Here is a 285,621-nt window from a genome sequence, read left to right on the forward strand (position 1 = left end):
GCACACACTAGGAATAAGAACAAAAGACCCACAATCAAACCAATCCCATCAGGAGAGGTTGCCACTAACTACAACACTGAACTGAATGATATTTGGATGATCTGGAATGAGTATGTCCTTCAGGAATTTGGAACAGATGGATCTCTTGCTCTCCATCTCAAGACTGGAGCCCCTCTGCTCTGGAGCCAGGCTGGGAGAGCTGGGGGGGTTCACCTGGAGAAGAGAAGGATCCAGGGAGACCTGAGAGCCCCTTCCAGTGCCTAAAGGGGCTCCAGGAGAGCTGGAGAGGGACTGGGGACAAGGGATGGAGGGACAGGACAAGGGGGAATGGCTTCCCACTGGCAAAGGGCAGGGTTAGATGGGATATTGGGAAAGAATTGTTGGTTGTGAGGGTGGTGAGGCCCTGTCCCAGGTTGCCCAGAGAAGCTGTGGCTGCCCCTGGATCCCTGGAAGTGTTGAAGTCCAGGTTGGACGTGGCTTGGAGCTACCTGGGATAGTGGGAGATGTCCCTGCCCATGGCAGGGGGTGGGAACGAGATGATCTTTAAGGTCTCTTCCAACCCAAACCATTCTGTGATTCTGTGAATTCCTGCTCTAACAGTGGCTCAGCCTCTGATGGAGGATATTATGTATTAAACAACACAGCTGGAAGGAAACAACTTGCTCCACATGGGCCTGCTGCACTGTAACCCCTTGCACGGGGCCAAAACAGACGATTGCTCCCTAAAAATGCGATTTATCTTTAATCTCAGTAAGATTAATCCCCTTTAGAAATACCCCATCCAGGATAGCCTTCATGCTCCAGGTTCTCCTGGGCAAATCCAGCCTAGACCCCATTCCCAGTGAACCTCCCCAAGTACTCCCATCCCAGTACCCCTGCTCCAGTACCCCCATACCTGTGCCCCAATCCCAGTACCGCCATCCCAATACTCTCATCCCAGTGCCCTCATCCCTGTTACCCCACCCCTGTTCCCCATCCCAGTGATCCCACCTCGGCACACCCACCCCCGTGCTCCCATCCCAATATCTCCGTTTCGGTACCTCCATCCCAGCACCCCCATTCCAATATTCCCATCCCGGTGTCTCCATCCCAGCACCCCCATTCCAATATTCCCATCCCGGTGTCTCCATCCCAGCACCCCCATTCCAATATTCCCATCCCGGATTCTCCATCCCAGCACCCCCATTCCAATATTCCCATCCCGGTACCTCCATCCCAGCACCCCCATTCCAATATTCCCATCCCGGTACCTCCATCCCAGCACCCCCATTCCAATATTCCCATCCCGGTGCCCCCATCCCCGGTTCCCTTTTTCCCGGCAGTGGAGGGAGGTGACGTTCTGGCGTCCTCTGGTGGCGGCGGGCGCACACTGCGGGCAGAGCCTCTGCCCGCACCCCCGAACCCCTGCCTGCATCCCCGAACCCCTGCCTGCACCACCGAACCCCTGCCTGCATCCCCGAACCCCCCTGCCTGCACCACTGAACCCCTGCCTGCACTCACCGAACCCCCCTGCCTGCACCCCCAATGAACCCCCCTGCACCCCCTGAATCCCCTGCCTGCTCCCCTGCACCCCCGAGCCCCTGCCTACACCCACCAAAACCCCCTGCCTACACCCGGTGAACCCCTGCCTACACCTCCTGAATCCCTGCCTGCACCCCCAAACCCCTGCCTGCACCCATCATAAATCCTTGCCTTCACCCCCTTGAACCCCTCCACCTGCACCCCCCCAAACTCCTTCCTACAGCCCCTGAACCCCCGGCCTGCCCTGTGAAGCCCTGCCTGCCCCATCCTGAGACCTTGCCCTCACCTGAACCTCTGCCTCCACTCTCTGAACCCCTGCCTTCCCTCGCCCGATCCCCTGCCTGCACCCCCCGATCCCCTGTCCTCCCATCGGGGATGCAGCCCTGCCAAAATCCCCCCCCGGCCCCCACCATGAGCATCCCCTCCCTGCCAGGCCTTGCTCGGGACTTGTGGGGTCCAGGGGGCCTTTTCCCACCACCCCTCCTGCACACCGATTCCAGACAGATGACACAGGGGGAGTCCTCCCACCTCAGCCCATGGAGGGCATCTCCCAGACCTTCCCTTCAGCACGACAGGGGTGGCCTGCCAGTCCTACAGAGCATCCCGTGGAACGAATCATGATTCACAGAATCATTTACACTGGAAAAGCCCTCCAAGACCGTGGAGTCCAGCCATTCCCCAGCACTGCCAAGGCCACCCAAGTACCCAAGTGCCACCTCCACACAGCTTCTAAATCCCTCCAAGGATGGGGACTCCAACACTGCCCTGGGCAGCTGTGCCAGGTCTGGACAAACCTTTCAGTCAAGAAATTTTCCCAATATCCAATCTGAACCTCCCCTGATGCAGTTTTAGGCCGTTTCCTCTTTTCCTGTCCCTTGTTCCATGGCAGCAGAGCCCGACCTCTCCCAGCTCCCCCCTCCTGTCAGGGAGTTGCAGAGCCAGAAGGTCCCCCCTGAGCCTCCTTTTCCCCAGGATGAGCCCCCCCAGCTCCCTCAGCCCCTCCTGCTGCTCCAGACCCTTCCCCAGCTCCGTTCCCTTCCCTGCACACGTTCCAGCCCCTCAGTGTCTCTCCTGTCTGAGGGCCCAGAACTGCCCCAGCACTGGAGGTGCCTCAGCAGTGCCAGCACAGGGAGGGCACTGCCCTGGCCCTGCTGCCACACCACGGCTGGGACAGCCCCGGGGCCATTGGCCTCTTGCCCCCCTGGGCACACCTGGGCTCGTGTCCAGCCGCTGCCACCAGCACCCACAGGGCCTTTCCCAGTTTTCCAACCCCTCTGTCCCAGCCTGGAGCTGCAGGGGGTTGGTGTGACCCAAGGGCAGGACCCAGCACAGGGCCTTGTTGTCCCTCACCCTGTTGGCCTTGGTCCATGGATCCAGCCTGTCCAGCTCCCTCTGCAGAGCCTTCCTGCCCTCCAGCACATCCACACTCCCACCCAACTGGGAGCTGGGCACTGAGGGAGCCCAAACAGCCAGATCTTAGGAGTGGAATGGGAGGATCACACTGTGCTTTCAACCCCAGCTGTGCTGGCCATGGGAAGGCCAGTGACTGCCCTGCGAGCTGCCGTGAGGGACCTTCTCGGACAGGCTGTCTCACTGCATCTTGTTATCCACCACACTCCCTGGCTGCCTTCAGCCCCCTGGGCTCAGACCAGATGCATGAAGTCCTCTGCTCTTGCAGCCCTTTCTTCAGGTCACCCTCTCTGCCCACAGTCTTGCACAAGATGAAGTTTTTCCCTTGTGCCTCGGAGACAGGGAGGAGGGATAGTGTGTTTCCAGACATCCCTTAGGATGTTCCTTTCCCCCAGTGACCCAGGACTGTGACAAGTGGAGGTCCTTTTGTCTCCTTGTTGTCAGACCATCCTGGCAGGTTTCATACACTATCAGAGGAACATTTGAAGATTTCTTGCATGGGAAGATTTCTTGAGTGGAGCTAGTTTGGGGAAAATTTGGGAAATGAAATGGTCAACCTGGAAAACACACTGGCTGGTGATGGAGATCACCAGAAGAACCCATGACACCTACTCCCCTCCCAGCTGTCAGACATGGCAGGTTGGATTTATCTGGACATACCACGTGCTGAGGGTGCTCCCATCGCTGCAGAGATGTTCATCACTGAGATTTCAGTGCCTGGGCTGAGTCTTGAGCTGATCCATCCCACCTAGAGCAGTTTAGGGGTGGTTTCCCCTGCCCAAGGCATCCTGAGGCTGAACACATCCTTATGAGGTCACTCCAAGGGTAATTGTGGTCAGACCCATTCCAGACCAGGTGTCAGCCAGGCTGCAGAGCTCAGGGTGGTGCAACAAGCTCTGCTCCTGCCATGGGGACAGGTATCATCTCCTAATCTTTTAGGGATAGGGACTGCTTGGGAAAACGCTTCCAGTAAAAGCATAGTAAGAAGTGACTGAGCTTCTGGCAGCCACAAGTTAAGGGTGTGCATTCAATGCAGCTCCCAACTCAGTACCTTCTAACCACCCCCTCCTCCAGGAAAACAGCTCAGGGCCTCCCTGAAGCCAGGGCTGGAGGTGAGAAGGCAGAGACAGCCTGTAGCAGCGAGTCCCTTGGCTGCATCTTTGCAAGAAAGTAGTTTAAAGTTTGTTTAACTTGCTCCTTAACCTCCTGTGGATGCTGTCTTGTTCTTCCCCTGGAAGCTGTGAGTATTTCGTTCTCCAGAGTTCATCTCGCACCCACATGTGGCTCTGTCTTCTCTGATCATGTATCATATGTGGCTGTATCTTCTGTATGCATAGCTCAGGACCTGTTCCACTTCCCTGAGCACCATTTGCATGGGGAAAAATGCAGAGGCAAGAAATCTGGGTCCTGTTTCCAACTCTGACACCTTTGCAGCCCTCCTGAGGGTTTCCCTGCCTCTCCCAGGAGGCACAAAGAGGGGTAGGAAATCGGATTGGGGAAAATCCACCTTTCCTGAGTTCCCTAGGAATGGAAATTTTGTTAGGGAGTGGCTTGTGGAGCACACATAGCAAGAGGACTCTGTTAAACAGTAGGATAAGCTGTAGGCCAGATGAATGAGGAGAGAAAGAGCTTCCCATTGCTCAGGGCACCCTCCTGGAGCACTGGGCTGGAACGTACTGCCTCCAAGCTAGGCACCATGGGAGCTGGTATCCAGTGATGGGGAGGACTGGAAAGGGACTGGAAGGCCTCAGGGATCCCCTGATCTTGGACAGGAGTGGGGGTCTTAGCCCTGGATATGCTCCCTGGTGCTGGCCTGGCTGTGGAAGTTGTATTTTTGGTTATTTTTGATTTCTCAGCTGTTTCACCAAAGTAATTTGGGAGGATGGACAAGAGGGTTAAACCCAGCTAACAGCATCAGTGCTGCACCATCCACAGCCTTAGTGCACCAGATTTCTGTTATTTGAGTCTGACTTTAACACTTTAAACTCCCTGGGTAGAGGCAGTTTATATCTCCACTGATGGTGGTCAATCAAAGTAAAATAATCATAATTTTCTTGCTCCCTGCCCCAGCAGTGGGGACACAGCAGCCAGGGTTGAGCTGAAACTGTAAAACCCAGTCCCTTCCTTAGCTCTTCTTCTTCAGGGAGAAACTCTTGGCTGTGAGGGTGGTGAGGCCCTGGCACAGGCTGCCCAGAGAAGCTGTGGCTGCCCCATTCCTGGAAGTGTCCAAGGCCAGGTTGGATGGGGCTTGAAGCAACCTGGGCTAGTGAAAGGTGTCCCTGCCCATGGCAGGGGGTGGAACTGGATGGGCATTAAAGGTCCCTTTTAACCCAAACCATTCAGTGATTCTACAATTCTGAGATTCTGTAATTCCAGGATTCTCTTGGCTCCAGGTGCCCAGATCTGTAAGGACCTCCTTGCCCTTCACAGAGGATGAGAGGGCTCCCATCCTTCACAGGGATTTGCTGCCTCGGCAGATAAGGATTTAGCATCTCTTCCAGGCCTTTGAGAAATGCTTCCCGGGATACTCCTTGCCAGTGAGCTGCCGCCCAGGGAAGGCTGAGGTCCTTCCCCGGGCTGTGGTTGTGCAGGTCGCCACACAGGGGTGCCAGAGACTGTTTACAGCATCCATCCCTCCCTCTGCCAGGCGCCAAACCCCTCACAGCCCGTGCTCTCCTGCTGCTGCAGCCCAAAAAACCTGTCCTTTCAGGAATGTGGTCCAGCACCCTGGACTCTGCACACCCTTCAGATCCAGCAAGCTGTGACAGCCAGGAATGTAATGCTTCTTGAAACATGAGAGCGATGGGCTGCTGTGAGGCTCAGCAACTGCCTTCAGTGCAGAGCAGAACAGGTGTTATCATAGAATCCCAGAATGGTTTAGGTGGGAAGAGACCATAAAGCTCTTCCAGTTCCACCCCGTATCGTGGGCAGGGACACCTTCCACTACCCCAGGTTGCTCCAAGCCCCATCCAACCTGTCCTTGGACTCTTCTATGGATGGGGCAGCCACAGCTTCTCTGGGCAATCTGAGCCAGGGCCTCACCACCCTCACTGGGAGGAATTTCTTCCTAATATCTAATCTACATAATCCATATTTCAGTTTAAAAACTTTCTCCCTTGTCCTATCACTGTCTGCCCATGTAAAAATCTCTCTCCATATTTTTTATAATGTCCCTTTAAATAGTAGGATTCCCTACAACAGCCCACACAAGTCAGCCCTTCGATAATCTAGGAATAAGAAAAGAATAGCCCTGGATGCTGTCTACCCAAGTTCTGCCTCTTTGGAGCATCTTCTTCTTGTCAGAAGGTAGTAGGTATTTGCAGGTAAAAGGAGTGATACAGGGCTTGGAGCAAGTCATGAGCAACTCTAGGTTTTGAGGAAATCCTCAGCCCCAAACCCTGATCTTCAGGGAGACCTGAGAAAGACCAGGCATGTGTAGATGTGGCCCTTGGGGACATAGGTTAGTGGTGGCCTTGGCAGTGCGTGGGAAGGGCTGGACTCGAGGCTTTTAGAGGTCTTTTCCAACCTAAATTGTTTCTATGATTTGGTAGACTCAGGTGTTCTGCTTGTTGCATGTGTGCTGCATCCTGGCAGATGCTCTTTCTTTATTCAAAGATGTTGCTGGATGCTCCTTGGACTCTGCTCGTTTATCTTCCTTTCTGCTTCCTTTCCCTGGAGAAAGAAAACATTTTGTGGACAACAATTATTAAAACATACTAATTTTAATGAGCATTTTGGACACTCAGGTGCTGCTGCAGTGAGTGTGTATCCTGCTGGCCAAAAGCATGTTTGAGCAGAGGCATTGCATAAGGCACCTCACAAAGGCAAGGAAGATCCTGCTGAAGGAGCTCAGGATAAGGAGAACAGCAGTAACAGCTGGATGAACAAGGAGGGCTCGCTGGGAGGCAAAGACAGAGGTGTTTTTATAAGCTAAGTATGCCTTCACAAATCACAGAACTCCTGCCAGTACCTTGACCTCTTGTGTTAATGACAAGGCAGGATCTGCAGGCAATTAAACAAGGAGCCAGACTGAAGCGCTGCCAGATCTCCCAAATTTATCATGAAGCCACATAACAATGTTACTTAGGGCCCTGCTCCAGGGGTTTTAGAGCATCACATCTCCTCTTCCTTTTAGAAACACCCCCCCTGCCCCTAAAACAGTTAAGTTTCTGGCCTCCACAAAAGGTGGGGGAGAAGAGGAGCAGATAAACCTGGAAAATAGGAACCAAGTTTAACCTCATAGTTCAAGGAAAAAAAAAAAAAAAGGAAAGGAGACTTGGAAGAGTCAAGGAGGATGAGGGGCTGACTCATGGTATTTGAATGCATGGGGTTGGCAGCGCTGCCTGTGGCATTTCTGTTCCAGTCCAGCTCAAGAAATCCTGGAAGATTTGCAAGACACTGTTAGATGATTTCTAGACCAAAACTATGCTTCAGTTCAGAGAGTCCACGGAGCCCTGATCCAACTGTGCCTTGTGACATTGATTTTTCAATCTCCTTTCAGGGACGGAGTGGAAGGATAATTGCAGGCCAACATCCCTGCCATTGCCCTTGTCCTCCAGGCAGCACTGGAAGCCCAGAGCAGGACTGGAGCACAGTTTTGGCACTGATCCTGAACTGCCAGGTGCTCCAAAGGCCACGTGGTCATTTCAGATACAGTCCTACTTGGGGACAAATCCACAGAGATCTTCTGTTCTCTCCCAGTAATTGTGACATGTTAACAACAATTCACTTCTTCAGCTGATGGAGAGAAGTCCATGGGTTTCACAGAGCAGGTGTACTCCTGTGCCTGGTTCTCCTTATGCAGGCAGTGCAGGAGCAGAATGCAGATACCCCATCAGGGGCATGCACTCCATCTCGGTGCCCAGGCACTAAACTCATGTGCAAAACCTCGGAACGAGGCTGGGGTTAAGCCAAGAGCAGACCTTGAGCACCAGGTCTGGAGACCTCCACACTGTCAGGCTGGGTCAGTGTACCACAGCCACAAGCTGGGGCCATCAGGAGGAGGTGGAGGCACTGGTCAGTGGCAGCAGGATGAGCTGGGAAGAAGGGAGGAATTACTGATCACAGGGCTTGGCTCAGAGCCAGTTGATTAGATCTGGAGACACAGGTCCCCCAGGGCTGCTGTCTGAGTTGTCTTGCTGACCCAAGGCAGCTAAAAATAAAGGCAAGGAGACAAATCATCACCCACTCTACTGACAAACCACATTAGTAACTCAGGGTGGCCTCAGAGAACCAGATCAGCGTGGCACAGCTGGATTCTCCACAGCCTGCCCAATGCTCATCCTGCGGACAAGGGATTCCATAACACTGCTCTGCCTTATCCATGAATCAGGAACCTCCCCTGACAGCCTTCCCCTCTCTGGGGCACTGAAAAGGTCTTTCTTTTCTACCTAGTGCCTTATTTGCACCCAAGGCATAAAGGTATCTTTGGAACTCCTAAACCTTTCCCAGCTTGAAATGTATCTAATAGCTTTAGAGGGAGAGTCAGGCAGAAGATGGAGTTTCCTTAAGAAGACAAATTTAACCCCTACCCCACTTTCTGCCTCACCATGAATGAATAACCACAGGAAAACACCAGAACACTCCCAGCACCCTTCCTAGTGCCACATTTATCAGGGTTAAGTGAGACCCCCAGCACAGCTCTTGGTCACTGAGCCCAGAAAGATGGAGAGGTAATTTAAGGCAAACTGCTCCTCCTTCCCCTAGACTTTGCTCTCTGGAGCACTGCCCTGCTGCAGAAATAGGGAAGCTGTCCCAGCCTTAAGGGGCTCCTGAACCCCACTGAATGCCAAAAAGTGTAAACCCCTCTCCTGCTTTTTTTTGCCAGGCTCATAAACCGGCCTCTGCTGAGCCATGGACTCAGCCAGAGCCTCCTGTCTCTTTCCTCACTCTCTCAAATTATGCACCTCTTCTTTATTCCTCACTCCTTCTGCTCCTCCTGGGTCTCCTCCTCCAGTCCTGGGCTGCAATTAAAAGTCCAGGTCTCTTCCGTTTCCCATGGAGAGAGTCGCAGAGTCACTGCTGCCAGAGGGGGGATTTCAAACCTTCTTCTGTGATGTGTCTCACCTCCAGTCCTTGGCCTTGCCTAAACTTTCCCAGCCCTTTCTTGTGGCTAGGAGGAGAGCTGTTCTTAGGATGCATCATCAAGAGACTTGGGCAAATCTGGAATGCAGGTGCCGTTTCCAGCAATGTATGTTTCCCTGGAGCATTTGGCTGTCTCCTAATGGGAAAATAGTCTGCTAGGATGAATCCAAGAGCCAAAAGCTCCGAGCTCTTTGAAAAGCATTATGCCTGAGTCTACAGTTTGAGGCAGGTAAAGCAACACCGTTTGCGTTTGGGGTTTTTTGGTAGAAAAATAACCAGAGGTACGAAGATCCTGAGGTGCACAACACACCCGCAGAAGAATTTTAGATGTCTCCCAGGCTTCTTGTTACTGCCACCCTTCTCCATGCTGTTGCAGCCCAGGAATGCTGCATGCAGCTGGAATACAGCTGGGTGAAAGATGCTGTGGATAATATCCTCGCGCTGCACACCACCACTCACCAATGTGACCTTGGTTAAAATTGGAAGCCATCCCAGATCTTTCCCCTCCACTAATATATTTAGAAGCCTGTGCTGAGCCTGGCAGGGCAGCACTAACCTGCACACTCGCAGGGTGTCAGAATAAATGTGCCGTGATAGATAGGTTAGGAATCGCGGGGCTAGAGCAGAGCAGCAGGCGTGGGATTGGACTGGGTGTGAGCGTTCCAAGAGTCATCATCTGGACCTTGGGTAAAGCCTCACTAAGGAACAAATAATAAACTGCCTGTCCCAGGGATGTGTGTGCTGGGTTTGAGGGAGTCTAATGCACTCCACCGGTGGGAATGGCTCAAAGACACCTTTCAGAGCTGTACATGATGCTCAGAGGTTTGAAGCCCTGTGGAGATGAATGCCAGGATTAGCCTCTCGTGTGCACTTCCCAAATCTTTTTTCTACGAGAGTGAAATATCTTGGCAGGAGATTATTTCTCCCCCAGGAGTGTGAGAGCTGGGAGCAACAAGCAGGGAGCTTGCTGGGGGAGGTCTTCCCACTCCAGCTATTCTGGAAGTGCCTGATAATAGTTATGAGTTATAACACTTCAGATTATCGGGGCTCAAGGGAAACCTTCAGGTGACAGACACAGGGACTGTCAGCACCTCCTAGGCAGGACAGATAAATCTGTGTATCACCTTCCTAACCCTTGTCCAGGGAAATGCCATCAGGACAGAGAATAGCTCCTGTCACCTAGTTCTCCAGCCCTTTCTGGTGCAGTCACCACATCAACAGGGACACACAGGAAGGATAGACCGATATGCCCTGAGCAACCTGGTCTGGTGGAAGGTGTCCCTGCTCATGTCAGGTGGACTGGATTGGATGACCTTTAAAGGTCCCTTCCAACCCAAACTGTTGTGTGACTCTATGAAAATAAGGCAGCTGAGAGCACCAGCATAGCTAACTAGGGAAGCTTAATGAGACCCTACCACAGCTGAGTAGCTGTAACAGTCCTTACACGTGATCTAAGCCCACAAGAAACTCCAGGTATTTCAACTAACTAATGGTCACTAACCAGAGGGATGTAGGTGTGGAGCACAGACATGGAAACCACAGCTCTTCTGGTGAATGGTGACTTATGCATCTCAGTGTTCAAACCTTATGATTATCAGAGATCACGGAATTATTAAATGGTTTGGGTTGGAAGGGACCTTTAAAGGCCATCTAGTCCAACCCCCTGCAAATGAGCAGTGACATCTTCAACTAGGCCAGCCTGCTCCAAGCCTCATCCAACCTGGCCTTGATGCACAAGCTCACAACCACTCAGGGTGCTGTCTCCTTGCAAAGCTTCACTGATCCCTGCAAGGAACTGTACCTGTAGGCACTGGTGGCATGATTACTTATGGATAAGCTACCTCCAGCTGCAGGACCGAGACAGTGACACCAGCCATAATTTGCTTTACAGTGACTCATTAATAAAGAGAAAAGTGCTCAGAGGTGACAAAGTTCCTATTAGGCAGAATTAGGCCTCTTTAGTTAGGTTTGAGAGATAATTGCTATAGTGACATGTTCACATTTCTGAAGTGCAAAAACAATTGTTACTTTTTGCAAATGTTAAGACATTCCTCTTGGAAAAGACAAGGGAGGAAGGAATGAATATCAGCTCGAGGAAATGCAGGCACATGCATCACTGAAGAGAAAAATGAGGATTTTAGCTTGGAGCGTGCTTAAAAATAGAAAGGGGGAAAAAAATATCCAGGGATTTTCTCTGTGTGAGGCTGTGTTCCTGCTGGAAGAAAGGTCTGCTTGCTGCAGTCAGCCCTGCTTTGGAGTGGCTCGGTACCTCTGCTACAGAGATAACTCTCCTGAGCATGTTATCAGGTGTTGGAGACCTCCAAGGTCACAGCTGCCAGCCCAGGCACCCTGTTTATGCCTCCTAGTGACCTTGAAAGACCTTTTCATAGCAGTTTAAACTGATGGGAGGGTTTGCTGCTGCATTCCCACCCTTGGCCATATGTCAGTTAGAGATGAGATGTCATGTAGTAAGTCAGAAGAAAAATTGGTCCCGAAAAGGAAAAATCTCTTAAACATCACAGAATCACTGAATGGTTTGGGTTGGAAGGATCTTAAAGACCATCTATCCAGTTCCAACCCCTGCCATGGACAGGGACACCTTCCATAGACCAGGTTACTCCAAGTCATGTCTAACCTGACTTTCAACACTTCCAGGGGATCCACAGTTTCTCTGGGCAACCTGGCCCAGGGCCTCACCACCCTCACAGGGAAGAATTACTTTCCAATCCCTGATCTATCCCTGCTCTCTCTCAGTGAGGCCATTCCCCCTTGTCCTGTCCCTCCATCCCTTGTCCAAAGTCCCTCTCCAGCTCTCCTGGAGCCCCTTTAGACACTGGAAGGTCACTATAAGGTCTCCCTTTGTGCCACCCAACCCACCAGACACTAAGCTCAGGCGTTAGCAGCCTGGTACATACCTTTACCCACCTTCCACCCCAGGACATTCCATGCACCTCCCAGCTTCGGGTGGCCCAGATATTTCCCTGGCCTGTAGAAGGCTTTGAGCCCCTGAGAGCTCGTCTAGTTTTTCTGACTCTACCAGTTGGCCTAATAAAAGATACCATCTCTCGACACACACACACACACACACACACACACACACGGCCGACTTCAAGGAGACCTCGCATGTAGCTGGATCTGCCCGAGATAACCTGTCACTCCTCCGGCTTTGTGCTTATCTGTGGGAACAGGGTGTGTGCAGCGGGAGCCTCGCCTGGGTCTCTGGGCTTCCCTCCCTCTTCTGCACCTGAATGAGCTTATTGTTTGTGCGTCTTTGTCTGTTGGAGGGGAAGAAGCAGGCCTGAAATGAATTGGGTCAAACAAGTTTTTCAGCTGCGCGCAGGTTAGGAGAGGCCACAAGAAAAGAACCTCGGCCCTTTGAAGTCAGGCTGCTCCTTTTCTTTTTCACGGGCTGTTTTTTAATTCTGACAGTGAGTGATACTTTCTCAGATGGAGATCAATTCACCGAACATGAGAACAAAGGCTCTCTAAACACACCACTATCTAAGGGCTCGCATTGCAGTGACATATCATTGATGGAGGGCCAGGAGGCAGCTCCAGCTATATCATGCCTATAGTAAGGGCAAACCTTTCCTCCAGGGCCTTTCACTCTAAAAAACACAGGAACTGGGCAAGAATGAGGGTATCTCCTCTCCATTCTTAAGGAAGCAATCTGCCATCAACAGATGTAACTAGGTAGAAAAAAGTGTTCCAGCCATACCTTCTACTTCCTGAGCACCAGCTTTGCCTTTCAGAAATGGAGCAGGAATCCCTGAGCTCCTGTAGGACAGAGCTGCACCTACACTTCACGTCGGACCTCTGGACTTGAGGCTGATGTTCAAGGGGGCAGAGACAATATTAAACCACTTACTGCAAGAGACAGTGCAGTCAAAGAGTGACAGAGAAAGGCAGCCACCACCAGGGATGACTCCTTCTGCCAGAACCCGTGTGGTTGGGGAGGTGTTGCCCCAGGAAACTCCCTGCTTCCTCGCTTCTCTGTCCTGTGGGGGTAATATTCTGAGAACTTACTAAGGGAAACGAGTATTTTCCTTTTAGCTTCATCATTTGTGTTTAAATGCTGATGTGGCAGGTACTTCCAAAATGCTTGGCCACGTTGATGACATTCAATCCAGGAAAAGACTTAAGGGCCTGAGGTCCACAACTGAGATAGGTGTTCTTCAGGCTTCACTGGGCAGTGACATGAAAGAGGCCACTGTTGATCCAGAAATTCCACAGTCATCTCTCCTCATTAGTCTTGGTTTAACTTTCTGCCTTCCTTTGTGTACAAAGAAAGTCCTTGGGGAGAGTCTGTGAAGTTGTGGCAGTTTTCTGTTTCACCTAAACAGTCTTAAGAGCAGGGACTGGGTCTTCCCCTTCTAGATTAATGCCTATGCAATGAGCTGCAAACTCACATGTTCTCCCTGTCTCTCTCTCTCCCTGCCAGTTAATTATTTTATACAAAACAGAGAAAGAAGCTGAACAAGCCCCACTGCAGAATAACTTGCCAGGTGGCTCGGCTCATCTCCTGGAAGCTGGGAAGGGGTCTCCTCAAGCACTTCCAGATGGGCGTGCTAACCTGTGGGTTATGGAGTAAAAAAAGGGACACAGCTTCCCCATGGAACTGCTTTGCAAGAGAGGATGAACTTGTGCATTAATCTGCAGGAGATGATGCAGAACAGTGATTCTGTGAGTGCTCTTCCTTGCTCCCCATGGTCTCATCATCCCCATGCACTCATTATCCCCATGGTCTCATCATCTCCTCCCAGACACCACAGCCACTCAGGCCAGGATGATGTGACCAGCCAAGCACACACCCAGACCTGTGCTCAGGATTAGATTTACCTGCTGTCTTTGCTGCCAGTGCTCAAGCTCAGCCAAAGACGGTGTTAGGCTGATCTCAGAAGCTCTTCCTTGTGTGGGATAGTCCAGCCTTGACCACACAGACCACCTCACTCGGGACTGAGGTTCTCCTGCAGACGTGGAGCAGCAATGCTGATCTCTCCTCTAAAGCATTTGCATCTATGCAAATGAGGCCCAGCACTCATATCTTGACACAGGCTGGAGAGTTGGCATCACAAAGCTGAGATTTCTTCCAAACCGCCACTGGGTCTCCCTATGGACATTTTGGAAATGCCAGGACTCTTCCTTGGGGTTTTTAAAGAGTCTTTCTGGCATGAATAATAGAACCTGCAGAAAGGTTAGCATCAAAATAGCTGTGGAGCAAGAGCATCTGTGGGGGACATGTAGCCAGGGGTTCAGTGTGACCGATTCTGCACATCTGTCCTATGGCTAATGCAAAAGTCTGTATTCTGAAAAGGTCAAAAAGGCAATTAAAGAGACAAAAGACCAGCCCTTCCCAGTATTGAAGCAGATGCTCAGCCAAAAGATTTGCCTGTAAGATTGCATTTCCTCAAGGTTTATTAACCATTAAGTGTTTTTAGGGACGGGATCATAAAGATAATGAACTGAACGACAAGTAGAGTCAGGATTCCTTCACAAATTATTCCCGTTGGGTTAGACAGGCGTTTGAAAAGCAAAATGCTTTGCTATGATTTTACAACAACAGGAGACCCTGAGCTCATTCCTGGCAGCTCTGCTCTGCTTTAACTTGCTGGTGAAGGCAGGTAACTTGCTGGGTTAAGGGAAAGGTGAGCAAAGCAGCCGCGTTGAACTGGCAGCAGGACGGTTCAAAGCAAGGACTGTCTCCCTTGCAGCAAGACCAGCTTAAAGAATTCCTGCTCTCCCCACTCTGACTGCTCACTACATCACCCTGTGCTTTTCAGTTGTCCAGAAGCAGATTAGTGAGCTGATCCAGGTAAAAAAACAGAGTGAAGGGTTTGGGGGGAGGGGGCAGGTCTGATGCGAAAATGATGAAGATTTTCAAAAGCGGTCATATTTGAAAACATAATCTTGTTTTGCTGTGAGAATTATTTTTTTTTCCATAGGACATTTGCTAGTAACTATTAAAATATGCTGATTTCCATCTAATTATAAATCGTTGGCACATTTTGTTCAGTAGATGGATATGTGATCATAGTGGGGATCATGGAATAACCATCACTGAAGATCAGTAATGACAAATGAGATGAAACTGGGCAAAAAGTCACAGCAAACCTTGTCTGGGGTGTAGGGAATGGACGAGCTGAACAGCTGAGGTCCCTCCCAGCTCTGCTTTGTGACAGAAACACATATTTAGGTCACCATATAAATGAATACCCATTTTTCAGGGTTTTAAAACGTAGATGTTTTGCATTATAGAACAATGGAAGTTCCACATGTATTTCCTCATTTGTACCAAATCACAGAATTTAATGGAATGTAATGCAGTGGACAAATGGGTTATTAATGAGTTTATTAAAATTTATTGTCATGGACCCTTGAAACCCCATGAGCAGTTTGTAGAGGGCCACCCTGCTTTGAAGGATGAGGGAGTCAAACAGCACAGACAGCTCCCGACCAGAGCTCTTAGGGATGAAGCCTAAATGTGTTGGATAAATAGAAAGGGAAACACCAGTTTGACTTATACGAAGAAAGTCCCGTTGTCCATGACCCAACTTGACAGATGTATGTAGCGACCATAAATCAGGTTTTTAGAACTAGTGGATTTTCACACCTCATTTTTTTATCCCTGGAGGACTAATACATACTTTGTTGCTTGTTTAAAGCACGCTTTGTTGCTTATTTCAGTTGCCAATTCTCTTCTGAGCCCTGGATGAAGAAACCATTGAGTTGAGCAAGGCAAGCAAATGGAAATGAAATAAATAGTCTCCCTGAATGTGCGGAAAACTCAGCTTCTGTCAAAAGGTGTATTAGTTCCTCAAGAAACCAGGGCTTCATATGCTTTACCTTGACTGTGACTGCTCCACTGCTCTGGTAACATTTGCAAATTCGGTAATTAAGGAAATTTAATAGAGTGTAATAAGCGTGGGACTTTCAAGAAGCTGTTATCCTTTATTTTTAAAGGTGTATGTAATTTAAAAACAAAAACTTGCTCTAGGTAAAAAACCATTAAAAGAGATTGTCTTTGGTCTCTATCCTGCTGCCTTACTGCATCTCAAGTAGGAAATGGGGATGTCTGATCCATGTGTGGGGAAGGTTGAAGCCCCCAGGTGGGGGAAGTGAAGCTTGTTCTGCTCCCTGACATGAATTTTGGGGCCATTGTCTCTCCTGCAGAGGGAGGCTAAACAACCCCACCACCTTCCCATTCATCCAGACGACCTGGCTGAACAGAGCACCTGAGAAAGTTACTGCTGAGCTGAGCAGCAGAAATGGCACATCCCAGGACAACCTTTGTGGTGCATGAATGTCAAGGGCTTGCTTCAGTTACCTACCTAAAAGTAGGTCTCCAATGCCACTGGGATGCTCCTCCAGATACTGAGATGGAGGCTGGAGGGCATGACAGGGCTCACAGGAGACATGTCATGGAGTGGTGGCTGAAGGCAAGCCCAGAGACAGCCTCAAACACCTCAGCTAATAAAAGAGACCTTTGTTTAGGCAACACAGAGACCTGAGCCACAGCCACACTCCTCTCCACGAAGGATAGGAGCCATGAGACTCCAGTTGTTGTGCCTGTTCCAATTCACCCTTTCCCTAGCAGTGCAAACAGTCCTGAAACCTGAAGGACTTCTGGGCAAAGCAGTTGGATGGAGCCAACGGAGAAGCCCCCAGGACCTCTCAGTTAGAGCAGGACCTCGCCCGGCTCCTGCCTCATCCACCACCCAGACCCAGGGGCAGGGATGCATCCAGGGCAGCAGGGGATGGGCAGGGAGGAGAATTGGGGTTCTTTGTGCTCTGATTGTTCCCAGATACCGTGTGATGCATTGAAATACTTGGCACGGTGGGGAACATGCGCTTGCGTTCGCAAAGCTCAGAGCACGGAGACAGCAGCCATCCTCGTCTCTGCCTTCCTCTCCTTCCCTTCAGGGAGAGGCCATTCCATCCACCCAGGCTAATTCAGAAAAGTAAATTAAATCCATGGGCCCCTCCTGCCTCCCTACCTCCCCTCTGCCCCCACATCAGAATTTCTTCACCGTACCTGCTAACGGCAGCTTTTGCTACACCCAAGGAAGGCCAGTAACAAGCCCATCCGAGGAACTGGCACCCATCCCTTTGTGTGGATGAGCTTAAGAGGGACTCCTGACAGAGCTGTGCTAAGCTCTTTTTCTCCTGGAGGCAAAATCCTCCTTCCCAAAGTACACTGCAGCCAATTTACCCTGGCCCAGAGCCTGGGAACAAGAGACTATTGCTAAACTCAGACAGCCTCTTGAACTAGGGATGCTGTTGCTCTGTGCCATTTCCCCCAAAGGCAGGTTGTGTCAATGCCTCCATTCTTAACAACCTTCCCTCCACTGGATGGCAAAAGTGCATTTTTGGCATGTGGATGGCAGCATTATAAGGGAAGACAATCTTCTTGCCAGGACAAGAGAGTCAGATGCTATCTGCACTCGAGTCTACGAGGCACGCTGTGGGGCTGTGTCCAGACACCCAGTGCAAGCTTTAGATGTCAGAGGTGCCGGGAGGAGCAGCCCAGAGCTCCAGTCAGCCTGCCCCGAGTCCCTGCAATGTTGTGCTGCCAGGTGGAAAATGCTCCCATGGACACCACAGATCAGTCATTGCATCTCCATCCCATATCAGCTGAAAGTCCCCTAGACATGCTCCTGAGGCATTCCTGCTTTCCCTCAGAAATTGCCTCTGGGATGACGGCGCGGCAGCCCAAATCTGAATCTCTTAGTGCCACCCCTGTAGCAGCTCTGAGAAGAAATTCTCCTTGCATGGGAAGGTTGCTCAGAGCAGGAGGTTACCCAGCATTGGGGGTATAGGATCATAGAATCATCCAATGATTTGCGTTGCAAGGGACCTTAAAGACCATCTCATTCCAAACCCCCTGCCATGGACAGGGACACCTTCCATAGACCAGATTGCTCTAAGCCCTGTCCAACCTGGCCTTCAATACTTCCAGGGATGGGACAGCCACAGCTTCTCTGGGTAGCCTGGGCCAGGGCCTCACCACCCTCACAACCAACAATTCCTTCCCAATATCCCATCTAACCCTGCCCTCTGGCAGTGGGAAGCCATTGCCCTTTGTCACTCCATCCCTTGTCCCCAGTCCCTTTCCAGCTCTCCTGGAGCCCCTTTAGGCACTGGAAGGGGCTCTCAGGTCTCCCTGGAGCCTTCTCTTCTCCAGGTGAACCCCTCCAGCTCTCCCAGCCTGGCTCCAGAGCAGAGGGGCTCCAGCCCTCAGAGCATCTCCGTGGCCTCCTCTGGACTCTCTCCAGCAGCTCCACATCCCTGTGCTGTTGTTCCCCAGGGCTGGAGGCAGCTCTGCAGGGGGATCTCACTTGAGGGGGCAGAGTGGCAGAATCACCTTCTTTGTCATTTTGGAATCTGTCCTTCCTTTCCCAAGGAAAAACACTTCTGGAGGAGCAGAGAGAGGGTGCCTGCTCTACTTCTCATGGAATCTTCTTCATCCTTATTTTTTTCTAGGCCAGCTTGTGTTATCCCTCTCATAAAGAGACGTCCAGCAGCATCTACCCATTTCTGACCCCATCACAGCACCCACCTCTGAACCCTCCAGCTCTACCCATGTCTCCTCACTCACACAACTCTTATTTCTAGAGTGCTGGAAGCAGCCATTCCATACTCCAGCCTTTGCAGCCCTGAGCTGGAGCGTGCCTGCTTTGGACAGTCCTCGGAGAACAGAGCTGTTAATCTGTGACCGGGTCTGTTGAACACATGCAAACCATGATTTGCAGAGCTTATAACTAATTCAAAATTAAACAAACTTTCCTGGAAGTAGCAAATGGCACTTTTTGACAGTGGGACTAAATAGCATGCTCTTTCTTCAATAGATGGAGGCTTTTCTCCGTTATTTCAATTTCATGGAATTATTCCTTTTCAAAATCTGGACAAAACACTGTGCTTTCCCCTCATTCTTGGAAATGGACAAAATAGTTTGGCCGAAACTTTCTGGAGAACTTCAGCCTAAGGCAGACATCTGGCATGGAATTTTTTTTTTTCCCCAAACAATTAATAGTTTGGCAAAACTTTAAGCCTAATTACCAGTGCCTTAAGTGCTGGGCTGTGCTGCACTGCTGACTCTGGATATGCTGGGGACTTGCACTGGCCATGGGCATGCTGTGTAAGCGAAGTTTTAGGGTCTTCTGCTCCAAGAAAAGGTAAGGGATAGCATAGCCACGAGAGGGAGTGCAATTCCTTACTCTCTCCACACAGCACAGCCCCGCTACTCCTAATCAGAGAAGCCCTCGGGCTACGAGCTGTGCCTCAGCTGTGCATGGGTCTGGTGCAGGCCCGGGGCTGTGGAGAGTCATGCGGGGAGAAGGATGGAGAAAACGATGAAGCATCACCGCGCACTTGTGTCACATCTCTAAAAAGGGCTCACACAAATTGCCAGCCTATTTCAACATGGGGTGTTTTCCTTCTGGAATGAAAAAACAGTTGATGGAAAGTTGAGAGGAGAGTCAAACAGGTCTCACTTCTGGATCTCTCTCCAATCTCCAGTGACTGGATCTGAACACATGGATGGGTCCTAAAGAGGACACAGAGCTCAGTGTGTCTGTCCCGGCTCCTTGTAGCACTGAAGGAATAGGGAATAGCGGGCCATGACCTTAAAAAACCTTCACAGACAGGAATTCAATCCGCAAAGGTCCTGGCCACCCTTAAGACACAAGAGAGATGATGGGCCAGCTGAGGGGAATGGGAACCCCATGCCATGGCTCCCAACCCAAGTACCTCTACATGAACACTGGACGCAGTCTCATTTTCAAAGTGACCAATTCAACGAGGTCAGAACTCAAATGGAGTTTTTCACGTAATCACAGAATCATTTAGGTTGGAAAAGACCTTTTGTCTGCTCCAGCCACTCCCCCAGCACTGTCAAGTGCCACATCCACATGGCTTTCAAATCCCTGCAGGGATGGGGACTCCACCACTGCCCCTGGGCAGCCTGTGCCAATGCCTGACCACCTTTTCCATGAAGAAATTTTTCCCAGTATTCATGCTTCACATGGGATGTAGAGGAGATTATACAGAAGACTTATTTGCCTCCAAGCAGCACTGCAATTGCTGAGCGCTCCGGGCATGTTTTATTCACTGAGGGCTCAGGCCAAATGTGAAACACTCCATCAGATGTGACCAAGTCATTGCAATATAACAAGTTATGGCCCTTGAGCTGGGCTGTTAAATCGTTCCTGTGTGTGCTCATGGCCTGTCCATGTGGCGAAGGAAACTGTATCAGCTGAACTTGCCATGTATATGGTTTAAACCACGTTCTACTTCCCAACCAGAGCATCCGAAGAGCTCACACAAGGTCAGCAGCTCCATGACAGGCTGGTAACTGAGGCTGCTGGGGCAACAGTCAACAGGAGAGGTTTGAGATGATGCAGTTCGCCTCACAATTTGGGTTGTCTCCTAGTACACACCAGGATGGTCACAGCAGCTCAGCTGAGGGGCAGCTAACCATGGAGCCACCATATTCCAGTTGCATTGCTTGGGGAACACGATGTCATTGAGCTGGACAGGCACAGGTAGGGAAATTTTGCAGGCGCTGGACCAACCACAAGAGGGGGATCACAGTGAACGCAAGAGATGCTGAAAACTGGAAAACAGATTGTAGCCCCAGAATTCAGGGGCATGGATCTACCTGCTCTGGCTGCTTTATCTCCCATTCACAGTTTCACTAACAACACCTGACGTTTCGCTTAAAACTACAGGTGAAGAAGAACTGCACTTTGCCCTCTGGAAAACAAAGACTAAGTATTTGCACTAAGTATTTAGAATACAGCCTTTGAAAAAAACGTGTGTTTTCACTGGTCAAAGCACACACAGCCTTACCCAGGCCAATTCTCACACCTTCCAGTCAGGCCAGAAAATTAGCTTTATTCTCGTATCCTGTGACTTTTACTATTGACCTGCAGTCAAACCCCTGAATATCACATATGTGACCACACAAGTCTACTGGGGGCAGCAGGCACAGCCGTGAGGGCGAGGAGGACTCACTGCTGGGACCTGAGCTATCAAATAATCACCACTAGCTGCTACAGGCACTGGAAGATGCACAGAGATGCTGCACAGCCAAGCAGGATCTGTTTTGTTCCCTCTCAAAGGGGTGGCATGCAGACACACTAGTCACAGCAACTGTCATCGGGGGTGTGATCAGCCAGGTTTTTAATTGGCTTGCAGATGTTGTGCCCTGGCCGTATATATTATTTTCACTTAAGTCTATGTCAGCAGGAACAAGACTCTACTAAATTTATCCCCCGTGCTCAAGAGTAACTGCACAGGCCTTGAAGGGTATTTTTAATAGGAGGTAAACCTCATCCATAAACGGTCTCTCATTTCAGGCCTACAAATGAGATATTTTTCCAGTCCAGTTTAACTCCAACCCTGCCCCTTCCTTCCACAAGCCCCAAATGACTGTTTTCTCCTGATTCTTTGGTCACTGTGTAAGTGTGATATCCCTTGGCAGAGCCTACAAAAGAGCTGGGGAGGAACATGGTTCCTGCCTATTTGTCTCCTTTTAGGGTTAAAGCCGGGATGGGTTTTATGCCTAAAGCAACATCCTTCACGCAAATGCCAGTATAACATAAATTGTGCTGGGCTCTGAGGAGAAGCAAATGTCAAAAATTAAGTTATTCTTCTGCTTGACTCACAAATCCAAGTAGCATGCAAATAAAGAGGAGCCATCTGTTCAGTCCCTGGGCCATTTGAAGTTAAGCATCCAGTGCCAGCTCCCAGTTATATCAGGTCAGCCCTGCTGGCTGGGCTCCACAGGACGTGCTCAGCCTTGCCCAGGACCGCCTGTCACCACACAAGTGTCCGTAACCCTTCATGCTCCTCTGGAGCTCAGCTGGAATTCTGTCACTGCTTTTGGTTTAGGAGTCCAGAGAAAAGGAGCAGCATCCTCAGGAGTATTAACGGCCTTAAAGAGGGGATATTTAGATTAGATATTAGGAAGAATTTCCTGACTGTGAGGGTGGGGAGGAACCAGCACAGGTTGCCCAGAGAAGCTGTGGCTGCTCCATCCCTGGAAGTGTTCAAGGCCAGGATGGACGGGGTTTGGAGCAACCTGGGATAGTGAAAGGTGTCCCTGCCTGTGGCAGGGGGTGGAACAAGATAAGCTTTAAGGTCCCTTCCAGCCAAAACCATTCTGTAATTCTATGATACCATCAACATGTGAGCACTTCTGTCTCACTTCTAACCCAGACAGGTTGTTAGTTCAGTTGTTAGTTTAGGCTATTGTTGACTGGAGATCTTCCGAGCTCCAAGTCCCTTGCTGTCCTTCCTTCATGCTGTCCTTCTCTCAGCTAAAGCAGTCTCATTCTAGGGCCTCCCAACTCCTACCTCTTCTCCAAAGACTGCTCCCATCCCACCCAAATTGATAGAAACCCCAGTGTATCTCCAGGGAAGAAGAGTAGAGTCAGATTTCTAACAGTGCAAGGTGAGAACAGGAGGCAACAGAAGGGGAACATTCCCCACATCCTCAGGGTATAAACAAAGAATCCTATGAAGATTTGTCACTTTTTGAAGAGGCAGCTCCAGATCAAAATCAATGACCAGGTTATTGGAGAACAGCAAACAACCTTGCAATGCTAAAAGAAGGACCACTGGAGCCCTTGGCTGAATCCCACACTGGAACAGGAGCACAGGGATGAGCAGCTGGTGTGTAGAAAGGCTGACACTTGAGAAGCACTGATGTGTATACATCTGCAATGGACATGATGATGTTAATTCAGAGAATGCACTTTTTGGTATGGTATCTCCTTTGTATGGGAATGGCCTGACCATCACATAGTCATGGTGGAAGTTGAGAGCAAGGTTCCTTTCTCCTGCAAAATGGAGTGGTTTGCCACAGCTTGTACTCCCTGAGCCATGGGTTTCCTGTCAGAGAATCAATCACAAAGTCATTTCAGTTGGAGATGACCTCCAAGATTATCGGGTTCAACCGTTCTCCAGCACTCCCAAGCCCACCACTAACTCATGTCCCCAAGTGCCACACAGCTTTTAAATCCTTCCAGGGATGGGGATCCACCGCAGACCTGGGCAGCTGTGCCAGGGCTTGACAAATCTTTCCATGATGAAATTTTCTCTAATATCCAATCTAAACCTCCCCTGGCACAGCTTGAGGCCATTTCCTCTCATCCTGTCACTTGTTCCCTGGGAGCAAAGTCCAACCCTCATCTGGCTCTCCCCTTCCATCAGGGAATTTCCGAGAGTGAGAAGGTCCCCCCTGAGCCTCCTTTTCTCCAGGCTGAGCTCCTCCAGCTCCTTCAGCCCTCCATGCTTCTGCCTGGTGTCTGCAGGTGGACTGAGCTGTATCACACTCTGCCTCATGCAGGCTGGACGTAATCCAGACTGAGAGCTCCTTGATCCTGGCAAGAGCCTCACACATGCTTTGGTGCCACCCCTCCAATGTCTGGGCTTAGGGATTTCCCTAACAGAGCCTTGAAGGCTTATGGATCTGGGATGGAGAACAGACGCAGACATGCTGAAACAACCATGACACACTTGCTGAGAGGGAGCACCAGGAGCTAACTGGAGAGCTTTCACAATGTGAGTCACTCGCCGAGCTCCATCTCATGGCATGTTAAGCAGTATGAATCAAAGACTGAAAATGCAGGGCATGTCTTGCCCTACAGAAACACCATCAAACCACTTTACTTTTTAAGTAATGTTTTGCTATTGATTATGTGCATGAAGATGAGGCAGCTCCCTACCCCTCCTGCCAATTTCCACACTCAATCCCATTACAAGAGGTGCCAGACTAGAGCCATCTCTAACAGAGCCTAGTTCCTGCTCTCAGGAGGGAACAAACTTGGCACACTAGAAACCTGTTAGGAAATGCCTGAGAGTACTTGAGTTGACTAAAGACCTCCATATGTACCAGTGGAACAAACATGGCAATAAAACAGGGGTGCTCACATCTTCCCGAACCTATAAACCAAGTCCAACTGCCACCAGAGCTACCAGGTGTGCCTTGGAGAGCTAAGCAGGGAATGTGGTCTAGGAGCAGGGTGCTCTTGCAACATGGTACCCAGGTGTCGTGGTGCGTTCAGGGTCAGTGACCCTCCTGCCACAGAAAAGTGAGCCAGGATCCCAGGATGACCACGGCACAGGCAGGGATGTAGTCCCACTGGGTCTGAAGAGGATTGGCAGGGCCAATTGCTGGTAAAAAGGAACTACCAAGCATCCCCACCAAGGTGGGGGGATGAAGTGGTTCCAGGATCCACTCGGAAGCAGCAAGAGCAGGACTGGAAACAAGGCTACAGTGTAGGTATGGTGCTGATACTAGACACAGGACTCAAGGCAGGACTACAACTGTCCTAAAACACAGCTCAGCGAGGCACCCAGAGCTTAATTGGAGCCTCTGGACTAATGAGTGGAGAGCGCATGGGTGGAGGTGAGGCTGGTCAGGGAAATTAAAACCAATCAGTGTACTCAGGACTCTGAGACAACTAAATGCAAAGTGGAACAGGAAAAGTTATATTCTTGTTTTACCAATTTCCAATCTCAAGCCAAGGTCTTCCTTGGCTTTATCCCGTCTCATGTTTGCCTGAGGCTGGGCAGAGGGAGAAAACGACCACAAGCAGATCCAAAGCATCACTTTGTGCCTCGTGACACCCTTGTCCAAAGCTCCCATCCCTCACAGCCTCTTGCCTGCTGTGCTGGTGAGTGTTTACCAGATGAAGGCACCAGAGAATCCTTAACACCCTTCAGTCTTGTGTCACTCACTCTCTACGAGGTGCTTCTGGCTGCAGTGGGTTTGGGTGCTTGTATCCGTCTCGATGGGTTTTTGAAGGCAGGAGTTGTAGAGGGAAGATTAGGAGGTAGCATCACGTTGTTCCTGTCAGTGTGTTTTACACAAGCTTGTTGTTTTAAAAATAATCAGGTGCTGACTCTGGACCTAGAGGACAAGATAAAGCTTAGAGGTGTTTCATAGTGGGCAGAGAGGGGGCAGAAAATCCCCTCCCTATGGAGAACTTTCGTAGCTGGATGGCATCCTTCCTCTGGATGAAAAAGATCCCAAATCCTGCCTCTGATTTTTGTTAGGAACACACATTCCTCCATCAGCAAACTCACAGTAGCTGCTCCTACCCTTCCTAATTTAAACCTTCCCCTTAAATCTAAAAATATGCTGCTAGTGAAGGATTTTAATGAAAATCAGAGATTTTTGGCCAATTAAGGCACTCAGAGTCAGATCCCAGGCTGGGTCAGCTGCTAGCAATGGTTTCCTGGGTATTAGATGAGAGATCCCAGGTGGGATCGCTGTGCCAGGCCCTTCCACCTGAAACAAATGGATTGCTAAACAATAAACCCTAAAGAAACATCTTGAAATGGTGTTTCATTGAAAACATTTGATGAAAATCCTAGGAAACAGAGTGCAAATGTGCTGGGGAAGTTCTAAATGCACACAGGAAGGCTCTCCCTGAATAGCTGATATTGAGGGTGAAGCCTCAACTGCTCAGAATTGAAGCTGACAATGTTCTTCCATGACTCAGCATCGTGCTGACTGCACTCGGGGACCCAGTGGGAAAGCACGGAAGCCTGATGACAGGGTAGGAAACCAGATGAAATAAAAACAAATTGTGATTGTTGGCTTGGTCTGACTTTAAAAAAAAAAAAAAAAAAAAAGAAATCTCAAATGCCCAAAACGTCCTGACAAAAACAAAACAAAACAAAACAAACCAACAAAAAACCCGATGTCCTTTGGATGATTGAACCTATAAAGGAGACTTCTTGCTATCCAAATTTCATGAAGTGAGCTGAATTTAGGTGCGTTCTTTGCCTATTTTCTCTGCAAATCATATTTTTTTCCCTCAGAGCCCAACCCTTAAGAGGCTGAGCAGGGATACAGGATCATCTGCAGGTTTTGTCAGACTGGCTTCAGGGATGATATCGGTGTAACAATACACAGGGCAGGTGGCATCCGAAGCCTGTGATCCCCTTGAACACAGAAACCAATCCTCTCAGGAAGCTGTTTTTCTCACTGCAGAACGCAGGCAGAGAGAGAAAATTAGGGAGAGGGTGCAGAGAGGATCCAGAGCTGTTGGATCCCTGTAGGACCATGGCAGTCCCATCAGTCATGCCCCACCCAACCATGCCCTTGCCTGTGAGGGGGATCTGGGGGTCTCGCAGTGGAGTAGCACTGCGCTCTATATTTTGGGTTTTTTGTCCCCACCTAAGGGTTTATTTGTCTGGACTTATCAAATAGGCCAGGACACGAGAAGTGGGCCCATGGGAACCTCTGAGGTTTAACAAAACCAAGTTCTGGTGCTGCTACAGGACCAGGGCAGCCCCTGGATCAATCCAGGCCAGGGATGAACAGATGGAGCAGCCCTGGGGAGAAGGTCCTGGGGGCTGGTGGGGGAGAGGCTGGACATGAACCAGCCCAGAAACCCCCTGCCCTGGGCTGATCCCACAGCATGGGCAGCAGGGCAGGGGGGGATTCTGCCCCTCTGCACCCTCAGGGGAGACCCCCCTGCAGAGCTGCCTCCAGCCCTGGGGAACAACAGCACAGGGATGTGGAGCTGCTGGAGAGAGTCCAGAGGAGGCCATGGAGATGCTCCAAGGGCTGGAGCCCCTCTGCTCTGGAGCCAGGCTGGGAGAGCTGGGGGGGTTCACCTGGAGAAGGATCCAGGGAGACCTGAGAGCCCCTTCCAGTGCCTAAAGGGGCTCCAGGAGAGCTGGAGAGGGACCTGGGACAAGGGATGGAGTGACAAGGGGGAATGGCTTCCCACTGCCAGAGGGTAGGGTTAGATGGGATATTGGAAAGGCATTGCTGTCTGTGAAGGTTTTGAGGCCCTGGCCCATGTTGTCCCAGAGAAGCTGTGGCTGCCCCTGGACCCCTGGAAGTGTTGAAGTCCAGGTTGGACGGGGCTGGGAGCAACCTGGGGTATAGTGGAAGGTGTCCCTGTCCATGGCAGGGGTGGGAAGGAGATGATCTTTAAGGTCCCTTCCAACCCAAACCATTCTGCGGTTCTCTGACACGACACAACAACCGCCCGCCTTCCCCACGCCCGCACCCCTGAGGGCAGCGGGGGGCACTGAGACCCCGGGGCGGCGCCGCCGCCGCGCTCCCCTCAGGCGGTCCCGCCCTCGCCGCGCTCCCATTGGCCGATCCCCCCTCCCGCGCGCTCCCATTGGTCGCGCCGCCCGCCCGTCCGCCGCGGTTTGTTTGGTCGCGTGGACCTGTCAAACCCGGCGGGGGGGGGGGGGACGGCGGAGGGGGAAAGGCGGAGGGAGACTGTCCCCCCCCCGCGGTCCCACGTGGCAGCGCCCGGCGCCCCGACGGGGCGGGCGGGACCCCCTCCCCCGGACACCCCCCGGTCCGTGTCACCCCCGGCGGGGGAGGGAGCGGGGCCAGCGACATCCGGGCCCTTGGCTGGCACCGCCGCCGAGCCGCCGGCACGGCAGCCGCGGGTCAGCGCGGCCGGACGGGGCGGGCGGTGCCTCCGTGCCCCTCGCCGTGCCGTGCCCGCCGCCAGCCCCCCCGAGGTGCGCGGAGCTGCCCCGCCCCGCCCCGTCTTGTCCCGTCCCGTCCCACGGCAGGGGCGATGCTACCCTCGCTGAGCCGCCCGCGGCTCCCTCGCTGCTGATTCGGTTTAGACGGTGAGTTCGGGTTTTATTTTTTTTCTTCCTCTTTATTTAGTATTTTAAGAAATGCTCAGTTTTCCTCCCGCTCGGCCCTACCGGGATTCCCGGGTGGGAGAGGGGCGCGGGGTCCCCCGCCTGCTGCCTTCGCCGACGGGGGTGGACCAGGGGGGTGTCCCCCCCGCTCCGTCCCCTCCCGTCCCTCCCTCCTCCCTCCCGGTGCCCGCGGGCTGTGCCCGGTTCTCCCGGTGGTCCCCGAGCTGCGGCAGCATCGCGCGGAGGCAGCACCGCTGTCACCGGCGCTCCCGGCTTCCAGGTCGTATATTCCCCTCTTTCTGCGTGCCGATTAACCATAGTAATTACTATTTTAAATTGATTTATTATTATTAGTTTTTGTTATTTTGTGGTGATTCGTTGCTATTAGTAATTTTTATAGTATTCCCTTGGATTGTGGCAAAACTTTTGCCCGAGTTCCCGCTGCCCGCGGTCGCTCGCGGTGCCGCCGATTCGACCCCGCGGAGCGCTCACTGCCGTGCGGGATCCACTTACGGGATCGGCTTTTATTTTTAGTGAGGGATGGGATGCGCGGGGCGATCCCGTCCCGTCCCGTCCCGTCCCGTCCCGTCCCATCCCATCCCATCCCATCCCATCCCATCCCATCCCATCCCTCCTCCTCTGCACCGCTCAGCGGGGCAGCGACCCGACGGCTCGGGATCCTCCCAGTGCTGGAGAGCCCTCGGTGGTGGGTTTTTATCCCGGTGTTTATCTGGCTGCTGCCCGAGCCCGTGCGAACTCGGAGGTGGTTGTGGCTCCTGCCCAGGGTTAGGGTGGCACCTCGGGCGAGGCGTTGTCCCCGCTGGTGCTGAAGGAGCTCCGCGCTGTGTCACCGTGTCCCTTAGGTTCGCCTGGCGCAGGATCATCCCGAGGATAACCCCTCATCCCGGCGGCGGCTGCGAGCCTGGGCGATGCGGTACGTGTCCTGCTGCGGGGGGAGCGGGGCTGCCCGGGCGAGAGGGGTGTGGGGGAGGTACGGTGCTCAGGGACTTGTGGGCTTGGTGGAAGCATCCCTGGGACGGGCTCAGCCCGGATGTGGGGAGTATGAGGCGAGTATCCCTGGGATGGGCTCAGCCCGGGTGTGGGGAGTGTGGGGGGAGCATCCCTGGGATGGTATTAACTCCAGCATGGGGAGCGTTGAGGGGAGCATCCCTGCGATGTGCTCATCCCGGGTGTAGGGGCTGTGGGGCAAGCATCCCTGGGATGGGCACAGTGTTGGGGGGAGAGGATGTCTGGGATGTGCTCAGTCAGGGGAGAGCATCCCTGAGATGTGCTCGTCCTGGGTGTGGGGAGTGTGGGGTGACCATCCCTGGGATGTGCCTAGTGTGGTGCCTGCATCCCTGGGATGTGCTCACCCCGGCTGTGGGGAGCGTGGGGTGATCAATCCTGGGACGTGCCAGCAAACATCCCTGGGATGTGCCCGGTGTGGGGTGAGCATCCCTGGATGTGCTCACCCCGGCTATGGGGAGCGTGGGGCGAGCAGCCCAGCTGGCGTGGGCGCTTTGCCACCTCCCTCCCCGTGGCAGCAGCCTTGGCATCCCCAAATTTCCCCGCTGTCCCCTGGCCACACACTCTGTGCGGCAGGAGGGGGAGCTCGCACCGTGCCGGCTGAATAGGACGAGGATCTGTGCAGGACAGGGGTCCCTCTGCCCTGAGCAAGGGGAACCCCCCTCCTCTGAACCCCCCTCTTCCACCAGCCCTTCCCGCAGCTCCGGCGCTGAATTTCCTCCGAGCCCTCCTGCCCATATTGCGCTATTGATTGCTGAGCTGAACTTCCTCCCGAAATCATTAAAGCTTAAAAAATTGATGGCACAATAGAGCCCTTTATTAGCCACATAACTTTTCTTGCTTTCTTCCTTTCTTCCTAGATTTTTTTTTTTTTTTTTTTAAATCAACACAAAAGGGCGGAGCCCGAGCTCGGATTTGTGTCCCGTGTCCCTGTGAGAGCTGGGCAGCATGCCCTCCTCCACCCCAGCTGCCCAACAGCACAGCCACACCGGGCTGTTTATTAGGAGAAATGGCAAAGATGGAATCGATGTGTGCAGGTTTTTTTTTTTGTTTTTTTTTTTCTTTTATTTTAATCCCAGCCCCCTCTCTTTGCAGCCTGAAGATAGGTCTATTTATTCCTGCTCTGGTAAATAAAAATATTTGAATGGGGACTGTAATATTTTATTCCCTGTCGAGCCTACCCTTCGGTCTAATGATGGCTGAGTTCTTGCTCGGTATTAACTTACCATTTTAGTAACAGTTGAGTTTTCCTAAAGAAATCCCTCTGGGCTGACCATTACTGTGTCATTGTATAACACAGCAGAAAGATGGATTACCTGGATGGATCTCCTCCAGCGTGACTTCACCAAGTGACAGGCTTCAGCTAATTTATCCCCATTCCCCTTGCAATTGTTGGGATGGGGTTTATAGCTTCTAGGAAATATCTGCAGTATCTCAGAGCATGCAATTGTAAATATAGGCACTGGTTCGCCAGGTGGGACTGTTGGCAGCATCCTTCTTCATGGGAAGCCCCAGCTCCTGGAGTCAAGTTAACCCCTATGAGGTCTTCTTTAGTGGGGAAATAGGAAGTTTTCGCTACTTCTGGTTTTTAAGAGAGGTTCTGAGTGTGTCTGTGTGGAGGAGAAAGAAAGAAGCCGGAAAAAAAAAAGTATATATTTATGCGTGTGAGTGTGTATGGGTGTAAAAAAATAAATCACATGATTTCGAGGCCAATATAACATTTTGTTGCAGGATCCCTTAGCAATCCTGTGCTGGAGCAGGGATTGAAAGTCACATAGAGGGGACACTGCCTCACTGTGTGGCCTTGGGCCAGTCATTTATCTTCTCTGCTGCAGTGTCAGTGTCTTAGGAGCGTGGCTGCCTGTGCTGCCCCATTTTCTGCTGCCCTGTCTCAACGCTGCACACTCTCCCTGTCCTCCTCACCACAGTTTTCATGTGGCACTCTGTTGCTTTTAAGGTGCTGCTTCGGGGTGGACACCCTTAAGTGCAAAACACGCCTCCCCAGAATGCTTCCCGCCCAGGACAGGAGCAAGAGGTGCATCCCTCTGTGCTCCCTGTTTTTCAGAAGAGCATCAGCTTGGTTCTGGGTATAGCTGTCCACCCCATGTGCCCCCAGTTTGTCACCCCTGCAGAATATTGCATGCTGCTGCCGAAAATGATGAAGCTGTAGAACAAGAATGGCTCAGAGGGGTTTGTGTTTGCAGATGACACTGAGCTGAGTGCAACTGAGGTGCCTGAGGGGTCAGATGCCATCCAGAGGGACCTGGACAAGCTCGGAAAGTGGGCCCAAGTTCAACAAGGCCAAGTGCAAGGTCCTGCACGTGGGTTGGGGCAGCCCCTGGGACCAATCCTGGTGGATCCTGTCCAACCCCCCTGCCATGGGCAGGGACACCTTCCACTAGACCAGGTTGCTCCAAACCCCATCCAACTTGGCCTTGGACACTTCCAGGGATCCAGGGGCAGCCACAGCTTCTCTGGGCAACCTGTACCAGGGCCTCAATACCTTCACAGATAGCAATTCCTTCCCAATATCCCATCTAACCCTGTCCTGTGACAGTGGGAAGCCATTTCCCCTGTCCTCTCCCTCCAGGCCTGTGTCTCAAGTCCCTCTCCAACTCTCCTGGATCCCCTTTAGGCACTGGAAGGGGCTCTCAGGTCTCCCTGGATCCTTCTCTTCTCCAGGTGAACCCCCCCAGCTCTCCCAGCCTGGCTCCAGAGCAGAGGGGCTCCAGCCCTTGGAGCATCTCCGTGGCCTCCTCTGGACTCGCTCCACGTCCTTCTTGTGTTGGAGACCCAAGAACTTGACACAGGACTCCAGGAGGGGTCTCACCAGAGTGGAGAAGAGGGGCAATTATGCCTTATTGAAAAGGTCTGAGTGCACCTGGACCAGGGCTTTGCAGTTACCAGAATCAGGTGCCTGAAGACATGTTTAGGCAGGTAAATCTAAGTGAAACCTTCCTCCTTCCTGGCTTGCCCAGGGTATCCCTGCAATCCCATGCCCTGTCCCACTGCAGCTGCACACTCTCCTCAGCAGTGAGGACTCTCTGTTCTCTTCTCTTGCCACGCTCCAGAAGCTTATACAATTTTTTTGGCGCTTTTCCCCGAAGTCATTATTCTGGGTTACATGGTTTGTTTGTTTATGCTTTTTGGTTTTAATCATACTTTTTTTTTTAATTTATTTATTGTGTCTGAAAAGCTCCAGGGCTTCCTTTCCACTCCCCACTCCCAGATGGTTGCCTGTAAAAAAAAAAAGGAAATATTAGAATAAAAAAGGAAATAGTTTGGTTCCGTAATGAATGAAGTTTGGCTTTTCTAGAGAGGATGTGAGAGAGAAAAAGAGGGGGGGAAAAAGAAATCTCAGGTGTGTTTGGAGGGAAGGGTGTGCCCTGCCATGTATTTTAAGCTCTGCTGGGTCTGTGCCACTCGTTTTACAGCAACCCTATGAAAAGGGATCCGGGTCATGCTTTGCCTTTAATCTCACCATGACCAGCTCAAAGAAAAAGACACTCCCTTTTCTCATGAATCCATTTCATTTATTTAATGAGATCTCAGTTCTCCATTCTCGTCACTGGGAGGAGATGCCTTGGCTTATTTACCTTATTTAGCTAAGCTGGTTGGTCTAAAAGGGTTTTCATGGGTTTTTTTTTGGAAGGAGGAAGGAGCAGGCGGGTGGGGAGCAGTGGGGCTTGTCAGGCTGCTGGTTTCCCTCTCCAGGGGTTCTCCACTAGCAGAGGGAGTTGCTCCAAGAGCAGGGCTCAGAGGAAAGACTTCAAAGGTTGGGATGACACTGTCTGTCCAGGTGGCAAGGACGAGGCAAGGACAACCTGCTGCTGTTGCAGGTTGGGGTACAATTCCCAGGGAGCAGGACGAGGATATTGGCAGACCTTCATTGTTTGGAGGTGCAGCCCATCCTGGTGACACTTCATCAGCTGTCACCCATGGCCATGGTGGCTGTCCACACACATGGTCCTTCGTGCAGTGGGATGAACATCTGGCACAGGTAGAGGAGGTGACACAGTGCCTGGCCACAGCTGTGGAGTTATTCCACATTCCCAGAGGGGCTGGTGGGCCACGTCCACCTGCCTCTGGACATTGTGCTGTCTTCACCAAGGAGGGTGTAGGTCCACGCCTTGCCAGAAACAGAGCTGGGATGTTGCAATCTAGCCACTGCTTCTGCATTGCACAGCAGCAGCAGGGCTGGCATGCTGCCTTGGGGAACTTAGGGAGCAGAGGAGAGATATGGGATGACATCTCATCCTGCTGGTCTAGCACTGGAGCATGTGCTTCTTGCTCCTGCAGGGAAGCAGGTCTCCAGGGCAGGTAGAGAGGCTGTCACAGCCAGGACAAGAGGAAACGGCCTCAAGTTGCATGAGGAGAGGTTTAGGTTGGATATTAGTGAAAATTTCTTCGCAGGAAAGGTTGTCTAATGTTAGCACAGGCTGCCCAGGGCAGTGGTGCAGTCCCAATGCCTGGAGCGATTTAAAAGCCGTGTGGATGTGGCACTTGGGGAGATGGGTTAGTGGTGGCCTTGGAAGTGCTGGTTGCGATGATCTTGGAGGGCTTTTCCAGCCTAAAGTCTTCTGTAGGTCTGTGATCTGGGACTCCCTTTGCAGAGGCCTGACCTGCTGACCTTTAGCTGCTCTTGTCATAGTCCAGGTCATCTCGATATGAAAGGTCTGTCTGAGACCCCTTATTCTGCCTAACGTGGGGCTTCTGTGGCTCTCTTCTGATTTGTCACTTAGTTGGGTGCTCTGTCGATCAGAGCTCTCTTTCTATGTGTTTTGCTGGGGTTTTCCATGGGATTTGGGGACATCATCTGGCTCTACGTCCCTTCCCCACCAACACCAACCGTCGTGCTTCCTGTGTGGTCTGTAGACCTGGTGCTGTGTCTTGCTGCTCCTGTCAGGCTGCATATTGATGGCATGGCCTCAATCATGGCTGGCACCTGAATGAATTACTGCAATACAAATAAATAAGAAAAAGAGAAACAGTATTTGCAAGAGCGGCGGGTTGGAGCTCTAACATTTATGCAGGGCCATTCATCAGAAATGACACCCAAATGTTCTGTAAACTCTCACATGCACATAAAATGCTGCTCCCAGGCTTCAAGGCAGTTGTCAGCTGCTTAATAACAAAGCTACACCATGGTTCAGGATCTGAAACACAGAATTACTACTTCCACTTGGAGCTGCAGGGAAAATTTGGGTCCACAAATAGGATGAACTCTATTGGAAACTTGACAGGACACCCATATGAACATGATGTGGACATTTTATGTCTTCCAGTGGGTAAAACCATCAGTTCTGTGGCTTATCTGAAAGTTTTTGCCTCTGGCAGCCAAGCAGCCTCAAGAGAGACATGTGTCCTTTTGGGTTGTGGGACGCATGATGCTCTAGAAACTCAAAGGAGGGTTTGGGTTGGAAGGGACCTTAAAGCTCATCTCATTCCAAGCCCCCTGCCATGGGCAGGGACACCTTCCACTAGACCAGATTGCTCTAAGCTCTATCCAACCTGGCCTTGGACATTTCTAGGGATGGGGCAGCCACAGCTTCTCTGGGCAACCTGTGCCAGGGCCTTCCCACCCTCACAGACAGCAATTCCTTCCCATCTAACCCTGCTCTCTGTCAGTTTTAAGCCATTCCCCCTTGTCCTCCTTGTCCTGTCCCTCCATCCCTTGTCCCCAGTCCCTCTCCAGCTCTCCTGGAGCCCCTTTAGGCTCTGGAAGGGGCTCTCAGGTCTCCCTGGATCCTTCTCTTCTCCAGGTGAACCCCCCCAGCTCTCCCAGCCTGGCTCCAGAGCAGAGGGGCTCCAGCCCTTGGAGCATCTCCATGGCCTCCTCTGGACTCTCTCCAGCAGCTCCACGTCCCTGTGCTGTTGTTCCTCAGGGCTGAAGGCAGCTCTGCAGGGGGGTCTCACCTGAGCAGAGAAGAGGGGGAAACCACCTCCCTTGATCTGCTCGTCACACTTAGGTCCTAAGCAGCCTTATGGGTTACAGACTGAGAAAAGTGGTGCCTCCCAACCTGTTGTTGCTACTCCTTGCAGATCTTCTGTCTAGGGCACACAAGATCTACCAGTCTGCAAGGTGGCCTTTGCCCTGTGGGACTGCTTGGTCTCTGTTCCTGGTGGCAGGAGACTTTCAAACACTAACAGAATGTTCTCATTGCGTCACATTTAAGAACACACAGCAGAGAAAGAGTTGGAGAGGGAGCGCAAAAGTTTACTTCTTGCCTTCTTTTTTTTTTTTTTTCGTTTTAATAAAGAAATCGCATTTTTATGCATTTGTTGGCTCCAGCCTTCTCCTTTCCCCAGGCTTTGTCTAGCGTAAGACCTGGAGATTTGCATGGCTGATCAAATCTGATGGAAGTAACCAAATGAGCATTAGCAAATGTATGGACCTCGAGCTAATTGGCAGGCGATGAACTCCATGACTGCAACGAAGATGAGCCCTTGTGTGGAGCATGTTGTACCGTGGCACAGGGACACGAGCAAGAAGCCATTGGCAACTTTGAAATATAAATCCCTCTGGGGCATTTATTTTTAGGTTGCCTTGCTCTGTGGTGGAACACACGATCAAAGCAAAACCAAGAGGAGGGTGGGCAGGAGCATGGTGACCTCCGCTAGCTCGGCAATGAGCTTGAGGTTAGAGTCTGGAAGATGTGAGATAAAATATTTGGGGTATTCATTGTCGCTCTCAAGCATCTTGATTGCCAGTTGAACGGGGGAGAAGAGAAACATGACTGTTCATAGTCACTGAAGTTGCTCAGCGGAGATTTGCGGGCGGTGCTGTTGCTGCATCGCTGTCTCCTGGAAGTGCTTCACTTGTCAGCCTTGCCTTTACAAACTGCCCTTTTTTTTTTTTTTTGATGTTTGCACCTTGGAGTTTCTTCTGGGTGCTGGATTTTGATATTGGGGCCCTTGGTCTTCTCTCCAATCGAATAGCACCAGGCAGGACCAGGAGCTGGACTTCAATAATCCTTGTGGGTCCCTTCCAACCAAAGATATTCTATGATTCTGTGATTCTATGATTGCTGTGGAGCAGGTGTCAGATGATGCCCTGAATTGATTAAATTGATCCCTGATATTCTATTTCAGAGTTGTTTGTTTGTTTCCCATACAAGAAGATAAACACTTCTTGGTCAGCCTGTTGAGAGGTGTAGAGTTGCCATGTTGAATTGGAGGCAGGAGAAAAGGAGCATGGTTTCTTTTACCAATCACTGTTTCAAACGACAAGGCTACAAATTAATCCTTTGATAACATGTAATTAATAGGACGATACATGAATTTACTGGGCTCAAGTTTTAAATTTAAACAAATTTAAAATAACTTCACTAAACAAACATCAACATGTAAATTAATTGTCAGGTTAGAAATAACTAATTTCAGGATTCCTCCTCAAAATGTGAAAAAAAAAGAGTGTTAATGTTAACCTCATTTTTTGTGATCTTGATGCAACTTGGGTATCCCATTTCAGCACGTTCATCTGTACACGTACGTGTGGGCTCCTGCAGCACAGTTTGTGTTATTTTTTTCATGCTGTTTTTCATGTCTTTTATGGAATGGTTTGGGTTGGAAAGGACCTTACAGATCATCTCATCCTACCCCCTTGCCATGGGCAGGGACACCTTCCAGTGTCCCAGGTTGCTCCAAGCCCTGTCCAACCTGACCTTGGACACTTCCAGGGATGGAGCAGCCACAGCTTCTCTGGGCAACCTGTGCCAGGGCCTCACCACCCTCACAGCCAAGAATTTCTTTGTAACGTCTAATCTGAGTTTCCCCACTTAGCTTAAAACACTTCTTGCTTGTCCTATCACTGTATGCCTATGTAAAAAGTCACTTCCCATCTTTTTTATAGGCTCCCTTTAAATACTGAAAGGAATGTATCTGTGGGTCTTCAGGAGGAACGATGAAGCAGGTCATTCTACTTCCTCTAAAATAATCTAAAAACACGGTGCTGTGTGTAACAGCTGTAGTTGTGATTTTTTTGGGGTCATCTTGGTTGGAGTCTGGTATGCCTGAAAACTATAAAATAAAAAGTACTCCCAGTTTTCCACAACTGCAACACCCCCACATTATTTGCACATGATGCAACGATTTGTACTTTAAAGGCACCGTTTTAGTAAAGCTTAATACTGCTTCTCCTGCATTTTAGACTTGCACAGTTTTGCAAGAGATAATTGCCTGTTCGGGAGACAAAAAAGCTAATTTTGCCTTGGGCTCTGTTCTTTTTCTTAACAAAGTTGGTCCTTGTTGGGAAGCAGCTTGCAACTGGTGTGTGGATGAGTCTGGAGGGGGATGAATGGGTGGACGATGTGCAGGTTTATAAAAAACCCAAAGCAACCCACAAACCATTTTTCTGCTGCACTGGATAGTGCTGATCACCTTTTCCCTTGCATCCTCTGCCTCTTCTCATGCTCCACCCAGAGCTCCTGGGGGTGGCAACATCTCTGTGGGTTTTGGCCGCCGCGGTGGGTTCGGTGTGGGCTGTGCACCCCCAGTATATTTGCAGTTGTGCTTCTCTTTTGCTCTTAAGCTATTTTTGTTGGTATTAGGGAGTGGTTTTATGTGGTTTCAAGTATGCAAACGTTCAGACAGTGCACCCCGAGGCTGGTGGCTCTGTGCAGCCTTTCAGTGCTTCCCCAGGGCTCCCCACATCACACCGGCCCCGGGGCTTGTGGTGCCTTGGGTGGCTGAGGTGGCTGATGAGTGTCTGGTGACTCATGTCCCGGGGGACACTCAGGTGACTGAGATGACCCAGAGGGCTAAATCTTCCTTCCCTTTGCTATGCTCCACGCTCAGGGATGTCCTCTCCTGCTCCCCCATCTCAGGTGTCTCCATCACTTTGACCTTGTGCTGTGGGTCTTCCTCAGAGTCCATTGCCAAGGTAATCCCTTTCCCACCTTCCCGTGGGCTTTTCTCCTCCCTTCCCACAGCCCAAGCTCACTGTCTAGCCCCCTCCAAGCCAGGTCCTTCATCAGCTGAGCAAGAGGAGGCTCTGCTGCAGGCAGGCAGGTCAGCTGGCCAGCTACACCTACAGGTTATCTACAGTAATTAATTAAAAATGTAAAGGTGTGATGTACCTGCATGGAGCAGCTTTCCTCCTTGGATGAGGGGTGGGTGCTGATGAGAGGATTGTGGTATTTGCCTTTGCTGTGTGGCTGGATTTGGGAAGGGCACATGCTGTTGTTTTCTGGAGTGACAACAGCCAGGTTTTGCTCTTTGTTGGAGCTGGAGATGCTCGAGATGAATCTTTCAGGGAGGGCGAAAGGAAAATGGAAATCTCCTCAATCTAGACTGAGCCCTGCCCTGCCACAGGAGGTCCTATGCATGGGGAGATTACTCTGGATGAGGATGTCCTTTGTTTCCAGGCAAAATCATATGTCTGTGGGCAGCTCTTTCTTTGCCCTGGAGTCTCTTCTCCACTACAGGGTATGAGTCCCTGGATTAAGGCTAGACCAAACCTTGGATGTGCTGGCAACTAAAGTAGGAGAACTTTGGGTTCCAGTGTGATGTCAGAGAGCCAGGGAGCCCCCCTTTTCTCAGACAAAACCTTTCACCCTGTTCAGGCTAACCACACTGTCCCTCTAACTCCTCCACTGGTACTGTGGAACATCATTTGGAGTTGCTCTCCTCTCTGCCTTCCCTGACTCCCACACTCTCCAATCCATTTCTTTGCTAAATCTTGCCACAGATGTTTTCATAGAGTCACAGAATCACAGAATGGTTTGAGTTGGAAGGGACACTTTCCAGTATCCCAGGTTTCTCTAAGTCCCCTCCACCCTGGCCTTGAACACTTCCAGGGATCCAGGGACAGGCACAGCTTCTCTGGGCAACCTGGGCACCACCCTCACAGGGAAGAATTTCCTCCTAGTATTGATCTTCTGAAGTGCCCATGTGATGCAGGAGAAGAACTTGTGTCTGTGAATAGTTGTTTAGTTGGGATTCCTCTGAGGTTTTTGTTTTTAATGAGATACACCATTGCTATGTGTATACATGATAGAGATTTTGGGTTCCTTCCAGGCTGGGCTTTTTGATTTATAAGAGAATAGCATTTGTGCCTTGCTTGTTTTCATTATGCCTGAAGTGAAGAGTGGCCCAGATACAGAGGGAGTTTTGGCTGAGGAGTAAAGTGTCAGTTCTGGTCCTTTTACGATGGATGAGACACCAAAACAACAGGAAGCAGAGAGAGGCTGAAAATAAAAGTGTGATACTGTGGGGTGGGGATTTGGGAGATGGTTCATGAGCTGCAAGTGAAAAACCTGACCTGAGAGTGAGCCTCAGCTCTAGGGAGGAGGGAGACAAGCCCTTGAGAAAGGGATCATCCCGGTGATGGACTCTAGAGAAACACTACAGCATGTGGCTGTTGTGAAGGAAGGACCAGTGATGGAGGAGCAGGAGGGAACACATCTTCACTTTGGGCACAGCAGAGGTAAGAGTGGGGGGTTGGAAAACCACCACGTTTTCGAGCTTTTTCTTTGGAACGACGAGGGTGAAAAGCTTTTAAGGCTGTATTTTTTGGGGTAGTGCAGCCAGAATGCTGCTGGAGCCACAGCCCTTTGGGAGATGGGGTCTGGGGAGAGCCACCAGCGTGGGCTGGGGTGCTGGGGTGCCGGCAGAGCTGGAGGACACTGCCTGCTCCTCCCTGCCCACAGCCTTTCCCTGGCAGCGCGCCGCGGGAGCAGCGGAGCGGGGTGTTCCTGCACCCGGGCACTGCCAGCCAGCCAAGCCCAGGGCCGGGCGGGTTCGTGGCCGTGATTCCTAATTAAAAAGCAGGGAGAAACCCGAGAAGCATAAAAGTCTAAGCCTGATGCTAAACCAAACCAGATGCCGCTCGGATCACGATGCCCCGCGGTCCAGCGGAGCGAGGACGCGGAGGCAGTCACCTGTAGCCTGCATGGGGGTGGTGGGGAGGGCAGAGGAGGGAGAAGCATGAGCCAGAATAATCCCTTTTTGCCTTTTCTTTTTTTTTTTTTTTTCCTCTGGAGCGTTTTGGTCTCGCCCCTGGACAAAAGCAGGATAGTGTGGTGTGTCATTTCCTCCCCGGCAGCCATTCAGCCTGGCACCGTGTGGGCTCTGCCACCCCCTCCCCTGCCCCGGGCACAGATTGCTCCTTGTTCCAGTTGTCTGTACCACCCTGAGTTTCCTTTCCAAGTTTTCTCACACCCTTTTATAGCTGTGCAGAAGAAAGCCCTGCGAAGCAGGAACCAAGTAGGCAGGAGGGGTATCTTTAAAAACCAGGCATGTTTTTCTGCAGAACCACTGTGATGGAGGACTGAGTGGACTCTGGGGATGCCCTGCATGAAGAACAGGTTCAGCCCTTGCCTTGTAGCCAAAAGGGCAGCTGGTTATGTGTGCTGTGTGTCTGTGAGCCTTTAAAAGAGAAATCAGCTGTATTTTTAAATCTCAATCCAGGCACAGTGACAGACTGGGAAGATGAGGTCCTGAGTGGAGAGGAGAATCTGAGCTAGAGAGCACTGGTTGCCCTTGCTGGAGGGTGGTGGCCCTGATGCTGTTGGTGAAAGCATCAACTACAGTTGGGTGTTGTGCATTTTGGGGATGGGGAAGAAATCCACATTTCCTGGTCTGGGCACAAAATGAGCATCAGACTGTCCTGCTTTCTGTTTTTCGTGAGCTGATCAGCAGCTCATTTCACCAAGGACCCATCCCATAGGCAGGACCTTTTGCCCTCCCCAGTTTGCTTAGGTGGCAATCAAACAAATGACCTAGAGGCAAGCAGCAATTCATTACAGCCCTCATTTAGCATGCAATAAAATGCGTCGTAGGCCTTGTCTTTTGATCAATAAGTTGTATATTACACAGAAGTGCACAAGTCAATGTCTTTGCATCACGTGGAGGCTTCTTGATGACTCCTTTCTGCTGGAGTCTCTTGGCCTGGGATGATGGATCAACGCTGGAATGATGGGGAGGGATATTGTTAAACAGTAATTGGTTACTGAATTATTTAGCTGCACAACCCCTGTAGCAGCAACAACACCATCGAACGCTTAACTTGCAACTGTCTCAGCTGGGAAACAAATACAGGGTGCTGCAAACTCAATGGAGCCTGAGGCAGAGTAATTCTGTGGAGACTGTGCTTTTAAAAAGGAGGTTTATAGTTATTTTGGACATGGTAGTCTCATGCAGTGGGAAGTGTATGCTAATCACTTATTGGCTGCAGCCTTTTAATTTTTAAGCTGATTTCTGCTGCTTTTATAAGGAAAAAGTAATGTTGGTCCATTGCAGGTTCCCTGAAATTCTGACTGCAACAGTGTTTGCTGCAGGTGCAGTTGAGTTGTATCCCTTGAATTCCTGGCCTGGGCCCCTGTGGGAGATGGGCTAATTCACAAAGCACCCTGACTTGGCAGGCAGAAAGCCCAAACCAAAATGAGCCCCCAGAGCCTTGTTGCAGTGGCTTGCAGCTGATTGAAGAGCACCAGCCCATTCTACGCCTGGTTCCAGACAAAGTCTTGCAGTGGTGATGCTCTCCTTGCACTTACCTGCAGCAGAACCTCACCACACACAATTCTCTCCTCAATTTTCAGGTTGGCCATTGCTGAAAAGCCTTCTACCTTTGGAGGTGCACCTAAAAAAGCCATTCATCAGATTCTACAGCAGCACAAAACCTGCTGTTGGTTTGTATTTACCTGTATGTTGCAGGCAGCAGAGCCAGGCAGAAGACATTTTTATTCTGGTACCTCTTAGTACCAACTCCCCTTCACAAGTGCAGCCCTTCGCTTAGTACCAACTCCCCTTCACAAGTGCAGCCCTGGAGCTGTTCCAGTTCCTCCCCTGCCAGGCAGTTCCTTCTGTCCCTTTGGTGTCTGTGTGTGTAGGAGTATCTAAGAACTACCTGGTGACTCTTCAGGGTTTGCTTTGAATTGGCCTGTGATCCTGTGTAGGTGCCACCTGTGTTCTCAGTGTGCTGCTTGGGAAGGATGGCAAGACCTGATTCAGTGCTCTTCTCTTTTAACTAAAAGCCCAAAGCTAAATTATTTTGCTCCTGTGGGTGGATGGCAAGTTGGGAGGGCTGGTGGGGGAAGGAGGTGCAGGCTGTTTGCCATGGGATGGACTGTTCCCTCATTGCTTTGTTATTTGAGTTGTTTTAGCACTGAGGAATGAGAGGTTCTTCTAATTTAGGGGTGGAGGCTGGCACAGATGCCACATCACACCCCAGAGCAGCAGTGGGTCTCCGTGAGCATCTCCAGGGACCAGCAGCTGAAGCTTTCCCATCCCATCACGTAGGCACGGCCGCTGGTTGATGCCCCTTTTGACTCTTCCAAACACAGTTTGATTACTGCTATTAATTTTATTGACTCGCCCTGGTGCCTGGCGGATCCAGCGCTGGAGCAGGGCATGGGGCATAAATACTCTGCTCAAATGTCCCAAACGTCCCTGTCCGGTCCCGCAGCAGGAGGTTCGATGCTCATCAGTCCTGCCCAGCTTTGCTTTTCCTCCCCTTCTCGCAATTCCTTTAACGCTGCGTAACCCCGACAGCAGGATCCAGCCCTGTGATTCAGACCTTCCCACAGACACATCTCGGGGAAGATTAATCTCCCTAATGGAAGCTGGGCCTGAGACAGCTGTGACTTTCAAACCTCGGTCCCAAATAAACCGGGGAGATCTGGGAGGCCCCGTAACTTCCTGAGTAAGTGATGTGTAAAGCAAAATAGTTACGATTAACTTCAGAGCATGAAACAGTCCATCTTGCAAGCAAAGAAAAAAAAATAAAAATTCCTCCCTGGACTGGGGTTGAAAATGGATGGATTGTTGTGTCACATTAACTGTGCCTTTAATATAGAGAAGATATCTTTTTAATTCTGAGTTGTTTTGGGTAACTGATAATGAAGTTCTCCCTTTCATAGGAGCAGCGTGGTTTTGTCACTGGAGCAAGCTGCCTGAAGCTGGCATGTTTGGAAACACAGTTATTGTTGTGTAAATCAGCGTGAGGTCACTTAAATAAGCACAATCAGGACTTTGTGGGTTTCTGAAGACAGCAGAGTGGAGAGGGGGCGGCAGAGCTGGTGCAGGGGATGAAGGCAGAGCCTTTTGCACAGTCCCTGTATCCCTATACACGACCTACCTTGCAGCTGATGGAGTTGAGCATGGATGGATGGATGGAGAACATGGGAAGACCATAGGGAGCTTTAGACTTTGCCCATCTCCCCATGTGGATTTTTTGGGGTGTTGCATGGACCCTGTGGGCGCACCCCAAGCTTGAAGGGTTTGGCTGGTGCTTTCCAAGCACCATCCAGCAGCTCTGGCTTTGCAGCCCCGCTGTCTCCTTCCTGCACGGAAATGCCGGGTGAGTTTCTTCCGAAACAAACTCTACGTTGGCAAGGCAGCCCTGTCTCTGTTTCATGCATCCTTGCTTTCAGCGTGGGGCTGGAGCTTGCATCCCAGGAAAATAATACATATCCAGGAGGCCAAGACAAACAGTGTCTGCCTGCTTTTTTTATGACCTCTTGTCGTTCCTCCCAGCCATCAACACTATTCCCTTAATAAAGGACTTTTTGATCTCCAGGGGAAACTTTTTTACTTGTCAGGGTTAAAACAAAAGCAGTTGGCAAAGAGAAGGTCTGGAAAGACCAGGGGCTCCTGCTTTCTGCTGCCCTTTTCGTGGCAATGTTTTGATTTAGAGCCTCATTTGGGTTCAGAAGTGGGGAAGATGAGTGGAGTGGGTTTTAAACTGATGGGCGGGAAATTTAGATTAGAGATTGGGAAGAAATTCTTCTCTGTGAGGGTGGTGAGGCCCTGGCACAGGTTACCCAGAGAAGCTGTGGCTGCCCCATCCCTAGAAGTGTCCCAGGCCAGCTTGGATGGGGCTTGGAGCAGCCTGGTTTAGTGGAAAGTGTCCCTGCCCATGGCAGGGGGGTGGAATGAGATGAGCTTTAAGATCCCTTCCAATCCAAAGCATTCTGGGATCCTATAAAAAGGACTGTTAGATTTTAGTGGGAAATGCGGGCAGTACATTTCAATAAAGGTGAGATGCTCCAGCTGGCAGCCATCCCCCCCAGGACTAACCCAGCAGCTTTGTCTCATCCTGGTGACTTCAAGCACAGACCCCCAGGGCCCTGTGAAAACTACCAGGAACATTGGTTTGATGGAAATAATGCAGCCCAATGCTTGGGACAACAGCATCCACTCTGCTTGAAGCTCCTGGTATCGTGTGCTGGTGTGGGTTGTCCACTTTGGTTGGTGGACTGAAGGGGAGAGCAGGATCCACTTCTACCTTCATGGTTTGGAGGAGAAGCTCAGAATCTTGTCCGCCATTCAGACTTAGAGGCAAAGAAGTGATTTGTTTAAGCCATGGGAATATTTTTTTTTTTTTTTATTTGGAAACTGCCAGAGGGGTTTTGAACCTCCAGGGCTTGCAGTTCCAAGTGCGACAATTAAAAGTTTGGGGGTATTTAGTGAACTCTGCATAGCTGTTTTTCCTCTTTCGTAGTTCCATCATACCTTCTAATTAATTCCCTTTAATTGCTTTTAATTTCCTTTCCTCCTCATTTCTCCTTCCGTATAACTAGTGCTGTCATCCTTTTAGTTTGCCTTTCATGTTGGAGGCTCTCTATTTGATTTCGTTTCATCCACGCTGTGTCTTGCAGCTATTTCATTCCTGGAAAGCTCCAGCTCCAGAGATAAAATCTAAGTGGATTCAGAGAACCTGAAAGGATCGCATGCTTCGTGGCTTTCTCTTTGGCAACACGGGAGATAAACAGAACATAATAAAAGATCCGTCCTCCTTGGAAAAGGGCCATTTCCCGTCACCTGTATTTTCGTGGTACCGTCATGCTGGGGATGCTCTTAGTCACCGGTGACAAGATAAAGAGCCTCCTGGTATCTAGTGCTGGCGGGTGTCTGAGGCTGAAACGGCCTCTTGGGATGACACACTGTCTCGCTGTATTTTGATTTACCGCCGCCGTTCCACCTGGCAGCATCCCCCAAATCCCCGCTGCTGGGACAGCTGGCACGGGGTCTGGCAGCCTGCTGGCAGCCACGATCCCTGCCTGGGCAGAGGGGACACAGGGAGGGTGGCAGTGCGCCGGTTTTGACCAGACGAGGTCTAATTATTAAAATCTTGACATTTGTCTCCCGTAGCTTTCAGTTTTAATGTGCACTAAAGGGCACTGTGTGTGTTTTGGTTGAGGTACTCTCCAGCCCAGTCAAAAAAATAAAAAAAGCAGAAGCAAGCAAAACCACTGTTGAACACTCAGAAGGGTCCTGAGGGCTTGGGTCTATCCAGATTGGTGACTGTCAGCAGAGCTCCAAGTAGCTTGGCTAATATACGGGATCTGAAGAGCTGACTGAAGGGTGGGGATCATAGATTTAAGTTTTACACACTTTCCTTTCCTGAATGGAATTCCAATTACTTTGTCTAATCTAACCTTTTTTCCTGCTGCTCCTCCATTCATAATGATATTTTAACACTGTCTACCCTGACATTTTCCACCCAACAGAGCTAAGTGAAGTGGTGGCAGCTTCCTCTCTTCTTGGGATGAAACGAATGCCCATCAGCATCCAATTCCATGTGGAATTGACCCAGTTGTCTACTTTATATTGTAGTGCTGGTAAAGTTCTGGACAAGTTAACACTGGGATCATGAGGAGTGTGGTTGAGGGTCAGCTGGGGACTTTGGTGGTGAGGAGAGTCTTGCTGGGGAGTAGACAGAATGTGGAGAGCAAGGGCTGTGAGTTGGGGATGTGCACCTATGCAGGGTTAGGTTGTGGGGCAGTGTTTCAGGGGCTGATGAAGAAACCTTGGGCTAATCCAGTTGCTGGAAGAAAAGAAACAGCTGAATTTGTGTGGAAATTGGTAGTAGAGCAGGCAGCAGGAGGAACGTGATCCCAGGACTTTGATGTGCCAAGAGCAGTGCTAGAGAAAAATACATATTCTGCCACAAAAAAGACTGACTCATGATACCTCAAAGTTTATTGTGGATTATTATTATTATTCTGCTAGCAGTGTGGATGGTAGTTGGAGCAATTTGTCCTTGGAGAACCCCCAACCAGTCCTCCTGAGTCAGTAGCCTGTTCTGGTGGGTGTCTGTCATGACGAGATGATGGAACAGAGTGGGTGGGCGATGTTCAGGGCTGGTCTGTGAGCTGCAGGGTCTGGCTTTGCAGAGCCTAGCAACCCTTTTAAAGGGTGGTGCAGGACTTCTAATGAGGTCTTAGTGAACTGCTCCTCTTGGATAGGGGAGAAGTCTTACAGCTCTCTGCTCTGTCCAGGTGTGACCAAGCTATGGGGGGGCATCCAGGTTAACCCTGGGGCTGTCCCTGCTGTCTGGGAGCCCAGGACTGAAGTGGCTCTGGGCCAGGCAGTCCCCAAGATGTAGTATTTTGCAATAAACTGATCTGAGCACTTCATGCCTTTGCATTTGAGGGTGAATCATCCTGGCGGGAGCCGAGAGCGAGCAATCTCTGGAGGCAGTGCCGAGGTGGCAGTGGGGCAGGTCTGTGCCAGCCCCAGGCAGGGTGGCACTTATGGGGGAGCCTCCTTGTCCCCATCCTGTCTGGGCACGTTGTCATGGCTGAATCTGGGGGCTGAGGGAGAGCATCTGGCTGCTCGTCCTGAGAGCAGCATCTTCTTCTCGGAACTATTGGGGGAATTGGGGAATTATAGAATGGTTTGAGTTGGGAGATCATCTACTCCAATCCCCTGCTGTGAGGAGAGACATCTTCAACTAGATCAGGTTGCTCAGAGCCCCATCCAACCTGACCTTGAATGTTTCCAGGAATAGGGCGTCCATGACTTCTCGGGGTAACCCGTGCCAGTGCCTTACCACCCTCAGCATAAAAAAATACATTTTTCTGTTTAGTCTAAACCTACCCTTTCTAAGTTTAAACCATCACCTCTTGTTCTTTTGCAATTGGCCCTGCTGAAAAGTTTGTCCTCGTCTTTTTTATAAGTCCCTTTTTGGCGCTGGAAGGGGTCTCAGGTCTCCAAGCTGAACCCCCCCAGCTCTCCCAGCCTGGCTCCAGAGCAGAGGGGCTCCAGCCCTTGGAGCATCTCCGTGGCCTCCTCTGTTGCAGGAGCAGCAGAGCCTTCTCCAGGGTGTGGTGGGGAAATGCATGTCTCCCCTTCAGCATAAAAAGCCACCACAAGAAAGTTTTGGGGAGCCGGCCTTGGGCTCCTGTCTCCACCCCTCCGAGAGCTTGGCAGACCCTTCACCCCCCTCCAAGTGAGAGAGGATGCTTTATTTCCTCGGCAGTCAGCCTCTTGGCTGAGCATCCCTCAGCACTGTGCTCCCGACTCTTCCCGCTCCCATCTTAATAACTGTAAAGATCAGGGTTGCCAAGGTCTTCCCGTTGCTATAGTGAGATTAGATAGGGCAGAGCTCTGCATTCCCTCTGCCGAGGGGAGAAATCACTCTCATCCCTTCCCTGGGCTTCACCAGCCAGGTTTTGTTTTTTTTTTCATCCACTGGCAGCTACTAATTGCACCTGAAAGACACTGCTACGTGTTTTGCTGCAATTAATATTTCATAACCTTAAAAAAAAAAATTAAAAAAAAAAAAGGAGAGAAATTAATTATCGAGGCATTTTCTCCTGGAACCAACTTAAGAGACTCTCCGTCTGGAACGAGTTTACAGCGCTAACTGTGAAGTTAAAATATTTATCTTCATAAACACGTCACTCGAGCCGTGCTATTCCTCGCAGGGTCATTAGCAAGAGGCACGTTAGTCCAATGAGGAGGTGCCTGGGAGACACAGATTTGCCTTTTGCTTCTGGGCGGGGTTAGGAGATGATTTATTAAACGAATTTGAGAGCTGCGAGTCTGGCCAGACCTCTGAGTCAAACTGCTGTAGGAAAAAAAATCCCACCAGCCGGAGCTCTTTGCAGGCAGAAGATGGGGTGCAGTCATTTTGACACGGTTGATTATTTCCTGGTGTGGAGGTGTCCTCCCCAAAAATTCCCGAGGACGTACAGCAACTGATCCGGGGACCGTCAGATTGCAGGAGGTAGTTTTTGTTTTAATTTTCTTAGGTTTTATTTTAATTCTTTTTTTTTTTTTTTGGTTAGATTTAATTTTAATTTTATCAGGTTTTATTTTCGCTTCCTTAGTTTTTATTTTAATTTTCTCGGGGGCTTGGGTAGGTTTGTATAAGAATTCAGGTGAGATCTCCCTGAATATAGGAGTGCAGAGCTTGGGGTATGGCACATGTTCCCACCCCTCCACCTCCTTTTTTGGGTTTAAAATGTTGGGTTTGAGCACATAAAGTTTAACCCCCTATGACCCAATCCTAAACATGCCCTGGAGAGTGATGTCTGTGATCTGCTCTGTGTGTGGGGAGGGGATGGAGGGTTTAGGTAGTAGACTGTTTTTTTGGACTCGGGGCAGTATTTGGTGTATGTTGGGTGCTGGTATCCCAGGACATGGAGTGGGGTGAAGGACACAGGTCTTTTGGAGGTGTTGCTGCATGGTGCACTTCCCAAAGCTCCTGTCTTTGCTGGGGAGCCAGAAGTGTTTGTGTCTGCCTGGTCTTGGGACTGAGGAGGAACATGTAAAGGGAGAGCTAGTGGTGGCCCCGTGGCTGGTGACAGTGGCAGTGAAGATTATTCAAGCTGAGGAGCTGTCACTGTGTTTTTCCCCTCTGAAATCCTCTTCCTCTCCTTGGGTCCCCATCAATCATGTATGCAAATGACATGAGGAATGACACATGGTCTGACCAAGATCATTCCAGGGTCTTGCACCCCAGTCAGTGTGTGGGGCTCGCCCCTTGCTGCACCTTGGGTAGGTGGGAGGGGGATTGAAGAAGTTGTGTGATAACTGTCAGGTTGCACAGGTTCAGAAAAAGAAAGGGAGAAAGTAAGTGATGCTGTTGGTGGCCTGGGAAGGGTCTCATTTCCTGTCCTCTGAGCAGATAGGTGTAGCCTTAGCAAGGCTTGAGATACATTAGTCTTCCTCTCCAAGACCAGACCTCAATTTTGGGGTGAAATTTGTGAAAACAGATCTCCTGAGCAGCGCTTTAAGCTCTCTGTGTGAAGAGGGCTGTTGGTAGAGATCCTGTTTTCTATAGGAAACCATTTCTTGCAGAGATTTTCCAATGGGTCCGAGTTTGTGCCTTCTGCCCTCTTCTCTTCCACGTGCTGGCTGCCGACTTTCCCCAGATGTGCTGAGGTTTACAGCCCGAGGTGCTTGTCAGAAGAGGTTTCTCTTACTTTACTGGCAGGATTTGCAGTGGCAAATGTCACTCAATGTTGACTGCCTGGTCTGCTCTGCTTAGGCAACCTCAAATCTTGATGCTCTCCTTGCTCCTCCCGCTGCCCTTGGCTCGTGGTCGGGCTGGGAAGCGCTGGCTGGTGCTCTCCACGTACTCTGTTCACACATTTTTCGTCAGCTCTGTCATGACTTAATCTGATCATCATTCAGCAGTGATGGCTAAATGGCACGGGGTGTGCTCAGCACTAATCACTTGAAGGAGATGTATGCAAAGGTTACATCCTGGTGGTAAATGTCATGCCCTGTGCAGTTCAATCAGGGCTGATATTTATGCGATCACTGGAGATCAGTGGAGACTGTGTGCCAGGTGGAGAGCCCTCGTCCCAGAGAAACACAGATATTTTGGCTGCAGCAGGACCTAACCCCCATTTCTGGGAAGTTGTATTGGCTGCCCTTTTCCAGCAGAAGGTTCCTGCTGCTGGTGCTTGGGTTGCAGCTGCCACAACGAGCATCCTTGGCTCACGGGAACAGGGACCTTTTGAAGGAGCAGCAGCTTCTGCTTCACCAAGTGTGACCTGGTGGCATCGTGGTCGGTGTCCTGGATGGGTGGACCTGGATTATTTCTGTTCTCAGTCCTGTGTCTTTTTGATATAAAACAGAGGAAGGAGTCCCTGGTAGGTGCTTCCAGTTCAGCTCCTGTGACAGTGGAGTTGAGACTCTGCATGTGGAAGGGACCTGGTAGAGCTTTGGCCCTGGTGTGAAACCTACCCATGGGTGTCCAGGTGAGGAAATCTCTTTCTGGAAAGCCATGGGAGCTGAAGGGTGTGATTGCCCTTGGTAGAGTGAGTTTGTTATAGTTTTAGGGAGAAGAGGGTTTTGGAATAGTATAAAACTTGGTATAAGTTTTGCTCTCAGGAGTTTCCAGGGATGTCTAAAACCAAGAGTGGAGTAAAGGAAAGATCAGAGTGGGCTGAGGAAGAACACACAAGGGAGAATAAATGGAAAAGTGGAATAAAATCAGCTTCCCTGGGTGTGGGGATAGTGGGGGGGTGTCACAGCGGGGGTGAGGGCTGGATTTGGTGTCTGGGGGTGCCTACTGGAGGTCAAATAGCAGGAAACGAGCTGTGATGGTCATGATGAGGCCGATGGTGGACTGGCAATAGGAGTGGGAAAATAAGTAGCAGCAATAGGCTGCAAGGGAGCAACTCCATAGGGTATTCTCAAACTACCACAGAGACCTTGAGGGTGTGGGGCGTGTCATAATTAGAGTACTGAATGGTGCTTCCAGCTGATCAACTACTCAACTGGCTTTTTTCATACTCTGTGATGGAGGGGGGCTGTGTGGGACCAGGATGCTCAGCCCTTGTCCGTGCTGAGGAGCAGCAGACACCCACGAGCATGCAGGTACCAGCCCTAGTGAAACTATCCATGTGTTACTGCTGCATGGGGGAATGCGGGGGAAAACCTGGGATACGCTGAGGGGGAGCAGGGAGAGAGGGGAGGACACTCTCCCAGTTTCCTTTGGGGTGCTGCAGGGCGCTTGGAGCTCGTCTTTGGTGATGGGGGTGTCCCATTCCTTGCCACTGCAGCCCTTGCTACTGGCTGTGGTGTGTTCATCTCCCGCTTTCCCAGCCGTGCCAGGAGACATGAATTATGTATGGCCACTAAAACTCTCACCCTGTTGCTTCTGATTACAGAGAAATTACGGGTTACTGGGCCAGACTGTGCAGCCGGTGACGTCTGTGGGGCTCTGATGCCCCGGGCAGAATTCGGTCAATGATGCGTTGCTAAGTGCAGGTGTTCCAGCAGCAGCCTGACCTCAGCCCTGGAGCTCTTCTTTATCCCAAGCCTGGATTTCACAGGGAACTTGCAAGCCCTGAGACTTGCCTCAAATCGTCTGTATAATTTTTTTTTTTTTTTTTTGGGGCAAGGCATCTGTTTTAGGTGCTGTTTCCCGTGACTCAGAGGGTAAATAGCAGTTGCTGCGCTCACCTGGTTTGCTTGCTAAAAATGAATGTGAAACAGCTCAGGGGCTTGTTTCCTGGTTGTTTCCTTCTATTTCGGGCGAGTTCATCCCTGATTATGGGCTGTCAAACCTCAGAAATTCGTAGCTGTCTGTCCACTCTCTAATTTTTTATTTTATTTTAAATGGAACAGAAAAGGAACATAGACTTCTTTCAGTGTGAAGTCATAAATACTGCTGAGAGGAGGTGGATTTTGCAGGACTCCTGGTGTACAACAGGTGAGGATGCATGCCTAGGTAGTGATGCAAGTGTGAGGAGCAGCCCCATTTCTTGGCAGTGGACAGTAAGTACTGAGAAGCTTTATCATGAGCACATTAAAACATTTATGTTCAGCTCCACAGATTTCCCTTGGGCCATTTGTTGTGATATGTCATATTGGGAATGTCGTGAAAAGGAGGACTGTCTTTCTCTGCTACATTTGAGACCTACAAAGCTGTAATTATAGTCATTATTTCAAGGCCATTTCCCATTCTGTGGTGCCCAAGTGGGCAGAAGGACAGAACTGGGCAATGAAGGTGTTGGAGGTGGTGTGGATTTACATCCAGGCAGGACTGTGCTTGGTGTTGGAGGAGATGGGAAGATGCATGTATGAGTCTGGGAGGAGGTGGTTGCACAATATGTGCCCACAGAATCACAAAAGCACTCACAAGCACACTTGCACACACTTTTTTACTCATGTTGGACCACTGTCCCACAGCACTGACTGTTATGTGTCCCTCTGCCACGTGCTGGAGTTTGCTGAGATCACCTTGGCTTGCAGGGAACTGTAGATAAGACAGAGCACCTCTCCCACGAGGAAAGGCTGAGAGAGTTGGAGTTGTTCAGGCTGGAGAAGAGAAGGCTCCAGGGAGACCTTATAACCCCTTCTAGTTCCTAAAGGGGCTTTGAGAAAGATGGGGACAGTCCTAGCAGGGCCTGTTGCAATATCACAAGGAGTATGGATTTTAAACTGAAAGATGGTCCATTTAAACTAGATACAAGGAGGAAGGTTTTTACAATAAGGCTGGTAAAACACTGGCACAGGTTGCCCAGAGAGGTGATGGATGCTCCATCCCTGGCAACATTCCAGGCCAGGATAGGTGGGGATCTCATTGAAGATGTCCCTGTTCATGGCAGGAGTTTGAATTGGATGATCTTTAAATGTCTTTCCCAACTCAAACCCCTCTGTGATGCCTCCTGGATCCTGGCATCAGTCAGCTCTTATGTGCAGATGGGAATGCTGCTGATCCCCACAGTTGCTGCATGGCAGGTAACTACAGACAAGTCAGCCTGTGGGGGGAAGTAAGGTGAGGACAGGTAGCAAAAAGCTGATGTTGAGAACTGAAATGCATCCCAGGAGGTGAGGTACCCCTGGGGGCACACCTGGGTGTCTCCCTCCTTTGGCCACTGCCTCCCTGTGTGACCACAACAGGTCCCTCCAGGTTTTGTGTTTCCACTGCTGTGTTGGTGGAGCACCTCCTTGCTTTTCCAGGGCAGGGATTGTCTTTGATGTTGCAAGTAAAGCAGTAGTGGCTGGCCTAGCATGATAATATGCCTTCTTGGCAAGGTCTGTGGACCTCTCTGTAGTATGGATGGGTAATTGTAGTGACACAACTTCAGCCAGTGCCCAAAGCCAGTAGCTGTGGTTCTTCTGATGTTTCCATCCCTGGCTTTCCCAAGATGTTAAAGTCTGCAGTGAAGTGACCCTGACTTGCATCAACCATCCAGACTTTTAGATCATTGCCTCATAAAACTTGTGCAAAATAAACACAAAGTTCAAAACAAGGGATGGCTTGGATTTTCCTCTGGACCCCAGAGATTGTTATATTGATCTTTTCAAACTTTATAGAACGCAGTGACAGATTGGTGAGTTGGGTGGGATAATCACCTGGAATGAAAGAGGTCGATGAAAGAGTTTTGGGGCAGTGAAAAAGAGATGGGGAACCTTAGACTGCTGGCCATCCAGTTAACCTAACTATAGCCAAGGAGTGTCCATCTTCATGGAGAGGGCTGTTAAGCATTGGAAGGGGCTGCCCAGGGAGGTTTTGGAGTCCCCATCCCTGGAGATGTCCCAGGAACGACTGGATGTGGCACTCAGTGCTCTGGGCTGGGTGACAAGGTGGGGATCAGTCAGAGGGTAGCCCTGATGGCCTTGGAGGGCTTTTTCAGCCTTAATGATTATTAATCAGTCAGGAGGTGGGATGATCCTGTGTGATGTAGTTGGTGGCAGGTGGGAGTGGCTCCGGAAAGAGAGGACTTGGAATGGGCAGCACAAGGGAGGAGCACACAGCTCAGTCCCATCTGGTGGGAGACTGGAGCTGAATGTTTGTTGTGGTGCTAATTTCTGCTAATGAGCAAAGGGCAAGGCTTGAGATCCAGCTGCTTGGATGGGTTGGGGTTTTAGAACAGAACAGGGTTGGATTAATGCAAATTTAATCAAATTTGAGAGGGAGAGTGGTTTTATTTTCCCTTTTAAATCCTCTGTGGGCTCTTCACAATGAACTTCTGGTGACTTCCATGGTGTGAGTTCTGCTCAGGTTCCATGCACGACCCTGACTAAGCCACTCTAGATGAGATACATTAAACTGATTTTGGTGGGTACCTAAATAAGGGCTGGAATCCCCGTGCACCTGGTCCTCAGCTATGAATCCTGTGAGTTAATCCCATCTGGGGACTACCCAAGCACATAGGCTTAAGTGTGTTTATCTGGTAATTGAATTCCTGTGCTTTTTTTCCCAACTGGGGGATCAGAAATGATGCTTTTCTCCCAACCTCTGTGAGGTTTATGGGGCACCTGGAAAGATGGGGCTACAGCAGTGTGGAGCTTTCCAGAAAAATAGGAGGGAATTTGCCATCTACTCCTTGTGATAGTGATTTGTAAAGCCAGCTGATGCCTGTGGACTAGTGATCACAGGGGTAGATCTTTCAGGTCTGTCTGATGCTTTGGTTTCTTTGCTCCTTTGTAGGTGGAGGTGGCTGAAATTTTAGGGCCCAAATCCCCAGGAGACCATCTGAGCAAGTTATTTTTGCTGGTTTTTTTTTTTTCTTTTAGTCAAAAGGCCTCCTCCCTTCCCCTTCAAAGCCTTCCTCTGCTCTTCATTTATTCCTCTGAAATCATCCTGTTTCCTTCTTCCCACCAGGATTCCCTCCCTACCAAGAAAACCCAAGCTGCATATTTTAATGCTTGAGATAGATATAAAATATGATTGAGGGTCTGGGCACCTCCATCACAAAATGCCTGCCATGCCTGTGAAGGTTTTTCCAAACAGCTACTGCCTGCAAATGCTGGCTGTGAGGAGACTGGCCTCTTGGAGAAGGGCTTTTTGCATTAGGTGACTGTGTGCTGGGGTTCAGAGCACCACTGAATGCAGGCTGGGTGATTCCCCTCCAATCAGTGGGTTTTCCAAGCCCTTATTCCCATCTCCACACACCCAAGGGACAGTCTGGAGGAGCACAAGCTCTCAGTACCTCTGGTGTAATTCATCCTCACTGGGCAGCATCCCTAATTTTGCTGTCATTTGCGAGGGTGCAGCTCTGATGGCTCTGCTGGGAGCGTTATCCCTGCACGGTAATGGAGGAGTAGTCAGGGTTTTTTTAATCACTTATTCCAGATGTAATTCCCAGGCTGTTCTGAGTCATGTCAAGAGCTGCAAAACAAGGCGTCCAGCCTCCGTCCCTCACGTTGGGCAGCCGATGACATCGGTGGTGCACAGCACTCCTAGCCCTGCCTGCCGTGCCCTGGCTCTGCACACACACAGCCCCGGGAAAAGAGAGGTCCCTCTCTGCTAGAAAAAAGAGGTGCAAGGGGCAAAAATGTGAGCCAAAGGGCGTTTTGCCACAGTGACAGCGAGCGTGGCTCTCAAAGGCTGTCTCGGAGCTGTGCTGCGGGTCTGTGGGAGTGATTTAAAACACGCACATACCGTGAGGAAAACCACCTGGCAGCCAGGGGAGATGCTGCATCTCAGGAGGAGGGTGTGGTTTAGGAGGTACCATCTGCTCCCTGCAGTACAGGGTGCTGTTAGGGAGCATGGATAGGTGGCTGTTGGGAGGAGAAAGGAGAGGGATGAAATGGTGCCTCCCATTGTTACCCAGAGAGGTGGTGCGTGCCCCACCCCTGAAAATACTCAAGACCAGCTCTGAACCTGATCTAGTTGAAGATGTCCCTGCCCATGGCAGGGGAATTTGGACTAGATGACCTTTAAAGTTCCCTTCCAACCCAAAAGATTCTATGGTTCTGTGATTCCCAGGGGCTCTGTATTTCCCATAAGGCTGCTTTGGGTGAAGGCCAGAGATACATCTGGCCAGGACTGTGGGTGCCCAGATATGCTCGACGGGGAGAAGCATCCTGGGATCCCCTGGGATGAGATTTCTGGGAAGGAAACGTCCCATCTCCCTCAACCCAGAAGGCTGGGGGAGATTGGGTTAACAACTCATTATTGCTGGTGCACTCAGGGGGCAAGGCGGTTTTACTTTGTTTTATTTTGGTGTTAAAGATATCCTTTAAAGAAGTGTCAGCCCATAGATTGTCACTTTTATGATTCAAAAATTGTAGCTGCTTGCCTGGGGTGTATTCGAGAACAGCAAGGAAGAGACTGTATTAGATTAACAAGTGAGGGTTTAATCCATTCTCATTATTTGTGTAATAATGTCCTCTAATTAATAGGTAATGGGCAGCCTCTGGATTAATCCATGAGTGGGGTCTGCAGTGATGCCATCAGAAAAGGATTTTATTGCTGGGAAGTACAGCTTTGTTTAGTTTTTCTAGTAAATTTAGTAACTGTGAGAGCCAAAGGGTGTCTGTGAGAGTGTGTGCAGTGCCTGGGGTGGTAGGGTCTTTCAGGGACAACATGCAAATTCCCTAAATGCATCAGACCTGGAACGCAACCAGGGTTTTGTTCAAATTCTATAGCTGGTCTACTGCAGGCAGGGGCCAGCCAAGAAGCTGTTCCTGTGTTTTAATCTGCCATAAGTAGGTTGGAAAGTAGCTGCTTGTATCGTGGCCATGGTTTCCCCCTGTTTTGTCCTTAAAAACCTACCATGCTGTCATTTTGGTGTCCCTTCTTCAGCTGGTGGATACCTTCCTGCTGGTCTACAGGCACACGAGTGGCTCCTGTCTCAGAGACATGCCAGGAGGGGGATCTCTCTCTCTATCTCCATCTCTGTTTCTCTCTTCTTTCTTATGCTTTGGTTATGACAGTGTTTGTGATAAGTGGAACAGGATTACTTCAGATACAGATCTTGGCATGAAGCAAAACCTCATATTAAATTTTTGGGGTGGAAAGGAGATAGAAGATGGGAGGCCAGCCTCTTCACTGAAGGTAGGTCCTGGCAGCAGGTAGGACTTGAGGCTCAGAGAACTGCAGGATGCAGCATTTGGAGAGCTCACCTTGTGAGATGAAACAGGCAAAGGGATGCAGATGTAGAGGAAAACTGGGAAAGCAATGGGATGTAGATCCAGGATAGCTGTTTCTTGGTTTTCTTCTTCACCAAACTGCCTTAGTGCTGTCCCACCTTAATTCTGGTGACTATTTTGCCCCAAGAGATTGAAAGACTTTTCCCTACATCCTGATGTGCACTTAAACACTGGCCCAGGTTGCCCAAAGAAGTTGTGGCTGTCCCATCCTTGGAAGTGACAAAGGCCAGGTTTGATGGGGCTTGGAGCAACCTGGTCTAGTGGAAAGTGTCCCTGCCCATGGCTGGGGGTGGAATGAGATGAACCTTAAGGTCCCTTCCAACCCAAACCATTCTGTGATGTTGTTTCCTACGGTGATAATCCTGCTGCCTTCAGAGAGATGTTGTGGATGTGGCTTTGGCTCTGTGTTGGGATTTGCACCTGCTTGTACCAGCAGTGAGCTGAGACCTTAGAGCTTATTTAATTTCCTTTCAGTTAATCCACTCCCATCCTCAGATGGGAAAACTTCAGATACCTGCCCAGGGAGTTTTTCTGCTTGTTTTCCACTGAACTCTTGTGAGATACCATGGTCTTTGAGTGATGCTTATAGGCTCTGTCGGAGGAGAAACATTGTTCTGATGGACAGCAGGTATTCTGGAAATAAATTGCACAAAACCCCCCAGATTGTGGAAATAAAAAATGTGTATTTTTGTTGCTTCTGTGGCTGTGAACAATCTCGCCTCACCAAAGGCTGCACTTCAAAAGAGAAAACACAATTTGGCTAAAATTGCCTGAATGAGGTGATAAAATTATACTCCATGAATGGTCCCGTTATTCACAAAGCACAGTTGCTTGGATGGAAATTGCTGAGGACCTTTCACTGATACAGTGAGGAAAAGGCAGAGGTTTCATGAGCCTCCTACAGTTTAGCTGCTGAGGGGATTAATACTAATGTAGCAGCCAAATACCCTGTTAGAGCCCATTTATTCTCTACTATACTCCAGGGGCTGTTGCTCCTTGGATATGATCTTGAGCAGAGCTCATCAGATACTGCTTGCAAGGAAATACATTTATTTTATACCTCAAACATCAAAACGTGTGTCCAGGAACTCCTTTCCCAAAGCCTGGAGCTCTTCCTTGCCATTGCTCCTTTCTGTGAGTTGCTGCTCATGTGTGGGATGCTTCTGAATGTGGTGTTGGTGGGAGAAAATACCTCATGCAGTGGATTCTCCACTTGCCTGCAATGACAGAGAACTCCTACATGAGCGAAATAGTTACTGAAATTATTTGCTGTGCCAATCAACAAGGTCTGGACTCGTTCTTGAAGAGTCAAGGAACCTTTAATGCATCTTGCCTGGAAGAGTGTATGTGCATCAAGTCTTGGATGCACCACCTTAGTGCTTTGGTCCAGTACTCACACACCTGGCAGGCTCAACAGGATTTCCTTCACTGCCTTGATTTCCAGCTGGAGGATTCCTGCTGATGAAAAGTGCAGGTCTGACTTTGTACCGACAGGTTTTCAGTTAAGGAGTCCAGAGAAAATGAGCAGCCTTAAATTAATGGCTGTATTAATAGCCTTTAATTGTCAGAGGGCAGGGTTAGATGGGATATTCTTGGCCGTGAGGGTGGTGAGGCCCTGGCACAGGTTGCCCAGAGAAACTGTGGCTGCCCTTGGATCCCTGGAAGTGTCCAAGGCCAAGTTGGACAAGACTTGGAACAACCTGGTCTGGTGTTTCTGCACATGGCAGGGTGGGTAGAAGTAGATGATCTTTAAAGCCCCTTCCAACACAAATCATTCTAGGATTCCCAGGAGCTCTGTATTTCTCATAAGATTGCTTTTTAATTTTTTTTATAGTTCAGCAGGTGAAGAGCCAACTTCTGTTAATAAGAGATTTTGGCTGAGCTTCAGGCATCGAAAGTTAAAAATCTGCAGAAGGGCATGGATTAAATACAGGAGTGTGGAGAATGGAGGAAAGGCTGAATGCGAAGAGGCTGCTTCTTCTGTCCCTAACCTCAAAAAGGCGAGAGGTAAAGGGATCCAGAGAAAGGACAACAGGGAAGAAAAGCAAAATATAGATCTCCTTTTTTTTTTTTTTTCCCCCTTCTTTTGCTATTGCATTAATTCTCTTTTTTCTGCAGGTGTCTTACAAAAGCAGTGTTTTGTCCTCTTCTGTATTTCGTGCCTCCCGTGTCCATGCCAGGATACCTGCTTTTATATGGTGGACAATGGGAGTGCAGCTGGCACTGAGCTGAAGCCTGAGCTGTTCTGCACCTCATGTGGATTCGAGTTCAAATAAACAGTTTGACTCGCTCAAGGAGTGAATCAGAAGAAGGAACTTGAGCCTCTAGCCTACAAGCACCGTGCTGTGAAAGCAAGGTGTATAAACATATGAGTTATTCTTTAGTGTGCAGTTCAATGTGAGGCTTGTGCTTGGAGGAGAGTCGGCGCTTCAGACCTCCCGTAGCCCTGTTCAGGGTCTTGGTGGAGAGTGCAGGGATATCTTGGATTAGACTTTACAGAAGGAGAGTGAAGTCTCTTGTAGGTTGGTTATCTGGCTGGTTCTCAGGTTTATCTTTGGTGCTAAGCGCTTCCAGTTTGAGTAAATGACAATGTTAAGAGGTAAAAACAGGAAAAGCAACCCATCCAGAACCCCCACAGCAAAATGGGGATAAGGTGTTACTGATGGCAGGGGACTCTATACTCAGATTTCTTGCTGTTGGACAAAGTAGGTACCTTGTTAGCAATGCCTGGGGACAGGTTCTCCTGGCTGGACTGACTCAGAAACACTTTGGTCCATCAGTCACTCAGCAAGGTCACACCAGAGTGGTGACAGATTAAAGCCTAATGGTGCAAGTTTTCCTTTAGCCATTGTCTATCCAAGCTGGATGGGAACCACAGAGTATGACAAGGGGGAGTGGTTTGAAACTAAATGAGGAGAGATTTAGAATAGATGTTAACAAGAAACTCTTGCTTGTGAGGGTAGTGAGACCCTGGCACATGTGGCTGCCCCATCTCTGGAAGTGTCCAAGGCAAAGTTGGACACAGCCCTGAACAACCTGACCTAGCAGGTAGCATCCCCATGGTAGTTGGGGGTGGAACTAGATGATCTTTAATCACTGTTCTGTGATTCTATGTGACATCTTCTAGCAGGGTACAGCTTCCTACAGCTGTGTTGGACAGCCCAAGTTCCTGGTGAGCACTGCAGCCGGTCTGGGGTCTCTACTGAGTCCCACCACCAGCCTATGGAAAAGCAAGAATGGGTGTGACCACCCATGTGTCCCCAAAAGTCTTCACCAAGGCTTTTGGTCAATGGATTTGCTTATCTGCACAAGTGTTACTCATATGAAGTATAAGTATGCTTATCTTATGTTACTCATACTCGTTGTGAGACGATGCCTTTGGTTCTCATTGCTGTCTGGTTTTGTCTTGCCTCCAAAGCCTTGCAAATCATTCATGGCATGACATGGTCATCTGTGTATGGGAGGTGAGATCTACTCAGAAATTGTTTTTATTATGTGTTAGCACTAGCAGATAAATAATGTTCCCTCTGAGTTGTGCACGGGGAGACAGTTTTCTCCTGTGCCTTCAAATCAAGTGGTTAATAAAAGCCATTAATCCCCATGAATGACAGCAGTATATTAGAAGTGAAACACATGTTAAAATAATTTGAGAGGCTGTTTTCAGGTCATAGGCTAACCCATTCTCTTCATATATAATATTTTCATGAGGTGTAAACACTTCCAGGCTTGAGATGTTGGCTGGAGATCAAGCTTTGGGAATGTACAGAGGTGGATCATCCATCTGAGGGTATCAGCATCACAGTCTGGACCAAAACTAAACTGAACTTCCAATGTAAGTTAATTAAAGTAGATTTAGATTGGATATTAGGAAGAAATTTTATACTGTGAGGGTGGTGAGGCCCTGGCACAGGTTGCCCAGAGAAGCTGTGGCTACCCCTTCCCTGAAAGTGTTGAAGGCCAGGATGGATGGGGCTTGGAGCAACTTGGGCTAGTGGAAGGTGTCCCTGCCCATGGCAGGGGGTTTGGAACTTGGATGGTCTTAAAGGTCCCTCCCAGCCCAAACCATTCTGTGATTCTGTGAATTCAAAAGTTGAATTTGGGAAAGCCTGAACTATGCATAAGCTTAAATTGAATTTGGCAAGTGGACGTGTTGAAAATCTCCAGGGAGAGTTAATTTATTTTTAATGTCCAGGCATTTCATGTGAGATGACAAAATGAAATGTGTCATTTTGGAAATGCCAAAACATTTTGACATCTTCTCAATGAAGCTTTTTAATTTTTTGTTTGGAAAATACAGTTAACAGTTAGAAGGAGGAAAGGTTAAACAAGACTTGGTAGTGAACTAGTACATTTTGTTTTGATTCAAACAAAACATGTAGGGGTAGCAAACTTTTTCTTTTTCCATCTTGCCGAACCCCTTTCCCTTCCCCCCCAAATCTGTTTCTCATTGACTCAAGCTATTTTTCTCTCACTTTTAGCACAAATAAGAGAGTCACTGGATTAAAAAAAATTAATTTATTCACCCCTTCCAGCTCCCGGAATGCCCTGGTTTGGAAATTGTGACAAGAACTGATGGAAAACCCTTGCAGGAATAGGTAGAACAACCCCTTAGCATCTGGTGATCCTAAAGACAGGATTTCATGGTGGGGCTGTAAGGAGGCCTGTGATGCCCAACGCAGCATCCCAGCCCTCCCTGGCCATCCTGGGCTCCACAGGTGAGCAGGTGGGACCCTGAATAACCCAATGGCAGGAGTTACTGAGGGGCCACTGCGGGGCTGGAGAAGGTGATGAGGCACTTTGGGGAGGTGGCACCACAGCTTATGGAGCATTATCCCAGCTGAGCCCACCAAGCACAGACAGGTGGTGGATACCCTGTCTCTGGGAGTGTTCAAGGCCAGGCTGGATGAGTCTTGGAGCAACCTTGTCTAGTGGAAGGTTCCCTGCCCATGGCAGGGGTGTTGAACGAGGTGGTCCCTTCCAACACAAACCATTCTATGATTTTACAGTTCTAAGCTGCTGTGCTCTCCTACCACCATCTTCCTATCTGCCTGAAAGCAAACTCTGTTGTTTTTTTTCTGGGCAGTGCCTCTTTTTTGGAGATTAAACTCAACAGACAGCTCAGTGGTGCAAGATGTTTTGCTTTGTAGGGCTTGTTACCACCCGTCTGGAGGTGGAGCGAGACTGTTCCGACGCTGGGTACTGCAACAAGCCATTGATCTTGACGTGCCCTCTTTGCAGGCAGTAATGTGTGTTCTTTCCTTAGCATTTTGGGCAGGAGATGCATCATGCTGCCTGCTGGAGCCCAGGGAGGAGCATCATCAAAATGAGGGATGCCAGAGACTTAATTGATCTTTGAGGATCAGCCCCCAGCTCATTTCTGTCTTCAGCTCCTTTCTACTGTAATCATTCCCCTGGGTTCGAAGAACTGGTAAGAGAAGAATTTTGCTTTGGAGTGAGCCTCTACTAGTTTTATGCTGGGTTCTGGAGGAAACCATGCGATATTCAGTAGGAAGGAAACAGATGAGATCAGAAAAAAGGTAAAAATCACAGGGTTGTCCAGAAATTACTCTGAAAAAGCTGCTGAATTTCCAAACCAGAGCATGAAAACCTTTGTGCCTTTTTCCCCTATTCAAACCATCCCTTTTCAATCTGCGGGGATGTAATTCTCTGTCGTGTTATCAGTTGCTCAGCAGCCCGTTCCTGCCAAAATACTGGCAGCCTTTTTTGCAAGGGCAACATCATCAAATGGAGGGGCTGAGGAGATTGGAGGTCAGGGCTGGACAATTTGACTTCCCTAATTGCCAGGCAAAGCTTCCAAATTCATCCCAAAAGCAAGTCAGGGGTGGTTGGGAGGCGTGGGGGGTGGGGAGTGAGGGATCCCACTGGAATTGCTGGAGAATCCCAATTCCCGCTGGTGACTCGGAGCTGTCAACGCCACGACGTGCGAGACGGAGGTCTCAAACCTCTGGAGGGACATTTTGCACAGTGTGGATCCAGTAGCTGTCATCCACATCCGAGGTTTGGGAAGAGCTGTGTGCAGAGGGGTGGCAGCATCCTCGTAGCTTTTGTTTCTTTAATTGCTAACAGCAAGGCATTGCTCTTCACTGGAGGAGAGGGGGCAGGCTCAAGTTTATATTTTCTCTTCTCCTGTTACTTTTACCTGACTCGCTTCACTCTCTGCTGGTGGATATTTCTGCTGTTAAGATAGACTTAACTAGCACCAGAGCAGTACTTATTGTTTTTTTTAGAGCTCATTTAATGAGATGGCAATAGGGAAATGTCACCAAACATTTGCTTGGTGCTGCCTAAGTGTTGGTGTAGCAGGGCCTTCAGATGGTTGCCCTTATGTGGGGGAAAAACGTTTTGTGTTACTCATGCTGTAAACAATTGTGTCTGGAAAAGACAACTTGTAGCTCTCTTTGCCACAGGGTGCAAGGCAAAATTCATTTTCTGTGTCAGCAGCAGAGTTTGGAGGGGATCTGGAAGGGATTTGTGTGGCTTGATAGGTAAAACTAAACCTGCTCTGCATGGTGGTTTTTCTTTTGCTTTAGCTGCTGTGGCCCTAATCCTAAAAAAAGGCAGAGTTGTCACCCTTGGGCTATTTTGTGCAAATCCCTGATGCACTAGGGTTTGTAAGTGACTATTGTTGGTGATGTCTCTGCTTGACACAATGGGGAGAGATACCGTAGAATCCAAGAAGGGTTTGAGTTGGAAGGGATCAAAAGATCATCTTAGAAATCATCTCATTCCACCCCCTGCCATGGGCAGGGACACCTTCCACTAGCCAAAGTTGCTCCAAGCCCCATCCAACTTGGCCTTGGACACTTCCAGGGATGGGGCAGCCACAGCTTCTCTGGGCAACCTGTGCCAGGGCCTCCTCACCCTCACAGAGAATTCCTTCCCAATATCCCATCTAACCCTACCCTCTGGCAGTGGGAAGCCATTCCCCTTATCCTGTCCCTCCATCCCTTGTCCAAAGTCTATTTAGGCTGTCTGTGTTTTATTTTTTTCTTTATATAGTGCAAGTGGGGAGTGCCCACATGATGGTACAAAGCAGGGAGAGAAATGCTGCTAAATGCTGGTTATTTCTTTGGGTGGGCACTGCAAGGGTTCACTCAGAGGTCTGGGGGGAAGGTTGTTTTTGTGATTCTGTAAATGGCTGCACTTAAAGATGGTGATTTGAATTGCTCTGATCCCTAATATATATTTTTTTTTTATTTATATATATTTATTTGCCTGGGTACAACCAGTGGGGCAAGGCTTTGGCTTAACCTCCCCCCCCTCCCTTATTAGCCAGGATGCTTCTGTTATCTTTTGAGATGAAAGGTGCCCCAGAAATGTAAACTACCAATGAGCCGTGCTCCTTTTAATGTAAAATACTGATAATAAATACTATCCTGCTGTTCTCCTCGTCCCTTGGCATCACAAAGCACTCCATAAATTGCACTCCAGCCCTTTGCATTCCAGCTGTTGCACGTACCGAGATAGAGCCGTGCGTGGGAATAAAAGAAATACTATCTATGGGGGCACTGCTTATGTTACCCACAGGTTAATGTGAGTGGTTTGTGTTTCCCTTCACTCCCCCTTATCCCAGACTCTGATCCATGTTGATTTGGAGGCTGAGTTCAGCCTGCAGCAGTTTATGCCTTTTATTTCAGTTGAGCCCTCGTACCAGCTTGGCACAGTGGCCACCTCGCATCCCTCTGGCCAGGGCAAAGCTGGTGACCTGTTTTTCGCTCACCAGGCAGTGAGTTGAGGCTCAATGAAATACTGGGTGTTCACCTGTGCTAGAAAAGGTGCAGGGTCATATTTTTGGGCACCTTGCTTCACTGCCTTTTCCCATGGATCTGAAACTGGCGCCTGGCGCGAAGCGATGCTCAGGTTTCCCTTTGGCAAGTGGTGTTCCCCTCCCTTCTGGGCTTAGGTTTTTGTTCATGGAAGAGAGTCTCAGCCGCCCCTAAATCACATTTCCCTTCTGTCAGCTGCACCTTCTTTCCATCCAGCATCCACTCAGAGGGTGAGTGTTTGGGAGGAGGGACAAGTGTGTCTGAGCTCTGAAATTTCTCCATAGGGACCTCCTGGCTTCTCAGTACATCCTTTAGCTCTCTGATTGCCCTTCCTTCCTTATTCCCATGCTTTTGGCCAAGGAGAGAACATAAACCAGTAAGCCACATGCTGTCCCAGCCCATGCACAGCAGGCAAAATTCCCCAAGTGAAATTTATTTTTTATTTTCATTAGACGTCCAAAACTCTTTCCTAACACTGAACCATCTACATTTTGGAATTACAAAATGGTTTGGTTTGGAAAGGACTTTTCAAGGCCATCTATCCAACCCCCTTGTGATGAGCAGGGACATCTTCCCCTAGATCAGGTTGCTCAGAGCCCCCTCCAACCTGGCCATGAATGTTTCCAAGGATGGGGCAGACACTGCCTCTTTGGAGGTTGTTTTTGTCCTCCAAAAGTGGAAAGCTAAAAGATGTCATTGATATGGAACTGCAAACTGGCCTCCACACTCTTGTTTGGAGAGGCTCAGCCAGGAGCCTTATCCAAATAATCCAAATTCAGACTGGACTCCCGTGATCTGGCAGCAGCCCAGGGGATGATAACCTCCATCACAAAGGTCCAATCCAGCAGCCTGGGTTATTTTAAAGCAAGCAAGTGGAAGAACCCACTGAGATAAATGCTCAGGTAATCACACAGGTCCAAACTGTGAAACCACCTTATGTCATCAAAGCAATTTGAAAATCAATTTGATGTCTGGCAGGGAGGCAGACACGTCAGGTCCCTTTGGCGTTCATTAGCATTCAGGTGGCAGCGCTCTGCCAAAGCTGCTTTTGCTGGGAAAGCCATTAGAAAAAAAAAATTAAAGGAGGGGGAAAAATTAAAATTAAGCATTAACCATAATTTCCTCTCATTAAAGGTAACAACAGCCCCAGTGTCAGTCTGGAACGGGGCTGGCTGATGGGTTTTTGAGACAGGGAAGCAGAGTGCACACCACAGAAGTGAAGTGATGATCAAATAAGAAAGCAAATGAGGCTCCCCCCTCGTTTTTAACAAAGGCAGGAGCGGGGCCAGTGGCAGAGTGGTTTAACCGAGCAGTTGGAAAATTGGAGGTCAAAGCCTGACATGGCTATTGATGAATTGAGGGTGTTGGAAGAAGAGTAGCAGACATCACGAGTGGGCTGCAGGGACTGGAACATGAAGCAAGATTAAAAGAAGTTAAGTACCTGGAGGTGGTGTGGCTGCATGGCAGCGAGGTGAACCATAATTACAGTCACCACATACTGCAGACTGCAGAGAGACAAAGGGAGAGAGGATCAGAGTGGGGTAAGGCAGAGAAAGGGGGTAAATTCAGGCTGTTCTCTCCAGATGCTGTATTTCAGCAGGCTGTGTGGTGCAACACCTGCTGCTCACCTCTTTTTGGCCATCTCTTCCTGAGTTATTCTAGTTAATACCCTGATGTTTCCCATATAGCTGCAGGTCATTAATGAAGGGCTGGATTTTGCTCTGCTGGCTGGAGATGGGATTGTCTAAGGCAGCCTACAGTGCCTGCTGCTGTAAAGCATCCTCATGGGCATTGTGTTCAAGGCTTGAAGGAGCAAATCCTTTTAAGATCTGGCCTGGTAGTTCTATACTGTGAGGGTCATACTAGGCAAGGTGTTGGGATGGAGCTGGCTCAGGGCTCTCAGGAAGGAGTTTCTACCTGGAATGGTCAGGTGTCAGGCTCATGTTGCAGCTCCTCTTGCAGTGGTGTCACTTACTTGCTCTCATTTGATGAGGTCGCTCGTTTTCATGAAGACTTTTATGAGCTTCATAACTTCCTATCATCATGCCTCCCTTTGAAACTAAGTGGAGATGATGCCCTGGGCAGGTGACGTACTGAAAATTGTAGATGCAGAGACTTGCATGTGGGTTTTTTTATTAAGCTTTCTAGTTTACAAATTCAAGCACTAAATGAATCCCTAACCATTGCGACTGCAAAATTGTGAATCCAGGCATGGCAGCACCTCCCCGAGTCTGCAGGTAGCCTGAGACAGTGAAAGAAAGGGTGAAACTCCTCCTCTGTCCTTTACCAAATGCTTCTACCACTCAGCTTGGTGACTTTGCCTTGTTTGGTCTAGACTAACCTTTTCTCCTGATGGTTGTCTTGGTTTCTTAGTCAACGAAGGGAACGGACTAAGGAATGGCAGGGGGTTTGGAACTAGATGGCCTTTCAGGTCCCTTCCAACCCATACCAGCCTGTGATTCTATGATTCTGAATCTCCCAAAGCGTGTATGAACTGTACTTTTCCATTCTTGCATTGTGATGGATCGATTGATTGATTGAGGCCATGTCTGCATATACCATTTTTCAGCCTGGCTTCGAAGGAAACAAACCTGAGACCTGGCTCTGTCTCTGTCCACATATCTCCTGTCAGTAATTCTTGCACCATGTGGTGGCTCAGGGTCGAATCTGTCGGAGGGCTAGGAATAATTTGAAACTCCTAGGTTTCTTCAGAATAAATATCTTGCCAGAGACCCTAATGACCTGAGTGAGGAAACATCTGCAGTGATACGAGACACCAGTGAATCCGGTGATGGCAGAGCTGTGTGATGTGGTTACCACCCAACTCCAGATGGGTGGATGCTTTTAAACAAATTAATCCTAGGGGTGCCTGCAATCTCTGTGCAGCCAGACACTCCTAGAATGAATCCTGGACCTGATTCTGAGCTGTCTGGCATCTCATGTAGTCATTCAGCTTCTGCAGAGCAGGGACAAGGAGCAGCCACGCTGATGTTTGACTGTGAGGCACCGAGGGATTGAGCCTTTTGCATGTGTCTGAGCAGGGCAGACATGAGCCTTGAGTCAAATTAAAAAACACAGCGACTTCTGAGTTCGTTAGACATGACTAAGGGCTGCTTGGGTTAATGGAAAAGTTGAGGAAAGCTTAATTGTTCCTGCATAAAGAGCACATGGAGGAGCTGTGAAGGCAATCAGAGGCGATGTGTGTAAGGTGTTACTTGTCGGCTTGTAGGGTGGAAGTGGGTAGATAAGCCAGCATCACTATGTACAAGAAAGAAAAATCTAAGACTCAGAAGCTTTTATTTTGAGGGCTGTTGGTGCCAGAAGCAGCTGCAGCAGGGAGCTGGCCTGACATGCTTTGGGTTCAGCTGTGGTTCAGCATTCTTTTCTTTTTTTTTTTTTTTTTTAACACATTTACTTTATATTGAGGGATTTTTTGCCAACTGATATACCATGTGCCTGTGACCAATCTTGCTGTGTGCTGTGTGGGGCTTGGCTGTCCCCCACAGCTGGCATGGAGCTCTTCTGTAAGTGCTAATGGCTGGAAGGGCATCCTTTTTCCATGTGCCTGCAGACCCATTTCAACTCAGTGCTGGTGGACACATGGACCAAGCTGGAGGTACTCAGAGCTGCACTGGAAGTTGGGCAGTGACACAGAGCAAGTAGGTACTGATGGCCCCCTCCCTGCGGTGATTTCCCAGTGTTTTCCCCGGCCATCCTGGAATCCTACCTTCCCTACCTTTGTGTTGGGAGGGACCTTAAAGCTCATCCAGTTCCCCCCCTGCCATGAGCAGGGACACCTTCCCCCAGAACAGGGTGCAGTGACAGAGCAGGGAGGGCCAGCTGCCTTTTTCTGCTGCCCAAGGGTGAGAGGTGGGGCTGGGCAACCTTCAAATCTCTCAACAAAGCCTCGGCAAGAGTGTCACCTCCTCTCTGCCCTCCCTAACCACTCCATCCCATCCTAATACGTGTTTGTGCCTCACAGATTTCCATTCCTTAAACACCTGGTAGCCACAAACAGGCTCAGCTCTTGCTTGCACATCACTTGCTGATTTGTTTTACGACTGTGTGGCTGCTTTTTTGTCTACCCAGGGAAGGTGGGAGAAGAGGCAAAGGAAAGAGAAATGGTTGGGAAAGGCACCATGATTGTTGGGGTGACAGCTCAGGTCGCTGCTGCTGCCCCAAGGGGAGAGGGGGGGCACCAGGGCAAGCACAGGGAACCCCAACCAGCATCTGTGCATCCTTCCACCACAGGAGCAAGGAGTCAAGTAAAGTTTAGTAAGTGTTATATCAACGCAGGAAAAACGTACTTGATGCAGAAACAAACTGACCATGAGGTGGAATAAAAATTTTATGTGTTGTCTCTTTTTCTTTCTCCCTCTTTCACACCTCAGTAGCTCACACTGAAGTTGTCTGGGTGGGTCTGATCTCAGCGCTCGGGTCATTTTATGACTGTTCTTGCTGTTTTCATGGGAGTAAAGTGATTTATGTGCATCTTTGCAGATCTGGGCCTTTAGCTAATATCGAAGTGCACACCCACGCATGCCACTATGGCAACATCTAATAACCCCTGTGTAGAAAAATATTTCCTTTTCATTGTAGCAGTTAAGCTGGAATTTCTGAGAGGACTGATGGCATGAAGTGCTGAACTCCCACCCAGGTAAATAACAGTTGAGCACGTTATTCTTTCCAAGACTTTTTTTTTTAAAAACTCCTTGGTGCTTCTCTCTGCTTGATGGTGGATTGTGGGGGGGAGATGAGGCAGCTGGAGCTTGGGTGGCTTCCTGACTGGAACATCTAGGCATCACCCCAGAGCTCTTGTGCTGGGAAAAACGATCCAGCCAGTGCTGTGCAAGGCAAGGTGGTGCTCTATGGGGAGGATCCTGAGGTTTGTCCTGGTCTTTCCTCGATAACTGTCTTTCCCCAGGGTGACTGCAGGACTTGAATTCCATTTTGGCAGCTCTGGCTCCTCACCCTGCTACCTTCAAGGGCTATATCTTCCCTGGGAGAGGTTTGCACTGTGGTGATGATGGTGAGATCCCTTCTGGTCCTGGATGGTGCTCCTGCTCCTCAGCAATTAGGTCCCAAATGCTCGGTGTTCTCCAACAGTGCTGGTTTGCAGGACTTAAGATTTAACGCAGCATTGGGCCCCAGAATGTTGTCTCACCCTGGGTAATACTGAGGGAGGTTATGTGTGGATACCAGGAGGAGATCCCTGACAGTGTTTTGAAGCTGAGGGGGGGAGAGGGGAGGAATAAAATAGCAATAAGAGAGTGTTTGTCCCCCCAGCCAGCAAAGCAGGATTAATGAAATTCTGCAGAGGGCGGGCAAGGGCACAGTCAGCAAAAAATGGATCTGGGTGGCTGTAACATAAATATTGAGGGGGATGGAGGAAGCTGGAGACAATGGCCTGCCCTGTGTCGAGCACTGCGATTTAAGGCTGCAGTGTCCTGTCTGGAGAGCAACGTCTGCACGTGTGTGTGTGCACACTTGGGCACAATCACAGGAGTACAGAATGGTTTGGGTTGGAAGGGACCTTCAAAGTCCAGCCCCACTGCCATGGTCTGGCTGACATGTATGGGCATGAATAAAGCGACCAATGGACCCAGCGAGGTGGTTTCTGCCTCTCTCCTGAATTCACTGCCATGCTGGTCTTCCTGCAAGCTCGAGGCCAGCAAGGAGTTTGACCTTCACAGAGAAGGGATTTTTGAGGGTGTGCACCATTGTTCTAACACTTTTTGTTTTTGTGTTATTACTGAAAATACAGGAGAGCATTTTGTGTAACGTGCACTCGCTGTTTCATTCGCTGGGAGCAGGATTAGCTCAACACTGGCCGTATTTGCAGCCCCTGCCAGCCTCAAAGGCCCTCATTCAGTATCCACTTTGTCTCAACAATTAGCAAGATGAAAGAGCATCTGGCATGCAAATTGTGTAGCAGGACAAATGCCTGATGTGAGGTCCTGCAATGGCAACCAATGGTTCAAAACAAACAAACAAAAATATCTCTTTCAGTCAAGAGATCTGCTTTTGAGTTGCCTCCAAATGCCTGTACATTGACACAATAAGGTTTTTTCCCTCGTGATGTCCCTCCAGAGATGGGATGCGCAGCAAGAAAAGCTGCTCTGCCGTGTGCGTCATGAGTTAATTACCAACTCCTAATCAGGTCTGGTGTATCTGTCTGACAGGCCATGTCTTGGCTGTCACTGTGGAGTGGTGCAACCTGGTGATAAAGTTGAACCCACTCGTGCTTGCAGGTTGCCCAGAGAAGCTGTGGCTGCCTCTGGATCCCTGGAAGTGTTCAAGGCCAGGATGGACGGAGCTTTGAGCAACCTGGTCTAGTGGAAGGTGACTTTGGAACATCTGGGCAATGCCCATGGCAATGGGGTAGAACTGGATCATCTTTAGGGTCCCTCCCGAGCCAAACTGTTCTATGATCTTTCGTCTTGTGCTAAGGAGCTCCCGAAAACAGTTCTGGAGCGCTCTGGAGGAGAATCATGGAATAGTTTGGGTTGGAAGGGACCATCTTAAGGACCATCTAGGTTCAACCCTCCCTGCTGTGGGAAGGGGCATCTTCAGCAAGATCAGGTTGCTCAGAGCCCCATCCAACCTGGTTTTGAATGTTTTCAGGGGTGGAACCCTCCATTTCTCTGGGCAACCTGTTCCAGAGGATGGGTTGGTCTACACAATTCCAAAGGCTGATATAATGGTCTTAAGCCCATGATGACGCTCCTTCTTTACAACTGGGTGAGTGTCAGGTCCTGTTGCAGGGCCCTGTGCAGGAGAAGGGGAGATCCCAAATCGCCTCTCAGCTTGAAATCACAGGTGGAGGGGAAAAAGGGCTTTTCACTCCTGTCTAGTGATCTCATGTAAGGAATGATGCTGACAGGGAACAAGCCAAGCAGCATCTTGCCTTTCTTCAAGGGACCTCCCTGTCCCCCAGTGAGAGGTGTGGGAAGGATGGCAGTCCCTACTCAGAGTGCAGGAGAAGAAACATTTTCGAAATTTTCTTAAAATACATGAAAAAAAGTAGACTTCAGGGTCAATATTGCTGAGGCATCAGTGACAGGGAGCATTGCTGGAAGAGGAGGCAGGATTTCATGGGAGAGCTTGGGCTTGGTTGCTGCTTTTATGTTTTAGTGTCCAAGGCGAGGTAGGCCCAGTGGTGGTTGCCATTTGAAGCATGTGGATCCTCGTGGCAGGGGTTGTGGGTTTGTCCTCCTCTCAGTTGTTAGGACGGCTGAGGGAACAACCCTTTCGATGGAGTAAAATAAAAATTAGAGGATGACTCTGCAAACGAGTTCTGTAGGTACTTGCTTGGGAAGCAGACAGTTGATTTCTTCTCCTGAGAGTTTTCAGACATTCTCCTGTGTTTGGCTTTGCTGGACAGTTTAAGGGAAAATGCTGAGAAAGATGAAATTTCCTACTCAGTCCTCCAAGTTCTTTCCCTGAAGCTTGAGGAAGGCTCCCTGGCAGGTCAGTGGCAGCTCCTGCAGTAGCGTGAAGGACTCATTTCCCTCTCCCCCTCAACGTCCCTGTCTCCAGACCCTGCTGTCACGGTACAGCTGTGCGAGTGGCAAAGTGCAGATGCTCATTTTTACGAGCTGGCCGAGCCTTCTGCTGCCCCCACTCTTTGGCAGAGGAGGCTGCAGTTCCACGCACGGCATCTGCCGGAGCGCCCGGGGGGGGGCTGGCAGGGCATGAAAGGGAGTTGTAAGGCCAAGAGGGAGGCAGTGGGGTGGTTCAGGCTGGATGCAGCCTGGCGAGGGCTTGGAGGCAGAGCCTATCGCCTCTCCCTAGCTCCTGTTTTCCCTTCTTCTCCGTGCCTGTTTGTGTTTGTGTTGGATGTCCCAGCAAATCGTGCCCTCTGCAGATGGGCTTTGACCTTGGCTGCCTCCCAGCCTTGCTTTGCTGGGGCAGGTAGAGAGAGGAGTGATTTTTTTTTTTTTTTTTGAGACCAGCGCTGAGCCCTCAAGCATTTTCTAAATGTGATGAGGTCTGATTTAAGCCCACTAACTACCTTTTTCCACTGATTTAAAAAAAAAAAATTGTTAATTTATTTTCCCAGGGTTGTGGGAAACTGCACTTACTCGAGATTGAGGTAACTTCAGCTGAGCTTGCTGATCCATCCCAAAGCTCCTGAGTTCAGAAAATAAAAATAAAACAGTGATAACAATCCTGGTGTGCCCCATGAGAGGCAGAGCGGGGCAAATAGCAAAAGTTTGGGGAGGTTTTGATCTTGTACATTTACGTGATTCATGGAAAATAAATGCACTACAACTTTAAGGCTTTGCCTGCAGCTAAATATAAGGGTGTGCTGGCTCCACCCTGCTGCTCTGTTAGGGATACAGGCATTTATTTTTCTGGGGTGAGTTTTTTTTTGTTTTTTTTTTTTTTTGCTTTATATTTTGTCCCTTCTGTTTTATTTGTTTTTGGTGAAACTCCACCATGAAATAACCGACAGTTTAGGAGGGTGGCCCTGGAGCATGCAGGAGAGGTACCTCCTAACATTCTCCCGGTGGAAAGTTAAAGGATTGGAACTTAACCAAAATTCAACCCTCACGTAAGTGTTGCGCGCTGTTGTCCGATGGGGAGATGATGATGGCAGGGGTGAAGCCTTGAGACAGCAAGTCTATTTTAACCTGGCTTTCCCGAGCCCCCAGCCTGCTTGATGTTAAGCCAGCAGCCAGGTTGGCCAGGGGAAGCTGAGCTTTGTGGCTTGGGCATGGTCAGCCCGTTATTTGTTTCCTAAATAATTTTTATTTTTTTTTTAGGTGAAAACTCCGCGTGTTGGTAAAACTCAGAGAGGCGGCGGTGGCAGGGTGTGTTTTCAATCAGCATTTGCTCACTCTAAACTTAGTTTGTCTGGGACTTTCTGTTTTTGAAAGAGAAGTCGGTTCCATCTCCATTTTCTGTAATCATCTGCTTATTTTATTAGCTTTTTTCCAAAAGGCTGTGTTTCCCCTGGTGCCTGACCACCTGTTTTCTATGAGCTGCTGAAGGTCCGAGCTCTTCCTCCGCGTGTGCAGAGCAGATTTCTTTCAACAAGCCAAAAGAAACGACACAGCTATAGACTAAAAAGGGCAAAAAAACCCACATACTGTGCTATTTTGGTAGTAGCAAATTATGCCTCCTACAAATTACCATTGGTTATGAACATTGTCCGTCTGTCTGGATGACAATGTCCTGCTTTCAGACCACTGCTAATACGTTTAGAATTAGGATAATACCCATTGAACTCCAAAGCAGCTCCTCTTTTCTGAGCCCTGATTTATTCCTACCAGCAAATGTCACATGCAAGTGGAAGTTTTATGGCTGGATAATTCACAGACTGCTGGGCATCTTATTAGGAAGGACTCGCACTTTTTAAAAAATGACTTGAGTTTTTTCTTTTAGTATTGTAAAACTATCAGTTCTCTAGATTTTCTTGCTTGCTGGCTTTCTCTTTTCCTTTTTTCTTTTCTCCCCTCTTTTTCTTTTTTTTTTTTTTCTCCTACTCTTTCCTTTCTTTTCCCCACCCTTTTTCTTTCCTTTCCCTGTTTTTTCCCCCTTTTTCTTCCACATTTCCTTTCTCCTTTTTCTTCCTTCCTTTTTCTTTCCCCTTTTTCTTCCCCCTTTCCTTTCTCCCCTTTCTTCCCCCTTTTTCTTCTCCCCTTTTCTTCCCTCCTTTTTTCCCCCCCTTTTTCTTTCCTCATTTTTCTCCCTCCCTTTTTCTCCCCCTCCTTTCCTTCCTTGCTTTTTCTTACACCCCTTTCCTCATCCCCTTCTTCTCATTCTTTCTCTCTTGCCTTATTTTTTCATATTTTTTCTCTTTTCTTTTTTTCACGTTCTTTATTACTTTTCCCCATGGTTTTCCCTTTTTGCCTTTTTTTTTCTTAGCATTATTTTTGTTTATTTTTATCTTATTTTCTCTTTTCCTTTCATTCTTTCTGGCGAAGCACAAAGTCAGACTGAGGGTTTACTCACCTTTCAATCTTAGGTTCATGAACATCAGCTCTGAAATATCACTCTGAATCCACAGTGAGGACTGTGGTGCTGTAATTACAGTAAGAAAGAGGTGAAATGTGATACCTCCAGTATCACAAGCATATTCAGCATTTGATATGCCTTGCAGAGGTGATTCATGCCCATGTCTTGACCTGTGGTTGGTCTTTTTATGCAGTGTATAGTGAATGATGTTTCCAGATGTGACATTTCTTGGGAGCTCATGGGCAGGGGTGGGACCAAGGTGAAGCCCCTGGTCCTCCAGCTTGGCAGTGGGGTGTGTGTGTTTGTGTGTGCTGGGTGAATCCCAGCACAGAAAACCCAGGAGGCAGCTTTCTCCTCTGCCACAAGCCCTCTCTGGACCAGACTGCCCCTTGCAGCCCAGTAAGAGCAGGTTATGCCCTTTCCAGCTGTGAGGCTCGAGAACAAATGGTGTCTTGTCCCAGTTTCATACCACCTGGGGTTTCCTTTCCAGTTTTCCTGAGTCATCTTTTCCACAAATAGGACTGAAAGAAAGAGATGGGTGCAGGTTGCTTTTCTCCTTCCCTGCTGCCCGGCACATTCCTGTTAGAGAGTGTGTGGTTTGCATTTCTGCAGCATCTCTCTTCCATAACACATCTGTGCTTCCCCTCTCTGGGGTTTTCCATGCTGGTTTTCTGTGCCAAACAGAAGATGGAGGTGAGCTACTTTGCTAACTGCCTGGGAGGAAAACAGTACTGTGGCCTCATTTCATGTTGGATGGATTCAGGCATTGCTCCAGAATGAATTCAGAGACCTGTTCCTTCCTTCTCCGCCTCCCATTTCTTTCTTGTTCTTTCTCTCCTTCTTCTCATCCTCCTCTGCTCCCTTTTTTTCTCCTCCTCTCCTCCCTTTCCTTCTCCTCCTCTCCTTTTTTCCTTCTCCTCCTCTCCTTTTTTCCTTCTCCTCCTCATCTTCTTCCTTCTGCCCTCTCCTCCCCTTCCTTCTGCCCTCTCCTTCCTCTCCACCGTCTCTTTCCTTCCCCTCCTTCCTCTCCTTCTCCTTCCTTTCTCTCCTTCTTTTCTATTTTTCATTTCTTTTCTTCCTTTCTCTTCTTCCTTCCTTTCTTTTGCAAGAAAGGTGTGTGAGGCCCCCATCACCGTGAAGGTGCTTGCAGAGGGCTCCGTGCACACGGGCCCACTTTAAACAGGCTTTTTATCCACTGCAGGATGAGTGCAGGGTTGGCTGGGCTGCATGCTCAGATGTTCAGGAGCTGCTTTAGATGGTGTTTCAGGCCATAAAACCCAAGAGCTGTGCCTGGGAAGACAGATTGCTGCCACAGAGTAAGCAAATCTATTGAAGCTGGGCAGCCAGGTAATTAACCACGTGTGTCTGTCTCCGTCCCTCTCATGCTTTCCTGGGCAGACTGAGAGTGGCTTGAGCATTTAAAGTAAGTCCTGTGAGGAGTGCTTGAGGGAGCTGAGGTTATTTAGCCTGGAAAACAGGAGGCTCAGGGGGGACCTTCTCACTCCCTAGAACTCCCTGGCAGGAGGGTGGAGCCAGGTGGGGGTAAGGTTCTGCTCCCACAGGATGAAAGGACATAGTCTCAAGCTGCACCAGGGGAGGTTCAGGTTGGACATTAGGAGGAATTTTATCACAGAAATGGTGATTAAATATTGGAATGGACTACCCAGGGAGGTGGTGGAGTCCCCGCCCTGGAGGTGTCCAAGGAATGACTGGACATGGCACTCAGTGCTCTGGGCTGGGGGACAAGGTGGGGATCGGGCACAGGTTGGACTCTGATCTTAGAGGTCTTTTCCAACCTAATTGATTCTGTGGCTCTCTGATTGCTGCCCTATCAAAGAGAGAGAGAGAGTTGATATGTGTAGATGGGAGATGCCTGCTACTTAAAATGAGGCCCCTATGGATCCCATGGAGCTGGGACTGGCATGAAATGGCACTGGAACTTCTTCAGAGCCTTTGTCATTCTGAGTGGGTCAATCCCCTGGAGTAGGAGTGAGTCCCCTCTCCTCTGAGTGGCTTTGGAGGAGCTGTGTAGTGATTGCTAGAATGTGGATGTGTAAATCCCTTCCTACAGGTCCCTGAACTCATGGCAATGGATAGAAATTAAAGGCTGTTTTTGTGGAAGGATTGATGAGCTGCAGCTGATATTGCTCACTCACATACCTTTTCCATCTCCTAATGGAAGGGGTGCGGTGGCCACTGGCAAATTGAGTAAATGCTCTGTAGAGCACCTAAAAAGGGATGTGTGTATGTGCTGCAGAGGGGGAGTGCACGCTGATGTGAGTGTTAGCATTTCTAAGAAATGGTGATTCTCCTTTGGAAAGCCTGAGTGAACAGCACTTCCCGGGAGCTGCCTAATTTAAGTCATCTTTGCTCTGTTTTGTTCTACCCATTATTTTGAGCTGTCAACATTAAGTGCCACAAAGAGTCTGTGAGACACTTCTTTCTGCTTGCCTCTAATAATCCCAGAAACAGTCTCTGGTCTCTTTGTCTGGGGTACTCTCTGATGGCTCTCAGTGCTCAGTTTTCTGGAGAGGAGCCACTTTGTGGAACAGTAAGACAATCAGTGAGGCAGTACCTCAAGTCTCCTGCCCTTGAAGAGGCAGGGGAGGAGCAAGGTGGAATTGTGTTTTGGCCATCATAGTTAATGACTTCTAAGAAAAGGTTTGGTGGCAGCTCAACAAAGGTGATCCTGGCTTGAAAAAATAGAAGCTTGCGTTTAATTTACTCCAAAATTTGTTGGGGTTTAGCGTGATCTTTGGTGCTGTAGGAGAACAATAAGATCTGGTGTTCAGGTCTGGATTAGGACTTGGAGTCTGAGTCCAACAGGAAGGTCCAAGACTTGTTTGTCAAGGCCAGGATGAAGTCCAGCAGAGATAAGTGTTACCTGGCCTTCTTGGCTTTTTGAGGAGCTGGTAGGATCCATGGAGGGGTCTTTATATGAATACCAGATCCACTAAAGAAAAGGCTGGTGGAACACCAGAGACCTGTCAGTGAGGTGGATCCATCCTTGGCAGCCCTGAACTGCTCAGATATCTCCTGTGTGTCCTTGGGGATGCCTGCTTTGGGCTGGGGGTGAACCAGAAGGCTTCTTGAGGATTCTTTCAGTGCTTTGATGCTTTAGCCTTTATGTCTTCCTTCAGGCCTGGGTAAAGCATCCCATGCCTAACTCAGCATAGACTTGGGGGAACTCTATGCTGGTATCTTAATCCTCGTCTCTTACTGAGGTGGAGAAACAGCAAGTGCCTCCTCCATTGCCCAAAATATCTCAAAATATCCAGCATTCCATGTGATGCCATACTGATTTTGTGCTAAACTTTCCTTATCCTAGTCGTGCTGCTGCCTTCGGCTTTGCCCATCTCCTGCCCCTTGTGCCATTGGTCCAGGCCTGCCCTCCCAGTCAGACACCAGTCTTCTTGGAAAATTCTCTTTTTCAAGGGATCACAAGGCAGCTAAAAGTACCCTAATTACAACCAATGGTACCCCAACAGTGCTGCACTGGAGGTAAAATAGACTGTTTCTATTTATTGGTTAAGAATGGCTCTGTGATAACCTTTCCCTAGGGATTTTAGAGAGGAAAAAAGGCATAAAGATGGAGTTTGATGTGTTTCTGAGGAACTCCTTCATGCATTGCATGTGATTGCTTTCCCGTTCAACCCTTTGGCCCTGGATGTGACATGACACAGAAAGGCACCAGGACTGCATGGTGGCAGGAGTGAGGGATGGCTCAGAAAGCAGGTGAAGAAGGCTGGTATTTCAGCTTTTCTATAAGTGCATGAAGAAATAAGACTATATGGTGGTAACTATTTGTTCGTGCATTAAAATACATAAATAGCGAGGAGAAAAATAACTTTCCAAGTAAGTTTTACGAGAAGAAGTAAGTTTGATTTTTAAAATTTTTGCTATGGATACAGAAGCACTGGATGATTGCTTCTGAGTCTATTTAATCTTGAAACTTGATCCTTATAGCGGCCACTGTCAGGGGCTGTTTTGCATTGGCTTTATGTTGACTGATGCTGCATTTCATCTGCCATTGCACTGCTCAGTCCCTCTGCCTGCTGATTGGCTTTCTTGAGTCCTGCTGGAGTGTCTGATGGGTTTTTGTGGCCTCGAAGCCTTATTCAACTCTGCGCTAAGGCAGCAGCTTTAGTAATGAAAAATGAGTTTTTAAATGCTATTTATAAAAAAAAGCTGTTGGTGTAACATGATTTTTGCTCAGTCCCATATGGCTGGGGTTGTCCTGGGCTCATTAAAAAACCCACTTAGAGTGTGCTTTGCCTCTGAGGATGTCTCACAGATATCCCCTTGATGTTAGCATGGCCCTTGGATACACCTAGGTGCCTTCCATGTAGTCTCAGGTCTGGGACTGGGAGGAAAGCTAAAAATCTAAGGAAAGCTGTTGTGAAAAAATCTAGGCTTGTTTAGCCCATATGGTTGTGGAAAGAAAAGTTGCAAAATGGACCCCTGAGCAGTCCCAGAGGAAAAGAAAAAAAACTTTAGCGTGTTTCGAAGAAGGGAAATGAAGGACTGAGCTTGAAGTGTTGAGGGTGATCTCATGGCTTTGGGATGGCGTGAGCAGTCAGTGTGGCAGCCTTTCCTCCTGCTCTGGGTGGGGCTGGCACTGAGATGGAACTGTGGCTGAGGACAGAACTCGCCCTCTGGCTTTTCTTCAGATGCGAGGAAGGTGGATTGTTTTCCAGCGACGAAATTCCCTATTGAAAAAATTGAATGCTTCCTTCTCGCTCCTGTGAATGGGACGCCTGGGAAGCAGAGCACGCTGGTTCCAATTACCAGCACAGCAAGGCCAAGTGCTGCAGTCAGTCAGGAATTTATACCTTTTCATACCTATTTGAAGAGATAAAACCTCTTTTTTTTTTTTTTTATTAGTTCTTTTTTAATTATTATTATTTTTTTCTTTTTCCATGTATGTAATGAATTCAAAACAGGAGCCCAGCCAGCCAAGCTGCTTTTGATTCATTCCCATATTAATATTTTATGTCTGAATATGTGTCTCATCCCTCAAATTAGTCAAACTTGCTACCTCAGTTGAGACTGAAGAAATGGTCCCAAGGAATGCAGGTTTTTTTGATGGACCAGAGGGCTGTGACTCCTCTGGTCTGGAAACAGTCTGGGAGAGCTGGGGTGTTCAGCCTGGAGAAGAGAAGGCTCCAGGGAGACCTTATTGTGGCCTTTTGGTAGTCAAAAGGGGCTTGTAAGAATGATGGGGACACAGTTTTTAGTAGGACCTGTTGTGATAGGACAGAGGGTTTAAATTAAGAGGGGAGATTCAGACTAGATAGAAGGAAGAAATTCTTGGCTGTGAGGGTGGTGAGGCCCTGGCACATGTTGCCCAAAGGAGCTGTGGCTGCTCCTGGATCCCTGGAAGTGTCCAAGGTCAGGTTGGACAGGGCTTGGAGCAACCTGGTCTGGTAGAAGGTGTCTGAAATCCCTTCTCTCCAGACCTTTCCCTGCCTGCATGGGCTGTCCCAGTTTCCAGGCTATGCTGGATGGAGCCGGTGTGAGCTGTGACTGCAGATGGGCCTGTAGGCTCCAGCTTTACATGAAGCCTTCTGCAGAATAACTGGCAGAGCACAAAGACCTCATTGAGGTGGCTGGTTTGACTACAGGTGCACACCCCTTCCAGGGCACGCTTGACGTAAGTGGTGCTGCTCCAGGACCAGGCTATTGCATCCCTTCCTGTTGATATTTAAAATAAGACCATGCATCTCTGTTATTGTTTGCATCCCAGCGTTGCCTACAGGTCTTCAAACAGGATCCCAGCTGTCCCAGCTGTGCAGGGTTACACAAAGCCTCAACAGAGCCAAAGCTTACCCTGCAGACAAGTCTTAGAACAGGGGGCAGAATTACAGAATCACAGGGTCTTTTAGGCTGGAAAAGCCCTCCGAGATCATCAAGTCCAACTGTTCCCCAGCACTGCCCAGGCCACCACTAAACCATGTCCCCAAGTCCCACATCCACAGGGCTTTTAAATCCCTCCAGGGATGGGGACTCCACCACTGCCCTGGGCAGCTGTGCCAGGGCTGGACGATCCTTTTGGTGAAGAAAATTCTCCCAATATCCAACTTAAACCTCCCCTGGTGCAATTTGAGGCCTTTTCCTCTTGTCCTCTCCTTGTTCCCTGTGAGAAGAGACTGACCTCCACTTAGCTACAATATCCTGTCAGGGGGTTGGAGAGCCTAAGAAGGTCCCCCTGAGCCTCCTTTTCTCCGGGGTCAAATGTAAGTAGCTGGAGGAGAACGAAGAAGTTGTGATCCTGAATAGGCTGTGGGAGATGCAGAGATCCCACCACACACAAAGTAGCTTACAGTATAATGAAATGTTGCATATACATCTGTATGATTACAAAAGATTCCCATTTTACAGTAGTTCTTTGGGAGCACACGGTCATTAGGAGTGAGCTGGAGTGGGAACACCTGGAGGGGCAGAGTTAAGGATGATTATGCAGCCCATCCCTGGCTTTTCTTCACTTTGGGGAGCTGCATAGCATAATTTCATCATAGATTTATGTGCAGCTAATTGTCATGTAGTTTGATATGCAAATAAATCCATATAAATATCAAGAGAAAGACTTAAAGCTGTGCTCTCCACTGTCGTGCTGCAATCCTTGCTTTTCTGGTCAGTCTAATCTACTGGATTACTCCTTTCATCATCTTGTGTTTTGGAGACCTGGTATCCCTTCCAAAGAACACCAGTCAGATGTATATTGATTAGTTAATTTTTCTGCATGGTATGTCAACACAAGGGTGGAGAACTCAAAGCCCTGGGGACCCAGTGAGGTGTGTGGCCAGGCAACTATTTTGGGCTAATGCAGAGATGTGGGCTGTGCTTGGTCTATAAAGGCAAGAAACAGGTTTCCTACCAGAGGTAGTCCATTTATGCTGAAGACTGAACAGAAATTTTCTTGATGTGGGTAATAGAGCATCTGTCAGAGTCAACGTTGAGATAGCACTTCCAAACTGAGCTTTCTGGATCAAGAGTGCTACCAGCAGTGGTGCTGAAGGGTGTTTAAATTTAGTTTTTAATTCAGAAGATTAAGCTTAAGTAGTTTAAAAGTGGGAGAAAGTGTGGACAGAGTCAATATTTTTATTTTGAAGGAAAATCGAAAGTGTGGATTTGTTTTCTGGTAGCATCAAAGGTCACACCTTCCTCAGCCTGGGTGCCTCTCATCTGGTTTACACTGAGAACTAGATTTATTGGGACTTTCATGTTGTGATCTTAGGTGAATGTCTTTTACTGTCTCTTTGAGTCTTGAATCAGATATATCTCTGCAACATCAAGAAACAGGTGTCGTGCAAGGGGACTGTAACCTGGTGTATATGCACAGCAGTTTCCTTCCAGCTGGGCTGGAGAAGAGCTGGATGTGCTGTTTTGGGGCCAGACCCAGTGCTGGCAGTGGTGCAGTGCAGAGGAGTGAATTGAAGCTGGGAAATGCACAGGTAGATGCAGGACAAGAATTCCCAGAGGGTTCCCCAATCCCAGAGCATGTCACTAGCATTGGAGCATCTCTCCACTGAGGGGAAATCCTGGAAATCCTACTGGGGTGGGGGCCTCTCTGTCAAATCCCTCCTTGACACCTCTGGTTCTCAGGGGCTGAGGTGCTCCCAGATTCACCAGCTGGTCCTGAGCCTCAATTCCCTGTTTTTGACTCCGCATGGTGTCCATCCTGAACTAGAAGGCTCTCCCTTTGGCAATGCACACAATTCAGTGTCCTTTCAAGGGAGTGAATTTTAGATTTCTGCAGGTTGCACCAATGCCATGTTTGACTTCCACCACCTGGCTTTACCATCTCTGTCTTTTCTAATGTGTCTTACGTGGGTTTTTGTTTGTTTGTGATTTTTTCTTTTTCTTTCTCTTTTTTTTCTTTTGTTGCTGTTTTTGTGTTGTTGTGGGGTTTTTTTCGGTCATTGGTTGTCGGTGGGCTTTTTGGTTGGTTATCTTCCTGGCTTCCAGTCCTCCTGATAATGTGTTTATGAGCTGTTAATGTATCCCCACAGAAGCAACCCTACTTGTGTTTTCCTTTTGGAACAAGGATTAGAAGACATCCCATATCCCTTCTTTTTTTTTTTTTTTTTTTGTTTTTTAATTTTTCCCCACCTTTTGATTTCTTCTCTTTTCCATCCTCCTCCTTATGACCTTTCTCCCCCCCAGCCCATTCTCCTACAGGCCTGAACTCCACTGGTTCATGAGTTTTTGCAGGGGCAGAGGAGCCTGAAGGCTGTAAACTGGTTTCTGGGTGCTGTGTGTTTTCCCAGAGAAGATCCTGGGGGTGGGAGAAGGCCTGGAAGTTGGTAGGTGATGTGAACACTAAAAGGAAACCCTTTTTTTTAATTTTTTTTTTATTTCCTCCATTGGTGGATGGTTCATGGTCTGCATCTAGATCTGGGGTCCTCAGCATGGGAAAGAGATGGGCCTACTGTGGCAGGTCCAGAGGAGGCCATGGAGATGCTCCAAGGGCTGGAGCCCCTCTGCTCTGGAGCCAGGCTGGGAGAGCTGGGGGGGTTCACCTGGAGAAGAGAAGGATCCAGGGAGACCTGAGAGCCCCTTCCAGTGCCTAAAGGGGCTCCAGGAGAGCTGGAGAGGGACTTGGGACAAGGAATGGAGAGATAGGACAAGGGGAATGGTGTCCCACTGCCAGAGGGCAGGGTTAGATGGGATATTGGGAAGGAATTGTTCCCTGTGAGGGTGGGAAGGCCCTGGCACAGGTTGCCCAGAGAAGCTGTGGCTGCCTCATCCCTGGAAGTGTCCAAGGCCAGGCTGGACGGGTCTTGGAGGAACCTGGTCTAGTGGAAGGTGTCCCTGCCCATGGGGAGATTGAACTGGATGGTCTTTAAGGCCCCTTCCAACCCAAACCATTCAGTGATTCTGTGATTCGTGTAATTACTCACTGGACTGCAGGGGGGTACTGAGGGCTTTTCAAAAAAAGCACCTCGTTTATCCCTACCTGCCCAGCCAAATCATCACAGAAATGCCTCGAGGAGAAAGGGAAATGGCATTCATAGTCAGCTGGGGGTTTGGTGAAAGACCATATATCACGGGATTGTCAGTGAAGTCACGGCACTGGCAACACTGAACTAAGGGTTTTTTGCTGGGGCTCGTGTTTTCTTGGCCTCGCTCAATAAAATAAAACCTGCCAAAGCTGCAGCAGCAGCAGCAGCAGCAGCAAGAGAGCCCCCGTCTATCTGTTCTCACACTCCCAGCCGCTCCTGCCTGAATTATTCATGTTCGGTAAGTGATCTGCAAACAGCTCCTGTGATCTCCCTGTGATCTGTGGGCATGCGGGACTCACCCCTGCTTAGGTCAGGGCATTTTCTCCGTTTCCTTCCCCGAGGCAGGGAGTCTGTGGGAATCTCTGGATTCCTCACCGCCCTCCTCCTGATTAACCGGGCCCCGTGTGTTTATTATTTACGTGGTATGATTTGTTCAGCTGTCCCAGGCACATGGTGTTATCAGTGGATAAGTAAGGAGACTCCCTGTGAACATCTGTAGTTGTTGCCTGACAAATCCTGTTGTATAAATAGTATTAGGGAGCTGCAGAGGCTCTTGTAGGGTAAATACCCTTGTGACTCAAGGCAACACTGCCAGCCTCTCACCCAGCTTTTCACCTGCCCGTGTATCTCAATAGAGGTTTACTGGGCAGTTTTTTATATGTGTAAAACATATATATATGTTGAAGATGTGTATTTAAGATGTCCCAGCTCATTGCAAGGGGTTTGGACTAGATCACCACCCTAGTTTGGTCCTCCAGCTGGGTTTCTTTCAGTTTGTTTTTTTTAGTTTAAAGGCCTTTTCCAACCCAAATTATTCTGATTCTGTGATTCCAATATATATGTATGTATGTTTTATGTATTTGCCTGTTTCCCACAAGCTCTTCTCTGTCTTTTATTTCAAATTTTAATATTTTCTTCTGATTTGGGCATAGAAAGATGTTGACAAAACTAGTGAGAAGGGCAGTTTATGGTCAGGTAGTGGGCAGGCGTTCTGTGTACTTTGCTATCCATGTCATTAATGAAATGGGTTGTGTGCCTCTTCTAACATACCCAGCCCAGGTACATCTTGGATCTGCCACTCCAGTGTTATCTGCTTGATCCCAGCATAATGCAATAAACCACTCTGTATTTTGGGATGCGGACTGGAATGCTTCAGGAACCCATTTCCAAGTGGAGCTGATGACCTGAGCTCTGACTCCCAGGTCCCCTGCCCCCTCTGAAGGAGTAGCCCCTGGTTAAAAAAAGTGTCATTTATGTTACCTGCTTCTGTATACTAACCCTGAGGAATACCTGTGACTTGCCTAGGATATCCCTCTCCTGTGGCATCACTGGGATACAGCAGTGAGTTTGTTAAAATGTCCTGTCTCTCTGCATTCTGGAAAGAGGATTTTCTATTAAACCTTAGGGAAATTACTGGCCTTGTTAACTAGTGTAGAAGTAATGAACCACAGCAGGGTGGCTCGAGAGATTTGGGCCCTCGCTTTGTAAGGCTGCATTGTTTCTTCAAATGAGAGAAATAATTTAAGCAAACAAACGAACAAAGAATTTCTGGAAATTAAAGTACGGTACAAATGGGATGATTTGATCATCCTCTGTTTAATAGGAGCAGTGCAGCGAACAATTGCGTGGTCGACCTCAGAAATTTATCCATGGTAACCAGTCACAGGAGAGAAAAATAGACAGCCTGCCACCAACTTGGTATTAAAGTTCTATTTTCCGTTTTTTCCACGGTTGTGGGCCAGTCAGGGACTTTCCATGAGCAGTCAGCACAGCAGAAATCCCCTTCTGCTCCCTAGCAGACACTGCTGCTGGGCAAGGAAAGGTCTGGTGCTGGTTTTGTACTGGTTTTGGCTTTAGTGGGTTTTGGTTACAGTTTTCAGTGGGATCAGGCTGGAGCAGACCCTCCCTGCCAAATGCATCCTGCTGGGCCAGGGCTATCAATAGAATGGTTTGGGTTGGGAGGGACCCTAAAGATGATCCAGTTTCACCCTCTGCCATGGGCAGGGACACCTTTCACTAGACCAAGTTGCTCCAAGCCCTGTCCACCCTGTGACTGAGGCATGCTTGTGGTGGAGTCTGGTGGAGGAACCTCATCTCTGGCTTCATCATCTCTACAAGGTGCTGGGTGTTAAATCCTCTATGGGATTTGGGGTCTGTGCAAGCCCTGCATGATCCCTGTGGCTTTGGGCGGGTTTTGCAAGAGCCCAGAGGAAGGACAGAAAGACTCTGGCAGGCTGGAGTTCATCCAGAAATAAATAAACCAGAAATTCTGGGCCTTCGGGCTCAAATGGTCTGTTCCTCAAAAGACAATTTTGGAAGGGATCACTGCGCTTTTGTTCTTCCATTAGGCAGCTGAGGAGAGAGCATTGTTTTCCTCCCCTCATCCGTTCCCCTTTTAGGGAAAGAAGGAGGACTTGGCCGCTGTGAGCCAAGCATCTCAGGGGACCTCCCAAAACAAAGGGCTGTGTGGAGGAGTCATCCTGTCCCCGTCGTCATCCTCTCCCCTGCCTTCACCCTGCGCTTGGCACTGCCGTACCCGCCTGGGGCTGTCGTGCCGCGCGTCACTGCCAGCCGGGCAGGGAGCTCCGAGGGGTGTTCCTCGCCCTCCTCCCTGGAAACACGGATAACTCCTCTTATCTCCGGGTTTATCACTTCCCATAGACTTGCCAAGGCAACCCCGGGCTTTGCCTTGTGCCAGGAAGGTGTGTGAGCTCTGGGGTGGTGTTGGCGGCGTAACGTGTCCAGGTGTGGTGTCTTGGATAACTCAGTGCTCCCCAGGAACGTCATCGAGATGTTCCTGGATGTGGATTGAAGCTCCATGGGCACATCCATGCTGGTGTAATTTTTCTCCTGTGTGCTGAAGGTGTCCATCCTGGATCTGCAGAGGATGCCTGTGGGTTGGAGAGCATCTCCTCAGCCATGGTCTGCGTGACCCTTGAGTTAGTTCCCTGTACAGGACAATGGGGCTGGCACATGGAGCTGGAATGTTTTTGGTTTTGGTTTTGGTTTTGTTTTTTTTTAATCGCAGGTTGTGTAGGGGTTTTTTGATAAATACTGGACTAAGACCAACCTATCTTATTTTGCCCAGGCTCCAAGACTGACCCTGCTGAGAGCCCCTGAGATATTGAACTCTATGAGCGGAGACCACTTGACTGCACTCAGCACCTTTCAGGACCAGGCCCTAGGTAATTATTCTAATTCTCTGCCTGGATGATGGGTGAAATCTGATGTTCTGGGTTATGCAGACTGTCTGAAATGACATTTCTAGTTGTTTATCCCATGAATCTTTGTCTGGTTTTTTTCCTACTGAAGGTTGTCACTCTAGATTAGTATCTTGACACTACAATAATACCACTGATCCCTCAGAAATAAAAGAGTATATCTACTTTGTTTCCAGAGGAGGAGTCAGAATGGTTTGGGTTGGAAGGGAATTTAAAGGCCATCTAGTCCAACTCCCCTTCCATAGGCAGGGAGATACCTTCCACTGGACCAGGTTGCTCCAAGCTCCATCCAACCTGACTCGAATGTTTCCAGGGATGGGGCATCCACCATGTTTCTGGGAAACCAGAACTGCTGGATCACCATTCTGGTAATGGTCCCCAGCTCTTCTGCTTGGAAAGCTCTCCTGAAGTTAACTCGCAGAAAGCTGTAAAAGCGAAGAAACAAGCACAACAAAAAGTTTTCACTCCCATCAGGAGCAATCGAAGGCTTGCAATAGCAATATTCATTGGCAAGGATGCTTGTTCAGGTCAGACTTCTAAGAAGTGCTCAAAACCTACAGGTTCAGGAGCCTGCTTTTAAAAATAGATCCAGCATCTGTTTTCTGCAGAAAAATAAGTTGTGAAAGTCTTACTTATCTTGGTTTACAGTAGCTACATTCTCTCCTCCAAAGCTGGCATCACTGTTGAGAAACTTTCACTTTGAGAAACTTTCAGTCCTTGCTCCAAAGATAGGTGGAAATCAAAGAATCTAGGACCAAACACTGTTCTGCTCTGTATCCCCATGGAGGTGCAGTGTCAGCCTCGTGCTTTTCCTGAGGCGCAGGGGCAGGATTTGACCCAAGATTCATTTTTTCCATCCCAGCAAGACCCACTCAAACTCAGAGCATGAGCTCTAGAGGCGAGGATCTCAGGGGTGAGTTTTGAGAGGAGTAAGGAGGAAGCCAGCAGGATGCTGTGGAGGTTACTCTGCAGCACTGAGGGTGAAGGATTTCCTGTAGGGTTGGTTTCCTGAGCGCGTTGATATTCCATACGAAATTCTCTATGCCAATAAAAGTATCAGTCAACAGAGGGTTATAATTTTTAACCCCGTATGCTGAGTTCCCCCACCCCACCCCAGTTAATAAAAAACAGCTTTGCACTGATTTCAGCAGAGGTTAAAGCCCAGCTCCCAAGATCAGGATGGCATGAGGGCAGATGGTGTGTCACTGGCTGCTCTCCCAGAGCATCCTCTCTCCGTGTGGGAACAGAGGGCTTTTCTCCATCCCTTACAGCTCTGTATGGTGACATTTCAGGATCCAGGCCTGAGGACTTTGACTGGGTTGTTTCCTGTTTTGACAATCTCCATTTCAAATACTCTATACACAGCATTGTGCAGGGAATTAAAACAAACCACAACCTGTATCCTTCTCTTGAATATTGTGGTGGGGAGCTAAGCTCAGGTTTCCAGTGGGGAGGGAGAAGACATGGATGGTGAAACAGGCTCAGAAAGTGAAGGAGAGGAAAATGAAGAATGAGAAACAAGAAATATGTTCACCCTCAGGGCTGCAGTATGATACTTTTCCCCATCCACTCAGTATTTGTAGGGATGGGGTGCTTCCTCGGTGCTGAAACTCATATGCTTTGTGTTTAAACTGCTGCTGTCAAAGCTTGGAGAGTAACTAAAACAAAAAGGTCTCAGGTCAAGTGGATGTTTTCCAATTGACCGGAGAGCAGTATAAATCCTGGGGAAGGAAATAACCCAACAAACATCCACCAGTCCCGTGTCTGCATCCCCTCTTCCAGTGCTGGCTGCTGGTGGCAGGTCCTACAAGGACATGCAATCCCGTGGCAGAGCCAGGCAGGCTCAGCATCCTGAAACATTCTTCAGGCATCCCCTTTCACAGCATATATTTTTTTGCGTGAATTTAACGGTATCAGATCCAGGTTTGATCTAGGTCAGCGATTAGGAGGATCGAGGGGTTGCTTCGGGTGAGTGTGGTAGGAGAGAAAACGCCTGCCTGTCGAGGACCTTGGGGTTGAAGCTCATCCTGAACCCCTGCAACGCATCTTCAGCTGAAGGCTGGTATTTGCAAGCTCGGGGGATTCGGGCAGGTGGCACTCACGGGGAGCGTCAGAGCAAACGTGTCTCTGCCACTGCTTCGCGTCGTCCCTCGCACGGTCCCCCCCCCCGAGGTTTTTGGTGTGGCCAAATGCTCTTCGACGTGTTGTAACCTGAAGATAGGGATTAGATAAAGGCAAAGTGTTCTGGGAGCTTTGCCAAGCCAAAGGCACTGAATTATTGAGAGATCCGTGTCTCGATTATGGATTTATGCTCTATAACAACTTCTGAGAGAAAGCATGGTGTTTACAGGGGCAGACTGGGACAGTCCTAAGAAATGGAGCTCTCCTTTTTGAATTGCATTGCTTTTATTATTATTTTAATAATAATAATATTTCTGCAGTGAAGCCATATATGAGAATATTATTTGTGTAGGAACTGGAAATTAATCTGAAATGATCAGCGTATTTTTTAAAGGCACTTTACAAGTCACTTGGCATTGGAAAAGGTACAACTATCCATCAAAGCAAGGCTTGGGGATAAAATAATTAGAAATCACACAACCATAGCAAAGGAAGATTAGTGCTAAAATTAGAAGCCATAAAGTTGTTTTTAGATTAGGCTGGAATCTGGGCAGGCTGCTTTATTGTACTGTGTTACTTTAAAAAATGCAAGGTGAGAGGTGTGAATTGTCTGCATTTGGTTGTGTCGCAGTGGAAATGCTGTTGTGAGTGTTAGGTGGGATGATCTATGAGATAATTTTCAGGGAAATCCTTGGGGGATGGAAGTACAATCCCTTGTGAAAGACAACCAACTGCTAAAGGAGCTGCGTTTGGTGCTGAGCTCTTCTCCCGAAGGATACCCATAAGGTTGGTTTGTTCCTGGTTTTGTTTTGGGGTTCTAGTGGCCAGATACCCACGCTGCATCCAGAAGAATGTGGTGGGATGGCTGGATGAGGAAGGGTCTGCACCTTGGTCACAGGTGTGAGCTGGGGCCAGATAGTGACATCAGATGAGCATAGCCCATGGAGCTTCATCACTTCATTTGTCTGCTGGAACTGCTTGTTGGTGAACAGGATGAATCCTCTATCAGAGGCAAACACAAAAATGATCAGTGGACAGGCTGGGAGAGCTGGGGCTGTTCAGCATGGAGAAGAGAAGGCTCTGGTGAGACTTTAGAGCCCCTTCCAGTGTTTAAAGGGCCTCCAAGAGAGCTGGAGAGGGACTTTGGAGCAATAGAACACAGGAAAATGGTTTTACACCAAGAGGGGAGTTTCAGAAAAGGTAGAAGGAACAAATTGTTAGTGATGAGACATGGGCACAGGTTGCCCACAGAGGTGTATGTTCCATGTATAAATGCCTTTCAGGAAAGAGTCTTGATACTAGGAGGCCTTCTGATGTAGCTAGAAAGGCATAACATGAGCAAAAATTAGAGGACAAGTCAGGCACATCCACGTGTTTTCACTGTGGAGGATGCCAAGCAGAGGTCCCTGTCACCCTCAGGAAGGTGATTTCTTCAGTGCTGGTGCCTTTAAATGGGGAGTGGGGGATTCCTGGGAGAGAAACCCGAACTTTGTGGGATGTGCTGCCTAAATGTGGACACGATGAGGTGGAGCCCTTCACCTGGTCCCACCAGAGGTACCAAATGAGAGGGTCTCAGGTTCCCCACTGGCCAGGAGGCACCGGCGCCCCTGCGACCACCCGCAGCACCTTGTTGGCACACGCGTTTCCCGGTGCCTGCAGGGGGAAAGTGGAGTTGAGCAGACTGCCTGCTCCCCCCAGGATGCTCCCCGCTGTGCCTCCAGCTCAGTGAAAGCAGGACAACTCCTCGCCGACTCTTTGTAGCCCGAGAACAGAGCGCTGGAAAAGTCCGGCAGCTGGGAACTTTACTAATTCCAACTAATGACTCCAAAATACTGACTGAGGGGAACAATTGCACATCATCAAAAGGCACAGACAAAAGAAAAGCACTGTATTGTAATAGCAAACGGAGCTGAATTTGGTCTGATGGAGCACCTTTCATATTCCAAGCATTTCAAAGCCCTTTGCAGAGTAATGAGCTGCATGCTGACAGCAGGCCCCGTGGACCAGGCTTTATGTGCCCAACAATAGCTGGCACAGTTGCTGGCAGAGGACCTGCTTGTGGTGGGAGAGGGGATGGTGGCTGGGATGCTGGGGTTATCCTGTACTTTCCTGATTTTTTTTCAGTGCTGTTGGATCTCTAGCTGGCATTTGGACGGGCACTAGAGGTGATAGGGCAAGACTTGTTGGTCTTTCAGTACTTAAAGGGGGTTTAGAAGAAAGATATAGACAGACTTTTTTAGTAGGGTCTGTAGTGATAGGACAAGGGGTGATGGTTTTAAATTAAAAGCAGGGAGATTCAAAGTAGATATGATGAAGAAATTATTTATGATAAGGGTGGTGAGGCACTGGCATGGAAAGCTGTGGCTGCCCCATCCCTGGAAGTGTCCAACGCCAGGTTGGATGGAGCTTGGAGCAACCTGGGATAGTGGAAGGTGTCCCTGTCCACGACAGGGGCTTGAAACCAGATGATCTTTAGTCCCTTCCAACACAAATCATTTTAGGATTCTGTTAAACAGGGGTGGACAAACATGCTCTGACACATATGAGAATCCCTTGGCACAGCTGAGAGTAGACCTCAGTCTTCCAGGTCACCATCTGGTCCTCTAATCTTGTGGTCCCCGTGACAGTTTCATGAAGGCCCACGTACAACTTCAGCTCTTTAATTTTAGCTGAGCCAGAATAGCATTGGTGCAGCTGTGGGAACAGATATCTTAGTCCTGCAACTATTTCTGTGGCAGGGAAGCTTCTTGTCCATTTGCGAGGAGAGGAAAAGGTTAATTTCATATTTTTTTTCCTTTTTTCTTTTCTTTTTTTTTTTTCCAAAGAGGAAATAAATGTACCTACCCCACCCTAAGGGGACAGCACAAATCTGTCAGCCCTTGGTGGGTGGGGGCAGGCAGCTGGGCTGCATTAAGGAAGTCACCCTGGGGAGGGAAGGGGTTGGGGGCATGGGTGGGGGGCCTTGGCTGCCTGCCCAGAGCTGCAGGCAGAGAGGGGAATGCTGTACTGGGCCATATTTTAAGAGACCAGGCTCTAATGCTGTCTGCAGAGCCATAGAAGCACAGAATGGTTTGAGTTGGAAGGGACCATCCAGTTCCACCATCCTGTCATGGGCAGGGACACCTTCCACTAGACCAGGTTGCTCCAAACCCCATCCAACCTGGCCTTGGACACTTCCAGGGATCCAGGGGCAACCACAGCTACTGTGGGTAACCTGTGCCAGGGCCTCACCACCCTCACAGCCTAGAGTTCCTTCCCAATATCCCATCTAGCCCTGCCCTCTGTCAGTGTGAAGCCATTCCTCCTTGTCCCACGTCCCTCTCCAGCTTTCCTGGAACCCCTTTAGGCCCTTGGAAGGGGCTCTAAGGTCTCCTTGAAGAGACTTGTGATGAGTTGGTCTTACCCAGGGTTGGAATAAAAGATCTGTAGCAAAGCCTGATTTGGAGTTAGAAGACGAGCTCGGGGGTGAGGAATGAGATCTCAGACGCTGTGCCCTGTGATCCATGCACTGGCTCCCTGCTAGCCAAGGTAACCAGACTCCATCAGCCTCCTGGCTTTGCTGGAGGAGCACCCTGGGTTGGTGTTGGATTTGCTGCATCACCCCCATCCCAGCATGTAAAGGAGGATGGGAAGCTGGCTAAGATGCTTTGGAAGCCTGGATCCTCCTTGCTCCATCTGTGTTTCAGTGCTGCCTGGGCTCTAACTGGGCCGGGCTGATGCCATGGCAAGACTTCCTCTTGCAGGCAGCAGTCTTGCATGCTGTCATCCCACAGCGGGAATTTGATGGTGTGCAGATGGATTTGCTTCCTGTTTCCCTTCCCGATTGAGCCTGGTCAGTGCTGCTTTCCAACCAGGAATATCTCAATGGGCCAGCAGAGCATCTGCTTTGGCAGATACAGGCTCTCCACGATGACCCAAACTCATGCAGGTTATTTTGGTTCCACTTTTGAACCAATGCTCAAAGGAATTTATAAAGAGCTAAAAGTTTAAGTTTCTTTGGGAGCTGATTGCAATAAAAGTACACAGAGCCTATCCAAATTTTTCTTGTTTCGCTTTTATATCAGCAGTGGCTGGTGTGAATAACCTGTATGCAACTTCTGAGCATGGTAGGAGGCAGGTCACCTCTGGAGGCTCAGGGGAGATTGTGCTCAGAGGAGGTGAAGGTGGAGCTGATGTTGGCCCTGGTGTTGTGTTTGGGGTGGATTTACATCATTACACTTAGCCACATGCATGCTTTGCCTGAGCTTCTTGTTTCAGTTGAATGTTATGGTAGGGACAGGAGGGAAGACATTAGGAAGGCAAGTATTGGATCTAAAATCCCAAGCCAGCACTGTTTGATCTAGGAGAGCATCAGTGGAGTCTCAGTGGTGTTTTCCAGAGGAGGGGCAGACCCCCTGAGCCTGGGAATCCCTGTGAGGCTGTGGAAAAATGCTCTCACTGCCCTCTCCAGCACAGCTCCACCACAAGGGGCTCACCTGGGTTTTGCCAAGTAGGTTTCCTTGCCTCCTGTCTGGGATTCACCATGTGTCTGAGCTTTTAACATCACTTCATTCTCCCTCCCTGCATCCCATGCCCCTGTCCCAGATGTATTTGTTTAAGTGGCTTTAATTAACTTACATTTTCCTGTATGTGACAGCTCCTTGAGGCTTTGGTAACTGTTTTCTGTCCTTCCATGGTTGTCACTGACATGTAGCACTTTCCCTGCAGACCAGCCTTCAAGCCTACCTTGTTTATTCCCTGCTCTGAGGGATTATTTTAACATACTCAAGGAAATGGTTTCCATGTGAGCATTGTTACACACACTCAATTGATTATTAGGTGTGATTTTCCTGATCCCTGCTGGTATCCACAGGGATTTTGAGTGAGGAAGCCAGAGGGGCGTAGGATGATTGTTTAGGTCAGATAGATTTATCTTCACGAGTGACAAGACTGATAACTCTGGAGTGGCCTGGCTACAGGTGTTATCATTTGGGTGTCTCCTCAAGAGTGAAGGTTAATGTCTTGCCACAACTGATCCATCATGGTGTTATCTGCAGGATTTACAGGTCTTCTTGTGCCTTTCCAGCAGCAGTGGGTTCACTTTTCCAGAGTTCAGAGCTGTGTACCTGCCCCCTGGTTGCAGCAGCCACAACCATCGCATCAGCAAGGCCTTGCCCTCATGGATTTGTTTGCTTTTAAACTCGAAGTTAGGGATAATTTCTGCTTGTTATTGTATAGTTTCATGCTTTTCCAGTGGTGAAATGTGGGATGGATGGGTGGACAAGCCCAGTGGTTGAGTCGTCTCCCAAGGGAAAGCATCACAGAATGGTTTGGGTTGGAAGGGAACTCTAAGCTCACCTCATTCCATCCCACTGCCGTGGGCAGGGACACCTTCCAGCAGATCAGATTGCTCAAAAGCATCAATCAGATGAAGGCAAGACATGCCTTGATTCTGCCTTCCTGAGGATCACCCAAGAAATGTGATCAGGAGGATGGAAGGGAGCAAGGAGGGACTCAGATCTTAAAGTAAAATCTCTTGGGGGGAGCGGCAGGGGGGGAAGAAAGAGCAATAAATCCAGCAAATTAAAATGAAAAGGCAGCTAACATGAGCGACAACTGTACAGCATCAGATAAACACCGCATCCTGAATTCCAGTGGGATAGGAAATATGAAGCAAAAATCAGTCAGGTGCTCCTAGATAGCGATAAGGAAAGCAATTCCCATTTACCGGTAGAAATAAAATAAGAGGTCCTGATAAACCCTCCATGACTAGACTGGATTAGGGCTCTAGCTGTGAAAATTCATTACAGGCATGCAAAAGAATGCGTATCTCGCCCGAGCTAAACTGACTACAAACACCATTTATCTGGGGAAGAGACGACTCTCTCAGAATAAACAGATTTCTTTCAAAGGGAAGGGAGCGGGTGATCTGGCAGAAATCTATATTCCTGCCTTGTCATTTATTATGCAAATAAGTCTCACACCTTTCTAAGCCATGAAGGATGAGTCTGCGTTGGAGTTTCCTGCTGGAAGGATGATCCTGAGCTCTTCCAGGGACTCTAGGCTGGGGTTCCTTGCACACAGTGCCGGGAGCTGCTGATTTCAGGAAGGGTTCTGATGGTGAGAAGTACTGGTCCTCATCAACGATGGTCATGCATCTTGGTCAGATGTTTTCAGAATTCCCATAAACAAAAAATAACACATTATTTTCTACTATTTATGGCGTTTGACTTTTAGTTGTTTTATTATATTTATTTTTGTTTTGCTTCATTTTACTCTGTTTTATTCTATTCTACTGTGTTCATAGAGTCACAGAATCACAGAATGGTTTGGGTTGGGAGAGACCTTAAAGATCTTCTAATTCCAGACCCCCTGCCATGGGCAGGGACACCTTCCACACTCCCAGGTTACTTCAAGCCCCATCCAACCTGGCCTTGGGCACTTCCAGGGATGGGGCAGCCACAGCTTCTATGGGCAATACATTCTCTTGTATTTTATTTTAGTTATTTTATTTTATTTTCCCATTCTGTGTGTCTAGGCCATGTGCAGAAGGGAGCCCGTGGCGTTTTCTCCTCTCTCCTTGTCTCCAGTTCTCTTGTTTTTGGCATCAACACCCATCAAAACTGCATCACTCTGCTGAGTAGGGCTCAGTGGAGCAGGACACATTTGAGCTTCAGTTTGTGGCTGACGCTGAGGTGATTCTAGGTGGCTGCAGACGCACTTAGCATGATGTGCAGGGACCAAAACGTGACCTAACACCTTTTGTTCTAGCAATTACATCTCTCAGGATGCTAATTTTAGAAATAGAATGGAGCTGGTAGAAACCACTCGTAGTGGATGAAACCCTGATGTTCCCTTTGGTGGAGAGAGGGCTGAGCCAGTGTTAAAGGGGTGAAAAACAAAACAGCACAAAAGGGGTGAAAAACAAAACAGAAAAAGATCTCCAGAAGACTTTTCCTGACAGAAGGTTGTGTTTTGGAAAGGCTCCTGATGAATTATTTCCATGTGAACAAAGCTGGAATCCTGACCCACAAATCCACCAAGCTCCCATCTCTGACATGGACTCTGAGTGTGATTCAGGACAAGTTTGTCTTCTCTCTAACACAGTATGAAAGCCAGGGGGATGCTTGGAGAGTAGAGGGATCCAGGTGGGACACTGTGTGTCTTCATAAGCTGGTTGCAGGACACACAGAGAACTGTGTCGTAGCAAAACACACGCAAAGGACTTTCCTAAATTCTTGATCCCAAATTTCCTAGGTCCCTTCTCCTCACAGCCAATCAAGGTATTGGCGCTGATCTCTGTCTCTGGTGATCTTAGGGGACCACAGCAAAAGGTGGCTTGTGATGGGAGGAAAGGGACAGGGACAGGTCCTTGGGTCAGCAGCAGGGACTGACCACTGGGCATCTTCTGTGGCTGAGGGGTGGTGTTGGCCATGGCACGAATCCCTCTTACTTCTTCGGGGGCATTTTGCACTTGTGTTTTTTGCCTCAGCATTTCTGTGGTGTTGGGCTGGCCGTGTCTTGCAGCGCTCTGGAGAGATTCTGCTAATGGGATCTGACCTGATGGCTTTGCATGTTTTAAGTAAATTAAACACAGCTGCTAGGAAAATCCAGTAACCTTAACAGCACCACGGCTCCGTTGTCTGCATTGTAATTACAGCGGCAACCGCCGGGAAGTTCTACTTTCTGGTTTATTTTTAAATAACTTCTGAGCCACCCTTTGATCAACTACTTCATCCCCAAGTCCTGCCTGTCCTCTTCCAAGTTTTAACCCTTGCTGCTTCTTCAAGCACCCATCTCATTGCAGTTTCAGTCAGTCACAGTGGCAAGCGGCTGATTGCAAAAAAAGACTTTCCTCCCCGAATATATCCTGTAATTTTGAGCTGGGGGTAGATCTGGGTAGAGTGTTAAGCCAGAGCTTGCAGGGTGAGTGCAGACTGCAGGCACTGAGTGGTGTTTTATAGCTCCCGGGGAAGTGCATCTTGAAATACGCATATTTTTATTCTGCTTTAACCAAAACCCTCTGCACCCATTCAGAGAAATGGGCTTTCTGTCACAGTGACAACACTTCGATGAGAAGTGAAAGGACTTAGATTTATGTAGGAAGCAAATTTAGGAGCCTAATTAGTTTTCCCTTGTCAACCCATGAGTGGAACACATGCCTGCAAGAGCAAGTGGTCAGCTCATGGCATGGGCGTAGCTGCATTCTCCTTCCCTTCATTAAAAGCTCACACCATCTTCTCTGTGAGAGCTGCATGGCTCTAGATTTCTGGTGGAAACCCAGGATTGGGGAAATGACTTGAGGTTTTGGATTAGCCTGCAAAAGGGCTTCAAAAACAGCTGTATTTTAAGCATGTCCCAGTGCAAGGAGGTTGGCTCAGCATCACAGGATACTGCTCTCACCTCGGGGGCAGCTCGTTTGGGGCACCAGAGCTGCTGCATCCAAGGTTGTGTTGTATTTGATTGCAGATTCATAGAATGGTTTGGATTGAAAGGGACCTTGAAGGCCATGTAGTTCAACCTCCCTGCCATGGGCAGGGGCACCTTCCATGAGAGCAGGTTGCTTCAAGCCCTGTCCAACCTGGCCTTAAAGACTTCCAGGGATGCCCAGCCTGTCTGGACAACCTGTGCCAGTGCTTTACCACCACCATTATATAAATCATGGTTCTGGCTACCCTTCATCCTTCTGGATGAGCTGACTCACAGAGACCTGAGGGTTCTTCCAAGAGGGGCGTTTGCCAGCTTGTTTTCCAGCCTGACTTCTTTTCTTTTGAACTGGGCTGACCAGGACAGGCAGATCTCAGCTGTGGTGCCCTGGTCTGCTCTCCCATCTGCTGTCAGCAGCACGTTGTTGTGCATTTGATTTGGGTGAAAAAACACTGGGTGAACGTGATTGAGGTTGTAAAGTTTATGAGATTCTGCATTTTATGGTAAATTTTAAATTGACACTGCAATCAGGAGCATTAGAGTTTGTAAAGGAAAAGTCTGTGTGATGTGTTGCAGAACACAAGGTGGTAATTTCCTCTCTTATATTGATGCTATCAACAGGAGAGAATGAAGCAGCTGCTTCTTGGGGGATTGGATTCCTAATGCATTCATTTAATGTAATTTATAGAGCATTATTTATTATGTGGGGGTTTCCCCCCTTTACTGGCTTTCCTTCTCCACTGCTAGAAGAGTGCAGCACTGTTTTATCTTCCACTTCTCACCTGTAGATTTCAAGGCCTTTCCAACCACAGCCGACATTGTTGTTCCCATTATCACACAGGAAGGGCATAACTGAGCACTGGAGATTGGAAAGGATGTCAGCCCAAAGATGTAACCAGGCCACTGCTCCTTCTGAGCATGATCCACAACACTCAGTTCTTCCCAGGTTGGGAGGGGTGATCTGTCTCAGGGCATTTTTTGATGGAAGAAACAGTCCCTGGCAGCAAAAAAAACATCATCTCAATCATCCCAAACACTCTCCTAGGGAATGAAGTGTCCACATGTGTCAAGGTGTGATAGAAACACCTTTTCAAAGTTCATCTGCCAGGTGGGATTTTCTGCAGGGATGTGGGTGACTTGGTTCCCGTGATTCCAGTGGGTTATCTCCAGGGCACTGCCCTGTTGGAGGCTTTCAGTTAAGCTCTGGCTGTCAGGTTGTTCTGTTAACTGGCAGAGATGGGGTTTTCAGATGAGTGGAGTGTTTTCTGGTGGGGTGGGATTCTTCTGTCCACATTTGGGTGTGTGGATGGTACCACCTCTTCCCTTGCTGCCTGGGCTGCCCTCGCCATTCATGCTGAGCAGTAAGGACAATTTCAGTGGTGTGGTGTCCCTTCTCCTGAGGTAGATCTATAACACATCAGCTGGATCTTGCTGGGGCTTCTCTCTTTTGTTGATGGACTTTAGATAACTAGCCCAGCCTAGCTAACTGGCATTTTTCTCAGGTGTGTGAGGGGGTATGTGACCCTGGGTATCTCTTTCCCACAACACATTTCAATAATGACTAGAAGGAGAATTATCCCTGGAATGTGGTGTATCTTGGGGTTTCCCACACCTGGTGTTGTGTGCTCTGGTGTTCCACCATGGACAGGCTCTGTGGTTGCACTGCAGGTCCTGTTGCACCATGGTCAGGCGTCATCTTATGTCCCTCCACACACCTCCAGAAGGGATTGGGCCACCCTGCTCTGCCCACTGACTGGTGAGTGTCACTAAAGGAAGCTGTAGCTTCGTTTTTTAGATGGCAGAGGGGCCAGTCTGTCATTTCACTGCTGTCAGAACACCTCAGATACTCAGGCTGGGTTGGGAAGGCAGCACCTCATTGTTTTGTCCTGATTTTCACTGAAGACAGGGTTCACCCTCATTTTTGCCTGACAACATCACAGTGTTTCTCTGTAGCTCCAGATTTTACTTGCTATTATTAAGGCTGCTAGAAAATAACTCTGGCACCTTCCTGATCTACTTTTGTGTCTGATGAGGTGAAAGACTTCTGAGAGCATATGAAGGAAATGGTAAGAATCCTCTGGGAGGAGTTTGGGGTTACCTAGGCGTGAGGGGAGATATGAGATGAGCTCTTCCCCAGGCTTAGGCTTGTTTTTTAAAGCTGAATCACAGCAAAGGGGGTTTTTATGGTGTTAGGTTTTCAGATATGCCAAGAAGATGTAAAAACAACTGGTTGAAAAAGTCCTGGGCATTTTAAAGTAATACTTGTTGGGGATTTATTGAAGATGCTGTAACACAACCTGTGGCAGCATCTGCTTCCCAGATTAACAGAGGGTTTGCAAACAGCACTTTGGAAGCAACCTCCAAGATTATTGGAAAACTGGAGAGCAGACTTGGTGAATGATTCATCACACGGGTTTGCATATCAGTTGTTCCTTTTCCTTTCTTTGTCAAATTTATTTATTTCAGTGCTATTATACAGGAGGCACACAAACACTGGAACCATCCTGGAAGTGTTGATGTGCCAGGATTGTGCTGCTCATCACAGCAGGGGCCTGAGACTGCAGAGCTGGAGGGCATCCTCATCCAATGCAAATGGGTTTTATTTTGGAGCTGTTGAAACTTGGACCAGGAGCTGGAGGTGGGCTGCAGTGGGAGATAAAAATATTAACTTGGTGCTAATCTCCTGTTAGGATCGGTGGATGTTTGATCAGTGGAGTCTGGAGGGTGTTTCACACCCCAAAATAGATACTGATGTTTGAGTAACTAAATGGCTCACCAAACACCCCAGATCATGCTGACTGCATCCCCATGGGCTGCAGTTAGAGCTGGGACAGCCACCACACGTGTAGGTCACGATTCAGCTGCTGAACATGGGTGCCTGTTTTTGCCTTAAGACACATTCTTGGTCTCCATCTGTGAGTCAAGAGGTCCAGGATCATATCTGGAAGTGCCACACATGGGTCTTGGATAGCTTAGGGAATCCAACATACCAGGATTTGCACGTGGGCACCCCAGCTGAGATGCCTTAATCTGGAGCTGAATCCTACCCAGCATGCCAGGGTCTGGTACAGGTTCATCAGGCTGTCCCTGAGGAATCACCCCTTGGCACTGACCCAGGGAAAGGCATGCCCATGGTCCATCCTGCTGGCTGTCAGTCCAGGGCTACCCTGTGCTTCAGGTGAGCTAAATTCCAGCTGCTGGCTGGTCAGGGTTAGAGCATGGATGGAATACTTGGGAGTCCACTGGGAGTGTGTGAGTGCTTGCTCTGTTGAGGGCAGGGGTGTTCCCAGTGTGGACACCTTGGAGAGAGTTCTGGGTTTCCTCAGCATGGGAAGGACATGGAGCTGCTGGAGCGAGTCTAGAGGAGACCACGGAGATGCTCCGAGGGCTGGAGCCCCTCTGCTCTGGAGCCAGGCTGGGAGAGCTGGGGGTGTTCACCTGGAGAAGAGAAGCTCCAGGGAGACCTGAGAGCCCCTTCCAGGGCCTAAAGGGGGCAGACTTTTTAGTAGAATCTGTTGCAATAGGACAAGGGGTGATGGTTTTAAATTCATTAATTAGACTACCTGTTGGGAAGAAGTTTTTTGCAGTGAGTGTGGTAAAACATTGGCACAGGTTTCCCAGAGAAGCTGTGGATGCCCCAGCCCTGGAAACGTTCAAGGTCAGGCTGGACAGGGTTCTGAGCAACCTGATTTAGTCGAAGGTGTCCCTGCTGATGGTAGGGGAGTTGGACTGGATGGTCTTTAAAGGTCTCTTCCAACCCAATCTCTTCTGTGACTCTCTGATAAAGTCTGTTTCTTCACGCGGGGTTGATCTCAAGAGCAGGACCAGCATGGCCTGTTACCAGTTTGTTTGGGAACTGTCCTTTCCAGCTCTGCAGCCCACCCCAGCTGGGGGATGGAGAGGCCAGTGTTCTAAAGACAGGGAGAAGCTCCACTCCCAGAGGCACGTGGTGAGAGGAACAGACCCGAGTGAGCTGATGTGGCATGTTAGTGATGTGCTCAAGGAGGGTAATTAGACTTCAATGTCACATTCAGGAGGGTGTGTTCGATTCATCTGCAAACCGCCCCAAGAAGCTAAAAGGGGCCTTTGTGGCTGAGGGGGAAGCCACAGGCAAGCCTGGTTGATCTACAGCTTTTCATTGCACGTGTGTTCTGGGAACGGGAGAATGAAGCCTGGGCTGCTCTCAGTAATACCCATCCTAATTTGGAAACTGCTGCAAGGGCACCAGGGCATCCTCCTCGGGTCCCTGTTCACTGGCTCAGAGGGTGGACCATGACTGTGGTTGTTCACAGCCTCTGTTCTTCATGGCCATGGGTTAATGAAACTGTGATTGAGGTGCAGCCTTTTCTTAGCCCAGAAACTCCCGTTTATTGCCCCGTGAGGATTCTCCTGAACCTCAAACAGTGATTTATTTTCTTTTAGGGGAAATCATAGAATCACAGAATCATTTAGGTTGGAAAACACCTTTAAGATCATCAAGCCCAACTGTTCCCCCAGTATAACCAGGGCCACCACTAACCTGTGTCCTCAGGTGGCACATCTACATGGCTTTTAAATCTCTCCAGGGATGGTGACTCTACCACTGCCCTGGGCAGCCTGTGTAGGGCTTGGCAACGTGTTCTGTGAAGAAATTTCTCCTCATATCAAATCTAAACTTGTCCTGGTGCAACTTGAGGCTGTTTCCTCTCTTCCTGTCGCTTGTGAGAAGACACCAGCCCTCACCTGTCTACAACAAGGTGTTGCTTTGCAAGCTGTTGTGTCCCTGGGTTGCCCTTGCCGTGGGGAGCAGCTGCAGTGAAGGACCTGTAGAGAGAAGGAGAATTTAGCTAGAAGTTAAAGCTGAAGCCCAGCACTGCTCCTGGGAAACAGAATGCCAGGCCCTGCCCTGATGTTGGGAGGGGGTTGTGCATCAGCCTTAGCAAAGCTGATGAGCTCTGGAGGGAAGCCAGGACATTGCAGGAATTTTGCAGCGTTCTTCAGGAATTTTGTCCTAAACAAAGACGACAGTGCTGACCCACATGGACATGCTGACAGTGGCCTGCACTAAGCTCTTTGCCCCCTTGCTGATCACTTGTGGCTGCTGAGTGGCAAACGAGCCATTAGTCCTCAGCAGTGGCAGTTCCTTGTCATCTAATGATCTGAACAGGGCTGGGGCTAAGGAAGGAGGTCGTGCTGGAGTGCGCAAGGTCAGAGCAGCTGGATGCTCTTGAAAGCAGATGGACTCATTAGCTGCAGGGAAATCCCTTTCCTGGGGCTGATCCTGGCCCTGGTGCTGGCCTGCAGCCACTCTGTGCTGCACCTGTGCTCCATGCGTTGCCTACTGCCTAAATGTCCTCAGACTGGTGCTCGTAGGAGCGTGAGAAGGAAAATTAGAGGCCACCACAAAGGTTACCCTTCGTGGTTTTCCTCCATTCCTGGGGTGTGCACGTGCAGCAATTATCTTACCAGTTCAGTAGATTGGGTAGGGTGTTCAGAGCCCCTCAGTTCCTCCATCCTGGGACAGTCATCCAGGTGTCAGCCCCACCTGAAAAATGTTGTTGGCACCTTCCCGTGAAAATCATGACAGTGAGAATCTCATGAAGGCTGACTCAAGGTCAGTGGCTCCATCTGAAAGTAATGAGTGGGTGGGAGAGGGATCCCAGTTGCTTCCCTGTGTCATGGGTAATGGGAAATAGGACTGGTGGACCCTGTCCTAGTAAACCCATTGCAAGGGCTGCCTGGAGAAGGAAGGAAATTGAGAGACTACACATGACTACCTGTTTCCTTGCTTTGCACACCACTAAGCTTTGGCATAGAGATCCCTTTTCCCTTGCAGCTTCCATGGGTTGATGGCAACCCCTTGGCCCTGGCCAAAACTCAGGTGCAAACCCAGGTTTAAGGAGAAGATGTGAGCTGGAGGTGCCATTTTAGGGAAAATACCCCAGATCATCACTTTGGCATGCAAATACTGCATCTCTACCTGACTGCTGAACCACATGAGCAATTTCCAGCTGTGCACTACCATAATATGTGCCATGGTGGTCTTCCTCTCTGCCCTTACCCAGGAGGAGACCCCCCCAAACTGTACTAGGTGTGCTCAGGACCCTGATAATATGATGGCTGCCTGCTGGTGGGGGTCTCAGTCCTTGAGGTTGTGCTGAGAGGGAGTCAGGTCCCCCAAAACACGCTCCTGCTGATCTCATTCATCAACCCTGAGCCCTGCCCACCTCCAGGCAAGCTGCAGGGCCACCTCATCCCTCAACAACCACCCTGTAGGTAACCTGTGTTATCAACCATCAGTGTGTTTTGTCATCTCCTCTGGCACGTGCTGGTGACAGTTCCACTCACCTAACACCTCCTACGTGGAGGTGTCAGCCTCCTGTTTGGAAATACCAGCCTGTTCAGAGACACTGTCTCCATCATTTACAAGTGCAAGTGGTGGCCAGGAGCTTCTGTAGGGCTCCATTTCTCCAAAGTTTTTCCCAAGCCAGGAGGGACGGGAGACTTTTATGGGCAGAGCTGGGAGGACAGTGGTCATACACCTTTCCCCCCGGCGCCCCAGCACCTCTGGGATGTGGGTTTATTGCAGGCACCCCTGCAAATACCGTCATGGGTACCACTGAGGTACCACTGACAACTGAACTGTGGTTGCAGAAAGCCCTAGGAAGCTGATAATCCCACAGGGACCAAAGCATAGTGTTTAGCTGGGGGGTGGGATGGGCGAAGCAGCCAAAGCTGCCTGGATGTGATCCGTTTCCGGAGTGTTCGTCCCCCAGCTGTCACAGGAGATGTGATACGGTGGGAGGACGGGGTGGGTTTGCACCTCCATGGCACGATGTTGCTAGGTGATCTTGTGATACAGGAGAGGGTGATGAGCAGATGAACTGACCGTGGAAACATGTGTGGTAGCAGAGCAGGAGCAGGCCTGCCTCGGTGTTTCCTCATTGTGCCAGCAGAAGGTGTCTCCAGAGCTGGCCTTTCTTAACCAGACACTCAGTCCTGGATCTGATGGCGGGCTTTGTTTTGTTTTTTCCTCTCTCCGTTGTTCCTCAGGAGATGGTCAGAGGAGCGAAGGGCGCGTCGCCGATTTGAAAGAAAACCAAGGGTCCTGGTGAGTACTCATATGTGTGAGCTTTGTGGGGAGAGCTGGTGGCTCCTGGCAAGCAGGACATGAACTGGGGTTGTCTTGATATCTTTCTGGGCTCTTGGGTGTCTGATCCTGCCCTTCAGTTACTGATTTCCTGCGGCAGAGGAGGTGGTTTGTCGCGCTGATGGATCAGCACAAAGCGTCTTTGCCGCCGCCACCACCGCGATTCTCTGCTGTCATCAGCGACCGAAACTCTTAATTGCTCTTCCTGTAAATCTGCAGAAGATGCTCTCATGAACGTGTGTGTGCTGAGTGCTGCAGTGCTGGAGGGAGCAGGCGGCACATAACGCTGGCAGCTGCGCGGGAGTGCGCCGAGCAACAATATTTGTTAATGCTTGGAGTGCTTTTGGCTGTTGTTGTGCTTGGCCCCGGCGCAGACCCAGTCACGGGGCTGCGATTCTGGGGTGACATTTCAAGGTCCTCTCCAGACCTGTTTTCTGCAGCTGTCGCACAGGAGGCTGTGAATTGGATGCCTTCCTGAAGGTCTTGAAGAGGAAGAAAGGAAAATCCCTTTTTTTAATCGTCTGAGCTGGTTCAGATCTGGCCAGAGCCAGATCCTGAGTTGCTGTTGCTGAACCGAGGGTATTTTGCATTGTTCCAGGTGGGAGGCTCATCTTCTCACGAGCAACTGCCTGGTTTGCACTGGCCAAACCCTCAGCAGAGCCGTGCTGTGAGTCCCCCACGGGTTCCCATCTGTCAGGGGCTGAATCCCCACATCTCCCCTCCGGGCCCACACTGCACACGTTTTATGGACACTGAGGAGCATCTCGCTGCTGGGTTGTCACAGAATTACAGAACCACGGTTTGGGTTGGCAGAGAACTTTAGAGCTCATCTAGTCCAAACCCCTTCCATGGGCAGGGACACTTTCCAGATTGCTCCAAGTCCTGTGCAACCTGGCCTTCAACACTTCCAGGGATGGGGCAGCCACAGCTTCTCTGGGCAACCTGTGCCAGGGCCTCATCACCCTCTTCATAAAGAACTTCTTCCTTATATCTCTTGGGTCTGTGCTGTAGCCTGGACTATGTGAACATGAAGGAGCAGTACTGGTGTTTGGTGTATCACAAGGAGATCCAGATTTTAAGACACATCTCAGCTCCTATAGTGTAAGCATGAGTTTAGAAGGGAGACAGTGACACAATATGGTTTCAGGAAGCAATCTTCAGACATTAAAAAAGATAGAAGGCCTTTGTAGTTAGAGGAGATGTTTTTATCCCATGTTAAATCTGGTCTAGTTTGGGCAGCACACTAGGATGAGCAGAAGCCTGTCACTCTCCTCTGGCTGGTCACCTCCTGGCAAGGCAGTCAGGGAGGGTGCTGACACCCTGCTGTCCCCCCACACCCCCTCAGCAGAAAAACCCAAGAAGTGATGCTTTGTTTCCAGAAATCGTCTCTGATTCCAAAACAGGTGCTATTCAGTGCCTGGAGGAAAAACCAAATTCCTCTCTGGCTCCCACACCTCCCACTGCTTCCCTGCTGCCTCTCTGCAGTTACCTAGAAAAGAAACCCAGACTATCTCCCTGGGAGAATCAGCTCCCTTGTTGTAAACAGGGCAGCCTGGAAGGCCACCAGCTGCAGAACTGAGTGCCATCACCAGCCTGGCGCTGGCAGACTGTGGTCCCCCACCCCAGGGACCCCTTGCACCCATCTGCTCCTAAATTTGCTGCATTTTCCCTCCCTGCACCCCAGCCCCTGCTCTCCTGGCAGAGATGGAGGACCAGTGTGTATCTGGAGCACAGGATATTTTATCATGCTGGCTTTCCTGATTTACACCAACAGGGGTTTGGTCTCCCGAGCTCCAGCAATCCTGAAGTGATTCACCTTATTAAACATCCGTTTGCACTGTCTTTAGCATTAAATAATTGTCTCCTCAGCATATTTGAGTTGGAGGGTATCTGATAATCCTGTGAACTATCCATCATGCTCCATTATCATCTTTCCTGTGTTGGCTGCCTCGTGTCAGCTCTGCCTGGGGTTTACAAATAGATTTCGTTTCTCCTGCAGTTTTCCTCCTTTTCTTCAGTCTCATCCTCTCAAAGGAGCCATTTCAGGCTCCTTAAAATTTGTGCAGACGCTCCCATCAGCATCTTTCTGCTGACTCGTGAGCGATGAGTCCCGTCCATGTGCTGGCTCCGCTCCTGCCAGAGCCCCCAAACAAAAACTCTCATTTACCACAGAGGAGTAGAATTGTTATCTCAATTGAAAGAATTGCAACCTGCAAACTGATAAATCATCTCATTGTTGGAGTTTCCTTGTTGGCTCAGAGGATTTGTAGGACACACAATAATGACTTGTCAGCTCCCCTCTGGCAGACCAGCACTGCAGCACTCACACACAGGGCACAAACCCCATATGTCCTGATTGTATTTTAATAAGGATGCTTAAGAGGGCTCCTAAAAACCCTCCTAACCAGGAGGGTAATGTGAAAGCTGAGAACAGAACAGAACAGAACAGAACAGAACAGAATAGAATAGAATAGAATAGAATAGAATAGAATAGAATAGAATAGAATAGAATAGTTTGGGTTGGAAGTGACCTTTAAGAGGCATCTAGTCCACCACCACTGCAATAAGCAGGCACATCTTCAACTAGACCAGATTGCTCAGAGCCCTGTCCAGTCTTTATCATATTATTTTTGGTACCTGTTGCTGCTGCTGCCATGCCAGCAATGGGAGAGATGCTCAGCATCCTTTCAAAATCAGGCTTGTGCTCATCTCTCTGAGTCTGCAGCATCCTGGAGGAGAAGGATGTGTTGGGAGATTGTATCCTTGTGGATCAGATTTGCTTTTAGAGCAGATGCACATATTCCCATTTCTACAGGCTCTGGAGGTGCTGCTGGATGTTTTGCCAGTATCAGGAAAGACATAGCTGGGTTTTACTCGTGAAAAATTGACTTCTTCCTTTTTATATGGCTTAAGAAATGGTCTTCCCAGTGAAATTTTGGGATTATCAAGACTGGCTTTAGGATGACAGACTGGGATTGCATAGCAAGATGTAGCACTGGGGCAGACAAGCAGAGTCATAAAAAAAGGACCAGTCTCTCTTACAAATATCTTCCCATGTGGTCTGAACATTCCTTTGCTGAGTTGTTCTAGACACATCTTTTGCTCCTAGGGTATAAAACATGCAAGGCAAATTTCAGCAGCTTCAGCCCATTTAGGAGCTCTCCAGCCCACACATTAAATTCTACCCAGTCATTTCAAGATCACCCTTTAAAAAAATCTTTCCCAGTTCTAACCTGTCAAGAGGATATTGATAAGACGAGATTAAAATCCTAAAATAGCCACCTGGTACTTCCATAAAAACATGTTGGTGCGATTGTCTAAAGGACAAAAACATTGAATTTTGTACTGAGATGTGCTTGCTTTTGCAAGGATAGGTTTCACTTTGCATCCCTCTCCTGGGTCCAGTATATTACTGGGCAGGAGCCTCCTCCGAGCGAGCTTGCAGTGAACAGAAAAAAGAGAGGGAAACCCCCCCTGTGAACAAGATAAGTTATTGTGGAACAAGTGGTATTAATTCTGATTGACACATGGAGGAGACCATGTGGTGTGAAGTCCCACATACCTTCAGCAGAGGCAGACACCTGGTTGTCTGAGACATTTGCAGTGTCTCAAGGACTACGGGTTTTACTTCTCCAGGAGAGGTGGCAGCGCCGCGGCGTCGCCGTAGGACAGAAACCTCGCTGGTTCCTGTGCCTCTGCCCTAATGCCATTGCTCTCCTCCTTTTGCAGATCCTCATAATGACATTCATGGTCACACACGCACACAAAAAAAAGTACTTTATAAAAAGAAAACGAATCTGGCTTCAGCCGGCTCTCGCCTCCTGCTGCGGTTGCCTCCAGACCCCGGCTGGCCCGGGGTGAAATGAAAAGGGGAGTTAATGTAGCGGGGTCATTCCTCACCACTGAATTGGTCAGCCGTCTACGGAGCCAATTTCTGCAGCTTTTCAGCGGCCTGGTAGACCCCTGGGTAATATTTGCCTGAATAGAGCCCTAAGTGTTTAAGCTGTGTTGCCAGGAATGGCTGTTTTATCCCATGCATCTGAGATTTCGGCTCATCAGACATGAAGCAGGTCAAGACTCTCATGCCATTGTGTGCATTACAGCGAACAGAACAGAATATGCTTGATAAAAGGGAGGACTTAAAAGAAATGCTTCTTTAGACCCGAAACTTTCAAGTCCCACAATGCATCAAAGACCCCTCGTACAGACTTTGAAAGGGGCGAAAGGCATTGCCTAATATTTGGAGGAAATGAATAATAAAGCATCCCAAGTGCCTGGAAACTAATTTAGGAGTGCACGTTGCACTGTATTGCCTCTGCTGGATTCGCTCCCCAGAAGAGTTGCTAACAAAGGGTTTAAAAAAAAAATAGTAAAATGACGTTTGTAGACCAACTTTTCTGCCTTGAAATGCCCCCTTTTTTGTAATGTTTCCTGGTAAGAGTTACTTATGAAAGGATGAAATACAGCCTGTGCTGCAAACACCAGGTCTCAAATGAAGCTTGGGAGCCCGTAAGGTTTCCCACCATTCCCCTCCCTGTCACAGCCTTTTGTTCCTTCATGTTGAAAGCGTTGCTTGCAGGATGCTTGCAGGATGCTGAGGCACTACCAGCTCATGGAGTTTAGTCATACCTTAGGGGAAAAAAAGAAAAAAAATCAACCTGTTTCTGTGGCCTTTGCTTTTGTTCCAGCAAAACCACCTTTGGGTACAGTTGGGACTGCTCTGTGGGTGACCTGCTGCTCCTTGCAGCAGGAACTGGGAGCTTGGTCCCATGCTGAAGGTATCTGTTATGTTTCTGGTATCCCCATGGATGCTGAAGGTGCTGTTTGAAGCCTGAGATACTTATTGTACAGTCATAGAATGGTTTGGGTTGGAAGGGACCTCAAAAGCCATCCAGTTCCAACCCCTATTCCATGGACAGGGACACCTTCCACTAGACCAGGTTGCTCCAGGCCCCCATCCAACCTGGCCTTCTTTCCAGAGGGCTTCTTGCCAGCAGTTTGTTTCTGAAGTGCAGTGGTTCCTAATGCAGTGGTCTCCAAGGCTCCCATGGGATTTGGGAGCTGCAGAGCTTGTGTGGGCTTCTGCCTTATGTCATGAGATGACTGTGGCTGATGGGACATCCACCCCATCAGGCCTAATGGCTCTGGGAGCATGGGATTCAGTTTGCAATGACAACCTGCTTCAGAGCAGGGTTTCCCCCTGAGAATCAAACCTTGTGGCATGCAAACTTCCTTCAAATCCCATGAATTGATGGGAGGTGAGGATATCTGGGCATCCACAAGGGTGTTTGGGCACGAAGGGCTTTGCTGTCCTCCTTGTCCTGCCCTTGCCCATCCCTGCTGCCTGCGTTTGTCACATCGAGTTCCACTTCTACCATCTGTGGAGATCAGTTAAATTTGAGTGCTTTCTTACCTGCTTCTCCCCCAGGCCACGATTAATTGAGGGCAGGAGGGCAGGCAGGAGTGCTCAGGCAATATTTACAAGAAGAAGGGGATGTTAATGGGTCACTGGGGCCGGAGTGGTGGGGGATGGAGATGATGGGAAGTGTGTGGGGGGGCAGTGAATCTCCTGCCAGCTCCAGGGACAATTAAAACCTCAGCTTTGTGTCCAAGTGAATTAAAACTCCCCTGCCACCCCTCAACCTCCTGGTGCTGCGGCTGCTGTTTCGGTGGGACCTTCCATAGTGGGAGAAGAGCGGGATATTGGGATGGAGGAGGATGCCTGTGAGTTATCAGTCACTGCAAGACTGGGGGATGGAGAACTTTTAGCAAAACAATGTTTTCTGTCCTCAGAGCTCAGACCAGCAGCTCTGTTAGGCTGAGCCCAGTTATTTTAGTTATCAGTTATCAGAAATGTGGTGGATGTCCCACCCCTGGAAGTGTTCAGGGCCAGGTTGGACAGGGCTCAGAACAACCTGGTCTGTAGGAAGGTGTCCCTGCCCATGGAAAGGGGGCTGGACTAGATGGCCTTTAATAGTTCATTTCCAACCCAAACCATTCTGTGGTTCTATGGGTCTGTTTAGCATTTCTCTGCTGCATCCTTCATGAACAGGCTATGTGCAGTCGTTAGTTCAAGGTGCTGATGGTCTCAGCCACAAAACCCAGTTGGCAGATGAGGCACAAAAGGTGGTGTACAGGGGTGGCACGCCAGTTCCCAGCCTTTCCACCACCTTTTTCCTTAACCCCAGAGAGCCAGGCAGCAAAAGCCTGGCCCATCTTTGATAAAACAGTAATCATAAACCAGGATAATTCCTCATGGAAAGGGGCTTGGCAGTACTGTGAGGGGAGGTTTATGCCCTGACTTAACGACACATCATTGCCCGGGGACTTTTTAGTCTTGTGCTTGGGTTTTATGATCCGTATTACTTCTCTTTTAATTTTTATTGCCTTGCTTTAGTTTTTGATACAGTTCTGGAAGCACCTCGGTGGGCAGGGGCGGCTCTGCCATCACTGACTGTCACCTTGTGGCTTGACCCGCATTCCAGGGAGGAGCAGAGGGGCTCACCAGCCCTATAGTGGTGACACCCCTGCCTGTGTCAGCCCCTGCCTGACGCTGCTGAGAGCTCAGAGGTTGGTCCTGCTGATCTCCAGTGCAGCCACGTCTGGCTTGGCAACCCCCTGGACAACCTCTTAGCCTTGAGCTGGGGGAAGGAGCTGCTCCAAAACATGTGCAGCAGCAGAGCCAGGAGGTAGAGCTTGGTCTAGGTCTCCTCTTTGAGGTGAGGCTGCACAAAATTGGTGGCTGTTGGGCTCGTGGTGCTGTTTCCTCCCAACCCTGTGCTGGGCTGGGCTGCTTTCTCCTGGGCTTCAAGCAAAGCATGGGAGGATATGATCTTTTCCCCTACAGAACATCTCATTCAGGGGGTCTCTGGTCCATGCTTGGTTTCCTAGGACGTAGCTGAGCCAGGTAAGCAGGTAGGCATTGCTGCTGGCTGGCCCTGGTTTCTCCCTCCCAGAAGATCAGATGATGTTTTCTTCTCTTCTGTGTGTGCCACCCTTGCTGTAGTCCTGTTTCTGGTTTGCTACCCATTGCAGAGAGAAATAAAATTTTCTCTAACATTATTCTGATGTATAGAGGTAGGAAAATGTGGACTATGAGGTTCATCTGGGAAATTTTAACACCTCAGAAGCACAGGGGGTCATACACGCTCTCCTGAGCTGGAGCCCTCAAAACCACTTCTTTCGGGTCCACTGGTGACTCTTGTCTCAGAATAGCTCTGGATAAGATGTGCTGTCAGGGGAAGCAAAGGGAAGGGATTTATTTAGCCTGACTGGGCAGCTGGCACTGTCCAAACTTTATGGTAATGGGGTGACTTCTGTTAAGGAGACAGTCAGATTGGACTGGTTGGCACCTCAGTGTGAAGGGACACCTGCCCTGGGTGTCTCCTGAGGCTCACTCCACGCCAGCTGATAACCCATGTCATTTAGGAGAGGTTTTACTCCTTGCTACTTGGCATTTCTGCTCACTGCTCCGGGACAGATCCAAACCCCACTGGAATCAGGAGAGATTTTCTCTGACTTCAGCTGTCTCCATCCTCCCAGAAAGAAGATGTGACACAACTTCTGTGTAATGGTTTATTCCTGGTGACAAGTGCACCTTCCCCAGTGACCTTTCACACCACGGAATGGAGGCAGTGGGGTGTTGGTCCCCTCCCAGGCAGCCCAAGAGCAGGGCTGTCAGAGCCAAGGAGCTTGCACGCCGTTAAGAGAAATCCTCCCCTCGGTTCCCAAGGGACCTGAGTGCTGGTTCAAAAGGTTGCAGAGCACTGTCAGCTCCTGTTTGGGGCTGCTGTGCTGAAGGGAGATCCTGCCAAGGAGGTCACAGGCTGAAGCAAGCTGAATTTGAAGGAATTGTGGTTTGAAATGATCTTTTAGGTTTGTCAGCCCTGTCAGAATTTAACTTGTGTAAGGGCAGCCAGAAGATTGGGGTGCATGGGGTTGGATAACCAGCCAGCCAAGGATGAGTGTCTTTACAGGTGACACAGGTGGGCCCTGGGCTTTCTCCAGCAGGACAGTGCTCCAGTTTATCTGCAGCAAGTGATAAAGTGCAGTTGGCCACAGGAAGGAAGGGAACAAGGACATCGACTCCAGCAATGAGTTTACCATAGAGTGCTGAGATCATTCTGACAGCAGCAGAGTGGTTGGGGTCCATCCTCCATCCATCCATCCATCCATCCATCCATCCATCCATCCACTCACATAATTTCCAGACCATAGGTATCCTTACCCATGCATGTGGATACATGGCTTTCCACTCTCCTCAATAGAGCTGAAATTTGCTCCAGGTTTCTTTATCAAAACACTCTGTAAAAAAATTGGAATGCCAAAGCAGCAGAGCCTGGGAAAAATAAGGGGGAACACTTCTTGGCATGGAAAAATATCCCCGACACAGAAAAAGCCCAGTTTGTTCTGGTGGAGCAGAGAGAATCTGACAGCCCGCCTTTTGTTGTGCAGTTCACATATGTTGCTATATTGACACCTGAAATATTTTACAGAAAGTTTGGCATCATTTCTTCCCCTTGTGCTCAGAGAACTGGTGGTTTTGGAGTGGCTTCATCCTTTCTGGCTCTATGAGAGCTGATTCCCACAGGACAGGTGGGTTGGGAACTGCAGCCTGCGTTTCGTCGCCTACCAGAAGTCCCATCCGTCAGTGCACAGTTCTCCTCTGCTAACAAAATTATTTATTTTGACCTGTCATTAGGGATATTCATGCAGAAGGAATGGGAACGATCTCTGCTTTGTGAGTTTTACAAGCCCATTTTGTATTTGTCTTGGTGGTAGAGGAGCAGTAAAGAGCTCTGTGATCGCGCCTGTTACGATAAGTGAGTTTTGGAAGAGGTTTTCTGTCTGATAGTCTGTCTAAAAGCGTGGGGAAATGCCATTCTAACGGCTGTTAAAACACAATTGCTCGCTGATTTACACAGTCAAGGAGTACCTCTTTACTAGGAGACGTACACTGAATAAAAGCAGTTCAAGTGGTGCTTTTAATAAATAGATAATGGAACAGCATTTCATCTTCTGCTCTAATCCGTTACGTTGGCGCAAGGTAGTATATCCCTCTGATAGATTCTGAGATAGCAGGAACTGAAAGTCAAACCACTCTCTTTCTGTGTCTTTGAGACTAAATTGCACACTGGTGAAAGGCACTGGGTTCACAGTGAGCTGGAACTTTTTTTTCCATGAATGGGTTTAGTTGGGTCCCAGTTGGCTGCCGTTCAAGGCATTGATCATAGAACCCTAGAATATCTCAGGTTGCATGTCCAGAGGCGGAAAGGGAGCTGGGGAAGGGTCTGCAGCAGCAGGAGCATCTGAGGGAGCCGGGGGGGCTCATCCTGGAGAAAAGGAGGCTCAGGGGGGACCTTCTGGCTCTGCAACTCCCTGACAGGGGAGTGGAGACGAGGCGGGGATTGGGCTCTGCTGCCAAGGAACAAGGGACAGGATGAGAGGAAATGGCCTCAAGTTGCACCAGGGGAGGTTTAGATTGGATAGCAGGGAAAACTCCTTCACAGAAAGTGCTGTTGCACATTGGCACGGACTGCCCAGGGCAGTGGTGGAGTCTCCATCCCTGGAGGGATTTAAAGAGGCATGTGGATATGGCACTTGGGGACATGGATTAGTGGTGGCCCTGACAGTGTTTTGCGAATGGTTGGACTTGATGACCTCAGAGGGCCTAAATAATTCTGTAATTCTAAATTGGAGGGAACCCATAAGGATCACTGAGTCCAACTCCCTACTCCTTGCAGAACTAGCTAAACCTAGGAGCATCATCCAGAGACTCCTTGAACTCTGTCAGGCTTGGGGCTATAACCACATCCCTGAGGAGCCTGTTCCAGTGTCTGACTACCCTCTGATGTCCAGCCTAAACTTCCACTTTGTTCCGTGATGCCTTGGCTTTGTCCGTGGGCTGTCACCTTGCTGGATGGCAATACCTATGCCTCACATCCCCAGTGCCATGTGGGCTTCTCTCCAGCCCCCAGCTCCCATGGGTTTGAGTGGGTGCCACGGGCAGGAGGTGGCTCTGTGGAAATACCTTGGACTTCCCTGGAGGCACCAGGCCACTGGGGCTGAGTGCCTTGAAGCTAAATGAGCTGTTGGCTGCTTGGTTAGGAAAGAAACAGGACACTTTGGGAGGCAGGAAAAAGATCATTTATCCTGTTGCTACTCATCCTTGTTAATTCATTGTTTCCGTTGAAAACCCTGCACTTAGCTGCTTCATGAATGAACCCAGTGTCTGTGCCTCCAAAAACAACTTGGCTTGGTGAAAAATAAGACCTCCTTTCACCTCCTCTCTGCTCTGCTGTGTTTTCTCCCCCATCCCTTGTTTTCTTTCACTCGCATCCATCCTGCCTGGGTGGCAGTCCAGGTTGTCCCTGTGGAGTGGGGCTGGAGCTCAGGGGCTGGAATCACAGAAACACGGAATAGTTTGGGTTAGAAGGAACCCTTGAAGGCCATCGAGTCCAACCCCCTGCCACGGGCAGGGGCACCTTGCACTATCCCAGGTTGCTCCAGGCCTCATCCAGTCTCGCCTTGGAGGGAGGGGGCAGCCACAGCTTCTCTGGGCAACCTGTGCTGGTGTTTTACCACCCTCTGCATAAAGAATTTCAGCCCAGGGGCTTCTCTGTGAGCACAGAGGACCCCCTCTGTTTGCTGGGCTGGCACTGCGGAGACTCTCACAATCCAAAGGGAATGGGAAAGCTTGAAGGAGAGGTTTGAGAAAGGGGAAATGACTCAGCTGCACGGCAGGAGGGACGTCAAGGAGGAAGGGTGGGTAGGGAGATTGAGATAGAACTGGGAGTCTGTGGGAGGGGGTTAGAATGGATGGAGGGTGATCTGGATGCTGTGATGTGACAGACATTGCCCAGCTGTGGCTGCTCTGGTGAGCAAACCCTTTTCCAGAAATGGCCCAGGTGTGGAAGGGCAGATGGAGCACAGGAAAGGTCTCTGGTGAGTGGTAGCTTGTCTCCTAATGCCCTTTAGCAGCTGGAATGGAGGAGAGCTGGCACCACATCAGCAGTGAGCTCTCCAAGGACCATCTGTGAGCCAAGGGCAATGAGAACAATTACCAGCCAGAGGAAAAAATCACCGAGAGAGAGTCTGGAAAAAGCTGTGGGGGAGGCTTAGAGCCAAGCAGAGGCAAGGAAAAGGGGATCTCAAAGCTAATGAGTGGCCAGGGAAAGTACACTGGGTGTTTTTGATCTCCCTATCTCACAATACAAGGTCTGTTTGAGGAAGCAGCCGTGTCCATGAGAAAATGCTTTCCCATCGGGTTGGGCCTGTGAAACTGAGTGCCAGGGGATGCCTCCAAAGCTGGAAATTTAACACTCAGATAAGGCTTGGATGTTGTTTGGGTATAGCAAGGAAAACGAGAGCTAAAAATAAGATTTGGAAGCAGGGTTACTCTAGCCAGGGGTTTAAAACAATCTTGAGCTTGTTGGAGTTGAGAGAGCACCTTCCAGGAGTTTGATGCATCAGTGCTGGGCTGTTTAGAGCAAGTGGTGAGCCCTGGGTGTGGCCTAAAGCCACAATGCCCAACTCCTTGGGCTCTTCAGAGGGTGGGGGTTGTTTGGCCAGGAGAAGAGAAGGCTCCAAGGAGACCTTAGAGCCCCTTCCAGTGCCTCAAGGGGCTCTGAGAGAGCTGGAGAGGGACTTTGGACAAGGGCCTGGAGGGACAGGACAAGGGGGAATGACTTCACACTGACAGAGGAGAGGTTTATATTAGAGATTGTGAGGAAATCCTTCACTATAAGGGTGGCACAGGTTACCCAGAGAAGCTGTGGCTGCCCCTGGATCCCTGGAAGTGTTGTAGGCCAGGTTGGACAGGGCTTGGAGCAACCTGGGCTAGTGGAAGGTGCCCCTGCCCATGGCAGATGGTGGAATGAGATGAGCTTTAAGGTCTCTTCCAACCCAAACCCTTCTGGGACTCTGTGATTGCTGGCCTTGTCCACAGAGTTTTTCTCCCAGGAATCCTGCCAGCAGGGAGAATAGCTTTGAAGCTTTTCCCAGGGTAGGGAAGAAACCAAGAAAAGAGTAGATATTTCCTAAGAGGAATCTGGCTGGTCCATCTGGTACTCCCAAAAAGGCTGGTGAGATGGCACAGCACCGAGGAAGGCTGTGAAAGATTGAAGTGTGGGCATCAAAGTGGAAGGTGATTAAAACCCAAGCAAAATACCAGCAAGGATGGTCTCCAGGGAGGGAGAAAGTCTGGCAGAACTCCATCAGGGAGGGTTAGAAAAGGGAGGCTGGAAATTAAAGCAGTGCAATAATGAAGGTCAAGTGCATCTTCAAGGCTTTGGAAACCAGGAGTAATGCTAACTCTGAGCTGCAGTGACTGCTACTTCAGGGAAGGGAAGGGGGATGGGAGGGAAACATTGATTTGTTAAATGGTTAGAAATAAATTGGTGTTTGTTTCCTGAGTCTGAAGGCTACAGCTGCTGCTGAGTCTGGTTAGGCTGATGTTAACTGGGTTTGCTGAGGCTTTGCAGGTTTTTAAGTCAAGCCTCCCTTTTGGGTAGCCCTGGCTGTAAACTCTCCCTCTCTATCCTGTCCCCCAGTGAAACTGGGGAGACTGGAGGTGCTGCTTTTCAGACCTCTTGCTTGAGTGTTTGGTGTCTCTTTTCTACCACAGCCCTGGAGTGCTGGGGAGGGAATCTGAAAGGGGATGGATGGATTGGATCACCTCATCCTTGATATCTCCATCAGTGCCACCCCAACCCTGACCTGCCTTAGGCTGCAAGCACCTCCAGAGTCTGTCGTCCTTCCAGGGCTCTTCTCGAGTGACTCTTTTCCCAAGGGGTCAGGATTCCTTGTCTGTCCCTTCCCCTCTATCCCACCCAGCTGCAGAACAAAGTGCTTCCTGTTAATGAGGCTCATTAGGCTCACACGGGGCGTGGACATGTGGAACTCCACTGCATCTCTAATTCCCTCCTCCTGACTTGTTCCAGCCATCCCTGCTCCATCCTTCAGACGGGATTATGCCTGCTTTGGGACATGGATTTAGTGGGTGTCACAGAGAGGTGTGGGGTCACCTGTGGTGGGGTCACCACACTGTCCTCACCATGAGCAAGAGCCTCTGGTGATGGGGTTCAGAGGTGGGCAAGGGGAGGTGCTGCCACAGCTTTCAGTTTCCACTCTTTTGCTGAGCTTTCTACAGGGTTTTCAGTGCACCCACACACCTTCTAGCTCGAGGAATCTCCAGGAGTAGGTTGTGCAGGTGTGACATGGTGTTTGAGTGGGTCAGAATTCGTGTTGGAATGGCTTGGAAGTTGCCTCACACCCCAGCTGTGGTGTGGCTGGTGGGGGCCAGCTCCGGTCCACACAGGTTTGCTGTTGGATTGGATTCCCACTGCCCTTCCCCAGGGACCCACCACAGCCAGGACCACCCCCTTAGCCTGGGGCAGCTGATATTTGGGTGCAAGTTACCCCCAGCTAACCTGGGCAGGCCACTCCACCACCAGCACGGTGCTTGCAGGGTCTTGGCTCCCATCACTTCCATGGCAAGCTGAGTATGATCCAAATGGAGGAGCCCTTAGCAAGACCAAGCACTGCAGAACAGCTTTTCAATGTGGAGTACATCTCTCATGATTACACTCCCTGAAGAGACTTCCTCTCATTTGCGGTACCTTGACCTAAAGACCTGTCCCAGCAGGAGAAGATCAGGTAGAAATCATGGTGCTCCCCTTCTTCTCTAAAGCTCCAGATTGCCTTTTTGTTTCTTTGCTGGCTTTCTCTGTTCTCATTAACTCGTGATGGGGGAGTTTTTTAAATAAGTAGGTTTGGAAACAGCAAGGCCTTGGAGATAAGAGCTGAGATGACTCCTGTGCTCAGAGATTCATTACCTGCTCTCATGAAAGCCAGGAGAGAAGCAAGCCTGCTTTTCTTTTTCTTTTTTTTTGTTAATAAAAATACTGCACTGAGAATTTTTAAAAATCAAATTAAAGCACAGAAGGACCTGAGAAAGTGTGAGGGCTACAAACTAGTGCTGGAGCAAAAGGGACTCATTAAAATAGGAATTATTTAGGAGAACAAACTGGAACGCCATTATAGAGAGTGTCACCGACTCATTTTCATTTCACTGAGTCCAGCCTAGTGTTTGGCTGCACTTGATAAATGAGTCTGTTTTACTTCTCCTCCTCCTCTTTTTTTTATTTTTTTTTTTAATAGGGGGTTAAAAATATGCAATTACAGTTTCAACCTGTTGAAAAAAAAAATCAAGTTCCGCTGGAGCAGTCAGAGTAAAACCTTTCAGGTCTTACAGAGCTGCCTAAATGTGAAATCATCTGCTTAAAGCTGGGTGCCTGGGTGAACATTTGGGGTCCCTATAACTGAATTTGGGAGAGGGCTGCAACAGGGTGCTCAGAACAACCCCAGCACAGCTCCTGCTTATGCAGCATCCCTGAGCCAGCCTGCCTGGTGTGCTGGCTGAGCAAGGGTTTTAAGACAAGAAGCCTTTGTCTACCATGGTTATTTAATTTTATTTTTTTCCCCTCCTCTTCTCTAAGTAATTTACTCTGGCTGTGCTGTCTCTTGGGCTTGACTGGAGCAGGGAGGGGAGGATGTTCTGCCCCGTCAAGCGTTAATTGTGGTGGAGGAAAAACATGCTGGCCCAGGGAGCTGGGTTGGAGCTGAGGGGGAAGGTGGGAGTGGAGGTAATATCTTTTTTGGAGGGATGGAGTATTTGTGATTGTGCTGTGCTCCTCATGGGTGCAGAGCCAGGGAGGAAGAGTAGGTGGGAGGCAGGCAGGGCAGTGAGCAGGGGGGCATTCCCTGGCAGGGCTCTCACCCACTGAGGACTGTTTTGCCAGGCACAGACATTTAAAGGCACACTGAAGAGAGATGCTGTGGCAATCCTGTCCCCCTACCAGTGCATGGAATCATAGAATCACAGAATGGTTGGGGTTGGAAGGGACCTTAAAGACCATCTCATTCCAGCCCCCTGCCACGGGCAGGGACACCTTCCACTAGACCAGGTTGCTTCAAGCCAAATCCAGCCTGGCCTTGAATGTTTCCAGGGATGGGGCAAATAAATTCAGACGAGATAGGAGATGCAACCCAAAACTGGTGGCTCTCTGGGGAGATGAAGTCTACAGTGAGCCACTGGCAGGTTGGGTAGTAGGAGCCACAGCAGGGAAGGTAATCCCAGCTCCAAGGCCTTTGGCTGGTAACTGGTGCATCTTCCTAGCAGCATTTGCAGATGAGATCCCAGATGGTCTTTTTTGCATGAAGACCTATTTTTTACCTTGCATCTGGGCAGCCAGACAAGGTGGCTGCAGCATTCTTGAAGAAGGCTTCACCACTGGCGTGGATCACCTCGCCAAAACTGGTTTTTGGGATTCAGTGATTTTAAGACAAACTCACTTTTTTTCCCCCTTTTTTTCCCCCCAAAGTTGAAACCTTTTATTATGTCTAGCATTAGGTAAGACTTTTGATTTAATGACTTATCCCTTGAATTCCCCTTCAGCAATAACAACATATTCTAATCCTCTGCTCAGGTGTTGATGGGTGGGGCCTGTTTGGATTAAACATCTGGGATTTCAATTGTTGACCCCATTCTCTCCCTGGAGGAAGGATAGTCACAGGAGACCTTAAGGAACATTGTGAGCATCAAGTTCTCCATCACTGGTTAGTGGCAAAGTCAAATGGAAACATGAGGCCAGCAGAGTGGGGTGCCCTTAGCCAGACTTTATCTCCAACTCCCACAGGGAACTCTGAAAGTTTGGGACACATGCAGTGTTTAGAAGCCCTCTGCAAATCCTGACAGATAGAAAAAAAATAGGTTGGAGGCTAAATTCTTCCTTGAGTGTGATTCAGGAGGACAAAAAGACACGAGGACAAAAATTTCCTACTTTTTTTTTTTTGCAAGGCTGCTTCACAGAGACTGTTGCCCAGCTCTGCTACATTGGTGCATCTGAACCTGAGTAATCCTTTGAGTTTGGTTCAGGCTGGGATTAGTGAGCAAACCTCCCAGATCACTCTTCAGGGGCCCATTGTGGTCCTCCCTGGGAGATGCCACAGAGTCAGTCCTGCGTGAGACCCTACCCCCCCGTCCTTGCTGCTCCAGTGACCACTGTGAGGTCTCATAAAGTTGTCTAACCTTTATGTGCCTGCTGGGGTCATGAGATTGATCAGGGCTTTCTTGGCTTTTGAGGTGGAGGGGTTTCCCCTCATCTTTTGCATGACTGAGCAGGTCTGGTCCCTTCCAAGGCAGCGGCAGAAGCAGCAGGGAAAAGGTACCAGAATGCCCTTCCAGACCCAACAGAAGACACAAGTGAAGGCTGAGCAAGTGAACCCTGTTCCTGTGACATGGGATGGTGTGTCCAAATCACTGAGGGACCTGTTTCTTTCTCCTGTACTGCCCTGAAGACCAAAGACATGGACCTGCCCTTGGGGTTTGAGAGTAAGGAGTACAATGAGCTGATGGGTGTGCACCCTCCTCTCTCCCGCAGGGGCCTCTTCTGCTCTGAACACAGAGAAATGCAGCCTCCTGCGAATTTGCTGAGCCCCACATCTCTCCAGCATCCACCCAAGCAAGGGATGTATGTTGGCTGGCCATGCCCAGGACGAGAAGCTTTTCCCACACACCATGTGCCCCATATGAATATGAATATGAATAGCTCCTGGTTTTCTAGGACGGGAGAGTAAAAAGAAACCAAAATAAAACTGAGTTGAATTGATGATACCTCAGAAAAAAAGGTGGTACCTCTTCAGGTAGAAGAGATGTTGCTTAAGAGGTTCCTAGTGTAAATAATAGTGGTGTAACTATGAAGTGGCTTCATGGAGGGTTGCTTGAGCATAAAGGTTTCTAAAAACCTTTTCTTTCAGCTGCTAGGCTTCTGGGTTTGGAGCAGTGGACAAGACCTATGTGTCCAAGTCTGCAGGGCTGCCCACAGGAATGCTCCCTCCCTACCTGGTGCCTCCGTGCTTCCCTTTGGGGTGTCACTGAGGTGTTTGCCCATGCATTAAGTGTTGTGTTTTCCTAAGGAGAAGCTAAGGCTCAGGGATATGAAAGGCCAGATGGGATGTTCCTGTTAGTAAAAGCTGGTTCAAACTTTAGTTATTTCCTTGAGGTTGCAAAGGTTAGTGTCAGAATTAAGTGTGGAAAGGGCTGGTCTGGGGAATGTGTCCTGTCCTAGGTAATGCCCAACCCCAGATGCTGCAGAGTCCTGCAGTATGGAGTCATGCATCCTGACCCTTCTCATCCCAGGCTCCAGTTTACCTCCTGATAAGCAGTCCAAGGATTTTTTCCTTTTCCACCACCTGCCTCAGCATCGCCTCCCCAGTTCTGAGCATCCCACCCTTTTTTTTTTCACTGACTGTCCCCTTCTTCCTACCCTCTGAGGTGGAGTGATGACTCCAGCCAGATGCTTGGCTGCCATTGTCTCTGCTCTACTCAGGTGGCTTGGCCTCTCCTGTTTGTGCAGCACATAGCTGATTTATTATTTATATTTGCTTCCAGATAAGAAAATGCTGAATATCGGGGCTGGGATTGAGCCTTGTGAAATCCCCCTGGAAACAGCCTGATTCCCCTCTGACAGCTATTTGTTGAGATCACCTCTGAATCCCCTGCACATGTGCTTTATTCTCATAATACAGCTTTCATTTTATAATCAACATGCCATGCTGTAGTAAATCAAATGCTGTACAAAAGCCTATGTATATTATCTCCCAGCAATTATCTTTATTAACCAAACTTGTAATCTCCTCAAAGAACAAAATCAGCTTTGTTTGACATGGTGTGTTTGCTGCAGAACGTCTCTGACGAGCATTAGCTGAATTCCCATCCTTTAATTCCTCTTCTGGGTGACTCTCATGAGGGTTCCCATTATTTCACTCGTGACTGGTGGCAGGCAAGCCAACCTGTTCATCAGGCCATCCCACTTCCCCCTTTAGCAGATCAGTGCAGCATTTGCATGCTTCCAACTGTCTGGATCTTCCCTGGTATTCCAAGATTTATTAAAAATTAATGTCAGCGGGCCAGAGAGCTTCTCAGCCAGCTGTTGGAGGGCTCTTGGGAGCAAGCTATCCAGGCCTGCTGATTTAAAATTGTTTATCGCTAGTAGATGCTGTTTAACAACCTCCTTGGTTACTAATGGACTGGAAAGTACTTCATCCTCCTCGTGTGATACAAGCATCTCATCCTGCTTCTTTCCAGATGCGGAGCAGAAATATTGATTGAACACTTCTTGCCTTTTCTGCATCATTACTTTTCTCCCCATCTGAGGCTGAGCTCCTGATTTATACATAGGCATTATAATATTGCCAGGATTATTCGCCGTCCCTTTCCATATGCAGCAGAACATGCTTTCCTCTGTGACTCTGCGCAGAGTAGAGGACTCCACAATCCTGCCTCTATTGGTGGGAGTGCCTTTCCTTGGTTTGATGCAGTTAAGAACCTTGAGAGGTGCCTGAGGAGCAGAAATTCCTGTCCCTGCTCTCCATCACTTTGCATTCATTAAGGAGGAATTATGAATTAACTGCACCATTGCCCATCCATTTGGTTTCCAAAACCATCAGAACCCTCAGCCCTTCCACAGAGAATGAGATTTGCCCTCAAAACTTTCAGATTTTTTAAGTTATGACCATTCTACATCTCAACCTGTCTCTTAACCCACTACCTCTGTGCGGCCGTGCTAATTTTAGATTAATAATCCGTGGATGTATAAGCCCTCATCTCTCCTAGCAGTTTGTGGCTGCTTGCTTTCTCTCCTGACCTAGAACAGACCTACTGTTTCTTTCTGCCATCTTATCTTTGCCCTTTTCCTTCCCTCCCCTTTCCCCTGCTCTGTGTCACTGCAATAAAAAATTCCAAGGCTTGGGTAAGGGAGGGCAAATGCACTCAACTGTGGGGCAGAGCTCTTCCAGGGGCTCCTTCTACTCTGCTCTGGTGAGGTTCCACCTGCAGGGTTACATCCAGCTCTGGTGTCCTCAACAGAAGGACGTGGAGCTGCTGGAGATAGTCCAGAGGAGGCCACGGAGATGCTCCCAGGGCTGGAGCCCCTCTGCTCTGGAGCCAGGCTGGGAGAGCTGGGGGGGTTCCCCTGGAGAAGAGAAGGATCCAGGGAGACCTTAGAGCCCCTTCCAGTGCCTAAAGGGGCTCCAGGAGAGCTGGAGAGGGACTGGGGACAAGGGATGGAGGGACAGGACAAGGGGCAATGGCTTCCCACTGCCAGAGGGCAGGGTTAGATGGGATATTGGGAAGGAATTGCTGTCTGTGAGGGTGGTGAGGCCCTGGCACAGGTTTCCCAGAGAAGTTGTGGCTGCCCCTGGATCCCTGCAAGTGTTGAAGGCCAGGTTGGATGGGGTTTGGAGCAGCCTGATCTAGTGGAAGGTGTCCCTGCCCATGGCAGGGGTTGGGGCTGGATGGTCTTTAAGGTCCCTTCCACCCCAAACCATTCTGGGATTCTGTGATATGTTGTCCTCACAGTTGGCTCCAGCCCATTCAGTCTGGGAGGAGGTGAGGAAATGACCTTTTTCTCTCTCCTCCTTAGGAGAAGGTGGGGCTGTACCAGCTCCTCCTGAGTATCATTCACCGCTGGCATTTTCCCCTCTGGCCTTCTGTAGCATGGAGAGAAGGGAACCTTGGGGTTGTGGGGCCCTGGGGTGCAAGAGAGACCATAGAGTCTGGCTTTTAATCTGTGCAAACCTCCATCCACCTTCCCAGATCTTTTTCTTTTTCTACCACTGGTCCATCTCTCTGTGCCACGTCCATGGGTAGCAAAGGTGTGTAGCCCAGCAGTGAGATGCTGTGGAAGGGAGATGCTCACAGCTCTTATTCTTAGTCATAGGATTGTAGCCCTCAAGTCTCCACTTTGGGAAGAGAGCCAAACTGTTTTCTTTAGCAGAAAAAGACTTGGTGGGATGAGATGCTCAGAAACTAGAGCTAAGCATGTCCAGGCAAAAAAAAAAAAAAAAAAAAGAGAGGTGGAAAAAAAAAAAAAAGAAAAAGAATGCAATTTCTTTTATAATGAGACTAATAAAATTCTGAAAACACTTGCCAAAGGATCAGGGCAAGACCCCCTTGATTTGAAATCTTCCATCCAAGATTGCGTCTGCTTCTAAATGCTGGAGGGCAGGCAAGAATGAGAGCCTTGCTGTGGAAATTACTGGGTGAAGTATTTTATTTTGTATGAAGCTGGAGGGCAAAATACATGATCGTAACGGTCCCTGTTGCCTGAAAATACCACTACGAAATAAACTCTTTGTTTTGTAGCATAAATTTCCTATGAAGTGTGGTCTGAAACCCCGTGGGTAGGTTTAACGTGGGTGTTGAAATCTTGAATGACGGAGTGACGGATGTCGAATTGTTGAATAACGGAGCGAACATTGCGAGAAACGGCCAAAAAAAAAAGAAAAAAAAGTTCTACTCTAAAGTTTGGGACAGCCAGGGACGAGGATGCTTAGGGAGCAAAGACGAGAGCTGTGAAGGAAAATGCTCTTGCACCCACTAAAGGAGAGATTGATTGGTTGTGCTCAATATTGTGTGTAGCTCAGGTCCTCCCTCCTGAGCACGGCGTGAAAGCGGCGGAAATAAAAGCTTGGCTTTTGCCGGGGAAAAGAATGACCCACAATGTCATTTTTTTTTATTTTTTTTTTTTTTCTGTGGGAAGAAGGGCTGAATTCAATGTTTTCCTTTCTCGCTCCGTCGTGCCGCGGCGCTTTCGCCGTGCGGCCGGGCAGGCCGGCGAGCAGATAATGAATCTGCCGAAATGTGGTTATTGATACAGCTGAGATCATTATACCTGAGGGTCTTGTGAGCTTTCCCATCCAAAGGGGCATTTTTCAGGAGGTTGCGGTCGTGACATAAACAGTCTCATTTCGTCTGAAGTCTCAGCTGGCCGAGTCCCGAGCTTGGGAGCATTTTTTTAAAATACATTATCAGAAAGGTAAATCAGGTCAGTTACCTTCTTTTTTTTTTTTTTTTTTCCCCCAGCTAAGAGAAGTAAAATGGTTCATTTGCCTCTCACTATTAACGTGATGCTCTGCTAGGAGCAGGCTGTGGCCTGATCCACAGCTTTTGAAAGCAAAAGAAATTGTTTCCACCTGCATCAGGAGGCTTCTGCAAAATTTCTTATTGCTGGATAAGGATAACTTTCCAGATTGGGAAAGATAGCAAGTGGTCTGGGCAGAGGTTTATCAGTACACAGAGGCTGGTTGTGATGGGCAATTTGCTGGGCTGTCCTTAGCCCATCTGTGGGTGGGATCGTGTGAGTGGACCCAGCAAGGAGCCGTGGCTCACTTTGTGGGAGACCAAAGCAAAAATAACCCGTCGAGAGATTATGAGGCAGGGAAAGTGTTTCAAAAACTGCGTGTAGCAATTGCACTGGGGCTGTGAATTGTGCAAGGAGGTTTAAGGTGGATTGCAGGTTGGTGCCCTGCAGCATCAGTAGGGCCCATGTCTTTGCTCTCCACCACCTCCCTTCCACCCCACAGCAGGTTGTATTTGTACCACTTTTGGTTTTTTTACCAGCCATCTCAGATTTGTTCTGGAGTGCTGGAAAGGTGTTTTGGCATCGGGATCAGTGAGACATGTAAAGTGGATGGTCAGAAGTCCCATGTGGTCTGAACCTCTTTGAGGTTCATCTGCGCTGGGGAGTGGTTCCAACTCTGCACCAACTCATCAAGCTCTGCAAAAAGGGTCTTTGGTCCACATTGTGCCCTTTATTATGAACACCCATTTGTGTTGAGGTTTCATTCTGTCATCATCCATTTTTACTTGCCCTCGCCCAGTCCCAGCCCTGTGCAAACACAAGCTGAAGCAGATTCAAAAGTCTTTCCCAATAAAGAGGAAGGGGGGACCGAAGCATTAAAAGCAAGTAAAGTGACCTGGTCTAGTGGAAGATGTCCCTGCCCACGACAGGGGGGTTGGAAAAAGAGGATCTTTAAAGTCCCTCCCAACCCAAACCGTTCTCTTTCCCCCAAGAACTTCCCAGCCATATAATGTAGAAAACTAGCCATAAAAAGAAAACTTCCATATAGTTGCACATGCGGTGTGTGTATGTACATCCATCCAGTGTCATCTTGGCTCTATTCAGCCCTGTTCCTTCACAGAAATTGAAATTACACTGTGCTTTCATTCCTCAAGGAAATCTCAGGGTAGCGTAATTGACCATATTTCCATGGAAGACACTGGAGCCTCACTGAGTTCTGCTATCCATAACAAAGCGCTGGCAATCCCTTAGGATCAATCTGGATTATAACCATTAAGGTTTCAAGTATGCAATCGCTGAGATTGTTTAAGCAAAGCACTTAAGGACATTGTGGCTGCAGCAGCTTTGTGTGCAGGCACAGCCCCGACCAGCGAATCTGCCCAGTCTGTGGCATGAAGTGACTGGTAATTCAGTTCTTGCTGGAAACTGCTCCTTGTCTGCAGACTGTGGGGCTACTAGCAAGGAAATCTCACCCATTTACCCTTTCCCAATGTCCGCAGTTGCCTTTTAAAAGTGGAAAACCAGCAGCTCGTCCCTGAGCCGTTAGCACAGAGACCTTAAACAAGACGGGTCGTGTCCCTATCCTATTTCCTCCTGCCCTGCTGGAACCCCAGCGGTGAAGGTGTTTGTCAAGGTTGTGGGCTCACATCTCTTCCTTCCCCTTACTCTGCCACCTTGAAAATAAGGCCAACATTTGGAAGCACTTATGTGAGGCTTAACTTTATTGCCAGGAGAGCCCTGCTGAAGTTAATGGGGGTGCGCACCATCGCAAACGGAAACGCGTGAGGGTGTGTGGGTTACACACCTTGGAGGGAACCTCTCCAGGCACTTCCAAGTTTCCCCATTTGCAAGCAGTTTCTGTGGGATCCAGGGGGGTGGGGAAATATTTTGCTGGGTTTTATTTCTTTACCAAAATTAACCTGTGAAAAAATAGCTGTGTTCTCTCCTCCCCCCCCCCCCCCCCCCCCACTCCGCGCCCTTACCACCATGTTTTGGCAATGAAATAGGGATGTTTGAGGAAGAAAATTATTTTCCTTTGAAAAATGTGACTGATGCAGCAAATTTTGTTGCAAAAAATATCTCCCTCTGGCTCTACAGATTGCTGTATTCACTGAAGCCAGTTATTGGGCTCCCCAGCCTGAAAATCTGAGATACGAAAGGAAAATATTGTGAAAATTCACAAACTAAACAGAAAACCCCCAAATTGTGTAAAAATTTATTTTACCCAAGAAAATCTTTACATCTGATGATCATTTATTTTTCTGATTAGACAAGCATCCTTCAAGTTCTATTTCTTCTGGAAAGCTTTCAATTCAATATACCTGTAATTAGAGGTTTCCTCACCTGGGATAGGCAGTCATTACAACCTTTTCTATTATATTTTTTACTGGGTGTTTCCTGTTGTCCTTGTGAACCAAGGTGGGTTTGGCACAACCCTTTCTTCTCTTCTTTCTCCTGCTGTTCTTAGTTCACACCCTGTTAGAAGTAGTTTGGTCTCTCCTCCTTTATAGTTAAGGAGAACTGTTCAACCCTCCGTTAATGGTGATCACAAAAAAAAGGGATCTAATTTGGAAAATCGAAAATAATGGAAATGAAAAATGGAAAATGGCAAATAATTTCCAGGGTTCAGTGGAGACCTACTGGCCTGCAGTGGTCTTAGACTCAAAGTTATCACTGAGATACCTCACTTGTCATGGTCCACACCCAGGTATTCTTCTGTGTGAAAATATTGGGTTTGACTTGCAAGACTTTGGGGTTGGAATAATTTCAGTTGAAAAAACCCTCCAAGATCATCAAGTCCAACTGTATCCCAGCACTGCCAAGGGCACCACTCACCCATGCCCCCAAGTGCCACATCCACAGGGCTTTTAAATCCCTCCAGGGATGGGGACTCCCACACTGCCCTGGGCAGCCTGTGCCAATGTCTAACAGTACTTTCCGTGAAGGAATTTTTCCCACTATCCAGCCTAAACCTCCCCTGGTGTAACTTGAGGCTGTTCCCTCTCATCCTTGTTCCCTGGCAGCAGAGCCTGACCCCCACCCCTCCTGGCTCTCCCCTCCTGTCAGGGAGTTGCAGAGCCAGAAGGTCCCCCCTGCGCCTCCTTTTCTCCAGGCTGAGCCCCTCAAGCTCCCTCAGCTGCTCCTGGTGTTCCAGACCCTTCCCCAACTCCATTCTTTCTCTCGACAAGTTCCAGCCCCTCCGTGGTGCTGAGGACATTTCTATACTCACCGATTATGAACCATCTTGGGAAGCAGCACCATGAACAATGTGCTTTGCTAGCATGGGATGCACTTAATTTTTTCTTCAACACATTGGCACACAGTGGTGGATTGATGGAGGCAAATCTTTTTGATGGGGGGGAAAAAAAAGAAGTAGATTTTGTGGGAAGTGAATAGTTTCTTCTGCTTGAGGAGCTTGGCCGGGGTGCAGGTAGGTGGGTGGTTGCATGGGAGCTCCCATCCCACGGGGGATGCCGGCTATGGGAGTACCAGGAAAAGCAGTGGGTGGCAACTGATGTTCCTCTCCACGCTGACTTGACAGTCACTGGATGCTGCCCAAGTTTTGCTTTACCCTTATCTGGAGCCAGACATATTGTTCACACCGACTTCATTTACTGATTTACCCAGACACTCCTTAGAAACCCAGTAGTCAGAGGAGCTGCAGATAGTGGTTTGGATGTGGGGATGGAAGCACCATCTTTTTTTTTTTTTTCCTGCAGACCAAGAAAATGTGTAATAAAAGTTTCAAAAGTAACCGTGTGCTGAGCACGGAGCTCTTCCAAGCCCTTCTGGGAGCGCCAGGTTGCCTCAGGCTATCTTACACTTGGTTCTGCCTCGTGCTTCAGAAAGATTTCCCTTGTATAAACAATTTTGGTTTGTGACTTGGGTTTTTTTTTCTTAATGTGCTTCTTTAAAGGAAAACTGGCAGAAAGGTGTGTAATGTGGAACTCAGTGTCCAGCTGCTCTCGTCGGATTTACTGTGTTAACAAAAAATATGTATTTCCTCGTTGTCATAATATGTGTGACAGAAAGGGACTCGCGCTTTATTAAATGCAGTGTTTTACTTGACGGGGCCGCTTAATTTGGGGCAGAACCTCAAGAACAAGCTTTTCCCTAGGGCACCCCACAAGGAGGAGAGGAGAGACCTGTTATTTATCGCTCAACACGACGGCCAACCCTCTAGGGTTGTGCGCACGCCGGCAAGCCGGGCTTAGCCAGGTGAGGCTGCTCATGCCGTCGGGGACAGCACGCTCTGCTGAGACAGGCTCCTGAGGGGTGAGTCCTCTTCTGGGGACGTCCTTGAGGTCAGGCACCACAGGAGATGTGTGTGGGACGGGATTCTTGGCCGCTTGCGTGCAGCTGAGGTGGCCAGGAGTTGGCTTCCAGATCTGGGTCCCGGGGGTGGAGCTTTGAAGCCACACACTGGGCACTTGGGAAGGTTTTTCAGTCATTCATGTCTTGCATTGGACAAGCAACCCCCCCTCTTCGAAGATACTTTGCCTCCATCTTCTTGCTCGCCAAGAAGAAGCAATCAGGTGCAAATCTGATTTTTTAGTTGAAGTATACACAGTTCTTTTCAAAGAGGTGTTTTTCATCCCCCTTCCCAGAATTACCTTGCCTCAGGAGGGTGCACGGTTTGCAGGGGAAATGGAGCAGGTCATAGGAAAGTCACCCACAGAGTCACCTCTGTGGGGGCAAATCAGGGGTTGCCAGTTGGACCAGGGAAGGGTTTGTCCCACTGAGTGGAGAGCAAAAAAGAATGAGATAAATCTGCTTTGAGAAAAATCAGGTTTAAAAAAAAAAATTAAAAAAAAATCAAAAAAAAAATCAAACCCACAACATACCCCTTTAAGTTCTGCTTTCTGAAGAACTCCGTGTGCCTGTTTAAAAAAGGAAACATGAAAAGATCCGGTAAAAATCGGCCCGTGTCCCGCGCGTTGTTTAATAGTACAGGTGGACGGGGAGGGCTCTGTGCCAAATACTTTTGGTTTAGAGGGAGTGGTGGGAGTGAATTCTCCCAACCGCTCCTAGAAAGGCTTAACTTTCCGCACACAAATCAATGACAGCCTCGGCTCGGCTGCAGGCGCCCGGGGAGCGACGCTGCCGGATTCCCCCGTGCAGCCGCGCCAGGCGAGGGCAGGACGAGGGTCGGCACCTGGAGAGGGAAGGTGGGTCAGATGCTGCACCTTCGGCTTCTCAGATACGTGATTTTTAGTTGTTTCCCTCTCTCCCCCTCCCTCCCCCTTCCTTTCAGGGCTTCTGCGGGATCCTGAGGGGAGGAGGAGGAGGCACTTGGGTTTATTGCTAATCGTGTTCCGCGCTGGGAATCTTCGGCGCGTCGCAGCGATCGTCCGTGCTAATGTATCGCCATTTACACCCATTTTTAATTGCTGTTTGAACCCAAACCCTGTGATTCTCTTTCTGATTTCCTTGCTTGGTGTCTTGAATCGTTACCAAGCCCAGAGATTTTGGCTGTATATCAATACCTGTGTGATACAACCCCTCGGTTTGCAGATTTTTTTTTTTTTTTGGTAAGTCCAGCTTAGTTATGTGTTTATTTGTTCTAGATAGGAAATACCAGTGCGAAAACACATCCACCAATGTGTCCTGCTGGGTAGGCAGAAGAGATCTGATGAGGCGGTTGATTAATATTTAGAATAGAATAGAATGGGATAGAATAGAAATATATATTAAGGTAAGTATATATATTGGTATAAGTAGATGGAAATGTAGAATAGATAGAAATATATGTGGATAATAATGGAAAACAGTGTCTATTGTATTCTGTTATATATTTTTAATATTTGTTAATACTGCTTTTGAAGTAGTTTCTGTTTCAGTTGTTCTTTGCAGAAAACTTGCAGAAAAAGTCCCGCCTCCCTCTTGAACAGTTAAAAACATCTCAGCAGATTTAATGCTAGCAGAGAAATTGTGATTAAAGACACTCTGGGAAGCATTGTTGGGAGGAGGTTGCTGCTCAGTGCAGGGTTAAGCCCAGCTCAAGCTGACCTGCTCTGTTGCTGCCCGTGGGATTGCATGGGAAAGACGGAGATCCTTTATCTGGAGACCCCGTGTCTTGAGTTTTAAATTTCAGTCTATCTTGGGAACTTTTTGCTTCTTTACTAGCAAATGGGATGCAGCAGGACAATATGTTATACCTAGTTAAGCTCTAATATTTTTAACAGCTCCTTCTTGAGATTAAACGCTGTTCCAGCGGCACAAATCCCGTCTCCGGCTCCCCTGACCCCACGTAGGTAATTCCCAGAGCTGCGCCGCTGATAAAAACAACAGCCGTGGTTTTGTTTAAGGTTGGGCTGAATGAAAACAGGAGGGGAGGAATGTGCTCAGCAGAGGAGGAACTGGTGCTTGGCCATCCTGGCACTGCTTTCCGGAGCGCGTCGGGTGGACGGAAATACTTGGCGCGGTCGTGCGGGGACCGGCAGCTTATTCTGCCCACAAAAAGGGGACGTGGCAGCCATCTTCCAGTTCACTCAGGTACAATATTTGGGGGAGTGAGACCGAGTGGGACTTTCCCCTCTTCTCTGCTTGGTGGAAGTGGAGTTGGATAGAGGTTTCTCCTCCTGGGACGACTTGGAAGTTTCTGTGTCTACCCGAGACCTGTTTTCAGGGAGTGATGCCCTGGACATGGCCAACCCTTGCTGCCTTCACCATCTACAGCACCTTACACCAGAGAACAAACCTTTTGCAGGCTTCTCAGTACATGTTCTGTGTATCCACACCAAGACAACCCAGCAAATAACTCCTGGAAAGGTAGAGGAGATGCTCTGTCGTCTCTCTGGTCTTCCAGTGCCTTCCATCTCTCCCACCACTGCAGCAAGGACTGTTCAAAACCCTGCTCTGGAACAGGCAGCGTTTAACACCCACTTTTTGCCTGTGCTTGACACTGTTTACTTCAGGTGCCAGGCAATGAGGAGTCAGACCCTGCGTGTTTGAGCACTGAGCAAGCATTAGCTGGAGAAACCTGGGATTTTCCAGCGAGCCCGGGGCTGTCCAGCACCTAAATCCCGTAGCCTCCTTTGAAATTCCTCCTCTAATTAATAAATAAGTAGCAAGTTTCACTGACATAATTTCAGAGCTATTGCTCTTAATTAAATAACAAGTTATTAAAATAGTTTCAAAACTGAAGTCTTCCCTGCCCAGTTCATAGTCCTAGTCTTATTCCCATTAAGTGTCCCCGCTGGAATGGCTTTATAAACATGGAAGTAATTAGAAAAGGTGAAGGATCTGAGACCGCAGAGAAACGTGACATTATTGAGTGTGTGAATATGATCCTGGAAAAGCAGGCAGTGATGGGAGGGCTCCTCCCTACCCCTGCCCATGCCCGTGCTTTCCTGGCAGCATGGAGATGGGATTGTAGAATCAAGCTGAGTCTCCTCTGCATAAAAAATAATATACGTATTATTTTTTATGCATATACTTACATGTAAAAATGTGTTTTATTTAAACATAAGATATCATATATTTATGCATATATGCACCCGTATAATATATCTATTTGTGTGTAAATGTTATATATATCATAAATTTACATACAGTCTGGAAATAACTATAATGTATCTATAAAATACGCTATTATTTTGGTGTATAATGTTGGAGAAGGGGCAGCCAGCACCCAGCTGCACCCCGCTGCAGGTCAGGTCAGTGAGGCAGTTGCACGGTTTATTTTCCTTTGCCTGAGAGAGCTTTAGCCATGAATAGAGGGAGGGGATCCGAGGCTGGGATGCTTCTGCCAAGAATGATTTGGAGGCCTCTTTATATTAGTCAGAGCTTTTTTATTCCTTACTGGAAGCCTGAGAGGAGCTGCGTGCCTGATGGCAATGTTGCTCACAGGTCTGCATAATTTTCAAGTATCGCTCATGTGAGCAGCTTGCCTTAATTACAGATTTATTTCTCGCTGCTGTTGGGTTGCTTTCTCCCTTATTCCTCAGAAAGATGTCCTTGGACCTAAGGAATGGGTGTGTGGCGGTCATGAGGGCTTTTTTGGGGAGGGGAAAGGATGCCACGTCCCAGCTGTTGTTTTTGCGAGGGGCTCGATGTTCTTGGCAGCTGCAGAAGAGGAGGAGAAGGAGGAGGAGGAGGAGGAGGAAGAGGAGGAGGAGGGAATGTCCACACCATGAAGGCTCTGCGCCGGCAGACACGTGGATGTTGGGACCATCCAACGACTTCCACCTCCCGGGGAGAGGCAGGAGCCCAGCACTGCCATCCCCCACCCTGCCCTACCCAGCAGGGAACCAGTTTGGGAAGTGCCTCCGTTGTTGCCCGTGGATGAGCCAGCCCAGGAGGAGGAAGGAGACCACTTTGGATTGAGATCCTGGCACCGCTGGGAGGAGGCAGGGTGGAGGGATGGAGACCAGCCAGCTTCCTAACTATGCAAACAACACACACCCATGTTCACTGTTTATCCCCACTGAGCCCGTCACCATGGTATCTGGGCACCTTTTGCCAAGGTGAGTTGAAGCTGATGGAGCAGATCCTCTGCCAAACCCCAGACTCTCTAGGCATGTGCCTGGGAGGTCTCCTAGATCAGCTGGATCTTCCAGAGTTACTGCTGTTGGAACAGTCCCAATCATTTTGCTGCTGCCTTTGGACCCCCTGCTGCTGCCTGCCCGGTCCATGGCTGGCTCCTGTCTGCCATGAACTCCTCCAAGCACGTACATTCTCACCTCTTTCATGGGGTTTCCTTATGCTGTGTCACACCATAGTGCCAGGTAGGCAGTTGGAAAGGTGGATCCACAGACCCATGTGCTGGGACTGGCACCTTGATGCAAATTTGGGCCCTTTCTTCATCATATGGCCCTGGGCTGCTGGGGAGCCATCCAGAGGTGGGGTATGCTTCCTGGAACAGATGGTGACCAACTGCTGATCTGTCCTGTTCATGTTCTGTCACTGCTGTCCTGTGGTTTGGGGCAAGTTGTTCCATCCACTACCAGTGTGGTGGAGATGAGAAGGTTTTACAGTATCCTGTGAGGAAGCTGGAGGAGAGGAGAGGAGAGGAGAGGAGAGGAGAGGAGAGGAGAGGAGAGGAGAGGAGAGGAGAGGAGAGGAGAGGAGAGGAGAGGAGAGGAGAGGAGAGGAGAGGAGAGGAGAGGAGAGGAGAGGAGAGGAGAGGAGAGGAGAGGAGAGGAGAGGAGAGGAGAGGAGAGGAGAGGAGAGGAGAGGAGAGGAGAGGAGAGGAGAGGAGAGGAGAGGAGAGGAGAGGAGAGGAGAGGAGAGGAGAGGAGAGGAGAGGAGAGGAGAGGAGAGGAGAGGAGAGGAGAGGAGAGGAGAGGAGAGGAGAGGAGAGGAGAGGAGAGGAGAGGAGAGGAGAGGAGAGGAGAGGAGAGGAGAGGAGAGGAGAGGAGAGGAGAGGAGAGGAGAGGAGAGGAGAGGAGAGGAGAGGAGAGGAGAGGAGAGGACAGGACAGGACAGGACAGGACAGGACAGGACAGGACAGGACAGGACAGGACAGGACAGGACAGGACAGGACAGGACAGGAGAAAGGGGAGAGGAGAAAGGAAGGAAAGAAAAGAGGAAAGAAAGGAAAGAGAGGAGAGAGAGGAAAAAGAAAGGGAAGAGAAGAGGAAAAAGAAGGGGAAGAGAAAGGGAAGAGAAAGGGAAGAGAAAGGGAAGAGAAAGGGAAGAGAAAGGGAAGAGAAAGGGAAGAGAAGGGGAAGGGAAGAGGAAGAGAAGAGGAGAAGAGAAGAGAAGAGAAGAGAAGAGAAGAGAAGAGAAGAGAAGAGAAGAGAAGAGAAGAGAAGAGAAGAGAAGAGAAGAGAAGAGAAGAGAAGAGAAGAGAAGAGAAGAGAAGAGAAGAGAAGAGAAGAGAAGGAGAAGAGAAGAGAAGAGAAGAGAAGAGAAGAGAAGAGAAGAGAAGAGAAGAGAAGAGAAGAGAAGAGAAGAGAAGAGAAGAGAAGAGAAGAGAAGAGAAGAGAAGAGAAGAGAAGAGAAGAGAAGAGAAGAGAAGAGAAGAGAAGAGAAGAGGAAAAAGAAAACATCAGAACATCAAAGACAAAAAACAATAAGTTCATCTTTTTTTCTGCAAGGTATTTAGCTGAAAAAAAAAAAGGAGTTTTTATTATCAGTGTTGAGCAATTACAAGATGAGAAATTTCCCTTTCTGCACTGCTGTCCAAGTCATTGCCCCAGCCACTCGCCGGGGGTGTGTGAAAGGAGATGAGCCAGATGAGTCATCCCTCTGTCCTGTCCCCAGTGTCCCTTCCAGACCTTTTCCCCAGGCTTGCAGGGATGCAGACTTCTGGTACAACTGCCTTCCCTCACAGAAATAATCACTCAGGGAATGAAACTGGAGGCAGCCCTGGATGCATTTGGTGGCTTCTTATTTTTCTGAAAGGCTAACCAGGGATTGCTTATAGTCTGTGCTGAGAGAGTGAATGCTGGCTTAGATGGGGCTCTGGAATGATTTGGGTTGGAAGGGACCTTAAAGCTCCTCTTGTTCCACCCCCTGCTATGGGCAGGGACATCTTCTACTAGACCAGCTCGTTGCAAGTCCAACCTGGCGTTGGACACTTCCAGGGATAGGACATCATCAGTTCTGAATCTCACTGCTTTCTGTCTTTAGGGAGGTGTTGTTTCATGTTGAATTCATGGATGAGGCAACCTTCTCCATGGGCAGGAGGCAGGTCTCAGCCTCATCGAGGTGCTAGGTGGTTTTGGGAGCTGCAAGGGAACACAAGAACCTCTGAGTATTGCAAGGTTGTGATTTACATCCAGGCCCAGGCTTTGTTGACTTCTGGCAACCTCTGCCAGAAGTAGTCTTATCTGAAGAGAAATTAAAGAGATTAGCTTCTCTGAGCCTTAATTTACCTGGATGTAAAATTAGTCAGTAGTTGCCTTCCATGAGTCTTGGTCTGGCTTTGAGAGGAGTTGGAGGGTGGTAAAATGAATGCCAAGTGTTGTACGGACAGAGGATGACAGATTTTATGCAGATTTTGTGGCTGCAACAGAGGAGTCAGGTTGCAATATTCCAGCCTTTCCACTGTGCACATGCACTTTCCAAACAGTTTTGTTGCAATTAATTACTGTGCAATTAAAGCAGAGCGACAGTGCTAACTAAGGGCAAAATCTTGTGAAACAAATGGTGTTTGGGCTGATTTTGTAATTGCTCCAGGTTCCCCAGATACAAATTACCGTGTCAGGGCTCCTGATTTATGGCAGAGCAACACAAGCACAGATAACTCAGGGCAAGACCTGCCTGCGTGGGTTGCAGGGGCAGAGGTCCATGTCCCGTCAGTTCTCCATGGGGGTGACCCTTGAAGTGTGGGTACTTCTCGAACTGTCCCCATGGCCAGCTGTCCCTCTCTGCCTCATCCCCAAGGCTTCCCATGAGGTTTCCTCACCAGGGAACTGTCAGGGCAGTTCTGGTTGCAACTCCATTCCGGGCAGAGGGATACAGCCGCCAACAGGGAGATGGGATCTTGTTCATCCATGGTGGTCCAGCCTATGGGATGACGTGGCTGGTGATGCTGGAGAAAGAGAATGGAGCTGGGGGAGGGTCTGGAGCACCAGGAGCCGGCTGAGGGAGCAGGGGAGGCTCAACCTGGAAAAAAAGGAGGCTCAGAGGGGACCTTCTCACTCTCTGCAACTCCCTGACAGGAGAGGGGAGCCGGGGGGAGTCAGGCTCTGCTCTCAGGGAAAAAGGGACAGGATGAGAGGAAATGGCCTCGAGTTGCACAAGGAGAGACTTAGATTGGGTATTAGGGAAAATTTCTTCACTGAAAGGGTTGTCCAGCCCTGGCCACAGCTGCCCAGGGCAGTGGTGGAGTCCCCATCCCTGGAGGGATTTAAAAGCTGTGTGGATGTGGCACTTGGGGACACAGTTAGTGTGGCCTTGGCGGTGCTGCAGAATGGTTGGACTTGATGGTCTTAGAGGACATTTCCAACCTAAATGGTTCTGTGATTCTATGCAACAGTTTAGCCCTTAGGTCCCAATCTTTACATGCTTGCAGGAAGTCCCCATGAGAGTGAACAGGCAAAGCTTGGCATGGCTAAATCAGACAGACTGACGGACAGACTCTGCTGTCCTAGTCCGTCCAGTCTGTCTGGTGGGGCCATAGTAAACCACACCAGGTCACTCAGCTGGGGAGTGTGACCTGCAAAAGAATACAAAGAGGTTGTGCCCATTATCTGCTTCTCTGAGGGGTACCAGGCATTTTTATTTAATACATTTGTTTCCTCTACTCCTGTTTCCAGCTGTACTGGGAATATTGTGCTTTGTTTGCATGCAGAATGTCCCTTTCCAGATTAGAGAACTAGAATGGCTGTTTTCTCACCTTTAATTAAAAGGAGGGACTTTTTAGTGAAGAAATCCTGCCTTGTGAGTGTTTGGAGGTTATTTGAGTTAGTGCATTTCAAAAAATGCAAATGAAATCCCCCAGATTATTCAGATATCACTGTCTGGAGTTTAAAATAAGTGAGGGATGCTTCTGAAAACATCATGAAATCAAGTGAAAAATGGGATGAGTTTAATTAAACCCTTCTGTGTTTATTTTTTACTGGGCTATGGGCCATCAGTTGTTTTCTGATGCTGCCATGAGCCTACTGGGACACACCAAAGGCTCCCCACAGATCTTAAAATAGAGGCGTAGAACTACAGGATGGTTTGGGTTGGAAGGGACCATAAAGATCACCTACTTCCAGCCTCCCCTACCATAGGTAGTGACACCTTCCACTATTCCAGGTTGCTCCAAGCCCTGTCCAACCTGGCCTTGGACACCTCCATGGATGGGAAAGCCACAGCTTCTCTGGGCAACCTGTGCCAGGGTCTTGCTACCCTCACAGACAACAATTCCTTCCCAATATCCCCTCTGGCAGTGTGAAGCCATTCCCCTTGTCCCCCTGTCCCTCCATCCCTTGTCCAAAGTCCCTCTCCAGCTCTCCTGGAGCCCCTTTAGGCACTGGAAGGGGCTCTGAGGTCTTCCTGGAGCCTTCTCTTCTGCAGGTGAACCCCTCCAGCTCTCTCAGCCTGTCTTCATAGGAGAATATTCAGCCATGGAGTGATAATCTGTTCGCCAGGCACCAAAAAATCCCAGAGTGCTCACGAACATCCTTTGCCGTGGGTGTCAGGTGGCTTCCCTGTGTACCTGTGGAAAGGCTCACACCACCATCCTGGCTGTGGCTTGGGGCTGCAGCTTTTGGTGTGGGGTGCCAGTGCTCCCCGCAGTGCATCCCACCATCAGCCAGGCTCCTGCTCTGAATACTAAATCCTGAGGCAGAGAGAAGGAGCCCGAACGCTGATTAATTTGAGCCTGCGCTGCTCTTATCCTGGTTTCAAAGTAATTGTCTCTCTTGTCCACAATTTTCCCTCCTTACATTTCACTGCATATTTATTAGGTTTTTGTGAGGCTATCTGCAGCCACATTAAACCAATTTACTTCTTGAAATGTCTGACCTTTGATCTGCCAGCCACTGCCTTTCGGAGCCAGAAAAAGAGCCTTTAATAACGTGTCACATGAAAGGCTGGCTGCAGAACCTGTCACTTGCACACCCCAACTCCAGTTAATAAACTATCAGATGAATCAATAATTGCCTCATCATTGTTACCTGTTTTTTCGTGCTAAACAAGAAGAGTGTTTTTCCCCGCTTTTCCCGGTTGCTTTGTCACCTCCCACTACAGAAAACTCATAAGGCAAATACATGTAAACAGCTATAAGTAATATTTCTCAAACAACATCTTCAGTCTTTGTAGCCAGTTGTGATCCTAGCAGATATGGGGGTTTTTCTTGCAGAGGCATTAGACTGTGTGCATCTAATTTTAGGAACCCCTGCAGCATCCCTGTGTGCTCATCTGTGTGCTCTCTCTCCTGAGCCCCTGCAGCTGCCCTCTGCAGCAGGCACAGGAGAGCAGAGGGGGTTTAGTGGGTAGCAGAGTGCTTTTCTGGGGATATTTAATCTGTTTTCCAGGCAACAGCAATGAGGCAGGGGTGTGTCTGGACTTGTCCATCACAGCAAGGTTGGAAACAGCCACCCCAAGGACCGCACTCCTCACCATCACCTCCCAGCACCCTGTGCACCTGGTGTCCTTCTGCATCAGGGCTGGATGCTTCTGTATCCCTGATGGGGCACAGGCATCCTGCTCCAGGGGTGATGTCCTACCTCCTAACCCATGGAAAGGACAGACTGGGGAGAGGATCCCTTACAGTGGGCTGCTGGCACTACTGGCACAGCCAGCTGTCCATGTCCTGAGTCAGGGCAGCTCACATCACAGTCATGGCTGCATCCAGCCACACCATGTACCTTTTATTTTATGTTCATATCATGTGTTTGAAGAGAGAAATACACTCTCTCTTACTGCTGTGAAGCCATAGAGCTCTTGGGGGTTTGCTGAGAAAAACAAGAGGCAGAGGTGGCCAAGCTGCTGTTGAAAAAAGGATGTGGGGATGGAGCTGGTGGGATGCAGTGTAGCTGCCCTGGGGTCTCTGCAGCCTCTGGGCACAAGGCCTAGGTTCCCAAGGCCAGCTCCAGGATGGATCTGTACTCTTGGGACAGCACTCTACTCCTGCCCAGATCCTTGCTGCCCTGGACCCCAAGAAACCATCTGTGGCATCTCACACTGGGTCTAAGACCTGGTTGTTTTCAGGCTGCTGGGTCTCTGCACCTGGTTTGGACTGCTTTTGGGGATGATGGAGAACATTGCTCAAGTCCTCATGGAAGCCAGAGCATCCATGAGGCCCCAGGGGTACAAGATGGCAGGAGGCTCAGGAAGCAGGGTAGAGGTATCCCTAGCAATCCCATCCTTTCCCCTAGTAGGGACACATCCATCCCTGTTCTGCTGGAATCAGCAGTGAAGCTGGGTTTCTCGGGGCTGAAATGGTCCAGGAAAGTTTAAGCACAGCAATTACAGTTTCTGTCACCTGCAAGGTTTTTCGATGCATCACTCTGAAGCAACGTCTTGCCCTGGAGCTCCATTTCACTCCCAGTGACATCTCTCCAGGCCAGGAGCAGGCAGCTGTCCGGAAGGTGCAGATCCATCCTGGAGGTGGCCTTGGCAACACACTTCAACATTTATGTATTATTTATTTTCCCTGACTCTTTTAATCTCTTATGTAGTTGCTTTTAACAGCACCAGCCTTTCACAAAGCGCTGGAGAAGGGCTGAAAAATACAGGAGGCAACCCAGGTCTCCTCTCTCTCCTTTAATCTTTCCAGGATGACTCCTCGCTTGCCATATGGGGAAGGGACGTGCTCCTGACGTCCTCAGTCTGCAAAACACAGCAGAGCTGGGCAGAAGCAAAGTCTCGAGTTTCAGGGGCAGGAAAAACCATCTGCATCACTCTCTGACACATCTGTGCTGATTTGGCTCTGCGAGGGCCTGGTTTCAAGCCTGTAGGATTCATCTTCAGAAAGGCTGGGGTTAATTGCTGAAATGGGAAACGCTAAAAGCTGGGTGAAGAAGAGGTGGAAAGAAACAGGGAAGCATGGAAATACCCTGGGCTGATAATTCTTTCTTGTCCATCTTGCGTGTATTAACACTGATGGTTAAGACTGTTACCGTAGGAGACGGTCTGCTGGGCTTTGCCTACCATGGATGGGGAGGTGAACATCACTGTGCAATCACAGAATCATTTAGGTTGGAAAAACCCCCCCAGACCATCAAGTCCAACAGTTCCCCCAGCACTGCCAAAGCCACCACTAACCCATGTCCCCAAGTGCCACATCCACACAGCTTTTAAATCCCTCCAGGGGTGGGGACTCCACCACTGCCCTGGGCAGCTGTACCAGGGCTGGACGACCCTTTCAGTGAAGAAATTTTCCCTAATACCCAATCTAAGTCTCTCCTTGTGCAACTCAAGGCCATTTCCTCTCATCCTGTCCCTTGTTCCCTGGGAGCAGAGCCCAACCCTCACCAGCTCCCCCCTCCTGTCAGGGAGTTGCAGAGCCAGAAGGTCCCCCCTGAGCCTCCTTTTCTCCAGGCTGAGCCTCCCCTGCTCCCTCAGCTGCCCCTGCTGCTCCAGACCTTTCACAAGTTTCAAAGCAAATCCCAAATTTGAGATGAGATTCAAATAGTCCTGAAGACCTTCCTAAAACCGCAAGTAATGTACCAAACCAGATCCTATTGTCTCTATTGTCGACTGCATTTCGGATAGAGGCACTTAATCTACTTTTTAATCTACTTTCCAGCTTTAATACTGACTCACAGCTCGTTACCTGCTTTCCAAAACACATAAAAAGTCATGATCAGGGGCACATTTTATCCAGAACTGTTTCCAAATTGAGCTTCAGAGAGGAAGTTAGCCTTGAATAAGACAGGGGTGGGGAGAGGGACCTATATTAGTCCTGGCCATAGAAAGCCACATTACCATATTGACATGTGAGTCCTGTCCTGGGAGCCCCTGCAGAGACTAACACCTTGTCCTTGGGTTTCTCAGAAATCAGCATTTTGCTCTCACACATTCCAGGGAAGAGGGCTCTGGCACTGTGGGTTGATTATCCTTAAAATTATGCTCTCACTTTTACCTTTATCTTTTGCATTCGACATCCTGTGGCACCCAGGCAGGGACATCCCAGCTGAGAGGCTACACATTATTTTCCAGCCCTGAATCCAGCAATGCTCAGCTTCTGGCCCCCCACCATACCCCATCCGGGTTGGCAGGGGGAAATTCAAGCCTTTTTGACCTTCAGTTTTCCTCCCTGGGAGACGAAATTAATACTCCCTGCCATACCTTGAAGGGATGCTGCTGGGATTAATTAGTTAATAGGCCAAACCTCGCCCGCCTGCCTCTGTGAAGGCAATTGTCTTGTGACTGAGTCTAACATTCGCCTTTCCAATGACCACAGGGGACTTTGGCTGGGATTTTGACACAACCTGGGCGGGAGCATCCTGTGGGTCCGTCCCTTGGGTGGCGAAGGACTGAGGCTGTTGCGGAGATGCCGCACATGCCTCCCCTGCAGCCCTGCACCGCATAATTCCAGGCTCGTGGTGCTGCCTCTGCAAAGGTAGATTTGGGTTCTATTAATAAGGGGATAATAGCACGGGAAACCTGGCTGCAGGATGGCCTGTACCCAATTACTGCGGTCGCTGGGCTACAGGAGCCGCTTCCCTGCAATTATCCCACCGCGCGCCAGCACAGCACAGCCCTGTGTGCTTTATTCTTAGTAACAGAGCCCCGGGCAAGGTCAGGGGAGGGGTCTCCCTGCAGCCAAAAGTCCCTGGCTTGGGGATGCAGGAGCTGAGATGGGGGTGGCAGAGCCGCCTCAGTGTCACCCACCAGTGATGGGGTTGTTGGGGGCAGCGCAGGAGCGATGTCCCCCCTGCCCTGGCAGATGCAGCCGTGGGGCTGGCAGCAAACCAGTGCCCTGTTTTGTCCTTGTCCCAGGTGAAGTGGTGCAGGGGGAGCCCTGGTGACCCCCATGGGGAACACTGGCCACTGTGGAGTCCATAGCAATCAGCCTCGTTTTTGGGGGAGGCGCAAAATTTCCAATCCGGTGAAAAAGTTTAGTGGTGGCCTTGGCAGTGCTGGGTTAAAAGTTAGACTTGATCCTGGGGGGCTTTCCCACCCTAAACAATTCTGTGATTCTATGATTTAAGACTGGATGTGATGCTTGGTCTCTCTCTGAGTGTAAAATGTGCTGTAGGGAAGCTCTGGTGGTTTGCACCCAGTGGGAATTGGCCTGTCCACCTTAGCAAGCCCACATGGGAATCACTGAGGTGGGGATGGGCTGGGGATTGAGATATGGGGAATGCACGGTGAGTTTCTTTTCCAGCACATTCCCTATGCATCTGTAGGAAGCCACTTTCCTTTTTTACCCCCCATGTGGGTATCCATAAACATGGATAATAGCCTGACAAGAGGGACGCATCAAGAAGAAATACATTCCAGCCAGGGAGATGCTCAAAGATGAGCTACCCAAGTCACTCTAAAAACACAGAAGACCCTTCCTAAATTTGTGTTGGTTGCAGGAAAGCAGTGGATGGAAAATATATGTCAAGGATAAAAAGTGTTGCTTAAAGGGCAGGAGTAAAGCCTTTCCATGAGAAAAGTCCGGCTTGAGTCTGTGCGGCTTCATATTAAGTTTTCAGTTTCCTAGAGGCAGCAGACAATGCTTCACTCAATTCTCTCCCCACTGTCATTAAAACTCGAGTGTGTTGTCTGGATATAGTATTTTGCCCTACCTTAAGAGCTCTAATCTTTTTAGGACCATTTCTCGCCGCTATCTGCAGACACTCGAAAGCCTTCTCAACCGCGGAGTGAAATACAATCCCTGTCTTGGGGAGCTTTCCCTCCCCTTTGTCTTCTGCACAGACAGAGGGAAAATTACCACTTAACAAATCTGCCAGGTCTGAAATTTTCTCCCCCCCTCCATCGCCCCTTTTGCAGCCATCATTTGTTCGGGGGCTGCTTTCTCCCAGTGCCATCTGCCTGTTGCGGGGAGATGGCGAGGAGCCTTTTATTGTTCGCTGAACAATTCCCTGCAATTTGCTGCTTGCTATTTCTTTCGGGTTCCTTTAATCCTTTTCTCACTTGCTGCTGCTTATTTTTAGCTTGCGCGCCGACCGTGTTTGTTCCCCAAAACTGTTTATGTTTTGAAAAGCCTCACTTTGTTGCTGGTGGTGCTTTTTCTGAGTGTCCCTTGTCGCCTGCAAAACCCTCCCTGCCTCGTCCTTTCCCCAGTGCCCTGCCAAGATGGGTGGAGAATGCAACAGGGTGTCATTCCCAATTTCTCTGACTATCCCTGTTCTTCCCTTGGGAGCTCTCCTCTGTTCCTCCCTGGAATCTCACACTTCCTTCGTTTTGGTTTTTTTTCAGTGAAAATCCCAGCTGAGATGTGGGACTGCTGAGTGGTGCTACCAGCCCAAATCCTGCCATCACAGCTCCTTTTGGATGATTTACACTGTCCTGGTGCAAACCAACATCCTCTGGCTTTGCCAGAGGCCAGAACAGTGCCTGCCAGTGCTGGGCTGAGCCAGTTGGCTGCTGGGCTGCAACCATGAGGTGTGGCACAAGGTTCAGCATGTGGCAACCACCTGGCATATGGGATTTACAGAATGCTTTGGGTTGGAAGAACCTTAAAGATCATCTCATTCCAACCTCCCCTGCCATGGGCAGGGACACCTTCCACTATCCCAAATTGCTCCAAGCCCCATCCAACCTGGCCTTGAACACTTCCAGGGATGGGGCAGCCACAGCTTCTCTGGGCAACCTGTGCCAGGGCCTCACCACTGTCATTGTGAAAAACTTCTTCCTTATATTAAACCTAAATCTCTCCTCTTTTAGTTTAAGACCTTTGCCCCTTGTCCTATTGCAACAGCCCTTCTAAAAGGTTTGTCCCCATTAAAGCCCACGTGGTGGCCCTGACCTGGAGCCCCTCTGAGCTCTAGGCTTCCTCTAGCCTTGGGATAAAGCTGAGCCTTAGGTGACAGCTGGTTCAGGCTGATGGTCTAGATAAAGGGCTGAGCTGGGATTTGGAAAAGCTAACACCAAATTTTGGCTCTGCCAAGGGCTTCATGCATTGCCTTTGCAAATCACCAGATCTCTCTGTTCCTTATCTGTACAAAAGAAGTAATCTCTTTTTTTTTCCCCTCACACTGTTTATTCGGAGCACAAGCATTTAGGAATGGACTGCTTCTTCTTTGTTCTCACTTATAGAGTGCCTGCAAGGGAATGAGCATCCCAATTGTAGCTATAAGACACTGGTGCATTATAAATGGTCACTACAATTAATAGTAATAGTAATAATAGTAGTCATTGTAGTAATAGTAATACAAAACAATAAAATAAATAAATAAATACAATAAAATACAATAGTAATACAATACAATAAAATACATAATACAATACAGTAATAATAAAAACTTGCCCAGTAGAAGTTTAGTCTGAAGATGCTCCGAGCTAACATCAGTAAACAATAATATTGGATATTTTTATTTTCTTGCTTGCACATGCACTGGTAGGACTGAGCTTCCCTCCTGTTACTGAGTTCTACAGCTGGAGAATTAAAATCCATCCCTTCTGCTGTCCACAATCAGGATTCAGAAATTCAAGCAGGACTTCCTTATCCATGCAAACAACTCCTGATTTTCCCCAGTTGGCTGCCCTGAAGGGAAGTAGCCACGTCCAGCGTGAGCCTCCTGTTCTTGAGCTGTCCAAACTGTCTCCACTGTTCCAGCCAGGGATATATATTTCATTTATCCCTGGTGGGATATCCTGTTCTCCTCCCTCATTAATACTGCAACAAACATTCCTCCCTGGGATCCCCACTTGTCCCTTTGGGAGGGCTTTGAGCCTCCCTTTTTTAGACAGGTATATGATAACTCTATAAGCTCTATCCTTCCTGGAAGCATCAGCTCTGCTTTTTTCCTGAGATTGACTAGAAAGTATTATTATGATAATCATCATCTCTTCTTTTTCTTTTTCTTCCCCCCCGCCCTCCCCGATGGACAGGTGAATTTTTCTTGGAAAAGCAACCTGAATTTCCTGACCTCAGAAATTTTTAGGAATAGATCTGGAGACACTTTCATTTTGGTGCTTTTTTGTTTGTTTGTTTGTTTTTTCTCTAAGATGCATTGGTGGCTGGGGGTGCAAGCCCAGAGCTGCATCTTTAATTGCTGTTTTCATGAGCATCACAACAACTGCGCTGTGGTTTAGGGAAAAAAAAAAAGAGTGCCATCTCTGTTAATAACCAACACATCTCGCTGCTGCTATCTCAAACCAACAAAACTGCATTACTTCTGCTCCTATCTCCTAATAACAAGCTGATTTTCTCTGTTGTCTTTCAACATCTGATGGGTTCTTGCTCCCATTTCCCTTTAGTAAGTGCTATTTTGTTTCCATTATTACTCAATAGTAAAATCTTTTCCCGGCGACTGTACCAGAAGTAGATTTACAGCTTTGAAAATAAGCTTGGGCGTGATGAGATCTCGTTTTATTATTTATAAAGTGCCTTGCATGACTTCGTCGTTATCGAAACGTAATTATGCATTTAAATACTTCCATCATCTCTGTTGGTTGGTTTGTTTGTTGTCGGTTTGGGTTTGGGGTTTTTTGTTTTTTTTTTTTTTTGTTTCTTTGTTCGTTTGGGTTTTTTTTATGAGAGGGAAATGATGAAAACTCCGAAATTAATGATGAAAACTCCGAAATTCATGATGAAAACTCCAAAATTCATGATGAAAACTCCAAAATTCATGATGAAAACTCCAAAATTCATGCTTAATATAGCTTGAAGTGCCATGGCCATTGACTTTGCTCTGGCTTCTTCCAGACGAAGGGCAGAAAATATTCACCGCGCGCAGCGATCCGGGTCTGCCCAGGGTGATGTTCGTGTTGAGACACATCTTTGGTTTGTGGCTTTGGTTGCTTTTTTTTTGGTGGGTTTTTTTTTTTTTTTTTTAATGCACATGGAAAATGTCGACGTTTCCTGGTTTGAGATACGGTATTTACTGATTCTTAGGCGGCGCTGGATGTTAATTGTCGTCGGAGGTTCTGGGTGTGGGCGAATCATTGTATAATGCCCACACCCTTCGGGTGGCTTAGGGTGCGGCATTGTCTTTGCCTCACTGTGCAGTTCTAAGATGTATTATTACCCAAAAGCAACACGCCCTTCCGTGCTTCGTTGTTTTTATTAGGGATCGCTCCGAGCCGGTGCTCCGAGCACCTGGCAGAGCCACCGCTGGATGTGGAGCTCGTAACCCAGGCTTGCCCGGGCTTCCCGCCGGGATTCCCTGCGGAGGAGCTCTCACTGCTGATGCTTTGTGGTGGGAGCGGGTCAGTTGGGGCAGCTCGATGGGCACAACTGGAGGCCAACAGGGGCTTAGGCTGGTTTTACCTAGGCTGAGCTCCTAGGCGGAGCTGGCCTGGGTGGGATGGAGCTTTCTGTGATGAGTAGCAGTAGGAGATGCAGAGGTGGGAAAGATGAGTATTTCTACTGGGATCAGACAGGGCAGGAGAGAATTACCCCACCAGTGAGGACTTGTAGCCTGAGCCCTATTTTAGGGACTTTGGCTGGAGTTGTCCCATGAAAGGGCTTTTGAATTTGTGAGCTTCAGTTTTCCAACCTCCTGGGAACTACTCAACTGCTTCTCCCACCTGGTGCAGGTTATACTGGACAGTAAAACCAATTCTTTCTCCAAATAGAGCCTTTTCTTGCGAACAGTGTAGGAAAGAGATGTCCCACTGAAGACCCCACTTCATATGTCCCATATGTCACTTGGTGTCTGCACATCTTCTCAACCCTGCCATGGCCACCATGGGTGACTCTTCCACCATCTCCACCTGGCCAGCCCTCAGGAGCATCCGTGGTGTCAGTGATGACATGGTGACCCATTTGCTCACTTCCAGGACTCTGCCTTCTTCTCCAACCACCCAGTTTTCCTTCAGTGAAGGGTTTTTAATTCAGTGAATTACTTTTTCTTGCCTGAAGTAGTGGGCTGTGTTTAAATGAAACACATTCAAGGCAAACTCGCAGAGAAGTCTCACCTTTCTCCGTGCCACATGATTGAATAGGGGGGCAAAGATGCAACCCCCTTATTAGAGTAATATAATTTTCCATCTCAAATAGGAACCAGGGATGTTTTAATGATTGGGCTCATTAGATGGACTTTCCACTTAAAGTGTCTGTCTGGCAATTAAGTCTGGGAAAAGCATGACTGATGACCACACCTTCTGTGACTTAATGGGGAGTCTGAAGGCTGATCTTATTATCACACTGATACAGTCTGTGATAAAAAAGAATTTAAGATACTCTCCAGAGATTTATTTGCCCATTAGGAAACTGCCAGGAGAAGGTTAAGGGAACTCATAAGGTCAAAGCTGAACAGAGAAAAGTACTAAACACTTGGGATCCAGGTGGGCAGAAACAGGAGGACATGATTTCCACTCTTGGCTCCGCTACTGACCTGTTACAAGGCCTTCACCAAGGCACTTACTTCTTGTGTTTTTTCTGATGTGGCTGGTGATCACCGTGTTGGGAACTGTGGTAGTCCTGTAGATGCTTCATGTGACAGCACCATGGCCTTGCCTCAGTGGCTCAATTCCCTGCTACCATCCGCTGCTGGAGGAGCACATGGAAAAAACTGTGTGGGGTGGAAGGAAGCACATGCAGTCAGCAGGAAAGTGATGGTGATAAGGGCAGCGAGATGGAAGAGGCTACGGCAGAGTTTCTGTTCTCCTCCAAGAGGATCCTCATGGGTCCTCGGTGATTCCCTCACCTATTCTTGCCCGCTTTAAAACATGACCTGCTGTAATATTTTACTTAAGCCTGGTGTTTAATGGACTGGAACTTATTGTAGAGTTCACTGTGCCGGCTTCAAACCTCCTGTTGGGTACCATTTTACTGCCATTAGCTTGCCATAGCTTGTCAGTGATTTTAACTCTGCTGATGGGTTGAATGCCCCAGGATAGAGGAGCTGGCTCTTTTGGCTTTGTACTTCACTTTAGCTTCCTTAAGTACGGTGGGGAGGGATAATTCAGCTAAACATGCTTTAGTACAGAATTTTTGGTGACAAAAGAACTACTGTGCATCTGGGTCAGTTTTGCCAGATTAATGGAGGAATTGTGAAAAAGGGAAGCGTTTCATTTCAGCATCTGCAGAGTGGAAGTCCTGACTTTCAGAGGCAGCGTGATTTTTTTTAACTCAACATTTGCTGTGTTTTTGATTAAACAGACACCCAGAATTTGGGAAAACATTTTGTTTCGGGCTGAACAGGTAATTTTTTTAACGTTGTTCAGTTCCAGAAAGGAGAAGTCCTGCTCATTCCCACCCTTCTTCTCCTGGAAAGCCTCCTCTGTTCACTTCGTGTCCTTTGCAAGGGGGTCGTGCAGACTCGAGCCCTGTCTGGTCCATTAGGAAAACAAAGAGTCCCAGACATCTCTCATCGTCCCTCCACTTTATCTTCCCTTTGTGCCAAATAGAGTGTTGGAAGGCAAAAAAAAAAAATCAAAAATCCACTGTATACTACTTAGATTTGTGTGGAAACTAAATAATTGAATATGAAGGCATTTGCTTTATGTCTTTAAGGAATCCTTTTGAAGTTGACTCTTCTGACCTTCGAGGCCCCGCATAATTTTTTCTTCTCCGTTTTCCTCCTCTTTGTTGTTCCTTGCACTCCTGTAATCTTCTCTCCTGCCTGCTTCCTTCACCTCCTCCCACCCTGCTCCGTGATCCCACTTATCTGCACCCCGTGTTTGAAGCGCTCGGTGGCTGGTGCGACGGGCTGGTCCTCCTCTTCCCCCACCAAGCCTCCCTCCCGCTCCCCTCTGCGAGGAGCCTCTCCTGCCCACCCTGTTTTCTCCAGATGGTGTTTTACCTGGGCTCTCTCGACCCCCCTGAATTGCTCTTTTCATCTCATTCCCATTGGGAAGTGTTAAATTAGGGGACCTGCCTTAATGTTCTGGCTGGCCAAGTGCAATACGTCCACCCACAGCTTTCAGCAGGGGATGGGCTCCCTTCTCTCTCTCCGGACACAAGCAGGTCTCCACCCTCCCGTGCTAATAGTCTTATAACTGTGTGAGCTTCCTGAGCTGAATCCACATTGTGTCCAGCCCCTCTGTTGGCCCCATGGTCTCCCCATGGGTGGTTGTTGGGATTGTGTGTTCCCACACTCTCCAACACGCAGTGGGGTCCCATCACCAGAGTTTGGAGTAATTCAATTGAAGGGGTTTCAGCCAGTGAAAAAAAGATCATTTAACTAGTGTATAAAAATTGCTACAGAGCTTAAATTTTACCAATGCAGGGAATGGTTTCCTTTGTTTTGACAGGAGTTGTAGCTTTGCTGGGGTGTATAGGAGGACTCAGCTGACTTATCACAGTATGGTTTGGAAGAGACCTTTAAATCTCATCCAGTCCAACCCCCTGCCACGGGCAGGGACAGCTTCCACTAGACCAGGTTGCTTATAGTCCTATCCAACCTGGCCTTGGACACTTCCAGGGATCCAGGGGCAGCCACAGCTTCTCTGGGCAACCTGTGCCAGGCCCTCACCACCCTCAGTGTAAAGAATTTCTTCCTCCTTTCTGGTTTCAGTGGGACAAGCAGTCTTCTTTCTAAAGAGCAAATATAGCTCTGAATAAAGGATGTGTACACATGCACACACATATTTAATGGAGATATTTAGGCATGGGAGTGCTGGCATTGGAGAGGAAACCAAACCCTTACCCTGCATTTATCTGGGCAAGGTTTTCCTGCTTATTCACCTGGAGGGAGGAATACGGATTTGCTCCTGGTGGAGGTAAATATTCAGAGTGATTTGACAAGGACTCAAATTCCTCCTGCAGCAAATGTGTGAGCTGAGAAAGGGCAGCAGTGGTTGGTTTCATGAAGAACTGCTCTCCTTGCTCTCCAGGGTAGAGAGTTCATTTTTCCACTGACGCATCCCTGACAAACACCCAATGGGGGCTGGCATGGGCAGCCAAGTGATTGTGTTGTCACAGCAAAGACCAGTGAAAGGACAGCAAGATTTATATCGTGGCTGCTCAGAGGGCTGGAGAAAAATGGCCCAAAGCCAGGAGTCATGCAGGCATGGCTGATACTGTCTTCAGTCTTTTGCCAAGTGTGGGCTGGTTGGTGGCTTATGTGAAATGGGCTGCATAGTCCTGGTCCAAGTCTTGGTGGGCATGATTCCACATCACAGAAACCAGCCACGCAGTTGACACTTTCACTGACAGTCTTAGCACAAAGATGAGTTGCTGAATTGGCCCTGAAGTTGGAAAAAAATTAAAAATCGAAAGAATTTTGCAGGAGGAGAAGCACAACCTTCTACCAGGGGAGCAGATGACCCCAGAAACCCCAGCACGCACAGACACGACTGTAGTGATGGGTTTAATTTACTCCGAAGCAATGAGGGTAAGGCTCTAGGTTGCTCTCTGGAGACATGGCCTCTACCTCAGGTAGAGGTCCCCTGCATATCTGTGGTTGTATTATTTCATCTCCTCTGTGCCTTGGCTCCATATCTGCACAACCAGAGCATGGATTCAGGGAATGGTTTTGGTGGCAGGGACCTTTGAAAACTCCTGATTCAAGTTCCTGCTCTTGAACAGGCTCATGCCTTTGTGTGGTTGAGTTTTGAGTATCTCCAAGGACACAGATGCCAACATCTCTCTGGCTTCATGGTTCAAGGCTTGACCAGCCTCTTACTGAAAATGTTCTTCTTGCATCTGATCTAAACCTGCTTTGCTGTAACTTCTGTCCATGGCTTCTTGTGTGCTGAGAAGAGTCTGACTCCTTTCTTCTCTATAATTAATCATTAGGCAGTTAGATGAAAAAGTGACATTCCCCCTTCACATCCTCATCTCTGGGCTGAACAAACCTCTCTTCTCACTTCATGTGCTCCAGCTCCCTCATCCCCTCTGTGTGCCTCCACAGTGACAATGTCTGCTTGGAGACCCCAAGTTAGACACAGTGCTCCATCTGTGGTCTCACGAGTGATGAATAGAGCAGAGAGATCACTCCCCTTGACCTCTGGGCATCACTTTTGTTAATTCTACTGAGTGTGTGTTTGGCCATCTTCACTGCAAGGCCATGCCACTGACTCTTGGCTACCTTCTTGGCCACCAGGACCACCAGGCCTTTGCCTACAAGGTGGCTCTTTAGGCAAACACAGGTGGTTCTTGCTTCTTCCTGAGGTGGGAGGGGTGGGAAGTACCAGGGTCTTGGCAGAGCACAAAGGGTGAGGAGCAGATTGTCCCTGAAAATGCAAGGCCTGGAGGATCAGGTGGGGCAAGAGCTTGGCCAAGTCACATTGCCATCTACATCAAGAACCAATGAAGGCTCAACCTCTTCTTTGAAAGAGTGAAGCCTGCTAACCAGCAAGGGGTGAGGTGGCTGTAGGAGCTGGAAAGTGCTATAGGGACTGAGGGATACACTGAAACACTTCTTTTTTGTCTCAGGCTTGTTCAGAGAGGTGCAGCTTGTGTAGCCACCATGGTTGCTGATTCAGTACCTGCCCTGTGAGTATAACAGGAAGATTTCTGTCTCCACTGCTGCCCATCCATCAAGCCTAGGAGCAAAAGGAAGAATAAAAGGAATAACAAGAAAATAATGAAACATTGCAGCCAGAAAGCTATCCTCTGTGTTTCACAAACCTATAAATTATACCCTTCCCTTCCTCTTTAATCGCCAGGCATATAAAATATGCTTGCAGCAGAATCATATCCTTCCATTAAAGTTTCAGAAGAGAAATACAAGTCCCATCTGCCTGTTTAGCAAAGCAGGGCAGTGCATGACCGTTTCTTTTTTTTTTTTTTCTCCTCTCAAAATCTGCTTTATGGCAGGAGTTTTCTCTTTTAGGACTGGTTGTTTATTTTGTTTTCTCATTTCAGTGTGTGTTTTCACAAGCAGCCTCCTCTTTGTTATCTCATAGGTTTTTATCCAATGTCTTCACACTCAAATGCACCTAAAGAGCAGAGATGCGACCTGCCCTTGGTGAAGGTCAAAGGATAAAGAAGGTCATTTAGGGCTTGAGCATGCCTGCTATGGGTGGGTTTCTGCTCTGCAGACAGGACAGACACTGTCTGAAGAGCAGCAGTTTGCAATAAAGAGAAATTACTAAACTGGATTTTGGAGGCACCCATATGCTTCACTGCCACCTATCCCTGCTTACTCCCAAGGATATTCATATTTATTTGTGTTGTTCTGGAGCCAGGATGGGCATAAGATCTTAGGGATGGGTTGTCTGCAGGGCGGAGGAGTGAGCATGGCATTGTCCCTTTTCATACATCAACTGTCCCCGTGATCCACCAGTGGAAAGGGCAGGGAGAGGAGGCTCCTTCTGGGTGCATAGCCCCTCCATGTGCAGGGTGGGATGGCAGGGGGTTTGTGTACATCCAGGGGGATCTGTAGGTGTCTGGTTGTGCACGTGAACAGGGCAGGCTTTGGAAAGGTGTGATTGATGAGAGGGCACCACAGCTCCACTTCTAATTCAAGCCACTGAGTCTTCATAGGATCGTGGAATGGTTCAGGCTGGAAGGGGGCTTTAAATCGCGTCCAGTCCCCCACCACAGGCAGGGACACCTTCCACTGTCCCAGGTTGCTCCAAGCCCCCTCTAACCTGGCCTTGGACACTTGGACACTTTCAGGGATGAGGCAGCCACAGCTTGTCTGGGCAACCTGGGCCAGGGCCTCACAACCTTCAGCATAAGCAATTTCTTCATTCTGTCTAAGTGGAATGCCCTGTCAATGGGAAGCAACTCTTGTCCTGTCACTCCATACCCTTATCCAAAGTCCCTCTCTGACTTTCTTGGAGCCCCTTTAGGAAGGGGCTCTAAGGTCTCCCTGGAGCCTTCTCTTCTCTTTTGAACACCCCCAGCTCTCCCAGCCTGTCTCCAGAGCAGAGGGGCTCCAGCCCTCTGATAATTTTCGTGGTATTCTCAATACCTGTTCTGTGGCTTATCACGGGTTACATGAGACACTTGCAAACTGGCTTGAATGATTATTTATAGCACTGTGCCCTTAGAAATCTCTCCTATCCAGCAGAAGGACATGTCCCTCTTTTTTTACCATAAAGCCTCATTTTTATTCAGTGGCATTCAGAGCTGAGCGAATCCAGAGGACTGGGGCGATGCGTCTGATTTTTCCATGCCTGGAGATTTACACCCGCACTCCTGCTGCCATTAAAGATGCCCTGCTCCAAGTATAAATCAGACCACGCTCTATTAGATGCTTTATATGTTTCCAAGAAGTCATGTGCCATGGTAGGAAGGATCTACTGCAAATTTTGCACTGGTTTTTGGGGGCTGGGTGCTTCTGGTGGAATAAATCCGCAGGGGGATTTATATTCCCTTTCCCTGATGGGTTCACCATAGAAGAGCCTTTTCTTTTTTTTTTTTTTTTTTTTCTTACCACCTTGGGCAAGAAGCTGTTTGGTTTGATATAGGTTCAAATTTTATTTTTAAGCAAAATATGAGAAACACAGGAGGGGAAACCACACTCTGTTCCTTAAAATAAGTGGAAGAAAAGACAGGGCTAGAAAAATATTCTCTGCTGCACGCAGTTGATGAGCATGTACTTTGGCATAGGCAGCATCAAGGAGCTCTGAATGTCATTGGAATGTACCTTTTTGTCTAAAGGTGTTTTTTATAAGGGTCTGATTGAGCTCTTGGGCTTATGAAGTCCTACAGCCCATCTCTATGTCTACAATGCCAACAGCTCACACTGAGCTCTGATTCGCAATACCATTTGGAAGGGGGAGTGGAAACCAAACCCAGCTTGAACCAAACCTCAGCCTTTCTGTACTTACAGGGAACTTACAAAAAAGATGGAAGACAACTTTTTACGCAGGCAGATAGTGATAGGATGAGGGGAAATGGCTTAAAACTGACAGAGGGCAGGGTTAGATTGGACATTGGGAAGAAATTCTTGGCTGGGAGGGTGGTGAGGGCCTGTCCCAGGTTGCCCAGAGAAGCTGTGGCTGCCCCTGGATCCCTGGAAGTGTCCAAGGCCAGGTTGGACAGGGCTTGGAGCAACCTGGGATAGGGGAAGGTGTCCCTGCCCATGGCAGGGGGGTGGAACAAGTGAGCTTTATGGTTCCTCCAACCCAAACCATTCCAGGATTCTCGTGACCTACCTGAGCAAACCTGTCTCTAAGGCCATAACTCAGGGAAAAAGGGAAAGGTTTGGGTATTTTGGCCATCTGTCTCCCCTCCTGTTATTCCTAGCCAGGTGATGCAGGTGTCTCTCCTGGCTTTTTTATTTATTTATTTATTTATTTAATTCTTCATGCTTTGCATCCCCTGATTCAGTGCTCAACCTTCAGCAGCCGTGGAGGAAGACTCCAAATCCCTGTTTTCACCACCAACAAAAGCTGGAGCCATTCATCAACCACCTGGGCAGGGGGAGCAGCCCTGCTCGTGGCCACATCTGCGCTCTGCTCGCACACACGCCCACAGCACCATTACCTTATAATTAAATCTCTTTTTCCCCGACTGGAAGGATTCTGCTATAAACAAGGGTTTTCTCTAACCATAATTGCACTCGGTGGAGGGCAAAGCTCTGCAATAACTCGGGGCTTTGTTCTGTGTGCAGGGAGCGAGTCCCTCTGCCTCTCCTCAGGTATGCCAACAATGCGAGCGGAACTCCCCGCGACCTGACATGAATCTCAGGGCAGGGTTTGCAAACAGAGGCAGTGGTCAGAGCGGGGCTTAAGTGCATTTATAAATATTTTGAAGTACCGGCTTGGAAGAGGAAAGTCCCCGGCATGCTGCGGTGTTGGTGTTTCATCCAGAGCTGGTGTGCGGCTTTGAAGTGCGTTGTTGGCAAGCTGCTGGGGTCCTGCCCATGCCTAGGAAGGGCTGAATGAAGAAAAAAAAAAATAAAATATATATATATATGTATAAACCCCTATGAAATGCAAGAGATTTCATTTACACCCCTTTTTGCCGTGTGTCTCCACGGACAAACGGGGAAGAGAAATTAATACGCTTCGAAGGGGTATTTTGTTCATGTGTTGAGCGTATGAAACAGCATAATGTGGATTAGAAAGGCCCAGAGGAGGGAGGCGAGGTGGGTGGATGGAGAGGTAGATGTTTCCAGGTGTCTGCTTTTGTTGTAGCTCCTTAATTGGTGAATTTTCCTCTCCTTGAGAGAGAAATAGCTGTAACGCATTTAACCAAAGGCTGGCACGTTTGTGCTGTGGAAGGAAATGCAAAATGCAGACAGGGAAATGGTGGGGAAAGTGGGGTGAAATGCTGATGTTTTCCCACCCAAGACAAAAAGTAGGTCCTAGGACAGTGTGAGTGATTCTGTGTCTGCTGTTGCTCTTCAGGTCATTGCCCAAACACACACACACGCACAGAGCATCCCCCAGTCCTTCACTCAGGAGGTGGATCAAGCCCATTCCCTGGGAAGAGTATGGGGAGGTAGCCATGTGTTCTCCATGCATGTGCAGTGCCCTTTCCCAACCCACAAATCCTTGGGGTTGCTGTTGTGTTAGATGTCTGCACTTCTTTTTTTTTTTTTTTTTGGTATAAGAGCAAAAACACCTGTAGGTGTTTTTGGATATCAGTGGATGTCATTGAGCAGTTTGGGTTGGAGGGACCTTAAAGATGATCTGATTCCAAGCCTCCTGCCATGGGCAAGGACACCTTCCACTAGACCAGACTGCTCCAAGCCCCGTCCAACCTGGCCTTGGACACTTCCAGGGATGGGAGAGCCACAGCTTCTCTGGGCAACCTGTGCCAGTCCCTCACCATCCTCCCAGCCAAGAACTTCTTCCAAATATTCAAATTTACCCTGCCCTCTATCAATGTGAAGCCATTCCCCCCTGTCCTGTCACTCCAGACTCTTGGCCCAAGTCCCTTTCCAGCTCTCCTGGAGCTCCTTTTTAGGCACTGGAAGGGGCTCTAAGGTCTCCCTGGAACCTTCTCTTCTCCAGGCTGAACAACCCTCTCTCTCTCAGCCTGGCTCCATTTGCCACACTGCACTGCCAGGTTGGTCTGTAACATCCTGTAGGTTTGTCAGGAAGTTGTAGCACTTTAACTAGACTGGTCTAGTTATACTTGTACCACTTTCCCCTAAGCAGATGCAATCAGAGCTGTACAGATGTTGCCTTATGCATCCAGCTCTGCCAGTGGGAGATGATGCCTCTCCCCTGGAGGTTGCTGCCTCTGTGACTGTGCTGCTGGAACCATACTGCAGGAGCACCAGCCGAGTTCCCTTCACCCAGCTGCCCACTGCAGTTGGAAGAAATCTGATTGCTGCTTTTTCCCAGTGGAAACTGGGGATTTTCGTGACAACCTCAAAGGCTGGCTGAGCTGTGTGGAGCAGTTGCCTCTGGCCTGGAAGTGGATGAGAAGCTGGGGTTCCTTTGACTCTAGCACATCTTGGATCGGGAAAGAGCATCTGTCCTCAGACTTGAAGTGCTGTTTAGGGGCATATATGTGAAAGGGAATCAGCCACCTTGACATAAGATGCTTTTGCAGTGGTGTAGCTGTCTCTGTTCTAGCTCTTGGGCCCACACAGGTCTTCCTGTAAGTTACAAACCAGCTGTGCTTCCCCATCCCATCCCTAGAAATGTTCAAGGCCAGGTTGGATGGGGCTTGGAGCAACCTGATTTAGTGGAAGGTGTCCCTGCTCGTGGTAGGGGCGGAACTGGATGAGCTTTTAGGTCCCTTCCAACCCAGAGCATTCTGGGATTCTGTGATTGTCGTGGTAGTTCCAGCACAGAAGCTCCGTGGAATTCAGAACACTCTGCAATTCTGTCCTGCAGACCAGTGCAACATCCTCATCCTCTTCGCGCTGGTGCAAGTCCAGAATAGCATCAGTTAAATCCCTGAAGTCAATCCAGAATTACACCAGGATAAATAAAAATACGTTTTGCCCAGCAAAGCCCCAAAAAAGCGTAAAATCCATCTGTTCAGTTCCAGCAAGGCCAAGTTCAGACTGTAGCCAGTACCCTGTAATTCAGAGACTCCTTTGGACGTCCCCTTTGAGTTCAGGCATGTGAGCAGTTTCCCTCTTCCCTTAAAAATATTTCCTTGTAAAGCCTTTGTGAACTTGTGCATGCGTTGATGTTATGGTTATCACACATGTAATTTCATCTGACATTGTAATGACAGCATGGGGAGTTCAAAATGTAACAGTAAATATAGTTGTTAGGGGAAAAAAAATTACCAGCATCCTAGCCCATCATCCTGAATGCCTCTTCACGTCATGGGAGGGATGCAGACAGACTCCAAACACCATCAGCATTTCTGGGTTCCAGTTGGAAGCTGTCTGGAGTTCAGGATAGGCCAACACAAACAGGAGAGACTCTCTCTCTCTGCATGGCAGGGCTGCATTTTCTCCTCCTTTTCCCTATTTTTTTTTTTCTTTTTTTTTTTTTTGGAAGGGTCATCCCTCTAAATAGAGGACAAACTGGGGGTTCTCCCTGCTTGCTTGGGCTGTTTCTGTAGCCTAAGGCGTGATGCCCCCCAGATCCTGCACTCATCCTGGGCCGAGAGCTGAGTCCTGACTCGACCCTGGTTATTTTTGAGTGCTGTTGGTTTGCGATGCTGTATGGAAGGGTCATTTGCCAATTCCATTATAAGCCTCATTTACAGCTCAGCTGGTTTAAATCAGATCAGACTGTGAGTTGGCATGTGCATGGAGTCAGCTGGGACGTAGGGCTTGCTTTGCTGGGGGACCTGCTTCCTCAAACCCCCTGGTTGCCTGCAGAAGCATTGGTTGAAAAGTTAATCCTATTGATTTTCAATATTATTCTTTTTTTCCACGTGTTTGAGCTGAAACATTTAAGCAGTAGATATTTTTCTTTTTCTTCTTCCAGGGAGAGTTCAATTTTTTTTTTTTTCTGTTGGTTCTCCACCAGCTTTGACTATATTTACCAAGCTGGGCATGGGTGGGCCCCACCGGATCGCACGGATTGCTCGGGCGGGTGAGGCTTTGCAGGATCAGGGCTGAGCTGGGGACTCAGCTGCTGTTTAGCTTATGAGCAGGTTGGCAGAGAAACCAGGGACTTCTCACACAGAAGGAGCTGAGGCACAAATGAAATCTGAATCTGACCCCTGATCTTCAGTTAAATTGCTCTGCAACCTTGAGAGCTGGATTAAATCATCCCCGGAAGACAGGGAGTTGCCTCTGGATATTCAGTGCTTGGGCCACACTATAAGGTTATGCTCATATATTACCTGTGGTCTTCAGAGAGCTCATTAGCTGGTTGGTTTACATATAAAAAATCTGGATGAAACTCTCATCCCTCTTCCCTGACCATCCTGTGCTGAAACCTGGCAGTAATTCCACGAGAAAGGCCCAGCTCAAGGATTGGAGACGTGATGGCATCTCGCTGGGGTTTCATCATGGTCAGGACATATGATTCAGAGAAATGTTGGCTTGCAGAAAAAATGGTCATGAAATCACAGAATCATCAAATAGTCTGGGTTGGAAGTGACTTTTGAAGGTCGTCTCATTCCAACACCCTGCCGTGGGCAGGGACACCTTTCACCTTCCAGGGCTCAGGGCCCCATCCAGCCTGACCTTAAGTGTTTCCAGGGATGCAGCATCCACCACCTGTATGGGCAACTTGTGGCAGTGTCTCACAACCTTTATCACGAAAAAATTTCTTCCTTCTGTTTAGTCTGATGTAGTTCAAAGCCACTACCCCTTGCTTCCGGGGATGGAGCATCCGTGAAAGTCCCCCTCAGCACAGCAAAGGGTGGGGAGACACAATATTCACCCATTCTGCCTAATTCCCCTCTTCTATGGGGCACGGGCTGTAGGTCACTTGGAGGAGACACTCTCAGGTAAAATCTGGGTGGATTTGGTCTCTTCTGTGCAGCAGGGTCTTGAATTTTCATCCTGTGTTGGGGTTGACTGCTGCAGCATGGGCCAAGCCCAGGACTAGCCTTCTGCCCATGGTACAGATAATGGGGTGGTGGTGCTGGAAGGGCCGTGTCTTTGCAGGCTGGGTTTGCAGGATTAGATGCTCTGCAGAGGCACTATCCATGAACATGTCTATCCAAAAGCCACCTCCTGTCTGTGTTGGAGCTGTTCTGGCCCAGGCGTAGCACGGGGTCTCGTGTGCTTAGAGCTCCAGGACTGAAATGGCAATTACAAATCAATGAGGCTGCAAAGGCTCTCACGAGAGTCAAGCAGGAATATAATATTTTGGGTTATGCCAGAGTTAAATAGACCAATCTGAGGTACCTCTCTCCTAAATACCTGTGGGATTGTGAGCCTAATGAATGGCAACACAGTGTCAGCAGCACAGGGCACGGTGGGAACTGAAAGGTGAGGCTGAGTTTGTGTTATGGGGCTTGGCCCAGAGCAAGCTGTGCTTTGGAGAGGTACTAGCTCCTGAGGTGGCCTTGTGAGAGGTAGGACAAAGCTGGTGTGAGTCTGGAGATGCCTCATGTCTTGGCCAATGCATGGGGATGGTTGGGGGCTCCTCCTGGATGGATGATACTGGGAGATATAATGGGGACCAGCAAGAAACCCGCCCTAACAGGGATGTGTGCCACTGAGGATGCTCTGAGATGCTGTGGGGAAGGCTGGGGAGGGTCTGGAGGAGCAGTCCTGCCCAGGCAGGGGATGGAGCGCAGCTGCTGCCAATGCCACCACCGAGCTGAGCCTCCCACCCCACCACTCCTGGAGCCTGCCTGTACCTGCTCCCAAGCCGATATTAAGCCTGCTCAAACACTGCACCGCCTTCTCCTCACATTGTTTTCTGTACCCCACACCCAGCACCAAAATAGCGATAACCCCCCCTTCCCCACCCTCCCGCGGTGACTCAGGCTGGCGAGCAGGCACACATCTGCTTCTCATTTAATGTGCGAGCGCTCTGACCCTTTTATTTCTATTCCCAAAGTCCTCCCACCGGTGGCTTTCTCTCTGGGGGCGAGGGGAGAGGAGAGGAGAGGAGTGGGGGAGGCTGGATCCCCATCCTTCGCTCTGTGCTTTTCTGGAGCCCTCCAAAAAAAAAAAAAAAAAGAAAAAAAAAAAAGTGTTTTATTTTGGAGCGGTGTTTTCTCGCAGGCTGGTGACAGCCTCACCCGGATCCGCATCCAAGTCCCTCGCAATCCCGTCCACTCCAGAAGGATGGCAGCCAAACCAGTTTTCCATGGTTAAGCTGGGCACATTTTTCCGCTGTGGTTGGTTGTGTTTTTTTGGTTGGTTTTTGGTGGTTTTTTGTTGGTTTGGTTTTTTGTTGGTTTTTTTTTTTGGCGTCAGGAAGCGAACCCACCCAGTGTGTGCGCACCGTTCAATAGGAGCCTTTTTTTAATTTCTTTTCCTTTTTCTGGCTCTGAAGAAGAACAGGACGGGAGTGAGGGAAGGGGCTGGCCTGTTCTCCCAGGGGAGCTCAGAATGGAAGGAAATGGTTTTTTTGGATATTTTTAGGGCCGTGCTGGAAGGAGGTACCCACCACTGATGTGCTCATTGGGTTGCAATGTCGTGTGTCCATAGGGATATATCATTCATATATATATATATAGTTATCCTATATCACTCCTTACAGCAGGATCTGGGCATCTTGCACAAGGGAAAGGTGGTGGAGGAGAGCAGCTGCAAACACATGGGCAGAAAAGCCACCAGTGATGTCACATACCTCGTGGCCCCTCATCCATCTCATGTCAGAGCTGCTGGAGGGACCAGCCACCTGATGCTCAGCCAGACCAGCTCTCGTGTGGATGTCTGGGGAAATCTGGGGATTTTCCTCCTGCTCTCTTTTTTTTTTCCCTCCTTTTGGTGGCAGGGGAGGGGGATTGTGTCACTTGAAGTCAGAATGAGTTTGCATGAGAGTGGGGTGGTTGCAGAAGATGACTGGAAACTCATCTGTTTCATTTAACATATTCCCCCCTCCCATGCATGTTTGAGGTATATGTGTATGTGTGTGTGTGTGTGTGCATGTAGATACATATGGAGGGGAGATATGCACCAGCAACATCATCTGGAGCATGGTCAGGAGAGCATCAAGGCTATGCAGAATCATGTAGACAGGGACCTCTGAGGGTTTCAAGGAAAAAAAAATGATATTGAGCATCTCCAGCCTTGCAGCATCTTCTGAAACCTCAGTAGAGATAAGGGAGATGGTGCCCAGAGCAACCCCTCAAGCTCCAGGCCTCCAAGGAGCTGCTTGAATAGGGGTGGGGGATAAGGCTGAAAGAAAAGACTGTGGTCAGGTGTGGCCATCCTATAAAGTCTCCTGTCTGGTACCTGCCTGCCTGTGGTTAATTAATTTGCCCCTGCTCTGTGCGTAGATGAAGCCCTCAAAACACCATCTGGAGCCAGGCGGTGCCTTTGATGTAGCTCTGCTAATTGTTTACGTTTATTTGACCATTTATCACCAGGATCCCCCTTTGCCAAAACCTGCTCGGCGCGTCAGATGGCACTTGTCATGCAGCATGCTGACTTCATCAAGCTGCCACCCAGAAGTGACCCAGAGCTGCTGGTTTTTGGAGCTTTATATAAACTCTGGAACTGGGAGGTGTGCTGGGTAATTTAAACGAGCCGGAAAGAGGAAACCGAAGTGAAAACGTGGCCCTTCAATTATAGAAGGCATTGAACTCTATTCTGGCCCTGCCAGGGCTCCTGTTGGCATTTATGTGGGGGCCAAGAACTGTTTCCAAGGAAATAGGAGAGCCCTGGGGCGTGGTCCTGGTGATGTGATCATAGAAATCACAGAATGGTTTGGGTTGGAGGGGACCTTAAAGATCATGTAGTTCCAACCCCCTGCCATGAACTCAACCTGTTCATCACCACGTGCCAATCGAGAGCTCAGCCTGAGCAACAAGCCCATAGAGGAACTGAGGACAGAAAATATGGCCTTAACTTAAAATACCCCATGAACTGGGGTTGGATCCTCGTGGTCATGCAGCAGCAGCAAATCCCCAGCACAACCAGTAGCATCCAACTGTTCAGGTCACTGAGGGATGATCTGATTCATAATTTGCGATTTTGCCAGATCGTATCTGTACGTAAACTAAGTTGTTGAGGTACGGAGTGCTTCATGTAGGCTCTGGGAGGCTGGAGTTAACCTGCAGGGATGGATTTGTTGGGAGATGCATGATATTTGCTGTGCTGTATAAGCAGTCTTTAAAAACTCACCGGGATGGATTCACAAAGGGCACAGGAGATACTTAGGCTTCCACACCTTGAGGAGCAAATGAGTGGCACCTGTAATCACTATTTACCTCCTTAAGCAAATAGTCCTTCCCTAGTAATGCTGTAGCAGAGATATCCTGAAGATCTCCAGTATTGATGTGCCACAGGTCTGCTTGGCTGGCTAAACTTCTGCATGGATTTTGGAAACTGGGAAGAGAAGGGGTGAAATATGAAGTTGTTGGGATCACTGGAAGCAGTGGAGGTGGTTCTAGAACACCTTCTATTTTGGATTCCCTCATGGGACTTAAGTGAAGATGGCTTTTTGGTGGCCTGCTTATAGGAAACTAATAGTTCCAGCCAAAAAAATTCAGTTTTATATAGTATGTGCAAATATACATAGCTCACATGGGCTCAGCTTGCCAGCCAGATGTTGACATGGATGAATCCTTGTATGCCCAAGGATTTTGTTCAGAGATTAGTATGAATATTGAAGAGTCCTGTAGGTAATGGAGAAATACCAGGGTGAAGGTCACCGGTGTGATCTCAATCCCCAAAGCCTAAAAAATTTAATTATGTGATCAAACTATGCTCGACTTCTGGGGCTCTTCTACCTCACACATCCTTGGCTCTGTGGGGCCTGGCCAAAACGGGTTGGGCTGTCCCCTCCGTGGCTCCCTGACCATTCCTCTTCTCCCAGCACCAGTGGGAGGTCTCCATCTGTGCCAGCATTGCTGGGGCTCTGGTTGGCCTTTGCATTGGTGTCCTACGGGTCATCCCCTTAAATTGTACTGACCTGTTCCATATACAGAGGTGTTCCCTTGCCAGGAGACATGTGGGGTGATGCCACCTCTGCAGCCACTATGGGGCTTTCTCCCTATCCTTACTGCAAACGAGTGTCTTCCATGGCAAATGTGACCTTCTCTGCATCCTTCCTCCCCAAAGCATCACTTTGGAAACCTCCACCCTTTTCTCCTAAGCGAAATCCATGAGTTTTTTGGCGAGATCCTCAATTTTGAGTGGATGATCTGGTTGTGTACCTCTTAAAAGCCAAACACCCCCAACTTTCCCAGCTCAACCCCGCGTTTCCCGAGCGAGGCTGGTCCCAAGGGGAAGGCTGGTCCCGGTTATGGGAGGCTGGGGCGGGTGCCCAGCCCGGCAGTAAAAACCTGGTGCTGTTGCTACGAGGCGGTTCCCCTCCCACAGCACCATCTTTGGGTCTGCAGAGTGGCTCCTGTCCTCTGAAAACCCAATCACTTCCGTGCGAGGGAGGCAGCGGTTGGTGTCGCCACATTTTCCTCATCGTTCCAGGCACCTCGCCGGGAAGTGATTGAAAGGTGAGGAGTGCTCTGCCCCACCTTCCCGCCGGAGGGGAGAAACGCTTGGTACTGGGGTGGGTGGCTTAATAACATGTTCTCCTGGAGACAAGATGTTCAGAGGGCTGGTGCGCTTGAGGAAATACTTGCCTATTTTAGGTTTTTCGCCTTCCTATTTTTATTTTTTTTTAATTAAAAAAAAAAAAACAAACAACGGCTCTCTGCCTGCCTTCAAATAGGCTTTTAGGGATCCCAACTCATTCTTGGTCTCCCAGATTGAAGTGAAATGCTTGGCTGAGGCAGTGGTGTTGTCCCTGTGGGGCCAGCTTCGAGTAGGGTGTCGATGTGGGTGGCTTTGCTCAGGGATGTTTGCACAAGGGACTTGCTCAAGGTCATGGAGCAATCATTGGATGCAGGAACAGAACCCCAACATCCCTATGCCCCTAAAACAAAATCGTTTAATGGTTTAGGTTGTAAGGGACCTTTAAAGACTGTCTAATTTAAACCTTCTTCCATAGGCAGGGACACCTTCCACTAGACCAAGTTGCTCCCAAGCCCCATCCAACCTGACCTTGGACACTTCCAGGGATGGGGCAGCCACAGCTTCTCTGGGAAACCTGTGCCAGTGTTTTTCCACCAAATAACAGTAGCAGGAGGTATCCATCACTGGCCAGAGTATTCCATAGAAAGTAGCTGTAATATTTTGACAGATTAGGGTGATCTCACATGCACATCTTAATTGCCTCATTATGAAAAGGCACAAATAAAACTGGAGGGGGGGGAGTAACCCACATATATTTATGGGCTGATGGATGTAGCAGGCAGGTCTACACAGACAGGACCACTGGTGGATGCAGAGGGAGAGCAGCCAGCCCACCCTGGCTGCTGCCTCTGTTCCTGCAGCCTGGAGCAGGGATTGGGAAAGAGGAGCAGGTAGCAAAGCAGCAGAGCCAAAGCATCTGTACCTCAGGTTGCTCAGTGCCCTGGGCAGGGGAGGTGGTGGTAGAAAACAAATCAGGATGGGGAAAGATGATGAGATCTCCTGATGACTCTCCCATCCCTGGAAGTGTTCAAGGCCAGGTTGGATGGGACCCTGAGCAGCCTGGTCTAGTGGAAGGTGTCCCTGCCTATGACAGAGAGTTGGAATGAAATGGGCTTTAAGGCCAACCCAAACCGTTCTGGGATTCATTCTCTGATTCTCTGACTCCCTCTCTTGACACAGGCAGCAGGCTGGGGTGGTCTGGGATGCTCAGCACCCGGAATCCTGGTTTTGCCACCTCTGGGATGCTTTGCTGGGTGGCCTCATGCTTCAGATGTAAAGTTCAAATTCCTCCAGGGGTTTTGTGTCAGCAAGGACTGACTGGGGAGTGGGGGGCAGGATCTGGATGGGATGGGGGAGCAGTGTCCAGGGATGTCCAACCCCAGACTTATCCCTGGGCTTGCACCCCAAAGCCCACTTCATGTACAGAGGGGGTGAAGAGAAGAACTAGAGACACCTTGTTTTGCCTGGAAAAATGACATTTTGACACCAGTAGCAGGCAGAGATCAGCCAGAGCCTCAGGCTCCTTCCCCCGCTGTGCTGAATGCAGAATGAGCCCAGCATGGGGAGGTAGCTTGTTTGCATCCCCAGCTTACCCTGGGGCACCTTCATGTCTTTGGGGTGGCAGTCCCATGGAGACTGACTATAGGCACACCAAAAAGAAAGGTAGTCAGGAACCAGCAGCTTCCTGAGGGGAAAATCATAGCAAAGAGAAGTCCAATCAATGCACATTTCAAGGTGAGTTGCTCCAAAAATCTCTATACAGATATCAAAATATAAAATAAACCCACATAAAATATAAATATGTACAACACTAATGTAAATTTTTAAATATGTGCAATATACAAACAATAAAATATTAATGTGCTGTGATATTAATATGTTAAAATGTTAGAGTATTAAAATACTGAAATATTGAAATGCTGCACGTTATGGCAATTATGTTACATGCCAGCATACAATTAAAGGCCAAAACTGCCATTTCCCAGCTAGGACTCGGGTTGTGAAGCGTTATCCTCATGGATGGAGCAGTTGGGAAGGGGGCATCCCCATCCCAAACCTGGGCTATCTCCTCCAAGGGCTCAGCTCCCCAGGTCTTTGTCCCTGGGGATGAGGAAGGAGATGGGAAAGGGAAGTGCTGGTGAGGAGCCCTCACAGGTCACAGGTCTCCTGCTCCCAGCATTGAGCAGCACTGAGATCCAGAGGCAGTATCCTGTCCCATCTTCCCCAGGGCTCCTCCGAGCTGCATCCTCCATTTCCACCCATACAAATGAATATAGGCAATATTAGTTTGTTTCATCTATTTTCAGTGCACATATCTGTAGAATCTATTGAGTATACTTCTGGGGTTTTTTAATTTACCACGATGCTAAATGAGCATTTCACCTCTCTCTCTGGTATTTCAATTTTACATTACTGGCTTGCAGGTGCTGTATTATACTGGAGAAGCTTGAAGTAAAAAGATTTTAAAAAAACCTTTTTAAAAAAATAGAAGGGGTTTCTGAGCAGAGGAGTGCCTGGATGAGTTTTGGGTCACCCAGGGAGCGCAGGTTGCAGGTGGTTTATAATATTTCTGTGGTCCCCGGCTTGTATTTGGGCTTTTTCATCCATAAAGAGTATGAAGCTTAGCTCCCCCTGCCCCCTTTTTTTCCTGTTGCAGCCTCAAGTGACTAAATCTGTTGGCAGAATGTGGGGAGAAGCAGTCTGACACCCAAATAGCATCTCCCAGCATAATTTTTTTTTTTTTTTTTTTTTATAAATCGTGCTTTTCCTGGCAAGAAAGTAATGAATGAGTTTTAAGCATGACCATAAATGCAATGTTTCACGCTGTCATTCGCAGAATACATTTATTTTAGGTGCCCTCCACCCTTTCCACCATCTCCCTCCAGTTTATTTTAACAATGCTGTAATTTTATATTATAAAATGGGATTTTTCTCTTTAACTCCGTGTCGTCTGCTCAGCTTTTGCATGTGTGTGTGTGTGTGTGTGTGCGTGCACTGGTGACATTTGTCACCATCAGATGCTATTTTTATGCCTGTTATTATTGAGGACCCCACCCTTGGCTTGGGGAGGGGAAGGGGGGAGTGCAGGAGGAGGGAGAGGAGGGAGGGGGAGGAAGGAAAACGTCAGGCTCAGCACACTTCCAGCCTCTGGCCATCAACCTCCCCGGGGGCATGGGAACCATAAGGTCATTTCTCAAGCTCACTGAGCTCCAGAGCTGTCAAACCACCCTGCGAGTTTAAAAAATGCAAATGTATGCAAATGAGCGGGCTGCTTCTCTCTCTCTGCCTCTCCCTCCCTCCCCCCCCCCCCCCCGTTTAAATGACATGAATCACCTTCAATTTTGCCAGCATCCTGTAAAGTTATGGGCTTGCCTAAGCACTGTGGTTAACAGAACCCCTTCTCAAGAGGACCAGGAAGGGAAAAGAAAGGAAAACCAATCAATTTCCATCAAAAGCAACATAATTTTTTATATATTTTATATATATAAAATGTATATAAATATATATAAATGACATACCCCCTTCCAATTCAATTTTTTCTTGCTGTGTAGTGAACAATTCACTGATTAGGGATAATGAAGTTTAGTGCCCAGAAAAAACCCTCTATAAAAACATTTCTCAAGATAGTCTAATATTCTGATTTTCTGATCTTTGGCCCTTGGGGTGAACTGGCAGTAAAAGATCAAAATAGGCTTGTAGGAAGACATGTTCCTTCATGCAAGGAGCTCCTTTGACACTAATGCTCCTTCCAAACAAAAGTAAATGAGTAGAAGATGAAAACAGCAATAGCAATTTAATTGTTCATGCTTATTATTCGGGATACAAAGCCCTAAAAAAGGAAGCTGTCTTTTCCTCCCTGGCTCAGGGGTTATTTATTAGCTCACACTCCACTTGGAGAACACATTGGATTTGCTGTCATTTATCGGCGATTTTCAAGGGGGATTTGATATGGAGTTGGTGGGGCTCGTAGAGGAGTGTAGCTGGTTAATGTGGTTAAGCACAGCACACTGTAATGAATCAATTTGTTTCAGACAACAGAGGTAATTAGTGTGGAGGTAATGGGCACACCACGGGACACAGGGCTGGAACATCCTCCTCCTTCGACCAAAAGTGCGGGTGGCTGGGGCTGAAGGGGCTCGGGGGACTGTAATTCCTGGTTCCTCCCCCAACTCTGGGCATAGGGAGGTGGCTGCAGAGGGCTTCCCATGGTGCCAGCCCCCTGGGAGGCTTCACTGGTCAGGGACAGCTGTGCCTGCTCCCCGTGTGGCTCCCACCAGGCTTGTGGTCCGTCACCTGTCCCCAGGTGTGCTCCGTCTGGGTTGCACCATCTTCCCAAGGCCTTTGCTCACTGGCTCCCACATGCGAGTTTTTGGCAGTGCTGGTTAGGTATGGGGGAGATATCTGCGAGTTCTCAGCTGGAGCATGGCCCTGAGGAGGGAGGAGAAGGGAGACAGCATTCCTTTTCCCACGGGAATGTTCGCTGCTGAGTCTGATCCCCTCTAGGGGCCCTTCGGGCTTCGCCAAGGGTCGCTGGCTTCCTGGACAAGGTGAAGTGTGGATTTTTGTGGACAACCTCCATCAGGCCAGGCTCTTTCCACCCCTGAGGGCTGGTGGCAGGTGGGAAGGTGGGAGCCAGCCCCTCACCATGAGGTAGTCCAGGTCCCACAGCTGGTGGGAAGGAGGTTTGGAGTGAGTGCAGCCAGACCCTGAGCAGGGAGGGACACCCAGGACACAGCAATAGATCCTGGGAGAGATGTGGAGATGGTGTGGAGTGGAATTGGGAACCTGACAGAGGTGCAGAGGGTGGGATTGGGAACATGATGGTCTCAGCTGTGTGAAAGGGGGCGGAGGGGGGCTGCAGTTTCACTTACAGGTACCCTGAGTTCTCTTGGGGATGAACTGCTCGGCTCTGAACTGGGTGTCTACCTGCAGCAGGGCCATGAGCTGGGGCTGGTAGAGGTGACACTGCTTGAACACATGCTCTGTGTCCTGGGGGTTTCCAAAGGGTTAGTGTATTCAAAGTTATTCTGTCTGTTTGATGTATTCTGTGTGTGAGGGGATTAATGTATTCGTCGCCTGCTGGAGGAAATCACTCTCCTTTCCTGGGATTTCTCATGTGCAAGGGCTGCTGGAGCCATGTGAAAGAGGAAACATCTTACAGATTAAAAAATGGCAAAAAGAAATCAGGTTTTCCTCTTGGGTGTGAGCTTTTTGCTTCCGAGTTTTCCTTTGAAGCTAAAACTGCTCTAGCAGGGGAAGATGTCTGCCAGATGCACAGGGCATTTGATACCATGCTGACAAGTCCAAGCAGGACTGGGAATGAAGCAAGCTCAGCTCATAGGAGAAGATGGCAGACAGCAATCTGTGTCTGGCCAGGTCCTTGCTCCCTCTTTTTCTTCCTCTGAGCATTTGGGTACACCGTGACATAAATCCTTGCTTGCCTCCCCACTCCCAGATCCCTCAGCAAGACATTCCTGTGTGGGTTGTCCACATGCTGAGGTGATGTGGGATAAATTCCAGGCATGAAGTAGCAGTAGTGGATACCTGCTTGTCCTTTAGGATCACTCTCCTACTGCAGCAAGTAGCCATGACCCTCCTATTTGGGACATCCAGTTATACCAGTCCCAAGAACAATGGTGTAGATGGGATGGGCACTCCCTGGCTCTCCTTATTTAAGCTGTGTGGGTGCTGGGACTTGGCAGTGTGAAGCAATACAGCATCACACTTTCCCCACATAGCTCCTGGCAGGGCAAATCCAACATGTGCCTGGAACAATGTTGTCTCTGGGAGGACGTAGAAGAAACCTGATGGGAGGGAGCCATTGCACAAGGTTCCTGGGGGAGGGATGTGAAAGAGAAGAGGGAACTTGTGGTGGTTATGAAAAGGTGAATGGAGTGGGAATCGAGTAGAGGAGGATGGAGACAAAGAAGGAGATGAAAAGATGTGGAGGGAAGCAGAGGTTAGATCACAGAGGACCTGGAAGGAGTTGAAGGTGGCACGGAGACACAGTGGGGCCGTGCAAATGGGAGGTGATTACAGGGGTCCAAGTGAGGTGGGGGAGAGAAGGACACCGAGACAAGGCAGCATCATTTTGACATCACTGATTGGGAATCCCCTGCTAACGCTCCGCTGCCTGTGCTTTGTCCTAGGGCACTAAATGAGAATATGGCCAATGGCATTGAAGATCTTATCGGGATCCCATTCCCGAACCACAGCAGCGAGGTGTTGTGTGGTCTGAACGAGCAGCGGCACGACGGGCTCCTCTGCGATGTCATCCTCATCGTGCAGGACCAGGAGTACCGCACCCACCGCTCCGTCCTGGCTGCCTGCAGCAAGTACTTCAAAAAACTTTTCACTACCGGCACTTTAACAGACCAGCCCTATGTTTACGAGATTGACTTTGTCAAGCCTGAAGCACTTTCTGCCATCCTCGAGTTCGCCTACACCTCAACGCTCACCATCACCACCTCAAACGTCAAGCACATCCTCAGCGCTGCCAAGATGCTGGAGATCCAGAGCATTATCAATGTATGCCTTGAAATCATGGAGCCCGACAGAGAGGCCGAAGAGGAAGATGACAAAGACGACGAAGATGATGACGAAGACGAAGACGAAGATGAGGAGGAAGAGGAGGAGGAGGAAGTGGAAGATTTCGTCAATCAGGAGAACCTAAACGATGTACAAGAAGTAAGCTGCCACCAAAGCCCTTCTGAGTCTGATCTTACCGAAGAAGCATATCCAGAAGCACCTAAAGATTTTCCAAATCACTTCCCAGCCAGTAACTCCTCTGGACACCTGGGCATGATACGAGACTTCTCCATCGAGTCCTTGTTAAGTGAAAACCTGTACCCTAAGGCAAACATCCCGGAAAGAAGGCCAGCTCTCTCTCCCTTTGCCCCCAGCTTCTTCCCCCATCTATGGAACGGAGACTTTAGCTCCTTCTCCCAGCTGGAGGAACCACAAGTAGACAACGGCCCCTTGGATCTGGTGATCAAAAAGAGGAAGATCAAGGAAGAGGAAGAGAAGGAAGACCTGCCTCCGCCTCCTTTCCCTAATGACTTCTTCAAGGACATGTTTGCCAACACCGCAGCAGCTCCCTTAGGGCATATTAAGGCAGAGACTGACTATAGCGCTTATCTGAATTTCTTAAGCGCTACCCAGTTCGGAGGAGTTTTTCCTCCATGGCCCCTGGAGGAAGAGAGGAAAATAAAGCCCAAGGCATCCCAGCAGTGCCCCATCTGCAACAAAGTCATCATGGGAGCCGGCAAGCTGCCCAGGCACATGAGGACCCACACAGGGGAGAAGCCCTATATGTGCAATATCTGTGAAGTTCGCTTTACCAGGTGTGCATTGGGTACCTCTGCCATGTGTGGGAAGGGGGATGGTGGTGGTTGGAGGGGCCGTGTCATGACCCGTGACTGATTCCTGAGCTACACTTTTCTTTTTCACCCCATAAAAAAAGTAGGAAAGAAAGCAGAGCACGAGCTCTATCCTTTCAGAAAAAAAAAAAAAAAAAAAAAAAAGAGAGAAAAAATGGAGTAAGGGAGGAGAGTGAGGAGGGTGGAGGAAGAAAAATGAACCTACTGATTTTTGTGGGTTGTGGATGACATCCACAACTCACTGGATCCATCCCCTCGCTGGACAAAAGCTTAAATAAGTAACAGGATATTTTCAACCCCACAATAGTTCACCACAGTGGGACCAGAGTGAGCTGGAAAACAGATGGTCAAACAGCCAAGGAAGCTTCATCTCCAGTGTGCTGGGAGATGCATTGAGTTGGGAGGGCCGTTTAGCCACAGGATGTAATTAGTTTGGGTTTGCACATTTTGGCACCAGTGTAGACCACAACCAAGTTGCACATGTTTGGACATGACAGTATCTGGGTTTTCTGAGGCTGGAGCAGTCCTAATTATTATATGTTACAGTGCGGTGGGGGTCAGTCTCTTCTCCAGAATAACAGGCAACAGGACAAGGGGAAGCTGCCTCAGGTTGCACGAGGGGAGATTTAGATTGGATAGTAGGAAAAATTTCATCATAGAAGGGGTTGTCAAGCATTGGCACAGGCTGCCCAGGGCAGTGGTGGAGTCTCCATCCTTGGGGGGATTTAAAAAATGTGGTGTTGGGGCACCTGGGGACATGGCTTGGTGGATTTGGTAGTGCTGGGGGAACAGTTAGACTCATAGAATCCCAGAATGGTTTGAGTTGGAAGGCACCTTAAAGACCATCTTGTTCCAACCCCCCTGCCATGGGCAGGGACACCTTCCACTAGACCAGGTTTATCAGAGTCCCGTCCAACCTGGCCTTGGACACTTGCAGGGATGGGGCAGCCACAACTTCTCTGGGCAGCAATTGGAGCAGGCTATACAAATCTAATGCTCCAGCTTGAAACCCTTCCCTGCAAAGCTGGGCAAATTTAATCGGTGAGCAGAGACAAATAGATTCCTGGACCTGCTTTTGCTGAGTATAATTAATATCTAATGAGGACAATCTTTACCATAATAATAAAGCTTTCTGACAAGAGCATGGCATTTCAGCTCCTGGCTGCGTGTGAGAGGCAGAGCCCTATTAAGCTGGGGCGGGAAAACCAGAGGAAAATAATCTGCGCAGTAGGCAGAGGCGAGCTCCTGACAATGGCCAGACACCTGGGGTGCTCCTGCATTCAGCCTACCTTTTCTTCTCCTGTCCTATGATAATATTCGAATGGAAGATATGCAGATGATGAGGATTTGACCTGAAAATAAATTTCCATGCTCCCCTCCATTAACGCAGCAGACACCGCATTATGATGCGGGGAGCATCATGCCTCGGGCGGGCACATGCGACGTGAGCCTGGCTCACCCTGCTATTTTTAGGGGAAGGGCCACTGCACGGTGATAATTCCTGCCTGCAGGATTTCGGATCCGGCTCCTGCTGGTGCTGCCTCCCCAGGTTAATGCTGGGTTGTTGCTTCCAGACAGATGGTTCACCCCGGTGGTTGTGGTGGCATCCCAGGCTGGAGGGACCACCTGGCCAGCCCGTGTTACTCTCCTGCATGTGGTGCTGATTGCTGATGAGGAGATAGCTTGGCTTGACCCATCACTGACACCTTCCCTATAAGGGACATAATAGGGCCAAGCCCTTCCAGAGGGCTCCCAAAGTCCTTTACATGCAAGGGCAGCATCATTGGGCTTAGTTTGGGGGAACCGAGGCACAGAGAAATGCTGGTACTGGCTCACTTTGAAGGTTAGTAGGAGGGTTCAGGTGAGGGTTCAGGCATCCTGACCCCTAACCCAGGCAGCTTAAATCAGCATCATGGAGGTTAAAAGCTCCATGCAGAGCTGGTCTAGCATGGCCCACTGCTAACACAGGGTGAAACCCAACAGCTTTGACAATCCCCCATATGCTCAACAGCTTCTAAATACAGAGCACAGGGGTAGTGGGACTTTAACCCAGCAAAAAAATGACAAAATTGGGACTGACCCAGTGGTGTAATCTCCCATCATCACTGATGAAAACGAAGTTGTTCGTGTGGGTCACCTGACACTGAGCTGAGCGCAGGAGGGATTTTTCCTTCTCTAACATCCTGAGCAAAGTGGAAATCTCAAAACATTTGTTTGTTTTTAAATGCGTTTGGAAGGATTTTGAATAGCAAAAAGCTGTTTGGTTTTGTTTGAGGTGGTTTTTTTTAGCCATTTGCAGCATTACTCTGATGTGAGAACTCTCCTTTAGGAAAAAGTGTGTTTTTAAGTAAAGTAGAGTGATTGAGATGTAGGAAGAGATTTCTGTCGGGATTTCCTCAATGCTGCCACTTACATTAGTGTTTTGCTCTCAGGGGGGAATTCGTGCTTCCTGAAAGCATCAGACTTGTGCCCCACAGTGCCTTCACTGGGGAGATGCAAGCCCAGATGGTTCCTTTTGGGGTCCCCTGGGAATGAGGTGCAGGGAAGCAGAGGTTCCCAAATGGGATTTCTGAGTGAATCAGTCCTTTGCGTTATTTCTGCCTTTTAAAGAATTGTGTAGGAGCAAATCTACTGGGGAAAATAGAGAAAATATATTTTCCTGGGTGGGGAGTCTGCCAACCTCCCCATCAGATCCCCTCCCCTCCACATCAGTAGGATGTGAGGACCCCCCATGCACCTGGATGTGCCACTCCCGCCGCCCAGGGACATCTGATCTCAGGAAGCAGGACTTCATTTAATAGCTCATTAATTTTTTTCCTTAAACAAAGGCTGCTCAGCCTCTAGTCTGCTGTTTCACCCTGCTAGAACGCTGGAGAAAACTGCAAATATTTCACCTTTTCCACCAAGACAGCCCCAGAGTGCTCAAGGAGAAACTGTTCCAGCCGGAAAGGTTAACATTATTTGTTCCTATTATTTGTGTTGTGACAGCTCGCAGAGCCCTAATCGCTCTCCTAATGCAATTGCATTAAGGTTATTCACACACACGGAGTGTGGATCTCCTTTGGAGAGCCTGCGAGCCCAGCTCCCGGCTCACAAACCCTGTGTCCCCCACGCCACATCCTCCCCGGGGTGCTCCACCACAACCGGAGCATCCCACCCCGCCCCCAGCCTCTGAGCTGCTCCAGGTAGAGCCATAAACCTTCTCTTACATCCCCCCGAGGCGTGGGGGGATTGAGTTTCTCCCTGTCTGCTGCCGGAGATGGGAAACAGCCTGAAAAGAGCTTTGCCTTTGTTTACATTATGCAGTCCTGGCACTCGGCGTGTTTATTAGGAAAAGCGATCCCGCTAGGTTAAACTTTACATATAGAGGTTTAAATTAAATTATAGGCGGGGCTGGTGGCTCTGCTTTTTATTAACGCTTCCCACCACCTCGCAGTACGAGCCCCCTGCCTTCATCCGGGTGTGCGAGTTCGCCACGTTTTATCTGCTCGGGGTGAAATTTTCCGTGCTGCTTTGTCTTCTGCTGAGCCCTTTCGGGGGAAATGCACCCTTGTGAAAATTCTTGGGAAAACAGCAGCTTTAAAAATGTCGGAGTGGGAAGTCGGGGTCTGGCCCTGAGCTTGGTGCAGGGACCGGGAGATGCTTTTTTTCCTGTCTCCCTAAAAATCTGTAGGTGCAGGACCAGGCTGGGACCAGTTTCCCAAAGTCAGTAAAGCATCATCTGGTGAAGAAGTGGCTCTCCTCCTAGGGATACTTCTCTGTATCCTTGATCCTGAGGGATTGGTGTACAGGGGTGGCCAGACCAGGGCTGCACTCCTCATGGACTGGCTGACACCAGTGTGCTGCCAGGCATGTCACCAAAAACTACTTCAGTGTGCACACAGGCAGGGTGGCAAAAATTAGTGCAAAGGTAGCACCTTGCATGTTTTGAGGGCTTGACCTGGCAGAATAAATACATTTTTTTCAGGGGTGGTTTTTATATTACATAAATCAAAATATCGTAACATGTACCTAGGTTATGTATTATATAATTTATAATGCAATTACATTTTTAAACCATAATAAATAGTATTATATGCTGTGTAATATTTATCTAAAATATATAATACAGTTTTATATGAGATATCTATAATATATAGGTTTTATATATAATAATGACATGACTCCATGTGTTCTACATATAGCCCCAGTATTAGCACTTTGGAGGGTTCATACCAAAAAGCATTTTGTAAAACAATATGAATGTTCATACTTTGCTCTTTACTTGAACTCCACTGGTAAACCTAACTGAGCAGTGCTTATCTCAGTTCAGCTACTGACAGCTTTACAGTTTTATAATCATATGCTTTAGCTGTGATTTTTTTTTTTTTTGACTGCAGAAGGAAACATTTATTGCAGGGGGGAGGAAATAGTGACTGGACTGCCAGCGTGAGAAAATATTCTTTCTTTCAGATATTTGCCTTAAATATATATATATATATTTGTAAATAAGTACCATTGGGATGGATATTATGCTGTTCCAAGGCTGGATTTAAAAACCTTTTCCAGACTGTTGAGTGAGGCTGGATGTGTGATGGCCTTGGAGACCATGGCAGCGAAGGATTGAGTGCCTGGGAGCTGCACCTCTGCCAGCACCACCCTCTGTGATGCTCCTGCTCCAAATGAAAGCCTCCTGAGACACCGTGTGGTCAGTGCAAGGATAAAATGAAAGGAAAATCCAAGAGGGACTTAAATTAAGCAGTATTTTCAGCCCACGGTGCCAGACTCTTGAGTCTGAACAAATTTCTTTACTTGCAAGCAGGAATAGGGCTGTGCTAAATTAGCTATTCCCTTATTTAGATATACATAGATAGATATATTCCCATGTTTAGATACTCGCCCTCTGTAACTCTCTGACAGGAGGGTGGAGCCAAGTGAGGGTCAGGCTCTGCTCCCCAAGGAAGGGGAAATGACCTCGGGTTGCACCAGAGGAGGTTTAGATTGGATACTATGGAAAATTTCTTCACTGAAAGGGTTGTCCATCCCTGGCACAGGCTGCCCAGGGCAGTGGTGGAGTCCCCATCCCTGGAGGGATTTAAAAGCCCTCTGGATGTGGCACCTGGGGACATGGGCTAGTTGTGGCCTTGGCAGTGCTGGGGGAATGGTTGGACTTGATGATCTTAGGGGTCTTCTCCAGCCTTAATGATGCTATGTATCCCTGGTTTTGGAGTTTATTCCAGAGGGCTTTTTTCCTCCAATTTAAGCTGGTTTTGATCTCTCTGGGATGGGCTGCAAACTCCTGACATGTGTGTGTGTGTGATGTTTAGGTGCCCAGGAAAGAGAAGGCGAATGCAGAGGTCAACCTGCAAGAGCATCCACACACTGGGGGAAACCCCAAGACAGGCTTCCCACCTTTCCTCTCCTGACCCAAAGAGCAAACCCAACCCCACCCCTTCCAGCCCACGCCGCCCTGACCAAGTGCCCTTTTTTTCCCCTCTCGCAGGCAGGACAAGCTCAAGATCCACATGCGGAAGCACACGGGGGAGCGGCCGTACCTGTGCATCCACTGCAACGCCAAGTTCGTGCACAACTACGACCTGAAGAACCACATGCGCATCCACACGGGCATCCGGCCCTACCAGTGCGAGTTCTGCTACAAGAGCTTCACCCGCTCCGACCACCTGCACCGCCACATCAAGCGGCAGAGCTGCCGGATCGCGCGGCCCCGGCGCGGCCGCAAGCCGGCGGCGTGGCGGGCGGCCGGCCTGCTCTTCGCGCCCGGCGGCCCGCCCGTGGAGAGCGGCTTCGTGATGCCGCCCACACTGGAGGAGATGAGCGGCCACCTCGGCAGCACGGCCATGTGCCTTCCCGGCCCCAGCCCCAAGCACTTCTTGAGCGGGGCCAAGGCCTCCTTCAGCCTGCAGGAGCTGGAGAGCCAGTTCGAGGAGACCCAGAGGAAGCTCTTCAGGCGGGCCCAGATGGACATGGAGAGGAACGCGGGGATCTTCGCCTTCGCCCTGGGCCACAATGAAAACCTCGCTGCCCAGCCCTTCTTCCCGCTCCCCGACCCTTGGAGCACAGGCTTCAGTGGCCTGGCAGGGCTGGGCCACGTGGCTCCCATCTCAGAGGCAAGCAACTAAACCCGCTCCCGGTCCCACCATGCGCCTGCTCTCTTCCCAACAAGGCAGCCAGCTCCCTCGGGGCCCCCACCTGCCCTTTTGCGTCACTGGACTCCCAATAAACTCTTTGTCCCCTTGCTGACATGGGGCTTGGGGCACTGGGTTGTCCCTGGGGAGAGCAAGGAGTGGGCAGGTGCTGTGCCCCCTGGCCACTGGCACTTTAGACTCTGGATGCACTTGGCTTTGGGGCCATCAGGCACTCGCTGTCCCACCCAGCCACCCACCACTCATGGCTCCATCTGGGAAGGCCAGGCCAGGACTGCTGCTCTCTTCAACACTCCCGAAAATGTCACTTGCCTTAGTCCAGGGCACAGCCATCACTTTGAGATGGCTCTTCTGGGGGAAATACTCCCCATTTTCCACCTGCAGAGCCCACTGGACACCAACAAGCCGTCCAGACTTGGTTTTGTTCTGTTACATTCCTTGGCCCTTTTGGTCAAAAGGACTTTTCTCTTTTTGATTTTTTTTTTTGGTATTCTTTTTTTTGATTTTGTTTTTGTTTGTTTGTTTGGTTCGGTTTGTTTTTTTTTGTTTTTTAATTAATTCCCATGTCTGGCAGCAATATTTATCCTACAAGGGATAAAGGGGAGGGTCAAGCAGCCATGTTGGGAGAGGGAGGATCCTGGCCTTTGACTTTCTCAGCAGTATATCGGATTTACAGGGCTGGTGAAAGCCCTTGATCTGCAGCATGAGTTGGGACCCTAAAAACATAAAAAAAAAAAAAAAAGGAGATAAAAAATCACCCAGCTGCAAAGCTGGGTGTAAAAGGGGGATTTACTTATTTTGGTTCTTTAGCTATTTCAAAATTTCAAAAGGAGAACCAAAGCCTATTTTGAGTATTTTAACTTCAGTTGCTTGAAAAGGTGAAGGAAAAGTTTTGGAAGAATCAGAAATGTTTCAATATTGAGCTTTCATTAAACCCTTGCTTTGCGAAAATGAACCACGTGGGAATTTCGAAATGAAAAAGTCGTTTCAAACCAAAGAGTCAGAATTCGCCGCCACTGACCATTCTGAAAAGTCTGGGGTTCTGTCCTTAGTTCCCTCGAATTCCTATATATATATATTTTGATGACAAAAATTTACAAAACACACTCATGTGTGTTGATGGGGAAAAAATTGAGTGTGGAAATATCCCTACTGCTTGTCTCAAGGGATCTTTGTGAAAAAGAAGTTCACTAAAGGTGTCTTGGTGGTTATATTGTCTACTTACCAGCAAGCAGAAATGCTATTTCTTCACTCTTTGTTAGCTCAAAAGATAAGAGGGTAACATATTTAGGGTACTCCAAGCTGAAGGTGACCAACAGGTTGGGGGTGTCTCCCCAGCATCCCTGCAGGTCTTGGCTGCTCCATCTAAGGGTTCTTTTGAGGCCAAAAGAGCAGCAGATTGGCTGGAATTGCCCTTCAGCCTCCTTCAGCTCTGAAACCATGAGCTACTCTGATGGATAAAGGGTTTTGGTGAACATCTGCCTCCCATGGCTCCTCTTAGATGAGCCATGGGAGGGAGATGTGGTGGGACCCCAGTTTCAGCATTGGCTGACATGTCTTGCAGTGAGTGTCCCAGGAAGCTGGTTTTACATGAAACCGGCACTTGAATATGTAAATGGTACAAACTGGGGCTTTTTTATTTCTCTTTTTACCGTTACCTTTCAACATCAGCAAAATCAAAGGGAACGAGAGGACCGCGGGTTCATGAATTTTTTGGTTTGTCCATCAGTGAAGTGGTGGCTGGATGAGAACCTCCCCACCAGAGCATGGAGGGGGACACGCAGGATCTGGGTTCTGCCCCCATGAGGGTTTGAAGGACTTCTGCTCTGAGACCACCTGTAGCAGAATGATCCCAGGGAACTGCCCAGCACTCGCTTCCTCCTCCACAAAAGAAATCCACAGAGACTCCACGTGCAACGAAAGTCAACGGAGAGAAAAAGAGAAGAACAAAAAAAAATCTTCTTAAAACTGCGACAAACTTTTTCTTTTTAATCCATATCAAGTTCTTACAGCAAGCAACATTTTGCAGATGACTGGTTCCTTCAGGTGTTTTTTTGTCTACTATTCGGAGTCATTGTAAAATATCCAAAGATGCTGAGTACTGTATAATCTGCAAGGACTTGAAGCAAGGTGTTTTTTCTGTCTCGGTTTGTTTGTTAGGTTGGTTGGGTTCTTTTTTTCTTTTTTTTTTTTTTTCCTATTTGTCTAAGTGGGGATAAACCTTTGCAATTTTTCTATTTATAACTATTTTTATGTGATTGCTTTATGTACAAAACAACGGAAAAAAATCAAAACAAAAAAGTAGAGAGAAACACACACACATACACACACACACACACACACAGAGACAAAGAAATTTGCCTTAGTTACTCACGGGACAATCACCCTTAACTTTGATCGATGCTAAAAAAGTGGATGGGAAAAAAAAAAAAAAAAGAGAGACTAGATTCTTTTATGTATTTATTAAACTGTATTAATTGATGCTTTTAAATTATTAGCAGGACTTGATTCTCTTGCCTGTGGCCACGATGAGAAGGCAAAGCCGCTGCAGTTGCTGACCCGCGTGGCCTCAGCTTTTCGGACGTTTGCCCGGCACACAGATCCGTGCTTTCCAAAGGCACCTTTTGGAAAGCCGAAACAATCACTTCTGAATGAAGCATCGAGCTGGTACGGGCTCCACCCCGAGGGGCCGTGGGCATTGTGATGCTGGTGATGATTGCGGAGTTAAGGTTGATTTTCCCGCGTTGGCGCTGGGTTGGGTAGGGTTGGAGGGACCTGAGTGCTGGCAGTGATTGTGTTTTGTGGGGGGAGAGGGAGGATTAGAGAAAACCCTATTTCTTCCCATTTTGATGTTGTGTGGTGAGTCCAGGCCACAGGTATCCACATGTGAGCCCAGCTAAGCGTGGAGGTTGCCTTCCTGGGGCTCTGCTTCCTTTTCACAGCCAGGGTGGGTGTGCTGAACAGCAGCTTTAGGCTGGAGGGTCTCGGGGCTCTGTCCCAGCTCAGGGTGTGGTGGCTTCTTATTCATCTCACCAGGCTCCAGAGGCCTGGCTGCAGCAGGGACTGATGAGCACTGGACTGATCCCACAGCGTGGGCAGCAGGGGAGGGGGGGATTCTGCCCCTCTGCCCCCTCAGGTGAGATCCCACTGCAGAGCTGCCTCCAGCCCTGGGGAGTAACATCAGAAGGTCCTGGAGCTACTGGAGTGAGTCCAGAGGAGGCCACAGAGATGCTCCAAGGGCTGGAGCCCCTCTGCTCTGGAGCCAGGCTGGGAGAGCTGGGGGTGTTCACCTGCAGAAGAGAAAGCTCTGGGGAAACCTAAGAGCCCCTTCCAGTGCCTAAAGGGGGTTTAGAAGAAAGATTGGGACAAACTTTTTTAGCAGGACTGTTGCAATAGAACAAGGGGAAATGGTTTTAAACTGAAAGAGGGGAGATTCAAACCAGATAGAAATTTTTTACAATGAGGGTGGCAGAACACTGGAACAAGTTGCCCAGAGAGCTGGTGACTGCCCCATCACTGGAAATATTGAGAACAAGGTTGGATGGGGCTTGGAGCAACCTGTTTTAGTGGAAGGTGTCCCTGCCCATGGCAGGGAATTGAACTAGATGACCTTTCAAGGTCCCTTCCAACCCAAATCCTTTAATGATTCTGTGATTCTGTGAGCACAGCTGATGCAAACATGAGCCCTATAATTCATGTGGCCACTCAGGAGTTGCAGAATTTCCTTGCTATTTTCTGAAGGAGGTGCAAAAGCTGGAAAATAAGTGCCAGGTAGGAATGGTGGGACTAATCCCATGTCACTCACCCATTTGGAAGTGAAGTAACAAGTACCCTGTGCATATTGAGACACCTACCTGTTGACACTTATTAGTTTTGGATGTCCTAACCTGCAACGTGATCTCCAGCCTTCCTCTGGAGCTGTCCTGACTCTGGAGGGAGGCAGGTACTGAGGGAGGGTGATTCACTCCACCCACGCTGGACCTCCCAAGGGTGGGATGAATCACCTTTGACAGCACCTGTCTCTGCTACCTACCAGGGTGCTTTCCTTTCCCATAGCTCCATGAGATAAGGGATGTTCCCATCACCACAGCGCCCTCCTCTCTGCTCAGCTGATGGGGCAGCCTCTGGAAAAACATTTCCCAAGAGGACGGGATGCTGGCACAGCCCAGGGACCCAGGTCAGTCAGCTTGATTTCTCCCCAGTCTGTTTTAACTGGGAACACAGTGGTAAATAAGGATCCAAGCCCATCCTCCCAAGCCTGGGGACCAGGGATTCAGGCCCATGGGTTGTACACCCTGCTGCAATCCCAGTAAAAAACATCTCAAGTTCTTACAGCCACAGGTTATTTTCCTTCCTTCACACTCCTGAGAAGGACCCCACAGCATCAGATGCTCAGGCAGGGGTCCAGATCTGCAGGCAGAATCCAAAAACGTGTCTTGAGAAGATGGAAATGTCAATCCCCCTCCCAGGGCAGGTGGTTGGTCATTGAGCATCTCATCTGTGCTTGGAGTCTGCATGACCACGGCAGGGTCATCCCAGAAATAGTGTGTTTCTGAGCATAAAAAAATTACAAAATTTGATTAATGACTTTTTAGCTATTTAAATATACTTTTTTTTCCCAAATCTTGCACCTTTTGACCCCATTTTATGCTCATATTCTGGTTTGCTTATAAAGCCAAAACAGCAACAAAACAAAAAAACAAACCAAACCAAACAAAAAAATAGAGGGAGATTTGCAAGGGGGAGAGTGAAAAATCTGAAAATTGCTTGGAGGAGCTGTGAGTTAATCAGACACATGGGAATCACAGAAAGGAACCAGCTCCAGTAAATGCTTGTTAGCAGCAACATATGGCCACACGCTTGCCCCTGAACAGCTGCTGTTATCTGCTGGAGCATCCAGGCCGTGGAGGGGGGAACCAGTGCAGGGGGTGATGCTGCACATGCAGTGTTTGCTTGCACCAGGGTTTGCTGCCAAAGGAGCATCTCCTGAGTGCAAGTGGCAGGGAGCTGGATGGGCAGCTCCTTGCCCTTGGCTCAAGACCCTTTGCTGAGTGTTGCAAAAGCATCTTCCTACAGTTTTGCAGGAGAAATTGCATACAAAAAAAAAAAAAATTAAATGTATTTTAAAAAGGAAAGAGCGAGCCTGCAGTTCGGGGGAGTGAGAGGCTTTTCCATCTGCCAATCACCTGCAGAAAAAAAAAATAAAAGGAGAGCCTAAAATGTTTTAGACTCGATAATGTGGCCCTCAGCAGGACTCCCAGTGACACCAGTGGTGCTACAAATGCTGCCCCATCTCTGCTCTGTTCGTGCTCTGCCTGCAGTCCCCTGGGATCTGCGATGCCCCTCCATCCTTTCCCACCCATTTTGGAGGAGATTAGTGCTTTGTTTACAGTCTCAGTGCCCTGAAGCCGAAGGATTTTGTGGTTGCAGAGGAAAGTTTTAAGATAAGTGAGTAAATGAAGCAAGACCCCCAAACCATCTCCGTTCTAAGAAGACGTTGTGTTTGGCAGCAGGTCACCCACAGCTGGGGTTTAGGGTCTGCCTTTTGGTGCCTCTGACAGTGTGCACCTCCTTGATCTGCGCCTGAGTTTCTTTCCAAGCCAAAAATAAAAAGGGAAGAAAAGAGTGAAAAACCCCTTCTTGTGGAACCCCCACATAGTCCGTGCCCAACTGAACTGAACTCCTTCCCACCTCCCAGCCCCACCTTTGGGATCTCCTCCAGAAGGAGAGAAAATACCTGTGGCTTGGAAATACCTATTTTTTTTCCTTGTTTTCCTGTGTTGAACTGATGTTTTACATGACTTGCACTATTTGCTGTAGGGCAGGATACTGTTAGGTTTCTTTGTTTCAGTCTCTTGTTTGTTTGCGACTCCTCTTGGCTAAGAAAACAGCGGTCCTGTACACGTACCTGCTGCACATCTTACACCCTGGAGAAAATAAACTGTTACCTGAAGCACCGCGTGGCTCGTGTGTCCTTAATGCTGCTGTGGGGCTGTGGGAGTTACAGCACCAGGTTAATGTTTGGACTTGATTATCCATGGGGTCTTTTCCAACCCAAATGATTCTGTGATCAAACGATGGTGAGGCGGGTGATAGACCGTTTTGTGGTGGCCCCCCTGGGTGACCCTTCATGTGGCATCTGGGCTGTCACCACAGGGGTGCCTGGGCTGAGGAGCAGCCCCTGGTGATGCCTCCAACCCTGGCATGAAATACTGTGCAGGGAAAAAAAAAATATTTAAGTACAATTGGGGGTTTTTTTTGCCCCCGAGGTCTGTGCACCTGCTTTGTGCAGCTCCCGGCACACTCAAACTCGGACTGCCCTCGTGTGGTGGCCTGGTGGCAGCTCTGCCGCCGAAGCGATGCTGGGGACTTAGAAATTACACAGAACACAAGTGAGCTGGAAAGGACCCACAGGGATCGTCGAATCCAGCTCTTACGTGAATGGCCCGAAGGGATCGAACCCACAACCTTGGTGTTATCAGCACCATGACATTAGAGGGTTGGTACCCACACCTGGAGCTGTTTTGGGGTCTCAGTTGCCCCAGGGCATGCACGACCCCCCACCACCTCTCATCACCCCTAGCCACATCTACCTGCCAGGCAGAGGAAATACAATCTTCAGCCACATCCAGAGGGAGTTTAATGGATGGACTCGATGACCTTAAGGGTCTTTACCAATCTAAATATTTCTATGATTGTAAGAATTTTTTACCCTTAGTTAACCACAACCAAATAATTAGGCCAGTGAGGCTGGGAACATGCCACAGCTATTGGTGGCCTCATGAGAACCCTGATTTTTTTGGAGATTATTCCCGAGGGGGTAAGCCAGGACTGGACCCTCTGATGCCCAGTGTGGCCTCAGCTGATATTTCCTACTTCCCCTCATGGTACCACTAATAATTTTGCCCAGTTCAGTCAAGTAGAGATGACAAATATAAATCTCATACAATTATATAAAGCTCATTTCCTTAGGAATTGAGGCTAGAAACCATAAATGCAAGTAACCAAAGAAGAAGCCAAACAGCAGTGCCGAGCTGCAACCCCCAAAGTTTTGCTTTATCTCTTTCTTTCTGCAGAGATGACACTGACTGAGATGTCACAAATCCGATCAGGCTTCCTAATAGTTCATGCAGTGCCTCGAGCCTCAGGGGTCATCTGAAATTCAGGCAGCCAATTTGCAGGCAGGAGATGCAAAGCCAAACCAGGCAGGGGCTGAGGTTTTAAGGACAGACCCTGTCTGTCAGCTAAAACTCTCCTCTGCTCTTGGGTAACCTCCGGCAAATCCTCGTAGGGAACCTGCCTGTCTTTAAGGTGTAGCTCTTAACTCAGTTTCCATAGCAAACAGGACAGGGTTGTCTCGGTGGGACCAACTTCTGCAACGTTATCTGGAGGTTTTGCATTGTTTGGGAAATATTTAAGGCTTCACCCCTGAGTTCTCAGAAACGGGGTTCTCATATAAGCAGCTTTTATGGGATGTTTTTGGAGGATTTTGGGTGATATATTCATTGAAAAGTCAGTTGGGAATACCAAGTTCTCACAAACTTTCTGAGACGTGGTCCTTGGATCAGAAGTGAAGGTGAGCAGCAATTTGTTCTGAGTGTTGCTGCAGGGCTGAAAGAGCCAGGCTGTGACACACCAAGATTTAAAGACAGGAGCTGGATGAGTAGAGTGAAGAGTGAGTGGAAGCTCTGTGGGAGGGGGAAGAAAATCTCCCACGAGGAGACAGTGAGGTTGCACCTCGAGTGCTGTATCCAGTTCTGGGCCCCTCAGACAAGAGAGAGATTGAGGGGCTGGAGCGTGTGCAGGGAAGGGAACGGAGCTGGGGAAGGGTCTGGAGCAGCAGGAGGGGCTGAGGGAGCTGGGGGGGCTCATCCTGGGGAAAAGGAGGCTCAGGGGGGACCTTCTGGCTCTGCAACTCCCTGACAGGAGGGGGGAGCCAGGTGGGGGTCAGGCTCTGCTCCCAAGTGACAAGAGAAAATAGCCCAAGTCATGCCAAGTTTAGGTTGGATATGAGGGAAAAACTCTTAGTGGAAAGGGTTGTCCAGCTGTGGCACAGCTGCCCAGGGCAGTGGTGGAATTCTCATCCCTGGAGGGACTTAAAGCCATGTGGATATGGCACCTGGGGACATGGATTACTGGTGGCCTTGGCAGTGCTGGGGGAATGGTGGGAGTCGGTGATCTTAGAGGGCTTTTCCCACCTAAATGATTCCGTGGTTCTGTGAGCTGAGCGTAGTCACCACGGGCAGCTGTGCTGCTCATAAAGCTGCCCACTGTCCTGCTTGTGTTCAGTCAGCTTAGCCCAGGACAGAGGTTATTGCAGCTCCAAGCACTTGGGATCCTTTTCCCCTGGAGCAGAAACAGCCAAGATAGATAATATATGATGTATCTACTTCCAAATAGATTCAACAACCCTAATAAATGTGTAAATACATACACGGACCTACACACATCTAATATGCATTTAGCTGTTATCCTCACCAAATTTTACATAGAAGACAATATTATTTTGGGGGGGAAACTGAGGCACAGGGAGGGTCAGAGATTTATTGATGGTGCCCTTTTGCAGCACACAGGTACCTGTGTGTGTGCTGCCAGCCTACCCTCTACACGTGGTCCTTGCATGGGTGCAGATCATCCCTGGGGAGTGGTCAACCTTGGCAATGGCTTCATCAGTCTGTTAAATTACATGTTAGGAGGGAGCATCCCCAGGAAACCCCATCTCCTTGTCTCCAGCATTCCTGTCTGATTCAGCTGGCTGCTGTGCAGATTACCATCCAGCTGGCGAGGAAGAAATTTGGAGCAAGGTGGAAAAAGAAAGGAACTTTTTTGGAGGAGGCCATGCTGAGATGAGCTGGTGAGAGCAGCAGGAGCCATGTCAGGGACATGTGTGGCTGTGGCTGGTTCAGGGGACCGTGCTCTACGTTTGGAGGTGTCTGTGGCAGGGGTTTGTCTCTGAGGGTGGAAGGCTGACAACAGCTTCCCCCTCCCCCAAAAAAAAACCCCAAACCCAAACCAAAACCAACCAAAGCAAAAAAAACAAAAACCCACCAGAGATAAAAGCCCATGTCCCACCTGGTGATGCTCTGAAGAAAACGTGCAAGAATGGGGGAGAATGAAACACGAAGATGACTCCAGATGCCAACAAGGAATGAAACTCCCTCCCTGGCGCCCTGACAAGTAGCATGAGAGCAAATCCCAGCAGCGGGGAGGGGTCGTAGCCACTGCCACCAACCCCCCAAATCAGGCAGGGATGTCCAAAGTGTGAGGTGTGTCCACCTCACACACGTGGGTTCCTTGTTTGCAGGCAGCACGTGCCCACCGTGCGGAATCCCGCGCCAGCTGCTGCATTAACACCCCATCTGCCCTGCCATATGCTCCTTCCACACAGGGGGGGTGCTCGATGGGCCTTCAGGGGAGGAGAATGGACATCTGAGCATGTGGGAGCAGGTAGGGCTTAGAGAGGCCTTAAGGACCAGAGATGTGGGAAGGATGCTCGGGTGTGAGAGCCCGCACAGGAACGCATGAGGTGAGTGTCTCTGTGCCCAGCAGCAGCAAAGTGGGACTAGAGGATGTTAGGGGGATGTTGGTAAGCACCACAGACCCTTTACAACAGGCTCCTGATATGAAGCAGCTAAAATTTGAGCAGGAGGATGCTGACAGGGTGTTGGAGGGCACCACCGACCCTTTGTTTTCTCTAAATCAATTAGGCAGGAGGTTGCACTTGCAAAATTTATTATGAAATGGATTTTCAAGGCACTAGCAGGCTTAGAAGAATGTGATGCTGGAAACCAGAAGGTGCTGGGTGTTTCTGCACAGTGGGAGCATATTCTGCCTAGGTGGCAGCAACAGAGTGGATGAAGGAAAGGGATTCAGCTCATCTGGGTCAGACACCCACAGCAGGGACACTGTTGTCCCTGCTTTGTTGCTATGCTTCTTCTGTAGGCAAGGGGAGAGCAATCTCTCTCCAGGCAAACATCTGGAATGAGTGAAATAATTACACTTTTGGGGTGCTGGTTGCCCTGCAGTGGCAGGTAATGGAGGATGTATATCCTGAGTGCCCTTTTCATGCCCTGTCCCTTTGGTTCTCAGCCTCCTGGCCCTTTGCACCCAGCATTCAAAGCTTTCACTGATCACCACTGAAGATCCCAACACGTTTAAACATCCAGGATGGGATACACCATGTCACTAAAGGCCAAATTCCCTGTATGGATGAGCAGAGCAGAGAGGAAGGAGGCTGTGTGTGTACCCACAGCCATGGGTGTGCTGGGTGTGCTGAATGAAGGGCTAATAAAAGGGACACCACCAGCTGAAGCTCCACAGGTTCAGCCCAAATCATTTAAAAGGGGTGTTGGGCTGTGCTCAGTTAATCCTACATTCCTGGGGAGAGGAGGGTGGGATCTGTACCATCTTCATGCCATGCTGTGGGCTGAATGTGGTTTTCCCTGCGTTCTTCCAGCCCAGAAGAGCGAGAGAGGATACCAGTATCCTGCAAAGGGTTAGTGAAAATGTTTGAAAGGCTACTTTTTGGTTTGAAAAATCAATTTATCCAGAAAAACTAGAGTACTGGCCTCAAACAAAGCTGGGGACCTAAGCCTCCTTACATTTAGTAAACTACCAGCCTGCAGCCTGCACCAGGCTCTCCGTGATTTCCAGTTCGTGGCTGTAACCTGACTCATCTCCCTTCTTGGACAGAAACTAGCTTCATTTGAGTCCAGGGCTGAGGTCTGGGCTCCTTGAGGGAAGGCAGCTAATCTTTCTGCCTTCTCTCCTCTGTTTGTAAAATGGAAATGGTGACTTGATCCACCCTCGCGGGCTGCGGCGAGGATTATCGCTTAATCTGGGACTCTGCTGGGCCCTGATGAGGCAGCCTGGTGTGAGAACACGTATTAGCTGTGTTGTTTGGGATGCTGCTTCCAGCTACAGCTGTAATTGCTCTGAGGATGTGGAGGGATTTGTGAATGGAGAAGAGGAGGGAGGGACTGGGGAGCTCGTTTCAGTGCTGGGAGAGCAGGTACCTGCTCACCCCTGTTGGTGTCCAAGGAGCTGTTTGCTCAGGCAGAGATGGGGAATTCTGACTGTAAGGAGAGATGTGTCTTGCTGTGGCCTTAATGTGTTGGAGCGAGTCCAGAGGAGGCCCTGAAGATGGTCCAAGGGCTGGAGTCCTTCTGCTCTGGAAACAGGTTAGGAGAGCTGAAGGTGTTCAGCCTGGACAAGAGAAGGATACAGGGAGTCCTTTCCAGTGCCTAAAGGGGCTCCAGGAGAGCTGGAGAGGGACTTGGGATGAGGGATGGAGGGACAGGACAAGGGGGAACGGCTTTCCACTGCCAGAAGGCACGGTTAGATGGGATATTGGGAAGGAATTGCTGTCTGTGAGGGTGGGGAGGCCCTGGCAGAGGTTGCCCAGAGAAGTTGTGGCTGCCCCTGGATCCCTGGAAGTGTCCAAGGCCAGGTTGGATGAGGTTTGAAGCAACCTGGGACAGTGGAAAGTGTCCCTCCCTGCCCCTGCAAGCCTTGAGCTCAGTCAAGGCAAGAGGACAGAGCTGCTGTTGTCTCTGCCATTGCAGGACCAAAGCCTGAGAAGGATCTGCATTTCCATGTCCTCCAGCGCCTTCATAATTCATCATGGTGTGTCTGAAAAAAGATTCTGGCAATGTGTTTTCATTAGTGCCCTTAGAATAGGATGCCGAAGGAAAGGTTTATGGGAGAGAATTCATTTTATTGGCTCTTCTGCACCAGAATTAATTGCAGCCATATTTATTGCTCCAGTAAGTAGAGATGAGGTAGATAAGAGAACGTCTTTGTTTAGGGCAATGAATAATTTATGTCGTAAATTCACCAGAACCTTGAAATTTGAAGGACTGGCTTTGCTTCCTTCCATGTCCAGGGAGCAAGATTGAGTCATAACCCTTGTGTGTGACTGAAGTTTTTATGACTTTCTCATCATTGTGATCATCTGTTCAACCTTCCGTGCCACAAAACGTGGAATTCCTCTGTGTAGGGTGCCTTGGATTACCTCTGGGGTTGGCAGCCAGGTTGCTTCTGTGTGTGGCAGTGAGAGGTTTGGCCAAGGAATAACCCATCCTGTCCTATGACAAATATCTAAGGCAGAATAAAACACACAATTGACTACAGAGGGAGTTTTGACAGCTTTGATGGCTCATCAAATCATCCGCCAAGACAGGGATTCTATGTCAAACCCACAACTTCTAGCTGAGCTGGAGGAGAAGCTTTTAGAAAGACACCCTGGGCGCCAGAAAGCTGCAGTTTCTTTCTCAAAGTGACTTTCCCCCAGGCTGTGAGCTCCTGATGAGTGTTGGAGCCATAGAATATCCTGAGTTGGAAGAGATCCATAAGGATCATCTAGTTGAACTCCTGGAATATTAGTATTTTTGTCCCAGGAAATCCCTGCATATCTATTTTTCCAAAGAGGACAGATCTGTTGCTGGGATTTATTCTGCCCCTGGGGTGGGCACTGCTGCCTGCCTGTCTCCCTGAGAGCTGATGGCATGTGCCCTGCTTCCCAGGCTGGAACTGGATGGGTTTGCAAGCCTTTGCCTTGGAGATAAAGGGTGAATATTGGTTCATCAATCTTGCCTGCTCGTGCTCTGGAGCAGAGCTGGAGGGCTCTCGAGCGAACACACATTGGTGTCCCTTGGATGATCCCTTGCTTCAAAATGAGGGGCTGGGAGGGAAAAGACAGTGAAAGTCAGAATCTGTAACTTCAAAGACAGGCTGGGATGGGAGCCCGTGTCAGCTTCTGAGAGGAAAAACAGGGATGGTTTTGATTAGTGAGAAGGTAAAACACATGGTTAGATGAATAGCAATGTCCTTGCATAGCTCTCTTATAATCCAAGGAAGGACAGCCATGGGGGACACTGGCCTTCTCAGTGGAAACTATTATGTCTTGGGAGAAAAATCTATTTGTTTTAACCAACTAAGAAATAGGCCTATGAATTCTGCAGCCTTGGAGAGGCCCTGACAGACTGTGTGATAGGCTCTTTGTGTGATACCAGCATTGCCACTGCTGCAAAGGAGAGGACTCTGGTATCAAACCAAAAACAAAAGAGGGGACAGGCAGTGAGAGGAGAAGGACATCTTTGTGGCCTAGCCTGCCTCTGCAGAAGCTAATGTTGCTCTAAAAAAATCCAAGTTGAAGGCTAGTTGTACAGATCTTACAGACTGGAAGCCACCAGCATATCTCAGCTGTGACAAGAGTGTTCACTGTACCATGCAACATAGATGGAAGTCCTTTCAGAGCGTAGAAAGTTGCTGGATGGTCAATTGCAGGCAAAATATGTATTTTTCAGAGTCACTAAATGCAAAAATCAGCAGCAGGCTCATGGTGTAGAGTGAGCAGGCCACGGGATGGCAGAGGAAACCCAGGCTTGATAAACCACGAGTGAGCGTGGAGGGGATGGTGGGGAACAGTGCCACTGCAGGGACTTGGGTGGTTTGGTCAGGGCCTGACAGATGACGACAAGCATCAGCAGTGGCTGAAAATGAATATTCAGGGCTTGGATTTTGGATGTGGACACCTAAAAAGGGATTCAGATGCCTGATTTGGCAGCGCTCTGGTTGCCCTGAGAGTGGCCCCTGAGTCTGTTGCTGTGTGTTGCTTGTGCTCTGGTCAAGTCCGAGCTGTGTCCTGAAGCCCTCAAAGGTCCCTACCACTAATACTCATCCTCACACCCAAGATACAGCTGAGCCAAAATACAAATAATGGTGGGGAAAAAGAATCTTGCTGTTGTCTAATTTTTCTTTTTGAAGAACAGGTTTGCTTGTCTTGCTTTCCTTCCTTGCAAGAACAAGGAGGGTACAAGCATGTTCCCCCTTCTTGTCATGCACTTTCTCCAATTTGCAGGTAAGCATTCATCCAGCAGCTGAATTTTCATCTCCTGCAAAGGCAGAGAGGAGGAAAAAAGTCTGACAGCTGAAAAAAAAAAAAGCTGCCTGTGGATCAATCAGAAGCAGAGGACAGAGCTGGAGGCTGATGGGGAAGTCATTTTCACGGGGAGAAGTGAACAAGTAGGCAGCATTTTCCCCTGCTTGGTGTTGAGAGTCGTCAGACAGCTGGTGAGATGGTCTCTATGCTGGAAACTTCTGTGACAGGAGAGGTAATGCAGCAGCTGCTGAAGTGTGTTAGCCCTAAGTTTCTGCTGCCTTCCTGGACATGGCCTTAAAAGCTGTTTTCTGTGTGGAGAGATTGAAACACCCAGGCTCTGGCTCCTCCAGGAGGATATACTGCTGTCCTGGTGAAGCAGATTTTGAGGCAAAAGTTTGGCTTCTGATCAGAGCCTGATCACCAAACTTTTATCTGTGTTATCTCCCAGTTCTGCTCATCTCATCCATGCTGTTTGCCTATGTTTTTCCTTCAGTATTTTTAACTCCCACTTACTCCTGTCTCCAAAAACTACCCCTCCTTGGCTACAAGAACAGCCAAGACTGTATAATGTTGGTTAGAAAATCATAGGCCACAACTTTTTGAGCCAGCTGGGAGATGTGGAAGCAAGAGGAAGATCTGAGTAGTGTTTGACATAACTGTGTTCCCACGGGCTCCAGGCAAGCTCTGCACTCTGGGTGCAGCTGGAGAGGGATCAGGTTGGAGGGCACGGGGAGGAATGGATGATCACAGGTGAAAGTGTGAACACCTCTCTTTGTCTCAGTAGGCTGTGGTTTACCCAGAGGTTTCAGGCTCACAGGAGGATGGGTGTGCTAGCTTACTGCAGGGTTAGGTTTTGATGTAGGGGGACATTTACAGGAGTATGTAGTGACAGGACAAGAGGGAATGGTTGTAAACTAACAGAGGGTAATGTTAGCTTGGATATTAGGAAAAAATTCTTGGCTGTGAGGGTACTGAGGCCCTGGCCCAGGTTGCCCAGAGAAGCTGTGGCTGCCCCATCTCTGGAAGTGTTGGCCAGGTTGGACAAGGCTTGGAGCAACCTGGTCTAGTGGAAGGTGTCCCTGCCCATGGCAGGGAGGTTGGAAGTAAATGATGTTTGAAGTCCCTTCCAACCCAAACCATCCTATGATTCCCCAGCAGGCATTGGGCACAGGAGGTATCACACCACCACCACACTCCTTGAGCCACCACTCCTTGGGGTTATGATTTATTTTTTCTTCCCTAAGACTGAAATCACTTACGAGGCAAATCATAGCACATACCAGAATGGAGTAAGTGTAGACTCGGGCTCCTTCACTCCTTAGCAAAGCTCAGACCTGGGTCTCTCTGATCACTGCCTCTCTCTGCGCACTCAGCCATAGAGTAAGTTCACAGATGCTTCCATTTTCTTTGGGTCCCTCTTCTAGGAATCACAGAATAGTTTGGGTTGGAAGTGACCTTGCTCAAGTCATCTTGTTCCAACCCCTCTGCCATGGTCAAGGACACCTTCCAATAGACCAGGGTGCTCCAAGCCCTGTCCAACTGGGCCTTGGACGCTGTCAGGGACGGGGCATGTTAAGATATGCCTTGATTCCCCTCCTCCAGCACTTATTCTAAGTTTGTGCCCAGGCATAAGCAGGCTCAGTCTTGTGCTCAGCTGCTAGCATAGCATCTCCCAGCTTTTACTGTGTTATACTGGTCCTCAGCTCGAATTCCCATGTGCTGCCTCGCTGAAACTGCTTTAACAGCATCTCTGGACTGTGTTAGATCAGACTTCGGGGTGCCCACTAGAAAGGTGACTGGATACAGCCTCTGCCACAACCCATCCATGTCCGTCTACTTCAACATTTAGTGCCCACCTGTAATTCCCTGAAGCAGCCAAGGGGGGAAATTCACGGATAGAGGTCTTGCAAGGAAGCAGTTCGGGTTACATCAGCCACAGGATGTACAGTGGGGTTTTTTTTCCAACACTGAAAACTAAAAATAGAGACCAAGTTTGGTTCTGATCAGCCAACAAAACAGATATTTAAAACTCAATAGTTAAAATCATTGCGATGCAAATTAATGATTCAATGAAAGCTCATGAAAGATACTTATACTGAACGATATGAAGGAAAAAAAGGAGTAATTACTTAACTAAGCTATGATTTCATTCACTGTTATTAGGTGGATTTAGATTACTTGCTCACTCGAGATTAGAGATTTGAAATACATGGCTGAAATCCTCTTTCTAATCCAGAATTGCTAAATCCTTGGGTATTTCTTGATCATCACGCTTTGATTTGCATCTATCTTGCTCTTCAGGGTGTAATTTCAGTTCTCTGACAAATATTTGCTCCTTTCTTCTCCCCCCAGCATAATCCCCTATTTTCCTGATAGCAAGCACTGTAGGCAAACCAACATCACCAACTCTTCCCAAGTTCCACAGGGCTATCAACTCTTCAGACCTCAGAGGGGTGCTGTAATAATAAACCTCAAAACAAATTATAATTAATTTTATTGAAAGAAAAGACACCAACAACAGGAAACCACTTGAAAATCTGGAATTTCTTTCTTTTTTTTTTTTTTTAATTTATTTTTTGTTTTTTAGTTTTAACAAATGTGTAGAATCACGGAGTGGTTTGGGATGGAAGGGACCTTAAATGTCATCTCACCCCAAAACCCCTGCCATGGGCAGGGAGGGACACCTTTCACTAGACATGGTTGCTCCAAGCCTCATCCAACCTGCCATTGGACACTTCCAGGGATCCAGGGGCAGACACAGCTTCTCTGGGAAACCTGGGACAGGGCCCCACCACCCTCACAGAGAGGAATTCCCTACCAGTATCCCATCTAACCCTGCCCTCTGGCAGTGGGAAGCCATTCCCCCTTGTCCTGTCCCTCCATCCCTTGTCCCCAGTCCCTCTCCAGCTCTCCTGGAGCCCCTTTAGGCACTGGAAGGGGCTCTCAGGTCTCCCTGGATCCTTCTCTTCTCCAGGTGAACCCTCCCAGCTCTCCCAGCCTGGCTCTAGAGCAGAGGGGCTCCAGCCCTCAGAGCATCTCTGTGGTCTTCACAGCTACACATCCTTTTCTTGTTGCAGTACACAGACTGGACAAATCTTGCTTGGATCAGTGCTACCAGAGATGAACTCTAACCCCTGTGACTTCTTGCTGGGTCCCTCTGGCCCTGCCTGGCCAAGAGTAGCTGCTGGGGGTGTGGATGTGCTGAAGGGAGGGGAAAGCAGAGAGTCCTGGTGCTCCAAGAAAGAGGAACTAAGCCTCAGCTGGATAACCAGCTGATGGAGTTCAAGAGGGCTATGCAACCCCATGGCAGGGAAGGGCTTGGTCCTTCAGGTTTTTTTTTTTTGGAAGAGTTTCTAGACACTACTGGTTCTCATTAATCCATTTCCCTTGGTGTTATAAGTACTTGGGGAATTCCACAAGGTGCTGCCTGCCTGCCCTTGTCTTTGTGAGGGGAAGAGGTGATTCTTTCTGGGTGTTTGTGTGAAGAGAACACTCAGTGAGGTGGAGTAGATGGTCATTTCAGCTTGCATGGTCAAGGGGTAAAGGCATCATATCCTGTGATCCTGCTCACTGAAATTCAGCCCCTGGACTGCTTTGGGATGTCGCTTCGTGTTTGCTGCCACATCGTGGCAACTGAGCCTCATGTCAAGACAGGGAGCAAGGAGTTGTGCTCAGAGATCAGCTGTGAGGGCTGCTCTTGAATGGTGGCACTCACCAACCTGCCCATGAGTGTGGCTGGAAAAGGTATACATATTTTCCTACGTAAAGCAAGACAAAACCAAGAATTGTACGGGGAAATAAAAAAAAAAAAAAAAAAAAAAAAAGAAACACATTTGGTCTGAAATAAAAAAACCAAACCCAAACCAGAAAACCAGTCTGGCAAAGATCTACCTCCAGCCCTTTTGGGTTTTAATCAGTCTAAATAAATGGTCAGGGTGTGAAGGGAGTGTTTGGGTGCTGCCCAGAGCCGTAACCACACTGGTTGATGTGTCAGTCATGTCTGGTTTCTAGCTGTTACCTGCTCTCACTCGACTGATTTTTAACTCGCTCGGCATTTTCCATGCGTGTGAGATGTTTGATTAGAGCCTTTGTGTTGCGTGTGTGGAAATAAAAGGCCAGCTAGGAACAGACAACCGATTAGGCATTAGGTGAGGTATAATCCTCCCTAATCACATTTCTAAACCTGGTAGTTGGAGGTGGGATTAGAGTTATTAACATGCGGACAATAAAGCATATAATTTATTTAACAATTACTGGCTCTCTGTGAAGGGGGGGTGTCTATGCAAGCTGCAACCACACACCAGCTCCTTCGTCTCGTGCAGGATGGAGACGCTGTCAGGAAGAAAGCTGACAAATATGGATGGTTGCCCACTGACACAAAGGGCAGCAAAACAGGGGTTACTTCGGATATAACCAGAAGTAAATCTTAAATCCCCTCGTAGGACCCCTTGGCAGGCCCATAGGAGAATACCTGACATCTAGATGTTAAGCTGTGTAAACTGAAAGAAATAAAATATCAAAAGGCGAAAAAAAATTTTACTGAGGTTTCCTAGTCTTCTCTTCCAGTACACACTGTAATGCAAATGTACAATAAGAAGGATGAAGAACAGTAGGCAAAGGCAACAGCTGGCAAGCAGTGATGTTGTGCAAGAGCAGCAAGGAAGGGAATTCCAGAACTCCCGGATCAATCCCTGTCCTGAGCTTGTCATACAGTTTTCCCAGCTAAGCTGGGCACTATGGTGTTACACCAGAGATTCTCATGCCAGATAGACATCCTCACAGTCAACAGAAATGTATTTTAATTCTTGAGTTTATTGTGACAGTGTACCTGTCTGCCTTTGGAGAGTTGAGGTTTGATCTTGTGATTGTCTTGAAGATGTTTGGAACTGGTTTTTTTCCCAGTACATTAAAAAAAAGTCAAATAAAAATAAAAATCCCAAACAAAACAAATGAACAAAGCCAAACATGAAACCTTCAGAAAACCCCAAAACTCCCACTCTGTGCCCCAGCTTGTTGCCTAGTATCTACTACCCTACCAAAGGATAGTTCCAAGTTACTCCAAGAAGGATGTCTGGCCTGCTCTGCAGCAGGAAAGTATGCCAAGGCCTTGGGGCAGCTCAGTCTGATCCCAGGACCACGTAGATGCAAATGGGAAAGCCCAGCACGCAGAGCTCCCTTGCCCATGCTCTCTGGTTGCTGCAGTCCCTGGCAAAGGCTGGGCCCTGGGCCAGTTGCACTTTTCCAGACAAGTCTTGGGCATGGTTTGGGATTTAGGTCAGGCCAGGGACAATTTGCAGCAGCGCTTTTCATGTGCCCGCCCTGTTTTGAAAGCAGAAAGTCTGGTACTCTCTGGGTGTTGCTCATTCCACACCAGCCGGAGCCTCTGGCTGCGGCTCCTTGGTGTGGGACACACACCAGGCACTGCTGACCTGCTCACAGTGCTGCAGGAGGGGGAAAGTCGTGCTGCTGTCGTCAGGTTTAGGCCCAGTTCCTGGTTTAGACCCCATGGGTTTGGACCCTCCATACTCTGCTGCGTGTCTGGAGCCAGGCTTGCAGATTTGAAGCATCCTGAGGTATCTGAAAGTTGAGAGGCTTCCTTTATAGTCAGTGCAGAATAATAGGAACTCCCGGTGGGTTATTCATCCCACTCTAAAACAACCCCTAAAATAGGCATGAACTCTCCTCTAGACAGTTTAGGGTGAGTAACTTGGACTCTGACGTCTAACTTCTAACATCTGGTGAAGTGCATCCCACCATCTCTCTGTAGCGGTTTGGTGTTGGAGGTAGCCTCAAGGCAGCCTCAAAAGCTAACACAGGTCTAGCCTCTAAATCCCCCAAATGCCATTTTATATATACATATACATAAAACAGACAAAACTGTGCTACAAATATTCTTTCATGGGAATGAGGTTGGCCCTGTTGCCCTGACCTCCCCTCTCCAGGGTTTGTTCTTGCCTCAGACAGTGGCTGTGGCGATGTAGCTCCCTGCTCAGAGCAGGGAGATCTTCCAGGTGAAGCATTTCATAAGTGACCTGACAGCCTCACCAGTGGATCCAGATGAGACCATAGCTGGGTCGTGATTTGAGCCATACCAGACACCATTAAGTCACCATGCTCAGAAAAGGGGCAAAAAGACAGGAGAGGGGAATGGCAGGATTCATTAATGGGAACAATCTTACCTGTCTGGAACTGTAAATGGTGCTGGTACTCACCCTTTTGCTGAGAAGCAAGGTAATAAGAGAAACTGATGTTCTGTTTAAAAATAGAAGGGTTTTTTTCCAAGCTACTAGCCCTAATTTTTAAATGTATGCCAAATGTAAATTGTCACAGATTTTCTTCTGACTTTATCTAGCAGCAGGAGACCATTATCTACTGATATTAGCTGTTAAATAAGTGCAAACTACCTGTAACTGCAGAACTGCATGTTCCTGGGGAATTTATTTAAGCCTAAGGTGATGAAAGGGACGGACTGGGGAAAAACAAAGGCAACCTAGAGCATCTTAAAGAAGCAGAGTTCATTCATCAAATCGTGTCTTCATCTGAAAATGTTGTACCTGCCACTGACACAAATAGCCTCTGAGATCATGACTGAGAGAGGATTCACGGGGAAAACATTCTCCCCTATCACTCTGTTAACTCTGTGCATTTGACAGCACATCACTGGGTATAGACAGTCCCGCAGGTAGGCTGACAATCAGCTGTCTGGCACTGACACGTGGTAGGTGAGGGACTACAGAAGCTTTTCCTCTGGATCAGCTACAGAAGTAGCAGGAACATCGCCTGGAGGATGAGAAGACAGCAGTCAGGAAAGGACAATCAGAAAGAAGCCCGAGCACACCCAGGCTGTCACTTCTCTGGGCATTTCCAGGAGAGGGTAGTTCACACGTGGAGCACCACAGCTGCCAGTGCCCATCAGCAGAGTCATTAGGGTTTGTGCTGGGCACTTTTATCGGGCAGAATGACTCCTGGACTCTAAACCCGCTCGAGGCATGTCTCCTCTGTGTTTCTTAAGAGGGGACAGAGTTCAGACTGACATTCCCCGACTCTCTTCCTCCCCAAACAGTGTAGTCACCTGTGACACCGAGTTTGGTCCATTGCAAAATCCACCCAGGGCCTGGGTAAGCAGCCAGCCCTGAACTCTGGTTACAGCACCCGCAAACCCTGAGCTACCGAGCTCAGTCAAGAGGCTTTCAGCTCTGATTAAATTATAGACACATCCTGGAAGGGGCTTTCCAGATGACTCTTCTGTTTTCTTTCACTTCAGCAGGGCTTTTTTTCCTCACTGTCAGGCCAGTGGTCAGCTGAACTTCATACACAAAATTGAACAACAACGATTGCACCCAACTCAAGGTCCTCCAAAGCTTTGCATTGTGATAAAGTCACCCACAAGGACTGCTTGGGCTAAATTTTGAGCCTCTGCGCTGCAAAAGCACAAACATTCCCTCTGTTATCTAAGGAGAAGCCTGTGGCTACACTCAACACAGCAAAGGCTGAAACTATACACAGAGGACAAGGTGGGTCCTTAAGTGAAAATAACTGCAAAAACCTGCCTTAAATCCTCGCTTAAATTCTTAATTTAGCTTTTAAGTTTGTGAAAGACACTTGCATTCATTCTGCAAAGGAGGTTGTCCTTGGAACACCTCTTGCCTTGACATTGCTTGAGGTGCAAACTTGTTTTCATTTTTGGTTGGTTGGTTGGATTTTTTTTACTTTAATCTTAAAGCCAGAGGATAGGGAGCAAGATGCTCCTTCTGAAGGCTGTTACTGTTTGTCTCCAGTTGCTGTAAATTACGAATTGCTGCAGATTGTTCTTTGTGCAGGCTTGGAAAGCGATTTATCTTGGAATGAACACATGATTATTGGGTGCTAGCCTTATTCATTTGTTTCTTGCTCTTTGCAGACTACTAGCTCTATTTCAGGTGCTGCTCCTATTTATTGTCCATGTGTGCCCCTTCCATGTTTTCCAAGGTTTTCGTCTTTTGTAGCTTGTTCTGGCCCCATTCCTTGCTGTGACACATATCAACAGGCTGATTAATTCTGAATCTGACTTTTGCAGCCGGTGTGTTGTGATTTCCTTATCCCTGGTGCTTAAAACTATATGATCTGTAATCTGTTTGCCTGCAGCCATGTCAAACTTGCATAAAGAAGCTAACTCAGCCAGACTGCAGTTTCGGGTTCGCTTTGGTCACATCTACCAGAAGACATGGCTCTCCATTTCCATTTCCACTAGCAATACCACTCTAAAGAATCTGAGGTCTCATTTGCGTCTGACCTTTCCTCACCTGCAAGCACGAAGGTCTGAAAATTCAGAAGCTGTCGTTGCCGGTGGCTGGAAGCTGGGAGTCTTTTCCTATTGCCATGTTTCATAAATATTGACAAATTACTTTTACAGGCCACTCTGCACAGTGCAGCAAATGTAGTCGCTCAGATTGGTGGTTTTAAGACAGCTGTCTGAAGGAATCAGGGCTGCATATCTCAACTTGAAGAGCAGGGGCTGCATTTTGGAAAGCAGTGGCTTTAAAACAGATTTACAGGTCACTGTATCTATTCCCAGTTTCAGACAGTGGCCCAGAGAGGAAATGGGGCTTTTGAATGCATAAACAGAAGACAACTGAATGAAGGCAGAGAAGTGTAACACTGTGAATTAATTAAAGGACTGTTCACAGTTTCAGTGTCCATACTTTAAAAAGCAAGTTGTATAGAGGATTTTGGATAAACGTGGAAGTTTGAAAACCCTCCTTACAGGGAAAGACCAAAGAAACTCGGTTTAGCTTGTGTACTTAAAAAAAACCCCCAACCCATTGAGGTGTGACTCTCTCTTGGTCGCCAAATACTTACATGTGATAAAGATTTCTATGAGAAGACATCAGTGTAACAAACTTAAACCAATAAAAAAGATATAATGAGATCTAATGGCATGAAGACAAAAGAGAGAGGCCCTCATTTGCACCACGCCAACTTCTCTTCCCGGGTTTGCTGCCTTTTCTGCAAAAGATCAGAGCTGCAAGGGCCACGGACCCAAAGAGGGATCCCTTGGGGGAAATTATTTGGCCTTTGAAGTGAGCAACATGTAGGTGGTTGTAATGGTCTGTCTTAGTCATAAATTTGAAGATGGTAAAATGTTGATTTTTAACCAGAACATGGCACCAGGACCTCCCATTTCTTGGTGAGAGCTTGTCTGTGTTGCCAGAAAAACGCTTCCTAAGTGTAAAATGGGGCAAAATTTACTTTTGCAGAGTGGGTTTTGCTGTATTGAGAGAGCATGTGTGCCCAGCAACACCTTCTTGCACCAACTTGATCCTGAACTGGGTGAGGACAAAACCAGGACAAAACTCTTACACTGAAGAGCACAGGCAGGGATAGCTCCTTGTGTTCTTCCCAACACCCTCTGTCACAGCATCACACCAGGGCTTCCAGGGCAAAGAGCTCCTTCCTCTGTCCCCCCAGTCAAGGAAATCAGCCCCTGGTAACATGGAGTGCCAGGGTAGAGGCTCTGACACAGGCTGCCCTGGGGATTACACAGAAAAAGCCATCAGTTGGCTTCAAGCACTGTTAGGAGGATAGACTTTTTTTTTTCATGCATCAGTTATTCATCATGATAAATGCCAAGAGCTAAAATAAACAACATGACAGTTTTGTAGTGATAAACTCCCAGATTATTTTTAAGGCCTAATTTTTCATTATGGCAACATTTATACTTGGTGGTATCTTCACCTCCATAGCAGTAATGCATGTTTCATATCTCTAAATAAAACCAAGCAGGAAAGGATTTGTCAGGTTCTTTAAATTCTTCCTTGATTTATTTGGTCTTTTAAAATGATAACTTTGAATCATAACTTCCAAATTGATATTGCCTTAAATCACTAGTTTTTGAAAGCACAAGGAAAACGCTCAAAATCCGTAACTAAAGGTTTGCTAGACCAGTAATAACAAAAAGAAAACTTCTACCTCTAAGTGTTCTAAACACTTCTTCAACTAGTACAGACAATATATACAGAGATCACTTCCAACTCGTCTACCAATCTTGCACAGATGGTGTAGAAAACTGGGGTAAATCTCATTGAGACTAATCTATACAAACATATGCTTAATTAGCATAGTGCATCTTACACAGTGTAAAGCAGAAACAGACTGTATTGTAATAACTGATCATAGCATAAATTGGTTTATTTTGATCCTTCCTACGGAGGCACAAACTATTTTCTTCTTAATTATTTTGTGGATTTCATTGTAATGAATTAATTTCAGCTTGCTGGAAAAAGCAAACAGAAAAAGAAAATAAGGATGATCAAAAATTTAATCATATCATGTTTGCCTTTATGCTGAATTTTGTTCCTATGACTGATTCCACTGGTTTGTTCACTTGATAGATTTAAACAGGTACTCAAATCCTTCCTGGACCAAGGCCTACCACTAATTTAGAATCAAAGCTATTGTCCCCCAGGCCTACTCACAAATTACACTTGTTTATTTAAGTCAATAAAGTTAAACTTGTGTAAATCTCTTTGTAAACAAGGCTATTTCACTTTAATGATGGCTTATTTGGGGTTAGCACAAATGTGTTTCTAATCAACAAATCCAAAATAAAGGATGTAGGAAGATGAATGGTGCAGTATTTGGAACAATAAGAAAGGACAGAGGGATAATCTGAGTTAAAAACAGAAATGCTGGCAACATGAAATGTTTCTAAGCTATAAAAAACAGAACAATTGGGGAAAGAAGGGCCAGTTTCAGTGCGGGAAAGTTCCCTGTCCATTTCAGCGCAAATCCAGGCAAGTCAGTGCAGCAAAGGAATTCAAAATTCAAGTGTCCGACGGTGGCAAAGTTGTCTCTCAAATCATTCTGCTTCGTGTTAGTCAGGGCAACTGGGTTTATGTGCACATAGGCACTGGGAATTAAGATAAGGTAGTTAAATAATTTACTGATCAGGATTATACAGCGTAAATGAAGAACGTGAGCAGATACACAGCAGATACATTGTGCTGTGAACGTCTTAAGGAGGATGTCACTGCTAAGGATTACTGTCTAACTCCATTCCCCCTGATAAATGTAATGTACTTTATAACACAAACACCAACCAGTTCATGCTGTGATGGGTCAGAAAGGCAGAACCTTGCTTTTAGAACATTGTTTCGAATAGTAGTTATTTCTTAAGCCTGCTTTGCCGGGGGGGATAGGACAGACACAGTAGGCTTACATCAGGGGCTGTCAAATTCTATTTTTTTTCTCAATATTTTATCCACTGTGGAACTGATTCCTTTTTTTTTTCCCCTTTTCTTTTTTTTCTTTGTTTTGAAATCTCCTAACAGCGCAGTCTGAAGTGACAGTGATTTGTGTAATACTGGAAATATACTTCTGCATTTAAGAAGAGGTGATCAGCAGATTTGAGTTTCAAGGCTTCAGAGATTATTAATTTTATTACTGAAATAATGAATGGTTTCATTACCGAAAAGATGAATAGAATAACAGAAATATGCAATGCCTTTTCTAATGTTATTTTGCCACTATTTCCAGCCTTAAGTTGCAGCACTTTTTTAAAAAGTTTGATTAATTTTGTGATTATTTAATCTATGCTGGTATGACTGAGCAAAGTTCCTGTTCATTATGGAGATTTTTATGCCTCATACAATGGCTTTCTTTTAATTTATGATGCTAAAGCTTTCCTCTGGTCACTTCAATGCAATGCCTGTTTGGACAGTACACCAGACATTGGTTCCCTTCAAAATCAACTGACATGTTCCTCGTGATGGGATGGGATGGGATAAGCAGAGTGTGGCTTTGTTTTTAGCCCTCTTTGTGCTGCCACAAGAGCTGATATGGTGTGGAGCTGTGTACAACCTTGATGAGATACAAGGAACAAGGGTTTAAATCCATATTTAACCCTCTGAGGGAGACACAGTCTCAGTCCTTCAGGAGTTTTTTCATGCTGGTAGCAAAAACAGGGGAGGCTTTTGCCCGTGTTGTGCTGTTCCCCCACAGCAGTCCTGCAATAGCATGGAGAGGCTGTTTCCATGTTTGGCCATGAAATAATGCAGAGTGAAAGGGAATCCATCCCTTTCCCAGCTTCCAGACCCAGCACCATCTCCTCTTTCATAATCTTTGGCAGATTTGGGCAGGAGGAAAGCTACTTTCATAAGTATAGAGAGAAAATAACATGCTCAAGTGGCATTTAGAGTAAGCAGGGAAGCAGCACTGCAACCAGTGAGGCAAGAGGCAAAGCACTTACTGAAGTACATGATAGTGCTTCAACAGAGTGAGCTGAGAAATCCGGGAGCATTTAACAGTGGTTTTCCTTGGATTTGTGGTCATTTTTACACATAGAAGTATATAGCAAATCCTGAGTGGGAAGGGACCCACAGGGATCATCCAGTCCAACCCCTGGCCCTGCCCAGGACACCCCAACAATCCCACTCTGAACCTGAGAGCACTGTCCCAACACTCCTTGAGCTCTGGCAGCCTTGGGGCCATGACCACTGCCCTGGGGAGCCTGGTCAGTGCCCAACCACACTCTGTGGGAGGAATTTTTTCCTGAGATCCAACCTAAACCTACCCTGACACAGCTCCAGGCATTCCTTTGGGTCCTGTCACTGGTCACCAGAGAGCAGAGATCGGTGCTGCCCTGCCACCTCCACTTGTGAGGAAGCTGCAGACTTTGATGAGAGTTCCCCCAGTCATACAATATTTCCTGGCTGACCTTTTTGCATCACAACTCCCTGTCTTCCTGGCATTGCTCTCCACACTTACCTCCACTCCACGCAGTCATATCTGATAGTGTTGGGCCATTTAGAAATCCTAGGTGTCTTTGAAGTTATCTGATATTGGTGTTGTACTTCTTTTACCTCTTACAGGATTTGGTCATAGGCTTTGGGAAGTCAACATGTATTCTCTGTTGCATAGCACAGCCAGCTAATGCTTCAGCATATTTTTTTAGTTTAGATTATTTCAGAGAAACACAGAATGGTTTGGGTTTGAAGGAACCTTGAAGGTCACCTCGTTCCATGGGCAGGGACACATTCCACCAGAACAAGTTGCTCAATTGCCCTTGCTCTTTCTAGCAGACAGATGACCGTGAAATACCACTGAGCTGTTCCAGTCTCTGCACATGGATGTCCTTTGTGAGGATGCTGATCCTCTAAGACACATTGGGAGATCTTGGGGGAGATGCTCCTGCTGCTCCTCTGCAGGTTCAAATCCAAATGGGCCTGTCAAGCATTTGTACCTAACTGCTGATGTCCAAAATGTGCTGAACTCCACGGTTTGAGAAAGACATGGACCTGTAGCGAGTCCAGAGGAGGCCACAGAGAAGCTCCAAGGGCTGGAGCCCCTCTGCTCTGGAGCCAGGCTGGGAGAGCTGGGGATGTTCACCTGGAGAAGAGAAGGCTCCAGGGACACCTCACTGAAGGCTTTCAATACCTAAAGGGAGCTTATAAAAGAAATGGAGAGCAACTTTTTACACAGCTGATAGTAATAGGACAAAGGGGAATAGTTTTAAACTAAAAGAGGGAAGATTTAGGTTAGATATTAGGGAGAAATTCTTCTCTGTGAGGGTGGTGAGAACCCTGGCACAGGTTGCCCAAGGAAGCTGTGGCTGCCCCATCCCTGGAAGGCCAAGGCCAGGTTGGATGGGGCTTGGAGCAACCTGGTCTAGTGGAAGGTGTCCCTGCCCATGGCAGGGGGATTGGAACTGAATGGTCTTTAAGGTCCCTTCCAACCCAAACCATTCTGTGGTTCTCTGATTAGTTAATACAACCTAGCAATATCCAGCTTTGGTACCAAGGCTGAAGTTTTTCAGTTTGTTTTTACTAAATGAAGTACTATTTCACAGAATTATAGAATGGTTTGGGTTGGAAGGGACCTTTAAAGGTCCTCCAGTCCAACCTCCCTGCCAAAGGAAGAGATGTCTTCAATGAGATCAAGTTTCTGAAAGCCCTGTCCAACCTCATCTTGAGTGTTACCAGGGATGGGGCATCCACCACCTGTCTGGGCAACCTGTGCCAGTGCTTCACTACCCCCATAATAAAAAAACCCTTATTTTTTATATCCAACCTAAATTAGTGCAAGTGTGCATCTTGGAACTGCTTCTATAGCAGATACACATCCTGCCTGCCTTCTGTACAGCCACCACTTCTGAGCTCTGCGATTTGCAGCCCTGATGCCACCTTCTTCCATTTGCTTTTCCTCTCCTGCTGCTTGCAATTTCCTTTCCTAGAGAAAGCAGGTTTACACATAAATTGGTGCTTTCTGTGTCACCGTTGTGCAGTCTAAGCTTGTCAGCCTGTTGACCTGTTTCAACCACACCTAGGGGAGATGTAGAGCCCCTGGAAATACACAGTCTTTCGAATTTCATGGCAAACAGCGGCTGCATTAGAAAAGAAACATGTTGCCATGTTTCTGCCCGGGAGAAAGGCAGAGAAAGTCCAGCCCTTATCAGCACTGCTTGGCTTCCTTGGCAGTAGAGAACCAGCAGGCAGCTGGCCAGCCAGAGCACACACATCCCTGAACCAGGCACAGCATGTGCTGCTCCAGACAGAAAGCCAATACAAAGCAGTTTGGGGCATAGAACAGAGATCTGGAGGTACCAGGAACCTTGGAGATAAAAAAGGAGAGGGAGCCATGAAACTGTTTCAGAGGAGAGGTGAAGGGAATGTCTGACGCAAAACTGTATGAAAACTGAGCTTAATTAACTTGCTGTTCATGGAAGAAAAAATTCTCTCAATGCAGTGGAACCTCCACAAAGCAAGTGCTGCACTGGCTGAATAGCCTGAATCTGTGTCCAGGTACAGCATGCCTGGGACACCTTATCTTTCAAAAACATGATGGCAACCTGTCAGATGCTCTGCTTTGTCTGCACCAGGAATCTTCTCCATTTCACTTCTTTGCTTATTTCACGACTGTTTGAATCTCAAAATGATGGAAAAGCAGGGAAAATGCAACCAAAAAAACTCATTCAGCCACATGCCTGCTTCAAGCTGAGAAAATCCAAGCACAGACAAAAGGCAAAAGGGAGATTTCCACAAGTCCACATCTACCCTTTTGTCAGAAGGGCCAAATGATGGGAGGGGTGTCTCACCCGGCTCCTGGGAATACCAGCCCTGTTGAGATGGGATCCGTGCCCAAGACACTGAATCACAACACCTACATCACTGAGTTCAGGAACCCTTTCAGTCTGGAAGAGGAGAATGTCACTGGAGAGACAACTGTTACGGTGGTGAGACGTGACCTCAGGTGTAAAAGCGGCCTGAAGTTGAGATAAATGACACAGAATAAGGAAAAGTATCAAAAAAGCAAAAGCAGGAAAACAGAATGCCTTTAAGAGATTTATAGCAAAGCAGGAATTGACCTTTTTGTCCAAAAAAAGCCCCTTAAACTCTCATCCTGTGGCTTCCCACTCACAGAATCATGGAATTTTAAGGGGTTGGAAGCTACCTTAAAGACCACCCAGTCCCAATCCCTCTGCCATGGGCAGGGACACTTTCCACTAGAACAGGTTGTTCCAAGCCCCATGCAACCTGGCCTTGGACACTTTCAGGGAGGGGGTAACCACAGCTTCTCTGGGCAACCTGTGCCAGGGCCTCCCCACCCTCACAGAGAAGAATTTTTCCCTAATACCCAACCTAAATTCCCCCTCTTTCAGTTTGTACCCATTACTCCTTGTCCTGTCACTACAGTTTCCGACAGGGAGTCCCTCTCCTGTTTCCCTGTATTCCCCTTCAGGTACTGGAAGGTGCAATGAGGTCTCCACTCAGCCTTCTCTTCTCCAGGCTTGAACAGTCTCAGGGAATCTGCTGGGCATCCTGCAAGGATCCCTGCAGATAAAACAGTGCTGGGTTTCACTGGCTGATGGGTCCCTGGCTGTGCAGTCACAGGTAACAGCTCCAATTCACTTGTGGTGAGCCTGGGCATCTACCGAGGCACAGGGATTTGGTTGTGCTACATCATTACCACACCACAGGTGGTTAAAGCTTTGGCGAGCCTACTGAAGGCAGGAGCTATAAGAAAATAAAAACATATGGGGGGAAACCACTCTGTTAAGTGTCACTGAGTCTGGGGTGGGCGCAGGCAGCAGAAGGAGGCTGGGAAGGCTTTGGGCTCCCTTCTGTCCATGTCCCACCTTGGGACCGTCACGCCTGGGGCTGCTGTGCCACTGCAGGAGAGGAAGAACTGGGTAGTTTGAATCTGGTTGGAATCACAGAATCGCTCAGGTTGGAAAAGCCCTCCAAGACCATCGAGTCCAACCATTCCCCAGCGCTGCCGAGGCCACCACTGACCCACGTTCCCAAGTGCCACATCCACAGGGCTTTTAAATCCCTCCAGGGATGGGGACTCCAACACTGCCCTGTGCAGCTGTGCCACGGCTGGACAACCCCTTCCATGAAGGAATTTTCTCAGAATCCAATCCAAACCTCCTCTGGCACAACTTGAGGCCGTCTCCTCTCATCCTGTCCCTTGTTCCCTGGGAGCAGAGCCGGACCCCCCCCCGGCTCCCCCCTCCTGCCAGGGAGTTGCAGAGCCAGAAGGTCCCCCCTGAGCCTCCTTTTCCCCAGGATGAGCCCCCCCAGCTCCCTCAGCCCCTCCTGCTGCTCCAGACCCTTCCCCAGCTCCGTTCCCTTCCCTGCACACGCTCCAGCCCCTCAGTGTCTCTCTTGTCTGAGGGCCCAGAACTGCCCCAGCACTGGAGGTGCCTCAGCAGTGCCAGCACAGGGAGGGCACTGCCCTGGCCCTGCTGCCACACCACGACTGGGACAGCCCCGGGGCCACTGGCCTCCCGCCCATCCGGGCACACCTGGGCTCACGTCCAGGGGGAATTCCCGCCGGGAATCAGCGCACTACTTTGCTCAGCTCGCACCCCGCGGAGGAAGACGGACTCGCTCTATAGCGCGATTGCGCGCCTGCCGCTCACCCAAACCCTCACCCTCTCCGATCAACCGCCCGCGGCGGGCGTGAGTGACAGCCGGCCCCACCAATCAGCGCTCGGCCCCGCCCCGCCTCCCCCGCCTCGCGCCTGTATCTTCTCCCCTTTTTCCCTTATCTTTTGTTTTTTTTACGCTGCCGGTCTTCCATTGGTCTTCCCTACCGCCAATCGTCCGCGCGGACCAATGGCCACGGGGGTGTTGAAGTCACGGGAGGAGCGGCCAATGGGCGCGCTCTCCGCCTCACGGCGGGGGCGGGGCGTGCCGGGGGGCGGGCGCAGGAGGGTAGAACTGAGGGGAGAGGCGGCGGCCCCGCGGTGCCCGGGTAGTGGCAGCGGGAGCGCAGGACACGGCAGGGCAGCAGCACTTCGAGGCGGCTCTCGGCGGATCTCGGCGGTTCCTGGTGCGTCCTGGTACGTGGCCGGTCGGGGGTCGCTGCCCCGCGGGCTGCGCGGGCCTCGGGGCACCGTGCGGGCCTGGTGCCGGCGGGTCCGGGGGCGCCTCCCCGCGCCCGCAGCCCCTTTGTTGCGGAGGGGACAGGGATGGGTTATCCTGTTCCCGGCTGGATAAACCGCCCTGGGGTTGGTGGGGAGAACCAGGCTGTGCCCCTCGGGGCGTGTGTGGGAGGGAGGGAGGTAAAGAAGTTGTGCTGCTCCTTCTCTCCCCCCAGCACGCCCTGTTCCTTGCCTTCCTCCCTCCGCTCCCTCCGTGCCAGGTGCGTTTTCCTTGCAGGGGCTCGCGGAGCATCCCGAGTTCAGAGGGACCCACGGGGATCGTCGCCTCCGGCTCGGGACACCCCTGCGTGCCCGTGAGGGGTGCGGGGCGTCGAGGTTGGGGGTGTGGAAAGTTGGGAGCGAGTTGTGCTTTGGGATGGCGAGGCTTCATCTCACCCCTTTTGTCCGCCCCTCTCCGGGTCCGTGGGCGAACGCGGGGCACGAGCTGCGGTCGGTGGGTTTATTCACCTGCGTGCTGCCAGAGGACAGCGTTGGGTGGGATACTGGGGGGAAATTCCTGGCTGGGAGGGTGGCGAGGCCCTGGCACGGGTTGCCCAGAGGAGCTGTGGCAGCCCTCATTCCCTGGGTGTTGTTTGTAAACAAACATAACCTGCTAAGTGTTTCGTCTACCTGGGGGAGGTCGTGTCGTGATAAATGCGAGTGGTTGGTGGTGTTGCTGTGGAGTTCCTGTTCGTAGTTTTTATTTTTCTTTTCTGTGGGGAGTGCAGGGGAAGAGGAAAAGTGCAGCCCAGTGTGGTCCTTTAGTCTTTGCTGTGGGAAAATGAAAGAAGGGGAAAAAGTGTGTGATGTGAGTGAGCGAAGAGCCCTTGTGATGGTCTGGGAGAGCTGTTGAACAGCTGGGATTCAGACTGCAGCCTGAGTGGGATTCAGGTCTCGTGTCTTTTTGGTTGTCTGTCACAGTTTTTGACTGAGAAAAGCCCAACACGTGTGTTGTGCCCTTTTCAAACGCTTTGCAAGTGGAATGGCACTAAGAAAAAGTTTTGTTTACTGGGTTTACCAAGACAGGTGCCTCTGAAAACGCTTCACCTTGTGTGTATTGTGTGTAGAGCTCATGTTATCACAGCCCATGGTTATAAACGAGTTAGATTCCATCTGTAGCAAGAGGTTTGTAATAACAGCTTGTTAGGAGACCGCAGGTAACAGCAGGTTTGTCTTTTCTCAAGTGCTCCTCTCTTAGCCTGGAGAGCTGTACTTTCAGGCTGATTCATGACATTATTTCTGTGGGGGCTGGACCGTAGTGAGAGACTGATTAGTCCTTGCTCTGCTCTTCAGGCTGAGAAAGAAACATCTCCTAGTTGAGGTGGAAGGCTCCTCTCAGGACAGGGTTGCTGTTTGGACTTTCCAATACTTCTGTGTCACTGTTGGTGCATGAGGGGGTTATTTGTGTGCTTGTTCTGAGGCGCAGCCTTAAAACTTGTAACGCTTACAAGCTCTGATGAATCCCAGGGGGGTGAGAATGTAACTGAGGGAGGTGCGTCTGCAGTCCCTGCGTCCCCCTCTGATTAGCACTGTTGTGATGAAAGATCGTGGCTGGGCTTCGCGAACGGAGATTAGGGAGTGATGAAAGATAATACTAGTTACAAATGTCTTTAAAAAGAGGAAAGGGAGGGTCTCGCTTAAGGTGGTTTAAGGTTAAAGATGAGTCTGAGTACATATTGATCATCATATTGGGATGTCAAATAGAGTAACCTGGCAGTTGGTGGCTGTTCTGCAGTTGTTTCGGTGGCTGTCAGTGTAACCTGACCCACACAAGTGGCAGTGTTTGAAGATCCAGTTTTCTTTGTGGAAGAAGCTGGACTTGTGTGATAGAACCCTGAAGAGGAATTCATAAGCTTTCAGTGAGGTCCTGATTGATGGTAAAAGGGACACCAGAGTTGAAAAAGTGAGATTAAAAAATTGTTCTCTGAGTTGATCAGTGCATTTCCTCCACCTGGCAGCTAGGTTCACCAGTAAAATTAATTGCACAGCTGATCTCCAAATGAAAGGCTCTCCTGGGTCCCCCTTCCTCTTCCATTTGATCTTTCAGAAGTGTTGAACACTAGTTGATATAATTGAGTTTATTGGAGGTCAAAAAAAAAAAAAAAATCCCTGCTCCTGAGAGCAACTTTAAAAAACAAACCTTGTTTCCATCTCTCTAATCCCTTTCCCACAAAAGTACTGGGAGAACAGGCTCTGTAGTAGGTTCTGGATAACAATGAACCTGAGCTCTGCTTGAGACTGAAGCAAATTCCTAAGTTTAGTTTGTACAAAGAACAGTACTCAAAGTTTTAATTATTATAAAAAGTATTCCAGAGTTTTCAAATGTATTCAGTGCTGCCTTAATGGTTGTACATGTAAATGCCCTGTAATTGAAAGCATCCATTTATGGGCCTGACTTGCTAAGTGAGCTGTAAATTCTGCTTTTCAGATTGGATTTAATGACTTTTATCATAAAGCCATAAACTGGTTGTGAACTGTGCCGAGAGGCAAACAATACCTAAGCTTACTTTGCCAAAATATTTGTAATTGTTGATTTGTTAAACTGAATTGCTGCAGGTCATGCGATGGGATTAGGTTTTTGTAATAGAATGGAGAGTACAGGCAGCCCTGTGTTCAATACTCTCTGGGCTAGAAGAAATTGGCTACTGCAGAAAACCTTCCTAAACGTTCCTCTCCACTTCCAGTAACAGAAACTCCGCTGCAAACGGAGTAAACCTTCGTCCCAGATGACTTTTTATTCTGATTATTTGTGTTTGACAGTCGTAATGCAAAGTTAGACCAAGCGGAGACTGCGGCAGAGCAGCTCCTGGGTCTTCTATCAGTTTAGTCTGGGGCTCAAGCTACATTTAATTACACTGTAGCAATATGAGTTTAACATCAAACAGGAAACATAATTGAACTGCACTTATCAAGGGGGTGTGGGGCTGGCCTGTGTGCGGGGTGTTAGACCGATGGTTGAACGTGAATTTGCATTAAATAATTGTTAAATGCAATTGTTTGGTGGAGTAGCTGCTAAGCTATGAACTGAAACAGGTACCCAGGTAACTGGTAAGCAGTTCTGTGAATATTACAGTCAAATTTAGCCCCGGAGTATTTATTTTCTAAAATAATGAAGGTGACGCTTGCCTGTTACATGTGGAAAATTTTACTCAAAATTAATGAGGTGAGAAGGGCTTAAGCTGCCATGGTTTGGAGTGCTTATTCCCTACCTCTGTGGGGCTGTTCTGGCCTTTTAGTTTTAAGGAGCAATACTCTGACCTTGTTTGTAATACTAAGTAAGTGAAAGAAGTTTGCAGAGGCAGGTGGATGGGCTGACTGCAGCTATGGTAACTTTCCTCCTTTTCCATTCTAGGAGAGTTGGTAAAATACATCTGTCCTATTAGTAGTTTAATCAAAGCTCAGTAAAATTAACAACTCTTCCTTCTCATATCCCGAGTTGCATGCAGTTTTAGTGTGCCACGAGTGCATGGGTTACATGGAGTGCTAATTTTTTAATAGCAATATACCTTTTCATTACCACATTTGGCTGTAATTTGAGGCAGCCCTTACTAATTGAAGAAAAATCCAACCTCTCAAGCTTTCATAACATCATGATTGTGCTCGTTTAGTTCTGTGCATGAGAAGTTTTGAGTTTCCTCATTTGATTTAAAATCAAGCTTTATGGAGTGAGCAATGGGGGGAATAATCTGCTTTCAAAATTCTGTTTTCAGTGAGCTGTATAAAGGTAATACAGTTATGTGTAGTTTCAATATGCATTGCAATACTAGAGCGTGGTAAACTTTAAAATTAGTGTATAAATCAAGCCTGTATACAGGCATGTTTCAAATTCTCCATCTAAAGTTGGCCTGGAGGAAGCATTTTCTTTGCTCCTGTGCTCTCAGGTCATAGCAGTGTGCTTTGAGCTTCATCAGCTCCTGTCAAAGCTGAACCAGGACCTTGGTGTCAGTCCTGGGCTGTGGGCTGTGAGCTGGGCAGAGACTCTTGGGGTGGGAACTCTCCAGAACCACTCCCCCCACTGCTGGGCTAATTGGCTGGAAACCTGAACTGGGAGGTGAGTCTGAGGGCACTGCCCAGTAGGGCTCGATTGCTTTTCCCCCAAAACAAAACCCCAAACACTCCTCTGACCTGAGTGTGAGGAGGTAAGGTTGAGCACCATCTCACTTTCTTTTGGGGTTGTTCTTCAGAAAGGTATCACAAAACCAGGTGCCTAATATTCACTTGTAGGGAACCTCAGAAGGCAGCTTTGGGAGGAGTTGTGGGTGCAAATAGAAGAAGTGAAGTGTCTTCTCTCGTCTGCTCCACTGAGAGATTTAAGCTTGAATGTGTTCTGTCTGAAAGGGAGAAGACTGGCTTTGATTTTGGTTTGAAGTTCATACAGAATTCAGGTGCACATTATGCACTTGGTGAAATTGATAAAGAATTGTGTCCAGATTCCAGGATTAATGAAAAAAACATTGCTTTTGAAAAAAAAGTCTCAAAAATGGGACTAAAATAGGGAGGAAATGAGCTTGTAGACTTTCTCTCAAATACCACAAATTATTTTCCTCGATCTTCTTTCCTCAGGAGCTTAACTTCTGTCCTCTTTATTCCAGAAGAGCTCTTGGAAATGAAATTCCTCTAAGCCAGAATACTTCTAGTAAAACCAGGAAAGATCAAATTTCTTTATTTCAAGTTTGGATGAATAAGCAGACTGATATGAAATATGTTGCATAAGGCTTTAGAATAAATTAGCCAGAAATCACTTGATATTTTTGGTAGCACCAGTGTGTTTATAGTATGTTCCAGACACTCAGGAAAGGAAAATTTCCCTTGAAGATTTTAGTCTGCTAGCATGCTGCCCTTAAGGTTTTCTTCATCTTTTATGCTTAGTTATTGCTGGGATCATGGGCTTAATATTTAATACTTGTTCCAGAGAACCACAGTAAAGTGGAATAATAGCAGACATGACTCAAACTATGACTTTAGAAGTTGCCAACTATGACACTGTTTGACCAGCCATAGAAACATGTGTGCATCAGGGAGCAGAGATATGCTGCAAGGGCAGAGATGAAACAAGTATCACCAAAACTGGGCAGTTTGTAGCTTTTCCAGTATTAATCTGTTGGGAATTACAGCACATGCTCCCTATGTTCCAGCAGTCTAAATAAACTCTTGTACCTCTGGGCAATGGTAAGAACCCCCTGAGCATTCAAAGCTGCAGTTTGAAGGCAAAATCCAGAGATGGATTTGGGATGGAAAGGGATAAAATGGAAGTTTTGTGCTATGGAATGCACTGTTGCCTTGGTACTACTAGTTCAACTACAGTTGATTGAGCTTGGAAAAGGATCTTGAAAATCTCCCTGCAGTTACCCACAGAGTCCCTGAGTGCTGGTGTGTTGTAGAGGAAGTTGGAAATAGTACACAAGAATTTAAAAAGATCGAGATTTGGGCTGTGGCATTGGGCCTGAGTAGAAGAGAGTGAGCCAAGGGGAGACAATGCAAAGGGTAAGTGATGGCAAAGCACATCTGAGGTCCTTAAAAGCAAAGACTGTAAATGGGAGCTCAGTTTTTTGAGGTGGTTGGTTGCAAAAAAAATCATATTGCAAGAGGGGGTATTACATATTTAATCTTATGCCATTTTAGCAATGTGGAAATGTTTCTTGCAGCATTGGCAAATCTTGTTTTTGGGGTGCATTTTGGGGAAATGCATCTTATATTTTTTTTTTTTTTTTTAGTGGATGAAGAATGTGTCCCAGGCAAAAAAATAGGGCAATGTTTTTAACAAGAGGCTACTGTCAACAGTGATGGTGTATGAGGGAACTGTTCTTTATGAGATCAAAACTCCCTGTATTACTATATCTATTTGAAGGTAAAAGTTACAGTTGATGAATTGAAATGGGATTTGCTGGTCAAACACGAGCTTTAACAGTAACTCCTAAACCCATTAGTATAAACGAGGTGTCTCTGAGACTGTCTGGGTGGGTACAGTCATAACCCAGCACAGGTCCAGGGCTCCTCATTTTTATTTGAGCTCCTGCTAGATGTTCAGCAGCAGACACGGGCACCCTGCCTTCTGCCTCCAGTTCCTCATGGGGTGTAAACTTCTGTCTTTGCACTTTTTATTTAAATTATTATGTTGAGAGATTTAGGATAATATGACCAAACAGATAAGTGCAAAGATAACCTTAGACTGATACAGTTTTTTTCTGTGGTCTTTAGATCAGTCCTTATGCAGAGTCTTCAAGTACTTGTGATTTAATTGGAGTAGTAAAGCTTTCAGGCTTGACATCTGTCCAGAGGAGCATCCCAAGCTGTGTTAGCTGTGCTCGGGTCCTTTCCTTGAGACAAAAGTCTGAGAGCCCTCTGTTTGAGGGAGGGACGTGATTCAAGGGTACAGAACCATGAAGCTTGCAGACCAGATGAACACAAACAGTTCTTCAGCAAAGTTGCAATGGTAGAACAAGAGTCACTTTCTGAAACTAGGGAGGGAATAAATTAAATTACTGAAAGTAGTTCTTTTGACAGTGGGCAGTTCGATACTAGTGCAGCGTGCCACAGGAGGTTGTGAAGGCACGTTCAAAAAGTTGTTTGGTGGATTTGTGGGCAGCCAGTCCATAAATGGCTGCTGAAGGGAATAAGTAGGAATGTAGCCTTTAATTTTGTGTTGTAACAGTTTGAGGTGCTGAAGAATTATGAGGAGAGTACAGAAAGCAGCCAGGTTCACATGCTTTCCTTGATTAGCTTATCTTTTTGCCACCTTTGGAGATGGAGCACTAGGCTGGATGCACCATTACTGCTTTTTCTTTGCAAAATCTGCATTTAGCCAAATTGCCCATGATTCAACCTAACCATGCCTTACAGTTTGCACTGTCTGGTCTAGTCTTGGAGCAGACTGCTATTTTATTTTATTTTTTTTTTCATAAATAAGCTAGCTGAAACACTCTCCTGTGAGTACTCATCACAATCAGCTGAAGTATTAGGCTGAGTGAAGTCCTGTCCTACTTGTGTCACATTCTCTCTGCTCACCCTTTGAAAGATACAGGGCCACTACTGGAATAACTTGGTGAAATTCTTACTGATACTCCTAGCAAATCCCTGACATGGCAAAACAATAGCTAGAAGGAAGAAGTTAGTTTAAGCCTCCTGGACTCTTAGTCTGCAGCTGTGTATGTTGTGTTTTTGTTAAATAGCTGCTAAGCTGCAGAAAAATCATTGTTATAAAGGGCTCTTTAAATGTGTGCCTTTGTGGTTTTTTTGTTTTTTTTTTTTAAAGGTAATTTTCACGGAGGTGGCAGATCTGCTTTTGCTTTCTGACATCTGCAGAAGCTGGATGAACACACATCTATAAGGCAACTAGATACAATTAAATATAGCATCTGGAAACTTCAGGTTAGTTAGGTCTGAGCTTACAGTCTTTTGGAAATGAGAAAAGAAGGATTTGGGGTTTTTTGCCTCTGAGTATGTCAAAATAGTATGAGAGTTCAAATATAAAGAAAAACTGAAATGTGTAGAATTTCTAAATCCTTTCCTGCTCCAAGACTTAAATCATTTAATGTGCATTTGAAGCAGAAAGGCAAATCTTGGTTTAAAAAAAAAAGGGCACCAGAGAATACAGAAAATTTTATATATATATATATATATATATAAAAATCAGTTGTAAGAGAGAAAATACTGCAGAACTGGACACCTCATCACAAGGAGTATGGTAAAGCTGAAAAATTAGATCAAAGGAAAAAAAACATATTGCAAGTAAGAGGGGATATTACATATTTAATCTGAGAATGTTTGGAGGGTTTGAAACAATAGACTCTGAAAGACAGGCCACTTACCACCTTGGTGGTAAATGAGACCCTCCTGAAGTGTGTGTTTCTTGAGGCTGACAATCAAAGGAGTATTCTGTGGCACTGAAAGGTGTCAGATTTGGAGCTAAAGCACAGGAAATACTCAAGTGTCAGTGATCTCTGTAAAAAGGAGAATAACTGGTGAGTGGATCAGCAGTGATAGCTGTACTTGGTTGCCTACATCTGTCAGCACTGAATTTAATGTTCAGGTATTACACCATCAGTTGCTGCTGTTTTAGAATGCGATCTTTAAAGCCTGTCCTTTTTGGTTTGGTCTTTCTGAGTTTCGTGTATGTGCCTGTGAAACATCCGGTGTTGTCCCTGCTCGAAGGCTGAAGCCTTTTTTTAAAAAGCTGAGTGGCTGCTGCTCCCTGTTTTAGAAACCAACTGTGTTCCTTAAACCAGCAGGGGCCACGCAAGCCTCCTATTTTATCTCTGGAGCTGCTCAGGGTGCTTATTAGGGGTCTGATGTGTTTCACTGCCAGGCCCTTGAACAGTTCAGAACGTGTCAGGCTGCTTAATTTGGTTTTGTCACCAGAATAAATGGTCTGAATTAAAGCACATTTCCAGTGATGCAGTCAACACCAGCACTGCGGTTGAAGGCTGGGACTGGAGTCCTTCCACACTCCTGTAACTTATCTGACATCACCTAGGGTACTTCAGTACCATGTGTGAGCAACTCCTTAACTTGAAAGAGAACTAACTCAGCAAACCCCACAAAATTAAACTGTTTTACTTTACTTGGCTGAGGACATTAGCGCCGGTGCTGAGGTGGTGGTGGTGGTGCCACAGGGAAAAAAGGAAGGAGAAATAGGCTTCCCGTGGCAAGTAGGTGTTGTGTTGGCTTGACTCCTTATGAAACTGTACCTCTACTGTCTTAGTGTTTAATTAAAAAATGTTAGCTATTGAGTTTATTTTTCTCGTTTGCTGTAGCCAGGGCTCCAGAGCAATGCCTCTACAGGTAACATAACCTGCAGTTTGAAATACTGGTGACAAATTCTATAGTAATGTAACATTATTGGAAGAATAAAAGTTCTTTATAGTCTTGTGTGAAAATAAACGCTTTGACTTTGTACCGAGGCCTATACTGACAAGACATGGAGCAACAGTTTGAAACTGAGGGTCAATTTAGATTGGATGTAAGGAAGAAGCTCTTCTCCCTGAGGGTGGTGAGGCCCTGGCGCAGGTTCCCTGGAGAAGCTGTGCCCCATCCCTGGAAGTGTTCAAGACCAGGTTGGATTTTGCTTTGAGCAACCTGTTCTAGTGGAAAGTGCCCCTGCCCATGGCAGGGGAGTTGGAACAAAGTGTTTTCTAATGGTCCCTTCCAACCCAACCCAAACCATTCAGTGATTCTGTGATTTTAGGATAGAGTATTAGCATAAAGTTACCAGTGTTGATCTTGAGTCCCTGTTAATTGGAACCTCTGTCTCCTTGACCTCAGAAAATTACATTTCTTGCTTCAGCCATATCTTTAGGTGCTCTGAGAAGCTGGTTTATGGAGGTATAATTTCTTTGAAACTGAATGTCATGCCCTACTGAATGCTCTGTTTTGTGGAAGTTGAGAAGTTATGATATAAAGTTAACTGTAGAATATAATCTAGTGTTTGTTGACTTGGTCCTCCTTGAAGCTGCAAAGATGTGACAAGGCATAAATTAGCCGTGAACGGTGTAGGCTGAAGTGTCCCAAATCATGCTGTTTTGGAGATGGGAAACTTCAGTAAGGTGAAGTTGGTATATATTGGATAGATGTGGGGAGTGCACCTCTATGGGTTGGAGAGGCACGTAAGCTGCCTTCAAAGCTCAGCTCAAGGAGCGTGAAGGTGATGTTAACTTTTAGCTAAAACAAGGTATTTTCAGCTGACTGAACTCACTGGGAAATAAGGTAACTTTCCAGAGTTCAGATACCCATTTACTGCCTGGAAATAAGAACATTTTCGACTTCAGCTTCTCTCCATAGGAACATTAATGTCCTCAAGCAATTTCTAGCAGCTGTCTGCCTGTTGGTTTTAGGTATTACATTTTAAGATCTAAAACTGGCCTAATGGAAGCTGCAAAAACAAATGGCTATCATTTATCTTCTAAACGATTTGAAGTGCATGTTGCAGTGAATGCTAAACATAGCTCAAGTTTCAGCATTCGTTTTAATATTTCATTTTATATAAATATCATGATCAGGTAGTTACACTGAATGAAAGGCTGTCAAAGTTGGAAAGTTCTACTGCTCAGGTGCCTGCCAATTAAGATTTTATCTGTCGTTTGTTGAATTTTGAAAGACATGATGATTTTAAGTGCTGCCAGTTGAGAAAATTCATTATTATGGGCCACTGGACTCTAGATGGGAACAAGTTTATCACCAGACTTATTAGTGAGTTTGAAATTGGCATCTGCTGTGGAACAAAAATTGTTAGTTATTTAAAACATGACAAACAAAATGGGAAAAGAAAGGTTTGAGAGATGGCTGGCTGTTGGAAGAGTTCTCTCAAGCCATAGCGACTAAATGGTGTCTGGAACACAATTTCACTTTGCTAAATTAACTTGGAGCTGGGTGGAACATGCACATATATGTATGCAATTTGTCAGTGACTTGTGGAAAATATTAATAAATGACTAAAACCAGCCAGCCTAGGTGCAAAGCTAGAGTCAAGTTACCTTGTGTATTTGCTGAAGTTTGCTTTAGTCAGGAAAGACTTCAGGAAAAATTGCATGTCTGGTCCAACAGTAACCTTAGTCTGCATTAACTTTTGAAGAGTCTGTAGCAAACCTGAACTTCATCGCTGAAATACCTCCTAACCATGATGATACTACTTCTGAACCATTTATCTGACTTGTTTTGGGAGGCAGTGCCCTATGCCATTTGGTAAGGAGGGAGGTGTTTGTTTCATGTGAAGCCTCAGTTCTAACGTGTCTTGTTTTGGTTTGTGTTTTCAGGGATTGGACGGAGCTCTCTAATTTACTGCGTGCTGAGTGTTCTGTCTGGTGAAAGTCATGTCATCCATACTGCCATTCACTCCACCAGTTGTGAAGAGACTTCTGGGGTGGAAAAAGTCTGCTGGAGGCTCTGGAGGGGCCGGTGGTGGTGAGCAGAACGGTCAGGAAGAAAAATGGTGTGAAAAAGCAGTGAAAAGCTTGGTCAAGAAGCTGAAGAAAACTGGACAGCTGGATGAGCTTGAGAAGGCAATTACCACTCAGAACTGCAATACAAAATGTGTGACAATACCAAGGTAAGTGCTGTTGTGTTTTAAATTGTTACAACCACTTAAGAAATGACTAAATGTACGTTTAGGCTATCTGTGAACAAATCACTAAAAAATCAGGTGCATGCTTTTGATTCTTTAAAAATTATTTAAAACCTATATTGGATTTTTATAGTGCTTGCTTATAACTGAATCACATTTTTTGTGAAGTCACAATTTCTTTCATTTCACTTTTCATTACTATGTAGATTTCTGTTTGTGTGTGTTCTAGTGCTGCCTAACACAGCTCTTAGTTTGTAGCACTGCCTTATGCTGTTATTTAATAACCTTATCTATAATCGGGTAGGGGGGGTATACCTGAACAGACACTTTCATTTAAAAAAAAAAAAAGACTAGTTTTTCCTTGGTCAACACTTCAGTCATCTAATTACTTTCAGTTGTATCTGGTAGTTTCATTTAAATTGTACAAGCTGCCTCCATTCTCCCTTTTGAAGGGGAATTTTATCTTTGGAGGCAGGTTGTCTGAAGACCAGTTTATTTACTGTAATTATTGTAATTGTTTAATGAAAATGCTTTTTGTTTAATAACCTGGGGTATTTCTAGAATTGCTCTTCTGCTTCTGTATGTATAAACATTTAGGTGAACGACTTGTATTTTACCTCTTTGACTTTCTCAGCTTAATTCATAGCAACTGCTGTGCGAGAGCAAGGATGATGTTTGTAAGTATAATGCAGTCTGCTCTCGATTCATGTTGCACAGAAATCCCACTGAGGTGCCCAAGCAAGCTCGTTATGTGTGACTGAAATATCAAGTCACTTCACAGGTGTGTTTTTCTATGAAAAAGTGGGAGGATCTGGTGGCACAGGAGTATTCTGGGCACTTAGCCACTTGACACCTTAATGATTTCTAGGGGAGACAAACTGTGTCTGGTTTATGAACTTTACTTCTGTATGAGCACATTCATCCCAGCTACTTTTATCCTTTGTACTAATCATAGTGCAAACTAGATCTGACTGGTGTCAGTAATGATTTCCATATATCAAATGTGTTATAGCTGTTATCTGATAATCATTTCAGCATTCTCTTTTAGATTTGACACAGCTGTCTGAGAAAGGCATGAATATGCTCTGAATGAATGGCTTCTTCAATTCTGTTCTTTTCTCTTCACCTTTTGATCCTAATGCTGCCTTTTGCTTGTATTTTCTTCTCTAGTGTAGTCCCAAAATCCTCTGGGTTTCCCTTCTGCTTTCTTCCTTTTGCCAGGTGAAAACCAATCAATAATAAAATATTAGTACTTTCTTGTCTTAGTGTATATCAGCAGACTAAGATTTGAACCTGTAGGGATATATATTTATTGAGATGACTCTGTGTATTTAGCAACTCTTTACCATGACAAAGATGAAGTGCTTAAGTGGAAGGTGTTTCATATAACAGCAGTTAAATCTGCCTCGCAGAGATTCACTTGATACAAAGTGTGCCTCTAGGTTCTAGAGCTCTTAGACTTTCTAGAGCTCTCCCACAGGGATACTGGGACAGTAAGTATTGCTACTTCAGAAGGATAGTTGTCTACATTGAATTTTTTTAGAAGATCCAGACAATAGGCTAATAGATCACTATTTTTAAGCAGTAGTATGCCTGCATGGCCTTTTGTGTTAAAGGAGACATAGTAAATAATTCCTTAAAATGGAGTAAGAAACTGTGCTATACTCTGTGACCAGCAGTTCTTACTGGGCTGTGATGTACTGTTCTCATCTATCTTCCAGTCAGCTGTAAAAAGGACTGGACCTGGGTTTCACTCTTCTTGAGTACCTTAGGAGTAAACCAGGAAGAACTCTTCAAGTGATGTTGGCTATTATACAAGGTTGAATTTTAAACTAAGAAATGGCTTTGGTATTAGTGGGTGAGATGATACCAGGGTCACCAGCAGTGCTATAGAGAATTTTTGAGTTTCATAGTTGGCTTTTGAACTGTTGATATTATTTCAATTTGACAGCAGTAGTCTGGGTTCCCAAGAAGTAGCGAATGTCAACTCAGTACTGTAATGACTTCTTGGAGATTCTTGTTCTTGGATTTAGTAAGTTAATGAAACTACTGCTTGAGTCCCACTTTAATGAATGTCTTAAAGATCTGCAGATCAGCAGGGATAAATAATAAAATGCTGAATTTGAAACTTTTTTCCTTCCTAGTCAGCAGGAAGTTTGTGGTGCCAAGCTGCTGAGATGCAGTTCTGATGTGACAGCTGGGCTAGCTTTCCTAATGTTGTTCTGCTTGGGGAGGGGTTTTGTGTGTGTTAGGTTTTTTTAGCCAGCTTTAGTTTTACTCATTAATGCTGTTTAATCTGGTGTAGATACTGACAAGTGTTGTGGGATGCTTCTCTTTGCCACTCTCACATTATTCCCTCTACAGAAGTTTCAGTTGTGGTTTTGCAAGTTTCTGGTTCCCTTGGAGGTTTCCAGGGTTTGATGCAGCATTAAACTCTATTATGCGTTTTTATCATTGAAACCTTAAGCAACTAAACTTCTCTAAACTTTTCTCAAAACCGAGAGCAGTTTGAACAGAAGTTGTATTAAATCACCTCTTCAGGAATCTGCGTTTCTTACTGTATGTCATCCATAATCCTGCTGAGTTAGGGTTGTGCTGCTTCTGTGCGGTTTGTCAAGGTGACTACACACTAGGGGAGGCTGATCCTGTGTGTACTACACAGAAGCTGCTCATGTGGTAATTAACACAACTTCTTATGAGACTAATAGAGGTTCTGAGAAAGCAGAAGCAAACAGATGGAGTGGGTGTTGGCATTGCACAGCAGGGGTGCTTAGCTCTTCATAAGTGGGTCAGTAATCTAGAGCAGAGGCTAAATAAGTACAGAGGTCCTTTTGACACTAGCCCTCTAAGTAATTTGTAGTTATCTTGCTGAATCCTCCCAGCAAGCCAGTGGGATTCTAATCACATAATCCCTGTGTATTCTGAAACTAAATGTTGGCACATGAGTTCACTTTTCTGAAATACATGATGAATTTGGTGGCATTTAAGATCCTGCCTTCATGCTTTCTGTCCCTTGCAGTTTTGACATAGGCACAAGAAGAGAAAAAAGCACGAACATCCTTCTTCCAGTGGAGCAGTTTCGTTCTTATTAGCCTGGATTTTTCTGTTGGATCATAGAATCCTGGAATGGTTTGTTTTGGAAGGAACCTCAAGGATCATCTAGTTCCAACCCCCTTGCAGGGATGTCTTCACTAGATGTCATGTGCAGGAATATCTTCACTAGACAAGGTTCCTCAAAGCCCGGTCCATAGAAACTCTGTAACTAGTGATGGCTAAAATCCAAGCATTTTACAAATCAAGCCATGCCATGTGGTGAATAATCAACTGGCGTATTCATAGTCTGTCTTTGTTATTTAAAAAGTTGTTTCACTGGTGACAGCACAGAGTGTTGGAATCCAAAGTGGGGAAACACAAATAACTAGTTTCAGCGTGCCAGTATTTTGGTGTGATCAGCTGTGTGGGTTTTTTGTGTTAAAAAGAATATAGATATGCTTCATGCTTAATTTTTGGTGCTTTTGAATAAGGCCATAAAACAGTTGCTTTTACGAAATGCCTGATAACGTACAACTAATAAGAGAGTTTAGTCAGGTCAAGTTTAAGATAATGTTGACCTGGACTGTGGTATTTCCTATGTTTTTAAAGTTGAAAAAAAGCAAAAGCAAAAAAGGTGAGGGATGAGCTGTAGCTGGGTTCATCTGTATCACAGGTTGAATTCTGCCTCCATGCCAATATTTGGGTAATGTGACAACTGTATTAGGTTTTTAATCTTATATGAAGGGCAAGTAATAATGGAGATGACCTGCCTATATGGAGAACTCCCAGGCAGGTGTAATCCTCATTTCTAGCATGTCAAAACAATTGACTCTTCCCCAGAAGAGTCCATCTTTCCCTGTATTTTCCCTTACCTGTTACTGCACTCTCAAAACACTACTTTACCTCATCTCCTTGCAGGCAGTGTCCCTGTTCTTCTGCTGGCACGGTCTGCAGGATACGGTGTTGAACTGGGCCATGAAACCACTCAGTGCATAGGTGCACCTTCTCTTTTCTTCCAGTCTATGCAGGAGGATAAACAGGTGCCTCCCATCATTCCCAGCATCTCTAGCTTCCATTTATTTTAGCTTTGAATATAGCTCTGGTGTGTGCCCTGACAAAGGCTGTTCCTGGTTGTGAGGAAGGATACGGCTAAAACATGCATCTATAACAGTATGTCTCTGTTTTCTTTTTCCATGTGTTTGTGTACTCGTCTCAGTAGTATGGAAGGGTTTGATGCATCATCAAACACCTTCCTGATTGATAACTTAAACTCTCTACTATTAATGTCAATAATTTTTTGTTGACTTTAATAGTAGTAGTTGTATTACAGTTATTATGTAAACTTGCTTTTGATACTGTATGTGTGGAATGATACTTAACACTTGAATCTCAGCGTTAATGGGAGGACCCGAGTTTCTGCACAGGAGGTGAATTTTATTGCTGCTTCATATTAAACTACATTACAAAAGCAAAGTGGTGTTGACTGTTGATGAAAAGCCATCTGGCAGATTTCTGGCTGAAGTAAGGTTTTAAGATCAATTTTCTTCAATCCCAATTTAGAGATTGTTTGCTGGGGTGATGGTACCATGCAGGTGCTGTAGAGTCTGAGGTGAAATGCAGCAGTTGCTTCCATAGCAGAGTGAAGGCTAATGCTCCTGCCAAGGTCTTGCTTTGCAGCCTGCTTTGACATTAGTTTTGATATTATCTGAAAAATGCTTTTTCTTGCAGTTCAGTATGTGTGCAGAGACTGTAGTCTTAAATGTGCTCTCTGTCCTCCTCATTTAAGATGAGGAGAGCATCCCTGTGCTATTGTTTTCAGAAGTGTATCTTTTCTTCCTTTTCTGCAACCTCCCAGTTCTGACTTAGAAAGTGAGAGGGGCTCATATCCTGACATCAGCAATGTAGGTGATCTGTGGCATTTTTAGTCCACAGTTAAACTTCTAAGGCACCTGGCTTCTACTTCCAATATGAGATGAATTCTGAATTTTTTTACCATCTAGAGTCAAAGAAAAAACTCTACAATGGGTTCCATGGTTTTGGGAATGTGGAAGATTTGGAGGGAGTGTTGGGAATGTGAAGCAGGCAAGGAAGTGGTTGATTGGAATTACTGACCATCTTCACTAACGCTGGTGTTCCTTTGAGCTTGTTAGGATGAAGTAGTAATCTTTCAAATATTTTAAAGCCATACTTGTATATTTTTCACTTTAGCCAGTAGTGAAGCTTGGTAATTTTTTTAACTGCTATCATGGAACCAATCACATCCTGATTCTTCCTTAAGAAAGTAAAAATATAATGATATATGTCATATATATTGACTGCTTCTGAAGGCTGTAGTGTTTTTGGGTTTACTTATTGTTTAGGTGGTATTTTTTGTGAATTAAATATCCAGGAGTTTCTTTTCCATGTGACTTCTGAGCTTAAAGGACTGCTCTTGATTTTAAAGTGAATAATGCTGTTGACATTTAACTACTTCTCTTATATTTACTTATGATGTCCTGGAAAAAAATCCAATATATCTTAATTTTGTCGTATTTCTGATGTCTTCTACTGGGCAAAGAAACATCCTGTTCAAAGATGGGACAACTGATTGGCACTACTGTTTGACAGCAAAGAAATATTTTAAAATTACAGCTTTTTGATGCCTTTTTCTTCAGATACCCGAGTAAAAAGTAATTTCTAGTTTAGGTGTAAAGAGTACAGTTTTTCTTGAATAGAACTTGTTCCATCAGTTAGCGTGTTTTCTTGAATTCCTTGGGAGTATTTGTCAGGAAAGCGATCACATACCTGCACGCAGTAACCTACTTTTGAGAATGCTTTTGATCACCAGTAGAGCAGAGTTGTCAAGCTGATGTGGCTTCTGGAATAGATTGTTTTCAAGCTGTAATATCTTTCCCCAAAATAGGTTACTTCGGAGGATAGCAATACAGAAATCAATTTGCTCCTTCTCGAGGTAAAGCCATAGGAGATGGGTGATTTCAGGAGTTAAACTGGGGAGGAGGGAAAGTTTCTCTGGAAACTGGTTTAGAAGAGTTCCCAACATCTGCAAAGCAACAAGTGAGTTAGCAAAGAGGACAGCACTAGGCGGTTGGATTGGCATAGTAGATCCTAAAATAACATTGCCGTCCAGACAGAGGTGAAGTCTGTTTTCCCAGAAAGAGAACTTGGCACTGTCCAATAGTTTGTAGCAGAGCTGGGATAATTCTCTGTTCAAGCTGGGGGATGGACATTGATGTTTAATCATAGCTTTATATATAAAGAATACCCTCAAACCGCATACTATATCTCTGTCTGGATGCATTCACTTAGATGTAAATTGGTTCTCTAAATGTTTCAAGACAGTTGAACATCTTTAGCTTTCAAAAATAAGTATATTTAAGACAGTACTTCAGAATTCACTGAAGTACTATTTTTATTGCTGAGATTACAGGAGGAACATGCTTGTAATTTGTTTGTTGATAAACTGACTCCCTTTTCTGATGACAGGATTATTGAGGATGAAGCACAGGCCCCTCTGTTTTTCTCTTGTTGGAATTTCAATAAAAATAATGCTTTAGAACAAAGCCAAAGAGATCTCTCCTGGAAGTAAAGCAAGAGAGAGCTGAGATGTTGAGAAGTGTTGGCCAAGATTAGCTTCATAATACCCTGATCCTCCCTGTGATATCTGGTGCTGGGAATACTTTGGATGTGCTCACTGGAACTGTGTAGGAGGAGGATCAAACTGCCTTTGCTCTTCAGTCCCATAATTATGGTGGGACTGAAATATTGTCTCTGCTCTCTGTAAAAGACTAAAGGATATGGTTATAGACAAAAGGATGCTGGCCCTAATTACATGTGTGCAAAATGACACATTCAAACTCTGGGTTGCAGAACACCTTTAGATGCTGCGTGGACATATAATGGGAAAATAAAAATTCACGTGAGGTTTGACTTCAAGTCTCTGAAATTTAATTTCTGAACTCAAGTTTAGCAGTCAATAAGACAGTGTTGGTAGTGTAACCTCCATCTGTTTGAAAAGCACTCCTAGGCATTTTCTTTAACACTACTTTAAAAATCAATTCAGCCTGTTTTATCAAAAACTAGACTTAAGATGTACATAACTGGTGGTCCCTCACAAATTTCTCAATTTCTTTATGCTGGTGGAAGAAAGGAGTCTGTTCAGACAAACTAACCACGTGGAAATACCAGCTTGTCTAGTATTAGTATTCCTTAATTATACATTTTTTATATGCTTACTCAGGGAAGGAGCTGGATAACTTGGTGGTGCTTTTCTTCAGAAAGAGACTTTAAGTAAATGCCTTTTTGAAACCTGTTGTGAAAACAGTGTGTTGAGCATTTCTTAGTAAAAACATTTGTGAACTGGTCAAAAGTGTCTCCAGGTCCTGTTTATTGAGAGGAGCCATCATGGGTGGGGTGTGACAGAGGGCAGTGAATGGTCAAAGCAGAGTAAGCCAAAAAATTAAATACTGTTGTAGCCTAAAGTTAATTTTTTTTTACTTTCTCCTATTTGATTCATAGTGTCAGTGTATATCATATATAGAATAGGATGCAGAATTAACATGTGCTTAAGATAATAGTTTTTTCCTCTCATGATATCCTTTTCCTCTACTACAACTTACTAGACTGGCCATTTAGCAAAAAGGCTTTATTCCTGATATTCTCCACTGTGTCTGGGGAGACCTTAGAGCCCCTTCTGGTATATAAAGAAACTCCAAAAGAGCTGAAGAGGGACTTTGGGCAAGGGCCTGGAGGGACAGGATAAGGGGAATGGCTTCCCACTGCCAGAGGGCAGGGTTAGATGGGATATTGGGAAGGAATTCCTCTCTGTGAGGGTGGTGAGGCCCTGGCACAGGTTGCCCAGAGAAACTGTGGCTGCCCCATCCCTGGAAGTGTTGAAGGCCAGGTTGGACAGGGCTTGGAGCAACCTGTTCTAGTGGAAGGTGTCCCTGCCCATGGCAGGGAGTTTGACTGGATGAGTTTTAAGGTCCCTGTCGATTGAAATTAAGAGTAGCAGTTGTGTTCCAGTGTAATTGAGTGAGGTTTAATTATAAACTAAAGGTTTAATTATGTAACTAAAACATAACTTCACTTGGTTTTTGGCACAGCTGTGGCTGGTGTTAAGGACTGAATTGCTGTAGCTAAGGTTAAGCTGTAGTGTAGACATAGCTCAGGTTACAGCATCTTAGAATGATGTCATCCTGAAAAAGGAAGTCTTAGAGTATTAAACAAAGATACTTAGGGCTGCCAGTTTTAAGCTCGTGCAATTCAGGAAGCCATGTGACTTACCCACATAATTTGTTAGAGTTGGTATGCCAAGCAGAAAGTATTGGCGTGTCGTTTGAGCTAGGTCAACGTGTAAAAATATCAATGTGCAAGATACTTGGCCGGTAGCAAAATGCTGTATAGTTCAAAGGAGCTTGTCTCTCGAGTCAGGAGGAAAAAATGTTGAATTGCGGGGATTATTTTGTGTACTGACCGGAGCACTGGATAAAGGCTCAGGGGATGTGGATTCTGGCCTTGGCTCTGCTGTTTTTTCTCAGGTAACCTTAGAAGCTTTTAGTTTGCTGTAATTTTTCAGTCTATAAATTGTGATTTTTTTTTTTTTTTGTAAGGTTTGTGATAATACCACCTTCACCTCACTGCTGTAGGCTGTATTATTTATTTACAGAGTGAGTGTTAAGGTATTTTTTTTCTGCTGTAGTATCAGTGATGTGAAAACAAATTGAAATGAGCTGTTGGAATTTGTGAGATTTCTTTATGTTCAAGTTACTGTTGCTTCTCGTTAGGACTGCTTTAATGATAAGAAGCAGGAAGAGTCAGAATCAAAAATAAGTGTTAAAGCTTGCTTCATTTTTTCCATGCAGTTAATTGTCAGGTTAACAACTGATGCTGGGGCTGTTGAGTTTTAGGCAAATGAAAAATAGCTGCCTGTGATTACTTTAGTGACTTACCTGCTCAGTCAATCCTGGTAGAAAGCTCTAACTTGGAAGAGTTATGTCTGCATGTGGCAGTTCATGCTACCATTAAGAAGATGTATTAGTAACTCAAGAAAAATATGTTGACTATGCTTTATTGTCAATACTGACCCCTAAATTTTCTCATAAATAGTATTTATTTTTTCTTCAGTAAAAGATTCTGTCTGTGCCCAGCCCCAGTCAATGCAAAAGTGTTCCCTGGCTTGGTGTGGTAATTCATGTCTTTATATCCAGCCATTATACTCTACTGTAGAAGTCAGCCAATTTAGTTTTCTTGGTACTGCAACAAATCACCTGAGTGCTGTTTTTACTAGTGTGAATGTTCTATGACAACCCACCCAATTTTAGAGGAAAAACTTCCTGAATGTGTAGCTCAGGCTGTTGGTCCAGGAAGAATTTATGGGATAAACAAGATACTGCAGTTCTTTTGCTGCTGCAGCTTTGAACACAAATAGCTGGTTAATAGGCTCCCTACTGATTTAATCCTGCTTGTAATCTACACCTGCTAATTTAATAAAAGTAATTTCCCATGCCTTGTTTACTCCTTATTTTTGTTCACTTACTCTGACTCGCCTGCTGCGCTGATTGGTGGAAAACTTCTAAAATTTACTGTGTGCAATGCCGTAGTCTCATCATGAGCAGCTTTCTTTGGCTTCTGTCACAGTGCATTGTTTGACGCCGGCTGGCAGGATGCAAGAGAACAATCGGGAGCTGGAGTAGGTTCACATCTCGCTGCATATGCTTCGAAATTGGCAGAAGAACAATGAAGTTGGGGAAATCCCCTTGAACAAGGGCTGCACAGTGGTCTGACTTCAGCATTTGTTCAGAAAACGATCCTCCAAGTTGTGGCTTCTCGTTACAAAATGTAAAAGCAAGTTTCAGTAGATGAAGAGGTGAAAATTTTCACTTAAAATCTCTGCTCGTAACTGTAGGTAGATGGACCATCTCTTTGGATGCTTGGTCTGTTTTCTTGGCTCCTGGATAGAGAAAAATGTGCAAAAGAAGCATACCCTTGACTTTTGCTTAAGTGCAGAATTTCAAGTTACTGGTTAGTTGCATTAGTGAGTTACCTCCCTGAACAGCTCTTCACTTCCCCTTAGTTTTGTGGGAGGCTTCAAGTTGAGTTTCTCTGATACTTAAAAAATTTTAATTCATGCTGTAGTTTTGCAGTTTTGAACATGAAGAAAGGCTGATATGAACTGATGCAGAATCTCGCAGCTTTGTGAGACTGAAAGTCATGTTTGAAATGGTGTTTGACTCTCAGGTGTTTGGTAGAAAAAAATCTTTTCTCTTTAATAGATAAATCAAATGTTCATCTCAGGGACTCCACCTGCATTTTCTGAGAGTGGCTTGTGAACCTTGCTGTGTTCATGTAAGCCTACACCAGTACAGCCTTCAGTCACTAGAGCTCATTGATAATTCATTTCTGTCTTTCTATCCTAAATACACCCTTCTGTTATGGGGGGGGGGGGGAACTTGAATATAAACTTAACAGGGAAAGAGTTTAAGTATGCCCATACTGATGAATTCCACAAAGCTAATAATGAAAATGCCTTTTTTGATTCAATATAGAAGGAAAACAGAAGACCTAGTAAAGTGACTGCACCTGCTGCAATCTGCATTGGTGGGAGCCATGTAAAAAATTCTGTAATACTCTGTTCAATGATGAGAAGACATTTTTACTGGAGTCCAGTGTCACTGTGTTTGTTCATCATGTGGGAGCCCTTCAGTGTTGAGGCCAACAACCACAGGCATTCCAAGAAGGATTTAATCTGCTCTCCTGCCAACAGGAAGCCACATAACCGTTTACTTGGTTAATGTTCCTCGAGCCTTTGAAACTCCCATCTTTTTGGCTGCCACAGGACAAAGAAAAAGAGAGAGCAGGGCAAGTGCCACCTCAGCAGAGAACAGGTGTTGGTAGATCAGGGTTGACTCCTCGTAGGTGGAGTGAGAAAAAGAAACTGCCGGGTGTCCTGGGAAAGGGCTTTAACTGTTAAGCAATTGCGTGTGAGGCAAGAGCACTTGTCGGCATCGTCTTCAGGTGTGTGTCCTGGGTGTGGATCATGAGCAAGATGTCGAAGACTTCAGGACTGGGCCATGCTCTTAACACATCCTTTCTACCTGAGCTCAGGAAACAGACTTCGATTCTTGTTCTAGGGGTGTCCTGCATACTCAGCTTTTCTGTGGGCATATCTAACTAATATGGGGTCCTGTATTCTCTTCTGGGCCTGAGGAGACAGAGGCCTCTGGTTAGGCAGCTTTGCTGTTAGTTTATTGATTTGGCCTTAGCAAAAGTGGATAAGGCAATTTAATATCTCAGCAAACATGCTAAGTGCGTTTTAGAAATAAAATACTGGTTTCTTGCGTGGGAACAGTGAGACTCTTCAAACCTTTTTATGGTTTCCTTGCTAGCTGTGGATTTTGTTTAATATTCCTCATAAAATAAGGACACTGCTGGAGTACTGGTAACATCATTGACTTAATTTTGTATTTATTTAGCAAACAGTGACTGGCACAAGTACCATTCAGTTCTCTTCCATCAGTATGTTGCTTGAGGAAGCTTCCTCTGAGCGTCAGTCTTTTAACTTCTTTGAAATACCTTGTAGGAAACACCATATGCCTTAGTAATGTAATATTTGATGTTTCCCTGAGTTTTCACGGAGATGTGGATCAAGGTAAATGTATTCTCTGCTTTACCAGTTTTCTGCCAGGTGTGCATTGCTTGGGCTGCAGCAGGGTCACTCAGGGTGTAATGACCTCCCTGCATTGAGCAAATCACATTGTATATCCTGTGCGTGTTTGTTTCTTGAAATGGGTGTGTAATTCATCAGTTTGAAAAAAAGTGTTACAAGAACCTGCAACTGTTGTTCTTGCCTAGTTAACATATTTTTCTAGGACCGTGGACGCAGTAGTTTGAGAAAGTTAATCAAAATATCTCGTGTTTTCTCAGCTGTCCACGAGTTGCAGAACAGCCCACGCAAGCGGCAGCATCAGCCACTCACCCACTTGGAAGATGATGGACTGGTCGACAGAAATTATTTGACTTGGCCCTTGCTTGGTAGCTGTACCTGTGAGCTTGTGGGACCAGCTTTCAGCACACCTACTGTGACTAACAGTGCTTAGAGAACTTGAGATAAAGGTCATTTTTTAATGCCTGTTGAAAATATGATCTGTGAGATTTCTCTCTGCTTTTAACAAACCAATTTGTTGTGGATGTATCAGCCAGTATTGTGATGGATGTGTCTTTATACACAGGTAGTGTGTCCTTGGACACTTCTGAGTCTCTTAAGGTCTGTTCAGAATGGTACAGAGCCCTGAGTGTCATCTCAACCTGCTGCCTGATTATCATCATAGAATAGTTTAAGTTTCTAAAGATACTATGAGAAACTGCAGCAGTCGGAAAACCTTTATTAGATATAGTACTGTAATGAATGAGAGCAGGAATTCCAAGTTACCATTTCAGGAATACCATCTTAAAGCATAAACATCCACATCCTCAGCGGTTGTGGGTCCATGTGATAATAGGTTTTTTCTTTTATTTTTTTATTATTATTATTGGGTTTTATTTTTTTTGGTTTGGTTTGGTTTTGGGGTTTTTTTTCTGTCGTTGTTGTTGGTTTTCCCTCCACCCCATGCCTGGTTAGTCTCTGGAGAGCTACCACTGAGAATGCTGTTGTGCACTTGTCATCTTCACTAGATGCAGGGCATGTAGAAGTCACTGGTTTTGTGGCTGTTTTTGAGCATGTGATTAGGGGGAGTATTTCTGTGCCTTGGTTCTTATCTCCAGTAAGTCTGCTTCAGCATTTGTGAGATCAGAGCTGCTGAAAGCTGTGGTGTTTGTTTGAGAGGAGGGAACTGCTGGGCAAGTTTCCCAAGGAAGCTCTTAGCTCATGATTTCCGTAGGCTGCTTTTGCATGCTCCACATCTTTGGTCTCTGAGCACAAGACTTGTGGCCAGCTCCCTGCTGAGTCTTGAGGAAGGCTGAGCTGTGCTGCATGTCTTTTGTTTCCCAGTCCTGAACACCATCTCTGTGCTGCTCAACCTTGCCATTCAGAAGTTTTTCAAGGTCTGCTCCCCACCTGACTTTTGAAGAGAGAGTAAAAAGACTCCTTGATGTAGAGTCTGCCTCTGAACAGACCATATGGACAACAAGAAAAGAAATATTTTACTTCACCTTGCTGTCTGTGGCATTCTGGGAAAATTGCTCCTGAACTTGGAGGTGCTATCCTTCCAGCATCTCCTAGCATTGAGAGAAAAATAAAGGTAACACTGATTGTTGTTGGCTGCTTTATTTTTTGTGGCAGCACTGGGCTAGCATGTCAGGATTTGGGAGTAGGCAGGAGGATAAAGTGCTTTGAAGAGGCCTGCCTTGTATCTGTAGTTTTTGCCTTAGTAGGTAGTTTGTTGCACATGTGACCAGGAGAAGTGTGCCTTTAGAAAAGGCAACAGAAGCATATACTGTTCATCAAGATGACTTGTTGCCCTGGCACTCTGCAAAACTGGAAGGAACTAACTACTGGCCCTGAGAGGAGCACTGGGAAGCTCAGATGTTGGGCTCTAACAGAGTATCTTTTGTACATCACGTTCCACTTTTGTGTCCCCTGTGGACATCCTTGAAGTTTTAATCTGAAGTAAATGGGATTTATTCAATGACTTTTTTTCTTTTCCCACAGTGTTAGAGAGGTTAATTGTATCCTGTGCCTCCTGCTTTTCTGGCTATTTTGATGTGTTAATTTTTTAGCATACATCCATTTATAAGGAAGGTTATTAAGTCGTTTTCCTCGGTTCAGATGCTGCATTTTGTATTTGATGTAGTGATTTTGAATATACTTTATAAAGTTCTATGTAAACTTTATTCGTGAAGGCATTCTGAAAGATGAGAAGTTGTGTAATGGTTCCTGATTTATATTTCACTAAATATGCACATACATAAATATCTTTTTCTTGGATGTAGTATGTCCTGAATGTGTACGTGGGGAGGAGGGAGGCAGGGAGAGAAGGTACAGTTACCATTTTGAGCAAGTAATCTGTGTTGCATGTGCTTGAAGAATAAAAGTCTGATTTTGAATTCTGGGGGAGAAGGAAAACCAGTTTTATTATTTTATTTTTATTTTATTTTTTTTTTTATTATCACTATAAAGCCAGTTGCTTAAATAAGTACATCTGAGGGTCTGGAGACACTTGAGGAAGGTCTCATAGTTGTAGGAGCTGAGTGTCCAGCTGACACTTTTGCCATTGTTTTGTTGAACTTGTGCTGAGAGAGAAGTCTCTGCTTTCAGTTCTGCAAAAACTCTTTTTCTGGGAGTCCGGGACTGTCTTAGGCATTACATTACATTCTTTTCCTAGACTTATCAGACTCTGTTTCTCCTTTGAAGAATTGGAGAATCTGATGGCAAACTGCCTGTCCACCTCTACTTATGTAAATATTTATTTACTCTGGTTGCTGATACTACCTTTTAACAGAACTTTTCTAGGGGTCTGGTTTTCTACCCCACAGTAGAAAGCCTGATTTTCTGCCACAGAATGGTCTCCGTGGAAGAACCTTGTCCGTTTCCTCTGAAGGACAAGTGCCACTGCAGATCTGTGTAAATAATTTTTAAGAAAAATTCACGCTAGTGTTTTTTATGTGATATTCCTGAAGTTTTATCTCATCCCTCTATCAGGTGCTTGAAAGAGAAGTTGTTATTTCGTACTGAATTCCTGGATCTTTGCATTTTGTGTTGCAAGAAAATGAGATCAAGACCTCTGTGTAACTTCACGTCATTCTCAAGCGGGAGTGAACTGCTGTAGCTTCAAGTCATTCCGTTTGATGAATGTGTGTGCCTGGCTATGTGCACTTAAGTGAGCAGATGACATTTTGTCACTGTAATTTGGGATGATGGAGATGCAAGAGAAAACATCGGTCAGTTCTGCAGGGATGCAAAATGATTCGAAGAAGGAGTATGGTAGATATCTCATGAAAGGAACTTCGTGTTGTTATTACAGATCACTTTGTTTTCTCAGTGAGCATAGTGCAAGTAACCTTTCCCCTGTCACCCCCAGCATGGAGAAGAGAAACCACGAGCAACATACCTTTCAGTAGCTGAGACACTTAGGCCCGCCAAACTGGATTTTACAGAGAGCTTTTGTTCAGGCAGCTGTCTGTACAGCTCGCTGAGGGGCTGTTTGCAGAGACAGGTGCTCTCTGGTCTGTAGGCATTTTAGGCTGTAATAGTGTAAAATGCTAATTGTTAGTATATAGAAAGGACCATCAAGTCAGAATATAAAGGCAGCTACTCACATTTTCATCTGAAACCCAGAGTTAAGGAAACCCTGGTCAGGTAGATTTGGTAGGAACTTTCTGTGCTGAATACAATACTGCATGTAAGCCAATGAACTTTTTAAATTGCTGACTTTGTTTTGTCTCTGTTACACCTAAGCCTTTCAGTTCTGTCTTTCCTATTACTGGAGACCTTGAAGACCCTCTCTGAGCTAGCTCCAAAGGTTTGGTGTGTCACCTTAGCTGCTCTTGAGCCTCAGTTGCATCAAGGAGAAGATAACTGGTGTGAGAGGAAGGATTCTGTTCTTTCATCCGTCAACTCATTGAGCCTTTTCTCAAAGGTTGTATCAGTGGAGCGTAGTGGGCAGTGTCTTCACAGGAGTGCAGCTTCAGTCTAGGTGCACCAGTGATGAACCAGAGCCTAAGTCAGTGTAGTAAGTCTGGTAAGTGTTAGGTTAGTATAAAGATATTTGTGTGCTTGTGCTAAGTAACTTCGCTAGTTCAAGTGAAAAACCCGATCATCATTTATGGTTTTATTGCGTTTTTGGTGCTTAGTCTTTGAGTAAAAACGTAAGTGAAAACTTGTGTCAGGCTCAGTGCAATAGGGAAGACTTTGCGTGAGAATTCTAGAACTGGAAAACTTATCTTTCATTCTTATCTACCATTTTAAAACAGATAAAATGGAGAACGGTCACAGATTGCTGAAATTATTTTTCGTTTCAGCCACAGCTCCAGCCCTACAAATGCCTCAGAAAAAATAGAGGCAGACAAATTAGATTTAGTGGAGGAAAGGCTCATGATTATAAGGTGCAGGAGAAAGACAAATGGAAAAGATTGCCTTGAGCGTGAACTTGGCAAACTTGTTAGTGGCTGCAGATTCTGAAAGATGTTGAAGATTCAGGAAGGAAGTTAGGGGCTTAATGTAATACTTCACAAATAAGCAAATTAAATGTCCAAGACCATTCTGTAATGTTTTCTCTAGAATACTGTCTTTGACTAGCACAATGCTATTTGCATTTCAGGTTTTATTTGTCATATTTCTAGTGCTACCACTTCAGGTAAAGAGAAGGCTGTCAACTCAGTGCCTTTTTAGCTCCTCTAGAGCTGTTCCACTTTGCAAGACTTCGAGGAAGAAAGTATAACTGCAGTTATGAATTGTGGCAATGTTTAACCATTTCTGCATAGAGTTTCTGGTACTTCACATGTAAATATCTTTGAAGGGGTTCTACCTGCTTTCATCTGAGGCTGTGCTTGTTGCAAGCCCTGCATTTAGTATAAAAAGTACCTTGAGCACACAGTATTGCCAAAACTGTATGTAGTGGTAGGATAATTATTTGTTCATTCTATCTCTCAGTAAAAATTGGTAATAAATTCAACAACCAGTGATATACAGAGACAAGTCTAAGCACGTGTGTGGTAGGTTTGGTGCACATAGGGTACTGTTTAAATTGTGCTGGCTTCAGGTTCTTTCAGCTACAGCCTCAAATGAAACAGCATCTCTATAAAAATGAGTATCATTGACAAGACCTACCACCTTTATCCCTGGTTGTATCTGCTGTTTTGCAAAGGCATTTGGGGAAAGTGTAGGGATGGAAAATGCAGGGATGTCTTGGTGTGTGCAACGCAGTGCCATGCATAGGCACCAGCTTGTTGATGTTGTGGCCACGAATATTTGGACAGTATTTGCACATGCTTGCTTAGATCTGCAAGTCAGTACATCTGGCTTTTAGCTGTGTTGAGAAACTGATCCTAATTAAGCGGCCTAGGTTGAGTACCAGTAGGCTTTAGTAGTTGGCATCTGGACATCAGTGAGGGGATTGTGGATTGTTCTGTGTAGCTGCATCTCCAACTGCTGAAGTTTCTAGTTAACAGTTCCTGCAGCTGCAAGCCAAGATGTAACTGTCTTTCTGCATTGACTGAGGCTGTGCTGTCACAGACTAACATTAATGTGCTGTATGGTGATGGTCATCTTACCCTGTTGAGCCTTATCTTGCAGTGTCCTTTACCATCGAATCATATCACAAATACAAGAATTTGTTTTTGGCAGTGTGTTCCAGATGATGTGATACCTATCTGTACTTTTGGCCTTGTGAAGGTCAGTACAGCATCTCACTTTAGACTGCTTCATCCCATGTAGTTTTTATCTGGTTATTAGGGATTTTGATGTGGACGTTAATTCCTCCAGTAGGGATATCCTTCATTAAAGCAATTATTATATTGCTTCCTTATGAGCGTTTGTTCTAATAACCACGTTTGTCTGTGTTCATTCTTCATGGGCAGATCAGTAATTCATCTGTAGTTGAATGAGGACTTGATAGTCCTGTTTTTGTAATAAGCTTACAGATAACTGTTACTCCACTAAGATAGTTTGTATTGTTGATGCTGACTGAGGACATGATCCATGTCATGTAGATAAGGGAATACAAGTACTTTTGGGTTATCTTTAATATTTAGTTTTTTTCCTGTGTCCACATTTTTCTTGTGTGTGTCACTATTTTCTGTCTTACTGAAGAAAGACAGTTTTGGCATTTTGTCTGAAAATTGTGAAGCGTTGCCACAGCTCTTTGCTGTTTAGGTAATTTCTTGCTCAGAGTGCGGGTTTTTTGGAACTCAGATTTTCCTGTTAAAGGAAGTGATGAAATGGAAGAAGTGAAGGCATACTGTGTGCTGTTGCATGCCGATAGCCACATTAAAGATTCATCCTGCCAGAATTGTATAATATGATCTGAGATGCTGCTATAAGCAGATAAAAAGTCAGGTTGAAACAACAGCTCTTGCAACCCTTTCTGTTTGGGGAAAGGCTCCACTGGAAGTAGCTTCAATTCCACTCAGTATTAGCTTGTGTGATGCTTTCTTCATCTCATCAGTCCTCTAGTCAGTCCCAAAAAGTCCCAAACCCCAGTTGTCCTAAGTTTAGTGTGTAGCAGGTCAATCAGATACCTGCTAGACTTTAACTTTTCCCTACAAATCCCTGGGTCTCAAAGAGTAGTTGTTATTCCTTGCAAGCATTTTTTTTTCCCATCATTTCTCCTTTCTCTAGGAAATAGTTTTCTCTTGTTGGACCTTCAGATCACCTGGGAAACTGAGCCAAATTGATGCTTTATGTCCCTGAAGTCCCTTGTAATAAATTCACTTACTTCGTGGGATCTGCAAAAGTAACAATTTAAGCAGGCCTGCTCTGGGAGTGCTGGAGGCCACTGACTGTGGTGATTTGCTATTCTGAGCTCGTGTTGAAAAGATAAAAAACTAGCTGTTGTATTGTTGACCAAATGTTGACTTGTTTCTGTCAACAGCCAAATTGTTTTGAGAACAGTGGTGAAAATGCTCCTTGTTATGCAAGCGTCTGCTCTGGTGAGAGGAAGTATATTAGCTTTAAGCTTGTATTTTGGAGTATATTTAAGCCCTGTCTACACAGGAAAGATTTAAATACATCTTGTACACAGGAGCCAAATTATATTTTGGAAACAATGATGGCTTATCAGCGCTTCAGTTTACAGCTTGTTCAAAACCAACACCCCCATTTGGTAAAATACAAAGCCTGAAGTGTGCTTCTAGACTGCAGTTTGAGGGCAGTCTGCATATTAAAGGTGAAATGGTGATATGTCTTGGCTGCCTCCCTCCTAATAAATTAAACGTGCCTGGGAACATTCCCAGGCACCGTGTCCAACTGGCTCAGGACTGCCTTGTCCGTACTCTTCAACTCTTAGATACCAGGGCAGGGGGCTGCGTCTGAACTGCCCAGTGCGAGTGGTCCCAATGGTCTCAAACCTGGGAATTGTGTGGTAGAACATTAGTTGGCACAGCCTGGTGCTGGGGAATGTCCTAGCTGCCTTCTAGCAGACAATAATCATGTTCCAAGGACTGGGAATGATTCCAGACAAGGTTTAACTTACGAGTACAGATGTTAGTCCTAAAATCTTTATGGACTAAGGCAGTGAAAGGACTCTTTGCATCACAAGGGGTTTTGGATGCCTCAAAAAGGTAGATTTAGCAGTGAATGACTCCTATTTATTTTGAGGCTGTAATTCTGCACTACTAAAAAGTCTGTACCTCCTGTCTTCCTTTCAGATGGTTTTAGTGGTGGTTAAAACATCTTTCAGAATTCAGTCACCTTTCCAGCACCACCTTTCTGGGATGAGTAGGCATGCCTACTCTCTGTCAGGCAGTTGCTTGTGTATGAATGAGCATAGTGTGGCCTTTCATGGAAGTGCTGTGTGTGAAGTATGGTTTTTAGGGTTGTGAGGAATTTCATTTTGATTTGGTGTGCGTGCGTGTGAATATTAAGAGTCCTAATTTATTGCCTGGGTGACGTGGAGGGGGGGACGGTCTTGCATCTTGTAGGCAATGGATCTTTTATGTGAGCAGGAGAGTGGACAAACCACTTTATTTCCTCAGATGTTTCTTCCAGTGAACAGTAAAAGCTGTGTTGAACTGACTTTATTGATAATACAGTGATTTCCTGCAGGCTCTTCAGTGTTTGATTGTCGATTGTTGGAATATAGTCCTAGTGTGGATCTGCCAGTAAAACACTTACAGTACTCCCAGCTCTTAGCAGTTATACATCCTAGGAGATGGCATATCATGTAAGCTGCTGAATAGTGGAGCAGTTTTGATCTAACTGGTCACTTTTCTGTACCTCTTGGCCTGTCCTGCTTCTGTGGTGTCCTGAGCTTCATTCCAAGCTATGGCCCTGTGACACAGTCACTTCAGGATACTGTTTGTCTTTCTGTAGGTTGTAGAATATGCTGTCAGCTTTGACAGTTCGAATATTTATAGAGAAGCAATATAAAATACTGTTCCTGTTCATTGTGCTTTGTCAAGGGCTGTGAAATTTTACTTTTGCCTGTATCATCTTAAAAGACTTACTAACCAAATGTGTGGCATGTCATGCTTGCACCAGTGATGCACCCCACAATTTTGGGAACGTGTAGTCTGTGTGACAGTGTCAGCTTTGGAGCACTGCCTTGTATAAAGGATCCATTGCTCAAAGGTACTGAGCTGTCAGAGCTGACTGTGTCAATTAACATGCAGTAGGCTTTGTGTCTGCTGATTGTTCTTCTAATTGCATGTACACGATGATCTGTCTTACCAGCAGTAGCGGTGCATATTTAAGGACACAGTACAGTGCAGGGATGCTCCCTGGTGTCCCACAGGCTGCCTGTGTGTCTTCAGGGCAACTGTTTCTATCCTTAAGAAGCTGCCGGCAGCCTACCCCTTCTGGAGGCATGTGAAATGGAATGTGGAATGTGAAAAAGTGAGGCTGCAGGCTCTGCTGATGCTGTGGTGGTCAGGATCCCTCTTTGCCCGTTTGCTCTGGAGAGCTGTGATGCTCCTTGTGTCAGAGATGGATGCAATTTGTTTGGGGTAGTAGCTGGCTTTTTTGAAGAGCTGGACCTGTGTCAGAATGGGCCTTCATCTCTGGCTCTCTGCTGCTCTCTGCTAGACAAAGTCATCTAGTACAAGATTTTACTTTTGTCTGTAACCAGTAAAGGCCATATTTTATTTAACAGGCTGCTGCTGCCCACAGTTACACTCTTGCTTCTCCTTGTAGCACTCATGTAGCTCTATGGTGAACAGAAGTGATTTGACTGAAAAGTAACTCTCACAACTTGTATTTTGAGCCACATATGTTCTGTGGTCGGGTAACCAGTTTATTGGTTTGGGTTTGCTGCTCAATTTCATGGACATTTCAGCCTCCCTGGGATGGCATTAGAAATAAGGTGTGTGGTATAGGCAAGAAGGGGGCAAGACCTATTCATTCCCTTCACCAGTAGCCCACACTTGGGTTTTATTAAAGTCATTGTAGAACTGAGGTGCTTGTCAGCCTTGAAAGTGGGTTTTAAGTCCAGTGCTGTGCTATCTGCTCCTTTGTTTCATAACACTAATGAATTTTCCCTGGGTAACGAGGAGAAATGAAAACACCTACCTCACTTCTCTTCCCTGAAGCACTCAATCCAAACTTGTGAACACATCAGCTAAATTTAGTAATTTAAATTTAAATCACAACACCTAGATTTAAAACCAGGAGTTTGGTGAATGTGGATTCTTTCTGTTGCAACTCTTCAGAGGCTGTTAATTGTAAAGGTAATGTAGCAGCCAAGTGAGCTTCAGGCTCTCCAGTCAGGAAGCAAAGATCTAAGGTGCTTGTGAGCCAAATTCTCTTAATTTCTGAGGTGCAAGATCTAGTTGTGTGTAACTTATATAAAATAAACTGTCCATTTTTAGTGGCCACAGAGCAAGTATATGATAGAATTGAGCTTAATTTATGCTTCTGAGAGTCTGCTGCCTGTTTACAGTCCCGTCCTGTTTTCTGCTGCTGCTTTTAATTTGTGTCTGTAACTGAAGGTTCCTTTATCTTTACTGTTGTGATCTTGTCCTCCAACCAGTTTGGTTAAGACTTGGTTATCTCTCCTTCCCTTCCTGCTTAATTTAGCACTTAAAGTTTTTAAAATACTACATTGTAAAACTATGTTAAACACTCATATTTTGTATACTGTGGGAAAGAATATTTAGCTATTTAGTCAAGGAGAGTACAGAAAACAGTGAGAAGTATCAGCTCTAACATGTTTTTCTTCAGAGTTTGAATTTTCCTGTTTTGGGAAAAGCAGCAAATTAGTGTGTTCGTGGAGAATAAAATTAATGCGTAAGTGGTGGTACCTGAATGTTAGATTGTGATGTTCAGTTTTGGATACACATGGCCTTTGTTTGAATTCCTAGGGCAGTTTATGTTTAAAAACAAACAAAAACAAAAAAAAAAAACAACCCAGAAACTACCTTTTAAAATTGAATTTCGTAAAGAACTAGGCTGAGGAAGTTTTGCCTGTTTTAAGGAACATTGCAACTGTATCAACTAAAAACCTGAGAACTTGTTCACCTTTTAAAAACATTTATCATTTACCTTGAATCACTTGTTCCATTTTGATAGCCTCCTTCATATAGAAAATATAGCATGAGATGTGAGTGTAAATGCAAGTCTAACAGTGCTCTATCTTCTATGTGAAAGGAAGTGTTCTGTACATTTTTCCATGTTTGACATCATGGTGTTTTGAATAACCATGTTCCATATTCATATCAATTTTTTGTTTTTGTTTTCAATTTATGCACAGCACTTGCTCTGAAATTTGGGGACTGAGTACACCAAACACGATAGATCAGTGGGATACAACAGGCCTTTACAGCTTCTCTGAACAAACCAGGTGAATATTCTGCCCTCTCTCGCATCATAAAAATCTTGTGGGAGGGATTGGCTTTGGAGGGTCTGTAATGGGATGCTTTAGCTGTAAAATAGACTAAAATGCTTCCTAGGCCTCTCATGGTACAGCATTTAAAAATATTTCCTTGCCAGTGTAGAAATCCAATGTTCTTAGCTGATGTTTTGACCAATGAAACTCTAATTCTGCAGTATTCTTTTTTCACGCCAGTGCTATTGAAAGAATGGGAAGACTTGTTAAATGCAAGCTCTAATGTGATTTGGTATTTATATTAACAAAGTTGGAAACTTAATTCTTTAGACTTAATCTTACAAAGTGTTTAAACTGCTTTGTATGCCACAAGCTTTCAGTTAAATCTTGCTAATTGGCTCAGATACGAGCTACTAAAGAATTGTTTGTAAATTCTTCAGTAGTTAATGGTGGGCAAATTCTAAACAGGGTCTTTATTTTTTCATGTCACATTACTTGATTTGTGTATTGAGGTTTGTCTCCCATCCCATAACAATCATAAACATCTGCATTTGTGTAAGCATATGCAGTCTGTCTTAAAACTAGCAAAACGTTTTCAGCTGGTAGCAAGGCAGATGAAGTGAAGAAGATAAACTGTACAGCCCTTACAAGATGTGCATTCATGCTTTTTGCATTACAGTTATACTGCCATGTGGATCACTTGGGCAGCTGACTGCTTATAGGCTTATTTGCAGTCGTGTGGGAATTCTTATGCTTAAAGCCATAAAGCATCCATGCCATAACAAAGCCTTGAGGTTTAGCAGTGGAAGGGACCATTAAGTGTGTGATTTTTTATTTTATTTTTAACAACTGTCTTCTGCATTTAAAATAAAGAATTATATGAAAAAGTATATGAAGCAGTCGTACTTGGTTGGACTTGAAGTGGCTTTTAATGAACTCTAAATTCACTGGCAATAATTTGAGCAGCTCAAAAATAAGTTAAGACACTGCTTGGTGTGATCACTTTTATCACATTTGAAGCCTTTTAACAAGAGTTATAAATGTCACTAGCACTGTCAGTGCACTGGATTTGAGGATAAACTACCCATCTCCCGTGTGTGTACTCTGTTGCTGGAGTGATTAAGAGACAGTCTGTAAACACTTTTCCCCATCTTTCCTCTCCAGATCCCTCGATGGCCGTCTGCAGGTGTCCCACCGCAAAGGATTGCCACACGTCATTTACTGTCGCTTGTGGCGCTGGCCAGACCTCCACAGCCACCATGAACTTAAAGCAATTGAAAACTGTGAATATGCTTTTAATCTTAAAAAGGATGAAGTATGTGTAAACCCTTACCACTACCAGAGAGTGGAGACACCAGGTAGGAGGACCGCTTCTGACTTTCTGTTGAGGCATCTCTACGTGAGATTGTATCCCTGATAGTTTTTGATAGTAAAGTTACTGAAAAATCTTTACAAATCTGTTGAATAGTCCTGATAAACACTTCCAGGACCGCTAGCAGCTTCCAGCTGGCTAAGTATGATCCAGACCAAACAGGAGAACAGAGATGATTTACCTTTGCCAGTATGGAACAGTCTTACTTGGAGCACCTCAGGAATCCATCTCTTCCAGTAATTGTGCTATTAGCAGTACTGAGGTTCACAAAATTTCAGAACAGCTGAAGAAATTGTGAGATGTTTTAGATTTTTTTTTTTCCCGTTACCTTACAGAATCATTTATTTTGAGGGTCTTACTAATGTTTTGAGTTTTTCCTTTCCAGTGTTGCCTCCTGTGCTAGTGCCACGGCACACTGAGATTCTAACGGAGCTGCCACCTCTCGATGACTATACCCATTCCATTCCTGAAAACACTAACTTTCCAGCTGGAATTGAGCCACAGAGCAATTACATACCAGGTATTTTCTTAACCCCCACTCTAAACAGTATGTTTAGCATCGTGCCATTGGAACAAAGATGGTCGTTCCATCCTCCTAATCAAATTAATTGATATATGCTCCAGTAAATTAGATTTAGTTGATTTTATGTGTTAATGCCAATGGAAATACCTAAACACTTCTGTTTGCAGAATGTGATCACAGAATCACAAAATATTCTGAGTTGGAAGGGACCCACATGGATCAACAAGTCCAACTCCTAAGTGAATGGCCACTACCATTCACTTAGGAATTCCACCAGGAATCAAACACACAACCTTGGTGTTATTAGCACCATACCTTAAACAACTGAGATATCCTGTGTGAAGCCCTAGTGCTGTGGTTTCACAATAGCTTACTTGGTTTCAGTAGCTTATTCAAGATTCAGGATGCTAACGAGTACAAAATAGACCTTCATCTTAAGCTTTAAACCTGTTTCACAAACATAGAGGGGTTGCCAAAACTGTGCATTGGAGATTGAGTAATAAACTGACGCTCAATCTCATCACATGCAGTATGTGGAGAAAACTTTTAATTTGCAAAGCAGTGACTTGAAAAAGTGTCTCGATCTGTAGTTCACTATCAGTCAAGGTCTGCTTTGGCTTTTTGTTGCTGTTGTGTGCATGCAAGTTTGTTTTTTTTAGTATGAAAGAACAGTCTAACAACATTGAACTGATAAGAATTCCTCCTCCCTCTCTTTGCCCCTTTCCCACTCCAAAACAAATTTCCAAGGCTAATGTGCTGCAGTGCACCCAAAACCCTGTTATCCTTATTGAAACATGAAATCAGTGACCTTTGTTTCCTGACCCGGCTTCCTGTTTCCTATCTCTTCAGGAAGTTGCCTGGAGTGCAAAATCAAGTAAAGCTGAAGTTTGCTCATAAATGTTTAATGCATCCATGTTATGAACAAGCTGAAAATTCACATCTGGAGTCTCAGAAAGAATAAGATGACTGCCTTGAAACTCGAATTTGTGCAGTGTACAAATAGTATCTACATGTGTTACACAGAATGTTGCTTGTGTTTTCTTCAAATATATCCAAGAATTGAACTGACATAAAAAAAAAAAATCAGTTAATTTGATCCCTTCTGTTTAATTTGGGCTACATCATTTGCCACCTTTAAAGAGCAATTTAGGGTGCTAGAAGTTGGTGTTGCTTTCTTAACTTGTGTATACTTTTTTGACTCGATCTGAGGGCTTTTGATAGCACTTGTAAACAACTTACTGGAAAGCCACTGCAAATCCAGTGCTGTGGAAATGAGCTAAAGTAGTTGTATGCAGGGAGTTTGTTCAAGGTGATTGTGGGTATTCACATGATCTTCAAATGTTTATGCAGCTAACCACACCTTACCTCCTTCTCTTTGTCACTGGCACCCTCCTCTTGTGTTCATATCATGGAATCTTGCTTTATTTGACCTTGCTGACTTAATCTTGAACACTTACCCAGGCTTTGATAAGTCTTGAGTGCCTTAGCCTTCTTCAGAGAACCTTTTTCCTTAGTGGCAGGTCAGACTGACTGTAGTAGCTTTACACTCCAGTGCTGCCTCAGTGCTTGGTCTGCAAGAGAGGTTGGTAGAAGTTGGTTTCACCTGCAGCTGGGCCCAGGTAATGACAAAAGTACAGGGAGGCCTTTGGGAGCTGTGTGTTCCCTTCCAGGTTGTGGATGTGCTGGGCTGCGTTGTCTCCACACTCCTGGCAGCACTCAAACTCTACTGGAAATTTTTAATGCCACACCGGCGCTTTTATTTCCAGCTGTGGTGGTGCTCAACCTCTGACCCTAAACTATTCTTAGTACTAGGTGGACATGGAAAATAATCTGTGCCAAAGAGCCTAGACTAGCAACTGGAAACAGGAGGCGTGGGTTGGACTGGAAATGAGTATTGACCTTTTACCATGGCTGTGGGCTTAACTACAGCAAATGATTTGGACAAGGGTGGAGTCCACTTTGTCACGATGGATTCTGTAGAAATGTTCAAAACGGGTATGATTTTTGTTATCACACTTCTTTCTAGTGAAGATTTCCCTTAATCACCCTTTTAATTTCTCACTTGAATTTTGTCACATCTATATTTAGCACACTCGTTTTACAGAATGAATCCAAGATTAAATTCTCTCAGTTCATTTTAATTTAATCAACTGACTTAATCTAGTTTCCTCTTGCTGACTTCCTTCTGATCTTGCTGTGTTGCTGTACAACTTAGTCATGATATTTGATATAATTTTATTTTACTTCTTAAGCAAAAAGGTTTTATCTTTAAATTTCTATTGTTTGTTAATAATGTAATTAAAAGTGTTTAATCCCTGGAAGTTTCAGAGACAATTCTAAGGTGATTGTAGAGATAGTTAGCTTCAAACACTTTCACTGAAGAAATCCAGGGTTTGCCTTTAATATGGAGGAAAAGACATTTGCCCAGTTCAAAGAAAATTATTTCCTGAAAGGCAGTTGGTTAACTCATTATCTGGATTACAAAGAGCATTTTGAATGGAGAAGAGGAACAGGCACAGTCTCCTGGGTTTTGAAGATATTTCTGTGGAATTAGACACAGTTTCTGGTATCAGAATGCTTCAGAGTTGGTACTGAGTTTACTTTGGTCTGTGTAACTGTCTTTAAAGAAAACTAGTTGAAGGAATAGCTGATGGTTTTAATAGGACTTAGAAGTAGTAGTAATAATAATGATAGAGCTTGTGCAGTGTAAGAGTCAATATGGTTATTATAAATGAGAGAAATCAACTGTTGGGTGTTGAAGAAAGATGGATTTGGGGACTGAACTGAAAAATAAATCTTTAACAATTTCAGTAAGGTGTAGGAGGGTATCTGATGGTTATACTACATAAAGATAGCTCACGTTATTTTTTTGTGGAAGCCACCAGATGGTTTTTTTTATTTGTAATTCTACTACATATGAAAGCTGTTGATCGCAATTGCAAAATTGTTACTCATTGTAGTGACTGTATCTTGTCTTAAATGGAACAAACAAGAGTTGTCTGTTAATTACATATATTTGAGCAATTGACTGGCATACAAGAGAAGATACATTTTACATAAAAATAAGGCAGGTAGTGTGTTTGAAGTCCTGCTGAAAGGAAAAAGGGACAGCAAAGTGACATTCTGATTCAGTGTTCCAGTATTGTGGAACTCCTGAAGACGTGATGACAAAAACACCAAGTGTTTAGTCTACAGAAATTTCCCCAGTCTTTCAAGCAGTCAGTGTGGTTTTCTTTTTTTTACAGAAACACCTCCTCCAGGATATATCAGTGAAGATGGAGAAACAAGTGACCAGCAGTTGAACCAAAGCATGGATACAGGTAACATTTATTTCTCACTACTTGCAAGGCTTTGGATTACTAGCTGTGATCCCTCTGCGTAGGAGCACGAATTCAACCCAAAAGGTGATGGCAGTTTTCCTCTGTACTACCTGTTTAAAATACCACTTTCAGTCTTTCATGAACAAAATAGTTTTTTGCTAGGGAAATGCTTTTAAAACATTCTGAGCCGTATTAAGTACATCACATTTGTTACATAACAGAAGTATACAAGTTCTAATTAAATCTTCACCAGAAATCCTTAAAATAGATTTTAATAGTTAATTGGTTTCAACTATTCCCTAGTAAACAACTTCATTGAAGCAAAACGTCTGTAGACCTAATAAACAGGTTGCAGACAATCTGTGTTCTGAGAACCTGTCTCTGACAACCTTATCACTTTTGCTTTGTTTCAAATTAATTTTTGTAGGTAAAACTCTGTGGAAAAAGCTGTAGAAACATTAAGCATTTGAGCCTTTGTGTGAAAGGGTTTCTGCAGAATGTGGTTGACCTTAGACTTGGACAAAGCACAGTTAGTGTGCTGGATCAGAACCTCCTGCTGTGTGCCAGCAGACTTGGATGTGCTTGATTAGCTAATTCTAGCAACCATTTTTAGTTAGTTGGAATCAACTGCACCAGTTTCTGTAAGAACTGCAGTGTTTTCCCACTATGTGACAATAGATACCTTAATTAAAACAGCCTGACATAAGCAGTCATTGTGGGAATGTTTCTGTGAAAGCCTCTCTGTATTTTGCATTTCAGTGTGCAAATTGTGTTGGAGGGTTCATGTTTTTCTGAGTTTTTAACTTCCTCTTTCTGGAAAAGAATAATTTCCTCAAATGCGCAAATGTAGCTTGTTCTTTTCTGGAGATCACAGAATCATAAAATCACAGAATGGTTTGGGTTGGAAGGGACTTTAAAGACCATCTTGTTCCAACCCCTCTGCCATGGGCAGGGACACCTTTCACTGGACCGAGTTGCTCCCATCCAACCTGGCCTTGGACACTTCCAGGGATCCAGGAGCAGCCACAGCTTCTCTGGGCAACCTGTGCCAGGGCCTCACCACCCTCACAGTAAAGTTTTTTTTTCCTAATACCTAATCTAAATCTCTCCTCTTTCAGTTTGAAGCCATTCCCCCTTGTCCTGTCACTACTTGCTCTTGTAAACAGTCCCTCTCCATCTTTCTTGCAGGCTCCCTTCAGCTACTGGAAGGCCACATTAGGTCACCCCCGAGCCTTCTCATTTCCAAGATAAACCTTCTGCTATGAAAACAGAAAGGCAATATCTTGCTTGTCTCATCCACTCTTTCTTAGCTTTTATTTCGCAGAATTTGGGAAGTCACTACCTTCTCACTGGAGAAGTGCATAAATAATGTTCACAGTTTGTGCATGGAGGGAGAGCTCTGCCAAATACAACACTAAGTTAATTGAGTCTTTACAAGGAGGGGTAGGTTCCCAGAAATCTGGAAAATTGAATGAAATCTTAATTCAGAGTAAGTGTGTGATATTCCAGAAAACTGATTGTAGGATTTCTGAGGTTTCTTATTCTGAAAAATTTCAATGTAAAAGTGGTGTAGATAATGGTTGTGCCTACCCAGCTGAAATAACAAAATCCATTTGCTCTGGAACTATCTGTATTGCTTCAACAGGATCTCCAGCAGAGCTGTCTCCTAGTACTCTCTCTCCAGTTAATCACAGTCTGGGTAAGCTGGAAATACTTATAATTATTTCTCTGTGTGTGATGACTCTTCATTATATAGTTATAATTACTTTAAAAGTGAAAATGTACTTTAAGAAATTAAGAGTTGCATTAAGAGGTGACTGTTGGGTTGGCTTCCCAATGTTAAATATAATAGGGCTGGGTTAATAACTTGTTAACAACTGCTCTATTTTGGTAACTTTTGAGCTCCTAGCAAAGAGAGATATGTTGTGTGTGCAGGAACAGCATTTATAAAATAAGTAGTTTAGAGGACATTTGCCTGTCCATAATGCTGTCCAGACTTACTGTCTCCCTTCTGCTGCTCTTCTCATGTACTGTTTCACCTCTGACTGCAGCACAGTTGTTGCTCCCACGTTAGTTGCCCACCTGCTTTGATCGGGTGCCATTGCTGTGTGTCTGTATAAATGCCTCAGGAAGATCAGATTGCCCTGGGTTTGTTTAAGGAATGGTGACAGGATGTGACAGGAAAATGCTGTTCAGAATGCTGAGTAAGTATTTAGGGTAGGTAAGAAGGGGAAGCAGCGCAGGAAAAGTTGAAGATGCACGGGGAAGATACTGGGCTCTAGCAAGGGAGAGTAGAAGGAGCTTAGAACTACCCATAGATAAAGAGACAGTATAAGATCTAGTGTAATACAAGAGAACAGAATTTTCATATTATTTTTTCCTTTCTGTTGTTCAGTGTTTGATAGTTTAATCTTTTCTTTTACGCTGCCAAAATGTTTGCAAGTTACAGAAAGGCAACAGGAATGTCTCAACGTCTGGCACTCAGAGCACCATTAGCTTAATCATTTTGCCGAGCAAAATGCAAGTACTGAATTAAATGAGCTGTGGTCAGATTAGATCACCCCTTCTCCCCCTCCTCCTTCCCTTGTGTGGAAGATTGAATTCCATTCTGTTTACTGGGGTAGGTAAAAAGGACAGCAAGCAAAACATAATAGAAGTAGTTTGAGGAGACTACTGCTGTCATTTCTGGGAGAGGCAAATAGCAGGGAAGATAGCTCTACTTTCAGCCTCAAATTGTGTGTTAAGCTTGCGTTTTAAAAATTTTTTTTTTGTTTGTTTTAGACTTGCAACCAGTTACTTACTCGGAGCCTGCATTTTGGTGTTCAATAGCATATTATGAATTGAATCAAAGAGTGGGAGAAACCTTCCACGCGTCTCAGCCTTCCCTGACCGTAGATGGCTTTACAGATCCATCAAATTCTGAGCGATTTTGTCTAGGTCTGCTTTCCAATGTAAACAGAAATGCTACGGTGGAAATGACAAGACGACATATAGGTGAAGATCTCTGATCTTTTAACTATCTAATTTCATTTTGTCGGCTAATTTATCTGGAATGATCCAGGTAGGATGTGTGTTGGGTTCCTTTCACCCTTGTGCCGCCAGACGTCAACATTCCCTCTCAGGGCTTGCCAAGGAAAGTTTGGCCTCTCTAGCTAAGGACAAAAGTGGAAAGACACAGAGCTCACAACTTCTAAAATCAGGGAGAAATGTAGCAGCTTCTGCTACCAAAGCCGGTTGGAATTGGGAGGAGATGTTGCAATGGCTGGAGCTGAAAGGAGCTGCCTTTCCTCAATCAGTAGCCCCTAACCTGGTGGCAGCAGCTGTCACAAAGCTGTCAGGCATCAGGCAGCACAGGAGGAAGCCACTCAGCTGTGTGAGATTTCTGTTCCTCGTGTTGCTGTTCTTGCCTTGTGGAAAAAGATGGTGCACCAAAGCATCCCACGAGTCAGGTTTTTGCCTTTCAGGCTCCTTGTTGGACCTCTTTGTCCTGGGCAGCGTTTATAGTAAGAGTTGCTTATAATTGAAATCGAAGCTTTAAATACAAATATTAACATGTTGCTTAGTTTATTCTGGTTTATAAAATGCAGAATGGATATTGGTAGTACTTCTTGAATTCTTCTCTGAAATGGGAAAAGCTACCATTGAAATAACACACTGGTTAATCAAAGAATGTTGTTTTCCACAATGCACTGTCTTGGCTTTAAGTTCTTCGGTAAACTGTCTTTTTTTTTTTTCATGGATTCTTTTATTAGCAACATTCACAAAATCTTTTGTGTTTTTCACTTTCAGTAAAATTTCAACCTCTTTAGTAGAACCTTTTGACTCCCCATGTGCCAAGTCCAAATGCCAAATCCAAATACTTGTCTAATAAGATTTTAGATGTGCAGAAACCTAGACTGTGCCTGTGCTGATGACTGGTCAAAATGATCAGTGGCGAGGAAAACCAAAAATGTAATGAGCTCTCACTCTTTAATGGAGCAGCTCACATTTTGTTGAAGAATTGTTTTAAAGAAAAAAGGGGAATGGAAACCGTGGCCTTTAAAGGATCTGTTAATTATAAATAGTTTTCTTTGGGAAATCAATTGCACATTATTTGCCTTCTGCTGCAAATAACCTACACAGATCTGTTTTCCTATCTCAGAAAGAGAACAAAATAAGAATTTAAAAGCGGACAATATGATATCTTATGGTTATTTTTTTGTAATAGGGCTAAATGAAGTTCTGTTGTTTTTGATAAAGCAAGACAGGGATATGCAGTGGGTTGTGAAATGGTGTGGGTGCATGTAAGCAGAGAGTGTTGAAGTGGTGTACTTGTGTTTTCCTTTTACACCACAGTGGCCTGTCCTGCGTCACATACAATGCTTTAATATTAGCACAAGTTTTAATTCTGTTTTAATGAACACTGCTTCTGAGCTTGGATTTGATTACAAGCCATCATATGGGTAGAAAATTCTGTCCTGCTTTTGACCAAATTTATTCTTCTTCTCCTCCAAATATTGTGCGTTCGTGGGAGAAAAACGCAAGTTAATTGTGTTCTGCTCCTTCTACAGCTGTCAACACAGCAGTGAGGTCCTGTGGATAATTGATTTCTGTTTCTGTTGTGAGGAAAAAACTTGGCCTTCTCTGAAAAAAAATACTCCCTTGTTTCCTAATCTGCTTGGGTCATATCATAACTAGAGTACCTGTGACTTTTGCTACAGGGAGGGGAGTGCGTCTCTATTACATTGGTGGAGAAGTTTTTGCTGAGTGCCTAAGTGATAGTGCGATTTTTGTTCAGAGCCCCAACTGTAATCAAAGATATGGCTGGCATCCTGCAACTGTGTGCAAAATTCCACCAGGTTAGTAGCCTCACAAAGGTCTTGTGGGAAAATACCCAGTGAAGGTATTCGCTGGACGACATTTGCTTTCCTTTTTGTAATTTCTGCATAGTTTTGGGCTTCTGTGTAGCAAACACAAATGTTCACTGACTGCACCTTTTTTTGACTTTTTTTTTCTTCATAGGATGCAATCTAAAAATCTTTAATAACCAAGAATTCGCTGCTCTTCTGGCTCAGTCTGTGAATCAGGGCTTTGAAGCAGTTTATCAGCTTACTAGAATGTGTACCATAAGAATGAGCTTTGTTAAAGGATGGGGGGCTGAGTACAGGTAAGAGAAAGACCTCTTTTCTTTTAGAGTTAATAATTTTTGTTCTTTCACTAACAAAGTATTTCTGTCTGACTTGAAAGCCATACACAGAGGCTTCTCAGTGCTATTGTGAGTATGCTGTCTGCAGATTGAACCCATATTTTCCTTTTTCTCCTCCTCATCTATGGAACTGCTAAGTTATGAAGTCCATAAACTGATTTTAGTGCTGCACTGAAGCCAACTGTTGAGCAAGGAATGTCGTCAAAGTTCTGTTCCCTTGCTCAGTCCTGCTGGCTTGCATGTTATGGTGAAATCTCTGACAAGACCTAGAAGTTTCACAGCTTGTGCTGTGAGATTATTTGCTGATTGTTAGACATACAGTCATTTCGACATTTGAACATACAATCAGTCTGTTCTGAGTGTAGTGTGAGTTCCTTAGGTTGTGGTGCGGGATGGGGTTTGATGGTACCCAACGGGAAGACTTGGAGTCACTGGGAGTGCCTCCTGCAGAATGAAATTACTGGAGAGCACGCACTTCAGGGGTGGCAAATATTTTGGAACTTGTAGTGGAAAAAACTTTGCAGGAGTAAGACGACTGTGTTTGTGTAGTAAAACTTCTAAAAACAGTCCTTTGAGTGGGAAAAATAGCATTTTAGATGCTTTTGAATAGATTCCAATTGTATTCTCTATTAGCACAAACTGAGAGCTGTAGTTGAGGACAGTGCCTGTTTTTAATGTAGTATGGGAATTCAGGAAGAAAAGTAATTGACTTCTAACAGAGCAGTTTCAAAGATTTCATTATTTTGGAGAGCTAGAGATGTGGTTTTAAACAAATCCCTTAAACCTCTCTAGAAATTGTCCACTGAAAGAATGAAGTCTGACATATCAATATCCTAATACAATACATAATGATTTTTTTTTTTAATCTATATCCTTTCTGAAGTTGAATAATGGCATATAGTTTCCACTGAATCTGGGGGGTTTGATTGCTTTATCTGCTCTTGAAGTACGTACATGTATACATTAGTGTCAGTGTGGGGGGGAGGTTTCTCAGCTAAATGAAGCCAATTTTGTAATAGTCTAATTAGATGAAATGAGAAATTTGAGTAATGGAATAAATTGGTACCTCTGTGTTAGGAAGAGGTGCACAAGAAAAAATCTGGCTCGGGTTTAAAGAGCTATTGGGTTTGGCTCTGAAGGAGTATGTATACACTTAGGCATAATTAAATACAGCATTCTAATCTGAATAGAAGAAAGGCTTAATCAGTCACATTACATGGAGGCAGCTTGAAGTGAATGGAGTGTAAGTGCTGGGTTAGAACTTTTGGTCAAGTTGTTTCAAAGGAGGGAGAATGTTGGTTATTAGCCTATAAACTGTTCATACACCATAGGATTGAAAAAGCTGCAGTGGAAACATTGCCAGAATAGCACAGAAACTGATTACTAACATAATGCTGAACTAGTTTCTTTGCATCTCTGTTTAAGATGATGCTAATAAATTATTGATGCACAAAACTTGTAAATTATGCTGAGTTGGGATTAAAGCAAGAAGAGGTGGCTCTGGCAAACACAACCATGAATTTAAATGAATGTAGTCTGACTTGTCAAAACGGACCAGGTAAGCACTGTAAAAACCCATCATTCTTGTTAAAACTTCCGTGTTTCATTATTATATGAAAAAACATTTCTCATAGAACAGGCTTGGGCAGAACCAAAGCATTACTTGCACTTTAGGCATATGTGCATAAACGTGCGGGTATGGCAAGCTGATACATTTTATAAGCTTGGTAGGCAAAATAGCTTACAGCTTTTGGCTTGTTAAATGTTGGTTTGAATTGAGGATGGTAGAAGTTCAGATGTTCACAGTAGCACAGGAATTGTCCAGGTCTAACATCATCTTCTGAAGAAAGTTCAGTAGAGGTGTAATTATTGATAAATGAACTGGAAATCCATGAGTATGAGAGGCTGAGTTTTTAACTTTGAGATGGTTGCTCAGAGACTGTCACTATTTTATCAATTTTTGCCAGTGTAGTGCAAAGCCAGGGCTGTTGAACAGAACCAGTTATAAAATTTTGAGGAAGTGTGTTGTGAAACACATCATAGGGGAGTTGACAGCAGTGGAATAATGAACTTCCTTCTTTGGGAGAGGATTCAAGACTAAATGGAATTATATTTCCTGTGGTTTAGGTTGTTTTTCTGTTGTATCACTTTGTTCTGACGCATAGGCATTTGGGGCTAAGATAACTGTTTTGTTGAGTGCTGAGAGAGCACAGTCCTCAGCTACTGTCTTCTCCTAGAAAATGTGAAACTTTTGAAATCGATCTTCTCCCTGGTTTAATCTTTCTGCCTTTTCAGTTCCTCTGTTTATATAAACAGCTTTCCTTAAAGCGAAGGGCTGCAGTGCCAACAGTAAAACTGAAGGGGCTGGGTTTGTGTCTGACTAATCTGCTGCCTTTGAATCTTGGGATAGCTGGAATTACTAGGAAAAACTGGCTTAGCAACAGTAGTCTTGCCAGTCTAGCTAGGGAAAACTCCCATGCCTGGAGTGGGTACAGTGAAATAACAGGATTTTTCAGGCAGACTATGTCCAGTTCTGATTTCTTTACTTTGGAGATGAGAAGGAAGATTTTTGAATAACAGGTCTCTGAAGCAAAGATATATGGGAGAGTGAATGAAGTTTTTATGGTTGTCAGTCCTTCAGCTTTACTGACTCTTGCTACATGGTGTCTTATTAAGGGCTTCTATGTGGAAAATTATAGGCAAGTTAGTGCAGAAGACAAGGGAAATGTAATTTTTACTTAAATTGTTTGTGTGAGGATGTTACAGTACAAAACACATGTAGAAGTGTAAGATCACAGGAAATCAGAGATAAGGTTTGGTGTTCCTTTGAGATACCATCACTTAGCACAGGATAACCACACACCGTGTTTTGATGTCATGTTTCTGACAACATCTCCCAGTTTCCTATACATTTATTGTGCCATTTGCTCCAAAAAGCCAGACCTTATGATCACCACAGCACTGTGGTCTTTGGCCACGCTGACAGCGCAGAACCAAGGGTTTCTATTCCATATTTCTCAGTAGTTGTCTATAGAATTCAAACCCATTTATGCATGCAGACTCTCTGAAGGTTGAGATACAGCTGCACACGGGTATCTGTGATGTGAACACTGCATCAGCTGGACAATTCTGTCTGAATTTCTTTTTACAAGTAAGGCTCTTGTTGTGGCCCTGGAAGCAAATACTGCTGTTATTCTCCAGAGTGGAGTGTTCTTGATGTATTAGGACAAGCATGTAATTATTGATGTGTCTTACAGATGTGGGAGTGTTTTGGAATTTTGGAGGTTTTTTGTTGTTTTTGTTTTTTTTTCTTCAAAGACTGAAAAAAGTTTAGTAACAGTTTTGATAACGGTTGCAGGTTGTTATCTTTCTGTGTAGTAGATATGTGTGGAAACATACTCGATCACACGGTGGAGAATTTTATGGCAGCCACAGCTGCTTTCTGACTTCCCACTTCCCTATTTCTTTGTTTTCTAGGCGCCAAACGGTTACAAGCACTCCTTGCTGGATTGAACTTCATCTGAATGGACCTCTACAGTGGCTGGACAAAGTACTGACTCAGATGGGCTCCCCTTCAGTTCGCTGCTCCAGCATGTCCTAAATCTTTCTCCTTCCTCACCAGTGGGCTAAACATCGAGTCCAAACAACAGACTTAATATAACAGCTCCTCTGTCGTAGTATTTGTGTGTGGTCCCCATGAACTGTTTACTATCCAAAAAAGGTTTTTAAAAAATGGAAAAAAAAAAAAAGGTTAAAAAAAAAAAAAAGGAAAGAAAAAAAAAGAAAAACAGCACTTGAGGTCTCATCAGTTAAAGCACCTTGTGGATTCTGTTTCCTATACTCTGATACTAGATGAAAATTTAGTGTATAGAAAAGCCTTCTTCAGAAAGAAGCGACAATTTTAAAGATTCTTTAATGGTGTTTTTATTGGGTATATAAATGAGTGTCCTAATGGTTTATCAATAACATGAATAGCTAAGTATACGTACAGATAATGTATCATGATCTCAAATATCACAGTATTGTGCTGTTCTACATTTTATTCCCATAAATAGTCGTTTGGTTTTTTGATTGGGGCAAATATCTCATAAGATTCCAAGACTCTACTCCCTTATTCTTTTATATTTTTTTATATAAGCAGGTTTTTTGAGTAGTCCTAAACATAAAAAGCAGACTTTCCTTGTAGAAAAGCTTAACTTTTTGCTGCCTTCTTAAAGAAAAAGAAAATCCCTCCATTGGAAGGGAAAGAAATGTCTTGAGATTCCTCTGTGAAATCTTAAGACACTTTATATACTTAATGGGGCCTAAAATGAATTCATATTGTAAATTCCAAGTATCCATTACACTGGGAGTCTACTTTTCCCTACCCACCTGAGTTGATGCATCTAGTGCCAGCACTATTGCTGACAGTGTTGTAATTTGGGACTCTTTGTACCTTAAATCATTGAAATCAGTGGGGTTTTTTCTCATGGAGTGAGAACTTACCATAGCATTTGATCATGGATTAAGTACACAAGGTTATTGGCTTACCCCCTACATATGTATGTTTTCATTGAACAGATGTCACTAAAAATAATGGGGTTTAGTTTCTGGAGCCAAATACCTTTGAAAAATCCTTTCCCAGGGTAAACTAGACTCTTTTATTTAGGTTTTTAAATAGATGCAGCTTCTTAACGTATTTCAGTAACAGAATTTAAATTTCTGATCTGAGTGGCTTTGTGTAGCTTACTTACACACCAGATCACAAGCATTCATTATGTCATAATGGGCCTTGTTATTAAAAGTAGTTGCTTCTGCAAAACCTCTAGGATAGTGGTTGCTGAGGTATGACCAGCGAAGGAGGACTTTCTAGGTTCTTCATGACAGTGCATGTTATTGTGAACCTTTGGACACTACAGCAGCACCATATTAAAAAATATTCTGAAATATATTCTACAAATAAGTCTGGGCTGGGGATGGGATGGGAAACTGTATAGAAGGGTTATTATGAACTTGAAAAATACACATCTTACTAACAATCTTGTGATCTAGCTGTCTGTCATTCTTTTGTTATCGTGGCAGTAGCAGGATTGCCTTTGTCTGTTTTTCCCATTGTTTCATCCATTACACTAGTACTGTACTTTGTAAGTGCAGCTAGTGATAACTTAGCTTTGAGAACAAAAATGTGGCCAGTGTTACAGCTTTTAATCACTTGAATAAATTGATGATAGTGATGGATATTTTTATGCCATAATGACATAGAAGCAATACCAAAAATCAAGCCTTGAAAAAGTGGGCCAGACACCTTTCAAAAATTGGCAAAGCAGTTACCAGTTTGTGCTAGTTTTACCAGTAGACTAATGTATTGGTAGAACTTGTGAACCTAAGAAATAAGCTTCATGCGTGTTGCATTTGCCTAATATGTGAATACACTAATAAAAGTTTTAATTCTCATGATGGCTGAGTGGGTTTTTTTATTAATTGCTGTCTGTATTTTTCGTTGAAGGTTAGGAACCATCCTAACCGACCCAAACAAATGGTACAAGTGTCCTCCAGGTTGTGGCTGAGAAGGTTAGAGTTTAGGTGTTAATATGACTTTTCATACAGCTGTTGTGGAGGTTCTGGATTTGTGGGTGCTCTATCGTACAGACTTCTGCTCCTGTTTATTAAAGCAGTTGCTTTTTCCTACCACAAGCAAATTGCATCCTACTAACTCAGATGTTTACTTTCACCTGTGAAACAGTTAGATAAGAGAGGCTTGTCTGGGTCAGACTCGTATTTATGAGCAGGTTGCAGCTTGAATCAGTTGGGTGACCTAATTCTGTGGTCTCCTTGCTGTGGATTTCTGAATGTGCTCTTTCAGTTGTGGTGGAATTACTTGCTTTGCCTTGAACATTGTAGTAACCTCAACTGTACCTTTTCTTTCAGTGTGCGCTTCCCAAGGACTGTACAGGGACCCTGCAGACGTTACCTGGGGGTCTGCCTGTGTGCAAAACCATCTCAGTCTGTGTAGAAGTCACTGGTTTTGACTTGTTTGTACCACTGAAATATTCTCTCCTGCCATTGCTGATTCAGCCACAGCTCAGTGGCACAGGGGAACTTACCTGTGCTTAAAAATGTTTGCTTGCCAGTATTTCATTTAAATGCCTTTGGCAGTTCTTAAGTAACTTTAACCTACTCCTGTTTCTTAATCCACTGCTGTTCTACTCTTCTTCAAAACCTGACTAGTGCCCACTCAAACATCGTAATGCAGAATGCCTGTGGTACATAAGGAATGTGGCTTCATCCCTCTCCTCTTTTGCCAGTCAAAATAGAGATGTCCAAAGTGAATTATTTTTCAGTGAGGCTGTTTTGCAAAATAAAACATGTAGCAAGCAGGGAGTACTCAAATGGAGATGTTTAAAGTATGGGTAGCCAGCTACTTACCTGTAGCTGGAAAAAGTCTGTGTATAACTGTTGCCTTAAGTTTAGACTGGGATTCTGTGACCCTGAGTTCAGATCTCTCTCATCACTTGCCCTACCTGAGCTTGATTTTCATCATATTGCTAAAGCCAAGTAATGAGAGATCAGGTAGTTGATGCAAACATCCAAGCCTAAAAATGATTTTTGAATTGCCTTTTGGCAGCTTGAAGGCACAGAGATGACTTTTCAGAGCCCTTCCTCCGCCAAAGAAAAACCTGATTTCATTTAGAAGTTGTTTAAGGGCTGAGGCTTCGAGAACAGTGTCGCATGCCTGGACTCTTTCGGCTTTAAACTGTGGTACTTGGTGGTAGAGTGGCATCGTCCTTACACGTTTCCCCCTTCTTTTTGTGCGTGTTTCCTGCCTAGGTGGTGAGCACTCTGCAACAGCCTCTGCTGTTGCTTTAGCATTTTGCATAGAGTCCTTGGACTTCCAGGTGGTGCCATACAAATCTAGACCACAGTGAGAGCTTTGATGTTCTCTTATTCTTATTCAGGACGTTGTACTTAATCAGTACTTAACCTCCTTGAGAATAATCGCAGGCAAGCAGCATAAATAATTTAACTTCAGGCTCCCTGTAAAATCAGGAGGGAGAGGTAAAGTCTGAATTTAGGGCTCTGAGTTGCTCTCTGATAGAGAGCCTATGCTGTTGGCTGAGGGGCCTGTTTTAAATGCATAAAGCAAGTATGAATATCTGCCTTGAAAGGTTCTTGAGTGCCATCGAAGTAGTCAGCTAAGGTGTTTAGGAATAAAAGCTTTGAACTAATTAACACACTTAATGCTAGAAATCACAACTACTTCACTAAGCTTCTTATTTTCATGTGTCCAACTTTTCATGTAGAAGTGGGAGGGTGTGAAGTTTGGGGGTTTGATAATCATCTGCAGCTCTGAACTGTTGGCACAGTGAACTGTGTTTTGTTTTAAGCCTTCAAACTTGTCACACTTCATTGTGGTTACAGCTTTTTTTAGCATTGCAAACTGAAATTTTACTGCAGCTGGGTTTTGAGTTAAAATATTGTGAAATACAGGATTTCACTATACCCCACCCACACAGTGTTTTACTTGAGTATGAAGCAGTCTTCCTTTTACCAAAACAAGCTTGACTGTAACCTAATTTTGGGGACACTGAAGCTTCAGTGAGGTACTGTCTTTATTAAAAGAATTACAAAAATAGCAAGTAACATGCCAGCTGTATTAGCAACTGCTGCTAGAAGGACCTGCTCAGGAAATTAAGCTGCAACTGGTCTGAAAGTTTATCACTACTAGGAAAATATTGATGAAATATTCACTTGACTAGTGAATAACCATCTGTGAGGGGTTGACCCTGGCTGGATGCCAGATGCCCACCAAAGCTGCTCTGTCACTGCAGCTGGACAGCAGAGAGAAAATATAGTGAAAGGTTGAGATATGAGTTAAGGACAGGGAGAGATCACTCAGCAAATACTGTCACTGGTAGAATAGCCTCGAATTGGGGATATTAATTGAATTTATTAACAACAAAGTCAGAGCAGGATAATGAGAAGTAAAATAAATCTTAAAAGCACCTTCCTCCCACCCCTCCCTCCTTCCCAAGCTCGGTCTCTTCTCCCCCCAGCAGAACAGGGAGATGGGACTGGGGGATACAGTTGGTTCATCACATGTTCCTGACACTGCTCAGGGAGAGGAATTGGACTCCTTCCCCTGCTCCAGCCTGGGGTCCTTCCCAAGGGAGACAGTTCACTATGAACTTCTTCAGGGTGAGTCCATCCCCCAGGCAACAGTTCTGCACAAACTGCTCCCCTGTGGGTCACCCACGGGTTCAATCCTTCAGGCAGAGGCTGCTCCAGCATGGATCCCCCGCTGGGTCACAAGTCCTACCAGCAAAGCTGCTCCTGAGTGGGCTCCTCTCTCCACAGATCCACAGGTCCTGCCAGGACCCTGCTCCAGCACAGGCTTCCCATGGGTTCACAACCTTCTTTCAGGCATCCACCTGCTCCAGTGTGGGCTCTTGCAGGTGGGTGTTTGCATCCCCATGGCTCTCCATGTGCTGCAGGGGCACAGCTGCCTCACCACGGGCTGCAGGGGAGCCTCAGCTCCAGTGCCTGGAGCACCCCCTGCCCCTCCTGCACTGACCTTGGTGTTTGCAGACCTGTTCCTGTCACATTCTCACTCTGCTTTTCTCAATTCCAATTGAGACCCAATTACATCTGCACAGTAGCTTTTTTTCCCTTCTTAAATATGTTATCCCAAAGGTGTCACTATCAGTCCTGATTGCCTCAGCCTTGGCCAGTGTGGGTCCGTCCTGGAGCAGCTGGAATTGGTTCCACTGGACGTGGGGAGAAGCTTCCAGCAGCTTCTCACAGCCCCTGCTACCAAAACCTGGCCACAAAAACCCAATACCCCACCATAAACTGCATTAAAAGAGGCCATTTAAAAATAACTGCCGTTTAAAAATAACCTTCAGTCACGTTGGTCCTCTTTTCCCTCCCTCTTGGGTAAAAATTTCCCTAAGTGAGGTTGTTTATTGTCTTGGGAAAGCACAGTGTGTGGAGTAAGTTCCTAGTCCTGGATTGTCACAGCTACAAGAACTAGAATCTAGGCTTCAAAGCTGAGAACAGTCTTTGATGTTGCATTAGCTGTTGTTTCATTAACTGTAATCAGGATTAAATCTAGTTAGTTGGCAGAAGAAAAATGAATGATAATGGATATGTAAAGACGCCAGACCTCGATGCTCTTGATCCTTTTTCCCGTGTAGAAGATCTAGTCAGAATGGATTCGATAAAGTCCAGTTGCTTGTCCTGTTCCTTTTGGAATAGGATCCGAAGTGTCAATAGGCTCCAGCCCTACTGCTTTCCCAACAGGGAAGGTGAAACAAAGAAAGCTTCTGTCACTCTTGATTTTTCTGTGAAAAGCAGAATGGTTGCTCTATTTGCTTGTCTAAAGCTGTAGTAAGGTAGCATAAAAAATTTATGCCTCATGAATTAATCGAGCTTATGAGCAACATGTACCCGAGACTGCAGATTCTAAAGTGTTGTTTACTTGCCTTTTCATTTTGAAGTAAGATTCCAGGAACAGCTGTTGTGGCACTAAGTGTAGGAGATTATTAAGCTTGGGCTGCCAGTAGTTGCAGTTGTGTAAAGAGTTGGATGCTCTCCATCAGTTCGCATTTAATCTTCAGGAGAAGTTGGTCACCTGATCAAGGAGTAACTACACAGAGAGACCAGAGCCTCAAATGTGTACCCAGTTTCCAAGGAAGCTGGAGTAGAGGCAGGTCAAGGTTTAGAGCCATGCCCTGAACCAGGGAATGGCAGATCCCCCAGGGTTATCTTCTGCACGCTTAGAACTCTTCAGAGATTCCAAACAGTTGCACAGTATACTGGAATTGTCTTGGTGCATGAACTGCTTTGAAATAACACTAATGCATAATGTATTTAGAAACACTTCTGAAGTCCTGTCTCTTCTGTCTGTGTTGCACGTCCTTGAAGAGCTGACCTGTAGAATTCGCAAAGTGAAGCTGAGAAAAAGGTGTGTGTAAGCTGGTGAGATTCTTGCAGGGGTTATGCAGCATGGATTCCCCGGGGCTTTCACACCTGTGTGTTGGTGTATAATTCTTTTCCCTGTGGAATCACTGGTGGAGTCTGTGGTCAAAAACAAAAAGCCTCAGGCGGCAGAGGCAGGTTTCTGGGGAGGGAAGCCAAGATTTGATCACACTGAAGCTCTGAGGAGAACCACATTGATCTTGCCATTGAAACAACAGCAGGCAATGCTGAGATTTGTGACTGGGGGAAGAATTACACCACTGAGTTGTACCACGTGAAGGACAGTGTGCTGTCAGAGGGGGTGTTGGTTCAGGTGCAGGTCCAAGTGACCTGAACACAGGTTGTGCACAGACAGAGTTGGTTGTGTTGTGTGTCTGTGCTGTGCTTCCTCACATGCTTGGTTCCAAAGCTGGCAAAAGCAGATGGAGCTTGAGGCTGGTCTCTCTCCTGCAAGCATAGATAGGTAAAGCTCAACAAGGTCCACTTTGGGGTTGAATGTATAATCACTACCCAGGCTAACAGTGGAGAAAGGACTTCAAAATTAGTTGCCATGCGTTTTTTTTTGTAAGTGGTCTGCTGAAAAGCCAAGGGCACTAAGTTTGGTGCATCTGCAAAAAAAATACATTTGTAGTGAAGAACAAATGAAGTTGTGTTTTGGATGTGGAGCTAAGCAGCCTCAGCAGGATGGGAGGACTGTCAAGCCCTGAGGTAGGCTCTGCATGGGAAGGACTGTGGCTGCTCTGGAGAGTGTCCACCTTCAGATTGGACACTCCTAACAGGATCCTGGTCTGCACAAGAGATACATCTATAGCACTGAGGTGTGTGATCATACGCCAACATCTCCTCTTTTTGTAGTCAGGCCTTGGAAATGATAACACTAATTTAGAAACAATAATCCCCTTCTAGACAAGTACATGTCTTCTTTTACAGCTTCAGAAGTCTGAGAGTCCAATGGGAGGAAAAACCACAGCTATTAGCAACGCTGATGTTAGTACTGATGTGAGGGAAAACATCTTCGTAATGTACTCAGGCTTTGAGATTTGTGCAGTGTACAAAATTAAAATGGGCATAGAGCCAGGGCTGAGAAATACTGAGGTTTAGCAGAACAGGAAAAGTGGTGGAGCTGAAAAAAAAAAGACAGAGAGTGGGTGATGTTCAGCTTCAGCAGTGAAACGTGGTCACAAAAGCGCCCTTAGCAGCTATCTGAACACTTGTGATATGTATCTGCTAGTTAGGGATCATAAAACTAGTTTTCCTTTTGTTACAGCACTGAAGGAGTGGTTGGAGCACAGGAGCAGGCTTAATGGAAATGGGGCTGAGGGCAGGACAAATCTAGATTTGCATCTCTGTTGTTATCAAAGCCAAGGCTCAGCACAGTCCCTTCTGGAGCAACTTGAGTTCAAGACAAAAGAACCGACACTTCTCCTGTCTCCTGGCAGTTACCTGGCCATGAGGAGAAGCAGTCTTAGAAATAAATAGTCATAAAAAGTCCACAGCCTCGATGGGAAGAGGTTTACTGCAGTATCTGTGTGGATTTTGATTCTGAAGAAGACATTTTTGCTTTTTCTGTAATGCTTGGACAACCCTTGAGAGTGTTCAAGAGCTCCTCAGCAACTTGGGCGTCTCATCCTGTGGGTTGAAGGTGGTTTGTGGAGGGTTTTTGAGAGGGAGAGCTTTATTTTTTTAGGGATTTAGCAGAGAGCCTGACTGACTGAAACTCTACAAGACTTCCTAGTCTCCTGATTTTCTTCTGAAAGCACTTAAATCCAAAGTTAGTGGAGTTCTCCAAAGTTAGTGGAGTTTTGCATGACAAACAGCAGCCATGCTTGTAAAATGTGGAGAAAACACTATGCTCTTCTGAGGCCCTGAGGAAGAATAATAAAGAGGATTTTTTTCCAAAATACTTACTTGCCAATAACAGGAAGTCTTGTTAGAAGAGGGGAGAAAAAAACCCCAGCTTCGAAGTTTTCTACTTAAAAACAGGGTGGGGGTGGTAGGAAAGGAATTGGCCTGCACATAACTGCCTGAATAATTTAATTGTGTTTGGATTGAGAGCATTGGCTTGAAACTTGCCTGGCTGATGGACCAAAGCTTTGATGAAGTGACGCTTGAAGAGACTTAATTTCAAACATAGGACACTTGGTCACAAATCTGTGTTGTATTTTCAGTTTGCTGTGTCAACATGCACCCCTGTCACGTGTCAAAAACCCTTGAGCTCAGCTGAAGGGTGCCTGTAAAGTTCTGGGATCTGTTTGTACCCAGTGCTTCCCTCAGGCTGCTCCAAGGGGTTGAGACAATTACCTGAGCATAAATAGTGATTTATCCTCACATTAGGAGGATGGGTAGAATTTTGGGAAGTCGAATCTCTGGCATGGGACAAGTAAAGATTCCCCTTGTCTTTCCCCTGCTCCTCCATATCTGGTGCTGCCAAAAAGATCTGGTTGCATTTGGAAGAACTAATGTCCCATTAATTAGCACTGCAGTAGGTAGCACTGGCCATACTGATTACTAACACTGGGACTGTTGTGTCCAACTGGGTGTCTAACAAAAAATACAGATGAAGTTTTGACTGTGGCTTGAGCTCCAGTCTGCCTGCAGAGGCTGCTGGTAGCCTGAATTTGCTATGACCCTGTCAAAAACCAACCAGGTTCTGAAATGTGTTTATATTTATTTAATATTAGGCATGATCATTGAAAGTCATCTACCTAAGGAAACATGGAGCTGGATTAAAACAGTGGAGGAGCAAGAGAGGAATTTGTGGGCTTCTTCCCATGGCATGGGATATTTAAGTGGCAGATCCAGTTCAACTTAAAATTCACGTACCTGATGCTAATACTGGTGCGTTTGCATCCATGGACATCTGTCTGTAAGACTTTTTTCCCCAGCTGTGATTGAACCAATTCTGAAAGTAATGATTTCCAAGGTGTGCCTTCTGAAGTGTACAGGAGCTATTCCTTCTCTTTTGATATGCTTTGCTGTCCTGTGCTCTAGGTGGCATCGATTAAACCCTGCATTCCACCGAGCAGCATGGGATCCCTTTAGTACTTTGTGTTCTCGTTGTCTGTATGGTCAAGAAAATGTGGACTGTATGACGAACCAACCCCCACTTAGAGCATCAGAAAAGAGCAGATTAAAAAGGGATGAAATACCAAATATGACAGAGGTAATGCCGTAATTTCAGAAGTTAAAAAAGCAGAGATCTCCCTTCTTAGAGTCAGTCCCTTGAAAGGTGTTCGTATGGGTTGTGTCACGCAGAAGAGGGATCAGATTCTCCCAGCGCGGGCGTCAAACCTCCACAGCTCTGGGAGGGAAAACCATCTGCTGAAAGTTTGTGTGGAGGAGTGCCAGGGGAGGCAGACCGTGATGAACAGTATCTGTGTACAGATGGAAAGCGGATAAGTGCAGTCAGTGGGCAGTGTTTTATGCCCTTGTTTTGCCGGAGTCCTGGGGCGCTTCTCATGTGTGTGTCAGCCCTTCGAACTTTCAAATGAGTTCGAGCTCCTGGGGAATATCTTGGTTGCCATTACCCGAGGATGCATCTGCAGCACCAACATTAAAACCCACACCTTCCTGCCTTCCAGCCTTAGGCTGATTGCACTAAGCCACAGTATTTTTTTTTTACAGGGTACCACCGTTGGCAACCCATAGCTCTGAGTCATGGAAGCTTTGAAGTGACTTGTCTGTGACTACGGAGGTGTTTTGCTTTGTGTCCCCCTTCCTTGGCTTGTGGGGTTGGTCTGGTTTCACCCCAGTGGGACCCATCAGGGTGTCTCTCTTGTCCTTGGTTAATGAGACAGTGGTGGAGGTGCTGTGACCAGACTGTAACTCAAGATGGGTTTGGCCGTCTGACCAGCTGAAATGGGAAAGTATCTTCTTCAAAGAGGCAAAATAATGAGAAACAGGTGTTGATATTTATGAAACTAGTTGTACACCAGTTGACCGACTATTTTTATTCCTAGTAGTTTTGGAATTTGCAGATGTGACTCTACTACAATCCACCCTTGCCTGTTGTAAGAGTAAAGCTGCTTTGCAAATGACCTTCACTGACCTTGATTCCTTGTGTAAGAGAAACTCCTTTCACCTTGGGCATCAACCTAGTGTGAGTTTCCAAAGTGATCTGATAAACAGTCTGTGCACTTCTCACCTCTCAGAGAAGGTTGGTGAGAATGGCCAGTGGCACATGTTCTGTCACTGCTTGTGGGGTTTTATATATGACCTGGTGCTTGTAACAGTGAAGAACTTTGAGGGAACAAAAGCAAAGTGGCACACTGGTTTTAATGTTCTGCTGAGAATAACTCAGTCCTTTGAAAATTACTACTCCCTAAAAGAAAACAGTGGGGGTACCTTTGTTGATTAAAATGTTTTAAGGAAAATAAAGTATAAAGAAGGATTTTGTTAGACAAAGGTGCTACTGGGTGGTTTTCTAACTACACAAGAAAAGCAACCACATTTTGTTGGATTTGGATGAAAGAGAGAAAAAGAAAAAAAAAATGTCAGGCACTTCTGACAGAGCTGGAATGTTACATGGAGAATGTTGATTACATGGGACTGTTGAATGACAGCAAAGCAGACAATTTGGTCCCTTGGTCATCACTGCAGCCAGGCAACCTCTCTGAGCTGATGTCACCCCATGTGTCTCCAACTATTTCAAAATTAAATTTTTCTGACAAGCCTTCTGCTGAGTGTTTCTCACTTCGAATTTTCCTTTCCCATGTAACGTGAAAATGGCCTGTCATTCCACACAGGGTAGGCATTCAGTTCTGAAGTTCCTCCAGCTGTCGTTATATATGGCACAGTCACTTCTGTGTGGACGTGAGCATTTCCCAAAACTGCTGTACAGATTCAGGCCACTCCTGAACCCCTTCAGGTTTTTCACCCATCTCCCTACCTCCTAACAACAGAACTGTCTTCTCTTCCAAAAACTGTCTGTGCTTTGTTATTATTTAACTGTCCAGCCTTATTATCTTGCAACTTGGACAAGAAATCTCTTGATCTGTGTCAGTGATCTGTGTCAGTGACAGGTGACACCTTCCCCTCTCAGGATTGTTGGTGCAAAACCCTAGGTCTCATCAAGCTAGAATCTGGGAGGGGGGAAGCCACAAAAACATGTTTAGAAGACACCCTGCAGTGGTTGCAGTTAAGATAGTGGGGTCTCAGGTAGATGCCAAGCTTGACTGGAATCACGTGTTTCTGTGAGAATGGTGTTTTTCTAAGCATATTGTGACTCCCTAACAAGGCATCCCTGACTTCCCATGAGTGTGGTTTCCACTCTGCTAAACCTGATTCCGCAGTCGACGTCCCCGCCAACCACCGTGGTCAGATGGTGTCTGTCGCTCGTGGGCACACGGTCTTTGTTCTTCACTTGAGGTTTCATCTGTAAGCTTTGCTTCAGGTGTTCCCAGCTGGAGCTGTGCTCCTTTTACTCTCCTGCCAGACTTTCCCACAACAACCTGGTCACTGTTCGTGCTGTGGCAGGACTCGTTCGGTGGTTGGGAACAAAAGCCTGTTTCTCCCCACGTTAGTGTTAGCAAACACCATCTTTTCTGGTTGGAGTAGCTCACACAGGCAGCTTCAGCAGCCTTGGCATGGTCCTGGTAGACACAGAAATTTCACATTCATGCCCTAAAGCTGTGGGCTGCTTTAAAAGGCATTCATGCAAAGCTTTCTGGTCTGTCAACCACGGTGTGCTATATCAAAAAGATTACCTTTTCCTCTGTCAGGCAGTCCCAATTTCCCTGTGGGTTTGGTGTAAAGACAACAGGATTTGCTTGTCTCAGCAGCTCCCCTCCCGCTTGTCCTTGAGCGCTCCAGGAGATGAATTGAGTGCAGTTTTGCTTTTTTCCCCCCAAGGTAGGGGATCTATTTTGAAATTATTTCAAAGGCATGTGATGTGGGGTTAGCCCAATGTAAATAAATCCAGCCTGCTTATTTCCCATGTGATCAGGAAACCTGGATGCTTCTCCTTTTGAATAGGTTCATGTCCAGGGTCTTTCTGAGATGTTTCAGACAGCATGGCTGAACTCTCCTGGAATCTCTCAGGAAGCAGAGAGGCAGGCACTGATCTCTTCTCTCTGGTGACCAGCGACAGGATCCAAGGGAATGGCATGGAAACGTGTAAGGAGAGGTTTAGGTTGGATATTAGGAAAAGATTCTTCACCCAGAGGACGTTGAACAGGCTCCCCAGGGAAGTGGAAGCACACATTCTGGGATGTGCAGGGCCAGGAGCTGGACTGGATGATCCTTGTGGGTGCCTTCCAACTCGGGATATTTTATGATTCCCAAGCTTTGCTGTTTCTCTGTGAAGCTCCAAAGAAGACATAATGATGCTCTGATGATTCTGGCCAGTGAAGCAGTCTGGAGGCAAGTCTTCAATGTCTGAAGGGAGGCTCTTCTAAGATCTGTTTTGGGCCTATGCCTGATTGTGGGTTGGGCATCTGTGTCCTTCATTTGCTTTCTTAGGCTGTGGTGGGAGGATGGAGAAAACCTGACTCCTCATGGCAGACACAGCTCAGCTCTCAGGGAAGGAGAGCTCCTTCAGAGCCTGCCCTCTAAATCTGTGTCTGGTTCAGCCAAGAGGTTGGTCTTGGCACCTTCCACATCTTCTCCAGGCAGTGCCCTGTCATAAAGCCCTGAGGGCACCTGCAGTGTTGGGCTGAGCAGGTCCGTGGTTGTGTTTTGGTGTGGAGGACTGACCCCCTGCCCTTTGAATTAGTGACATATGGAAACTGATGGGATTAGGTGGGGATAAGATCCAGCATGAGTGAAAAGCAGCTGTGCTCAGGGAACACTCTGTTTAGCCCATTCCCTCCTGTCTGTGTGGAGTCTGCTGGAGATGTATTTCTGCAGCTGAGAGGAAAATTAAAGAGGCGTGATGGACTTTCATCCATCCATGCACTGAGCTGTGGGCAGCTCTGGTGCTGCTCCAGGCTCTGCAGAAGTCACCTCACCCTTTCCATGCCTCCAGAGCTGTACTGGGATTGTTACAGGGAGACACGGAGCAAACCCTCTGCACAGTCCATGAATAAACCTGTAAAATATTACAAAGAACGTAATTTCTACCACACAATGACGTATAAGGAAGAAGTTTTTTTACAGTGAGAGTGGTAAAACACTGGCACATGTTGCCCAGAAAAGCTGTGGCTGCTCCATCCTTGGAAGGGTTGAGGGCCAGGTTAGACGTGGCTTGGAGAAACCTGGTCTAGTGGAAGGTGCCCCTGCCCATGGTAGGGAGGTGGAGTGAGATGGCCTTTAAAAGTCCCCTCCAACATAAACCATTCTGTGATTCTATGAGGTAATTCACCTAAATGGTAATGGAGGTGAGATAAAAACCCCAGAAAATAGTGAAAACACTTTTGAATTACACAGTCCTAAAGGCCACCACACACACCAGGAATTTATGGAAATGACGTACACAAAAAAAAAAAAACCCTCTAGAAAACACATCTGGGTCATGTTTGGGTTTTTATTCTGATTATGGCCAACATTTCTTGCTATTTAAATCACATTTTATGGGGAGAAAACTTTGTGGTAGCCTCAAGCCATGAAAATTCAGATTTTATTTTTTTTTCTAAGAAAAGAAAGCACATAGCAAAAGTTGAAATGGAAAAGCTAATGAAACCCATATCCCACTGAGCACTTGCACTGAAACTTTATAAACATGAAAGAAAATATTCCTAAGTAAGCTAATATTCATTGAATGAGGAGGACTTTCTATGATCCACTCTGGTAAGGCTTGAACCAAGCTGTATTTCAGGCAGTAGGGAAGATAATGAGATTTTTATGTCAAATTGTATTTTTCATATATATTACTTAAAGAAATCCATTCCAGTCATTGAAAGGACAGCTTCTGAGTTGCTGCCTCTGTTTTATAATATGCATCTTTTTTATACTAGCTGTAAGGATTCAGCCTCCAAAATTTCTAGGGTTTTGGTTGGGGATTTTTTTTTTTGTTTGTTCGGTTTTTTTGCATGGATAAATGTTATTCTAACAGGCAGGGCTTTCGTATCAAGTGGAAGGGTAAACACATGAAGGTTTCCCAGGGAATTTACTCCACTGCAAGCGGGGGACAAAAAAAAAAAAAAAAAAAGGAAGATAGAACCTTGGAATGCAACGGGCGTTATCAGTGTGACATTGTTGATGGGAGAAGCCATCAGGCATTGGCTAAATGCTAGTTAGGAGAAGTAATTTTTAAAATTCTTGTCAGGCTGGGGGACGAAGTTATGTCTGAGCTCCCCGTGGCCTTGAGGAGCCCGCAGAGAGAGACGTACGTGTGGCAGAGCACATCAAAACACCCCGGCTCCGGTGGCAGGGAGAGTAAATTAAGGGAACAGGTTTGATCGTAAACCTCCTGGAAAATATGGGGATATTAAAGCTGGCTGGATAATTAGCATAATTACATCATAGCGAATGCAAAGGAGATCATCTTAAGGGATATTGTGTTGCGGGGAGCTCGGCTTCGACTGGTAGTGCATGTTGAACGACAGACTAATAGACTGCTCCAGGGAACAGAGCAGTAAAATCTTGTTATGAATTTGTTTATCAAGAATGCAGAGATAGGAAGGAACAGCGATGGCAGTTAGTTGGCTGAATTATTGCTTTTTTAACCTTGATTTCTGAATATCGTCTTTTGTCAGCACCTGAGCATCCTATTTACTTTAGGGGCAGAGGAAAAATAGGAGCTGGCAGAGGACTTTGGGGCCACGAGCACTCTGTGAAACTGGGAAGCAGGAGCCTGTTTTTGTGGCTGTTTCTCTCTTTCTCTCTCCTGTTGCCTTTGCCACGTTCTGCCTGTGGACCGGCAGAGGTGCTGCTGGTGCTCCAAGAATTGGATCTGGCTCCCTCACAGTGGGAGCTTTGCTTTCAGAGGATCACAGAATGGTTTGGGCTGTAAGGAACCTTAAAAAACATCCAGTTCCACCCCCCTGACATGGGCAGGGACACCTTCCACTACCCCAGGTTCCCCCAAGCCCTATCCAACCTGGCCTTGGACGCTTCCAGGGATGGAGCAGCCACAGCTTCTCTGGACAATCTCATCCAGCTCCTATTTTCGCTAAGATCGGAAGAGAAGTTTTTGACAACTCCTAGATGATCAAAATCTGTGGGGAAAAATTAAAATATCTTCTTCGATATTCTTATTTGCCGTTTTGTGGGTTTTCTGCCTAACTTGAGAATGTCTCCTGTGTCTTTTGAGTTGGCACAGTTGTGTCTGTGCCGTTGTCAGTCTGGGCTCTCCACTCCCATGGCCTCTTGAACCCACTCACCAATTTAGGTCAGGTTTGACAGAGGACGTTCAGCCTTGCTGAATCTTGTAGGGCCACCTGAAGAAAGATCTCCACCACTTAACCTGCTGCAGTGTGAGCTTGATATTTCTCTTCTGTTTGGTCTGCAGCTGTTAAAACACTATCTACTGGCCAGCCAGGGAGCAGGGGTTCAGCCTGGCAAGAGATGGGATCAGAGGGAAAACTCTCCTTGGTGGTTTTCTCAGTGGTGGAAGGGGTTGAAATGCAATGGAAGATCTGGGAATAAAGCACCAGAGGTGGGTGCTCAGAGGCAGAAGAACACATTGGCCTGGGTTACAGGTGACTCTTCACATCCTGCTGCAGCAGCACCCCACACCTTGGCAGTGTCCTGAGTCTCAGCAGGATCAGGTTGGTTTGCTCCTCCATCAATCTACCCCAGTTTTTCTGCATGAGAATGCTCTGCCCAAATTTCAGTGCTGAGATCATACTCTGGGCTTTTGTTGCTGCTGCTGTGGCACAAAAAATAGTGATTTTCCACAAAGGTGCAAAACCATTCCAAAAGCCTTTACAAACACTGCTGTTTCAAGCAACTCCTGGAATTCTGCTCTACTCTGGTGAGACCCCACCTGGAATCCTGTGTCCAGCTCTGGGATCCTCAGCACAAGAAGGATGTGGAGCTGCTGGAACAAGTGTGGAGGAGCCACAAAGATGTTCCAAAGGCTGGAGCTCCTCTGCTCTGGATACAGCCTGGGAGAACTAGGAGTGTTCACCTGGAGAAGAGAAGGCTCCAGGGAGACCTTATGGCAGCCTATCAGTAATTAAAGGGGTTTTAGAAGAATTAGGAACACAGACCTTTTGTCAGGGCCTTTTGTGACAGAACGAGGGGTGATAGCTTTAAACTGAAGGAGTGTCAGAGTAGATATAGGGAATAAGTTTTTTCTGTTAAGGACACTGAGGCTCTGGCACAGGTTGCCCAGAGAAGCTGTGGTGCCCCATCCCTGGAAGTGTCCAAGACCAGGTTGGACAGGGCTTGGAACAACCTGGTCTAGTGGGAGGTATCCCATTGGAACAAGGGGGTTGGAACTGGGTGATCTTTAAGGTCTTTTCCAACCCAAACCATCCAATGTCCCAGAGGGCTTTGGATCCAGAGCACTGACTTAAGAGACCAGAACAAGACCTAACAATGCTGCCTGATGGGTATTGGCAGCTCTCTGTGGTGTCCAAAATCAGCTTGTTCCTGAGAAGGGGGAAAATATCAGGAATCGTCCTGTGTCTTCCTCCTCCCGTGGCTTTGCCTGTGTGACCAAAGGCCGGGGAAATCAGCTGCCCGTGGCTAAGACGGTCAAACCCAGGGAAAACACACCGGGATTCTGCAGCTTTCAGCTGAAAAAACCGAAATATCCACCTGATGGCAGCAGAGAACAGAGAATGGGAGAGCTCGGGCTGGTTGAGCTGTCTCCAGGGAATTCCCAAATGCAGAGCCTGGTTTGGTGATGTGGCCTTTCTGATAAGGCGACAGCTGATGTCCTCTGTCCCGGGGAGAGCTCACTCACATCATCTGTGTGCCCTCCTGGAAAGGAAGAGGTGACACAGGGTTCGGGTACCACTTTTGGGGATGCCAACACCCAATGAGCAGCATGAAGTGCCTGGTGAGCTTGGAGAGTGGCTTCTGCCAAGCACCAGCACCCCCGAAACCCAGGTGGAGAGGACTGGGTGCCTGTGGTTGTCCCTGCTGTTTTACAAGGGACAGAAGAACTCAAAAGTAGGAGAAGGGTTGGTATCAAAGCATGTCTTGGGGAAAGGGGTGAGACCAGTGACCAGGATTTGGAGCAAGCACCTCTCCGTAGAGTGCAAATGGCATTTTATGGCCATACCAGTGTCTTTCTAGGGTTTGTTGGACAGAGAAGGACGTGGGTTTTCCCATGTGTCCCAGGGTCATGGCCATCTGTGGCACATTGCATTGAAAGAAACCTGGGGTAGTTTCCTAAACTGAAACCCTTGTTGAAGAACAACCTGATTCTGTGATTTTTAGCATCTGTTCTGCCAAACTGTTTGGGTCACAGGAGAAGAATTTAACAAAGGCCTCAGGGGATGTCTCGAAGGAACACATTCAAAGCAAAATAACTCTTTGTATTTAAAATATTTTCCTATTTTGAATTTGATTCTTTTGGGGGAAAATATGCTTTTAAGTGCTCCCTCTGAATAAAAAAAAAAAAAAAGGTTTACTTCCATTTCAACTCTTAAACTATTATACCCCCTGTTATATTATCTTTTTTTAATTGCAACAGAATGCAAAAATCTTCTGTACATCTGCAGAGATTAGTGTTGTCGCTGGGACCTTGTGACATATTCAGTGCTACGCAAATAGATATTGTTTCAAGAAGAGAGACAAAGTTATATGAGTTACACTAGAAAAGATGATGGTGGAGCAAGAAATCCCCATCAGGATGTCCCCACCATTGCCTTCAGCTCAGGTCACCAGCCAGGAGAGAGGATGCTTTGGTGCCACAAAAACGTTGGGCTGCTTCAACCCAAAGCCCCTTCCAAAACCAACCAGGGAGTGGAAGCTTGTTGTCATCCCAAAGGCAAATCCCGTGTCCATGCCCTGGTGTCTGGGCTCTCCTTTTGGTGCCTTTCAAAGAAGAAAAAAAAACCAAACCCAAACCAAACCCAACCACCACCACCACAACAACAAAACAAAAACAAACAAACAAAACAAAACCCGAACAAAAACAACAAAAAACACTCCCCCCAAAAACCAAAACCAAAACCAACCAACAAACAAAAAACCAAACCAACCAACTAAACAAGCAAACAAACAAACAAACAACAAAAAAACCAAAACAAACATTTCTCCATGGAAAGGGCTGTCCAGCCTTGGCACAGCTGCCCAGGGCAGGAGTGGAGTCCCCATCCCTGGAGGGATTTAAAAGCTGTGTGGATGTGGCACCTGGAGACAGGGGTGAGTGGTGGCCTTGGAAGTGCAGGGGGAACAGTTGGACTCGGTGATCTTAGAGGCCTTTTCCAACCCAAACAATTCCATTATTCTGTGCCGGCAGAGTAGCACAGGTGTTGTATGAACTTGAAAACATAAACGTGGAAGGTAATTGCTGCTGTTGTTAGCTTTGAAGAGCTGGATGGTTTTGTGTGATTACTGGCCCATTTATGAGAATAATTGGAAAAGAGTATTTATATCCCCGTGACCTTTCAGTGACCAAGTAATCAGAGCAACAGCATGTCAATGATTTGGTGTCAGGTGAAGACCAAGAACACGGAGTGACGAGCTGGAGGGCAGCCTTGTTTGAAGACCAAGGAAAACTGAACAAGTTGATTTCAAAGATAATCTCATTCTGCATTCAAAGCAAACCTTTAGCTAATAATATTAAATGCTAACAAAAGAGACTATGGCAATTGTGGGTAATAAACTATTAATTAGAGCTTTGTCATAAACGACTCTTGACCTTTGAGCCAAGACAATGAGCAATTGGGGATCCTTTGTTTCCATGCTCTTGACTCCAGCAGTGTCAAATGTTGGATACAGGTGAGTTATGTTGTTCTTCCCCTTTGGGAAAGGTGATGCCCGGTAATTTGAGGATATTCAGCAACTCAGGAACTAATTAGTTTAAAATTAAATTTTCCACTCTGCCAGACCAAGCACAATAAGACCAGTCTTAAGACACAACAGGCCACTTTGGAAAGGAGTAAAGGGTGACTGGGCACATGAAAGAGCCGGCACATGTTTCAGGTGGATCCAGCCACCCTAATTAGGTGGAACACAAAGCTGCCCTCCTGCTCCTGCAGGCCTGAGCTGCTGCCAGCACTCGTGGGATCTCAGAGCCCTGAAAGCTGCCAGGGCGGCAGGAGGTCCCTGTGGTCCCCCTGATGTCCTCAAATCCTCCCTGTGCACCACTTTGCCATGGGATGGTCTCTCCCCACCCATTCCTTCTGGTTCCTTTCCACCCTCCTCCCCTGTGCCGGGGCTCACCTCATGCCTGGAGCAGCCTGGAGGGATAAAACAAGCTCAGCTGCCAAACTGAAGACCATAGAAAAATTTTCAAAAATCAATTAACTTATTCGTGGGCTGAAATGATGGGCCTGCAAGGCACCACCCTTCCTGTTAGATCTCACTGCTGGTCTAGCTGAAATCTGCCTCTGAAGGGTAGTGACCTAAGTCCCATCTCTTCCCTTGCACTTGGATTTCCTTCATTGTGCCTCTTGCCCTCAAAACCCCTCTTTAGGCAAACCCAATGCTCCCCGTTCCCAAGGTCCTAGGGCAGCTCCAGTTTTCTGGGAGGGCATTTGTGAGCTCCTCTCCAACCTGTGGTAATTTCAGGGCTGAGTACAGCTGAGAGCCAGGCTGTTTGCCACAGGGGCCAGGACCACATCTTCCCTTCTCAGCCAAACGCGTGGTCACCGTGGGATGTGCTTCAATGTGCATGGCTGGACATGAAGTGTCTGTGATGAGGAAGGTGAGGTCAGCTCGTGGGATGTGCCTCACAGCCTAGAACCTGTCTGCTGCACCAAAATTCTGGAAGTATTTGTGGGATGGGTCTCCAGTGGAGTAAATCCTACCAGGTAGGAATCCCCTCTTGAGTGCCATCACTTTGCAATTAATCTGTGCTCTTATAGAAATGTTTGGTTTTTCTTTTCTTTTTTTTTTGTTTGTGTTTTTTTTTTAAATTCCTCAATATATTTTTTTTGAAATACAGAAAAAAACACCCAGAAAGGGTTATGGTGATGCTGCTAAAAGCAGTTCCAAGCCCCTACTCCAAGCCAGCTCTGCACCACCATCCCCTTTCTTGTGGTTAACATCGCTGAACGCTGGAGAAACTGTAATTGTTCATAAGCAAAGTAGCACTTCCCAAAGTACAGTATTTGTTTAATGGATCGTTAAACCAATATAAATAACACTGAAGCATGCATGGAAGCAACGAGGATTTGAACGTAATTACACAGGGAAACTTGGAGCGTGACTGTCCGCTCTCCGAGGCTGCAGTGCACTGTGAGCAGCACCAAGGAAGGGAGGGGAATTAAACCAAGATCAGGAGGGGTTTGACTCTCCAAAACAATGCTTTGGGTTTCTGCATTTCTTTTCTGCTAGAGAGGAAATTTTGGCGCAGGCTCTGACCTTCTTACCTTGTTCCTGGAATAATTTCCTCTGTAATGCTTCCATCGAGATCAGTGAAATTAAATTAAAAGGGAAAAAAAGAAAAAAATCATCACTTCTACGGCTGTGGGAGTTGTTGGAAGTGAAATGAATCAAAATACCACGCCAGTTTTGGAGAAGATTTGGGACTTGTCCCCCTAGTGTGTCTGACATCTGTAGATTCAAGGTACAAAGGTGAACTCCATGACCACTTCAGATGACGTGCCAGGGCTTTGCTGCACCATCCCCACCTCCAGCATGGAAAACCCCAGCCCTGAGGGCATCCACCCACCTTTTTAATTATCAAGGACTTTGCATACGGAATCACAAAACGGTCTGAGTCGGAGGGGAGCTTCAAATCCTCTCACCCCACCCCCTGCCATGGGGGCAGGGACACCTTCCACCAGGCGAGGTTGCTCCAAGTCCTGTCCAACCTGGCCTTGAATGTTTCCAGGGATGGGCAGCCACAGCTGCCACAGCAGCCACAGCTTCTCTGGGAGAACTGTTCCATCACACAGAGCTGATGCAGATGTGTTTGGGAAAACTCTAACCATTAAACAATGTAATGTCAAAAAATTGACTTCATACAGTAAGAGCCAAATTCTACTGCCAGGATGGCCTGTGAAATATAAGCAGAGTTGTCTATGAGAGTGCAGCAGGATGTTTGACCTTTAGCAGCACAAAATGCACATTCAGGCCAAAACCAGACAAAAATAAGTTTTCAGGGCTGTTTTCCAGGTGCTGGCCAGGCTGGGATCGGTGAACAAGAGTTTTGCATTGGGATGGTTTTTTGCTAGCCCTACCTGGAAGCTGTGCTGTGGTCACTCAGGGGTGGGGTCACAGTCTCCAACCTGGCACCAAGGAAGGCAAAGATCCCAGGTGAAGGTCATGGAATGCTCAAATAGGTGAACATTTCTATTTTATTAGCTAATAGTTGCATGCTGCTGGGTTACAGTCGAAGTATTGTTGGATTAAATTAATCTGTGTTATTAAAGCTGGTGAGACCGGGGAGGAGGCACCACAGGACGCTTGTGGGATTATTTGTCTTCACCTGTGTCATCAAAGCACCAAGTCAAGAATGGTTTTGACTTGTGTAGGTTCGTAACTAACTGCAGGGCTTCTTGGTCTGCAATTAATTTATCTGGGTTTTTTGGAGGAAAAGGATCTTAACATCACAGCTGGAGGAAGCCAGTGTGGTTGGGCTAAAGCCTCGGCTGTACAGTGGTCACCTCCAGTCCCTCTGAGCTTTACTGCGCAGGGAGTTAGTTTACTGCCCTGAAAAGGCCAGTTATCAACCCTAGTGCAGCCTTACTACCTGGTGCAGACGTGCAATCAATGGAAGTTTGTTATTCCATTCGTTATTATTTAAGTTAGCTTAAAGTAATTTGCCAACAGTCAAAAATATCACACAAGAGAGCATCGCTGCACCAGCGATTTCCATGCTCTGGGTACAGCATGGGGGGAGCATTTTGGGGGCTCCTGATGCCCAAAAATCTGACTGCAAATATGAACAATGACAAACAGAGCATCTTCAGGTGCCCTCATCTTCCTGACCATGAGGTGGGAATCCCTGGCAGAGGAAATGCTGATTCCGTCACAGAATCATCACAGAGTGGTTTGCATTGGAAGGGACCTTAAAGGTCATCAGGCTCCAACCCCCCTGCCTTGGGCAAGGATGTCACCCACTAAATCAGGTTGCTCAGGGCCCCCCATTCAACCAGTCCTCACAGAGTCCTCACGTTCCTGCTGAGTGCACCACGAGGACATGAGCTCTCCATGGACCTCTGCTCCAGGCACCCCCTGTGCTGGAGAGTTAACATCCCTGTTTCTGCATCAAGGTCTGAGCTCTGGGCTCTCTGCTGTGTTCTGGTGTTTAAGAGCTGTGGATTCTATCCCTTCTGTGCTTCTGCATGCTTGTGGGCCCCCTTGACAATGTGACGTGGGGTGAAGGTGATCCCCAAGGAGGATCCAGCTTTGCTCCAAGCCCTACCATGCTATAAGCAACATCTATGAAACCCTGACCAACCTAATGTGCCCAAACCACTAAGGTCTTTTTCCCCTCTTTGGGTAGACTGGACATCTAGAGGGACCTACCACCCTTCCTTGTAGCTCCTTATCCACCTTAATCCCAGCTCTGGAGCCCCATATTGCGTTTTTTGGAGCCAGTGATATCCAGGTGATGTCACCAAAGCAGGCTGGGACACCCAAGGATGCCCAGAGTGTGGGATAACCCCGTCTTTCCCTGGGATGTGAGAGGTGACAGCTCTTCCACCTTCCTGGGCCTGGAGAGGGCAGCAGAGAAAAGCGGAGCGTCCTTGGCTGCGAGCGCCTGGATGGAGCAGGAGCAGCTGCGTTGCAGTATCCAAACACACTTCTCTGTGAGGAGGGTAATTTAGAGCAATTACACCGATTATTATTGCTTTTCTAATTAGTGCTTTTCCTACAGAATTAGCTGAGTGTTTATTAGGAGCCGCTTGTTGCCAATAGCTTAACTGCTTCAGTACCAGTTTTTATCAAACATTAGAGTGGCTTAATTTTATTTTATTTTTTTTTTCCCCCCTCTGTGTGTAACTGGTTTTGTTATCTGGTTTCACATAAAAGCCCCAATTAAATATTCATTTTACTTTGTTACATATGGCATTAAATTTTCATGAACTGTATGTTCTCCTTGAATTTTGTGGGGGGTGCAGGGAGGAGAGAGGGGAGAAGTAACCCACGTTCTCTGAAAGGCAGGGATGCCCACACGTGTTTTTGCTCTAGTGACAGGGTGTGAACTGGAAAAAAAAAAAAAAAACAACAGAAAAAAGAGGGGAAAAAAACAGCAGAGAAAGCCTTTTCTCACGTACTGTAAAGATCCAGCCTTAAACCCACCAGCTTAGGGGAAAAAATTGTGATGCAGGTGGAGTTTCGGCGTCCCTCTTGGCGTTGCGGCAAAAGGTTGCAGCACCAAGCCCGATCCCAGGGAAAAAGGGTCTCCTTGGGGTCAGAGAAGGTTGGTTGTTTTTTTTAACTCTTAGCCCTTTTTTATACTTTCCAAAGCGTCTTCGGCCAAGTTTTGTGGGTCTGTAGCCCACACAGTCCTTCCTCCGTGCAGTCAGGGAGTAAACTCGCGCTCCTGGGATGGAGTTACACCTCGGTGTAGTGATGCGGGTGGAAAGGGTTGGGATCAATGGTGGCTCGATCAGGGGATTAACAAAATTAGCAACAATTAAATCTTCACCTTCCCCTCTGGTGAGGGGATAAGGATTTAAAGAGCAAAATTCTCGCTTTTTTTTTTTTTTTCTTTTCTTTTTTCTTTTTAAGACAGGAAATTAAAATTACAACAGCAAAGGCAAAACTGCATTTGGGGCAAATTCTTTCGATATCCCATATAAAATATATGTATATATCCCATAAATAGCCAATCAAATACTTCCCCTAAAATAATACTTGTTCTTAAGACACCTTAGAGGTTTTGGTTTGTTTTTTTTCTTTTTGTTGTGCCATTTTTGTGGTTTGGATTTTTTTTCTTTTCTTTAATCACTCATTCACTGTCAAGGGGACAGTGTGGTTTTGGTTAATTTTTTGACTAATTCTCTTTGGTAAATTCTCAAGCAGTGTCATGACTTCAATGGAATTTGAGCAAATTCCTCTTTATCCTAAGAAAGCAATAATGCTTCGCACCTATATTTTCAATCAAAACAGTGTCAAAACAAAAACTGGAAAATGAGGAAAAAGTGTAATTCTCATTTTTCTTCTTCTTCCCTTGCTTTCAGAAGGCAGATGGAGGTGATGGGACATGGACAGCCAGAAAAGAGTTGTCACCTTTTTCCTTCTACTACCCTCAAAACTAGAGAAAATAATCCAGTGGTTTTCAAAAAGCTTGCAGTGTGAATATTTTTCGATGACTTTTAACAGCAATATATTGCACTTTAACACAGGATACAGAGGAATTCTGATGTCCCATCAGCTGCAGCAGGTGCTGGGATGAGTGTGTGATCTCAATAAAGGGACTGAAACTATTATCCACGACAAAAAAAGTTCCTAACTGGCAACATTCCTGCCAGTTCTGTGTGTCACTGTCATGCCTGACTGTCTGTCATGAGCTCAAGCTGCCTCAAACAAGGGAACACATTTGCACCTGTTTTAGAGTAAAACAGGTTTAAAATACTTGTCCAGCATAGGTAGGCAAACCAAATGTCCTCTGTGCTTCTGAATGTCGCTAATTTGTAGGACTGATTTTATGTATTACATTGACACATTACAACGTAACACAGTTTAAGTAAAATTACAAATATTTATACGCCTTATATTTTCCCTGTAAGTATTTAAGGACACATTTCCCCGCAACACCAGGGCTTGCAGAATAACTACCAGGCAAAACATCGACCAGAATATCAAATCCTCCGAATTATGTCCTACTTATGGGTTTCCAAAAGCGAGCTTTAGAATAAATTCCAGGGGATAAGTAGGATGGGAAATACACAGGCTAATATGTGTACAGGCAGCGCGAGCGGCGCCGCTGCCGCTGCTCGAGCCGGGGAAGGTGGGAAGATAAATGAAATTCATAGTCAATACATCATTTCTTATCCCCCTCTTGGGGCAAGGGGTTCAGGTTTTTGTTTGGTTTGGATTTCTTTTTTGCCTGTATTCATCAGTGGCTTCTTTGCAGCTAACCCTGAGCGGGAGAGCAGTGAGCAGGGAGACCTTGGGGTACCTGGTGGGACCATCCCGACCTTCCCGGGGTCTTCAGGCACATCCATGATGCTTCTCTGAGGCACCAGAAGCCCTGATTTTGGATAATGTAATAAATCAATTTTTATTTTATTTTTTTTTGGTGGTCACCTTAAATTACTAATTCCTTTCCCTACTTTAAATAGCAAATTCTGAACCAAGATTAGCTCTAAAGAACCTATGGAGCATATCAGAGGTGAATGAAAGCTGGAGGAGGAGAAGACAAATCATTCCCATGTCAAAAGGTGAACAAATTTGCTAAATTGCATTTTCTACATGACATCAAATTAAACACGTTTTGTCTAGAAACAAAATGCTTCAAAAATTTAGAAGTAAGGCATCATTATAAGTTAATCTAAATGTGATATTTAAATTTCTGAACAGTATTTTGAAATGATCCAAAATTACTTTGAAAACATGAAGCCCTTGATTCTTACAGCTGACTTGGAAAAAAAAAATAAAACAAGTACAATCAAATTAAACAATCCTTTAAATCAATTTTTCTTATTTTTAGAAGAAAAATAAAACCCCTTTGCCTATGGGTTGAACAGCCTGTTTTTCTCCTAGATTTTGCAGGGGCTAAAAAACAGAGGAGTACCTTTCAGTTTGATCCATGTGACAGTGGAGGACATGGAGTGCTCTGGGCAGGATGGACACTGGGGTGGCTCAGCTCTCCACCAGCCTCCACGGTAAAGGGTTTTTTCTGCCCTGATTTTTTCTCCCTGTTAGTTCAAATATGGGTTTTTTGGGAGGTTCAAGCACGGGCTTGTCAAGCTCAGAGGGTTTGTCCAGGTCTGGCATTTAAATTTTTTCTCTTATATCACATGCATCCAACCTGGCCTTGGACACTTCCAGGGATGGGGCAGCCACAGTTTCTCTGGGCAGCCTGGGCCAGGGTCTCACCACTCTCAGCCAAGAATTCCTTCCCAATATCCCATCTAACCCTGCCCTCTGACATTCCCCCTTGTCCCGTCGCTACATGCCCTCGTACGAAGTCCCTCTCTTTCTTTCTTGTAGGACGAGGTAAAGGACTTCAGGGGAATGAAAATCGATGGGAAAGCCACTAAATCCAAAGCACTGACTCTGTGAGTGGCTCTACAAGCTCTACAAGCTGCCACGGGCAAAGCAGGGTGGGCAGCACTGTGGGCTGGAACACAGGCAGCTGCTTCTGGACAAGCAGACCCTGTTCCCTGTATTTGCAACAGCAGTGGAAAAGTTGAAGCCATTTCCAAGCTGAAGTGCCCAGAGTGACTTTTCAGATTGTCACTCACCTAGCTGAATTGTTGCCCAGAGAAGTTGTGGCTGCTCCTGGATCCCTGGAATGTTCAAGGTTGGGTTGGACAGGGCTTGGAGTAGCCTGGTCTAGTGGAAAGTGTCCCTGCCCACAGCAGGGAGGTTGGAACTGGATGATCTTTAAGGTGCTTTCCACCCCAACCAGTTTAGGATTCTATGAGATTATCTTCCCATGAGACTAAAGATGGTTCTGTGGGAAGAAGAGGGGACAAAAAAACTACATTCAGCCTGGGAACAGCAGAAAGCCCACGACACCATTTAAAAAGTGTGTGTGGGTTAAACTTGAAAAACCAAAAAAAAAAAAAAAAGAAATGAGAATATCATCTCTTAAAGGAAAAAAAGAATATTTGGCATCAACCCAAATTTTGCGTAGCTGACCAGAATTTCTCAAAGTTACAAACCGAAGGAAAGGCTTCTGGTTTAGGCTGAAGCCTCTAAAAATGTAACTTCTGCCTAGGTCTGTGGGTGTATTCCCAGCGAGTTTGTCTCTTTTCTAGCACTGAGGTGAGCAGGCTGCAGCAATCAGCATCGCCGGGCAGTCTGCAAACCTGCATCATACGTAGGGGTCTCCAGCAGCCAGATTTGAGAGTGAATTCTCTTGGATAAACGGGATTGATAAACACACAGGCTGATAGCTGTACACACATGGTGAGCAAAGCTGTTCTCCCAGCAGTTTAAATAGAGCAAGGCAGCCCAGGGATGGACTGTGATTGTTGCAAGTTCATCTTCACCCACGATGCCCCAGTGCTGTGGCAGAGCTGCTGCTCTGGCTCAGTGATGTTGGGAGGTCTGTGGTGCCCAAAAAGGTGCTGAGCAGGGGTCTGCTACTTGATGAGATGAGTGAGCCCAGCAAGGTGGTGCTGGCAGAGTGCTGATGGGACTGCGCCTCATTTGGAAAATCACAGAATCCTAGAGTGGTTTGGGTTGGAAGGGATCTTAAAGACCATTTAATTCCAACCCCCCTGCCATGGGTAAGGATGCCTTCATTAGAGCAGGTTGCCCAAAGCCCTGTCCAGCCTGGCCTTGAACACTTCCAGGGGTGAGGCAAATGAACATGTGGAAACTGTGGCTCTTTGGAGAAAGTGGCCAATTTGGGAGAGATGTCACTGTTATTCCGGCCACAAGCCAGTAAAATAGTGATTTGCAAATAATGCTGTGCATGCAGGACTCTAATCTTCCCGGACCAAGTTTGACTGGGCAGCAATCAAATCCAGGTCAGCCCTGTTTTCACCTCAAAGCTGAAGAGGAAGTGTCTGCTGGATCTCATTTTTCTGATTTCCCTAAAACAGCTTTCCCCACATGGAAGTGCATCCCTCACTTGGGAGGAGCCATGACACCTTCTATCCCTCTGGTGGCAGCCACACCTCAGGGATGCCAGGGGTGAGGAGCACCTTGTCCTCTGCAAAACCCCACTTCTGGAGGCCAGTCTGCAATAACCCGAGCTGGAAATGGTGAGTGATCCCTAAAAACCAGCATGGGCCACCTTTAACTGTGCTAGCCCCACTGGGGAGAAACGAGCCCAGCCAGGCAAGGGCACAGGATCTCCAGCATGAAGATCAGACCATGTCCCTGAGGGGTTTGGGTTGGAGGCTGGAAATCCAGCCGAGCTTCCTGGCCCGTGGCTCAATGGCATGGAAACAGAAACGCCCCAGCAGGTTAAGAACAGGCTCTTCCACCTAAAGGATGAAAAGAAGGGGGGAAAAAAAAAAAAGGCAAGAGAGAGAAAGAGCTGCTGCCATTGAATAATTGATGAGTTTCAGACCAATCAATGCGACAGCAGAGCAGGGCTAATTAAAGGTTTCTGAGGAATCCCTGTAGTAATTTACTTGAATGTAAGAAGTTCATATTCTCTCTCCCTTTTTTTCCCCTCCCTGTTCCCAGGAATTCCAGTTTTAGGCTTCGGCGGTCTCTAACCACCGCTCACTCTTCCCCTCCAGGGGGGTGTTTGCTATGGAAATATGCAATTAATATTGCAGAGATCGTAATTGCTAATTATTAAAACAATGCTACCCCTTTTTTTCATGGCCTACTTTCTTGCTCAAAATGATTTAAATAACAGGGAAAAGAAAAAAAAAAAAAAAGAAAAGGAGCAGAGACAAGGTGGCTGGGGCTCAGCTGAGCCAGGATTAAGCGCTGAGCATGGCTGGGTTTGGCTGTAATTTGGTGAATTCCCACATCTGCCTGAAAACTAAGGGCAAGGTGGTGACGCTGCTGGCGAGTGGCCTTGCCATAACCTTGAGCCATGCCAAAAAAAAATGCCTTGCAGTGCTAGAAATAACTTTAACCTATTTAGTGATGAGGCTTCCTGGATGGTCCACCCGTGTTTCTGAAGCAGCTGTCGTGGTGGTGTCCTGGTGCTGACTGCTGCCATGAAATATTAATTCAGTGATGAAGAATTAACTGTCAGAGGTGTAGGCTGTCAAGGGAAAGGTGAATCAGGCAGGGGAGAGGTGCTCAGTGCCAGGGACCTGGTCTGGAGAGGGGATACAAATCCCTACCGTGCCTGGCCAGGACTTGCTATCCCACAGAAGAAATATGGGGCTTTTGGGTAGCCCAGAGGTTGGGATACTGGGGGACTGGAGGAGAGCACAGCCAACTCATGGTGCATCCCACGGGACTTAAAACCCCAAGGTCATACTCTGAGGGAATGACCTCAAGCTGTGCCAGAGCAGGTTTAGGTTATCTGTTGGGAAAAATGTCTTCACTGTGAAAGGGTTGTTCATCCCAGGGCACTGGTGGAGTCCCCACCCTGGAGGGGTTTAAAAGCTGTGTAGATGTGGCACTTGGGGACATGTGTTAGTGATGGGCTTAGCAGTGCTGGGGAATGGTTGGACTCAATGATCTCAGAGGGCTTTTCCAACCTAAATGTCTCTGTGATTCTGGGATGGTCAAGAGTCAAAATGTTGTGGGGCTGAATTGCTCCC

General features: G+C 47.0%; 2 protein-coding genes and 1 long non-coding RNA gene across 17 annotated transcripts; 2 read left to right on the forward strand and 1 right to left on the reverse strand.

The window, feature by feature from the left end:
* Positions 1 to 47,514: 47,514 nt before the first annotated feature.
* On the forward strand, positions 47,515 to 179,332 carry ZBTB7C (zinc finger and BTB domain containing 7C). Of its 8 annotated transcripts, none has more exons than XM_051803682.1 (5): positions 47,515 to 47,635; positions 86,097 to 86,193; positions 103,789 to 103,846; positions 169,790 to 170,983; positions 176,502 to 179,332. In XM_051803682.1, the coding sequence occupies exons 2-5, from the start codon at positions 86,142 to 86,144 to the stop codon at positions 177,136 to 177,138; spliced, it is 1,941 nt and encodes a 646-aa protein (XP_051659642.1). In that variant the 5' UTR covers positions 47,515 to 47,635; positions 86,097 to 86,141; the 3' UTR covers positions 177,139 to 179,332. The 8 variants fall into 8 exon arrangements, 4 of the variants coding, with proteins under 4 accessions (XP_051659642.1, XP_051659643.1, XP_051659644.1 ...); XM_051803683.1 differs by lacking the exon at positions 47,515 to 47,635 and adding an exon at positions 61,632 to 61,681; XR_007907158.1 differs by lacking the exons at positions 47,515 to 47,635; positions 86,097 to 86,193; positions 103,789 to 103,846; positions 169,790 to 170,983; positions 176,502 to 179,332 and adding exons at positions 50,999 to 51,079; positions 58,088 to 58,260; positions 58,372 to 58,545.
* On the reverse strand, positions 149,944 to 157,425 carry LOC127478305 (uncharacterized). 4 transcript variants are annotated; one of them, XR_007907164.1, is made up of 3 exons: positions 157,362 to 157,425; positions 154,922 to 155,041; positions 149,944 to 151,752 (listed from the first exon to the last, which is right to left on the reverse strand). It is a non-coding gene; the product is annotated as an uncharacterized LOC127478305 (long non-coding RNA). The 4 variants fall into 4 exon arrangements; XR_007907165.1 differs by lacking the exon at positions 157,362 to 157,425 and adding an exon at positions 156,798 to 156,874; XR_007907162.1 differs by lacking the exon at positions 157,362 to 157,425 and adding an exon at positions 156,648 to 156,860.
* Positions 179,333 to 208,213: 28,881 nt separating the features above from the next.
* Positions 208,214 to 257,785, forward strand: SMAD2 (SMAD family member 2). Of its 5 annotated transcripts, none has more exons than XM_051803721.1 (11): positions 208,214 to 208,367; positions 219,197 to 219,489; positions 241,875 to 241,964; positions 243,114 to 243,307; positions 243,707 to 243,841; positions 247,090 to 247,164; positions 248,810 to 248,863; positions 249,946 to 250,158; positions 251,865 to 252,002; positions 252,166 to 252,310; positions 255,827 to 257,785. In XM_051803721.1, exons 2-11 carry the CDS (start codon positions 219,254 to 219,256, stop codon positions 255,948 to 255,950), a joined length of 1,404 nt encoding a protein of 467 aa, XP_051659681.1. In that variant the 5' UTR covers positions 208,214 to 208,367; positions 219,197 to 219,253; the 3' UTR covers positions 255,951 to 257,785. The 5 variants fall into 5 exon arrangements, with proteins under 5 accessions (XP_051659681.1, XP_051659680.1, XP_051659683.1 ...); XM_051803720.1 differs by having other exon boundaries at positions 208,215 to 208,357; XM_051803723.1 differs by lacking the exon at positions 251,865 to 252,002 and having other exon boundaries at positions 208,215 to 208,357.
* Positions 257,786 to 285,621: the final 27,836 nt, after the last annotated feature.

Source organism: Manacus candei, unplaced genomic scaffold (genome assembly GCF_025592945.1).
Source record: "Manacus candei isolate 608988 ecotype Guabito, Panama unplaced genomic scaffold, ASM2559294v1 h1tg000059l, whole genome shotgun sequence".
Taxonomy (NCBI): Eukaryota; Metazoa; Chordata; class Aves; order Passeriformes; family Pipridae; genus Manacus; species Manacus candei.

Bases quoted from the DNA above. Each gene is read 5' to 3' on its own strand.
- ZBTB7C (XM_051803682.1), top strand. From the start codon at position 86,142: ATGAGCGGAGACCACTTGACTGCACTCAGCACCTTTCAGGACCAGGCC. The intron at 103,847-169,789 runs GTGAGTACTCAT...GCTTTGTCCTAG, and splicing joins AAAGAAAACCAAGGGTCCTG to GGCACTAAATGAGAATATGG. The intron at 170,984-176,501 runs GTGTGCATTGGG...CCCCTCTCGCAG, and splicing joins TGTGAAGTTCGCTTTACCAG to GCAGGACAAGCTCAAGATCC.
- SMAD2 (XM_051803721.1), top strand. From the start codon at position 219,254: ATGTCATCCATACTGCCATTCACTCCACCAGTTGTGAAGAGACTTCTG. The intron at 219,490-241,874 runs GTAAGTGCTGTT...ATTTATGCACAG, and splicing joins AAATGTGTGACAATACCAAG to CACTTGCTCTGAAATTTGGG. The intron at 241,965-243,113 runs GTGAATATTCTG...TTTCCTCTCCAG, and splicing joins AGCTTCTCTGAACAAACCAG to ATCCCTCGATGGCCGTCTGC.